Raw genomic sequence first — 288,358 nt, forward strand, 5'->3', positions numbered from 1 at the left:
CAATGAGATCTAACTGGCCCACAGAGTCATCTATAGAGACCAGAGCATTGTGCTGTTTGCTCCTGTTTCATTCTCCAAACTAAATGACTCTCCTAGAAGTGAATCCTACAGCTGAGCTTATAGAGCTCTTAGTCTTGTGCTTCATATTCTAATTCTACTCACACTAAGAGGGCATGCAGAGCAGTATCCTTTCTTGATATTTCCCTGTGAATAAATGAATTAAAATATTTCTTGAGAGAAGAATTTTATGGGAAGGATGTAGGACATAGAAAAAACTGGGCTAAGGTGGGGAAAAAGTGTAGAATATATAGATGTTAAGGTGCAAGCTAAAAGCTTAGAAGACAAATTATTACATCTCAATTTGTAAAATGCCTGTCCACTCCTGTTAAGTGGAATTTCTTGTGGCTAAGCACTGATAAAATGTTTTCTGCATGTCAGGCTGACTTGTAAACATTTCATGTTGAATAACGCACTTAATCTCTGTTCCTCTAGCTCTCTGGCTCACTATTTTGTACTGAAAAAGTAATTCAAGGGCTAAAAGTTTACCAGAATGACTAAGAGGGATAAGAATTTTTGTGAGACAGAAAGACTAAAAAGAATAGCCTAAGGGGTGTCTCCTTTTGCCACTACCATTAGTTTTGAAAATATTTCCTGCTCACACCCTACATAAACTACCTTCAGAGATCTGTTTCATCCTCACTCTTTTTCCTATGAGGCCAAAAAACTATGGAATGAAAAATGGTAGGTTTCTATTCGAAATAGAAAGCAAAATCACAAGTACCACTATTAATGAGGTGATTTAAAAATATATATATTCAATCAAGAGTAATTGGGGCTGAGCATGGTAAGTCATGGAAAATTATAAGTTCTGCCCACTCTAGGGCATGACTGACTATTAAAATCTTTTTCACACCATTGCCTACAGACAGCAGCTGGGCACCATGCCACCGGGGAGGTGGCAGCAGAATGGCCTCATTCCCTAAACAGGCTTGCAGAAAAAGAGGACAATTGTTGGATTGGATTGCTGAATAAAATTTAACCCTTTCATGCCATATCAAGGGAATTTTTTTGCTTCTCTTATTAAATATTCCTTAGTCTTAAAACTCCCAATCCTTTGATCATTCTACATATTCCCAACAGATTAACCCACACAAAATTCTCAGCACTCCTTGAAACAAAACCTAGAATACTAAAGAATCTAGGGGCTTAAAAGGTAAAGATATTGGATAAAATCATGGGGAAAAAGTGGGAGAATATATATATATATATATATATATATACAAACATGCACAGCTGACACACTTTTACTATGGTGACTGTTTCTCCTTAACACTATGTGTCAACACTATGTGTCTAGCAGCCCGCTAGCTCACTAGCAAAACTAGCCTCTACCTCCCATCATTGACTTTTCTTTTTCTTTTCTTTCTTAAATTTTTATTTTAGGCATCGTAACTTACCCAGCTATTAATGGTAGGGTTTCATGCAGGAAACATTCCAGCACCACACCCTCCACCAGTGTCAGCCTCCCTTCACCATTGCCCCAGTAACCCCTCCCATCCTATCCCCCACCCCATCTCCTGATGAAAGCTTTCTACCAAAGACAAGTTCGAAGGCTATGTTGCTTTGTATCCCATATATGAGAGAGATCATTCTGTGTCCGTTTCTCTTCTGAATAACTTCAAGGCATGATATTCTTCAGATCTATCAATGTATGGCAAAATTGCTTGATGTCATTTCTTTTTATAACCAAGAAATAACTCATTGAGTATGTGTACCATTGTTTCTATCCAGTCATCTCTTCTTGCACATGGGTTGTTTCCAGATTTTGGTTATAGTGAATAGTACTGCAAAATAGGAACGCAAACGGCCTTTTAAAATAGTCTTTAAGTCCTTGGGGTAGATGCCAACTTGTGGAAATTCTGGGTCATGTGTAAGCTCAATTGCTAGCTCTTTGGAGAATTATCCGTTTTATTTTCCCAAAAGGCTGTACCAGTCAACAATTCCTACCAGCAGTGAATGAGAGTCTCCATTTTTTCACATCCACACCAACACTCCTCCGCCTTTCTCTGAGAGCCCGGCAAGCTACCAAGAGTATCTCGCCCGCACAGCAGAGCCTGGCAAGCTACCCGTGATGTATACGATATGCCAAACACAGTAACAACAGGTCTCATGATGGAGATGTTACTGGACCCGCGAGCAAATCGATGAACAACGGGAGGACCGTGACCGTGACACCAACACTGACTGTTTTTATTCTTTGTGATGTGTGCCAGTCTCACTGATGTCAGGTGATATCTCATTGTTGTTTTGATTTGCATTTTCCTGATGGTAAATAATGTAGAGCACTTTTCAAATACTGTTTGAAACGGTTAGTTCAAGGCTGTGAAGAGCCCAAATTGCTTCTTATCCATGCAACACTGTCTTGTTCCTTAAAATCTGAATCATCGTTTAGCTGAGTAGAGGTTTTTGTGAGATGTTAATATCATTAATAAATTTGGGGAGGAGGTGATGGGGCCCCACCCGGCTGTAATCAGAGCTTACTTCTAGCTTTGTATTTAGTTCACTCCTGAAAGGTTCAAGGTACCATACGGGGTGTCAGGATTGAACCAGGATTGGCCATATGCAAAGTAAGCATCCTACCTACAGTACTATCTCTCTGAGCTCCCAATTAAGGTTTTCTTTCTTTACCTATATCCCAGCATTTTTTTTCTGGCCCATTGAATCTTACTTGATAAATATTCTGTGAATATTAAGAAAGCTCTTTTATATGTTATTTCCTTCATCAATCTTATTGTTTTCATTATTCTATCTGCTTGTCTGGTTTTTTATTATAATTTACGTTAGGGTATTTCATTTAGTTCTCTTTTGACTGGGACCTTTCAGGCTCTTGAATCTGGGTGCATGCACTCCTCAACCCTGAGAGTTACTCAGCTGTGATTTCTTTGACTAATGTTTATTCATCAAAATTCCGTTCCTTGTCAGTGACTCTAATGTCTCATATGTTCTTCCTTTTAAACTCATCCCATAGTTCTCGCATGTGCTGTTAATTAACTTTGAGACTATTTCCCATTTTCTGTTGTTTTCTAAAGGTTTTCTGTATCCTGTCTTGAAGCTTACTGTTTTTATCTTCAGCTTCTGTTCCTCTGTTGCCAAGGTCTTTCATTTAGATTTTTATTATTTAACCTACCAAACTCTTTAGTTCTATCACTTAGATTGTAGTTTTCTCATTTGAAACCTCATGCCTTCTTGTACTTATTTTTTTGAGCTCATCCTCAATGAGTTTTCTTTAAAGTCCTTATCTGAGAAATTATTGAGCTGGTTAGTACTGGTTGCATCTTCAGAGGTACTGCCTTCACTCACTAAGCTTGATTGGGTTCTTTGTTGCTCCCCCATTGTGTGTGCTACAGTCTGTGAGTGAGTGTTTCTAACTGACCAGTTATGCCCTTCCACCCCCATCCAGGAAACTCTCTGAGGTAGTGAGCTGAGTATTGCTTTCTCTTCCCTGCCTGATGGAGTTATTTATCCTAATTTTGTATTTTCTACCTAGTTGTTTGGAGTTTCCTGTGAGAGTTCCTGGGAAACTTATTCATTGATCCTGTCTTTCTTCCTGCTGTGATTTAGGGTTCTGCCACTTCTTACCGACTGCCATGACTAGCTTTGTGACTTTTTTGGGAAACAAGTGATAGGAACTAGGATAAAAAATAGCAATATGTGGTTGAATATAGTCAAGCTACTCCAGAATCTCCTGCCTCCTTGCCTGGCTGTCCTCACCCAGGCCCCTTGGAGGAGGGTGGGTTGAGTTTCCCTCCCCGGCCCGAGAAGAGCCCTGGCAGCTGAAGACCTCTGGAGCAAGCCACAGCCATGCTTAGGACCACTCTCCACACGTTCGGACAAACCTCACGCATGAAGAAACTGGCAGAGGAACCCAAGTGTGCAGGACCCAGGGCGTAGATCTCCAAGCCTGCTCAGATTGGGACTGGGGTCTCCTCCACCCAGATCCCCCATATTCCAATATGTAGGCATTACACCCACCAACTGCCCCTGGCACCATGTAATCCCATCAATGGCCAAGACCCAGAGACAATAAAACCCTGCTCTGGGAAGCATGCAGCGGTGCGACATCTTATCATCTAGTTCTTACTCTGGAGAACCTGGCAGGCTACCAAAAGTATCCTGCCCACACGGCAGAGTCTGGCAAACTCCCCGTTGCGTATTCAATATGCCAAAAACCAATAACAATGATGAGTCTCATTCTCCTGACCCTAAAAGAGCCTCAAATGTGGCACTTTTTAAAATCTCAGTGCTAGGACAAAGGAGACATTACTGGGGCCTGCTGGAGGCAATCGATGAACAACAGGATGACAGTGATACAGTGATACTACAGAATCTACAGATTTAACAAAGAAGGTCTCAAGAGTCTTCACTGTGAAATATGAAGTAGGAAAGTAATGTGTGGCCACTAATATAATGGCAAAGTTCTGGAAAAACAGAAGGGCTATCTTACTGTTTTGCTAGGTTGGAATCTCAGGAGAGACAGGGCAAGCTGAAGACAATGGGGAGGGCCATGTTGCTCATCTGTATTAGAAGCAGGAGAAAAAATGCTGTGATGTAAATATGCTAAGCTCCTCTGCAGACCTGAGGACAAATACCATTTTCTTTTCATAAATAAATATATATATATATGGTTCTTCACATCAGTGCCCATTGCACTTACTGCAGCACTTAGTACAATAGCTAAGATATGGAATCAACCTCAGTAGCCATTGATAGGTGAGTTGGTCATGAAGGTGTGGTAATATATATGCAATAGAATACCCTGCAGCTACATGGAATGATGAAATCATGCAATTTGCTGAAACTTGGATGTGAAGTAAAGTAAGTCAGAAGAAGAGGGAGAAACACAGGAGGATATCGCTTAATTGTGGTATATAGAATAACTGGACGAGGGAAAGCAAGGTACTAAATGGGAGCTAACTAAGATCACCTTTGACCCCGGTGTATAGGAAGTATAAGGAAAAGAAACCAAGGGAGGAATGAAATTGAGGGACGAATGAGATGCAGATGGGAAGTAATGAGGCTGGGTGCAATTGTCAAGGACATTGGGTACATTAGTGGTGTAGAGGAATGGTATTGCTATATGTCAAACCACAGTGTCAACAACACTGAAACCAGGAGATCCAAACTACAACCATATTTTATTTTATTTTTTTTTATTTTATTTTTTTTTTATTTTTTTAATTTATTTATTTATTGAATCACTGTGGGAAAAGTTACAGAGCTTTCGGGTTTAGGTCTCAGTCATGTAGATACCAAACACATTTCCCTTTACCAATACTCATTTTTAACCCCGAACCCCAATAGACCCCCACCTCCCACCCCTCCCAATTCTTGTGAGGCAGATGAGTTCTAGTTAATACTCTATCTACTTTGACTAGATAGATTATTTCGATAGAAGATGCAAAATTATTGTTTAGAGTTTACGACCCACCCCCCACAATCAGACATGCTGAAACAGCGTTGTGAAATGATTTGCTTTCTACAACTTGGTTTAAGAATAAAGTGATGTCGCGCGGCCGTGATAGCGGCCGCGCGGTTTCGAATTTCTGCTATTTTACTTATTGACCCTGGAAGAATTTCTATTAAAAGTTAGCTAGTTAAGAGATTGGTTTCTGTGCCCTGGAGTCGTGGCCGTGCCGGAGAGCCGCTCGTGGGGGGCAGCTGGCGACCTCGGTGGGGCGTGGGGGACGGCCCACAAAGCCCCCCTTCCCATGAGGTCCCTGCCGCTCCCACCAGCCCCGGCTCAAACCTGCTTTCCACAAGGCTCCCGTGCGGCCGCCATCTTTCTTTCCAGAGAGGAGCGGGCGGGCCGGTCAACGCCCTTTCCTCTCCGGGCTGGCTTGGTGGCGCGGTTTAACACAAGTCCATTTGCTTTTCTGCTCCAAGCGGCTGGTTCTCTGTGCTAAGTCCTTGTGCCTCCGGGGCCGTGGCCGTGCCAGAGAGCCGCTCGTGGGGGGCAGCTGGCGACCTCGGTGGGGCGTGGGGGACGGCCCACAAAGCCCCCCTTCCCATGAGGTCCCTGCCGCTCCCGCCAGCCCCGGCTCAAACCTGCTTTCCACAAGGCTCCCGTGCGGCCGCCATTACAACCATATTTTAAAAGGTGACTGTCTAGGACTACAAATGATGTCAACCCCAGAATCCTCCTTGAATTTTCACATTCATGTAACCAGTCTCCCATCAACGGCCAAGACTCAGAGACTATAAAACCCAGCTCTTGGAAGCATGCAACCGCATTTGCGGCCGCGCAACATCTTATTATCTCATTCCTACTTTGGACAAACTGGCAGGCTACCGAATGTAACCTGACCACATGGCAGAGTCTGGCAAACTCCCCATGGCGTACCCAATATTCCAAATACCAGTAACAATGATGGGTCTCATTCTCCTAACCCTGAAAGAGCCTTGAATATGGCACTTTTTAAAAAAATCTCAGGACTAGGATGAAGGAGACATTACTGCGGCCTGCTTGAGGCAATCGAAGAACAACAGGATGGTCATGATCATCGTGATGTACCAGTCTTATGTTTTTCCATCCTTTTCTTCTCCTGTAACTCCACTATAGTACAGAGTAAAACCCAAAGAGACACATAGGGCTGGTTGATCTTGAAAACAAATTTTATTTATTGTTAATAAAATGCAGCTGCTTCTCTCTCTGTACTGTATACTGTGGTTTTATTTAAAGCAGAAGAAAAACTTGCTAAAGCAAAGAAAATATTCTTTTAGTTAAGTTTTTGACCAATTAACCTCTATCATGTCATTTTTAGAGACCACATTGTATGGTATAAACCAATAATTAGTTAACAAGATCAAACCTGAAATTCACTGTCTAGTACAAAAGGGACCATAAACTATTTATCTGACCTCTGTGAGTAATTTCTTCAACTTCATGTGAAACTAATGACACTCACCTTCTTCACAGATTGTTGTGAAGATCTTGAAATAAAATGAATATGAAAGAATTTGTAACTTTTAATGGTGCTGTAAAATAATTTATGTTTCTTGTATATATGACTTGATCCAACTGAATCTCATTCTCTGAAACATAAATATATATACACACATATGTATCAGATATATATGTGCATATATATATATCATTACCAAGGGAGTAGAAGAAAAAGAACAAAGTCTTTGAAACTACAACTTAATACGTAAATGCTCTTTAACAAGTTAATTATACTTTCAGATTTTCAACTAAAAAATAAAAATAGCAATACTTTCTCATTGAGTTGTGAATTATTGTAGTACACTGGTAAATATTTAATGACTAGCTTACTTGACTGAAAACAAAGCCAAATTTATAGTGTTTGCTCATTTCCATGATGTAAACACCCTCACTGAGATTACTTCAAGTTAGCAATATGGAGTCACCAGATGCTGAGTTGGAAAGTTGTACACACTTGACTTTTTCAAGTAAACCAGAACCAGAACCAGCCTACCTTTCATATTAGATGAATTCATGTATGGCAGTACTCTAACAGTTTTCCCATTTGCCAGAATAGACATGGAATACATTTTGCTTGGGCTTCATCTTTAAATGATCAGAACATGATGCCATTATTGAAGCAAGTTTTGAGTGGAAGGGGTAGGGGGACCTACAAGCATATTCACATCCAGGATGGAAGAAATGATTACTGATAACTGGAAATAAGAACCATGTGATAAAGGACAAAGTAGAGAAAGATCAGCCGCAGGAAAAATAAATGAAAAATGTTTGTCTTAAACTCTGGATACAGTGAAGACTGCAATTCATACCAGTGTTGGTATCATCCTGACCCTACTCATTACACCATCCCCTTGGCAACTGGGCAGTGTAGCATAGGCTTGGAAACAAAACCCACCTGTCTATGCCTACAAAAACCATAATTATTTCCTTCTGGTGATATTTCCTCCTCACACACCTCAGCTGGTACAGCACATGGTTCCCTGATGAGGCACTCCCAGCCCATAGGTGAACTAGGCCCAGAAATTCATAAATTATAGGTAAGTCCATTACTTGACTTCTTTGAGGTCCCCCCCTTCACCTTAAAACCCCCAAGTGGAGATTTTCCTCATTGGTATAACAGGGATTTTTCATTTCATCTGAAAAGATGGAGCATTATAATGCCTGCTGGGTCCCTACGAGGTATACCAAGTTCAAGGGGAATGTGATTATTACAATACCCAGTGGAACAGACACTCCATAGGCCCAGGCCTTCACAGAGTCCCCCTGAAACTATGCTGAGGCATTGGCATTGGGAAGAGTTGAGAGATGCCAGTTCTCTTCCAGGACAAAACAGGTGACATGTTCTAATGGATTCTGAAGAGGGTTTGTGTTCCTGCCCTTAACCATTGTAGAACCATTTGTACAGGCAGCTCAGCATCCCTCCTAACAGCACACGCTCTGAGAGAAAATTGGCAGCCGGGGAAGTGAGCAGCTCTCAGGTTGGGCTTGATTAGGGACCAATTTGGGCCTGTTAGCTGAGCTTCCAGGATCATCTCAGGCAATTACTGATCCAGCCTGGCCTGCAGCTGGCTGTCCCCTGCCAACCTGGACATTTACTTCCAGCAGAACTCTCCCTGTGCCTGAGGCAAGAGACCCGGGTGACTGTGTCCCATTAAAAAGATGGAGGGAGAAATAACTCAGTAAGGTAATAATGTGGGTGGGGTTGAGCTGGAGCTTTAATTAAAAAAAAAAAACCCTTAATAAACAGTCCTGTGCCCTGAGTATAATAAGTATGGGAATTTATAAACTCTCCCTAGCTATGGGGCTCTGATGACTATTAAACTTTGTGTCTGGCAGAGGAATTTGGCCTTCTGGGCTAACTGTGTTACTCCACCTTTGCCAAGCCAAACAGGCTGGAAAGCTGGGGGGCGGGGGGAGAAGGGGCAGTGGAATTCTATTCATGTGTCGCCCCATGCTTCAGGAACTTCTGGTATAGGACTACCCATGTGCTTGCATCAACCCCCCACCCCCCACCACCACCACCATCCTCCTGGGCCCTTAGGAAAACGTCTGCCAAAAGACTCCTTCCTGCTGCTATCCTGGGCTCTGCAGGAACCTGACATGTATCCCTAACTCCTGGTCAAAGCACTACTCCCAAGAATGTAAGTGCAAAGGGTCAAATCTAAGAATAATGTGCAACTGACCTTCCCGTGGGTCTGGTGTTGTCCTGTGCATTTAATAGCCCTTACTTGTCAGTCTAGCATTCAAAGTCCCCCATAGTCTGGCCCCTTCTAATTTTATTTCTTGCTTATCTCTGCTCCCTGCTTCTTCTTCTATTCAGTCTTTTTGGTTTGGGTTTCTGCTTAAGCTGCTTTCCACTGCCTAGAAGCCTCCATTTTTTTTTATCTTACTTGGTTTAGCATAGCTGTTAAGTGCAGGAAACCCAGACCTGGTCTAGAGTTAGAATCCCTCCTCACCAGCTGTTTCACTTAGGAAAGATTTACTCCGTTAATTCCATTTTATTCAGATTCCTCACTATAAAATAGAATTATAATATAATTAATTATCACAGTGTTATTGTGAGGAGAAATGAGTAAAGTGTGTGTGCCTTGTGTTTGCTACATAAGCACAGTCCTCCCGTTGTTCATTGATTTGCTCAAGCGGGCCCAGTAACATCTCCATCATGAGACTTGTTACTGTGTCTGGCATATCGAATACATCACAGGTAGCTTGCCAGGCTCTGCCGTGCTGGCAAAATACTCTTGGTAGCTTGCCGGGCTCTCCGAAAGGGGTGGAGGAATCAAACTGGGGTCGGCCATGTTGGCTGCGAGCAAGGCAAACGCCCTACCACTGTGCTATCGCTCCAGCCCGTTTGCTACATATATAGGTATTATATAGGTGTTTGTTGTTATCATTATCCTTAAGCTCAAAGGCAGTCAGCTACAGCCTACTGGTCAAATCCATCTGCCTGTTTCTGTAAATACACAGTTGTTAGGAGGCAGAATCCACCCAGTTGCATATACGCTGTCTAGACATTGTTCTTTTCTGTTGTAGAGGTACAATTCAACATTGGTAATAAAGGCTGTATAGTTCCAAATGCCTAAGCTAGTTACTATCTACAGCTTTACAGAACAACTCCATGGACTCTCTAAAATTCATAAGAGGATGCTGATTCTGACAGTGTCAGTTCTCATACTGCATTTGGCAACATCCTGATGTCCCCATGTTCCCCCATGTCCCTCCTATATGCTTTTTCCATATAGAGATAAGCAGCATGGTCTGCTTAGCCCACATTAGAATAAGCATGCAGTGTTGCAATCCACATTGTTACCCACTGTACTAAAACCTGAGAGAAAAAAAAACTTTTTCCTTCATTTTTCAATACAATAATCCAGAGATGAATAAATAGATGATCTGGGAAGGGGTCATACTCTGAGTCACAACGACACTCACTTTCAAATCTAGGAAGGTGAACAATGAATGCTGCCCAATTTGGGATAGGGCAGACTGAGATCACTGTTTGTGACATTTACAGAGAGGGTTTCAGCCTTGCATTATCCTGGTCTGTACTTCCCAAGACTAAGCTAATCTGAATGAAATAACTTGAAAACCTAAACTTATCGAGGAAAGAACACCTTGATATTCACACAAATATTTTCATAGTTAACAGTATTCAATATTTTAAAATCCTGTCTCCCTCTTCAACTATTTTTTTTCCTAGTCCTAGTTAAAATCTCATAGTCAGTTCACCAGATTATCCACAAATAGTTTGAGGGAATGAGTGGTGATAAGACTGGACCCAAAAAAACAAAGCAGGAAATAATGTTTCCAAGTCATAGAGAGGCTGAAAAAATGGAAATATTGCAAAGTCTGAGGTTTCCTAGAATTTTCTTATGCCTATATACCTTTTGGCAAATGATAGGGGGATGAGTCACATTAAGTGATTCTCAGCTTACTCCTGGCTCTGGGTTTGGAAATCACTCCTGGAAGTGCTCCTGAGACCATATACAGTGTCAGTGTTTGAATCAGGTTCAGCCTTGTGCAAACCAACCACCTTAAGCCCATTAATACCTCTTCAGCTTCTCTTCTGCTAATTTTTAAACAAAAAAAGAAAGATGCTTACACTTGAAGACAAAAGAGGTAGGAGTAGGAATGCTGGGATATTATGAACACCTAATAATACATTCATTCATTCAAATAGGACTTATGAAAATCACAGTCCTGAAAGAAATTATTGACTTAATACCAGATAAGGAATGATCATGATGTGTCATAAAGGGAAGCTTCCTTTCCTACTAGGCAGGTGAATAAACAGGCCAAAAAAGGTGCCTTCACATTACCCATCATTTAATGAAAGTTTAAAACCAGGACGACTGCAACTGTCTTTATAAACTAAGGTGAGAATCTGATCAACAATGTGCACGAAGAACCCCCAGAGATGGAATCAATGCCCATTACTGTGAAATTTTAGTTTAACCCAAGATTCCCAGCCAGTGACGCACTGACTGTAAGCAATATTTGAAACAATAAAATCTCCTGTAACAGGAAAAGAATTCAAAGAAGCCCTTGGGGTCTTTGTAAAAAGGTTTGGCCTATAAAAACACTTTGCTGCATAATTGAGTACCCAAGAATACAAGGCAAAAGATTAGGTGAGATGTAACATTGACAAAGTTATTGAGAGAACCAAGAGCGGCGGAAATTCCAGAATTGGCTGAAAGACACCCTAGGTACAGATTTTTTCTGAAGTATATTCCTTGCATTTTTCTAGATAATTTACCTAGAAATTGTTATGCAGGTGTCTTTGCAGTCAAACCTTTAGAATGTTCTTATGTTGTATGATGCTTAGGATGGAACAGGCATTTCCTCAATATTTTGGAGACACTTGATCAAGACTATTTTCTATAGAACATCTTCCAGTTCTCATTCTGTGCACAATTAAGTTAAAGGGCTAGTTAAGGTATTCATAATTTTGTGAACTCTTTTCTTTTTTTTTTTGGCCGTTGTTTATGGGCCACACCTGGTGATGCTCAGGGGTTATACCTGGCTCTACACTCAAAAATCACTCCTGGAAGTGCTTGGGGGATGATACAGGGTGCTGGGGATAGGACCTGGGTCGGTTATGGGCAAAGCAAATACCCTACGCACTGTACTATTATTGTTCCAGTCCCCAATTTTGTGAATTCTTTGAGGAAAGTGACCATTCTTTTGGGTATCACAGGACAGAACCTGGTTCTAAGTGCTTAGAAAATGTTAATGGAATGAAAGTAAGCTCGCATGGCGTACTGCATTTAAAGTCAAAGGGACATTTTATCCTCAGGCTATTGTAGACTTTCTTGTATAGATGGACACAAACAGATTTTGCTTTTTCAGTCTCCAGTCTTCAGACTACAATTAAACACAAATTGGAGGGCAAGATTTTTCAAAACTTCAAGTATTTGTCCTGTCCTCTTCTTTTAATTTTTTTTATCCCCAGCCTAGTCTTATCCTCTTTAGAATGTTATTCTTCCTTAAAACACTTGGTCTGATTCTTCTGAAACAGTGAGGGTCTATAGACCCATTTTCAGAACCTGAAATAACCAAGAAGTGCATAATCACCTTTAAAGTCATCATAGAGAAATATCATGTCAATTCATCTAAATCAGCAGACTTTTTAACTAACATTTAAGATAATATTTCAGCATAAATACCAATGCAAAATATAAATTTCTCATAATCTTCATGAAAAAATCCTATTCTCTAAGGATCTTTTATATATACTATTAGAGTACCTAAAATTATAGGAATTATTTTATCAGATCATTAATTTTCTCTTCACATATCTCAATGTACCAACTCAAAATTAAACATCAGAACTCCGCAGTTGCATTTCAATATGCTAATAATCATAAGTAAGCAAACCCAGGGCTGAAATTGTCTGCAAGAATGGAGGGCAGCTTGTTGGAGGTTCACAAACACAATGTAGGATAATTATACGCTAATACACTTAACCTTGGGAATACATAGAAAATTTACAAAGATCAATTGCTCATAAAAAAATTAAAAAATTAATCAAATGAAAGAGTGATTTAGTAAATGGTTAGAAAACTTGATGGGAATTCCTTTGATAACACTATTTTGATTTGATTAGTTGTACTATTTTTACCTCTTTAGTAAACAGAGTTTGATTATACCACGGAGCTCCTTTTCTAAAGAAATATTACAAAGCAATTACTGATTAAATAGAGTGTACAGGAGGAGGATGCAAAAAACATTTAAAAAATGACAACAAGACCAGGGAGCTTGCATAGCAGGTCGGGTGCTTGTCTTGCACGTGGCAAACCCAGATTTCATCCATGGGATCCCTTTTTGTCTCCCAAGACCCATCAGGAGTAATCACTGACACAGAGTCTGGAGTAAATCCTGAACACAATTCGGTGTGGCCCAAAAACAAAACTAGGGGGGAAAAAAAGCATTTTTCTCTCTGTTTCTCTTGTGATATAAAATTGCTAGAGGTACCATAACACAGCGTTATGGGATGAGTGGATTAAACAACAGATTTATTTTTCTGGTAGTTCTTGAAGGCCAATGCAGTAACGAGTCTCACAGCATTACTGGGCCCGCTAGAGAAGAACAGTGACGGTGACAGTTTCAGTTATGGAAAGCTAGAGTCAGAAATCAAAGTATCAGCAAGGGTGGTTTCTTCTGAGTCTGTCTCCTCAGCAGCTAGACGCTGTTTTCACTGTTTCTTTACATGGATTTCCCACCACTTAAACCTGGCTAAAAATTTTCTCTTCATGTAAAATATCAATTGGATAGGTTGCTCCCTGACAAACTTACTTTAATTTAAGCACCTCTTCAAAAACCCAACTCACCCAACTCCAGTCACGGTCCTGCCGCTGTTCATCGATTTGCTCGAGCGGGCCCAGTAACGTCTCCATCATGAGACTTGTTGTTACTGTGTTTGGCATATCGAATACGTCACGGGGAGCTTGCCAGGCTTTGCCCTGCAGGCGAGATACTCTCGGTAGCTTGCCAGGCTCTCCGAGAGGGGCGGAGGAATCGAACTCGGGTCGGCCATGTTGGCCGCTTGTAAGGCAAACACCCTACCGCTGTGCTATCACTCCCGCGATAGCACAAGTTTCTAAAGTACTGGGAATTAGGACTTCAAAACATGAATTTAAGAGTTAAGGGGGTCAGTCCCATTTAAGCCCATAACCTGAGTAGGCACTATTACCTACATCTGTGTTTTTCAAAAAGACACCTTTCCATTACCCTAAAAAAATCTACTCTTGGGACCATAGAGATGGTACAGCAGATATTGCCTTGCACATGGCCAAACAGGGTTCAATCCCCTGCATCCCCTATAATCCCCAAGGCACTGTCAGGAGTAATTACTGAGTGCAGAACCAGGGTAACCCCTAAGCATCATCACTGGGTGTGGCCCAAAAAGCAAAAAAACAAAAAAGCAAAAAATGTACTCTGAAAAAATTATGTTTTCCAAATCTGCCGATGATATCAAATTTCAAATATTTCTGTTGATTTTACCTCCTGAAAGGTCTTGCTCATTTCTAGTCATCCAGTCCCTTGCATTCTTCACTTCAATTATTACAGCAGCTTTTCCCCAGACTTCTCCCAAAACCCAGAAGTCATGGTGATCTTTCTACATAAAACTCTTGTAGCTGCTTCTGTGCTTAAAACATTTCTTTGATATTTAAACATCTAAAATTCTAAAAATCCATAAATTGCAGTTCTGTGAGTTTATCTTAAAAAGAAAAATGCAAGTTCTTACTTGCACAGATTTTTATTACAGAATTGTTTACAATAGAGAAAATTGAAACTCATACAAATCCCCAATAATAGAAGACTGTTTAAAAAATTTCTAGGTGTGCATACATGCGATCAAAGTATCATGAGCTATAAGAAGGTTGAGATCAGGGAATACATTGCTTACTATGAAAATTGTCTGTCTTTTATTAATTTTTTAAAGAGCTAAATAAGTTATTGTGTTATATAATTGCAGTAATTATTTAAAATAACTGTGCTCCTCCATTGTACTTCCATTCCATTTTGTGCACTCATCATGGTAGCACAGGGATAGTTCCTTAATCAATAGGAAAATGAGTCAAGTGCCTAAGAGTCTGTGACTGGCACACAATGACCTCTGGACAAAGTGTTCCCTTTTCTTCTGCTGGTATTGAGTACAGCATTATTTGAATGAGGCTACTCATCTCAAGCAATGGCAGGGACCTAGGAGTTAGTGTTAGTGAGACTCTGTCAACTAGGCCAGGTGATTCATTGCTAGGGACCAAGAATGGGGAGCTATGCCCAGGGAACATGAGGGTCAATGTAGCAATGTTCTGGGGCCTCCAGAACCAAACCCAGCATTTCTTGGGAGGCCATCCAAAGCCAGTACTCAAAATCAGGTCCTCAGTATTGTGTCCCTGACTGCTGAGCTATCTTTACATCCCTTAAGGAAAAGACAGTCCTGGTATGTCTACAATGACATATAATTGAATTTCAAGTTGCATGTAAGACAAATAATCCCTGGGAAAATAGCCCCAGTGAATAGTTGAACTGGAGGGCAACGAGAGAACAAACGGCCTCAGATCTCTCACTTTTCCAGATCATGATATACCTACCCTTTGGGGACAGATGAGAAGACTAGAGATACCCAAATAAGCCGAAGAAACTCCTTCTTAAAAGAGCCCCCATGGGACCCAAGAGGAAAGCCATTCTGTGTCCAAACATGGAGAAAGTTCTCTGCAAATACTTGAGAACAATTTTCCTTGCCTCCACTGTCATGTGATTTTATTTTGTTTCTTTTCTTCTCTTCTTTTTTCTTTTCTTTTAATTTTATTTACTTATTTCTAAATTAATTAATTTTATCTATTTTTTCCAGACTAAGCCGTCTCATTTGAGTCAACTCATAGCACCTGCCTATTCTTTGTTTGAATAGCTCCCGAAAGTTAGTTTTGAAAGTTAATATTTCTTGAAAGTTAGTTATGTGGTTTGGCTGGGGAAACTCACAACCTACTTGTGATTAGGAACATCACAACCCTATTTATGAAAATGATTCATTCATTTTTCTGAAAATTCAGCTACAATGCAGAGCTGAACAGTGGAGAGTAAAGTGACTGACACTAACTGAACAATATTATTCAAGCTCTTTGACACATCACATAAAATAGCGATTAAAATTAGCACCTACTTTAGAGGGTAACCTGGAGGATTATGAGTTTCCTACACCTAAATCCTTTAGAGCAGCATCTGGAATGAGGAGAGTGATGCCAATATTATTTGTAACTATTCTTGTGAACAAAAGGACACTGGTTTTCAATTCTGTTTTTTTTTCTTTTGGGAGGAAAGAGGCATTTAGCTGATAAAACTCCCTATTGACTAATACAAAGATTAAAGCCAAACCTTCTCAGATCTTGGGCTTTCCTGTATTGGAACTGCATAGCTGATGTTTGAACCTAAAGGCAGCAAAATTAATTTACATTTTCCCCAAAGAAATTCCAGAGAAAGTGAATGACAAAGTAGGGGGAGTGGATGGGGGCATGAGGGAAGCAAGCAAGAAAAGAACAGTGACAGAGACACACACAGAGAGAGAGAGAGAGAGAGAGAGAGAGAGAGAGAGAGAGAGAGAGAACAGATTGAAACTGCTAGTCTGGCATGAGCAATGAGTATCTTAGAAAAGCTGCTCCTTTTGCTCTTTTCCCAGCTGGGTTTTGTTGTGGATATTTTTTTCTTCCAACTTTCCTTTTTTCATTTGTGTTCACACTTCCCCCTCTTGTGGCTCATCAGAAAATCACAGGTGGCTTCCTGCTTTCTGTGGATTTCTAAGCTGGGGCACATTGTTGGCTGTTGGCAGTTCTGGCCAAGGCAATGGAACCTGAACCAGAGTGGGTAGGGGTAGACCTGGCAGGACATCACCAGCTTCCCACCCAAGTGTCATGTGAACAGCAAGAACATGGTTCTTATATCATTCAGAGGAAGAAGAATGTTGGGATCTCCTCCACAATTTGGGAAGGGGCTAACATTAGGCAGCATGGACTCATTTTGGTATAAGTCAGTAGGACTTAAAAATGATTACCAACTATTCCAAGGAAGACATCATCCCTGAGTGCTCACAGGCTCTCAGTTCTAAATCATCTAGACACCTTGTTTGCACTGTAACCTACTTAAGAGTCCATCCCTGAGAACTGGGGTGAGTATTATTCTTTCTCTAATACTTTTTACCAACCTTACCCCCAAACCTTAATATACACTCCCTCTGAGGAGTTATATCTTCTCCCTTCCCAGAAAATCTTGCCTAAGACTCTGGTGCGGTGGTGTCAAGTCTTGCTATTGTCAATTGCAATGACATGTTTTGGTATTCTAACTCAAGACAATGATGAGGAAAGGGAAGAAACTGAGAACCACTATTCTTCAGTAACCAGACACCAGCATAAGGCCTATTAAATCACAAACACTTAGGAAACCTGTGCGGGAGAGTGACCTCACCCCTGTGCAGTTAATGCATCTGTCCCTGGGTGCACTGGCCAGGTGAGGCTGAGGGACCATAGCCCCAGAGTGCATCTGTCCCTCTCTATGAGGAATCTCATGAAAGTGGCCGTGACCTTTGTCTCCATTCCAAGTGTCCAAGAAATCTGCTTTGAAAGGGTATTTCAGTGACTCTTTAATTACTTATTGCCAAATGATTCAGAAGAAAGGCAAGGAAGTGTGTCGGGGAAGGGGAGAGAAAGAGGAGGGGAAAACGAAGAAGATGATGAAGATGAAGAAGAGCCCAAGGAGGAGGAAGAGAAGGAAAACATCTTTTTTTTAAAGGTGGGAGGGTGGGGTGGGGATTAAAGTTAGGGTTGGTGAATCGACGTACAGGATTTATGCCAGCCATTGTAAATGTTTTACTCTATATTTCTATAGTTTTGAAAATTTTCCAAAAAATTGTAAAAATATTTTAAATATTTTGTAAGTTCAAAATTAAGGAAGGGGACAGGGAGCTGGCTCAAAAGTGTGGAGTGAATGACTCGTATGTGCAAGGGTCCCAGTTTGAGTCCCAGCACCCAATGTCACATCTGCAGCATTTTGACTGTGGTCTTGCTGGCCCCCAGCACCACCAGGTCTGAACAGCACCACCTGACTGGTCTGAGCTCTGTCTATCCCACACTTCTGGACCAGTTATCACCACAACTGAACCCCCAAACCTCCATGGCACTACTGAGGGGTCCCAGAATACATAGTAACAAGTAAAAATGTGAAAGTGAGAAATGAAAGCAGCAATCAAATAAACTTGATTGTCTCTTAGTCAGAAGACCACAAATGGGTCTTATGAGTTCACAAACTTCAGAAATTGAAGTTGAAATTTTGTTATCACATTTTTCTATAAAGTTTCTATTTTTTATTTAATTCTCAAAGAATTTATAACACCCTATCCCCCTCAAATTAAAAAAGTAATTAAGATTGTAGCCTAAAGAAACTAAAAAATTGCAGTTAGCAGTCACCTGCAGGTTAGGAGATAATAGTCATCAAATTTAGAATAAATACCTCAGAAAACATGGAGTTCAGGCTCCTGGACTTCAGCCTTCTGGAGATAAAAATGTCTCAAGAAAGGGACTGAAATTTTACATTTCACTAAAAGTGAGTCTGACAAATTTTACATTTCACTAGGGCTGGAGCGATAGCACAGCGGGTAGGGCGTTCGCCTTACAAGCGGCCAACATGGCCGACCCGAGTTCGATTCCTCCGCCCCTCTCGGAGAGCCCGGCAAGCTACCGAGAGTATTCGATATGCCAGACACAGTAACAACAAAGTCTCCAATGGAGACGTTACTGGGCCCGCTCGAGCAAATCGACGATCAACGGGAGGGCCTACCTTTACCTAGTCCATAAGTAATAAGTAAACCCATTACATATATAGTATACCATATATAACATATATAATATATATACATAGCACTGTGGCACTGTCCTCCCATTGTTCATCAATTTGCTCAAGCAGGCCCAGTAACGTCTCCATTGTGAGACTTGTTACTGTGTTTGGAATATTGAATACTTTATGGGTAGTTGCCAGGCTTTGCCGTGCAGGCGAGATACTCTCAGTAGCTTGCCGGGCATATGTATCTATTTTTTTCCCGGTGCAATGGTGAATTTTTCTCCCAGGGATAAAGAAACATTCTGAAAAACACTACCAGACAATGGCCCTTTGTCAGCCCTTCTAGACAAGGACACCCATCTTATTCTGAGCCAGATAACTGCATTTTACAGAGCTGTTCATCAAGGAAGCTTTGTCAGGGGCAAGGGACGGGGGAGTGCATGTGTCTCAGTGGGACAGGGGGACACTCAGCTGTAGGTAGAAGGAGCCAGCCTCTAACTAAGATTGATGGATTGTGCGAGGCTGGCGGGCCAAACACAATGCGAGGATGGCCAAGTGGGGAAACAAAATTAGTTTGCAAGATTAGAACGTATTAACACAAGTCAGACAACTGTCATGTCACAGCTCTTCACCGTAATGCTGATTGGCAGGCAAGCATTTCTGATTCCGATGGCCACGGAGGCGAGGCGTCTACAATCTGTCTCGCATGACATCCGCTGGCTGGCAAATAACCCCCTGCTGAAGAAGGCAGCTTTTCTTAGTGAACTGTGTCCCCTGGGTCTTGTTTGGCAGGCCCTGGGGCCAAAGGTGCATGGATAGGTGGAGAAAGCAGGTGGGATGCTGCAGCTGTCAAGAATTTCTATCGAGAATTTTAGCTGAAGTGGAAAGGAAGCTTTCTGAGCCCTATGCAACAAGTACTTCCTGATCCCTCATAGGCCTGGAACCAGGATGGAGACTGCAGGGAGATGCAAGAGGCACCATCATTCTTGCCTTTGTGTGTGTTCAACATCACTGAAGAGTGCAGACATTGATGTGTTTCCAAGTTCAATAATGATGTGCAGGACTGAAGAGATGATATAGAGTTTTAGGCACTAGTTGGCCCTTGTTTGATGTTTGACACCACATGTGTTCCCTGAACATAGCCAGGAGTGATCCCTGAGTACAGAGGCAGGGATAATCCCTGAACACCAATAGGTATGGCTCCCAAACTAACTCCTCTATTAAATTATAATGTATAACAGGTCGCAGGCACCAAGGCCATTCCTAGAGAAGCCCCATTCAGCTGCCTGAATGCCCAGTTATTTGCGCCCTGTGCACTCTGCTCTGAACTAAAAATTCTGGACTTCAGCATATTGGTATTCATTACCATTAAAACCTAAACAATTTAGGGGCTGTAGCAATAGCACAGAGGGTAGGGCATTTGCCTTGCACGTGACCGACCCGGGTCGATTCCCAGCATCCCATATGGTCTCCTTGAGCACCGCCAGAAGTAATTCCTGAGTGCTAAGCCAGAGTAACCCCTGGTGTGATCCAAAACTGCAATAAACAAACTAAAGAATTTGGAAGTTCTTCCAGGTAACTAACTTAGACCCACGTATTTGTTTGCACTTTTTCTATTCATTGTTTGAAATTTTAAATGTGAAACTTATAAGTTGACTTTACTAAACATTGGAAATATTTCATAAAGTCATTAAAAACATAAAGGAATATTTGTAAAGTATGTCAGGCAAGCAAGGTTACACTTCAGTTACAAACAACCCTTTAATACCAGCATCTTAACACAAAACTAGATCTCTCATTTCTGCAAAATCTAACCCTAATCTAGACACTTCTCTAGGGTAATTCCACACAAGAATGAAATTCTGCAATTCAGGCTGCTTTGATCTATGGCTCCTGCATGTCAACATGAAGCCATAGAAGAGAAAGAGTCAGCTGGAGGTAATGCACAGACTTTTTTCATGTTTTGAAAAAAAATTAGTTTTGTGCGCGCGTGTATGCACGCGCACGCGCACGCGCGCGCGCACACACACACTCACACACCATTTCTGTCCACAGCTCATTGGCTTGAACCAGTTAGATGGCCTTGTCTAACTTCAAGCTAGAATTTGGGAGGGGCAGACACAGATTCTCTGCCATTGTCCAAGAGTTAAACTCAAATACCTTTTCACTCATAGGCAATTTAAGGAAAAGCCTTGATATGCATTCTATGTGCCCCTCTCTGAGTCTAGCTTCTTTACTCTCTCGTTAGAAGTCTCCTACCAAATTTATGTTAATTTTCTTATTATTCTAAATACTATTACATTCTTTTTTTTTCTTTTTGGGTCACACCCAGTGATGCAGAGGGGATACTCCTGGCTCTGCACTCAGGAATCACATCTGGCGGTGCTCAGGGGATCATACAGGATGCTGGGAATCGAACCCAGATTGGCCTTGGGCAAGGCAAACGCCCTACCTGCAGTACTATTGCTCCAGCCCCTAAATAGTATTACATTCTTAAGCCACATGGTACTTTTAATTGTCTGTAGATACATGTATTTTGTGACTTTACAACATTTATTAAATGTTGTAACATTTAATATACATATAATATTTATATATACATATAATATACATTTAATACATTTAATAATACATTTAATATACATATAATATAACATTTAATAAACATATATTATTTACAAAGACATTTACTTCTCTGAGCTATTGACATTGTTCATTTTCACTATTTTGTAGGCTTTCACTGAAAAAACACAACAAGTTATTTATTCATCATATTATTTAATTAACATTTAAGTTATGTCAAGTTTTGAATATTATAAGGATGATGTTTATACATTCTTAGGTATGTCCCCTGGCAAAGTTAGGCAAACATTTCTCTACAGAAAGTTATCTAAGATGGACTGTTTAAGATATAAATGAGAATAAGGATCACATAAATTGGTTTTATGTGAATTTAAACAAGTTTAAACTGCATAAAACAATATAATAATGTTTAATGAATTTAAAAGTAAAAATAAACATGGATAAAACATAATATTAATCATCTTATGAAAAGTGAAGTTATATTCTGAGTTTCTTGTAATGTTGGAAAGGTAGTAAATTTGTTTAATTTTTCATGTTTTTTTTTTCTTTTTTTAATTTATTGAATCACTGTGGGAAAAGCTGCAAAGCTTTCAGATTTAAGTCTCGGTCATGCAATGATCAAACACATTTCCCGTCACCAGTACTTATTTTTCACCACCAAGAAACCCAATATACTCCCTCCCACCTCTCCCAATGCCTGTGAGGCAGATGAATGCTAATTAACACTCTATCTACTTTGATTAGATTCATTGTTTTGACAAAAGATGCACCATTATTGTTTAGAGTTTACACCCCCAAATCAGACCTACTAAAAAGGCATTGTGAAATAATTTGTTTTCTACAGCTGGCTACAAGAACCAAATGATGTTGCACGGCCATGATAGCGGCCGCGATTTTGGATTTCTGATATTTTACTTATTAAGCCTGGAAGTATTTCTGCCAAGAGCCAGATAATTATGAGATTGGTTTCTGTGGCTCTGGAGCCATAGCCGTGCTGGAGAGCCACTCAGGGGGGGCAACCACTGACCTCGGTAGGACGTGAAGGACGAGCCGGGAACGCCCCCCTTCCCATGAGGTTTCAATTGCCCCGTCACCTCTGGCTCATACCTGGCTTTCCAAAAAGCTCTGATGCGGCTGCCATCTTGCTATCCTGGGGGGAAAAGGGGGAAGGGAGCAACACGGAGCAACACCCTTTCCCTCCCGGACAGGCAAGGTGCCAAGGATTAACGCATAGTCCATTCACTTAATTTTTAATGTTAATAAGTATTATACATTTGACTTGTATAATACATGCTCAGGGTTACCACTAATAATGATTAGCAGAATTAATATGAGAAAATATTATTGATATGAAAACATTAGTACACAAAGACAAAGTGAAGTGGTAGAAATGAGAAGTTAAAATAAATGTAGATGAATTGGGTTTGAGGCACTTCATGTTCCTAGAACAAGACGATGCCATTTGGCTACGCTAGCATGCAACAGGGTTGAATGGAGACGTTACTGGTGCCCGCTTGAGCAAATCAATGAGTAGTGGGATATCAAGTGATCAAGTGAATTGAGTTAATTTAAAAAAAAACCCAACCATCTCTTACCTGGAGTTGCCTCCAATAGGGAGACAACAATTTCCTCAATAAGGCTTGCAGAACTGAGGTGTAACCTCATGTGGAATATCTAGCTTCATAATTTGCCTTCAAAGCTTCCAGGACAGTTGACTCTGAACTGGAATAGCTTTGCACCATTATGGGTTGTGGTAGAATCAAGTTTCAATCTACGCCCTTGAGCTTGAGCACCAGGAAAAAGAATTGTCACCATTTGAGATGAAGAGCAATGGCAGGACCTCAGGACTAAACCCTCCTGAATATGGAAAAAAATCCAGGTCATCCGACACAGACTATCATCTCACTAGAAGCATTTGTACACTAATCTTTAGCGAAGAAGTGTGAAATAATGTCAAAGTTGTAACTATGGAAATCCAAATCTACAATTTCAGAAAATCTCCAAATCTTCTTGAAGAAGACCTCAAGGTTTGATTAATTCAGAAAGATATGCAAAAGTTCATTTATACAGGGAGCCAACAATTTGGTTGTTGAGAATTTGGACTTGAAAATTTTAATTCTATTTGGCAAGCTGTAGAGAAAGAGAAGAATGAAACTGTGCAAAAGTACCTGTAATGAAAGTCTTTTGTGATCTGGAGGTGAATATTAATGTAATATTAATATTAAAATATTAGCCTAATCAATAGCATAAAAATCAGATTTTTATATGCTTTAAGTCTTTCATATATTAGCTATGTGAGGAGAACTTTTGATTCCCATATAATTAAATACTAAAGACTTGAACAAAAGAAACAAGATTTCATGTGAGATACTGTTCAAATGAGCTATTATCTTTCATCCATCACAAATCATCTTCTTTTCATACTAAGGTCTTTCTTATTACTTCTATGGAGGAGTTTCCATGATGTTTTTGTGAAGACAAAGAAACGAAATCTGAAAGATACCAGGAATTCTAGACAGCTGTGGTTGGAGAAAAGCAATATATCACAGCTGAGGAATTTTTTTATAACGCCTCTTAAGACTGGAGAGGCAAAAATTCTGACTCTGTAAGTGTCTAAAGAAGGTCAGGAAAGTTCAACATTTGATTACAGATCAGAAACAGGGACATTGGTACTTCAAATGGAGACTCATAACATATAGAAAAAACCACAGAATCTTCTAACTGTGCCTAATTGAGTATTCAATAGGCTGCTTATATAATAGGCAAAGATTTAATCAAAGTACACATTCCAAAAGGATAACTGAGTATTCTTAAAGTTTGAACACCTGGAAGAAGAAAAGTATTACTGTATTGATATAATAATGACTGCTAATGAAATATCTATACCTTTGAAGACAAAATTGGTATACTGAGTAGACTATCATTGTTTCTCAAGCAGTGACTGCTAGTTAATTGGGATATTTTATCACAAGGAATTCAGATTCAAATGAATGCAAAAATATAAAAATTGCAGATTACCTCTATTTCTCTATGAATAACAAGATGCTACATTTTATGAATCAATTTGTAGGTAGCAATGTAGGTATTTGGGGCAATTCTTACTTTCAAACAGCATTTTTTTCAAGGAACTAGACCTATAAGAAAGACCATGGTAGCCTGTCCATACTATCATATAGAATTTCAGTTTCTTTTCTTTTTTATACACAGCCTATATTTATTGAGTAATCTTAGCACAGATTACCTAGAAAGAATATCTGTTCATCAAGTACAAAAAATACAGAAAGAAATAACTGCTTATTTTTTCTGGTGTCATCTCTTCTATCTTAAAATAGTTTTTTTTTTTATTTTTATGTGAGACACCATGAGGTACAGTTGTAGACTCACAAATTTTTGTGCTTAGATTTTAATTATACAATGATCAAATACCCATCTTTTGAAACCATAGTTTTATGATTAAAAAAGAGCTTTTTCATTAAAATATTTATTTTCAGCATCTATACAAAAAAGTAGAATAATGACCAGATAGTTTAAGTAGATTGCTTAAAAAATAAAATAGAATAAAATAAAATAAAATTTCAGAAGGATTAGGGTGAGGTGATAGGGCCGTACAAAAAAGTCTGTGACAGAGTTACTAAAATATTTTGTAAACAAAGCATGAATAATAAAGTTACAGTCTATCTTGACATAAGTAACAAATATCTTGGAGCTAAACCATCTAAATGCTTGATACTGCATTAATTCCTCTTTCTGCACCATTATTTTGTGAGAAAAGTATTCTTTAGGCATATTATGGCATATCAAGCCATTTGTCTCAAACATTATTTATAACTTAGAGACTAAAACTGGGATATTTTGATTTTATAATTCTTAAATCTATCTTTCCAGTATAAAAAGAACTGTTATTACTTTACTAATTATGAATTATTATGTATTATATATTTAAAGGAACAGTCTAAATCCACCGCTTGCCAACCTTATTTTTGTTAGCTATTTAAAAATTGCATTACAGCAAGGAAAGAGTTAATGAGCACATCAACCTATATATAAATATATATATATACATCTATTATATATACATGCATACATGCACACACATACAGTGGAATACTATGCAGCCATAAGAAAAATGAAATTCTGCAGTTTGCTGCAACATGGATGGAATGTTAAGTGAATAAAAATAAGGACACATATTGGATAATCTCAACAATGGTATATACAAGAACAAATCAATGACAACTTGAATTTAGATGAAAAATCTCCAATTTTCAAGAAGTGGGGTGAGTGAAGAGGTGGACTAGAGGTAACATGGAAACAGCAGAAGAGGATCTTTAGCAGATTGGTGGTGATGGTGTGCAGTAACTTTGTGTCAATAGCATAAGCTTTAACACTACTATAACCCTGTAACCTAAACATTTTTTAAGTTAGTGTCTATGACTCATGTGAATTAATAAGGTATAGGAGAAAGTAGAGCATATTAAGATATAGAAAATATTTTTTAAAATACCCAAGTTGGAAAGATAGTGTTAAAGCCTATAAAAATCTGAGTTGAATAATATATTGTATGAGATTTAAGGGAGAGTAGAGGTCAAAAAGATAGTATAAGGATTATGGTACATCCCTTCCATGCTACTAACCCAAATTCGATCCCCGGTACCACACAGTCACCTGAGCATCATTGGGGATAGTCCTGGAGGCCCCCTAAGCACTGTTGTGATGGCTCAAGTAATTTACCACACTAGAAAAAAGCCAACACCAGTCTTGTAAACTGTCAATAGAAAATTTTATAGTTTGCAGAAATGTTTTGCTAGACATAAATATCTGGAATAATGGAATACTGTGCAGCTGTTAGGAAAAATGAAGTCATGAAATTTGCTTATACATGGAAGGGCACAGAGAGTATCATGCTGAGTGAAATGAGTCAGAGGGAGAGGGACAGACCTATATAGAATGATTGCACTCATTTGAGGAATATAAAATGAACATAGTATGAGAATAATACCCAAAGACAAAAGTAACAAGGGCCAGGAGGACAGGTTAATAATGGGAAGCTTACCAAAGGTGGGGAGTGCAGTTAGGATAAGAAGGGAGCACTATGACAATGATAGTTGGAAATGATCACTCTGAACAAGAACTGAGAGCTGAAAGGAGGTATATGATACCCTCTCACTAACAGTGCTACAATCCACAGTGCCTAAATGGAGTAAAGGAGAGAGAAAGAGAGAGAGCGAGAAGAAAGGTAGAAAGGTGTCTACCATAAACGCTGATTAGAGGGAAGGGAGAACGGGGACATTGTTGGTGGGAATTGTATGATGGTGAAGGGATGATGTTGGAACATCATCTGACTGAAACTCAATCACAAACAATTTTTAACTGTGTATTTCATGGTGATCCAATAGAAAAGTAAAATAAAATGAATATGAAATGATTTAGCACTGAAATATTTGTCCTACTTGAAGTTTTAAAGGAAATTCTTCATGCAGATCAAAGTTATACTAGGTAGAAATCTGAGTTTACACAAAGTAATGGAACTCTTATTTTTTACTTAAGAGGAACTGATCTTTTAAAGACCATTTCTCTGAGTAGCTTCTCTTATCTTACTCTATAGCCAACCATGAAAGCCTTCTTTTAAAAACTAACAAAAAAGGAGTGCATATGCTGCCTGAGTTCATGTGCTGCTTGAGCCCATGTGGCCTAGCACATGTGGGCTGAGCACATGTGTCGCCCGCATCTCCCCTCTTGAGATGTGTACTTTCATGTTTTCATGTCTAATGCTAGGATGTGCGTAGGGGTCTCTCTGCCCTTGGAGAAGCCCATGTTCTCTCTTGAGTATGTTACTCTCTCTCTCTTACTCTCCATTCCCCCGCTTATCCACTTATCCCTTTCTCTTCCTCTCCAAAAACCTCCAAATAAAATCTATTTATTTCAAAAAAACTAACAAAAAATTGCATGAAGTATTTAACAAAGTGGATTTGATGTTATAATTGAGATTCCTGCAATATGCTGGGGAAAATACACCTGTATTGTAGGACTGACTATTTCCTTCACAATGAATAGTGCTCAAACTTCATTTATTATATGTACTGAAATGTCCTATTTGCTTACTGATATTATATATAAATGTATTATTATATTCATACCAGTAGATAATGAATGTTGAAATAACTGTAGCACTGTAGCTTTTTCCTCCCATTGCTCGTCAATTTGCTGAAGCGGGCCCAGTAACATCTTCATTGTGAGACTTGTTACTGTGTTTGGCATATCAAATACATCACAGGTAGCTTGCCAGGCTTTGCCATGCGGGTGAGATACTCTTGGTAGCTTGCAGGTCTCTCCAAGAGGGGTGGAGGAATTTAACCCGGCTCAGCCAGGCCGGCCGCGCAAAGCAAACGCCCTACCCCTGGGCTATCACTCCAGCCCTACATTGCATATTGGTTGAAATAACATCATTTGTAAATGGAAATTTATATAATCTACAATATATGTACAGTCTACAACAGTAACTAAGGTATATGGGGGAAATATTGACTTTTTTATGACCCTTAATTCCACCCATTTAAGAAATATATGACTTGCCTGTATTTACATGTAATAATCCCTATAAAATGTTATAAATTGTTGTTTATAGGTGATGGATATAATAAAAAATCCTCTAATTAAATATGAATAACAATTAGTGACCTAAAAACTGCCAACAGACCCCTAGGAAGGCAAGTGCAGTTTCTAAGGAATCTGGGAAATATTCTATTCTAATGAGATGTTCCTGAAATTTATACCTGGATTAATGCATATGGTAGCCCTTTGAAATCACATTGTGTGATTCATTGTTTGACTTTTCTCAAAAAGCCTACTGTTAGATATGAGGCCTGAAGTAGGAGAGTGATATAATCCAATTGAGGTGAAAAATAAAGCAGACTAGTGTGCAGTGCAAGAAGGAGTTTTGAAACCCAATTTGGACTCTAAAAAGTCAGAATTGGGCGGAAGAGAATTTAACTAGCAATTACCTATATTGAGGGATGTGGACCAATATAGGCATCTGCTTTGCATGTATGAGGCCACAACTTAAATCCCTGTCACTACTCCACACACTGAGTGTGATCCCAGTGGCACTGCCTCTGGAATGCTTGGCAGGACAAAGTGCCACCTTCAGTACACCACAATGAAGGATGCAACCTTGATTAGCACCACAATTTAAGATGCAAACTCTACAGCAAGCATGCCATACTCAGTTGATCATAACAACAGCTGCAACAAAGAGAAGCCAAAGCAAGAAAAAACTATCTAACTGGCGAACTATGTCATTGAAACCAAGAGTAAGTATGTGACATTTCTTACACTACTCTTCTCTCCTTCTCCAATGGCAGGGTACTAATTAGTGTTATGATAAAGATTACAACTGTAGCACTGTCGTTGTTCATCGATTTGCTCCAGCGGGCACCAGTAACCTCCACTGTGAGACTTGTTGTTATTGTGGTTTTTGGCATATAGAATGTGCCACGGGGAGCTTGCCAGGCTCTGCCATGAAGGTGGGATATTCTTGGTAGCTTGCCAGGCTCTCCAAGAGGGACGGAAGAATCGAACTCAGGTCAGCTGCATGCAAGGCAAATGCACTACCCGTTGTGCTATCGCTCAAGCCCATAGATTACAGCAACAATAATAAATGTGGCTATATGTTTCACTGCTCTAAATTCACTGAATTAACTCATTTATTACTAACAAAAATAGATGTAGGTATTGCTGTTGTTAGCATTTTATAAATGAAGAAAGATACTGAGGAGTCAAAGGCTTGTTCATCCAACATTAAGCAAGCAATGTAGGATTCTGTTGAGTTTGGATCCATATTTCAAACACAAGATTACTTTAAAGTACTGCTTCTACTATAAGAAAACACTTTTCTTCTTTCACCAGAATTTTCACCAAAATAGATGTGCAAGGGGCTGGAGCGGTAGCACAGTGGGTAGGGCATTTGCCTTGCATGCGCCTGATGTGGCTGACCCGAGTTTGATTCCTCCTCCTGTCTAGGAGAGCCCAGCAAGCTACCGAGAGTATCTCGTTCACATAGCGAAACATGGCAAGCTACCCGTGACATATTCGATATGCCAAACACAGTAACGACAAGTCTCAATGGAGACATTACTGGGCCCGCTTGAGCAAATTGATGAACAACAGGAGGTCAGTGCTACAGTGCTATAGATGTGCAGGAAGTCACTATCAATTACTACAGTTGACACATGACTTATAATACACATCTTTAGCCTAGAGAGTCCTAGTTTAAGAACTCACCCTATGACGTTCATTGATGGAGGGAATAGAAGTTCCATGATGAGTACATAAATTGTATGTAGCTTTCTCTTTAGAATCATGTTTAAAATAATAGCAAACTGTAAGGGCTACTCTTAGAGCATTTGGCCATTACATCAGTCCTAAGACTTCATTCTATCTCTTCCTTATCTTATCCTGTCACCTTTTTTATGGTTTATGTGTCTGGATCCAGTTGCAAGGGTATACTTTTCATATGTTGGAAAATTCCCTATCTTCTATTTTTCCATCCTTGTATATCTATTGAGCTGGAGCGATAGCACAGTGGGTAGGGCATTTGCCTTGCATGCAGCCAACATGACTGACCCGAGTTCGATTCCTCCACCCCTCTCGGAGAGCCCGGCAAGCTACCGAGAGTATCTCGCCCGCACGGCAAAGCCTGCCAAGCTACCCGTGACGTATTCGATATTCCAAACACAGTAACAACAAAATCTCATGATGTAACAACAAAGTCTCACGATGGAGATGTTACTGGGCCCGCTCGAGAAAATCAATGAACAACGGGAGGACAGTGACAGCGACAGTATATCTATTAAAAAGCTATCACATAAAACACCACTGTAACTTTTGAATAAACAATAAAAGTCATAACAATATTTTGCTCTTTTAATAGTCTAGTCACTGTTTGATACATATCATAAGTTATTTTTAATTCTTATAACCATCCTATGACCCTAGTGTTTCTGTCATTTTATAAATAGGATAAAAATGCTAAATGGTAAGTGACTAAGCAGATATTTATAAACAGATATAGATGGTCTTTGTAAATAAGTTCTGTTCTAAAACATCAAGAAGAAACTAACAAACATTTCATAGCATATAGTATAGCATATGTCAGGAGGGACATATTTTGCAAGTTTATTCCATTGTTTTAAGCACCTAGTGAATGACATTGTAAATGAATAGACCAAGATTCTATTTGGTAAAATGTATATTCCAAATTGCTATTCCAAATAACAATGATGTTCTGAGAGTCTCCCATCCTCTGCTAGCCTTGGGTCAGTTTGCTGAGCCTGTGCTCAACAGGATGAGGCTGTCTCTCTCATCCACCACTCTGAGCAGTTCTTTTAGCACCTGTGCCTCTTGTTGCCTCTTGCGTCAGTCTTTAGGGAATCTTTCCAGTTCATATAGCCATAAAGCTCCTGGTCCAGGTACCACTGTCTCTTCTCCAGGTTTAGCTCCGTCATCATGAGCCTGAGATCAGCCTCCTCATTCAGCAGGCTGTTCTTCAGAACAAGCTGAAACATCTTTTCTGTCCATAATTTCTTTTGCTTTGCTTGGAAACTGCCCATGATTGGGGAGAGTGGATTGGGATTAATGTCTCTGGCATCAAACAGAAAACTAACGTTCCACCTCCATCATCTTCACTTTTTATTCATTGATCAGGGTATACTTTTTACCTTCTCATTCTTTTCCTTGTTGGAGCACAGAGATGCAACTCCACAAACTTAAGTTAGATGTGTTTTCAATAGCCTATATACAAAGAGGCCTAAGTATAATATGTTTTAAAAAAATTAACCCAGTGAGTACAGTCAAATCAATTTTAGAGAAGAGAAAGTGTATTTGTTTTCAAGACAGGCAAAATTGTACTTCTCCTGGATTTACTGCTTAGTAGTCTTAAAATTTGGGGAGAAATATTTAAATTTCATTGAGACAAAAGTTCTCATCTAAAATTGGGCATGATAATATCTGTTAAAAATAAAACCTCAAGATACATCTAAAGTGTTTAGCACAGTAATAGATGTATACATCCCCCATCCTAACTCTAAACATAAATAATTTGAGAGTTAAATTTCATTCCATAATAGACAAATAGGAGTGAAATTTGTTTCAAAACCTATTTCAACTCAAGTTATACAATGCCTTTTATTAGGAGAATATCTTGTAGGAGGTCTGAAAACTGTATTCATGTCCTAAATAGTTCCCTTTAAGGAAGAAAAAGGGAATATCTTTACTATTATCAACAAGAGTAGTTTTCAAGATTTACATTACAATGAAATTATTTTCATTGTTTTTAAAGATATTCCCACTTCTAGAAAAATTTTCCATCAAATACATTGCACTCATTCAATAACAAAGTACCTTCTTGTTATTAACAAAAAATTAATAAATTGAGATTCTTAATGGTGTATCTAGCATGTTCCAAATTCCCCATGAAATGTGGTATCTTAGTTCTCTGACCTGCCTCCTCTGGGTTCAGGGGTCTCCATTTAAATATTTATTGACTCTCCCAGGAACCCATAGGTCAAGCAAGACATAATGGAATTTTATTTTGAAAAGATGTTCAGGCAGTCAACTTACATCTAGAGCTCACTGGGCTAGAATTTACCAAGATTTTATTTCTTTCAAATGGAGGACAGAGCAATTGCTGAGTTAGGTCCTGAAAACAAGGCCTTTGTTTTGTATAGTTACCACATGGCCCTTTTCTCTCTCTTTGGAATTTGACAAGCAAATTGGCATTTGTGTTGCTGCGACTCTCTTAGAATAGTGATTGTTAATTATACCCTAGTTGTCCTGCCTCATTCTGCCATGGATGTATTATGCTAAATGTGTGCAGTGAGCAAAAGATCTTAAATTTGATTTCAAGTTGCATATCTCAGCAGGCTACCAGACCCGCCCCAGGGCAAAGAGCTCCTTAAGCTGCCTGTTGGGACTTCTGCTCCAGAATTCCTGGTTCTTACACTAGGAAATTTTCAAAAGGTCCAGTAGATGTCAGTATGAATTCTTAAGTCTCTCCAGGTTGAGTATTAGCACATTAAATTATAACTCATTGCCCTGGAGAACTTTCTTAGAAAGGGAATTGCATGAGTTTTAGCTTTTGAGACATAATTTTTCATCAGGGACTACTCCTCTAATTGGTAAAATGATAAACCTCAAAATCAAATGAATGATACAGTAAATTATAAAGAACCTTTAAGAGAAAAACAAATGAATTAGGTGGTTACATTTAAAAATTAATCTAGTTTATACCAGCTCTCCTCTTCTCTGTGTATAGACCATCTAGATTAATCACCAGGATCTTCAGTCTCTTATTCAAAAAGGTTCTTCCCTTCAAAGACAGGTAAGAATTTATATTTTTTTTTACAGATTTTGAATCAGCAAGCAGGGACTACACAGCATGTTTGTCTTGGGTATGTTGATAAACTTCTATAGATAGCTTTTTGATTCATTTTCAGATACTTTACATATTAAAGAAAATAAGGAGAATAACATACAAACTCCCATAGATCTACCACCAGACCCAAAGCAACATTTTAGTGTATACTCTGAAGATCTCTCTTTTTCTTTTTATGTAGGAGTACTGCTACTTATTCAGCCACTGATTAGATGATTGAGTTGTGCGTGAACTCCACCTTACTTTTTTTTTCATTTTTTATAATTTTATTTATTGAATCACCATGAGAGCAGTTACAAAGCTTTCAGGTCTAAGTCTCGGTCATACAATGAAACACTCGTACCTTCACTAGTGCCCATTCTCTACCCCCAACAACCCCAGTATACCCCCATCCCACACCCTCCCCCTACCTGTGGGGCAGAAAATTTCCACATTACTCTTTCTCTACTTTGATCACATTCAATATTTTGACACCAGACCCACCATTATTATTTGAGATTTTACCCCAACACTCAGATCTGCTGAAAAGGCAACAGTAGACAATTTGTGTTCTATTGCTGGTTATGAATAACATATGATTCGCGTGGCTGTAGTAGGGCCATGTGATTTTGAAATTCTGAAATTTTAACACTTAAATCTGGAGGGATTTCTGCCAAAAGCCACTGGGTTTCAAGATTTGCTCCTGAGTCTCTGGGATCATGGCCGTTGAGCAGCTTGATCAGGAGCCAAAGAGGCCGTTCGTGGGTGATGATTTGGGGTCTCGTTGGGATGGGGAGACCAGGACCAGTTCTACCCCCATCCTGTGAGGCCCAACAAATTTCGTCACTGCAATCCCAGACCTGACTGTCCAATGGAGGACAGAGCTCAGAGGATGACGGCCACCAAGCCACCAAGGGGGAGCAGGAGGAGAGACAACGCCCTTTTCTCCCTGGGGTGGCCCGGCGAGTAAGATAGAAGTCTCATATATTCCTCTTCAATCTCAGGTCCTTCAAGTATTCCCCTAGAATGAGCTTTATCTCAAAACTCATGTGCATTCTTACTTCCTTTATTAGTTTGAATTGTCATAATAAAAGAACACAAACTAAGGAACATAAACAAGAAAAATTTACTGTCTCATAGTTTTGAATACGACTCCATATATAATATATGGAGCACAGGCAAGAGGCCCTGATGCCATCACTGTACAACCAACACCACAGCAACCCTAGGCATCAAATTAGGGATAGTACCTGAGCACCAGTAGATGGGTGTGGTCATAACATTTTTTTAAATTGCCATCCACTCAGTTATAACAATATACAGCTATGAGCATTCAGGTTTCAATCATTGCCAAGATTATATAGATCTTGAACTACTTACATGATTCTTCTTTTTAAAAACATATTTTATGCTTCAGCAAATTTCACTGTTAAGGAAGTTTTAGTCAATAAAGGGAAATTACATAACTTTTGGGTAGATTATTAACAACAAACAAGTGGGGGCCAGAGAAGTAGTACAATAGTCTGATCAGTTTCCTTATACACAGCTGACCTGAATTTGATTCCTGGCACCCTTTATGGTCCTCTGAGCAGCCAGAAGTGAACCCTGAGTGCAGAGCCAAGAATAAAATATGAGCATAGTCATGTGTAGCCCCCAAACAAAATAAGAATACATAAATAAACAACAAATTAGAGACAAGGATATTTTGATAGATGAACACATATTGACCTTGGGTTTGATTTGAAAGACTTGGGAAATGCTCAATCCTATGGTTGTGCTTTTAGGAGGCATAGGTGCATGTACCTAATCCCTGACTCTTGGACTGATTTTTGGGGAACAGACTCGAAACTTCTTTCCTGTAATCAAGTCATACTGAGCAGCCAACCCTGAAATAAAAGGATGCTAATTAATTACCTACCGAAAGATTTCCAGACATTCTTGCAAGTAAAAGACCTGGAACTTCTCCTGATTATTGCCTCCCTGATCTAGTGTTTCAGCTATGACTGTCCTGAGATTCCACAGTGAAGGCAGTTTCTCTCATAAAGGTGAATGACAAAGCACAGTTGAGGTAGGGCCATACCATCCATGAAGAGAAGAAAAAGCACTTAAAGCATATACAAATACTCCATAAGGTTGTCAAACTCAGGTGCCGAGAGACAGAAGTTCTAAGAGAAAGTGAAAACATCCATTCGTTATCTGACTCATTGCCAGAACAGATGAAGTGACATGAGCCTTTCTGAAGTGACACTTCAAAGACAAAGGTGCTGACATCCTATGACCAGAAACATTTTCATCCTGTCCAATGGGTGGCACATGGAATCTGTGAACACCTTCTGATATTGTATCTCTCCAACTTCATTACAGCGTGATTCACTCCTGAGGGAGAGTCTCATGTCGTTGCCATATACTGGGTCCTTGGGGAAAATGCTGCAAGATAAGATGAGATTTGCCTTCAAGAGGTGGTATATAAAGTTGGATGTGGTACTTAAAGGAAGACCTCTCCCTGTTTTCTGGTCCTCTGGTAATTGAACTGTCTTTTGGGAATTCTGAAATTTGGAAATTCTCTCCAAAGATTTCTATAAGGACAGTGTCAGTCTAGTATGAATAGTCAGTTACCTCAGATGAGTTGGCCATGTAATGTACTTCTCAAAACAAACCACCTCGGTAGAAAGCCCAAGGTGAACTTTCAACTTCACTTTAGTCCATTATTACATTTTAACATCTTTGAGATTTGAAGAATAAGATTTCCAACAATGATTTAATCTGAGAATGCCCTTCTTCCCCAGACTTGTACCTCAAGTCATGTTTTGGATGAACTCAGTGGAAAACCACAGCAGAGCTGGGATGGGTGGAGCAATTAAACCAACAAATTTGCCAAAATACACTCTGAAATTTTCTCTCTCCTCAATTTCCATGAGGGCAGAAGCCTGCAACCCACTCTAACTGTTCTATGGCCATCATAGCCTGTACTAGAGTGAAAAATTACTACATGAGAGGATGACAGGGTAATATATGCCTGTACTGGGGTTGATTCAGTCTCAAGGTGAAGAAGAGAGAGGTCATGAACTTGCAAAAAATACCATGTACACTGACGAAATTCTTAGTTCTCTGTTGCCAGAATTTGAGGCTATCAAAAGATCCTTTACGGATTTTCACATGTTTTTCCATTGGATTCCATGGTTTCTTTTGAGTTTGAAATTCTTTCTCATACCCACACATAGATGCATATGTATAAGTGTCCTCTAACTTTTGCTTTTCTCACTCAGATAAAGTCTTGCCTGCTATATAGAAACTATAGATATAAATCACAGTGAAAACTTGAGATTGTGCCCAGGAGCAAAATCTCCCTAAATTGTTTACAAAGACTTTCATGGCTTCAAACTGAAACTTATAATATACAGCAGCATTCCTTAACCTTTTTGGACCTACAAACTAAAACCTCTCCTGAATAATGACATTATTACCCAGCTGATAGTCAAATAGTTTTCAACCTTTTTGTAGCTGTGGACCAGCACCAGTTCATGTACCACTGGTTGGAAACCACTGATATACAGAGTTTGTCTTTAATGCTTTTTTCCTCTGAAACTAGAAAAAAAGAGTAGTATGTTAGAAATGTTTCTAATATTAGTGAAGAACATCCACAGGGTTTCTATTTCTGATTACTGAAGTTTTGTTTCATTGACTCATTTCTATTCTCTTTCTCCATGAAGTAATATTTATACCTGCTACTGTGACATCAACAAATGAATATGGCTAAAGTTGTGAACTAGTGATTTAAAATTATTTAATTAAAAATTCAAGCTCATCGCCTGTTCTCCCTGGCGGCTTGGGGTCCGCCATCTTCCAGAGGCCAATGACAGCTTGGGTAGGGTCTCACAGTGAGGAGACAAGAGGGGCTTCATGGGATGGGGGTGGGGCTAGCCCTTTCCTCCCCACCCCAAAAAGAACCTGAGTCTCCACCCACAAACAAGCCCTCTGGCTACTCAACAAGCAGTTTAAACCATGATCCCAGAGATTTAGAAACAAATCTCGCAACCCAGTGGCTTTTGGCAGAAATCCCTCCAGATTTAATTATTAAAATTTCAGAATTCCAAAATCATGTAGCTGCTACTGTGGCTTGCAACATTGTATACTATTCATTATCAGCAATAGAAAACAAATTGTCTAATGTTGCCTTTTCAGCAGATGTGAGTGTTGGGGTAAAATCCCAAATAATAATGGTGGATCTGGTGTCGAAACATTGAATGTAATCAAAGTAGAGAGAGAGTAATGTGAAAACCATCTGCCACACAGGTCGGGGAAGGTACAGGATGGGGGATTTGTTGGGGTTTTTGGTGGTGGGAAATGTGCAATAGTGAAGGGACGGGTGTTTCATCACCATATGACCGAGACTTAAACCGAAAGCTTTGTATCTGCTCTCACAGTGACTCAATAAATAAATTTATTTAAAAAAAATCAAGCTCAGTGCCAAAGAAATAATACAGGGGGTAAGGCACTTGCCTTGCATGCCACTAACCTGAAACTGATTCTCAGCACCACATATTATTCCCTGAGTAACTTCAAGAGTAATCCCTGAGTGGAGTTCATGCACAATTCAATCGGACTAATCGGTGGCTGTACTCCTACATAAAATATATATATATATATACATATATATATATATATATTAAGCCCTGAACACAGCTAGTTGAGTGTGGCCCAAACCCTTTCTACAAAAAGAAAATATATATAAGCTTTATTACTAAATAAAAATACAGTTCAGAATGTTCCAAAGAGCTATTCTTATATTTTAAGATAACATGGTGTGGGACTGGAGCAATACAACAGTGGGTATGACGTTTGCCTTGCACACGGCAGACCCGGGTTGATTCCCAGCATCCAATATGGTCCCCTGAGCACCGCCAGGGGTAATTCCTGAGTGCAGAGCCAGGAGTAACCTCCATGCATCGCCAGGTGTGACCCAAAAAGAAAAAATTTAAAAAGAAAAGAAAAAGATAACACGGTGTTGTGTATCACTATCACTATCACCCCATTGTTCTTCAATTCACTCGAGCAGGCCCAGTAATGTCTCCATTCATCCCTGTCATGTGCAAGTGTAGCCCGATGACATACTGGGGGCTCCTTCAGGGTCAGGGTAATGAGGACCTTTCATTGTTACTATTTTCGACATATTGAGTACGCCACGGGTAGCTTGTCAGGCTCTGCTGTGCGGGTGAGATACTCTCGGTAGCTTGCCGGGCTCTCCGAGATGGATGGAGGTTTTTGGGACAGCCTCTAATAACCTTTACAGGTGTTCCTAGTCAAGCATATAGGCGGGTCTGATACTCTCAGTAGCCTGCCGGGTTCTCTGAGAGTGAGAACTAGAGAATAAGCTTCTGGGAGCTTGGTTTTATAGTCTCTGGATGGCTGTTGATGGGGTTACACAGCAGTTGGTGGGTGTAACTGTCTAGCTATTGGAAGGTGAGGGAACTGATGGAGGAGGCCCAGTCCCAAACTGAGCAGGCTTGGAGATCTCAGCCCCGGGTCCTGCACACCTGGGTTCCTCTGCCGGTTCCTCATCGAAGCATGTGAAGAGTGGTCTCAGCATGGCTTTGGCTGGGTCCTGAGGTCTTCAGCTGTTGGGGCTCTGCTCTGGGCGGAGAGGGAAACTCAACTCGCCCTCCTCCAAGGGGCCCTGGTGAGGACAGCCAGGTGCGGGTACAGGAGACTCTGCCTTGTTCTCTTCTGTGAGCTTGGTTTTACAGTGTTGTGTGTATGCAAGTAAAATTAAAATGTAAGTGTTTCAAAGAGAAATGGTGCTGGCAATTGGTCTCAGTCTTATCAAATCCTGTCTTTCATCACCATTTACATGATGCTAGGTAAGAACAAGAATCTCACTGTACCATATTCCTTTTTTGTAAAATATTTTAAATACTATAAAAATCATTTTACAAATTTAGTTTAAGGAGTTACAGTTACAAAGAGCCAGTTACATAGAGCATATATATTTATACTCAAACAAAAAATGTGACAGATACAATTATTTCTTGGATTCAAATCCTATTTATTCCATTACTTTTATATGTGGTTTCTTGACTCCTATGTGCAGAATGCAGATATGGAACTGAAAGAATTTTTCTCCCCTTGCAGGATAAATTTCTTTGTTTCTAACTCCATAGATCTACCCTTGAGGCACTGCCAAGAAAGACCAAACAAACTGGTAAAATGCTGTATCCACATTCATTGATCATTTATTGTCAATAGGCATTAGTCTAAAGTTCACCTGTGTGTTAACACATGTAACTCTTATAATAACTATGATGAAGGTGATAGCATTATCCCATCTTACAAAGAAGGAAACTGAGGCACAGAAAAATTACATACCTCACCCAAGATCACGTAGTAAGTGATAGGACCCAGACTCAAGTCCAGATAAGCATGTTGCTTATTTATTTATTTATCTTATTTATTTTAACCACAATGTTTTATGTTTTTAGAAACTGCAGGCAGTGAGCCACATCTATTCAAATGTAAACGTCCGATTCCGGTTGATAGGCATTTGAATGAATCAATGTTTATGGCCATGTTCATGTTGACAAGGACACCTACGCCTCCGACGCCTCTTTTATCACATGTTCCGAGGAACAATTCTTCTCCAGTGTCGAAAACGGCGTGATGTGATTGATGCCTTCTTGTCTCGGTCAGACCAATGATGTCATACTTGATCTTTCATGCTTGTACCATCAGGTCCTCAATGGATGCATCCAATGCTAGCATACGTGCATTGAAAGTACAGACAATCATTTTTGTCTTCCTTCATTTTGGCAGCCTAGATCGGCCTTGAGATTTTATCAGCTTCTCCTTTCTCATCCTTCTCAACGCTGCCATATTGTGACAACTTCAGGGTCAGGGGAATGAGACCCATTGTAATTACTGGTTTTGGCATATCGAATACACAACGGATAGCTTGTGAGGCTCTGCTGTGTGGACGGAATACTCTCGGAATACTTATTCGCCAACATGGTTTGGCGCATGCCTCAGGCAACCGCAAGGGAACATCCGAGCTCTCAAAGCAGCGAAGAGATGCGATCAAGGAAGACCTCAAAGAGAGAAGAGCAGAAGTGCTGGTAGATGGGGCAGAAGAATTTGTAACGCCAGCCTGTCCTTTGTCAACTACAAGACCAAGATGACTGCCCTCTGACGTCCTGATGGATCTATCACATCTTCCAGAAGGGCAATGGAGAAGATTATCCATGACTTCTACTCAGATCTCTTTGATAGCCATGTCCACCTGCCCACATATCAAATTCCACAGGATGGATATGTCGTTCCCAATGTTCTCCCTTCCGAAATCCGACACACCATTTCGTTGGTAAAGAAACGAACAGCACCTGGCCCAGACAAGGTCAGACCTGAACACCTGAAGAACCTGCCATCAGTACTCATCAATATGCTGGGTCGGCTCTTCACATGCTACCTGTCTGAATGCAAGGTTCCATCCCAATGGAAAAACAGCAGGACTGTACTACTGTAAAAGAAGGGAGACATCCACAACATTGGCAACTATCGCCCAATCTGCCTATTGTCTGTCATCTACAAGCTGTTCACTCAAGTCATTCTGAATAGGATTGGCAGAACACCAGATGAAGGACAACCATGCGAGCAAGCCGGGTTCTGCAAAAGATTCAGCACCATCGACCATATCCACACAATAACCAAGCTCATTGAGGTTTCTCAGGAGTTCAAGATGCCGCACTGTCTAACATTCATTGATTTAAAGAAGGCCTTTGATTCTGTTGAGACGGAAGCAGTCATGGAAGGCCTAGCCAATCAGGGCGTACAAACTCAATATATCAGGATCCTTCGTGAGCTGTATTATGGATTCACTACCAGGATCTCACCATTCTACAAAGAAGTAATCATCCATGTCAAGAGAGGGGCTCAGCAGGGTGATACCATTTCAACGAAACTCTTTAGTGCCACCCTCGAGAGCATCATGCGACGACTGGAATGGGAAGGAATGGGAGTGAAGATAGATGGTGAGCAACTATACCACCTCTGCTTTGCTGATGACATCGTTCTTATAACACCAAACATCAGCCAAGTGGCAGAAATGTTGGTCGACTTCGACTGTGAGTGTGGAAAGGTCGGACTACAGCTGAATTTTACAAAGACTATGTTTATGAGAAACAGCTCATTCCTGACGCTCCATTCGCTCTCAATGGAATGACCGTCTCCGAATTCAACAGTTATATATACCTAGGTCGAGAAATCAACATGATGAATGACCTGGCACCTGAGTTGCGCAGGAGGAAGAAAGCGGCTTGGAACGCCTCCAAGAGCGTCGAAGAAATAGCTATGAAGATGAAGAACCTCTGACTCTGGGCACATCTCTATGATTCCACTGTTCTTCCTGCATTAACATACGCCTCAGAGACCTGGGCCCTACACAAACAGGATGAGAACACTATTCGTGTCCCCCAAAGAGGAGTCAAAAGAGCTATACTTGGAGTATCACGTTTCACTCAAATGAGAAAAAGAATCCGGAGTTCCGACCTCTGTCGATGATCAAGAATCAGGGACACTGTCTCATTTGCCAAGGTGTCAAAAATCAGATGGGCTGGACACGTAGTGAGATTTAGAGACGACCACTAGACTAGAGACATTACCGACTGGATTCCACGGGATGTCAAAAGACCACAGGGCCGCCCACCTACCAGATGGTCAGACTTATTCATCAAGATCATGAACGATCAGTTTGAGGCTCTCCATGTTCCTAGAATGAACAGACGCCATTGGGCTACACTAGCATGCGACAGGGACAAATGGAGACGTTACTGGCACCCGCTCGAGCAAATTGATGATTAACGGGAAGTCAAGTGATCAAGTTTATGTTTTTAGGAATTGACTTAGCAATAGCTACTACTGCCACCCTCCAGATTAAAATGACAGTAATCCCAGCCCGTACTCAACATTAACTTTCTTCCCTCAACCTGAGTAAACTCTTGAGATATGATTGCTGACGAGTCTACAAAAGTCCAGATACCTTCTTGGAAGTGTCCGAAGCTAATAAATTCCACTTATTCCAAACTACCCTGGAAGCCTGACATGTGTGGTTAATGTGCTCAATCCACATTATCTGTTTAGGTAGATAACATTTCCCTCCCCACCCCAAGCAGAACTCCGGCAGCCAAAAACCTCCAGAATTCAGCCACAGACATGCTCAAGGCCACTCTCCACACTCTCCGACGAGCCTCACACATGAAGGAACCAGCAGAGAAACCCAGGTATGTGGGACCCGGGACTGAGATCTCCTAGCCTTCTCAGATTGGGACTGGGCCTCCCCCCATTTTCCAGTAGCTTGGCATTCACGGCCACATGGCCTCTTATAGTCTAGCCCGCTGATGTACTTAAAGCAGCACACATGTGTTTGGTTTTAACATGCTTGCTTGTATTCTTTTATATACATTCTCTGTCCCTCTTGGAGAGCCTGGCAAGCTACCGAGAGTATCCTGCCTGCACAGCAGAGCCTGGCAAGCTCCCTATGGCATATTCTATATGCCAAAAACAGTAACAATAATGTGTCTCATTCCCCTGACCCTGAAAAAGCCTCCCATGCGGCACTGTTGGGAAGGACGAGTAAGGAGGGGTTGCTAAAATCTCAGGGCTGGGACGAATCAGATGCTACTAGTTCCCTTTCAAGTAAGTCAATAAACAAGATGACAATGATACAGTGATATACAGTGAACATTACTAAACCCCTCCAAGCCTTCCACCTAATATTTGACATTACTTAATATCTCCAAGTATTTTCCTCTAGCATGAAGAGTATAAACAGGAATATCAACAGTAACATCTAGCTCACAAATGTAAAGATTATGAGAGATGAAACTTGATAAAATGACTGCATATACAAGACACTTGATTAACAGAGAACCATTATTGGCTCTAGGGGGGAAACTTCAAAAGAAAACACTGAACCAAGAAAAGTCTTCATGTTTTCATTTTTCTGAGTCCCAGAGTGGAATTCTCTAGACACCAGTGTCTGTGATAGCCTGTGTAGGGCAGACCTGGAAACCCATGATGGGTCCACAGATATGGCTAGGCATACATTACTCTTCTCCAAATGGTGTAGAATTGGTGAGGTCTAAATATTTCATATCACCCTGCCAACCTCACCTTCTATAGAGAGGTGGTAATGATGTTTTTTCACTTTTAGAGGTTCTGACTGTAAACTCCATCCACAGCTTTATGCTGTACTTTATTCTTTTTTTCAGTATTTTCTTTCTCTCCAAATTCCTTTTTCAATACGATTATTGGAAAGAGGAAAAATATTTCAAAATTCCTACCCAATTTTTCCATTCTGTATGCAACTTTCCTCCCTCCTTTCCTTGGCTAATTAAATTTCCTTTTTGTGCAATGCTTTCTCTCCATTCTATAAATTTGTGGGTATTGCACACCAAAAAAAGACGTTGTTAAGGGAAAGTAATTATTCTGATTTAATATAAGCAAAGAAAGACATGAGAGCTATAGGCACCCTGAGGGCAGAATAATCTTGCTGAGAATCTTACAATGGGAGAGATTTGACTATGTTCAAACCTTTGACTAGTTTCTTTCATTCTAGGAACATCCCTTCAACTCTTGTAACTTATTTTTATTAGAACTCTATTTTTAGTGCAATTTAAGATGACAGAAAAATTGAGGAGGATTCTACAGAGTTTTAGATTATGCCCCTGTGCCACACATGCATACATCCTTCAAAATCACTATCCTCCACCGGAATGACACATTTGTTATAATTAATGAAACTATATTGATATATCACAATGACTCAAAGCCTGTGGCCTACATTATGTTTCACTCTTACTGTTGTTTGCACTACAGGTTTAAGCAAAAGTATATTATCATCACCTAGCAATCATCCTCTCCTGTTTCTCTTCTCTAAAGTAATACCTAAATGACCTTAATCAACGGCTTTGCTATATTTCAAGTAATACTAGGAACACTTTCCGTACTCCATCTTTATGCCAAAAATACAAGATGGTTTTCCATGTGGCATCCCTGAAGAATGAGAAAGAAAATATGCAGACTTCTCTTCCTGTGCTGATTATTCTCAAAGTTCGTATCTTAATCAAACTCATTTACATGCTTATTCTTGTCTACCTTGATCTCCCTCCAGGATGCTGGTCCCTGAAGATTCCATCTGTCTGTCCCTCTCAGAGCTGCAGTATTTAGTCAATGCAAAACACCAGCAGGATATGAAGACTGGAAGGAGAAAAAAGGTCCAGGTATTTCTGTCATGCTGCACACCCACCCATGTTCTATGTCTCTGACACAGCTGAATCATATGAGCTCCCACCAGGCAACCTCTCTGCCACAACAGTGGACTTTAGTAATATCATTCATTATTTCTCTCAATCTGTTTGCGGTAAGCATGGTAAAGACTTACGTTGTTACACTTATCTGAGTATATAAATAGTACCCATAAGTCTGTTGATCAGAGGCTGGGACATGTAAAACTATACCAATTTCACTTAGGTATACCCTTGATACACTGAGAAATATTAATTTTATGAAATATTTACACTTTTGTAAGATATTTTTATATTTGTAGTGATAAAAATAGAACTATACTTAAGGCACTTTTCTTATATTCAAAATTGAATGTATGTTAGTATCAAGAAAAACACCACTTGTGTGATTACTTGGGTCAAAAAGAGAACTAGTTGCTTTTCCCATAGGACACTATATCTCCTTGAGAAAATAAGTGATAGAAAATTATGGTGATTGTGTCTGAAATTTAGCAGACATTTTCTCTGAAATGAATAGAGTATCTCATATCAAGGAAAAGAGGTGACAGTGTTTGTTGCCAATGATAAAATTGAACTTTCAAGGTGATAGCTTTCCAATGCTGAAAGATGTTTTGTAGAGGATCAGTTGTGATACTAACAAAAGTTTCTTGTTAAAATTATATCATAAAATGTAATTTTCTATTTGTACAAATAATTTTATATTTCCCAATATTTTACAATCTGAAAAATTCACTGAGATATATAAAATTATTATTCTTAAAACTTGAATCTTTATATTAATACTCAGACGATATTGGCTTCAACCTAGGATCTAACAATTGCTCAATAGATCTACTGAGTCATTTAAAAAATAGTTTTCTCATATGGGCGTTTGCCTTGCACACAGCTAGCCTGGCTGAGCCGGGTTCGATTCCTCCGCCCCTCTCAGAGAGCCCAGCAAGCTACCGAGAGTATCTCTGGCGAGCTACCCATGACGTATTCGATATGCCAAACACAGTACCAACAAGTCTCAAAATAGAGACGTTACTGGGCCCGCTCAAGAAAATTGTTGAACAAAAGGAGGACAGTGACGGTGACAGTGACATATGTTACAACGGGCATAATAGCTGACAGATATGTAAGAACTGGATAAGTAATATATCAGTTGTACCTGCTACAAAGGCAGGGAGTAGGGTGAGGTGGGGGTGGCAGGTAGAATGCTGGGAACAATGGTGGTGGAAAATGTGCACTGGAGGAGGGATGAGTGTTCAAGCATTGTGTGACTGAAAAGTAATCATGCAACTGTATCTCAAGGTTATTCAATAAAAAATTCTTAAAAAATAATTTATCAGAATAAATGATAGTACATACTCATAGGTTAAAATAAAGGATGATGGCAAAACTTTGCAAATCTTTGCTATCATTATGATCACTGTTTTCTTCATCATAATGTTAGGTATGATCTCCTAAACACAATCTTTCTTTCCAGCGCAGAACTTCAGAGCATGGGCTCTGGTGAACCCCTGGGTTAAGCAATTAGAACCAATTACAAACTAGTCTCCTTAAACAACTGATTTAATAACCTGGTGGCAATTTACTGGGATTATTATAAGAAAATATGCCCAAGATGCTTATCCCAAAACTTGATTCATTAGACTAACTGTTAGACTACTAAATGGAACTCGATGACTTGCATAAAAATCATACCTCAATATGATGACATGAAACTTTGTAGAAATATATATATATATATATAATATAAAACATTCAGGCAATGATATTGGTAAACCAGCTTTCTGAAAAAAAAACATTTTGCTTGTATCATTTTATAACCTCTGATACCTTTCCAGTTACAATTTTATTCTACCTAGAAGAGGTTACTGAATGTATATTTGAGAAGAAATTCTCCTAGTTGTCCCTTGTCAGTTGGCATAAATCAACTGCTGTATACAACTACTTTCAATCTACTGTTGGAGAGATAGTCACTATAATCTCATCTGAAGAATTATTTCATCAGGTTATACATGAGCAGAAAATTCTAATAGAAACTGCTTCTGGAGACTTTAAATATATTCCTTAAATGCATTGTCAATTTTCACTTAATCATCAGAACTTGACCTCTTTATGCACCTATAAAAACAATGTATCTATCTATGTGATTTTAGTAGCTGAAAGGAGTTTTGTGGCAAGAAACCTTGGAAAGAAAGATGCTATTCTAAAAACAGAATTTAATCAGAAAAATCTAAAACATGTTTTTCATTATTGCATTTATTAAAGAATAAAATGTTCTTTCCAACTATGAAATTTATTTAAAAGTTTTTAGAAAGAGCAAACCCAACATTTTAAAAAATTGCTGAGCAATTAAAATGCCCTGGCTCCAAAGTAAAAAATAATAAAGCACATTGCATAGTAAGAGTAGATGAAGCAAGAGGAAGGGAAAGCACCCATGACAATCTGTCATATTAGTTATTATGTATTTCAACATCTGTAACTGAGAAGTTACAGAAGTCAAAAAGAAGAAGTAAAAAAAGACCCACAAGAGCAAGAATGCCTGATTATACAGCAAAAATATCTAATCTGCTCTCCATTTCATGTAAAAAATAAATTAAGTATAAATAAGAGGCAAGGGGAAGTGAATGCTCAGGTGTGTTCACAGGTTTGTACTCAGAGGGTACAGGAGAACTGAGCTGGAGGCCTTTCCTTTCCCACACTTGCTACACAAAACTCTCCTCCATGTTGCTGCAGAGTAAGAAAGAGTCCACAAGTCGAGGCTGGACCAGTTGCTGGAAATCGGAGTCCTGGAGGCCTTCAGGGCACACCCCAGCCAGCCTCCTTAGAGCAGCCTATAGAGAACACAAAGAGAACACAAGTTAGACTCGACCCTTCTCAAGAGTAGAAACAGCCCTTCTTGATGTTGTTTCCTTCAACTAGAATGAGGTATGTATTTCAGGAAGTGGCTCACTGAAAGGTCAGGGTGAACTGACCATCATCTTGATCACCTGACACCTCAGTGTTCTTGTTCTTTTGGTCACCAGATCACCATCAAGAACAGACACAGAATGACTACACTCATTTGTGAAATATAAAGTAGCATAACATGAGACTAACACCTAAGTAAGTAAAGATAAGTGCCAGGAGGGTCACAACATTGTTTGGAAGCCAGTCCCATGTGCTGGGGGAAAAGGCAGTTGGGATGGAGAAGGAACCACTAAGTAAATGATGATTGGGGGCATCACCCAGGATGGGAGACGTGTGCTGAAAGTAGACAAAGGACCAAACACATTGACCTCCTATTGCAAATCATAATGCCCAAAATTATAGAGAGAGTAAGAAGGAAAGTACCTGCCACAGAGGCAGAGTGGGGTGGGGTGGGGGTGTCGTGTGGGACACTGGAAACAATGCTGGTGGAAAATGTGCACTGGTGGAGGGATGGGTGTTCAAGCACTATTTGACTGAAACATAATCATGCAAGTTTGTAACTGTATCTCACAGTGATCCAATAAAACTTCTTTAAAAAATAAAGAAAGAAAGAACTTGCTACAGTGCCACCTGGTTTCAGTTGCATCTTTGTCACAATGCTGGCTGGTGTTGGAAAGCTCTTTATGTGCTTAATAATGATCTGGCCACCATGGTTAATCAGTTACATTAATTAATGACTAATCAACTTGGTGATTTCAAAGACCTGTCTTTTTAAGGATCTGGTTAACCTAATTAAATATTTAAATTCAAGATATTTTTTGTCCTGGATTCTGGAACTCTAAAAGTGTCAATAGAATTATATTTGCGCTTCCACATCTCTTTAATAAAAAACTTTAGAATAGCAAGGACTAATAATTTGCTCACAAATAATTAGAAAGATTAGAAAGTTAGAAAGATTATGAGCAAAGTGAAATGGGATGAAGGGGAAAAGGGGAAGCCATAGAGGTGAATGAGATGGAGATTCTTCTTAGAAGGGACAGCAGGAAAGACAGGTGGATTTAGAATGAAATCACGACTTGCCTCCCCCACACTAAACTTCTCACACTTAGCTAAGTAAATGATTCTGTTTTATTTTCATAAGTCCTTGCTCATGTTTTCCTATGCCATGAACTCACTCCCTATTCTTTTGTAGTCATCAGTTGTATTCAGCCTATAAAACCTGGTCTGCTATCACTTCCTCTGTGAAGCCATCCCTGATTATTTTGAAGCAGAGACATATTCTTCCCTCCACTGTGCTCCTATTGGCCTGGACTCACCTCAATCTTATAGTGCATAAATACAACTGGCTTTCAGGTATATTGTTTCCTAGCCTAGACACTTAGTTCCTCTGGAGCAGAGACACACATTTTTCTATAATAAAACTAGTCAGGACAGGAGTTGGTATGCAATGTTTGTGGGGGAGAAAAGTGAATGTTTTAAAATTGACTTCTGCTTCTAGAGAAACCTGAAAGTATAAATATGGGCTGTTATATACCTAGACCTCTTTTCTGGTTAGTTGAGGCATTACGCATAAAGTACTTAGAGAATCCTTCCTTGTTTCTTCTTTCTGAGCATGTGCACAGTGGGAACAAAAAGAGGGAGGGCTATCTAGATTGATAGAAGAAGCTATATTATCTACATTCTGCATTAAATATGTACTATACTATCTACACTATGCATTAAATGTATCTAGTATTCACTTCATTCTAATACTTGATGCTACCAGGTACCATGATTTCTGATTTATAAATAAGGAGATTAATGCTTAGAGAGGGGAAATAAGTTTTTCCAACATCACAGAGCTGTCCAACTCCAAGGTCCTCTGTACAGGTACAGGAAGTATCTTGTAGTTCCAAGGAGCTAGAATATATTGTGTGCAAGTCAGGCAGAGTCCAAGACATGGAAAACAATCTGATGAAAATTACAACCCAGCCCCCTATGCTCCACGAGGCTTCTCTCGCACCAGCCACCCAAACGTTGCATTGCACTCAAATGTTGTTCCCCCTTCTCCGAGTCAAAACACAAAATCCCACCAACATGGGAACAGGGTGGGGTCCCTCAGGCAAGAAGCAATCAATCAGACCCAAGGTTCTGTGAAAATACAAAACATGGGAAAGGGCTATACAGACATTTCAGGAGATAGTGCCAAAATAGCAAGACCAATGTTAGGGAACACATGGTTGGAACGAAATAATCTGGTCAAAAGTCAAGACTCAGCTTCAGGACAGTATCTTCCCAATTCAGGAAACTCCTGGGCTAGCATTTCAAGAGCCTCCCCCTATGATACCAGGAACATTGGATAGTACAGACTGCCTCCTGCTGGGAAAACAAAATCAAAGCAGACAACCAAGTACATACTACAAATGTTCTCTCCAAGAGCCCCCTATCACTTTTGGGAAGCTTCATCAAGAAGAGGTATTTGGACCTGCACCTGGAGGAAGGGCAGACAGAGAAGGTGTCTGCTTGGGACAAAAAATCAATACAGTATTATGGTGATTCAGGTCACTGTTGTCTTACAAGCAGAGTAAGGGCTAGAGCCAAGGAGGCTTCACACCCCAGGGTGAATCACAGCCTGATAAGAACTGAGCATGTGGGCAGCAGCCATAGATAGTGGGGAGCCACTGGAAAGGTTGAGCATGGAAGAGTCATGGTCACTAGCTGCCACAAGGAAAAATAGTTCAGCAGTCATCAATCAATCACAATCACAACCATCCTGTTATTTGTTGATTGCCTCGAGCAGGCCCTAGTAACGTCTCCTTTGTCCTAGCCCTGAGATTTTTTGGAAAAGTTCCATATTCAAGGCTCTTTCAGAGTTAGGAGAATGAGACCCAGCAGTCATATGATGGTGGATTTGAGGGAAGGAGCTCTCTTCTGCTTAACCAGGAGCATTGGAGTCCCTTTTCTACTGGAAAGCCCTTCAAATTATTGAAGAAAGTGGCTAAACCCTTCTGTATGCTCTCCTTCAAATAAACAAAAATGGAAAGTAAAAGCCAGGTAACAAGTTCTTGTACCTGAATGTACTTTCCCTACATTCCCTCAGGATCTGTTTAGCAACAGGCAGTCGTTGGCAGACACCTTCTCTGACTGCCCTTCCTCCAGGCACAGGTCCAAATACCGCTTCTTGATGAAGCTTCCCGAAAGTGATAGGGGGCTCTTGGAGAAGACATTTGTAGTATGTACTTGGTTGTCTGATTTTGGAAATAATGGTAGTTGGGCCATTATCTAAGTTGGCTTGATGATGTGTTGGCCTGATATAAACTCTCTCCTTCCTACTCCTTAGATCTGATAAAAATGAATAGGGTCTATAAATGTGAAAAAAAAAAGACACCCTTCTATTCACTAACATTGAACTCAGTGTTTCTCAAAGTGAGTGATAACCCTGGTGGTACTGAAGCAAGGGGGTTAGGTAATAACCTTGGGAGCAAAAGGGAGAACTTTCTCTTTAATCATTTAAAAAGGGTAGATTTCTAGGGGAATGGTGAATGAAGGAGGTTTTTCTCCCCTCAAAAATGGCAGATAATCCAAATAACTGTGGGAACTTCTCTATCTGAATAGCATTTCCTTCTTTGAGAATATGTCAACATAGCATGAAGTCTCAGAAATTCTTGTTAACTAATATAAACCAAGACATTCATATCCCATTATAGTTCCTGAAGAGACTTTCAAATGTTATTTATGCTCAACATTACATCAATTATTAGACCCACTGCTATATCTTACATAACAAGTAAAATATAAAGTACATAGATTTGTGTATTATATTTAAATAGCTCTCAATTTCATTCATCTCCTTTTTTATTTATTTATTTTCTGCTCTAAAACATTTTCTGAAATGTTCTTAAGCTTCACCAGATGCCTAAAAAAACAAAAAAAAAACCATGGTACGCATGCCACTTAAGAGGGGTCACATAAGTAGGTACATGGGACTCTGTACCTACTTATGACCACTCCTCATAAGAGTGGTCATAAAGGGATACAAAGCTGAGAGTCACAAAGGGATGGTCACGGGGGGACACAAAGGGACACAAAGGAGGGACACAAAGCAGAGAGGGTCACAAGGAGATGGTCACGGGGTGTCACAGGGTAGGAACAATTGTCTTTTGTGTCTTTCCATAGAGATTTCCATATCCTAGAAGAGTTCATGGCACATGTAATGACTCAGTAAATATTTACTGAATAAAATTTATGACTCTTAGAGAGTACCCAACGTCACACAGCTCATTAAAAACAAAACCAAGATAGGTTTATCTAACAATAATATCCTACTATTTCTATCACTATCCAATGTCCATTAGGCACTCTCAGAAAAGACAGGAAATCATTTAAAATGAGGGAATAGGAAGGGGCACTAGGATGAAGCAGCATGAAAGATCTCCAGAGTCATTATTTCTTCCTCAAGTGCTTTGAGAAGCAATTCAGGTTTTGACATGACCTTCTGGAACTTAAATAGCTTGCTTATTTATACAATGTCTTCCTGTTCTTCTATGCTTCCAATTGGGAGTTTCTCTGCTTTCGGTTTTTGAAGCCCAAACCTGGATAAGTGTAGAGACAAAAGCATGCATTTCCCTACTGGGGACTGTTGAATCTTTCATGATGGGATTTTTCTATCAAGGAATCCTCCAGGATGACCTCCAGGATCAATTTGCTTGGTTTAGGGTGAAGATCCTGGGGGCTTCAGTGAATGACACCCTGTCTTGTCCCATTGTTTCCAGTCCTAGTTCACAAAGATTGAGGGCTCTACAGAATGGGAAGAGCACTAGTCTGTGAAAAGGGTAGGTGTTCTTCCAGAAGGAAAGGAAGTTTTTCCCACCTGTGCACTTTGGAACAGTCAGGAGACATCCAAACCCTTGCCTCCATGTGCGGTAGCCATGTTATTACTGATTCCACTGACATCCTGGTATTCATCTTCTGTTAAGGTTCTCAGAACCTCAAAATTCATGGTGACTGAAAATGGATAGTGGAAGAGAGGACTCCACTCTTTCTTTAATTTTCATATCATTTTCTTCACAATTTTATAGAGTAAATTATTCATTGCCATTTTACTTATTTTCTCTTTTATTCTGGTGCCACATTGCTACGCAGACCATAAACTCCAACGGTTACTCCCAACGGTTACTTTAAAACTCATCAAAGGACTTACCCAAGCCCACCACAGCATAGTCCACCTTACTGGCCTGCCTCTTGCCTGTCTTCCCCTAGACCAAAGGGAAATCTGGGGGATACTGAGAACTCACCAGGCAGGCTACCAGTACTGCATCACTGCTGTTCCTCTCCGAGGGTGACCGACAGAGCTCAATGAGCCGGGACATACCTGTACAAGACGCAAGAAGCACCTCAGTGCTGAGACCCAAATTGGATGATCAAGGCCTGACCTAGGGGCACTTACCCCCAATTGACACACAGCCCTCTGCCAGGCATTAGTGAAAAAAAACAGGTGATACTCAAGGACTCTCTATGGTATACCAATCAATTTGGGAAGGGTTGGGCCAACCCTGGGGGCACTGTGATGGACATATTCACTACCTCAAATGTGAACAGACCCTGGTCAGGGTTAAGAAGAGATGGAGCATCAAAAGCAAAGCACTGGTCAGGACTGAATTTAGTTAAAACTCCAATGGATGATATGCAGAGCTCTTTGAAAATGTCCTCTGTAGAGACTTTGGATTTTATAAGGAAGAGCTATTTAATGTGTACATCTTTACAGTGGAACCTCCCAGTACTATTTTTCTCCAATCGCTATTTTAATATACATAATGGTTGAAATTACTGGAAATTATGGACTATATAGTCTCCTACTATTGCATGTCCTCCCATTGTTCATCGATTTGTTCAAGCGGGCACCAGTAATGTCTCCATTGTGAGACTTGCTGTTACTGTTTTTGGCATATTAAATACGTCATGGGATGGGTAGCTTTCCAGGCTTTTCCATGCAGACAGAATACTCTCAATAGCTTGCTGAGTTCTCCAAGAGGGGCGGAGGAATTGAACCTGGGTCAGCTGTGTGAAAGGCAAACACCCTACCCGCTATTCTAACACTCTGGCCCAGCCTCCTACTATTAAAAAAATAAATAAATAAAAATAAATAAATTTTTTAAAAAAGGCCAAGGAGATGGATGAGATAAAGCATTGAAGCAGAATGTGATGGGGGAGCAGAAACTAAAGGAACTGAAAAAAAAATCACTGGTGGAATTAAGAAACCTGGCCAGCAGTAAGCAGTTCCTTGTACCTGAGGCCATGGTGATCTTTAATTCTATCTAAGCATCTAGGTTCCCTCTCTAGCCTGTTGCCAACAGTAGAATGACGTGTTTTGGAACCTATCGTACATTTAAGAATAAAATTTTGTCTAAAATTTTTAAAAATGAAAATAAGCTTTAAAAAACAAGAATTCATAAGATTGCTCATCCTCTGTGTAGTTCTCATTTGCAGCCATTTTTACTGTAGCTGTGAGATCAGTAAACATAGCCCAGAATCCTGTCAAAATCTTTCCAGATGTTGGGTCTACCCCATAGTCTATTCCTCTGAATTAAATTAATACACTTGAAACAGGCAAACAAAAAAGAAAACAAATCAATAAGCAATTAAGTGATGAGTAAATAAATTAAAAAGGATAAATTAATGAACAACTAAGTGAAAAAACCAAGTGAATCAAGAAGGATCTGGATAAGTGGAAAAAATATGATTGAGATCCTTATAGAGAGAATGTCTACAGGGCAGTCACTGCTTTCATCAACTTAAACCTCTCCGAGCTCTTCCCTTATGTCTCTTTAAGCCAAGTCTCAAGCTAGACTAGGGCTGCACCATGGACCTCCATCCCCACATGTCCCGGTGTCAGCAGAGTAAGGCTCAGGCAACCAGCCTTTGCATAAAATCCTCTATTGCCACAAAATTTTCAGGGATTCCCCCATTCCCAAGCCCTGCATCCCAATCCCTTTCTGCCACCACCTGCAGCACTTACAGCTCAGCCGAACAGCCTCACGAGCCACTTCTGGGTCTCTGCTGAGTCGTGCCAAAGTCACTGCAGCCTTCTGCTGGACTCGCTCACAGGCTGCCACTTCTGCAGGGGTTCCAGACCTTGGCTTCTCGGACAGCATACCCAAAATAAGCTGCACCCCTGAGCAGGAAGAAATGAACAGTAGGCACTGCCCAGCAGGGTGCCTTCCACTCAGGCACAGCTGGACAGATGGCTTCAGGGCTCAGACTGGGGCTATCAGGGTCACAGAGCATCTCAACTCAAGTCAGGATGGAAGCTGACTTGCAGGGAAGAAGTTGAACCAGTCACCCCTTCCATCACTTTCTGATCTGGGAGCAGTCTCTGATTCCATGGACCAAGTCACTGTACTTTGAATAGTCATCTGAAGGATGGCCATACCTTTTTTTAATGACTTTTAATACTATTGTTAAGCTTTTACCGCATGCCTGTTACTGTGAGGGGGGGGGGGGGGGGAATGGCTCATAAAAGCACAATCCCCTAAAATTACCAAGAGCCTTGTGAACTAGTTACTTAGTTACTGTTATAATTCACCTTGAGGTACAAAAACAAAGGGTTAGATCAGGGTCACACCATTAATAGTTGAAGAGTTGATATCAGTCAGGTAATCTGGTTACACTTTGTTACCATTTCACCTCTGATGACACTGCATCTGAGACAAGTTAAGGGCTGAAGGGTCCCTCCTTGGTGAGGAGTGAGCCAACCTGAGGCTGATCATCACTGAATTAAATTTTTTACAAGTGATTCTTTCTCCCTTCTCCATGATCCTCAGGACAGGAGCTTTAGAACTTTGTCTAACTCCTGTCTGATGTGTGCTGGAATGAATACCGTATCTCAAAGCCCATCCTGACCAATAGGGCTTGCCACTGCAGATCAAGGCTTCCGACTGTCTTCCATGGGCTCTTGGCTATGTCTCCCTCAAGCCCTTTGCACCTTGGTAATTTCTGCATCAGAATATCTTCAGTTCAGACATGAGAGCTGGTACACTCAACACAGTGCTTATCCTGGACGGATGTTTTTCTAAGATGCTTTACATCAGTCTTCACATCATCCCTATGCTATGGATATTTCTAGTGGTCCCATGTTGTAGAAGGAAAAAATAGAGGTTCTGCAGCTAAACAAAATCCAACCCAAGAATCAAACCTAGGCAGTCTGATTCCAGTAGCCACAGCCTCAATGACCCTGCCATACTTCCTCAGCACCACAATTTTATAGTAGGTGTGACTTTTTTTTCTCATCTATCCCTTTTGTCCAGTTGGTCTCTCCTTCTAGTGTGTGAGGTCCTGTGACACAGACAAGCATTTATCTACCTCTGACCCCTAGACAGGCACATAGTAGGTCTCCATACCTACTGGCTGAGTGAGCTGTCAATTACACTTCAAAAACCATAAAGCTCTCTAGAGACACCAGATACTCCAATTTCAACTCCACAAAATTTTGCATACTCCCACTGATCCCCTGAATTTAAAATTTTGGGTAGACCTTTTTAAATTTTAAAAGGTCTCCAAGCCTCTGCTGATTTAGTAAAGCTTTTCAATATTAGCTCAATCACAGCAAATTTACACAAAACGATGCGTTATCAATCAGTAACAGTGTGAGGGCTGTAGATTTGTGCATGTTTGTCAAAATGATCCGACAACCCAGGAGAAAGGGGCTTAACAAGAGCAGCCACTGCAGGCCCTGGTTCCCAGATTTCTTGTCCTCACTAGCCTTTCTGTTTTCTAACCTGTTGCTAATTGCTCCCATCTTTCCCACTCACACCCTCACTTAATTCCAGGCAACCTGTCTTTGGGGGAGACAGCTAAGATAAGTTACTGGATCAGTCAAACCTGATCTACTTCCACTAGACCCAGCTGACCTCCTCAGCACAGGGTGGGAGGGAGCAGGCAGAGAAATGCTGCTGGGTGAGGGATTGAAGAACCCGAAGTTCCTTCATCTGGTCCCTCATCCCCGCCCTTTCTCAGGCACTTCATCTTTCTGCCAAGGCCAAATCCAATCGTGTGAAGTGATTTAAAAGTTAATGATAAAGTTAAATATCCAAACCACAGTCAACAACATTGAAATTGCAAGACCCAAACTTTAATAACCAGATTTAAAAGGTGCCTTGTCAAGATGGCAGACTGGCACTGGGGTAGGAGAACAGGAAAGGAAATCTGGGAACCTTGCTGGAGAGTTGACATTGGTGGTGGGATTTGTGATGAAACACTGTATGTCAAAAACCCAACTATGAATAGCTTTGTAATTCATGGTACTTTTGCAAAATAAAATTGGACGGGGGGAGTGTTTGAAAGGCACTCTCTTAGAGGAATAGATTTTCACTGGGGAATCATGAAGAAACCTGTATTCCCTTTATAACCCCAATTAAAATAGCAATTGCCACCAGACTCCATCCCCACCTTGGGTCTTCCTTACCTCTTTCCATCCTTTATTTTCTGCAGTGCCCTATTACCAGCTGATCACCTCTCTTCTCTGTTCCTTGTCTATCCCATAAAAATTGATGTCCCAGAAATGTAATCAAGAATTTACATAGGCATGTTCATGCAAATGACATTTGTGCTATGTGAACTGTGATAAGAAAGTGCATATGAGCTGCACCTTACAAGTCTGTGACCTCCCCAGTCTCACTTGTTGGTCAGTGGTGAAGGGTATGGCTGTAGCTCAGTGATGCTGACACCAGGTGGACAATAATATTTGGTTTCTACCTCATGAGCTGGGTATGCTTACCTGTCTTCATACCCTGGTTTATTCGGGGTGAATAAAGAATTGATAGCACAAAATTGAGTTAAGAAATGGACTGGCAAGGATCATATATACCCCAAACTAGAAAGGGTGCGCTCACAACATTAGAGTATTTTAATGCACTTGTTCACATTCATATACCTACATGCAGGCCTTCACACAATTCAATCTGAATAGCTACACAATACACATTGTACACGTAATGCTGAAAAGACATACCATTCTCCTGAATCATGTCAGAGGCACACTGTTCCAGGACAGACATGTTTGCCAATATGGTCACAATCTAGAAAAGAATGGGCAGGACTTGATCCAAAGGTGCTCTTTACAGACAGGGAAACAAATGGAAGAGGCTACAAAGCTTCTTTTAGCTCTAGACTCCTTACCATCCACCTGCCCCATCCCAAGACTCCGTATTGTCCTTCTGACCCATCCTTCTTTGAGATGCTAATATTTCCTTCTATTTTTATGGGTTCTAACCACCCAGATATCTTTTGCTAATGACTGATATTCAATTCATTATTATGTGGTCATAGGAAGGTCTGTGGAGGCAATTGCAGCACCCATTAAAAACAACTGTCAAAAGAGCGAAGAGGGATCTTTCTGTCATCTTTCTGCAAGTTTCTTATGATCCCAGGATCGAAGGTGCAAATAGAAAGTGGCAGATTCCTGGCTAGCCCCCACCCTGGATTTGGTTCCTTCATCCTCATCCTTGTTTCTTGACCTGAGTTTGAACTTAACCGATTTTCAACATAAAATTAACTGAGTCGGGTCAGGTTAAAGAACATGAGTAGGATAAAAGTGCAGTATTACAACCCAAGCACCCAGTGCTATGTGAACTGTGATAAGAAAGAGCATATGAGCTGTGCCTTACAAGTCTGTGACCTCCCAAGTCTCACTTGTTGGTCAGTGATGAAGGTTATGGCTGTAGCTCAGTGATGTTGACACCAGGTGGACAATGAGACTTGGTCACTACCTCATGAGCTGGGTAGCGTGCTGCTCATCTGTCTTCACACCCTGACTTAGTCATGATGAATAGAGAATTCATAGCACAAAATTGAATTAAGAAATAAACTGGCAAGGATCACATATACCCCAAACTAGAAAGAGTTTCCTCATATTATTGGAGCATCTTAGAAATGTGTCACCTGCTAACTCACATAACACCATGGCTCCTGACAAGAACAAAAATGAAAATCTACCTCCTTCTATAAAGTGGATTGCACTCTGAAGTGGCAATTCAAATGAAAATGAAATGAAATCAAATCAAATGAAATGAAAATGCTCTTTATGGTGCAGTGCCTATCACTCTTAAAAAGTTTCTTTCAAACTTATATAAGAGAAAACTGGAGGTCACTGCCCCTCTCTGGGAGAGCCCACTCTTCTGAAGTCAGTAAGCAGTCTAAATTCTGAAACTGGGCAATGCACATCAATGTGTTGTTTATCAATAACAAGTACTGTATATATTTTATTCAGTTCAATATTATCCCATTACTCAGAATAATATGTGCATATAACAGATCTCTTCTTTTAAACAGAAAGGGTAAGGTTGCCATCTCAATAGACCTATCTCTACCTTACCCACTAAACACACAGCAAACGGGATATGTGTTTGAGGTCACTGTCACCTCTTGTGTGCCAGCATTGACCATCTCCAACATGGTCATAGACTTGGGTGCTCAGCATAGTGGGTTATCTGGAATGGAAGAGTATAATATCCTTAAAGCTTTATCCAGGAGATTACTCTCCCTTATCAGATGTTTCTTAAGGAGAGTAACAAACTCCTATCTGCACTTTATAGATGACAGAATCAATGGAGTTTCAGTCATTGGAAACTCTTCTTCTCCCTCTTCTTAGGCCTGTGAGCGCTTATTAGCTAAGTGGAAGGAAGAAAGGGGCATTCAAAAGATGCAATGTTGTCCAAGCAGCATAATTTGTGTGGTTTTATAAGAAAGGACACAAGGCCAAAACTCTGTCAGAATACTCAGTTTGGAGTTTCTCTGTACAATAAGCCGTAGCTTCAGCTCTCACGATGTAGGGTCCATAACCCTCCAACTTCAGCCTGGCCTCTCAGAATAAAGACACAATATAAAGATCCAGAAGAAAAAAAACAGAAGGAAGGGCGGGAAGGAGGGAAGGAGGGAGGGAGGGAGGGAGGGAGGGAGGGAGGGAGGGAGGGAGGGAGGGGAGGGAGGGAGGGAGGGATGCAGGAAGGAAGGAAGGAAGGAAGGAAGGAAGGAAGGAAGGAAGGAAGGAAGGGAAGAAAGATCTTTGTCTGCACCACAGCTTCATTACATGACAATTATTGTTAAATTGTCACAGGTAGGTCTTTGTGTCAGACTAATTTAGATTCTGTTAATGAAAATTACTTCCTTTTTTACAGAGCCTGTACCCCATGTGGTTTTCTGAGGTGTAGATGAAGTATCAATTAAAGACAATTTGAATAAATGCCAATTATGCCCTGCTTTGAGGCCTCCTCCTTTGAAACATCCTTGTATTCACCATGATGCAGAGGGGAAGAGGGTCAATATTTCTTTATACAATCAAGCCCATGCTGGGATTTTAGGAACAACTGGTTTACCTCTTTGGATACAAATAGTAATGCTGTAAGGGTATAGACTTATTTCAGTCTGGCAGATTTTCCCCTGGCCCAAGCTAATTCAATCCTGTATGTTAATTTTCAGTTAAATCTTATTTATTCCTCCAGAGTGACAGGGCACTATTACCTCTACTATCAGCCTCAAGAGAGATCCTAGATAAGAGGAAATATAGCACAGAGCAAAGTGCATGGTACTCTCTAGTCCTAAGTCTTTGGCTCAATTATTTTTTTCCCATACAATATCAGCAATGCAACTTAAGCTTTTAGGTCTTGGTTTTTTTTATGGCTATTAGTTTTCTTTTAACATTATAATGAATTTCCACAAATATAGATATATTGCATTTCTGTAGGTCAGAATTGTAGATTCTTAAGGGCTCAGATCAAGTTTGTTTGTTTTTTTAACCAGAGTGGCATACTAAAAATGCATACTGGGAATTGTTAGGAAAAATTAATTTATTTGCCTTTTCAAGATTCTATAAATTGCTTTCAGTTCTTTACTCTTAGCATGACATCTCTCTGATGTCTGTTCTTCGATTGAATCTCATTCTTTGCCTTTGAATCTCTGTATCTGTTCTTATAAGAACCTTCCTGGTTACCTTGCACCCACAAGGATATTCCAGGATAATTTCAAGATTCTTAATCACATTTTTGAAACTTCTTTGGTCATGTAAGGTAACATATTTATAGATTTGGGGATTAAGATGGGGACACCTTTTGGGGAGCATTGTTTAAATTATCATAGAGGATTTAAAAATCCATAAATGCTGTGAGCATTAACTTAAGTTATATTTTGTTAATAATCTCAGAAAGATTGTTTAATAAATGAGTATAAATTAACCCTGAACAGAGCCTGAAAGTAACCAAACCTTGAAAAACTGTGTTAAGGTACTCACAAAAGCAACACCCAGTGTTGAAAATCATGCTGCTAATGGGAGATTTCCTCCAGTGCACTGGGAGGCGAGATCCCAAAGCATGAGGAGCCCTTCCAGGCAAAGAAACCAATTCATTATTTGTCTTCATTATTACCATGTGTGTCATTTTTGAAATTATTTTTTCTTTAGTCTCCCAAAGACTAAAGCCTTAGAAAAATGGGCAAAGAGCATATGGAACCAGATTAACAGGGTGCTGCCCATTTCATTGATTCAACAAAAAGAAAATGGCCTGCATGATGGGAGATGAAAGTTGGAAAATTCCTTTGCTATCCCGATAATAGCAAAGGTAAAAGTTTACTCTGCTAGTCCATTGTGGGTGGTGTGGGGTCACTTACTGGTGAACAAATCAATTCCAAGCTATGAACCAGCCTTGTCTCCCATTCATAGATATGTCTAAGCAATTTCCCCAATCAGCCACTAACTCTGTCATTTTCAAGTGCTATGCTGTAAACCAATGCTGAAATGTATACTACATAAAAGACAAATGAGGAATACCTGGTTTATATCAGAGCTTAGTGCTCTGAACTGAACCTACAACAGTGAAAATCTGACATATTTAATGCAAAGCTATGATTGCTTTTTGTTGTGCAGTAATTAGGGAAAAAAGGCCAACAGTTCATAAGATGATAATTAGTATCACCCTTAATTGCTTATGGAATACTTAGAAGCTATTATCACCGTATTAATTCTCTTAAGAGTTGAGGCAATGAACTACAGCTTTGAGACAAGCCACAAAATTTCCTTCCACCTCTAGGGTGGCCTAGAGTCTCTCTCTGTTCTGCCTTCTTTCTTCCACACCACTTATTCTATCAAATAGCAGAAAGAATCGAGACAGTTTCCTAGATTTGAAGAAAAAGAGGACCAAGAGAAGAAGGGTATATTCTCATTGATACACTTTCTTCTTCAAGGCCACTGAAGCAAGATGTTCTAGGAGAAGATCTAGCACCCTTTTTTGTTCCACTTCTATTGAGTCTCCCTCTGATAGACATGGCAAGGGGTCTAGGAATTGAGAGAGCTGAGCAGAATGGAGGTTAGGATGGTGGTTCCATAGGCCTTGGGACAAACAATGCCCCCACCCTCTGGTACTTTAGGATAGAGTTCCCAAATCTTTGATGAACTAGGCCAAAGGAATCTCCCAAATGGGACAATACACGCTCTCCCTCTATGGCAGTGCATCAAAGTTAAGATGTGGACCTCAAGGTATTAGAGAACACAAAAATACCAGAGCATGTTTTCTGTGTTTCCTTTGGCTTCAGAGGGAGAATTTCTAGAGCAGATCAAAACTGGGTATTGTAATTCTGAGTTCTTCCAAGTCTCTATAATTTGGTAAATGTGTACATGCACTCATACATAACTAAATGCATCTACTCCTATAAACAATATGGAGTCCTTACTATCACCGCTACCTCCAACATGCAATTTTCATCTATCCACACAAAGATAAAACAATGTACATCACATGTAAACTCAGTTCCAGTTGCCATCACCTTCACATTAACTACATTTCCTATTCCTGTGTGTCTTTCATAACTGTCTCTAACCCATCTCAATCACTGGTAATCTCTGAGACTCCTTTCATAGATCAGATCCAATAACAAGATTTTATCTAATACACATTCCATTTAATATTCATATTGATATGAAGAGGGAAGAAATGACATTATTATACTATCATCATTATACTGATAAGGAAAAAATGTAGCTCCAGAGCTAGGCAATGATCAAGTCCATATTTGAACTTAACTAAAGTCTATCTAAACCCAGCTGTCAAATTGTGCTGTGTTTTCTGTGTCTCATACATCTATGATCAGACTTTATGCTCGCCTAACTATTGAGGACTTTAACAACTCAAAGTTGCAATCTTTAGTAATGTACATTTCAGATAAATTGAACTTCCAGGGATGATTTGCAATGAGGGCTCAGAAACCTGGAAAAGGTAAACTATCCGAACCAGTGTTTTTATCCTAAGTGATATCAGCACCTTCCTCCTTTGTATAAACAAATTATTTCCTTTCTGGTGTGGGTTGACAGGAGAGCCAGGTTCCCATCACAGGCAGGGCAGCAGTATGCATGTCTTGGGGGTCTCCTTCCCTGCTCCCTCCAAATCACTCTTGTAGTTGCATTCTCAGGGCAATGTGACCTCTAGAAAATGCACCTCAGGGATGCAAGCACCAGACAAACAAAAGGCTTAGGAGGCAGATGCTCTTCTGGATGACTGACCATATCCAGCTCTCTTAGATTAGCAAAGGGAGACATAAGAGCCCAGGTTAAAGACCGACCTCTCTTCCATGCTGAATGGCACATCATAGACATGGACATCACGACTTCTGTTGGACAAATTAATTAAACTTAGCTTACTGAGTTGACAGAGAGGTTCTCACTGAGATGTCCAAACACAGGTGGACCAAGTACAGATCCATGACCAAGAGGCTCCAGAGAGCATTGGCGTCATTGGCAGATGCATTACCGGAAGCCTCATGGGTACTTAATCTCTTAAGTGTTCCAGGGGCTAGGTGCGCACTTCAGAGACCAATTCATCTTTTTTGTCTTCATTACTGAAAGCCCTCTGATCACCCTAATACTCCTTCTGCCACAGGAAAGAGCCATTTGTTTCTTTAATGGGTACACGCTCCCTGGCTAAGTGGTTGTCTGAGTCAGAGCAGAAGGTGAAATCTCCTGAGGATGGTGAGAAACATGCCTGGCTCAGACTTAGGGGTCAGAGGAGAGGAGTACAGGAAAAAGGCATTGAGAAGGACAAGACTTAGGGACCAAGGACATTGGGGGCAAAGTGACATAAAACCTCGTTCTAGTTTCAGAAAGATCTTCTATTTGTATTAAGCTTAATCACATTCTTTTTCTAGTCCAACCTCCTCTTCCTAGCAATCAGTGCTTTGCAGAGTGGTGTTGCTCTTCATGATGACTAAAAGGTTTATATATGTAGACTCATGGGATATCTGTGCTAGAAGAGACGAGGTCCATTTTGGAAAACTCTACAGGACCTTGGGCCACTCACATTCAACAACAACAGAAACATGACTTACATTTAATAGCTGTATGTCCAAAGAACTACAACAAGAGTTTATATGTGCTTGTTTAATTCTTATTTCAACTTTGTTAGGTATTACTCTACCCCATTTAGAAATGAGAAAAGTGAGACTTTGGGTAAATTTTCCAAAGGTATATTATTACTAATAGCAGAGAAGCATTTAATCCAGATCAATTGTCCCCCAATCCTGGCTCTTATTGCCTCTCTACTGAATCTTATATGAAACAACAAAATGTGTTTGTTTGGACTGGCACTCCAAAATGAAGGGTCCTAAAATCAATTTTGGTAGGTGAGAGAATGAACTTCTAGACATATCCATGTCAGAAAAAGAAGAATGGGAGCAAGGAAACTCATACTGGGTGGGTTCCTAGTCTTATTACCCATAGTCATGGAAAGTAAATGAAATAGACGCTAGACGGGCCCCTCTCACCAGCCAAGTCAAAAATCATCCTGGGTGCCATTGTTCTATTTCTGTTAGTGAAATTACACCTTGTCTGTGCAGGGGCCTTGCCCAACTTTAATCATGAAGGATTAGACTGGATGGAAAAGTGAAATCACAACATGTCTGACATAAAAGGTCAAATTGAGGACCCTGAACAATCCTTTTTGTGCTCTTCCTTAGAACATCAAGTATGAAAAACAATAATATTCAGCATTTATTAAAGATTTATTTGCAGAGCCTGGCAAGCTATCCGTGGTCTATGCCAAATAGACCAAATTGATATGCCAAATCCAGTAATAAATGGATCTCATTCCCCTAACCCTGAATATGGCAGAGTCGAGAAGGATATGGAAGGAAAGGCTGATAAAATACCAAGGCAGAAATAGGCTGCCAAAACGAAGAAAAACAAAAATGATTATCTGTACTTTTAATGCTCGTACACTGGCATCTGCTGCATCCATTGAAGGCCTTATGGTACAAGCGCGAAAGATCAAGTACGACATCACTGGTCTGACCGAAATGAGAAGACATCAATCACATAATGCCGTTTTCGACACTGGAGAAGAACTGTTCCTTGGAACATGTGATAAAAGTGGCGTCAGTGGTGTCGGTATCCTTGTCAACACAAACTTAGCCACGAGCATTGATTCATTCGAACGCCTAACAACCCGAATTGGACGATTACACTTGAATAGATGTGGCTCACTACAGGCAGTTTCTATCTTTGTTGTCTATGCACCAACATCCAGTTATGGTGAAAGAGAAACTGAGAAGTTCTACATGAGCTGAAGAAGTTCTATAAAGAAGATCACACCTTCTACAAGATCATTGTCGGTGATTTTAATGCCAAGATAGGACCAATAAGATCAGTCAATGAACTCCACATCGGGACCCATGGCCTAGAATGGAATGAACAGGGTGACAGACTGTCTGAGTTCATCATGTCAACCAAAACCTTCCATGGTAACTCACAGTTCCAAAAGGCTGAATCTAAACGTTGGACATGGGAGTCTCCCGATGGACGGTTCCACAATGAAATAGACCACATCATATTCAATCGGCGGTTTGGCCTAACCGATGTTGCTGTTGTCCCAAAATTCCAAACGGGATCAGACCACCGTCTTCTTCGTGCAAAATTCTACCTCACGGAACGAGGAGAAAAGAATGCAAGGTTTAAGAAGAGGACTCCCAGAACGACCACCAACTGGGAGCTCTTTGGCTCTGTTGCGGCAACATGGGAAGATGCCGTCATTGACAACATTGATGAGGAATACAATCGAATGATTCAGCACCTCCATGATTGTGCGAGGAATGCCAAGAGAGAGATAACCACAAAAAACCGCCTTTCTTCAAACACTCTTGAACTTATTCGCCAACGTGGCTTGGCACATGCCTCAGGCAACCACAAGCGAACATCTGAACTGGCAAAACAGTGCAGAGAAGCCATCAAGGATGACCTCAAAAACAGGAGAGCAGCAGTACTGGTAGATGCAGCAGAAGCTGGGAAAAGCATTCGTAATGCCCGCCTGTCCTTCACCAACTACAAAACCAAGATGACTGCCCTCTGACATCATGATGGATCTATCACATCTTCCAGAAGGGCAATGGAGAAGATTATTCATGTCTTCTACTCAGATCTCTTTAATAGCCACGTCCACTTGCCCACATACCACATACCACATGATGGATATGTCGTTCCCAATGTTCTCCCTTCTGAAATCCAACATGCCATCCCGTCGGTAAAGAAACAAAGAGCACCTGGCCCAGACAAGATCAGACCTGAACACTTGAAGAACTTACCATCAGTACTCATCAATACATTGGCTCGGCTCTTCATAAGCTACCTGTCTGAATGCAAGGTTCCATCCCAATGGAAAACCAGCAGGACTGTACTACTATACAAGAAGGGAGACATCCACGACATTGGCAACTATCGCCCAATCTGTCTATTGTCTGTCGTCTACAAACTGTTCACTCGAGTCATCCTGAATAGGATTAGCAGAACACTAGATGAAGGACAACCATGTGAACAAGCCGGATTCCGAAAAGGATTCAGTACCATCGACCATATCCACATGATTACTAAGCTCATTGAGGTTTCTGGGGAGTTCAAGATGCCACTCTGTCTAACATTCATTGATTTAAAGAAGGCCTTTGATTCTGTTGAGACGGAAGCGGTCATGGAAGCCCTAGCCAATCAGGGCGTACAAACTCAATACATCAGGATCCTTCGTGAGCTCTATTGCGGATTCACCACCAACATCTCACCATTCTACAAAGAAGTAATCATCCATATCAAGAGAGGGGTTCGGCAGGGTGATACCATTTCACCAAAACTCTTCAGTGCCACCCTCGAGAACATCATGCAACGACTGGAATGGGAAAGCATGGGAGTGAAGATAGATGGTCGGCAACTACACCACCTCCGCTTTGCTGATGACATCGTTCTAATAACACCAAACATCAGCCAAGAGGCACAAATGCTGAACGACTTTGACCGTGAATGTGGAAAGGTCGGACTACAGCTGAATCTTACGAAGACAATGTTTATGAGAAACAGCCTTGTTCCTGACGCTCCATTCGCTCTCAACGGAACCACCATCTCCGAATGCAAGAGTTATATATACCGAGGTCGAGAAATCAACATGATGAATAACCTGGCACCTGAGTTGCGCAGGAGGAAGAGAGCGGCTTGGAATGCCTTCAAGAACGTTGAAGAAATAACTAAAAGGACAAAGAACCTCCAGCTACGAGCACATCTCTTTGATTCCACTGTTCTTCCTGCATTAACATATGCCTCAGAGACCTGGATCCTATGAAAACAGGATGAAAACGCTATTCGGGTCTCTCAAAGAGGAATCGAAAGAGGTATGCTTGGAATATCACGATTCACTCAAATGAGAGATAGAATCCGGAGTTCTGATCTTCATCAACGCTCAAGAGTCAGGGATGCTGTCTCATTTGCCAAGACATCAAAAATCAGATGGGCTGGACACGTAATGAGGTTTACAGACAACCGCTGGACTAGAGCCATTACTGATTGGATTCCACGGGACATCAAAAGATCACGTGGACGCCCACTTACAAGATGGTCAGACTTCTTTGTCAAGACCCTGAATGACAGGTTTGGGCTCTGCATGTTCTTAGAATGAACAGATACCATTGGGCTACGCTAGCACGCAACCGGGATGAATGGAGACATTACTGGCACCCGCTCGAGTAAATCGATGAATAACGGGGATTAAGTGATTAAGTGATAAGTGATTAAAGATTTAGTAAGAGGTGAGTAAGTATTGAGTCAAGCCCTATATATACATAGATTATCTGATTCAGCCTCATAATAACCCTTCAAGGTTGATATTTGTTTATAGTTAATAAGAAAACCAATACCTACAATACCTAAGAGGCAAGGCCTTACCTAAAGTCATCCAATTAATGGATGGTCTGGGACTATAAATGTTCAATATCAATATCAAAGACTATCTTTCTGACCCCACAGTGACATGATCTCCACTTCATATTCACAGAAGCTACAGATGGACATCAAAGATTGTGATCTCAAAATTGTGAGATTGTGCTTCTCCCTGATGGGAGCATAAAATGAGGCCCCCATAGCCATGCCACAGGACTCTGTGCCAGGCTGTTTTCACTCAGGGTGCCCCAGAGAGGGGGACCCAGCCCCAGCAGCAGATCTCCAGAACCCAACCACCACCACGCTGCAGGCCACTCCCCACTCGCTCGGGCCAAGCCTCACATATGAGTGAACATATTCCTGACCACAGGGACACTTCTGAGGCTGTGCGACACATCATAAGACAATCCCTACCCATTCTCCATAATTGCCACACCATATTTGGTGGAGTTCATACAGTAGGCAACAAATCACGGTCCTCCCGTTGTTCATCGATTTGCTTGAGCGGGCCCAGTAACGTCTCCATTGGAGACTTTGAGGCAACAAATCATAGAGGTAAATATATATACATGCATATATACATATTTTCAGATATATATACCAAAGCTCACATCACCCAAACTTTAACAACCTATTAGTGATATCCTATAGAATGTCTTAATGGCTCCTGCCAAAATAGAACAATCTTCACACTGTTTCCTACATGAACACTCTTTTTTAAGCATGTTCAGAAGTTCTTCATAGTATACAATACAAAATATATTCTTTTGGTTGTGTTTTAGGACAGGGATTTGGGTTTGGGATGGAAACATTCTGAATTTGGTGGTGGGAAGGAGTAACAGTGGTGGGATTGGTGTTTGAATATTAAATGTAATCAAATATTGTGAACTAACTTATAAAAAAAGCAACCCCCCCCCAAAAAAAAAGACTGTGATCTAAGTCAGGTCAGGGTTTAAGTACTGACTGCTTGCCAACCACAGGACTCGAAAGACTACTTGAACCTCAAATACTTATCTATGAAATAAAGCATTATTCCTACCATCAAAGTGTTATTAGACCTTTCATATGCATTTGGGCATGTGCATGAGACAATTTTCTCAGACACCAAGCTCCTCTAGCCAGCTTCCCAGGACCCCAGACCTCCCGAGCATTTCACCTGGTCACGTGTATAAGGTGTATCCACTCTCTGCTTGTCACTGCAGGCTTCCAGAAGGACACGGATAGCATTCAACTGCAGGAGCATTTCACAGGCCATTGTGTCAAAGAAGGTGATATTGGCAAGGGCCACAGAGGCCAACAGGAAGACTTCTCCAGAGGACGCCTCTTGGCACAGTTCTGGACAATAAAGAGGAACAAAACAGCTTCATTACCAGGTGGTTTCATTTCAGTTAGCTCACTGGGCTTCCCCAATGACTCTGGGAGAAAATTTTGGCAGCTGTTATAGGTGAGGGAAGAAATTACTAGAGAGGGAAATTGTCTATGCTCATGGGGCAGGGGGCGGAAATCAGAGATGGGATATGAAACCTACAATGTGACAGCTATTAACTCCTCCTTTCAATAACTATTTCCTGAGCAAACTCTGTCAGGCACAGTTGGTGACTGGATGGTAGGGTAAACAAAAAAGATCAGGCCTTGGTCCCCTTAAGCTTACATGCAAGCAGCGGGAAAGAGAAAATGAACATTTGTGAAAGTTAATATAAATGCTAATTTTGATTAATGGGAGAGAGAAAATAAAGAAGCATTAAGAAAGAGGACAACTATGGAACTGGAGAGATATTACAACAGGTCTGGAGCTTTCCTTGCATGCAACTGGCCCAGGTTGATTCCTTACTCCTCATATGTCTATGGTTCCCCAAGCAGCTGCAGGAGTGATCTCTGAGTGCAAAGTCAGGAGTAAGCCCCGGGTATAGTTGGGTGTGGCTCCAAAGTAAACAAAATAAAAACACAGAGAACAACTAGAGGCCCATTTGACATGCATAAGAAAATTCTCCCTAGGAATGTGCCTTGAATGTTGAGACCTAAAGGGGAAAATGGGGTGTATCAGAAAAATATTTGGGAGGAGAGTATTTTCCACACCAGGGGAACAACATGTGTAAGATATGAGGTAGAACAAAAAAATTCTGATTCATTGTGTCTCCAATAACAAACAAGCTGGCTATTTGCCTTAAGAAAGAGGACATTGGTGGCAGGAAATGTGCACCGGTGAAAGGATGGATGATGGAACACTGCGTGACTGAAATCATAAACAACTTTGTAACTGTGTATTTCACAGTGATTCAATTTTAAAAAAGAAAAAGAAAGAGGATGATGTTAGATCATAAAGATATGACCTCTCCAGCTGTCTTCAGCGGAGCTTCTGTATTTAAATTTGATGCCAGGATAGGGTTCAAGTGCTACAGGAAAAAGCCTACCTTAAATTCCTGAATATCAGACTCCTTTTCTCTGATCCTAAGGGCCTCCACCCAGTCCTAATCAGACTCCTTAGCTTACCAGTTGTAGTTATACTGAAGGTCTTAGAGGAGAAGATAAACACCAGTCATGGCATCCTTCCACCACCCAATACCCCATGGCTTCCATCTAGACTTGTAGGGCCTTCTGCTTCAAGAGGGGTCATGAGAAAGTTGGTCACGGTTTGCTCACTGTTTCTAATGGGCCTGGCTCTGGACCCTCAGCAATAGCCCAGTCTCAAGGGTATTTCCTGGATTCGGGTCACCTCCTACAGATAACACCTGTATGGAAACATAGACTGCAAATAGTCCCAAGAGAGAAAGATGGAAGACACAGGAGGCCATTCAATCCATCATGTTTCATCCTGATCCTGGTTCTTTGACTTTCAGACAAAGAATTTTTACTTCCAGGTTCAGGTATTTTGGTTTAAACTTCTTGGCATCTGTTTACATCAAATGTAATTGCTGGTCCCCATTTATAAAGGGATACAAAATAGCGTCTATTAAACTTCAGCATGTCATTAAATTCTGGATATCCTTAAAGTAAAAAAAAAAAAGTTGCCTTGTCACTGGTAGATCTAGAAACTGAGAGGCAGAATTGCTGGCCACAGCAGCAGCTGCTACCACAGATGAAGGTCCACATGCAGCTCCCCCACACAGGACACGGCTCTTCACTCCTTCCTCACAACAGCATATTACTTTTTATCACAATGTTAGAGAGGACATAACTAAGGATTCAAAAGCTAAGTGGTTTCCCCCACATTGTGAAACTGAGGCTAACTGGTAATTGCCAGAGCTTCAAATCAAATCTAGATTGGCCAGACTCCAAAGTCCCCATTCTTCCTGTCTTGCAGGCTTCCTCTCTCTTGTCTCTCTTCAAGCCCAAATGGCTCACTGCCAGGGAGACTAAGTACTATAGAGCTAAGTTGCAATTCTTTAAGGAGAGAAATAACTGCCACTGGGCTTCTCTTCTCCCTCAAGCTTAAGTCTGATCACTGAACAAAGCAAAATCTTGTCCTCACTCCCCAGGTTGAGACAATGCTACCCACTCAATGTGATTCTCCTTTTCCAAAAGCTGACGTACCTACTCTTCTTGGACTCACCGAGGTCCTTCCAAGACCTCTTTCTCCACCTAAGGATTAGGGTGAGACCCAGAAATCAGGGGTCCAACTTGTTGTAAGATTTCTTCTAACTTCAAATATCTCCCCTCATTCTTATGCAGTAGCTGTTGCTGCCGACACAGCAATTATTAACACAGCCATCTAAGTGCCTTTTAATTTTGGTGCACATTTATTTGAACTGCAAACTGAGTCACCTGGGATGTGTTAGGAAGATTAAATTGAGGATTCCAGTGACTCATTTATAAATGTTTCCAGGGAATGGCAAGAAATTGGAGGCTATTTCCCACCAAAGAACAGAGCCCTGGCATCCTGCCCAGAAGATATATCCCATCTGCTGACTCTCAGAGCAGACTCTGCAATGTATCTTCATCAGAGTGAAATAAATTGGGAGTCTCCTCCTCTCCAGGGAGAAATCCAATCCAGGCAAAGAAGTAGGATTGGACATATGGCAATCGTGAAAGAGTGTTTGCTCTAAACCACTTCGGCGAGTTTATTTGTTTTATTATTTATCATTTATAAATTAGGAGGTTCTCTATCAAATTTATGATTTTATCTTTAAAAATTCACCTTTCTGACATAGAGACAAGTAAATTCCCAGTGACCTGCCCTCTTGAAATGGAAAAGCAGGTGCTCTTGAATTTGACACAAGTTAATAATCTCCTTCTTTTCTGCTTCCATCTGTCCTTTTCTGTTCACTGATGTTTCCTCTCTTTCAGGTAAATGATGCAACATGAGATCCCCTGAGAAAGCGAATTCAACATAGTCATGTGGTCTTGAGGTGGTTCTTCCACTTTTCCTTTTGAGTGAACTTTGAACTCTGCAGTTGCTTCAGTGTGCTCCAGCCAAGATTTGCAATAACCAGTTTCCCATTTTTCTTGGTGTTTAATAAATGCAGATGTTGGAAAAATGATCTATCCCAAACTGGACTATGGGTGCTGTACCTCAATGTCCTGAAACCAGCCAGAAAGATAACTTATTTGATGTCTCTGACATGCACTGTGCTGGCAGAACTTAAAATTCCAAACTTAGAGGACCCATGAGAGAAATAACCCCCCACTCCTTTTTTTAACCATGACGAAAATTGCAAAGAGGGCTTCCCAAGGGAGTGGCCAGTGATGGGAATATCTCACACAGAGTCTGCATGGGATGCTGGTCAGAAGTAAATTGTTGAACAAATTAAAAGATAAACCCCAGCCTCTGTGTCAGATTCCCAGCCCAGAGTTCCATACTGCCCCCACAGTTTCTGGTTTCTGCTCTAGCAGATATCCCCAGTCCTGTTAGCTAAGAGTAACCCCTGAAAATGTCTAACAAAATCATTTTTCACTCAGTTTCAGTGAGAAAGAGGGGAGGGGAGGTGCAGAGAGGCAGAGACAGAGACAGAGGGGTGGGGCAGGTGGGGCGGGAGAACAGGAACTAAGATGAGCAGAAACACAAATGATCACCAGAATGTGGCCTTTCTGGATAATGGGCTGGATAATTACCCAGTCAGGAATACACACATGTGCCTCAGGCGAGGGATCCCAGAGAGTCACCGGCACCAATGTGTGAGAGCCATAGTGAGGCTATAGGCAGCAAGTTGGGAGATCTTGGAGGAGCCATTGTCCGCTCCTTGCTGCCCCACATAAGGCCAATGACGAAGACATCCAGAACCAAGTCTATTAGAGTCTCTGGCCAAAGATCTGAATTTCCAAGTATCAATATCCACCTGGAGCACCAAGAGGTGTATCCATCCTGAAAGGTCAATTCACCCCAAACTGACCTAATCAGGAGCTCCTTCAGGAGTGAATTGACCCTTCAGGGGTCTACATAGACACTCTAGGGTCTACAGGCATTTTGATAGAAGACTGGACAGTAAAATTCTTTAAAGCCTGCCTGGACACTTCCTAAGCATGAGTCAGTGTGATCCTCTGTGCAGGAGACAAGTTGGTAGGATGCAGTGAGTGGGGGACAGGAAGCCCTTGCCCGCCTGAGGACTGTGAGAAGCCCCTCTCCAGCCCAGGACCCCACTCACTGATGAGAGCCGTCACGATCTCCTCCATGCTCTCCAGGAAGCTGCTGAGGTGCTGGGTGAAGGACAGGTGGGGGGATGTGACCTGAGCCACCACAGCCGCAGCCTCAGCCCGGGTGGCCTCTGAGTGGCTGTTGTCGGTCAAGATGTCTGCCAAACACAGAACCCCATCCACCTGCAGACAGACAGAGGGCAGCAGGTGTGATGGAGGGTGGGGGGACAGCGACTCCCAGAAGGTCCAGCACCCATCACCTGAGGGGCAACCCTGTCGTCCTGAGAAGTGCTGGATTTTCAACCTTTTCCGACCGCAGGCTGCTTGCGACCTCGTTTCTTTCCTGTCCTCCATATCCCTATCCCACCAGTTGCCCCCAGCCTTGTGCTGTGGGTCCCTGTTTACATGATTTTCACTAGTGACCCCCCGGAATATCCTGAGGGTTCACAGGCCCCCATGTGGCCCCCAGTTGTGAAATATTGTTGTAAACCCATCAGAGATCAGTGACCTCTTCTGGGCCTTCCTAGGAACTGACTTCAGGTTGGGAATCCTAGGGTGGTTCCTGGTCAGGCCCTATAGCTAATGGGAGTTTGAAAACACCAGCACTCTGGGATCAGAGGGAGAGTATAGGGGCCAAGGCACCTGCCTAGCATGAAGCCCGCCCAGGTTCAGTCTACAACACCACATGATCCCCCGAACATTTCCAGGAGTAAACCCTAAGAACTGAACCTGAATCAACACCTGAGCACTCTCAAGTGTGGACCAAACCCACCTGCCTCCCTGCAAAAAAGTAAATAAATAAACCTCATATTCCCATGCTCTAGTCTTTTTCCCAATTTAATTTTAATTCATTACATTTAATATTCAACACCAATACCACCACCATTGCACCTTCCCACCACCATATTTCAAAGATTTCCACCCCAAATCCCAAACCGTGTCCCCCAAAGCAGAACCAAAACAATTAATTCTGTATTGCTTGTTATGAGCAATCCACTAAAAATGGTCCAATAAAGTCTCCTTAGAGGAAAGTGTGTGAAGATTGTTGGATTTCATCCTGGAGCCATTAAGACCTTGTATCAGAGATTACTAACAGGTTTGTTAAACCCAATCAAATGTTGGATAGGGTGGGGGGATATGTTGAGGAGGTTGGGGGGATACTGGGATGGGTTCTGGTGGAGGGATGGGTACTTAAGCATTGCAAGACTGAAACACAAGCACGAAAGTTTGTAAGTCTGTAACTGTACCTCACTGTGATTCACTAATAAAAATTTTTTTAAAAATTAAAAAAAAAACCTAGATGACTGAAAGTCAAAAGATGGAGGGGGGAAATTAAGCTGTTTGAAGAGTATGCCTAAGAAATCTGGGGTGTATTTATTAATGCCAAACAATATACATTTCAGTAAAGTTTATTTTTAATGAAAAAAAAACAATCGAATGTTGTGTGCTACTCTTGGTACATGAGTGGTGTAGAGTACATTGTAGAATAACCAGGGATTCCAAAATTTAGAATACGATTATCCAACAGATTCACCCATCTGGACTGCCTCTTGTTTTGTATTTACTCAGTGTTAGTCACTGAGCTTCTCTGAACCCAACTCCTCAACCATCCACAGGGTTTGTAGAATGGAAGAGATGAAAAAGGTGCTGGACAGTAGAAATGATACCTATACCTATATGTTCATTGCAGCACTGTCCACAATAGCCAAAACCTGGAAACAACCCAAATGCCCAGGAACAGATGACTGGTTTACACTCTTGAATGGCAAAATGTCTTAAATTTTGAGATACTATTATTTATGATAAACTCAAGAGTCATTTTAAAAATGAATATGAAATTTCAGCATAAAAAAAGAAACTTTGGTACATCTACACAATGGAATACTATGCAGCTGTTAGGAGAGATGAAGTCATGAAATTTGTTTATAAGTGGACAGACACGGAGAGTATCGTGCTAAGTGAAATGAGTCAGAAAGAGAGGGACATATGTAGAAGGACTACACCCATTTATGGAGTATAAAATAACATAACACAAAACCGACACCCAAGGACAATAGATACAAGGGCCAGGAATATTGCTCCATAGTTGGAAGCCTGTCTCATGGGGGGGGGGGGTGCAGGGAGAGAAGGCAGCTGAAATAGAGAAGGGATCACTAAGAAAATGAGGGTTGGAGGGGGTATGGTGCCGCCAGCAGGTCAATCTGTACCTGTGAGGCGAGTGCATCAGCAGCCTCATGGCGCCTTCAGACTTTCAGATACCCCAAAATTGCTGCTGTGCCTTTGGCCAGACCCCAAAAACTTGGGGCAAAGTTTACCAAGAAAGTAAACAGCCAAAAGTTAGGTATGTGGGAAACACACCCACAAACCACCTCCGGCTCAGCTATATAATTGGAGGCAAGGCCTCTTTGGTTCCTGATTGAACTGCTTAATGGCCATGATCCCAGAGACTCAGAAACGAATCTCAGAACCCAGTGGCTTTAGGTAGAAATGCATCTGGTCTCTGCAGTAGGCTACCGGTGCTGGGCCAACCCAGGTGTGAATAGGTTTCGTGCCTTGGCCTGTTCCCCCTGGCAGCCCAGTGGCCGCCATCCGTCTGAGGCCACTGGATAGTCATATTTGGGCCCCCAGTGATGAGACACACAGGGCCTCACGGGATGGGGGTGGAGCCGGGCTTGTCCGCCCCACCCCAACGAGACCCCAAGTCATCGCCCACAAATGGCCTCTCTGGCTCCTGATCAAGCTGCTTAACAGCCATGATCCCAGAGACTCAGAAACAAATCTCAAAACCCAGTGGCTTTTGGCAGAAATGCATCCGAACTCCACAGTACGTTACTGTCACCGGGCCACCCCAGGGAGGAAAGGGTGTTGTCCCTCCGCCTGCTCCCTCTTGGTAACTTGGTGGCTGTCATCCTCCAGAGGCCATTGGACAGTCAGGCTTTGGCCCACAGTGACGAAACTTGTTGGGCCTCACAGGATGGGGGAGGGGGGAGCCAGGCCTGTCCTCCCCACCCCAACGAGACCCCAAGTCATCGCCCATGAACGGCCTCTCTGGCTCCTCATCAAGCTGCTCAACAGCCATGATCCCAGAGACTCAGGAGCAGATCTCTAAACCCAGTGGCTTTTGGCAGAAATCCCTCCAGATTTAAGTGTTAAAATTTTGAAATTTCAAAACCACATGGCCCTACTGCAGCCACACGACATCATATGTTATTCATAACCAGCAATAGAACACAAATTGTCTATTGTTACCTTTTCAGCAGATCTGAGTGTTGGGGTAAAATCTCAAATAATGGTGGGTCTGATGTCGAAATAGTGAATGTGATCAAAGTAGAGAGAGAGTAATGTGGAAATCATCTGCCCCACAGGCAGGGGGAGGGTGTGGGATGGGGGTATACTGGGGTTTTTTGTGGTGGAGAATGGGCACTGGTGAAGGTACGGGTGTTTCATTGTATGACTGAGACTTAGACCCAAAAGCTTTGTAACTGCTCTCATGGTGATTCAATAAATAAAATTATAAAAAATGGAAAAAAAAGAAAAAGACAATGAGGGTTGGAGGAATCGGTTGGGATGGGAAATGTGTGCTGAAAGTAGACAAGTAGATAAAGGAGCAAGCATGATAACCTCTCAGTATCTGCATTGCAAACCATAATGCCCAAAAGTAGAGGGAGGGTATGGGGAATACTGTCTGCCATGGAGGCAGGGGGAGGGTGGGAAAGGGGGAGTATACTGAGAATATTGGTGGTGGGGAATGTGTACTGGGGAAAGGATGGGTATTTGATCATTGTGTGATTGTAACCCTAACATGAAATCTTGTAACTATATCTCATTGTGATTCAATAAAATAGCACTGTCCTCCCACTGTTCATCGATTTACTGAGCAGGCCCAGTAACGTCTCCATTGTGAGACTTGTTATTACTGTGTTTGGCATATCAAATACATTATGGATAGCTTGCCAGGCTTTTCCGTATGGGCAATATACTCTCGGTAGCTTGCTGGCTCTCCGACAGGGGAGGAGGAATCGAACCTGGGTCGGCCGGGTCGGCCACATGTAAGGCAAATGCCCTACCACTGTGCTATTGCTCCAGCCTGATTTGATAAAATAAAAAGTAAAAAAATTTTTTTAAATAAATAAATAAAAAGGTGCTGTAGAATCCAAAGGCAAAGGACCACAAGCAGAGTCCTAAGCCCCCCTCTCCTCATAGCAGGCCAAGCTCAGTGTCTTCCCTCTGCCTCTCACCCTCCACCACCTCCCTTCAGCACAGGGTGGCCCCCCGGGGCATGGCTCTTTCTGTCTCACCGGAGAGGCAATCGCCTGGGTGTGGGAAAGAGTGCACATGAATGCCAGAGCCTGGCACTGCCCAGCCCCTCTCCATCCCAAGCAGCTCTTGCAGCAATAATGACATTTGCTCTTGGGAGCTTCCCACTGTTGTTGCCAGCTCATGTGTCAGGCACCTGCCACTGAGCCACTGGACCCGGGCAGACGTACACACACTGCAGCCAGTGGCATATGAGCCCCATTTTACAGATGAGAAGACTGAGGTAGAAAGTTGCCCTGACTTGCATCCTGCAATGTCCCGACAAAGTCGAGAAGGGGTGGAGTTGTAGGTATTTGGCTCCAGGTCTTCTAATTTCGAAGTCCCTGGTTTGGAGGCAGACACAAGATTCTCCCTCTGAGACTGGCCCCTGAGCCCAGCCCTCAGCCTCCACCCAGGGCCAGTGGAGAAGGCCAGTTGGAGAAAGGAGTAAGTGGGCACTGACGTCTGCAGGTCCGGCTCAGCAGTGATACTGCTGCAGCATTCCAGATGCCCCCCAGAACCAGCTGCCTCCAGACCCCACCAGAAAGAGCCTAGGAACCCCTTCCCTTGGACGGATGGGACCAGCGTGAACTGGGGAAGTCGGTGGCGCAGGGTGGGGGTGGGAGGGGTGGAATGTGCAGAGAGGCGAGGGTTCTGCTTGCACTCCCCACACCTGCCAACTGGGTCCTCAGTCCCCCCGCACTCCCCCCCCCCCCCAGGGACTGCATTTCCTTTGAGTAATTACCTCCCTAGAGCTCTGGGCCTCCTTTAAAGGGCCCTTGGGAGCCATAAGGTCCATTAGCTGTAAGAGCCTTTGGCAACCTCAGACTCAAAAAAAAAAAAAATGACAAGTGTGGAAACTGGAGCCTGGGGAACTGTCTGTGATAAAACTCACCTGGATGTACTTAGTAAGAGAGAACAAACAGCACCCAGCAGCCCCTGGCACAAAGCTTCATGCAGGGTGTTGACAGGACCCGGGAGAGAGCCTGGCTCCAGCCCAAGGCAGGCAGCAGGGGCTGTGCCTGCAGAGAAATGGGTGGCAGCTCCCCCGCTCCAGCTTCCCCCAGCCTAAACAAGTTGGGGCCTGCAGGGTTCCATGACTTTCCACTCCCAGCTTAGCCCAGGCAGTGGAGAAGGGTCTCTGCCACCTTCACCCCAGAGGGAAGTAGATGCCCCGTTGCCTCTTCCCCCATCTGGCTGGGAACTCGGGTCATGCCCGAATGTCATTCCAATGCACATGCAGGGATAAGCCAATTGAGACACATCCCAGAGCTCAAGAGGGTGACAGTCCCCATTGGGAGAAGCTGGTGCCCTCCAAGGCCTGGACACCAGGCTTACATCTTGGCCTTGAAGCTGTCCTTTGGGTCCTCTGAGCACAGACTCCCGGCAAAGGCTGTGGCCAGGCCCTTCAGAACACCCATATGTGGGCTGGGGGAGGTAGCCCCGAGCTCAGGCATAAATGTGTGTGCCTACCCGCTTCATGGTGCTGAGCATAGTATGTGGGGCAGCAGGTAGTTTGGGGTGGGGGGGGGAGGCAGGGAGGTTGCTTTCCCAAGGGGGTCTGAGATCCAGTTGTACCCATGAGAACTCCAAAACACATTCCTGGGCCAGTTCCCCTCAACTCTCATGGGAAGCCCATTACTGCCGTGGGTTGTGGTTGTTGTTGCGATGCGTGTGGTGGGTTGCTCGGGTTGTAGAGGCAGAGGGCAGCCAGCAAAGCTCACAGGCTATGTCGTGCCAGCAACTGAAACCACAACCTCGCACATCCACCTCAGTCACCACCCTGGCGGTGGAATCTGCCTCTGACCAAGACCCCCATTGACCTGATGTAGCTGAAATTTAGAAACTTCCCCTTCCCCACTTGTCCACCTCCCCTGCCAGCCTGGGGGTGACAGCAGCTCTTGCTGGCTGCTCCAACATGGGCACAAGACTTTCTGAAAATAAATGCAAGAGAGGAAAACTTGATCTAAGACTTGGTGACAAATCTTGGATGAAAGGCAGAGGAACTGCATTGCGGGCAAGAAGGAGCAAGAGCCAAAGGCATCCAAGGAGGAGGGAGAGCTGGAGAAAAGGCAGCTCAGGACAGACTCCAGGCTTCTGATCCCAAGAAAGCGACCTACCCCCAGCCTGATGGAGCCCCTGATTGCTTCTCTGTCCTTTGCTCTCCCAGAGATCAGCGTCCAGAGTCATTCTGTCTCTGTAGTTATCCACTGCTTTTTTTCCCTTTGCACTCTGCTCTTGGTTCTCTCTCGGTGACTTATTAATTATAAAATAAATCACTTCTTCAAAAGACGATGTAGTAGACATTGTGCATAATGTGTAGAGGACGTGTATACACTATAAAAAGTAAGAAATGAAGCGCATGTGTATATGCATATGCCTAGTGTCCTGAGATTCTAATGCCATGAATAAAAAGAAAGCTCCAAGAGCTGGTAATTTAGCTCGTGTCTCTGCTTTTCCCTTTCTTGAGGGGCCCTGAATCCTGAACTTGGTACCTTTTACTATTTGGGTTTTTTTTTCTTCTGAGATTAACTGCTCCTACACATTGCAAGCCTCTACAGAGCCCTGTGCCTTTCCCATCAGTGCCAGGCTTGGGAATCACCCTTCTGGGGCAACCCGGGGCCAAGGTCCATTGACTCTTGGAATTTGTTCAGATAAATACATTTGTAGTTCATTGACGTATTCTGCTGCCAGTGACCTTTAAGACACTTCCCAAATTTCTGCTGCAATGTCCAGTGCTACAATAAATGCCTTTGAGAATTTGTTCGGGTATACAAATGCCAGTTTCTCTCAGAGTCTCTTTCAATCTGGGAGAAGGAAATTATTAGCTCACAGAGTCTAGACATCTTCAATGTTAATGATACTGCCACAGTGTTTTTGCAAAACACACACACACACACACACACACACACAAGCATATACCCGTTGAGTCCCAATTTGAGTACCACCAGTAATAGATCATTAAATTTTATATCCTTATCAACATTTGGAATAGTAGGATTCAAGTTTTTTTCAATTTGATGACTATGTAAAAAGCCAAATTTAATAGGCCTGTTAATAAAATCAGTTTTAAAACTAAACTGACAATTTTTTTTTATGCTTTGATTTGGTATGGTTTGGATTTCGATCACTTAGGTTTCTCCTAGGAGCTGCCTGTTCATGGATTTGCTCCTTTTGTGTGTGCAGATTATCATGCAGGCCAATTGCCAAGCTCTTGGCTCTGATGCTATTGATCTTCATCTGAATCTCCTGCAAGCAACCCCACCCACCAGGTGTGCTGCCTCCAACCCAGCTCATCATGGCAGAAGGCCCTGAAGAACTCAGACACAACACAAAACACACACACACACATACCACAACACACATGCACACACACATGCATGCATACACATGTACACTCAAAAACATGCACTACTTATGCATACTACGATACACGAGACACACTTATATACACACAACGTCACACACATGCACACACATAAATATACACCCAACGCACAGCACACATTGGTTTCTCTGCCTCTCAGAACCCAAGTCAATTCCTGTTGCGATAGATATACAGGTTATGGGGGTCACACATAGGTGCCTCTGAGCATTCCCTTGTATTTTACTTTCTGGAAAAAAAATTGTGCCCAGTTTGAGTCTTTATATATTAAAGTAGGGATTACAAAACAGATAATGGGCTGGAGAGAGTTCACAGATTTAAACCTTGTACACAGTCCCCTCCAGTTTGATCCCTCACACAACATATAGCCCCCAAGAAACACGAGAGTACAGAGAACAACTGGATATGGTCTTCCAAAAGTCAGACATATATGTAACAATATATACAAAAGGCATTAAAATGTATCAATTTCGGAGCATGTTGGAATTCTTAAAACTCGAGATTAGTACCAGGAATTTTACTCCATGGCTTGGAGGCCAACCACACATGCTAGGGGAAAAGGGAGCTCAGGTAGAGAAGGGAGCACCAAATAAAGGGTGTTGGGAGGATCCTCCTGGGATGGGAGAAGCATGCTGAAAGTAGACTATAGACCAAACATGATTGCCACCCATTGCCTCTTTTGCAAACCACAACACCCAGTAGGACAGAGAGAAAAAAGGGAATGCCCTGCCACAGAGGCAGGGGGGGATGGGGGGATTGGGGGGTGGGAGGGATACTGGGATCCTTGGTGGTGGGAAATGGGCACTGGTGGAGGGATGGGTATTTGATCATTGTATAATCGAAACCCAAGCACAAAAATTTGTAAGCCTACAACTGTACCTCATGGTGTCTCACTAATAAAAATTATTTTTAAAAATATTGCAGGTTGCAATATTGAGTTATTGCCACATGGTGGCGCCATGCCCCTGCTGTCTTTCCTAACTTCCCTTCCTAAATTCCTAACTTCCCTTCCTTTACCTCAAGAGTAGAGGCCCCCAGGCCGCTCTCTCCAAGGCTCCTTTCTGCAGGCACCTTTTAAACGCAGATCCTGCAGAAAACCTCAAGCCTGTAGGTTGGGACCACAAGGGTATTCACTTGTCTGGACATCCTCTGCTCCTGCAGCCCACAAGAACGTGTTCAGAGGGGAGTTAAAATTCTCGGCCAGGATCAATGAGATGAATAATTACAATCCCTCAGAAGGGACAAGGGGGAGAGGGGTTAGGAAGGCCATCCTTGCATCTCTATAATTCAATAAACAACAAACAGTAGCCGAGAAGCTACCGACACTGTGATAGATGCTGAATTGAACACCGAGACAAACACAAGCCAGGAAGGATTCTAAGCTGGAGAAACACAAACAACAGACAGAATCATCAAAAAGCCCAAAATGAGGGTGAGAAAGTGGGAGAGAGGAGATGAGGGTTGGGGCAGGGAGCAGAGACAGTGAACATGACAGAGAGAGAGAGAGAGAGAGAGAGAGAGAGAGAGAGAGAGAGAGAATAATAAAAGATGTCAAGTGCTTCCAAAGAATAAGTATACCTGGGACAGGGCCCTGTCCCTAAGGCGCTCCCAAGTCCTCCCTCCATTGAGAACTATCCCCTAGGCCTCTCCCCACTGGGCGCCCAAGACACCCCACTAATAACTTCCATAATTTTCCCTCTTGGCTTCTTCTCCCACCTGTCCCGAGCACCTTGCCTGGGAGTTGCTCTCTGCCCACTTTGTACTGTCTCTCAACAGAACCCAAACACCAAACCATGACTCCTTTGGGGGACCCCCAAACTTTTCCCTCCAGCATCTGTCTTCTTTCCAAAATCCACATCAACACCCCCGGCCTGTTACGGGGCCTCTTTATGTTTCGTTCCAAAATCAGTTTGCCCAGTGGTTACCTCCAACCCAGTTCCCAGAAAGCAGAAGCAACACTTTCACCATCTTCCATCCTTACTTTCTTCCAGATTTGGAAGAAATGGTCCTTGCTCACTCAGTGTACACATCCCTACCTCACCTGCCCAGCCCCCCTCCAGAGGGGGGTTGCCCATTGTTGCCCCTCCACGGTATATGTGTCCACACAGCATCCCAGGCTGGTCTCTGAACTCACATGCAGTCCCCACAAGTCCACCCGAGTCCTCTCTGGGTCAGCCGCACCTGGCTGAAGCCTGATGCTGTTAACTTGGCAAGTAGGGCTGAAGGCACAGAGGCACAGGCTGGAGGGGAGATGGCTTCCGTGGATAGCGGGTTAGTGGCAGGGTAAGGACTTGGATCTGGTCTCCTCCTCCCTCTCCTGTGCCCACTCCACGCCCACCTGTGGGAGATCTAGAAAGAACCACAAGGGGAGCAGCTGAGGAGGGCCAGGTCGAAGGGGCAGCTCAGTTCAGCCCCTGAGATGGGTTCAGAGCAGCACAGCTCGAGGTCTGTTTCCTCAAACTCTGGGCCAGGTTCAGCAATATCTCTGTCCCCAACCTCACCTTTCCCATCCCCAATCAGAAAGTTAATGATGCCAAGAGAACAATCAAATCAAAGCACCTTCACAGCCCTACGGAAATACTGCAGAAGCAGTTCTCAGTAATTAGCATCTGTGTGGCAGGAGCAGCCAAGGCCGGTTCCTCACAGGCCAGGGCAGAGGAGGAAGGTCTGGCTGGGGTGAACCTGATGCAGCCAGAGTCTGGGAAGGAGGAGCTGGGGGCTGGGGGGAGTCGCGAGGCAGTGGAACCCAGACAGCTGAGAAACCAGAAGATACAGTTAATCCACATCGGGCTTATGAGCAATGCTTTCCTCCTGGTGATCTGAAAGGGGCTTTTATCACACGGACAGGGGCTGGTACACAAAAGGCTAGCAGACACTGTTGGTGAGAGTCTCTAGATCTGTTTTGCATAGCTGATTTTTAGAGAAAGACAGAGGTTGGGGGTGGGTTGGGTAGTAACAGTCACAAAGAGGGCTCAGAAATGCAGGTGGCTGGAGAAATGTCGCCCAATTGTGGGTGGGATAAACTTGAAGATGACACTTTCCCCAAATACTCTCCTTCACTATTCTGGGGCACCTGAATGCTGCTCTTACACCAAACCAGAACACATGAAGGGGCCGGAGTGATAGTACAGCAGGTAGGGCATTTTCCTAGCATGCAGCCGACCCAGGTTCAAGCCCCGGCATCCCTTATGATTCCCGGGCACTGCCAGGAGTGATTCCTGAGTAGAGTAACTTAGTATTAACTCCAGAGCATCACTAGGTGTGACCCGAAATGCCAAAATAAAACATAAAAATAAAAAAAAAGGGGGACCGGCCAAGCTGTCCTGCCAAGAATCCTACTCATGAGTTTCAGCAGGCTGGTCTGAGGGGAGTGAAGCTATTCTCAGAGAGGAAAGCAAGGGCACAGATGAGACTCGGAACAGGACAACACAGTGGGAAGGCAGAATGAGCACGGGGCCAGCAGTGGGAACTGATCACTGAATATGAGCCAGATGGAGGCTGGGTGCAGGAGGGGCTGTGGACAGGGCCAGGGGCTAATGTGCCACTCCCAGCCTCACAAAACTACAGACAGTAGGACACATCTGCAGAGAGAACATTCACTCTCTCCCCACGGACAAAGTCCACTCAACCTCTCTAGTTGTGCCAAACAAACATCTTTGATCAAGCATTCAGGACCCAAATAAATGTGTCCAATGCTCAGCAGGTCACAGGGTTGGGCATTGAAGACAGGGATTTTACAGCCAGATCGGCAGGTTTTTTTGGGGGGGTGGGGGTGGGGGCAGGGGGCAGGAGGCAGGAGGCAGGTCTTTGCAGCAAAGAGAAATCAAGGTTTTAATGATTTAGGGACATAGGCCCTCCCGTTGATCGTCGATTTGCTCGAGCGGGCCCAGTAACGTCTCCATTGGAGACTTTGTTGTTACTGTGTCTGGCATATCGAATACTCTCGGTAGCTTGCCGGGCTCTCCGAGAGGGGCGGAGGAATCGAACTCGGGTCGGCCATGTTGGCCGCGTGTAAGGCAAACGCCCTACCCGCTGTGCTATCGCTTCAGCCCATAGGAAGTAATTTCTCTGCCACACAAATGATCTACCTTTAAGCAGATGATCAGATAGAGGATTTCAAAGTGTCCGGAGTGGAGCAGAGTCAAGCTGGGGAAACTGAGGCAGCACCACCAGAACACAAAGGTGAAGATCACCTTGCTGAGAACTAGGTGGATGGATGGGAAAATACCAAGATTCTGGCTGAGCAAGATGAAGCGCAGCTGAAACCAGAATTGTAGCCAAAGTGCTTCTGAGAAGAGCAGCTCTCAGCCTGGCTCCCAAATGGCAGGAACCAGCAGGGGACGTTTAGAAATTCTTCATATCCAGATGTTATCACCCGAAATGCAGATTTCACAGAGCCAGGATGGAATCACAACAACAATATTAAAACTTTTTAAAAAATCATCTTTCAACTTGTTTTTCAAAAAGTTTAACCCACCACTGCCTGTTGACCCCCACCACTTGCTATCTTTCTCCTTCATCCTTGAGTAATTCTGAAAAAACTATTTTAAAGGGGCTTTGGGGAGGCTCGGAGCAAAAAAAAAAAATGAGAATAGTGTAAAGGCAGTCAAGTGTCAGTACCATTGTAAGCAAATGATCCAGATGATCATAATTGGATATTTAAACAATATTTAAACAATGGCTCCCAGGGTTAGAGGCCTTGGGCACTCTTGGAGAGGCCCAGACCTGCTTCTGTCTAAACTACCAGAGACAGCACTTCAGTGGGACCCAGACAACAGTGATTAAACTTAAAAACGTACCTCTCAAGGAGTCTGGCTGGCGGACAGGAGGGAACTGGGGTGATTAGTGGAGGGACAAAAACAGGAGGTGTGGGACTAGAGGTGGAAGCATTGTATGGCTGAAACCATCACGACGATCACGACCATCCTGTTATTCGTCGATTGCCTCGAGCAGGCCCCAGTAACGTCTCCTTCATCTTAGCCCTGAGATTTTTAAGAAAGTGCCATATTCAAGGCTCTTTCGGAGAATGAGACCCATCATTGTTACTGGTATTTGGCATATTGGGTACGCCGTGGGGACTTTGCCAGACTCTGCCTTGTGGGCAGGTTACATTCGGTAATGTACTTGACTGCCTTTACACTATTCTCATTTTTTTTATGGCTGAAACCATATTGCTGACAATTATGTAAATTATGGGCTAGAGCGATAGCACAGTGGTAGGGCATTTGCCTTGCACACAGCCAGCCCAGCCTAGCCAGGTTGGATTCTTCCACCCCTCTTAGAGAGCCTGGCAAGCTACCCAGAGTATATTGCCCGCACAGCAGGTACTCATATGCCAAACACAGTAAACAAGTCTTACAATGGAGACGGTACTGGGCCTGCTCGAGCAAATCGATGAACAAAGGAGGATATTATTATTATTATGTAAATCATGTCAAAATTTAAAAAAAAACAGTTTAGATGCATGCTGATATTAGACTATAGACAGAACATAAGGGCCACTTAATACCTGCATTACAGACCATGACACCCTAAAGGAGAGAGTAAAAGGGAATGCGCCCACCACAGGAGGGGAATGGGGGTGGGTGGGAGGGATACTGGGTACATTGGTGGTAGAGAATGGGCACTGATGGAGGAATGGGCACTTGACCATTGTATGACTGAAACGTGAGCACGAATGTTTGTAAGTCTGTAACTACCTCACGGCTATTCATTGAAAATTTTTAAAAAAATTTTTTAAAAGTTGAAAGACAAAAAAAAAATAGTTTGCTAAGTGGGTGAGGGAATGTAGAGGGGGCTGAGAGGGACCCTGAGACATGGGCAAAAGGATGCTGACCCGGTGGTGAGTACGGAGTTGGACCGCTATACCTCTCTAGCTCTGTCGCTAATGGAATTGTGAATCACCGTGCCTAATTTAAGAAAAAGAAAAGACTCTCCTTCCAAAACCATCTGAGAAAACAAGAAGTTGAGAGGGAAAAAAAAAGTAGAAAACCGCTGAGTCCATTAGATCTACCCACATCCTGAAGGTTGCTGGCTCAGCAGGAAGAAAGCCCGGTCAATTTGCAAATTTGAATTTGCAAATCCTGGGCCTCCCCTGGCCAGCTCGCTCCAGCACTCACTGGGGCCCCGGACCGCAGGTTGGGGGCAAGCGGAGGGCAGAGCCCACCCGCGGGTCTCCCAAATCAGCTCTGCAAAGCAGCCCCAGGGAGGGTGTGCGGCGGCCGCTGCCGCTCACGCCCACAAGAGGGCGCTGCAACACAGCGCAGCGGGACGGCTGGTGCCCCGGCGCTACGGAACTGGCACCCGCGGCCACGGGCCACGAGCAAGTTCTCCACCCTCAGCTTACACCTGAGTCTGGGGTGCAAGCCGCTGAACTCCAGCCAGCCAGGGCTTCCTACAGTCTGACCCGTGATTCCTATGGGACCTCTTCTCCCGCCACCACCAGGGGGCGCCTTGGTCGAGCGTATATTGAGTTTTTCCTGCTCTTAATTCCCAGCCTCCTACCTAACTCCTGCATCCTGCGTTAAAGGCAGGTGCTCACCTAGGCACCGGGACACCGAGGCGTGGCGTCCCCCTCAGGGAACGGAGTGCACCGAATTGCCTCTCCCGAGTCCCCTGGCAGGACTGGGGAGGTGACAGGGGCGTTCCCGGTCTGTCAGAGCATAGCCGGTCAGCTGGGCTCTGCACCTCCCAACACTATTTCTGGGCAGCCTGGGATGTGAAGGTGGAGGAAGCACAGATGTTTTTCTAGCACGCACGTCTATATACATGAGAGCTGCTTCCATGAAGTAAGTTCAAGCAGCTGCCCTCCCCTGGGGGTCTGCACCCCACATCCCTTTCTGCTAAAGCGTGGAGCTGAGGAGGAGGCAGGAGAGTTAAGGCAAAATAACTTTTGAGGAGTAAAAGGATGGTTTCCCAGCTCATGCTCATGCCCACCCACTGTCTCTGGTTCCCCATCTCAACTTTCCCTTCTGTAAAATGGGCATCACCACTTCCCGCCTCCTTGCAAAAGGACTGAATTATAGGAACAAAGAGGCAGAAGAAAGAAAAAATAAAGATTCACTTTTAAAATTCAACAGTGATCTCGATCTGGTCATTTGCAAGACAAAAAGGTTCAAGCAGTAGAGACAAAGTCCCACAAGACAGCACCACCTCCCACCGGCTCTCTCCTGCCCCCCGGCTGAATTTCAGTAGCTGGCCTGAACCTCCCAATCTCCAGATCAGACCTTCAGTGCCCAGGCAGCTGTGCCCTGTGTAAGGGGACCAGAGCCCACGCGGACAGGATTTCCAGCCCCCACCACTGAGGGTTGCCTTCTTGGACTTGAAATTGAGCCTCCCTCCTCCCCTCTTCTCCCATTTCCTCACTGAATCTCATTAAACTCTCCTTCTGTCTCCAGTCTGGGTAATCTCCTGATTTGAAAACAGAAAAACAAACACCTCAAACGTGCATTTGTATCCCTACACCAGTGTTCCCAAGTTGAAACTCTATTATTGACAGCTTTGTAAATCACGATTCCTAAATTTAAAAACTTTAAAAAAAAAAACCCTTCTGAGTTTGTCTCTGGTCTCACGGCTGGAAGAAGTTCTGCTTGTAACTGTCTAAGGCCGTCTCAGATCTGGGCTTTGAACCTCCTTATGCCTTAGGGCATTAGGTTTGTAGGTTGGAGCCCAAATGCCCCAGCCCCTGCTCAGAGCCACAGCCCCGGGCTCAACTCCACTTCCTTATCCTGACCCTTGGCCAGGTCCAAGTTCAGCTCCAGCACGCTGACGGGTCCGTCACTCAGAACACTTGGAACTCTGTCAAGGCCATTGCAAGATCCTCTGCACTCAGGTTCTGTAGGGGCGCGCGGATTCCTCCCAGGCTAACCTGAAAAGGTGTGTGGGGGGGGGGTGGGGGGAGGGGGGAAGCCGGTCCAGCCCGGCACCAGGATGCCAGCTCCGCCCACTGCTGCAGCTCCCACACATGCCCAGCAGAGGGCGCCATCCCCATTTTCAAGCTCAGAAAACACTGGGGGGAAAAAAAATCTTGCTCCCTCGACCCCTTCCCGCGCACCCTGCCCGAGACCCTGAGATTCTCCCCAAGGTCAGGCCGGCGGCTAGTCCTCAGAGATAACAGCCCGAACCTTGCAAGAAACTGAGTCACACGAAGAGCAACCAGAGCAGGACTGCATGGTTCTGGGGTCCTTACTCCTCCTCGGTCCACATTTTCTCTCTCTTTTCCAAGGTGGGGAGACTCTCACCCAGTCCAGCACTTTCATGGCTCACTATCAGGGAATGAATGAACCCGGGTGGGGGCGGGCAGGGAGCTACACCGGAGGTGGGGTGGGGGCTGGCCCCCTGATATTATCTAATCAGGCCACAAACTGTATCCGGTGAACTGCTTCCGGCACGTAAGGGACTTCTCCGCATTGCACCAGTCAGCGTCTATGAATGTGCTCGCCAGCCTCTTCTGCAGATCTGCCAGTGCTCCCTCCTTCACCGAATAACGATCTTCCGGATTTTCCAACCCCCGTAATTTTAACACCCTATCTGCCACAGACACACCGATGGCCACTTATTTGGTACCAGGTACCCACCCTTTTGAGGGGCAGGATGGATTAGGGAGCGTCCCAGCCACCTTGCAAGCAGTACGGTGTACTTATAGCTTCTGGCCACCAGAGGGTGCCTCTCTGCACTGCAATTCAATTACGGCCGGTCCATTTATTAGCCGTACATTCTAGAAATCCAAGCTGTTTTGCTTCCCCGAGCTTCCTTTCCTCCCATCAACAGTGGGAATAATAACAGCCCTAATGGAGCATATCCGTGACAATGACTTGGTGGAAGAAGGGACTTAAAAGTGCTTGCGCTGAGCAAGTGCTGGATATCTGTATGTTTCTGTCTTTCTCATTATTGCCGCGACATCCTTATTTTCCTGGGACAGAAAGAGTCGATAAACACTTTCTGTACGAAAAATATTTTTTGACTTTACAGGCGGAATGGTCTCTTGTAGCTAGTTACTCCATCTGCCGTTGCTGCTTAAATGCAGATATAGATCACAATTACATGGAGACGGTTGTCTGCGTGCCAATAAAATTTCATGCATCAAAAGATTAAATCTCCTATAATGTTCAAATACTACCGTATGATATTTTTTCAATCTTTTAATTTTTTTTCAAATTAAAACCATTGTTAGTTCATGCGTTTTATGTACCAAACAGCCAGAAGGCTGGGGTCTGACAGGCTATATACACTTCCTCGCTTGTGCCCTGAAATACAAATTGCATGAGGAATGGGAGGGTTTTGTTCACTGATGTACTCCCAGCACCTCCCATCCCTGACTCTGCCTCAGCAGACCGGAAATCTTTGCTGAATGACTGTAATACTAAGCTGTGTGATTCTGTGCAAGAAGTCCTCTGACCTCGCTGGACTTCAGCTTTTTCATCTGTGCAATGGGGGAGCTTGTGCACATTAGAAGCGACCAGCGATGGACCTAGATTCCCAAGAGCCGCTTTGTCAAGGCTGACAGCAGAGCAAGATCGTTTCTGCATCTGGCCACCAGAGGGCACTCCTCGGGAAATTCTCATTTCCACTTGGAGCCCGCAGTGCGACATTAGTTTCTGTGTATGGAAAGCAGTCGAGCCTGAAGAAGGGGGGTGCTCAGGTGGGGGACTATCATTTACTGCACCTGTGGAGGCTGGGGTTGGGTGGAGGGTGTTAGGACGGCGGCCAGGCGCAGAATGGTGGAGCTGAGTTTAGCTTCAGGCACTTTGCTCAGCATTCTGAGATTCACGAAACTAGTGAGGAAAACGGGAGTGTGAGATTCCAGTCAAAATTCTGGCTGCAAATCTGAGATTTCAGGAACGTCACTTAAACTAGTGGAGCCTCTGTTTGCCTTGAAGGTGCAGATATGAGGGTGCTCGTGCCTGCCGGGCGGGGTCTGGGGAATTGACCAGAGCTGTGTGCGCGTGCACGTGCATGTGTGTGCATATGTGTCCATGCATGTGTGCATGTGTCTGCATGTGGCATGAGCTCATCACCAGCTCCGCATGGCAGGGGCTGACTTCCAGGAGGGGTCCGGAAGAGACATGCTGGTGCTCTCTGTATTTGCTGTGTCCTGGAAGGAAAAACCGCCTGAGCCTTCCCAGCTGCAGAGATTTTTCCCTCTTAACAAAAGCCCCCAGTGTTCTTCCCTGGGCTGCCAACGTCCCATTTCTCTGCAGACTCAAGGCAGCCAGGCAGCCACAGGTTTTGGAGAGAGCGTTCCCTTCTTCTCCCCTTCTTCCTGCCCACCTACAAATGGAAGACCATGAACAGACCCCTTTGGTCAGTTTTCCACTTGTCCAGAGCCCAATATGTTAAAAAAGAGAAGAGAGAGAATCATTCCGTATCTGAACCCAAAGAAGTTCAGTACATCTGTTTCGTCGAATCTGTCTGTCTGTCTGTCTGTCTATCTGTCTGCGTCATCCCCCTTCTCCACTGCACCCTCTGTGTGAGCACACGCACAGCAAGGGTCCAGATCCACAAGAAAAGGGCACAGGCACTGCCCAGTGGACTGCTGTCAGCATGGCTGCCCCCTTGCTGTGTGATTTGAGACTAATTACTGTGTGATTTCAGTCCTCTCTGCGCCACAGCCTTCTCCGTGGGAGGAGCGGGCGCTCCTCTAGCCTCTGACCTCAGTGCAGAGCTTGGAGCCTGTGAGCCCTGAACATGCCCATGAGCCATGTCCAATGTGGAAAGATGCAGAGCAGAAGGAAAAGTCAGACAATGTCTGCCTTGGAGTCCAGAGCGAAGACGAGGAGTCTGGGGGTGGGGGAAGAGGGTTAAGATGTGGGTGTTCTTGGCAGCTGGGGCCAGGGAGAGGGAAGCAGGTTGATTGCCCCTACCCCTGACCCTGTGAGCTTTCTGCCCACACCCGGACTTTCGACTTCCTGTCCTCAGGACTTTTCAGCATCTTTCCTTGAACCTTGGCTGAAAAATTCCCCCAGCTCGCTCCCCTGCCCTCTCTGGTTTGAATCATCCATCTCAGCCTCAGACTGACTCAGATCCCTCTGTCCTCCAACTGGGGATGACGGGGGGAGGGTGGCTGCAATCAGCCTCCCACACAGCTCCGCTGATGGGCTGGGAGCAGCTACCTCATATTCCCTCTCCAGCCTCACCTCCTGCCCCAGGGACCCCACACACTTGCCCGGAGACCTCAGTTCCCTCACTGGAGTCTGCTGTGGAGACCAGCAGTTTTCCCAGACACAGTGACCACTGTCCTCTTCCTTCTGTGGAGGTCATACCAGGAGGGAAAGACCAAGCACCCGAATCCAGAGCCCACTCCCCTGCAGCTTCTCCGGCCTCCCCCTGTGTTCCCCACCCCCCACTGGACTTTGATGGTCACCCCCCAGGGTGCTGAGATGGCCCTGGGCCTTGGCTTTCCTGGCCCAAGTCCTCTGTCCCCTTCCCATCCTTATCAGCTCCCTTGATCAGGCCCCCATGGTAATGATTGTGGTAATAATAATAATAGTAAAGATAATGGTGATAACAATAATGATCTTCTGGATTTTTCCAAGCCAAAAATTATAATGGTATTATAATTATGACTATGATTATCATAATGGCTGGGACGATCCCTGATCCATCCTATCTCAACAGGGTTCCTGGTAGCCAAGGTTCCTGGTGTTTGTGGTAGATAGGATGCTGATTTGGGGGGTTTGGAAAGTCCGGAAGATCATTGTTATTATTCTTATTATTATCATGATTTTTATATTACATTACTCTATGCTATCATTATTATGCTGCTGCTATTATCAACCCCACACTCTGAAGGGTGCCCAGGGCGAGGAAGTGTTTAGGCCTGTGCCCTGAAAAGGCACCAATGGCCCCAAGGAGCTCTGTGACCCCTGCCCACACACACACACCACAGTCCTACCTTCTCCAACTGGTGGACACCCTCTTCCACACAGCAGATGGAGGCCAGCGTGCGGAGTACCTGGGGATACAAGCACCGGAAACTGTCCTGCCGGCACACCTTGAAAAGGGCCACGACCCCACCCTCCTGCCAAGGAAAAGAAAGTGTCAGGGTGGCTTGACACAGGCTGACCAGCAGCCCCCATCCAGCAGACATACTTTGGAAACTGTCACATAGCATATTCTGCCATCCCAAATATGCCATATTGGCATAAGGATTATTTAAAGATGAGGGCAATTGAGACAAAGCAGATAAAAAAGCTCTCTCATTCACTCTCTCTCGGTCTCTCTCCTTATTCTCCCCCTACTTACCTGCAAGCAGCACATACATTTACAAATGTGTCCCCTCTCTACTTAGAAACACAGAAGTTGATCAGGGTGCTGAGGTCAGTTAATCCCTATCAGCCATGTGAGAAATCTACTTAACAAACCTTCCTGACATGACAAGTCTTTATCATTTGTCAGTTTTTTGCATGGTTGCGTTCTCATGATTTGCTGCCCCTATTTTTCCATGGCCGTGGTGTTAGTTCTCTAAAAGTGTGTGTGGAGTGTGTGTGTGTGTGTGGGGGGGGGGGGGGGTAGGGGTTTTTTTTGGTTGGTTTGTTTTTTTTTTTTTGCTAAGAAGCTAGCAAAGAACCTTCAGTCCCAACCAGCACTGTGTGTTACTGGCTTCTGAGCAACTGTGCATATTAAGCATGATACTAATACACTTCTCTGTTTTCCCCTTGCTGATCTGTTTTCTGTCAGCCTGATTTATAGGGTACCTAAGATAGTCTTAGAAAGTCATTTTTCCCAACCCTACCATTCATACACACAAATATTCCCACATACATTCATATATGCACACAGAAACTCAAGCATACACACACCCAAGAGTCCTGATGGCTCATGTACACCCATATTACATGCATGCTGCAGTCAAAAAGCTAACTCCAGAAACAGGACCTTCCCAGAAAGGCCAAACTACTAAATTCTTAAACTATTGGTGGGAATAACCAAAAGCTTCTAGGGAGTAAGGGCTGGTGCGGGGATGGCAGGCATATTTTCTAGGACAGCGTTCAGCACCATTCACCAGCACCTTACCACTCCTGACTCTCACTGAACCCATCAACCTCTGTTCCCCAAATCAAAGGAACACAAGTTATAGTAGAGTGTGTGCAATATTGAATGCCTGTAGAAAATCATCATGAACAACTAAACCACAGTGTACAAATAAAAAGTGTGTGTGTCAGGGGGAAAGGGATACCATTACAATAGTGTAAATAATGGTGGATAAAATAAAATTTAAAATACATACAGGGAAGATGAAGAAGAAGAAGAAGAAGAAGAAGAAGAAGAAGAAGAAGAAGAAGAAGAAGAAGAAGAAGAAGAAGAGAGAAAGAAGAGGAGGAGGATATGATGAATGCAACAAAATCCTTTCTGTTTGTAAGAATTTTCGTCAAAAAATATATTGAGCACCTCCTGCTGGGTACCAAGCTACCAGGTACCTTATCCATGCTAAGGACTCAGCATGACTGTGTGAAGGGATGGTGAAGAACTTGGGAGAGGACACTAAGAATGGCCACTTGGCATAGGCTCACCAAATAAATTAACCCCAGATATGCCCTTCCCTGCACCCCATAAGATGAGGCTTAGGGGTCCTTTTCATTCCAAAAGTTCTGCTCCTTATCTTATCTTTACAGGGAACAAGATAAGCATCCAAGTGGGGCATTTGTAAAACTATAATCTTGTGAGAATAACCCTGCAATTTATGTTCCTATTTACATAGGGGGTTGCTCTTGTGATGGGAAAAGATCTAGTTTGGGATGGTAAATTCATTTATGCATTTCAAAAAAATTTGTCACTGGGCCAGAGAGATAGTACAAGGGTTCAGGTGCATGCCTTGCATCCAACTGACCAGGGTTTGAGTTCCTGACCTGGCTTATGGTCGCCAAAGAGCACAGTGGTCAGTTCTCCTGAGCACAGAGGCAGGATTAGCTCCAGAGCACCACTGGGTGTGGCCCAAAATTCAGAAGAAAAAGAAAAAGATGAGTTATTTATCATAAGCCAGCTGCTATCCTGGCCCAGGGCTTTCTGCATGCCATTTCCTCCTGAGCTCATGATCTGGTAGATACTTTCAAAAGCAGGTACATGATATGGGGTGTTGGTGGGAACTCAGGATCGAAGGACAAAAGCAGAGCATCTGATATAATCTGAGCAGAGCTGTAGCAGGGTCAAAGAGAAGTGCTCTGATTCTGAGGGCACAGCATTGCTCCATGCAATCAGCCCCCTCTGACTCCTCCCTCCACCATCCTTTGTCTCTGCCTCCCCACTTTCCCACAGTTACTGAGACAGCTGGTGTGGGTTCCATGCAGAGACCTCACCCTGAGAGGCACAAGAGTAAAACCAAGTTATTCCTCATGAAAGCAGGAAACCGGACACAGGAGCCCTGAGCTCTCCGCAGCTGCCCTGTGGTCACTACTGACCCCCCTCCAGATGTAAACATATGTTTATATGTGTGTGGACGTTTACATGGTGTGTGTTTATACTTCATTGTATTTATCATCTAAATATTATTTCTCTCCATGAAGATAGATATTTGCATCCAGAGCAGAGAAGGAAGAAATGGTGCCAGAGAAGACAAGACAGGGGCCAGGAAGAATGTGGTGGCTCTTTGTTGGCTCAGGAGATGCTGAGCCAAGTATATTTAAGCCTCTGCTCACATTTGCATTGATTCTCATCACGCCCATCCCCAGCACTAGAGGGGTGGCCTTCTCAGCATATTTGGGCTGCTGGGAGAGAAGGGAGGAAAATCCTGAGTCCAGATTGAGGGGATTCTGGTTCAATTCCTGGCTCTGTTGCCAGTTAACTTTATCAGAAACAGGGTCAGGACAGCCACCTGGGAGCCACGGAGTGAAGGAACATGGAACATGGTCTGAGTGGACAGTTCTGGCCAATGGGTGCGGGCCAAGCTCATGTGGCGGGCTTCCAGTCTCCCGCCCTCATGCCAGGGACCCAGGAGCCTAGCTCTGGGGGATAAAAGACCACAGAGGAAGGAGATGGATTTGCTCTCTGGACCACCCTGAAGTCCCCGTGGAGGACCCAAGAGCTTTGCTCATCTCAGAAGAGCCGGGAATTGCCTGAGCTAGCAGAATCACACTGTTGGCAGGAGCTTGTTTAATTTTATAGAAAGCTCTGGGCTCAGTGCCCAGCTATATAATAGTATGAATTATTTAGACCAAACTGCAGATAATCTGTCAGAAAGCCAGAGGCAGCCATGGCAGAGGACATAAGCTAGTGATGGGGAAAAGAATGGATGAGTGGGGGACAATGAACACAGTGGGTGCCTGTGTTGCTGCCTCTCTCCGGGAAGCCCTGAGTTTCTCCTCAGTCCTTGGAGGATGTCGGGAGAATGGGGGGACGGATGGCAGACTGCTGTGCAGAACTGACTCCTGGAGGGAGGTCAGGAAGATGAAGGACCCAAGAAGAGACACACAAGGACCCACAGAGGTGGGGAAAAGGTCCAGAGGAGTTGCCTTCCCACTTCTGGTGGACACATATCCTGAGTATTTGGGGTGAGAAAGCTGAGAAGATGACAACAGGGACCCCCTCGCCCCTGCCTTGCTTTCAGGACAGGAAACCCAAACACAAATTCCACTGGGCAGATGTGCCTTGCATTTTGTAGGCTGGAGTGAGTCCTGCCATCACCCAGTTGTCTCTCTGTTTTCTTCTCAGGATCAGAGGCTTAAGGACACAGAGATGGAGATTCCAGAGTGGGGTTAGATCTGGTTCCATCTCCCATGCTGACTGTGCTGAATCATTGCTGGGGACCACCAAGCTGGAGGGTCACCTGATAGTGAGCAACTGCAGCCTTCAGAAGGACAGATGTTTACCCCCCCCCCCCCCAAGTTATATCACTGGTCCTATCAGCAAAGGTTATGTCATTTCTCAAGTGAAAAAGAAAAACAGGAATAGACTCTTGTGAAACCCTAGCACTGCAAGTGTCTCTACTTGTCCTAAGGGTCTGGACCTCCAGTGCAGGACCTCCAGGGACCTCCAATGTCTTCCTCTCCTGTGCTGGTGGAGAGCTGGAGGCACTCAGGGATTCAGCCAAAAATCCAAGCAGGGCGATATGTTTGGTTAAGGTTGAGTGGAATATATGAAGACGGGCAGGATTGGTATTAAACACAGACACGCTCTGAAGAACAAGGACAGGGACTCAGGGGAAATATGACACTAGCTTTTTGTTTCAGTTGGGGGATTAAATCATAGAGGGCTTGTCACAATGAAAGGTGAAAAGGAACCCAGCGATAGTACCTCAGGAAAGGCATGAAAGACCTTGCATGTGACTAGCTGGGAATTGATTCCTGGTACTTCCCCTGGTCCCCTAAGTCCCACCAGCACAAATCCAGGAATAAACCCTGGGGACAACCGGTGAAGCAGACTCACCTCTCCAAAAAGGAAATTTGAAGGCCCAGAGAGGGACAATCACTCTTCCAAGTTCACACAGCAGTACATATACCAGAGCTAAGATGGACCTTTAGAGGAAGCTCTTCCCACCAGAACAACATTTTCCCACTCTCAACAGGTCTATCCTCTAGGACCCAAAGCTAGCAACTCACCTTGGCAATGATGCGGCACAGAGGAGCTCCCTCCTGGGTCAGGCTAAACAGGTTCCCTGTGGTGGATTCCATGGTGTAGATGTTGTCTGAGGCATCGATCTTCCTCACCAGTGCCTAAAAGAAGAGAAAAAAAGTCTCTTGGTTCTCAGCCCTCCTCTTCCATAACAAAATTCTAATGGTTCATGATCTTTTGAACTTCTGAGCCCTATAATCCAACCCCATCCCCTGTGATGAGGTCCTAGTTTGTAGGAGATATAGGCCAGTATAAGAACTCAACCGTATAGAAATATGGGACCATTTCTGTCCCCTGAAGCAAGGATCACAAATGTGCTCTATTCTACTCTTTCTGAAAATCTGTCTCCAGGTTTGAATGGGCTCAACATGCACTTTTTTTGTTGTTTCGTTAACTCCTACTGAGAACAGGAACCTTAGATAAGTAAACAACTCTTCAAGCTCAAAACCGGTGAGTTGATCCAGCCATGATCAGTGAATTTGCATATTTGAGGATGACGATTCTCAGATTTGGATTCCAGGTGGGTGCAGGTTTGGGGGGTGAGTCAAGAGAAGCAGTTTAGAGCAAAATAAGCCAGAGGACAACTGCAGGATAATATCACACATTGGTGGTATATCGAGAAATAAATCAAGGATATGGGCAACATCAATTGATAATGAATCTCAGATACTAGAATACAGACCTGAGAGTGCCAGGTGTGTGGAGACGGAGATGAGGGCAGTGACAGGAAGTAACCCAGGAACAAAAGTGGAGGGTCTCACACACCTGGGTAGTGCTATGGAGGTAACAGTATGCACCAAAACTGCAACTAATAATCAAGAGATGGTGGAACACTGGCGGGGTGGAGAGGAACATTGGACTGGAGGAGACGGAGGGGTGAGGCAGGCATGGACACCTCTGTGGTGGCGGTGTGCAATGACTTTGAACATCAATACCAGAAGCTTGAACACTATTGTAACCCTATTACTCAACCTCTAATAATATAAAAATAAGAAAACATTTAATGTAATGTCAGGCCAAATTAGCATCCCTGGGCATGTACATTTATTAAACTAAGAGGCCTGAGGTTAGTAGTGGGAGGACTGGAAATTACTGAGCATTAGGCCCAGTGAGGCCCAGGGAAAAAGCAAATGGAAAATTTATTTAGAAGAATGACAAGAAGATTATTCCTATTATAGTTAAGCTTATTTCTTGGAAAAAGCTTTTCACCTAACTTGAAATCACTTAATAATCAGCCATTTGCTTTGAAGCATGTTATTCTTGATTATAGATGATTCCTACCTATTAATTAGTGCTGGTTAACTTGAGTTTCTCGTGAGAAGTATGGAGAGAGAGTGGGGAGTGTTCCTGCTGGGGGCGTACTGCAGAAAAGTCAGGCCCCCAAAGGGGTGCTCTGAGTAATCTCTCACTAGCTTCAGTTGTCATGTATATTTTAGAGGAATAAAAGAAATTTGTTTTTAAAGAACCCTGGCACTATAGAAAAGACACTTAAAGAGAAAACAAGATTGACATTCTAGTGCCAGCCTGACATTTCACATTTTACTTTACTGTCTTTACTGAGAGCAGGAGTCAACAAGAGCAAAGATCTGCATGGCTTTGCAACTCAAGGGCTCTGGCCCAGCCCTGCAGGGCTGCATTAGCCTGCAGTGCTGGGGACCGAGCTCTTTCAAAGCACGCACTCACATCTTTTGCAGTGTCTCTGCTGGTCCCAGTCTGCTTCTTTAAGAATACCATTATGATGAGGAATTGTCAAAGTGGTGAAAAACACGGACTTTGGAGCCAAACTGCCTGGATTCATAGCCCAGCTCTGCCACCTCTGTCTATGGGACACATAAGAAATCACTTATCCCTTTTATGTCTGCATCTTCTCATCTGTGAGATAATGGAAATCACTCTGTCTCTCATGGTGATTGTACCCGTGACTGAAGGGTGCGAATATATCTATAAAAGACTTCTGAAAGTACCTGTCACTTGACAGCAAAATAAAATGATTCATAGATAAGTCAAAATTCAGTGACTGATCAAGTTTGATAAATTCAGTTTTTCCATTTGTAAAATGAGTAAAATTAAAGGCGTTCAAGGCTTAAAGTAAATGGTTCTTCCTTTTACATCTTTATTTATAGACGTTTTCACATACACAATATGCTAATCTTCTACATATAGCAGACTAATACTAGGAATGTATTTAATCAAGCTATATTTAATAGGAGTTTTCTCCTAAGATTCAATAGACACCTCTTGCAAGCAATTTAACCAAAGGTAAAATTAATTAACAGAAGTTATCACTTCAAATCTCTGTAAAGAGCTTATTTCTTTGAATCCTTCCCCATCATTACTGTAATCCATTATTATACAAGTGACACATAAAGATGAAGATTTCATATATTGGGGTCCTGTACCTAAGTGGTAATTACTAATGTTCTTGATTAGTATTTGCACTTGAAGCAAATTAGCACCATACAAGACAATTCAAACCTAGTTCTTTTTTTTAAATCATTTGCTAATATTAGACCATTTATGTCAGAGAACAATTTCTTGTTAATATCCATGCACTTCTATACCATAATTACATCTCCTGTGTCTCCCTCAATTGGCACATTGACGATGAAAACTGATAAACAACCTTTTCCCAAGGATAATTTTGGAAAGAGATAAACTCAAAAACCCCACTTTCGTCAAACCTCTACATATCCCAAAGTATCAGTGCTAAAAGGGTCCCTGATTTACCACACTCATCTTAGAGCCAATATACAGAAAGCTGACCCAGGGCACACATAAAGTATGAGTTGGAGTTGGACCTGACCCTCAGTCCATCCAACTTTGTTTTCAAAAGCCAGTGAATCCATCCCCTTCAATGCCAGGAGGGTCTTCTTGTCTGAATAAGCAGACACCAAGTTTCAAGGCCAGGAAGCTAGGCAGACTCCCTAAATATCCTCATCAAATGGAGAACAGTTCTCCATCAGGCTTTTATCAGTATCTGTGGGTTCTGCCCTAGGGACGGACAGAAGAGGTGCAGATGGTCAGGGTCCACTTCTGTCTTCTGGCTAAGGCTACTCCCAAGCAGTGATTGAGCAGATCAAGAATAGGAATGAGACTTGTGATTGAGTGCCTTATTCTGACCCCAGGACAAGGCACTCATTGAAGGGTCATTTTTGGCTAAATCTCTTGCCTCTCAATTCTCCCTCGCCCGCCTTTTCTTTCTCAGTTGTCAGAGTTGCTCTGTGGCTTTCCACACCAGCTCCTGCTTTCTCCCTCTTATCTTTCATAGGCATTTATTATTGAATCCTGTCTTGCTGTCAGCTTCAAAACAAATACCATCTCTAAAAGTCAAGTTATTTTTTTTGCAGGAAATTAAAGAGGAACTCGAGAAAGTTTCAAAATGATGCGTCACCTTATATCCTGAGAAGTGTGAAGCAAGGATGGAAACAAATAAGATGAACTGATTAGGCTGAATGACGAAGGTATATTTTCTTAAAAGAAAAATCACTGAGATAAGAAACAAAACAATGAGATGCTGAAGACCGGAAGAAAGGGGGGAGGGGAAGTTAAACAGATGTATGAAATTAAAGTGCCCTACATAAGAAATGAGAAAAAGAAGTGTATGGTTTTTAATTATTTCTAGATCAGAAGTAGGGGCTTCAACCCAAGAAACGAATTAGGGGAGGTAAACTTTCAAACAGCAGCTTGGAATGAGTTGAAGTATTTAAAATCACGACCATCCTGTTATTCGTCGATTGCCTCGAGCAGGCCCCAGTAACGTCTCCTTCATCCTTGCCCTGAGATTTTTAAGAAAGTGTCATATTCAAGGCTCTTTAGAATGAGACCCATCATTGTTACTGGTATTTGGCATATTGGGTACGCCCCGGGGAGTTTGCCAGACTCTGCCATGTGGGCAGGTTATATTCGGTAGCCTGCCAGGTTGTCCAAAGTAGGAATGAGGTAATAAGATGTCACTTCCGGGAGCTGGGTTTTATAGTCTCTGAGTTTTGGCCGTTGATGGGATTACACAGCGCCAGGGGGCCAGTTGGTGGGTGTGACTCCTGCCTACTGGAATTTGGAGGATCTGGGTGGAGGATGCTCAGCCCCGATTCGAGTAGGCTTGGAGATCTCATCCCCGGGACCCGCATGCCTTTGTTCCTCTGCTGGTACCTTCATGTGTGCGGAGAGTGGTCTCAGCATGGTGGTGGCTGGTTCTGGAGGTCTTCGGCTGCTGGAGCCCTGGTCAGAACGGGGAGGAAAACTCAACCCGCTCCCCTCCAAGGGGTCCCAGCGGCGAGGACAGCCAGGCATGGGGGCAGGAGACTCATATTTAAAATATTACTAGAGAAATTTCTGCTTTTGATATAAGGATCGAGTAGACCTGTGACCTGTGATCTGCGAGAATATCCTGAGGAAATGTGTGAATTAGGTCTCTAAGGAAAGGTACAGAAAGATTAGGCCAACCGAAGATGAGAAAGATGAAATAATAACTGATGCCAGGGCTGAGCTCCCTGTCGGACTGATGGGAACACATCTTTTGGGTGAGATGTCCAATATAGGGAGGTAAATGTGAAGACTTGTAAGGATGAGAAACTTTAGATAGACTCAGAACGCAACTGATTTTGTTGATCTCAATGAAGGAAATTCAAAAGCACATAAGGGATTTTACTTTTTGCCTTTCAGAAAAAGAAAAAGAAAGAAAGTGAAAGAAAGGAAATGGTGCTCATTTTATAACTCAGAGAAGGAAAGAGCCACGTGAGAAATGGGGTGAGCTGCTTAGTAGATCTTGAAAAGAGATGAAAGCAACAAAGAGAGTTCTTTACCCCAAAAACACACAGAGCAGAAAGAAATGTTACTTGAGGATGAAATATTCCAAAGGGATAGAAAGGCCATGCTCTGAGAGGGTGTGGTACTCTCTAAGTCCATGGGGTGGGGTTGGGGGGTCAGATTTCAGCAGCATCCCAAAGAGACCTTCCTGTAAAACAGGGCTCTTCAAAGCCAGGTGATTCCTTCTCCAGAAGCAGGGCAATAGCCGACGTGCTCCAGAACCCTTTACATCTTCCAGGTCAAGAGCTTCCTTTTCTTTTCTTTCCCTCTTGTTTTAAAAAATATAGGACCCCTTGCACATTTTAAACTGGACAGGTCAAATTTTTCATCATAACTATTAAAAATCAAATTGGGAAGGATGTAATTTCTAGCTGATTGTAAATATTGACATAAAATAAGGTCATGACATCATCCTTTTAGAGTTATTAAATAGAAATTAAATACCAAACAACTTCATACCATCATCATCCATTTATAAATAATGATTAATCTTTCTTTTATTTTGTATCTTTCATCATCCTTAAACCTATAATTGCATTCCAATTCTCTTTTATAATTTTTACTTAATGTAATATAAGTGTTTTATTAATTATCTTTATACTGAGCATTGTAATTTGAAATTTTACATTATTTTCCTATGACTCTAAGGATCTAAAATTTTAAAAGTTACCTCCTCCTAAATGTATTGTAGTAAAGGTGCGAGGGGATGCTTAGGTTACCCTTGACTCCAGTAGCTTAGAGAGAAGAAGGACAAGGAAAGAAAGAAATCAAGGGTGAAAGAAGAGAACAGAAAGTAATGGGTGAGCAGGCATTAGGGTTTTAGTTACACTGGAGATCTGGGTGACTGGTACAGCCACATATCCCAAATTCAACAACACTGAAAACATGAGATTTAAGCTACAACCACTGGAACTTTGTAATGTGCCTGTCAAGTTGTCAGGTAGGAATGGGGCAGGAGTTGGGGGTGGGAAGGAAATATGGGAACTCTGGTAGAAAGAAGTTGGCATTGGATTGGTGTTGAAATATTATATACCTAAAACTCAACTATGAATAACTTTGCAAATCACAGTTCTTTCATTAAAAAAACTCTAAAAAAATAAAGTTACCTCCTCCTCACAGAGCTACAGTTATTATTATTATTAGCATAAAAGTAAAACATAACTAGGTTATTGTTTTGGTACATAACCATGATTCATGAGAGCTTAAATTTTATTTTGAATATCTTTCAATGAAATGAATGAAGCTCTTTACCATTTTAAAGATTTCTGATTCATTAATGTATCCATGATTGAATATTAAAATACTTAATGTTTCTTTTCTGCCCATAAAAGAGAAGAATGAGAATTACAGAGCCAATCTGGGTAATTTCATTGCTCGACTCTTTAAATTATGTAATTGTGTGGAACTAGAATAAATCACTACTATCAAACAATATATTTTTTTTCTCTACTGATAAGTCTTCTAAACTTTTTAAGAAAATCAAGTAAATACTTGAGTTGTAAAATCATTTGTTATTAAATCAGTAGAATCATTCATTTACTCTCTCAATTTTGGGGAAGAATTCCAAAGTAACTCTACCAAGACTTATCAAATAACTATTAAGTATACCCACTACTCTTCTACAAAGAGTACCCTAAGCTATTCAAATTATTTTTTAAAAAATGAGAAAATAAAAATATTGCTAATTTTATTACCAATAGAATTTATTAACTTATTGATAAATTAATTAATTAACCAATATGTTACATATTTTAAATGTTTTATCAAAACCCTGAATTTACAGTTTTTGCTTATTAAATTTATTATTAACACCCACCCTGTAACCTAATTGGCAAAGACATTTCTTTCAATCAACTCAGTCAACCAAGCCAACTTTCTCTAAATAAAGACCTGACTTCATTTTAAATTAAATCTGTTTTGATACATGTTACAAGAAATACTAACAAAACACTGATGAATAATTTTTAAAATAATCTGTCGTGCCAGAAATTATCTATATTAAAATAATTAGACCTAAAATAAAAGTTGATATATTTGTACTTCTATAAGGCAAAATTAAAACTTTACTAAATTTTATGATAAAAATAAACATATAACAGTATAAATTAAGAATCTAAGTATAAGACTGATAAAAAATGTTTCTTCAGGAATAGATGTTTATTAGTATCTAATGTGGGTGTTCATTTTGGGAAACAAATAAGGTCAGATAACTTTTAAAAATAAGAACACATTTGATTATTTTTACATATTTTTACACCACCATGCTGAGACCACTCTCTGCACACATGAAGGTACTGGCAGAGGGACAAAGTCACACGGGTTCCGGGGCCGAGATCTCCAAGCCTACTCGGATTTGGGCTGAGCATCCTCCACCCAGATCCTCCAAATTCCAGTAGGTGGGGGTCACACCCACCAACTAGCCCCTTGGTGCCATGTAATCCCATCAACAGCCAAGACTCAGAGACTATAAAAACCAGCTCCCGGAAGAAGAACAGTGCAGTCTCCTGCCCCCGCGCCTGACTGTCCTCGCCGCTGGGGCCCCTTGGAGTGGAGCGGGTTGAGCTTTCCTCCCCGCCCTGACCAGGACTCCAGCAGCCAAAGACCTCCAGGACCAGCCACCACCAAGCTGAGACCACTCTCCGCACACATGAAGGTACTGGCAGAGGGACAAAGTCACGTGGGTTCCGGGGCCGAGATCTCCAAGCCTACTCGGATTTGGGCCGAGCATCCTCCACCCAGATTCTCCAAATTCCAGTAGGTGGGGGTCACACCCACCAACTGGCCCCCTGGCGCTGTGTAATCCCATCAACGGCCAAGACTCAGAGACTATAAAAACCAGCTCCCAGAACTGTGCGGCCGCGAATGCTATTATGACATCCTATTATGACATCTTATTATCTCATTCCTACTTTGGACAAACTGGCAGGCTACCGAATGTAGCCTGCCCACATGGCAGAGTCTGGCAAACTCCCTGTGTCGTACCCAATATGCCAAATACCAGTAACAATGATGGGTCGTCTCATTCTCCTAAAGAGCCTTGAATATAATCTCAGGGCTAGGATGAAGGAGATGTTACTGGGGCCTGCTCGAGGCAATCGATGATTAACAGGATGATTTGTGATTTGTGATTCTCATGATCAAATTTCCCCTCTATAATTAAGAAAGAAACGAGGTATTTACACCTTAAATCTAAATAGTCCAGCTTTTAGCAGTCATTTTTATCTCTTGTGAATAGAAAGCAAACATTATTATCAATTAGTGTTTCTCATTATTTTCACACCTATGGACTGCCACCAGTCCATGGGCCAGTAGTTAAATATTATTAGCATAAATAATTCATAAAAATGTTTCAACAGAGTTGATTTTAACTAGTTTATTAAATAATGTATACCAAAAATGATGCAGAAATTACATAAAAACTTTATGGATTTTTTCCAATACATCATAAAAATTTTGGTAATTCTCAAAAATGTTCCAGTTGCATTTAAATAATCAATACCATTAACCTTTATAGTTTTGGTTCTACCAAGATATTTTTCTTTCCAACTAATGACATATTCTGGGGATGAGTACAAAATATAGCTGAAAGTAATTGCTTACATTTAAATATATGTCTCCCCCAAAAAGCCACTTGGATATGCCCTACCCACACTCTTCTTTCCTTTGCTGTAAGGAGAATATTTCTCAAGAGTCAAGCACAATTTCAGAATAAATGGACCTGGAAGGGATAAGATAAATTGTAAGAGGCACTGGTTGAACTCCACAAAAAAGAAAACATCCAACCCCATCAGAAAATGGGGAAATGAAATGAACAGAAACTTTCTCAAAAAAGAGATCCAAATGGCCATAAGACACATGAAATATGCTCATCACTAATCAGCAGGAAGATGCAGATCAAAACAACAATGAGATATCATCTCATGCTATAGAGACTGGCTCATACTCAAAAGAACAAAAGCAACCGGTGTTGGCATGGATGTGGGGAGAATGGGACTCTCCTTCACTGCCGGTGGGAATGCTGACTGGTTCAGCCCTTTTGAAAAACAATATGGACGATTCTCAAAAAATTAGAAATTGAGCTCCTATTTGACCCAGCAATACCACTTCTGGGAATATATCCCGGAGTTGCAAAAAAGTATAGTAGAAATGATATCTGCACTTATATGTTCACTGCAGCACTGTTTACAATAGCCAGAATCTGGAAAAAACCTGAGTACCCGGGAATAGATGACTGATTAAAGAAACTTTGGTACATCTACACAACGGAATACTATGCAGCTGTTAGAAAAGATGAAGTCTTGAAATTTGCATATAGATGGATCAACATGGAAAGTATCATATTAAGTGAAATGAGTCAGAAAGAGAGGGACAGACATAGAAAGATTTCACTCATTTGTGGAATATAAAGTTACAGAATGGGAGACTAACACCCAAGACCAGTAGAGGTAAGTACCAGGAGGATTACTGCACAGTTTAGAAGTCGGCCTCACATGCTGGGGGAAAAGGCAGCTCAGATGGAGAAGGGACTACCAAGTAAAGGGTGTTAGAAGGGCCCGCTCGGGATGGGAGATGCGGGCTGAAAGTAGACTATAGAACGAACATGAAGGTCACTTAATACCTCTACTGCAAACCACAACACCCAAAAGGAGAATGGTTTGCAGAGAGCAAAAGGGAATACCCTGCCACAGAGGCGAGGTGGGGTGGAGGGAACAGGGCGGAAGTGATGGGAGGGATGCTGGAATCATTGGTGGTAGAAAATGGGCACTGGTAGAGGGATGGGTACTCGACCATTGTATGACTGAAACGCAAGCATGAAAGTTTGTAAGTCTGTACCTCACAGTGACTCACTAATAAAAGAATTAAAAAAAAAGATTAATTGTAAGGGATAAGACAAATTGTAACCACCTCTTCCATGAGCATGAATCCATGAACACACATATGTACACACACACAAATGCACCATAGTCACAACACTGGACAAAATACATAGTTTTTAATGTCTTCCAACACATATATACATATACATGTATATACATATGCGAAAGGTTTATTCTATATGAATAAAGACTCCTTGGTTTTATCATCCCTCTTCCTCTATAATTTTTGCACAGCAGGTCAGTGCATACTAAGATTTGAGATGAGTGAGGAGTATGTATGATGGACGCCTCTCTTCTGGAAAGTAATTGCATAACTTTTAGAAACTCTGTACATTATCAGGAGGGTCATTTTAAAGAAATAAAACCAATAAAAATTGAAGATCTGGCAAGTGATTTTCATAAAATTAGACATGCTTGCATCTTTCCTGGGAAATCTTTGGGAACCTGTAGCATACAAAGCCTGTGAAGTAGTTGGAAGACAGTCAGTCCCTTCAAGGCACCAAGATCGTCCTCTCTGGAGGTAGCAGAAACACAGCATTTCCAAGGAAGCCAGAAAATTTTAAATGCTGAAAATACTGTATGGGAAAGAATGCAAATAGAGTTCCTGTGAAGGAATTAAAAATGCCTGACTGCAGGAAAAAGAAATGTATCAATTGCTCTTCTCTGCAAAAGGAGCATTTTTCTGCCTTATATGGTAAACAAGGCTCTACAATTAACCTATGGTAAATGTTTTCTCCCATGAAACATACTCACAAATCTTTTTGGACTAAGGGCAACTGAAATTAGCAGCCATCCTATCACCCTCCTTCTGTCAAGCACAGATGAATATCTGTTAAAAGCTTTGACAATAAAGATGAACTCCTGGGACAAAGTGTTTCCTGGAGTTCCTTCCTGAGGAATTAAAGATTTGGCCTGTTCTAACTTTCCAAAAGTGAATGTAAGGGATAATAATAAATGTGTCCTAATATTGTATATCCGATATACTCCCTCGTAGGCCCTTTTAGAGATGGTCAGGAAAGACCAGTCGAAGTTTAAAAGTCCCAAGGAAAACACTGCTATCTCAATATCCTGGACTTTAAAATGGCCCCAAAATTTCTTGCCTTTTCCCACTCACAGAGATGAGACCTTCCTGTGCAGTGGACAGAGTATGAAAATTAAAGAAAATTATATAAATTTAAGTGGAAGTTTAAATTATTCCCAAGGATTAAGAGATCCTGTTGCCGGGGCTGGAGCAATAGCACAGCGGGTAGGGCGTTTGCCTTGCACAAGGCCGACCCGGGTTCGATTTCCAGCATTCCATATGGCCCCCTGGGCACCGCCAGGAGTAATTCCTGAGTGTAGAGCTGGGAGTAACCCCTGACCATCACTGGGTGTGGCCCAAAATGACAAATAAAAAAATTAAAAAGATAAGGAAGATCATGTTGACAATTTGTTTAATTTAACTCTCTCCTTGAAGGAATTTTAAAATGGGATAATGGGCCAATGGGCCTTAACCAAATGTTATACATATTTTAATTTCTCATCTGAAAAGTATGCTGAGTTTTCTTCATTCCTTTAATCCTTTGGCAGCTTCTGATGATTCAAATGAGACAACACAGTAGAGCAAAATCTGGGTGAGAACTAGAACAAGAAACAGATTTGGAGTCTTTGTTACACAGCTAACTTAGATGTTAGGCAAGTGAGAAACTGCCCAGTATGCAGGAAAGTGAGAGGGGAACCTCTGGGTTTGGACAAAGCAGCTGAGTTTGGAAAGAAGTTGAGATGGGAGGGGACTTACTATTTGTGGAAAGCTTTTATTTGATGATGGGGAAAGAATGGCAAATATGTAACTCAATATTTCTGTAGCTATAAATAACATGTGAATACCTTTCATAATGAAAACCTCATGGAATCTGCTTTTCTGGGAAACTTTTAAAATAGGAAAAGGCAAGAGAGGAGAATTACATGCATTTAACCCACACTATGTGCTAAGCCCCTCCATATGCTTTTTGCTCAGTCCTCTTGCTTCTCTTCTGGCATAATTTTCACTTCAGAGATGAGCAAAGTGTGGTGGAGAGGTTGAGGACCGTGACTGAGAGCCCTAATGGGACCAGAGTTTGAAATCAGATCTCTGTGTGCCCAGAGTTCTTACTGCTTCAGGAACCAAGCAGGAGACTTTCTTGCAGCAGAGATGGGATTCCACATCTCTGTTAAAATCTTCTCTATAACTGGGATTTCCGTGCTGGAGCAATAGCACAGCGGGTAAGGCGTTTGCCTTGCATGCAGCCAACATGGCTGACCCGAGTTCGATTCCTCCGCCCCTCTCGGAGAGCCCGGCAAGCTACCGAGAGTATCTTGCCCGCACAGGAAAGTCTGGCAAGCTCCCCGTATTCAACATGCCAAACACAGTAACAAGTCTCACAATGTTACTGGGCCCGCTCGAGCAAATCGATGAACAACGGGAGGACAGGGACAGTGACAGTGAACTGGGATTTCCAGTGATGACTCCCTCTCTACATGCACAAAGTCTTGCAGGGTATTAAGATCACTGAGAGCTAATAAACAATGACTCAACTGAGGAGGCTTAGGAGAGGGGAAACAATTGGAGATGTAGGAGGTGACTGGCTCTCCCCGTGCCATGCTGTCCCTTCCCTCTCTGGGCTCCAGTTTTCACATCTGGAAGCCCAGAGTTGGGCTAAACCTCCTCTCAGTTCTGAGTTTTTTTTTAAAATTTTTATTTGTTTCAGTTCTGAGTTTTAACAGTTCCCCCCACCCTCTTTTGCTTTTTGGGTCACACCCAGCAGTGCACAGGGGTTACTTCTGGCTCATGTACTCAGGAATTACTTTTGGCGGGGGACCATATGGGTTGCTGGGAATTGAACCTGGGTCGGAAGCATACAAACCCGCTATGCTATTGTTATTGCTCCAGTCCATCTCTCTCTCTCTCTCTCTCTCTCTCTCTCTCTCTCTCTCTCTCTCTCGTGCCTTTGGGTCACACTCGGCAGTGCACAGCAGTTACTCCTGGCTCATGCACTCAGGAATTTCTCCTGGCGGTGCTCAGGAGTGTGTTATTGCTCCAGCTTCTCTCTCTCTCTCTCTCTCTCTCTCTCTCTCTCTCTCTCTCTCTCTCTCTCACACACACACACACACACACATACACACACACACACAGTCTGAGGATGTCTCCCAAGAAAGGCATTTCCCCCTGCTGGCCCAACACTGTATGTTCCCAGGAACCTACCAAAGCCCACTCTCCCACTCTCCGCTGTCCCGACAGTACTGACCTGCACCTCCCGGGTCAGTGCCAGCTCTAGCAGTTGACCAAAGTGCTGGCCCAGGGTGCTCAGGGTCTCACTCACACAGGCCTTCATTGACTTCAGCACGTGTTCATTCTCCACCTGTAGACACCTGAAGAGAAGGACACCAGGGCCAGCTCATTGGAAATGGCAAGTGTTCGACTCAAAGCTACTACAAAAGCCTTAACTGGACCTGCAGCACCTGAGAGAGGTGAAAGGGGCCTATGGAGATGACAGCTCTGGGGAGCAAGAGATAGAACAGTCCATCACCAGCACATCCCATGCCTTCCGCGAATTCAGAGCCATTCTAGCCTGAAGTGGGACCTCGCTACCATCTCTGTCACTAGGAATAAAGTAGCTAGAGGCATTCCCAGAGCGTGGGGATGGGACTAACAGAGGATGCTGCTGCTGCTAGGCTCACTCTGAGTGGGTAACAGAAACTGGGGAAAGAGTGCAGAGGGCTGGAGCACAGGCCTGGCATGTGTGAGGCTCCTGAGCACTGCATTCACTGCCCTAGCACCACTGGGTGTGGAACTGGTGGTCCCCAGCATTGCTCCCAGATAGCACCCCATCACCAGCATAAGTTTTCATATGATCAGATGTGACAGCTGAATACTACCCGGAGTGCCTCCTCCCGCTAGACTTCAGTTCATTCCCAGAAGGTGATCATACAAAAAGAGCACAGAATATCAGCAAGCCTTTAATGGAAAACTGTCCATGTTATGCAGAAAGGAGTTTTGAGGATTTTCTTCCCAGCCAGGATGAACAGGATGGGGTCAGGCTGCAATTCACACGTCCTGGCCTAAGAAGGATCTGTGACCAAACAATCACAAACCACAGGCGAGCCCAGGGCAGTGCTAAATGCCAGGGTTTCCTTCTAGGGCCTGGCAGCTGAGCACCTGAGTGTGCGTTGATGAGCCGTGAGTGCCGTGTGTGTCTGAGTGCAAACATGGATGGGCTGATGTGTGTGGGACACAGCAAGCAGGTGGAGTGTGTTTCTGTTTCTAAGTCTGTGTGGGAGTGACTGTTGGTGGACATCATAACTCTGCTCACTGTGCAAAGGTGGTTTTGCGTTCAGTCATCCTTCGTGTTAGGAAGCCTGGGAAAGCCTCCCCCTTTCTATGTCTGGGCCTCTCCTCTGCCTTTTACAGTCCCCTTAACACCTGAAAGTGGACCCTGGAATCTGTTAAGGCTGTTGGGAGAAGTTCTGCAGAAGTTAGATCTCCATCACCAAAAGTCTGCCCATGGCCCCTCTCCTGCTGGAGGGCATCCTGTCCGCCTGCGCTCAGGCTGACAGAGCCCGTCCATCCATGCTTACCTCTCGGTGACCGCTGAGAGTTCCGAACATTTCTCCATTAACAGCTTTTCAATCTGTTGGGGGGAAATAATAATCTCACTGAATTCGGTAAGCATTGATTGAGGCCCAACTGCAGCCCCGGGCCTCTGGGGCTTAACAATGAAGAATCAAGCCATTTGATGTGGGAGACAGGCAATAAGCTAAAGGACCGTTGTGAGGTTGGTAAAAAACATCCTCACCAGCAGCTCCGGGAACACAGGAAACAAATAAACAAACCAAACAATGAGTAATACCAAGACATCCAGAAAATTTCAGAGAGAAAGGGGCAAAATTCGATCTGGGCTGAGAAACATGAATGGAAGTTACTGTCTGCCTGTGAAGGGGAGAAAAAGTAAAGGGCTAAAAAAGTAAAGGTGGAAAAGGAATGCCAGGAGAAGAAAAATTTAGAAGACGAGATTGTTGGTGGTTCCTTTAGATCTTTAAGGAGAAAATGCTAAGTCATGGTGTTTTGAAAGACAGACTTAGTTTGGATCCACTTATAATATTCACTCTGCATAACTTTGGACAAGTTACATAAGGCTGCTTTACATCTGGAATCATATTACCTTAACTATAATAAAAAATAAATAACAAAATATAAGGGATAAAATAAAGAAATAAAACAAAATAATGTTTAAATTCTACCAATGAGATATGAAATAAAGTTATAAAATAAGAGAGGGCAATAATACTTCTTCCTGTCTCTAATGAACTGTTTTCATTGTGTGACACATACTAACTACTCTTCACAAAACATCTAGGAAAGTCAGACTGATCTCATTTGGATGTTGAACTTGGGGCACAGAGAAGGTAAGTAACTTGTTTGGGGCACACAGCAGAGCCCACATGTGAACACAGACAGTCTTGCACCAAAGTGTTTATAGGGAGGCATTACAGAGCTTCTTGATGGTTCTGTGTGCCTCAGGTTAAATGGGTGTATATTCAGCTAGTGCCATACCCACTGACCCATAGGAGGTGGTTTGATAAAGCGTCTTGCTGTCTTGACTGCTTTATTGCTGTGCCTGAGACAAAAAACGTTCGAATTCCACACCAGCCTCACCCCCTTCAGCCCGGTGCATACCTGGCCCATCTCCTGTGAGGCGCTCCTGCTGCCGGAGCTGTACTCGCTGACCATGGAGCGCGCGTGGCAAGTGAGTCGCACGCTCATGCTGTGCACACGCGCCCAGCGCTCCTGTGCCAGCTTCTGCCCGATCCTGCGCAGCTCGGTGCTGATGACCCAACCCCGCTTGAGCAGCAGTTGCAGGGGGTCCCCAGGACCGGGACCACCCGCCAAGATGAGGTCACCGTGTGAATCTTCCTCCAGACTGATGGGCTTCGCCTGCAGGACACACATGCACTCGCACTCGGTCATGAGCTTCAGATCCTCCATCCAGCGCTGCACAGAATCCACCTGCATCAGGTGCAGCCTGCGGCCAGGAAACAGAAGCAGGACGCTGTCAAGACCCCACAGCCAGGGCCTGGAAGACAGTGCGCTGGGTCAAGTGCCTGCTTTTTACATGCCTGCTCCCTGGCACAGCCTATGGTTCCCCTGAGCTCAGCCAGAAATGCTCCTGAGCACAGAGCTAGCAGTAAGCCCTGAGCACGGCCAGATGTGGCCCAAATAACACAATCCACAGACTTCCATTTAAGATTCTGAAAGATGCGCTAAACACCTCTGCTCACCACTTTCTGGGTTTATATCTTCGTTTTTTTTTTTTTAACTCTGTCCATTATATAGATAAAAAAGACTGAGGCACAGAAGTGTTGGGGGGCAGATGACCAGAAAAACAAGCAATAAAGTCAGACAACAGAGCAAATAAATGATTTTTCCAAGTAGAGGAAAATGCAGTTAAGTTGAATGAGTCATGTTCCTGCCATATGGTTCTTTAGTGTGTATTTATTTTAAATTATGCTTTACAAAGATTTACTGTAAAGAAATATGTGTGGGCAGATAGAGTGGGGAAAGAAATATGCAAAAATATAAACACTCTATTATTTTATAATTACATTAAAATCTCTGTCTAGAAAAAGTTTTGAAGGAATTGCATTAAAATGCTAATCGTGCATTATGAGTGGAGAAACAAAATCTTTTCTTCAATTTTTCTCTGATTTTCACATTTTCTCTCATTAGTATGGATATAACTTTGTAATGAAACAAAACTAAGTCTATTTAACACAACAGCATGAGAGCATAGACTGGATCCTAAGATTTTAATGAAATAACATACACTCTAAGATTCACTTAGTCAAATACAATTTAGTAGTAGTAAATAAATAATAAAACATTGAACCTGAGTCTTACCTGCATCTTACAACCATCTACCTGCTACTAATAATTCACTTGAGTAATTTTAAGTCCTGGCCCATAAAACTTAAAATGTTTAACTGTGGGAATTTACTGGAATTATCTCTTAAATCATTAAAAACCAAAAAATAAATAAACCTTGCTAGAAGGCTTTCTTCCTCCCTCTTCCTTCTTTGTTTTGTAAAGAATTTAAATAAATGTACAGAGGAAGAGTTTGTGTCACCTCAAATCTCAGTGCCCTGTTCTCCATCTTTACTTAACCTTCCATGAGTGGGATACCATAATATGTATCTTTTGTATGTCATTTGTGTTATATTTCTTCTCCTCCTTGCTTCCCTATCCCAAGCAACAAATGATAATTTATTATCATTCCATATTTTCTTCCATAGGACTACATTCTCATATAAACTTGTAGCTAAATACATATTCCATCTGCAGGGTTATCTGGCTTACAATTGTTTTTAAAAATGTGATTATAATGTATACATTTTGCTGCATTTTAATTTTATTTCTCAACAGAGAAACTCAGTTATCCAATGGAGTCCTTTAAACATTCTTTCCAATGTCTGGAAATTATTTCATAGTGTGTATCTGACACAATTTATTCATCCATTTTTCCTATTGTAGGAAAATAACTTTTTTTCAGTTCTCAGACATTATAAACAATATTATACCCATGCCCTAACATAGCAGTTAACTCTGTTCTATGATATAGATCCCCAGGAAAAGAATTACAATTCAATACATATTGCCATACTGACTCCTCTAAAAGGCAATGTTTTTTAATTTCCCCAAAGTGTAGGAGAGCTTTCTATATAGAAATTGTTATTCCTCTACATGAGTTCTCGGGGCTCCCTAGAGAACTGTGCCTTGCATAAATCATAATTCCTGAGGCATGGAGAGGGAGGCCCCCACGATCAGACCCATGCCTTTCTTCCCACTGACTTCCCCCTCTTAATGTCTCTCTCTCCCAATGCTAGCATCTTAGCCATAAAGGCATTCCAGGCACACTCATTTTTTTTAAACTGCTCTCTTTCATGGCCTCTTGCAGGCTTGCACGGATTCTCTATTGCACAGTTCTCTATTATTCAAGAGTCAGCCTTTTACTTCTCTATATGGCAAGCTCTTCCTAGTCCTGACATTGCTTTCTTTATAAAATTCAGCCAGAGTTTATCAGCTTCTCTCCAGAGCCTCCACACTCTCAATGCATCCTCGGTTGGAATCTAATAGCATCCTCTTGGATTACTGTGTTCATCTAAATTCTCCAAATCCTGAGTGTTGACACCGACCAGTTACTCCATAAATACATATCAATGAAAGACTGTCTGATTGACAGGCAATTTACTGACGTACCTCTGCAGAAGATTTTATGTACCTCCACTACTCAGGCTACCAGAAAATATGCAAAATTAACCAAGTTGGAAAGAGAATGTGGAGGGTGGACAAACTGAATAGGCATGTTTGATAATACAAAACTAGCTTAGGGGAATTGAAGAGATGACAGGTAAACATTGCTCACTTACTGACTCATTTACTCCATTAACACTTTACAATGAGTATCTGTTGTTTATTTCTTCCCTATTCTTCTGTCAATAGCAAAGGTGCCTTACATTGGTGACAGTGTGGAACCTAGGCTTCCTCTTTCAGCCATAAATGCCTCTTTTTCCCCAAACATAGGGGTGAAGACCCCAGAGACCATATCTATGCCATATAAATATTTCCTGGTCACAGATGATGGTTGATCCAGGTTAGCTGGCTTCAGAACCAAGGAGCCCATCCAATTATTCACCCTCAATTTGTGAAACAGAACTAATGGTTTAAAACTAAAGTTGTGGGACCTGGTAACATTCATGATGACCACGACCATCCTGTTATTTGTCGATTGCCTTGAGCAGGCCCCAGTAACGTCTCCTTCATCCTAGCCCTGAGATTTTTAAGAAAGTGCCATATTCAAGGCTCTTTAGGAGAATGAGCCTTGAATAGGTAACATTCATGTTGACTATTTTGATGTTTCATAAAATACTCCAAAATCATTTGGGAAAAATTGGAAATAAACCCGAGTCAATTTTCATATCTTTTTGTTTTGCTTTATTTTTTGGGGGGGTCATACTTGGCAATTATCAGAGGTTACTCCTGGCTCTGTACTCAGGAATTACTTATGGCAGCAAGTGGGGATGCCATATGGGATGCCAGGGATTGAACCCAGGAAGGTCACATGCAAGGCAATCATCCTATCTGCAGTACTTTGGCCCCATTTTCATATCTTGTAAATAAAACAAACTTGTAAAATGCAAATTCACAACTATGTAGAGATATGTGAGTGTGTACCCTTAGACAAAGTGAATCTAGGGAATCCAGAGAAGGAAGCTGTCTCTCACACAAGGATATCAGAAGAAGGTGCTTGAAGAAGGTGGTTTTAGTGTTGGGGGTGGGTAATGGGTATGTGAAGACAGAGGGAATGTATTCAGAGACTGGGGTGAGACGATGTGTAAATCAGCTGGTTTATAGTTATGCATGCTGGAAAAGAGGGGACAGTGAAAGGGAAAGCAGCACAACAGACAAGGACCCTGATATTGAGCAGCTCTAAATGAGTAGTTGGTTTCGCATTTGTATTGGGAACTCTGAGAAACTAATGAAATTAAGGGGTTGTAAAATTGCTAAATAAGACCCCTCTGCACAAAGAAAAGCTATGAAGCTGGAGTGACTCAGCATGTCTCTCTGTGTAAGACCCCAAAGATCCTCAGGATGGAGCCACTTACACTCCCTGACTATTTTGAATGAAAAAAGGCACAGAAAAATCAGAAAAGGAGACAAAAGGAGTGAGGGTCGCCAAAATCCTGTTGAGCCTCCAGGCACACATTTTTATCACCCTCTCTACCCTTTTTACACCCAAATTGCATGGAGACAAAATCAGTTCTTGCTCTTGATATCCTTAAGAATTGCAAAGAAAGTGTGTGTTTTTTTTCAAAGCCACGTTAATTAAAATCCTAGTTGATTTATCACTCTGCTGGTAAGGGAAATGCAATGACAAAACTATTGATTTTCTCCTGGCTCTGTGTATTAGTGTCGCCGAGCATCTATGTCTGTGGTTATGAACTCATCTAAGTGTCTCTGTATTAGCTGCACGCTCCTGTCTGGGTGTCTGGCTGAGCGCTTACGCATCTCCACCTACGTAAATGCTGAGATCAATGTGTGCTTTCGCAGGTCTTGAGTCAGATAAACTGGATGATTAAAAACAACGGGGTGGAAGGTAAGTGTGGGCGCTAGTCACGATTCAATTTCAAGAAAATAATATAGAAAAAAGTGGGAAAGTTAACTTTACAGTGGAAAAACTTGAAAAACAACACTTTAACCAAGAGATGCATTGAAAGCCACCACTGACAAGATTGATAGATATCAGATGTCTCTGATCTTATGTGACAAGTAGGACACTTCTCTGTCCCACTCTTCCCTCCCCACCCTCCAGTGCATAGTCTCATATGCAGTTTTATCCCGAGAAAAGAATCCAGAAATACAGAACATTCCACAAAGCACCTGACCAGCATCCAGGTCCCCAGAAGGATGAGAAGACTGAAATACTGTCATGTATCAGAGGGAAAAAAGGGAAAGGGATGATTAAAAGTAGTAGGAGAGGGGGTCCAAGAGCTAGCACAATGGGCAAGTACCCTGCCTTTTAGGTAGCTGATGCAGGTTTGATCCCAGCACCCTGTACTGTTCCTAGAACTCTGCCAGGAATGAACCCTGAGAACAGAGGCAGAAGTAAGCCCTGCCCTGCCCCAGGGGACAGGCTTGAGGGGTGCTTGGGAAAATGGAGACAATGGCCCAGGGAAGGTGATAAATGGTAGTGTGATTGGTGTTGAAATATGGATGCTTCTAACAAATTCTGTGAATAACTTTGTAAGTCACAGTGTTAAGTAAAGTGTGTGTGTGGGGGGGGGGGGGGGGGGGCGCGGTGGAGCAAGCCCTGAGCCCTGTTGAGTATGAACCAAAACTAAAAAAAAATTAATAATAATAAAATAATAGGAGAAGGGCCCAAGGGGGATAGCTCAAAGGGCTGGAGTGTGCCCAGCTTGTACTCCATGTTCCGTTCCTAGCACTGCCATCCCACATTCTATCCTGAGCCCATGCACCACTAACTGTGGCCCCCAGCACAGCTAGGCCAGAGCATATCACATGTTTGTGTCTAATAGTGAACCACCAGACCTGGTTGGTCAAGTACCACCCAGTACTCTGAGCACAGTTTGGGAGTCCCCAACCCCCAAATTGTAAAATCCAAATAAAACCTGGAGTTTAGTTGATGATCACTGTCACTGTCCTCCCGTTGCTCATCGATTTACTTGAGTGGGCACCAGTAACATCTCCATTGTGAAACTTGTAACTGTTTTTGGCATATCAAATACGCTACTGGGAACTTGCCAGGCTCTGCCGTGTGGGCGGGATACTCTCAATAGCTTACCAAGCTCTTCGAGAGGGGTGGAGGAATCGAACTTGGGTCAGCCACATGCAAGGCAAACACCCTACCATTGTGCTATTGCTCCAGCCCTATAGGCAGTGGTGGGGGGAAAAAAGGCAAAGAAGCCTAAAACTAAAACTAAATTTTCTGCATAACATGATCATGGAATCATATTGGTTCCTTGATTGTGATAAATATGCCACACTCATAGAAGAAAGGTGCCATCAGGAAAATTGTCAGTCAATGGAAACTTTGTACCATCTGTGGAACTTTCTGGAAATCTCAAGTATTTTTTTTAGCTCATAAAATAACTGAATAATGGGAAAGGATATGGAATCAAAATATCAGACTAAGAGTCCTGTACCCCAGTCCTCCACTGGTAGAATTTCAGGCCATGAAGTCTTGCAACTAGGTGGAGGTGGTTATGGGGGCGAGGGGTCTAAAGTTCTGGCTTTGTCCCTAACCATCTCTGTGATTTGCAGCAGGTGGCTGTGACTGCTTCTTATTTGCTTGTTTTCCCTTTTCTGAAATGCTAATTAAAACAGCATATGCACATACAAATGAACAAATTATAACATCAACCTGAGGCTCTGTGAATTTCCATGTCAATTACACCTGGGTATTCAGGAACCAGATAAAGAAACAATATCATCAGCATCTAGAATGGCTCATCTCCAACCAGGATAACCAGTCTCTTGACCTTAGAAACAGACATCTACTGGTCTTTGGAAGCAATCTCTTGATCTCTTCAAACTTCCATTTATTTTATGAAACAGAAAGACTCCTAGAAGCCACATGGTGGAAAAATCAAAATAATCGGTGGCTGCAAAAAGTTAACATCCACAAAAGAGAGGCTCAGAGCAATGCCAGTTCCCTGTGCTGCTCCCTAACCCCACAGGCAGCGCCTTATACCTCTAATCATCACAATAATCGTAATGGCATTGATGGAGTGAGGTCTTAATATTATCTCCATTTTACAGATGAGGAAATTGAGATGCAGAGAAACAAAGTCACCCAGAGATGGTAACCCTATTCTCTCTGGTACCTGGGTATTCTCTGGACCTCTGTGCTTTACTGCTTCTCACTCCACCTACCCCTAAATAGAAAGTAGAGGGACAAAAAACAAAAGGGTCCCAGCATCCCTCCCAACCCCCTAGCCCCCATTCCACCCTGCCTCTGTGGCAGGGCGTGTACCTCATGGTGTTTCACTAACAGAAAGAAAGAAAGAAAGAAAGAAAGAAAGAAAGAAAGAAAGAAAGAAAGAAAGAAAGAAAGAAAGGAAGGAAGGAAGGAAGGAAGGGAAGGAAGGAAAGAAAGAAAGATCAGAAAAAAGAGCAAAAGGGGTCAGGCTTCCCATGGGGCATCGGAAGGACCCTTATCACAGGCAGACAGAAGCTGTTCACGAGCAATGAGATGATGGGAGATGAAGGGAAGTTATAAGCCGTGGAGTCTAGCTCTCAGGAAGAGGTAGATGAGGATCTCTGGGGTTGCTAAAATGCAACTGCTGCCTACCTGCCAAAGGTAGAATGCACCACTCCTGACTGAGCTGTCAGCCAGGGTGACGGTTGGTCTCTGAAATGAGTATGGTCAGGGGGTCCCGGAAAGCAGAATCTGGTTCTAAGAAAGGGCTTAGTCTAACATTATTTTCTAGATACCTTCTGCTTCTTCTGAAAAACCAAACACACTGAGAAGAATGAACAAAGAAGAGATCCCTGCTTCCTCTTTACCTCATTCAGGGGCAAGTTGCTGAGGCCCATTAACAAGGTGTGGTTTGGGAGTTATGTGCATGAAAGATCACCATTAACAATATTGTAAACCACAGAATCTCAATAAAAACATAAATTAAAAAATTTTTAAAAATAACACAAGGAGAAAGATTCCCAGTTAGGACTAAGACTCTAACCAGGGTGGAGGTAAGGGTATTATTCCCACCTGTAAAATGGGATAATAACAAGTTTAGACCACCCACAGATATAGTAAAATATCTGGCTTGCTCAAATGTCTTGTTTTTATCACCTTGAATGCTGCCTATCCATATAAACCACTGGAAAAATAATATTGTGTTTAGTTTAAAAGCTTGGACAAAACTTGACCCAAAAAAAAGTGCTAGGTCACAGGAAAGAGAACATACACAAAAGGCACCAGTAATGATAACATTTGTTGGACCCTCCAATCTTATAGCATATGTCAGTAACCAGGAAGAACTTTTGTATAATTCTTCAAACACTCTGAATTCCATGAAGCAATTCTCTGTTTTGGTATAGTGTGTACTTTTAGCAAGCGTTGTCCCCATTCAAAGAATCTGGCCTGAACTTGTCAGTAAATGACTTTTTAGTGAAGTGTGGGAACCTATGCTCACTTAGAGTTTGGAGAAGTAGCTGGAGAGAGATCTGAGTTCCCAGAGGAAGTACTTCCCAGAGGAAGTAGTAATTTCCATTTCTGTTATTGTACCAGTAATAGACATAAAGCCTCCTAACTTGTTTAGTAATGTTGAAAACGCTAAACAGCAGTTTCCAGGTAATCCTAGTCAAAACAGTGTAAAGCATGTTCAAAGCAGGTAATTTTCATAGAAGCAGAGTTAGAATAAGAAGCGATCATTTATATGGGAGACAGGAAGGTGACTGCTATTTTAAGGAACTGTGTGTGTGTGTGTGTGTGTGTGTGTGTGTGTGTGTGTGTGTGTGCGCACGCGCGCGCGCATGTATGTATGTATTTATCATTGAGAATGTGAGAACTGAACCAACACTTACTTTAAGGGGGGGGTGACAGCAGCAATCTTACTGAAAGGGGTGCTACACACTCCAGGCAAAGAAGAGGAAAGAGAGAACAACAAGACATTTTATGGGAAAGAGCCCGAGGGGTTCACCACAGTCAGGAGTAAGTGTGGCAGGTGTGGAGGGAGCAAGGAAGAGATGAGTAGGAGATGAGTTAGAGAAAAAAAATGTTCAAAGGATCATGTATGACCTTGAAAGCCACTGTAAACACTGGATTCTGCTCTGAGTAAACACTCATTATTCTGCAGTGCTCTGGGAGTCTGTTCCCAGGGGTCAGTGGGCTTCACCTAACCTCTGAGCCTGGCAACAACCCAACCTAGAAGCCTCTTGCATGAAGAATTTTGTAAATCCAACACACAGATTAATTGTGAATGACTTGATCTTTGCTATACAGAACTATAAACTGTTTACCAAACAGTTCATGGAAGCATAATTGTTAATGCAAAATCTCTAAATAATTTACAGTATGGTTGGGATATTCACTCCAGCCCCACGTCACTAAGGCGCAAAGTGAAACCCCAGATCATTATGACCACAGGAAGTTTTGCTTCTCTGATCTTGCTCAAATCTTTTATTTTTCCATCGACCAACTTTTGATGTGTTTCTGAATGCCTCCTTGAGCTACACTGGCACAGGTCTTTCTATGTGTCAGATCTCTGGGCACAGGAATAGAATAGTCACTGTTTATCCCTCATTCATGTGTTAGTGAAGAGCTTTCCCTGAACAAATGGTGGTGTTGGGCAGCCCACAACTGTCCTGACTCTTCCTTACAATTGACCTATTTATGCTTGTCAGAACAGGAAGACTTTCTCTTGCTCTGACCCTCTGCTCCAAGAGGTAGCAGTGGAAACATTTCAGTAGCACTAAACACTATAGCACTAGAAACTTCATACTGTTACCCAGCCATCTCTAATCTCATTTTTCATCCTGCTCACATTGACACGTGAACTCCTTAACGTTTTCTGTTAATTAAACTCTCCAGTGTAATAAGGTAAGAGATTGATCCTACACTCTGGATAGCCTCAGGAGTGTTAGCCCACTAATCCCCCTTGAGGCTAATAACGGGGAGTAATCTGTGAAGTGGGCATAGCTAATGGCATGGCAGCCACTTTCTCCCACCCACTTCAGGCTATGGCTTGCATCAATCTACAAATGGTTTTGAAGGGAAGAAAGTGTTTTGGCCACTCTTACATGCCATTTTTTTAAACTCTAGCTCTCTACTATGATATGGGCACAGCTTATGCACTTCCTCTATGTGCCATGCCCATATCAAGTACTTATAATACAATATATGTTTTGCATTTGTAAAAAGGGAATTCCAATGATTTATTATCCCTGTTTTACAGAGAAAAAAAGCTGAGGTTCAAATACGTTTCTCTAAGTCAACCAAGATCCCAAGCTACTTCTGCCAGCTTTCAAAGTCTGCCCTGTCCAGGCAGTACCCTAATGGAACTCAATTGCTGTTTCTGTTACCGGAAGCCAAGGAATATGAATTTGGCTCGAAGTAAGTGTTTCCAACCCAATGCATATATATTTGACAGCTGCCTCCTCACTGATGACTCAGAGCCCATCTTATTCACTCTGACATTTTAGAAGCCCTCACAGAGAGAGAGAATGCTATTAATATTCCCTAGCCTTTCATTAACGCACAAAAGACTCATTTCTGTTTACATCAAGAGGATATGTGCGTATATTCACATTGTCATGTACGTGAGAGCTGGCATGAGGACCCTAAGAGCGAGAACACTTGATGAGGTACTATCCCATGTTCCCATTTGTCAGTAGTTGTGTGCCTGATGCGTGATGCCCACTTGGCCTCTCTGAGCCCCTATTCCCTGATCTGCTCTCTCCCGCTCCCCACCCTTGTTCCACCCACACCTACTTCTTTGCATTGTTCAAATAGGTCATCCTCTTATCCCCTCTTCACTTCCCTGCATCTCCACATCCTTCAAATCTCAGCTTTAATATATTTCCTAGAAGAGTTTTCTAGGGCTCCGAAGTGAACTGAGGTCCCACAGATCGCCTCTGTCCACAGCTTCTTTATTTCCTTTCATGATACAGGTCTCAATTGTTTACTTGCTTAGTCTGTCCTCAGGAAGTGACCCCCTCATTCCAGCAGGAGGTCTATTACAGTGGAAAATCCCACTGTTTATGTGTGGAATGGAGTTAACTTAAAGATCTTAAGTAAGAGAGGAGAGGCTGGAAATGTGGTTCACGTGTAAAACACAGGCTTGATTCGCATGTCCAAGACCCTGGTTCTATCCCCAGTACTGTCCCCTTGTGTGGCTCTGGGGGGTCCTTGAGCACACTTGATGCACAACAACAGCATCAACCCATTTTATCAAAATTAGTTTTAATAAATGGGAATGCTATACTCTTAGTGGGGTGCAGGGAGGGTGCAAGGAGATGAACTCATCAGTCATTGCAGATACTTCCTGGGGCTAGGGCCAGTGAGGAGGGTCCATTTGTCAACTGATTTTCACAGGGGAAGAAACTGAAGCTTGAAGAGCCCATCCAGCTTTTAACAGGTGCTATTTGCCTCAGCAATCAGCCCATCAGACTCCAGAGCCCAGATGGGAAATACAGGTCTGCTTGGCTTTCAGAAAGTCTGTGCTCTGCTCAGACAGCATCTTCACAGATCTCATGTGTCAATGCCCTTGGGCCCCCTTTGCAATGCAGATGAGAGCCTAGAACTTGCCAGCAGAGGGGTTCCAGGAGCCCGTACACGCATACTCTCTGGTGCTATTAGATCCACTGGGCTCCACTCCAGTCTCCAAAACTTGAATCCCTTTCCTCCACCACATACCTTCATTCCATCTGAAACCTCAGGCTATGATTAGGATTGGGTCCTCACATTTGGGCATATTCCAAGGACAAAAGATCCTTCATTTCTGACTGCAAAGGCAGGGTGGCCTTCTAAAAGTGCCTCCAGATCCTCCCAGGAGGGGAGATGCATGTCGAAAGTAGACTATGGACTGAACATGTTTGCCACTCAATGCCTCTTTTGCAGACCACAACACCCAAAAGGAGAGAGAGAACACAGGGGATTGCCCTGCCACAGAGACGGGGGATGGGGGGATGGGGGTGGGAGGGATATTATCCATGGTGGTGGAAAATGGGCACTGGTGGAGGGATGGGTATCTGATCATTGTATAATTGAAACCAAAGCACAAAAAATTGTAAATCTACAACTTTAAAAAAAATAAAATAAAATAAAGGGGAAAAAAAATGATTAAAAATATAAAAAAAAAAAATAAAAAAAAAAAAATAAAAGTGCCTCCAGATGCAAAGACCCAGAAAGGTCTCTCCTGGTCTCATACTCAGTGTTGTTGGGACTAAGGCTGGAGTTGTGACTTTATGAGTCATTTCTGGGTACCTGCTCACAGGAGGCTGACAATAGGAGTTGAGGCTACACATGCTGACTAGGAGAAAAACCTAATTGCTCACAGGGCTCTGTCAAGACTAAACAGGCAAGAAATAAAGGTACCAACAGCCCAACGTGGTCATAATTATGAGATTAGCTAATGTGCCGAGTTCAGTCCTGGGGTCCTCTACTGCCCAAAGAGAGAAAGCTGCCTCACCCCCTTTACAGATGAGGAAGGACACCTCCATCAGGAAAGGCCGCATAGCATAGCCACTTTTCAGGCCCAGTCTCCAGAGTCCAGAGTCTCTGTGTCCATCACATAAGCATTTTTCTGCCATCAGATGCTGTGGACACCATCGGCTGGGTTCACAGAGGGTAGAGGGCTGAAGTTTGTCTAGGAATAGGTACACAAAATAAGTGACATTGGCCCTGGTTCTTAGAGAAGAGGATTTGATCAGGATGCCCAGGGCAAAGGAATTCTCCATGAATATAAAAAAGGCCTAGAGATGTATAAATAATAATTTACAAGTTTTGTTGGATTCAAAATATCAATAGCCTATAGCGGTAGTGGAGGGAAGTGACTAGGAAGGGGGCTACAGAAAATGGGATAGGGACCAGTCGACCAAAACCCTGATTGTCATTATTGGGAGCTTTACTTTTATTCTCAAGTCATTTGGAGGAACACTTAGATAGTGCTAGTATAGAGCAGGGCAATGACACGCTCCACAGAGTAAGTAGAAAATGAACCAGTAGGGAGTTATAAACAGTGAGTTTAGAGGGTACCATGCTGGGAATTACAGTTATAGAAAAGAAGAATAAAAGTCTGAAAAAAGTGGTGGCATGGGACAACAGGAAGTGGATGATCAGGGAAGGGGGCAGAGTCTGAGGGTGAAATGTGGAAACTCACTGACTCCTGGGCTTCTGCCCTGGGTGACCAGTGGGTCCTGGCTGACAGAGGACACTTATCTGGGGCAAAGTTAGTTTTTCACTCTGCTTGGTTTCAGAGCAAGGCACTATGACTTGTTGGGTTTACAGGTACACAGAATTAGTCCCTGAAATGAAGGACAGATTCTATAGCAAAGTCCATCCAAGAGGCCCCAAGCTTCCCCCTACCAAAAAAAAAAGACCAGAAGTTTTGAACTCCATGTGGCCCTGCCACAAGCTGATCCACTCCCAGCTGTGGTCTTTGTGCCGCCACATAATGAGCTGCTCCCTCTCAATTTTGGAGTCTAGGGACTGCAACTCATTAAGGTTTGGACCGTGTCAGCGCTGAGCATCCCATAATTGTACAGCTCGTCTGACTCTCTGTCATTAACTTCACTTCGCTGGGCCCCACCTCTCTTCTTGCATTTGCTGACTGACCCCAACATGCACAGTCTAGTGAAACAAAGAAAGCACTGGCTGTGCAGGGTGGGAGCAAAACTGGGGGGAAGTGGGCTGTTGTCAGTTAATCCCCAACCTCACAGGCCCCAGGAGTTCAACTAGCCTCAGTCACACACTTTGAGTTGCCATCTCAATGAAAACTTTCTTTTGCAAGTCCTGACATTGATTTAATTACTCATACAAAGAAGGGGAATTGAAAATTCAGGTCAAAGCAGATGGATTGGTGATGAGTCACAGTCACTTTGTGGTGGAAAACCACCACAGTAAGGAGTCTGGAGTTAGGAGTCACCACCAAAGTGCCAGAGGGTCGAGAGACCAGGACCAGGGCTGGATTTTTTTACCCCACTGAAAACTGGATTCTGAGCACAAGGGGTACTGTAAAGATTGCCCTTGAGTCAAAGAATTGGAGGATACATCCTACATAGTGAACAGCTTGAAAGACTTGCCCAACTCTCAGCTAACAGAAGCAAATGTGAACTCTCCAAAATACCCTGTCCCCTTGCTCTTGGATGGCAGCTCTCCTGAACATCTGGAAGGAGATGACCAAGCCCCAAATTTGGGCTTTCTGGAGCCTGGAGAATTCCAAACACAAAGCCTGATGTAAACCGCAGTCATCTCCACATACCAGACTTCTTGGTCTGATATTTTTGGTGCATGGGTACAGTAGGGGTCACTTTGTGTTTTTTTTCCCCAGCTGGTATTTGCTGGTATTATTCAGGATGGAGTTGAAGTAGGGAGTAGGAGGAGCATAGTTTCATATCAAAGAGTTGTATGAAACAATATGCACCCCAAGTATTTCTGAAGTCAGAGCAAACAGGAAGAATATCCAATGACAGAGCTTGTTCTGTGTACCTAGCACTTGCTGCTTCTGCTCCAATAGTAGTGATGGCTGGATACTAGCATCCTTATGTGACAAAAGAAGAAACTAAAGCATTACTTAATCTGCCCAACACCTAGAGCACAGATATAAGGGCTTCATTTAACCACATTGTTCTTTAACCCTCAAAAAAATCTCATGAAGTTTTTATTGCTGCAATATAGTAGATTAAATGATTTGGCCAAGGATTCACAGTGGATAAATAAAACACAGGAAGTAAAATGATCTAGAACCAGAGTCTTGCTCTTACCTACTAAGATCTGTTTCAAGGTATATAGCATTTTAGTTTGGATTCAAACTCTCAGTTTCACAACTGTAACTCTACTGTAAGGGCCACACGGTGCCTATATTTGATATATGCCTTCCTTTAAAAAGTGTTTTAATTTGAAGCACCATGATTCACAATACTGTTTATGACATGGTTTCATACATACAATGGTCCAACATCACACCCTCTATCAGAGGGTCTCCCTCACTTCACCTTTATTTTAGGGTTCCCTCCCATCCACCCCACTTTCTCATCCCTACACCTGGTCAACTCAATTCTGAAAAACCAGTTCTCTGGTTTGTTGTCTCTGGACATTTGTTATTCCCATATTTTGTTTCCTTATATCCCACATATGAGAGGGAAGTATTTGTATTTGTTCCCCTTCTGTCTGACTTCACTCAGCATGATAACCCTCCAATTCCCATCCACCATGTGCTCATTTTAAAAATGGTCTGATAATGGGGCTGGAGTGATAGCACATGGGTAGGATATTTGCCTTGCATGTGGCCAATCCAGGTTCGATTCCCTGCATCCCATACTGTCCCCCCAATCACCACCAGGAGTAATTCCTGAGTCAGAGCCAGGAGTAAACCCTGTGCATTGCTGGGTGTGACCCGAAAAGAAAAATAAAATGGTCTGATAATTTTTCAAACCATTTCTCTCTGAAGAGAATGGGGTGTGTGTTGGTTATACACAGAGTAACTCCGCTGGTCCACTGGCACCCTTGGCATAATAGTAAACAAATTCGTACAAGAATTTCTGCTAGAACAGGGCAGAAGGGAGGCTAACCAGAGTGGGGAAATACATGCTCAGAATTATGGCTGCAAAGAGATATCCCCACCCTATAGGCCTCGTCTATGTGCATACCAAATATAGGCAAACACTAGTCCTCTTTGTGCATTGATTGAGAAGAAATCAGAAAACTCTGCTTTAGTCAATGGCATTGCCTTCTTAACCCTAGGCACTAAAATGAAATATTTTCCCCAGAAACAAGATTGAACTATCTCAAACCTCATAATATATTTCTTGAATATTAAAAATGAAAAGGACCCTGGGAAACTTTTGCTCACCTACATATCATCAGGGAAAGTTACTAAAGTTTAGGGAGAGAGAGGAGGGGGGGAGAGAGAGAGAGAGAAAGAGAGAGAGAGAGAGAGAATTGTCCAGGGATGCACATCAGAGTAAGACAGACCTAGGGCTTAGATAGGCATAAAGAGAAGGACAGGGACAAAAAAAAGGGGTTGGAAGGAAGGAAGACGGAGGAAGAAGGGGCAGTCTCTGGCACCCGGGACATGCTCCCCATGACACCCCTTTCTTGCTAGAGATTTGATGATGAAATGGCAAAGACTTATGTTTTCCTAGTGAACTTTAAAATAAAAACAAAACATTTCTTTTTTATTGAATTTTATTGAATTACGATGAGATAGTTACAGGTTTTCATGTTTGGGTTACACAATGATCAAACACCCATCCCTCCACCAGTGCACATTCCCCACCACCAATATCCCCAGTATACCCCCCTTAAACATATTTATAAATTATGATTCCTTAGAAGAAAAAAATGTCTATCAAATTCTCTTAGTCCATCAACCAATTAAACCCTTGATTTCCACTCTGTAAGCATATTTAAATTAATCAAGGTAAAAATTGAGCTTGCTTTCCCTCCAGTATTATTTTACAAAAAAAGAATGAGAATAGCTTTCTGGAGACAGCAGAGTTTCTTGGAGAAAGGAATATAACCGAAGCTATTTAATTTAATTTCTCAATCACCCGAGACTCCTTAGCCATTTGCCACTCATTCATGCAACATTTATAAAATGTTTACTTAATAGCAACTATTTCCTGAGATCCTACTGGGCACATTCTAATCATAATCAGGAGCATATATATAAGTCAGATACAAACTCATTCCTTGAGATATTGATCACTGATTATCATTGAGAGAATCAGTCACTGAGGAAAGAGCGCATTTGCATAATTATCATACTACCCAGGGCCTGACCCAAACAAAATTCATAGTCTAAAATAAATATATAAAGCAAATTTTGTTCAAGTGAAATTGATATCTACTATGAATCAAAGTTACACAAGAATTTCTCTGAGGCTAAGACACAAAACTTCGAGGAGATACTGGAAGCAGGGTGGGAGAAAGAGCTTAAGCAGGTAATTCAGAGAGGAGAGAATTGCACAATGGTCAGGAAGTGAGATGCTGCAGAGTACTGCAACAAGTCCATTACTCACCAAGTGCCTTAAGTCCCCCCCCATCTTATCATAAAGGGATGGTATAGATGAGCTCTGAGGAAACTTTCAACATTTGGTGCCTCTGTGATTCCAGTTCTCAGCACAGTTTGGCATTAAATCCAATCTCTTGTCTTAAAAATAACTGTTGAATCACTGTCCCACTGTCTTAACACCATTACACCCTGTGTTTCTGTAGATTTCTCTTGGGAGGGAATTATATTCTAACTTTGAAGAACTTCCTTTGGATTTAAGTAGCAGAAAAATGTCTAATTATCCCTCTGACAATTACAGTCTGAACATTTCACTGCAGGCACAGAAAATAGACCACCACCAGCAGCAAATTCACACATACACACACACCTACGGACTAAAGGTGCATACATACAAGCCATTATGTACTTGGAGTCAGGCTGGCTTATGATACCCCTGCAGACTCAGAGAAACTGGACGCCTCCTCAACAGCAGGCAGGGAGTACCCAAGAGGCTGCCTGACATTTGTTGTACAGCACTAGCCCGGGTTCATCCCGGGCTGAACAGACACTATGTGAAGAGAATGACTCACTCACAGTGAGAGGTCCCACATGAGACATCTAAGTTATATTCTTGCTGTACATCAAAGCCTAATTAATTGAAAAGATATGTTCGAGAGTTCCATGAAGGAAAGGACTATGCCTGATCCTTGTCTTCAACACAAGCACCCTATGGGGCACATGCTCTACACTTGTACCTATTTGTAAAGTAAATTTGTGGAAGGCAAATGAATAAATGAGTAAGTCATTAATTTGTGTAATTCTCTCAACCTCATTTCATGAAAGATAATCCTGAGAAAGAACTGGCCAGCAGTAAAATTCAAACTTTGTCTGGCACCATACACCTGAGCTTCATTTATATGGACTCAAAAGAAAGTAATTTAACTTTCTCAAGTCTGTTTTCTCCATATTATGGACGACCCGAGTTCGATTCCTCTGCCCCTCTTGGAGAGCCTGGCAAGCTACCAAGAGTATCTTGCCCGCACTGCAAAGCCTGGCAAGCTCCCCGTGACGTATTCGATATGCCAAATACATTAACAAGTGTCACAATGGAGACATTACTGGGTCCACTCGAGCAAATCGATGAACAATGGGAGGACCATGACCGTGACCGTGGGATGTGCAACTTAGAGTCCCCTTGAAAGAAGGATTTGTTGCCTCCAGATATCAGTCCTCTAGAGGCTGGGTAGTGTCACTGCACATAAGGACAAGCTGTGCCTAGACTTGCCCGCTCCAGACACAGATTAAGGTGATTTATAAGAGTACTAGCCATAGTCATTTCAGCCAATGAACAGCAACTGAATCTTTCTTCTCCCTTCCAGAAATGTTGATCCCAAAGACCCATCCTAATAACCATCTTGACTCTAAATTCCATCTCAAATGCTACCTCCCAGAGAAGTCAACTTATAATCACTCATTTGCAAGGTAGAGATACATATATGCAAAGACCATCAAGAAGATCAAATGATTTGCTGTGTATAATAGCACCAAGTTTTCAGAAAATGCTGTTTTGGAGAACCACAAGCACATGTATATACAACATGCTGTTGGGTATAACCAAAAAAAATGTATGCAAGCACATTGATGTATGCCAAAAACGTTTATTTTTTTAAAATGGGGGTTAGAAAAAGTCAACTTATGAACTCGCACCCTTCTTCACTGGAAGATCACAGAGAGAAAAGGTCAGGGTGTTCCAGATTGGTCTGTGGTAGAATGAGTAGTGGAAGGAAGTTGGTCTGAACATAGCTGTGTGTATCTCTCAAACTAGCCTCCAAAATACTGCACAGGAACCTATCATAGAGACAGTTAAATCAAAGGAATCTACCATAGAGACAGTTTAATTAAAGACTTGGGCCATCAGAGTCCTTGTAGAAAATAAGGGTTCTAAGTTTGATTGTGGAGGTCACAACCTTAGGAGTGTACAAATAGGATTCAAGATAGAGACCACCACGCTAGGCCCCAACAGCACCACCACCAAGCCCACAGCCAAGAAAGTCAGTGCAATGTCTTGGATACAAAAAATGGAAATAAATAGTAAAGGACTGACGAGGAAAGTGAAGGTTTCCTTCTATCCATAGAGCTAATCCTGCCCCTTCTACCACTATCAAATCCTTGAATCCCAAGAATAACATTTGCTCCTGAGATCACAAATATTTCCACTACTAGAATAAGGAAGGATTTGATGCAGTCTGGGGTATAGCCATGGATGATATAGATTGTGCATTGTGTAGTTCCCTGGGCCCTAGAGAGAACTTACATGTATATGTAATATATATAATATATATACATGTATACATGTAGCACTGTATCACTGTCCTCCCTTCCTTCATCAATTTGCTCGAGCGGGCCCAATAACATCTCCATTGTGAGTTTTGTTGTTACTGTTTTTGGCATACCAAATACGCCGCGGGTAGCTTGCCAGGCTTTGCCAAGCGGGCAAGATACTCTCGGTAGCTTGCCGGGCTCTCCGAGACGGGCGGAGGAATCAAACTCAGGTCAGCTGGGTCTGCTGCATGCAAGGCAAATGCTCTACCCTCTGTGCTATTGGTCCAGCCCCATGTATGCATGTATATGTAATATACTATATATATAGAGAGAGAGAGAGTGAGAGAGAGAGAGAGTCACTGTGAGATCACAGTTAACAGAGCAGTTTATTCTCAGGTTTCAGTCATACTATATTCCAACACCCATCCCTCCACCAGTATACATTTCCCACCACCAAAGGCCCCAGTTTCCCTCCCTAGTTTTCCGCCCCCCACCCCTAGTCTACCTTTATGTCAAGCCCTTCTCTCTCTCTCTCTCTCTCACTCTATCTCCCTCTCTCTCTCTCCCTAGAGAGAACTTTCTTTCAGAACCCTAGTATTTACATGGTCTGTTAAGGCAATTATCACTACTACCCTGACACAGAAAAGAAAACTAATGCTCTCACAGATTAAGTGAAGTGCAAGTCCACTCACCTGGTAAAAGTGGAACTGGGATTATAGTCCATATCTGATTCCAAAGCCACTATGTGTTCAATTATTTAGGTCACACAAAAGTTTCCAAGAGTATTTCTTTGTTAATTGTATTATTGATTCTTTTCTAATATGAGAACAATGTGTCCCAGGAGACTCAGATTCAATTAGCGTTGAGGACCCTCTTACCTACTCCTATTGCGCTCCTACATTCCACATGGGATCCCAGTCATGTTGACCCCTGCCCTGTATTCTCTTCCAGGAGCGCATACCTAGAAAAGACCCTTAGGATGTGCTATTTATTCATAATAGTTTCAAATACCAAAGATCTAACCCATATTCACCCAGGCTGATGGGCGCGACTATGCAAATGGACAGTGTTTTGTGCAATTAAAGGAACAATGACACTACAGGATGAAATTCAGTTTCAGTGGAACACAACATAAAGAAGTCAATTATCTAGCATTAATTATTTATTTGTGGACAATAACCATTGTGTGATCTACCCAAGACGGCGCTGCAGCATAGGACAAGAGGGAAGAAGTGGTTGTTATTGTCTGCTCATAATGCAGCATCAGATTGGACAAATTAACCCCTGTGACATTCTGTAAATACACATGGGCCTTTTCTATGAGTGTGGCCTGTGTACATACCCCCCAGAATACATCCAATTAATATGTTGTGAGTCTGTTAATCATGTTCCCTCAATGATCTGGACAGACCTGGCAATGCCAGAATGTGAATATATGAAAGAAAGGACCATTTTTTTGTCCTCTGGAGCCATGATGCCCATAACAGAACTGCAATACAGAGAGCATTCGACACAAACATTTTCTCAGGCTGCCATGTTAATGACAAACTGACACTCTTGAAATCATGTTAGTCTGGGGATTTCTTCCCAAGAAATTTGCTTTATGATGTCTATTAAAATCCATACACTGCCTAAAAAAGAAGATTCATCAGATATATAAGTCATTTTCATGATAATTTTTAAAATTACTATTCTTAAAACTTCCATAGAGACTGGAGTGGAAGAAAGAGAGATTGGTGGTTCTCAGAGGCTGAGATTGGATCTACCTTGAGAAGAATTTAATGTCAGTTGAGCAGTTTCTGTGTGCAGGAAGGTGCTTTATACATATTACTTTAAAACCTCAAAAAGAGATGTAAATATAAATAGCACCCTTTTTTTTTTTTTTTTTTTTTTGCTTTTTGGATCACACCTGGCGATGCACAGGGGTTACTCCTGGCTCTGCACTCAGGAGTTACTCCTGGCGGTGCTCAGGGGACCATATGGGATGCTGGGAATTGAACCCGGGTCAGCTTCGTGCAAGGCAAACGCCCTATCCATTGTGCTATCTCTCCAGCCCCTAAATAGCACCTTTTTAATAGGTAAAAAACACTAAAGGTTACAGCTAATAAACTGCAGGCTAAGATTCAAATTGAGACTCAGGACTTCTCACCACTGCCCTAAATCACCCTGTGAGGACAACTTGACCTCCCCAACACAGGCTCTGGTCTGACTATCCCAGGACCTATATTCCAAAGTCTTAATGCCAGAGCTGCAGCTGTCCATCTGCCTCCAGAGTTCTGGACCATGGCTCTGGATAGGATAGAAGCAAGGAAGACTGAAAATCCATTTTATCTAGTTCCACATTTTCCTGGTTTAAAATATTACACTATTTTGGATATCTTTGGGCTGGAACGATAGCACAGCGGGTAGGGCATTTGCCTTGCACGCAGCCAACGTAGCTGACCCGAGTTCGATTCCTCCGCCCTTCTCGGAGAGCCCAGCAAGTTACCGAGAGTATCTTGCCCACACGGCAAAGCCTGGAAAGCTACCCATGAGGTATTCGATATGCCAAACACAGTAACAAGTCTCACAATGTTACTGGGCCTGCTCGAGCAAATCGATGAACAATGGGAGGACAGTTACAGTGATGGATATCTTTGTAAATCACAGTGCTTCAATAAAAAATTAAAATATAGAATTTTAATATGTAAATATATTTTATGAATAAATAAAATATGTGAATATATATATAAGACATATGTATATAATTATATATATATATAATGATACTGCAACTGGCTTTCTGTTTCTTTATTTCTTCAGTGAGGTCAAGTGCTGGTCAGGGGAGAAAACTACGGACAAACTCCCTAAGACCACCAACACAGAGAGCCACAGTCCACACTTCTTAAATGAATGCTCCTCTTTTATAGCTCTCACAGCATGGCAGACATGTCTATGTTAAATCATCTGATGCACACATCAGCCCTGTTAAGTACTGTTAGTATCTCTGTTAAATGCCTGGAGGAACCAAGGAGCTGATAGTGTTCAGGAAATTGCATGAGGAACATACAGATCATAACAGGTAGTGCCTATCATTGAATCCCAACAGTCCTGTGTTCAAAGATGACCTGTCATTCATTTCACGAAAGACAACCATTCCAGGCCCCGAGAATGTCTCCTGAAAGAAGACATCTGGATAGAACTTATATGGAAGGGTATTTAAGATTCATATGATCCCTAACACTCAGCCTTGGGTTGGACAGAAAATTTTTAGTTAACTTTCTAATGGTGTTCTTGGGTCTCAATAGTAGGCGTGAACTGTATTTTTCACAATAACTTTGGGAGAACAGTTTATAACAACACCCTCATTCAGCTAACCCTGTCTTAGCAATCATTGAGCAAATATTTAACTTTTTCCTGATTTTTAAAAGCAACGCATCTCAAGAAAAAAAAATAAACGGGCCTCAAAAATAGAAGAAGAACACTTGCATTTGGTGGCAATACAGCAACATTGTATGTCTAAAGCATAAATATTTACAAAGAAAAAATACAGAAATTAATATAGGAAGTTGAGTTCTTTGTTTTCAATTGTGTGAGTGTGTGAATGTGTGTGCTTGTGTTGTAGGGAGGGTCACTGATAATCAAATCAAATAAAAAATCTTCTATTACAGAATAGAAAGGGTTTAGTTTAGCAGACTAAGGGTTTAGTTTAGCAGGTTTTAGCAGACACAGATTTGAAGGTAAGTAAAACAAGTGGAGGATGTCTGGGGTGAGATGATGGAAAAAAACTGACTTTTGATGGAGACCACTCACACTGTCACTGTTCTCCCATTGTTCATCGATTTTCTCAAGCGGGCCCAGTAACGTCTCCATCGTGAGACTTTGTTGTTACTGTGTTTGGCATATCGAATACGTCACGGGTAGCTTGCCAGGCTTTGTCATGCGGGCAAGATACTCTCGGTAGCTTTCCGGGTTCTCTGAGAGGGGCGGAGGAATCGAACTCGGGTCGGCCATGTTGGCTGCGTGCAAGGCAAACACCCTACCCACTGTGCTATTACTCTAGCCCTTGATGGAGACCATTATGCAATATTTACAGATGTCAAAGTAGAAAGCCATATACCTTAAACTTGTATCATCACATAAATCAATTTTATTTAAAAAAATTTAATGAGAAGCTAAACAAAGCTTTCCTCACTCAGAGTCTCTGCATAACACAGCCCAGTCCCACCCACCTTTTGCTGTGAATGTGGTATCCCCAATATCTTGTTGTAAATTTCTTTGTAGAAAAACAAAGTCATCTGCAGCTTCAGGAGCCTGGGGCTGGGCCAAAACCAAAGTCCAGATGGGGCAGACATGGTCCTGAGAAACTCACTGTGGGACTTACCGCTGACCCGGCAAGGGGATGGAGTCCAGGTGGCGTCCCCCAGGTAGTGCCATCATATTGATCCCAATCTGCAGCAAAGCCTGCCCACAGCGGTCTGGGCTCTGGAAAGAGAAGGCAGAGGCTCTGAGAGAGAAGGTGCAATTTCTTTCTCTCCTAGATCCTGTTCACAAGAAGTCATGGTAGCTATGGAGGAAAATCTCCCTGGTCTTCCTCTCCTTTGTGAGACGTTTTACACTTACTTGTCTTCACATTTGTAATGCAAGACTTGGTTCTAAGTCACCAGCCCACATTGAAAACCCTACAATCTTTATTTAGATCCCTATGGCAAACATTCACTAGACCCATTTTGTTTTGCACCAAATAATGGAAAACAGACCAGCAAATATTGCATACCCTTGAAAAGTATTCATGGTAGATCTGAAATTCACATTAATTTGGTTCTCTTATATTTCCTAGCTATAAACTATCATAAATTAGATGTGTTGACTTTGATTATGTTGAGAGACAGAACTCTGTTACAGGCACAGTGTTTGCTCCCCCAAATCCATTCAACTTCATCTTCAGCACATATATTTTCACACAAACTTCAGGTTATTTGTTCAAGAATAGGTATATGATTTAATTCAGACCAATGTAACATAATATTATTGCTTGAAGGAATTTGTTTCTTTTCCCTATCTCTGAGTTACAAGGATGAGACTATCCCTTCCTCCAGAAACTGAACCAGGAAGCACATCACTTCAAGACTGCAAGAGATTATCTCATGATCAAGAGAGCAGCTCCCTGAATAAAAAAGTAGGCATACATCATGTCTGCCCGGAGGGGAAAGGGTGTTGCCCCATTCGCCCTCTCTTCTCTGGAAAGAAGGATGGCAGCTGCATGGGAGCCTTGTGGACAGCAGGTATGAGCCGGGGGTGTGGGGGCGACTAAAACCTCATGGGAAGGGGAGCGTTCCAGTCCATCCTTCACGCCCTACCAAGGTCACCAGTTGCCCCCCACGAGCGGCTACCCAGCACAGCCACAGCCCCAGAAGCACAAGGACTTAATGCAGACCCCAGCAGCTTGGAGCAGAAAAGTGAAAGGACTATGCGTTAATCCAGGCCATCATGTCTGCCCAGAGGGGAAAGGGTGTTGCTCCCTTCCGCCCTCCTCCCTCTGGAAAGAAAGATGGCGGTCACATGGGAGCCTTGTGGACAGCAGGTATGAGCCGGGGGTGTGGGGGCGACTAAAACCTCATGGGTCAGGGGGCGTTCTGGTCCATCCTCCACGCCCTACCAAGGTCACCAGTTGCCCCCCACGAGCGGCTCTCCAGCACAGCCACGGCCCCAGAAGCACAAGGACTTAATGCAGAACCCGGCAGCTTGGAGCAGAAAAGTGAACGGACTATGCGTTAATCCAGGCCATCAAGTCTGCCGGAGGGGAAAGGGTGTTGCCCCATTCGCCCTCTCCTCTCGGGAAAGAAAGATGGCGGCCGCATGGGAGCCTTGTGGACAGCAGGTATGAGCCGGGGGTGTGGGGGCGACTAAAACCTCATGGGAAGGGGGGCATTCTGGTCCGCCCTTCACGCCCTACAGAGGTCACCAGTTGCCTCCCCACGAGCGACTCTCCAGCACGGCCACGACTCCAGAACACAGAAACCAATTTTTTAACTATATGACTTTCAGTAGAAATACTTCCAGGGTCAATAGGTAAAATAGCAGAAATCCAAAACCAACATTTAATTCTTGAACCCAGCTGTAGAAAGCAAATCACTTCACAATGCTTTTTCAGCATGTCTGATTTGGGGGGGGGGGGTAAACTCTAAATAATAGTGGTGAATCTTTTCTTGAAACAGTGAATCTAATCAAAGCAGATAGAGTGTTAACTAGAATTCATCTGCCTCACAGGGACTGGGAGGGGTGGGGGTGGGGTTTTATTGGGGTTCTTCGTGGTAAAAAATAAGTATTGGTAAAGGAAATATGTTTGATATTTGCATGACTGAGACCTAAACCTGAAAACTTTGTAACCTTTCCCACAGTGATTCAATAAAAAAAAAAGTAGGCATAAACTAGTATCTGTGTCCCTGATCACAGAGCCATCATATCAGCCAACCCTAACATCTGGCCCATCTCTTCAGGCTTCTTGTTATGTAAGACAGTAGTGCTTTTACTATTTCACTCATGTTTAAGAGAGTTTTGTTTTGTTCAACCCGAAGCAGCGCAGCTGGAAAAAGTGAACCAGATTGGAGGTTTCCAGTCTTTGTACTAAGTCCCATTTAGCTCACCTGGTCCTCAAAGTTTGGACCAAGAAAATGGCCTCCTACTCCTTCATCCACAAAATTACTCACTCCTTGGTTTCCTCTTGTGTTCCCAGTCCCTGCCTCATCCCTCCCTCTCCGCCAACTTCTCTCTGAGACTCTGAGGAAGCACCCCCACCAATGAGCATGAGAAAAGCAGATTTCAAGACATTCAAAGAAAATACAAATATGAACTTGTGGAAAAATACAACTGTGGAAAGATACCATCAAAAATCAGGAGAATAAAACTTGTATTCCATGACTATAAGTGACTCTTCAAAGAGCGGAGGAGGACTTCCGGTAAGAGAGATGTAGCAGAACACAAAAGCCCTTCTGATGCTTGGGATAAAAAAATGAAAGAGCCCATCTGAAAAGTAAGCGGGGGGCAAGGTGGGGGGAGGCACTTACTGGAAAGTTTAGGGAGCCTGGACTAAACTAGGACATACACTAATTGCAAAAACTCATGTCGTGCCTACTTCCTGGTTTGAGGGACTTGCTAGACTAATAGTCCTATAAATGCAGGGACACTCGCCTCCATATTCTTGGCACTGAATCAAAGGCTAGGCAGCTAGCAAGTCATTTATGTGCCTGTTTAAAGAATTAGTGGGATAATTTTTTAAATACATTTTTATCAAGTCCAATTTCTTTATTTGAAACTGAAAATAGTTTCTATTTTGTGAAATTATTATGATAATAACATAAGACGGGAAATCTAGACATAACAGACCAGGATGTGAGCTAAGTAAATAACACCTATGATTATTACTATTATTTTTATTATTATGCACTGACAGTCTATTGTGTGCTCAGCTCTAAATTAGTTATGTTAAGGGAGATGCAGAAATTGAAAATAAGCAAATAAAAGACATAACACAATGATCACACACAATGAATGCTTATTATCACCAGGAACATTGCCACTGTTATGTCCATCATTATTATTATCATTAAGGAGATGTATTTTTGGAACTTGGTCTATCAGTAACTGAAAAAGAAAAAGCTAGAAACAACAGAAAAAAGAGAACTTTTCCTTTTGTATATGTTTGACTAGAGAACTAGATAGGAAATAACAACTTCTCAAAGTTAATGCTTTGGATGTGATCAGGAGTTGTGATTTTTCTTCTATCACAGAAAAGTGGGACGAGTGATACTATTCAAGAGAGAATTAAAACATGAGACAGATGAGGAGGCAGAAACAAGAAGGAAACTCCAAGTTCCTTTAAAGAGGGACATAGTGTTCTGTGATGCTCAGGTTGTGGGCACCTTCAGGTTGTGGCTGAAGAAAATTGTCATGAGCATAAGTTGAATGCAAATAGATAATTATGAATTTCTTAAGAAGTAGACTATAGAGCTGTAGAAAGAGTATAGCTCTAAGGCATTTGCCCTGCATATGGCCCACCTGGGTTCAGTTCCTGAGCACAGAGTCAAGAGTTAAGGCCTGAGCACCCTACTTCCCCAATCCACCCAAAGAATAGTCTATAGCAGCACAGTGTGGAGTCTATACAATTTTAGCACTTATTCATAATCAATGATCTGTGAGTCCTTGAGACAGAAAAATGAACACAAATAGTCACTGGCACACAGAAGAAATGAGCCACATGCAAAAGATCTACTATCCTTTTGCCCCAGAGCTTATTGGGTTCTGAGATGAGGGGAATACAATAAGCTGGATATATCCTGGGTTGGTGAAAGCTCCCTTGGTGAAATATCCTTCATAGCTCTTTCACCCAGAGCTTCCCAGAAGGTAGTCCAGGCAATCTACCAACTAACAAAACCTTGGTCCAGGCTCTCTGAAAAATGCCATGTTTCTTGGGAACTCCTGGGCTACATCTGTGTCACTGTCCCATTCTCAGACTTCATTATTTATACCTGCCCCTTTCTTCAAGAGGACAGATATCAAACTCCTTGATATCTGAAACTGTATCTTAACGGGTGCAAGACAGGGCACCCGACCTCACAGTGACCTGCATGGCTGAAAGCTGGGATTGAGAATCAGATTAGATCTCAAAGGAGTCACAGCTCCTATTCACTGAGGCTGAGCTCTAAGAGGCTATCTGGAAAGTGAGACAGGTAATATCAAGTGTTTAACCCCAGGGATGTTTGTAAAGAGCCTCTAACAACAACAATGATGCTGATGCTGATGATGATGATAGCAGTTAACATTTATTGAGTGTGCACCCTGAGTCCTGCAGGCACTGTTCTAAATGCTTCCTGTAACATTAACTCATTTAATGACATCACCACCCCTTGTTACAGAACCAAGACCTCGGAAATTCAGAGGAAGTACATCCATTGCCCAAGGCTACACATCGATTCATAGCCATTCGGTTTAATGACCGGAAGTGGGGTGCTGGAACAGGTGAAGATCATGAGGAGCAACAAACAAGCTCCAAGTGTCCAGGGGTGGTTAACAGGCAGTCTGGCTCTATTCTAGGACACCAATACCTCTCCCCACTTCTTCCACCGTCCCACCACTGCTCCTGTCTTCCATACTGGGAGTCTTCCAGATCCATTTAGTGTTGACCCTCAATCATAGTAAATCCAGGACAGTCTAATTGGAAGAGGAAGAGGAAGAGGGCATAGACATGTGTTCTGCTGCTTGGGTGCCCTACCTTTGGGGAGAGTTGCATGGATGGAGCACAGATCAGGAAGGAAACTCCACAGTCCCAGCACATCAAAACCTCGGAGAGTCAAAAGCTGTATAGAGAGAATTATCCAGGATGCTGCCCTGAGCCTGGCTTGTTCCACAAAGCCAAGATGCAGAATAGAACACCCCCATTGCTACATGGCAGGTCATGGATAGATAAGAAGTTGTCCCCCAAAGTCCCCATCCCTTCACCCCACTGCCTGTGTCTATACTGGCATGCATCAAATGCTGGAGTCTGAATTCAAGTCCTGACTGTGTGCCTCATGCATACACAACTGTATGCGGATGAGGTTTTCTTGACAGCTGCATGATGAGGAAGGAAAAGATCACTCGCCAAAATCTCTGAGAGCTCAGAGAACAGAATGAGACTAAGTGCTGGGCACAGCAGAGTTCTCAGAGAGAAAGTGTCCTTCTTTAGGAAAAGAGGAGTTGGGAAACACTCATCAGGTCAGAGGTGCTCTTTTGCCCTTGAAAGAGATGAAACAAGCACATTTAATAGTGGGCACTCTGGGGAAGAGGGTGGTGCTGGATTGCGTTATGCATGAAACCCTATCATTAACAATGTTGTAAACCACAGTGCTTAAAATACAAAGTTAAAATTTTTAAAAACAAGTGAGCCAGAAAGTTATACCCTATCCACCCCCTGCACCCCCAATGCTTTCTAATTTACTGGAAATTCTGCCCAGTTTCTGCTGCCTATTTTCTCTAGCACTCACGTCTGTCCCTCCCCACCCGGTGTGTCTAGTTTACAAGAAAGATTTGAAACCTTAAATGTCTCCAATTTAATTCAATGCCCGCTGTGACAACCGCCCATTTGGACCGCTCATTTGGGCTCCTACTTCCCATTAAAGCAGCCCTTGCTCTCACCTCTATTTGACTAACAAGCCAGCTCGAGCTCTGGAGGAAATGGAAACTATTTACAGTAAATTATTCCATTAGCACCAGGAGCAAGGGAGGCTTCTGCCCTGTCTAATGGGACCATCCAAGTACAGCTCACGGCAGAGTTGGGATTGTTTAATCTGCAGAATCCATTAGGGCTGTCAATAGGGGCAGGACAGTAAATATTGTGAAAAGCAGTTAAGCTCCAGCCCCAGCAGCACCAAATACAGGGAGGAGGCAGCTGGGGGTGGGAGAGGAACAGAACTCTGACAAGTACCACATTTTATGATCCCCTACTACCTCATTATTCCTCCTCTGTAGATGCGATCTCCATGGTAATTAAACAATTAACTGTGAAATTAATGGTTTAATGCCTGTCTCCCCTGAGAATGCCAGGCAGGGATTAAAGATCTCTGCCGTGCCTTGCTGTGTCCACCTATACCCTGTTCTACCACAGTACCCAGTATTGAGGGGTCAGTGAACACAAGTGGATGTTGAGGGAGATCTAGGGAGTTCTATGAAGAAAGAAGCAGTCATGCAAAGTTTCCTAAGGAAGAAGCCCAGATCTGCCCCTGGAAAGAAGTACGTGGAAATAGCAAGGGAGAGAGAAGGGTTTGGAGGAAGTATGCAAGCAGGAAGAGCTTGTGGCAGACACAGAATCATGAGTACATATTAGATCAGAGAGCTGCAGTTCTTTCTAAAAGGTTGCAGTACCCTGATCTGGTAACAGAGTATAAAACTAATGATCCCACTGGCAAGAGAAAGCAGGAGAGATGACTCAAAGGGCTGAGTCCTTGCTTTGCACAAAAAGATTTCATCTCACTGCCACCTGGTATCAGAGCATCACCCTGACTACTGAGCTTGCTGTAGACCATGAGTACTACCAGGTGCCTCCCCCAACACCCAAAAGAAAGCAGAAAGAGAGTAGCAGGGGCTTCTTTTTAAATGAGGGCACATCTGCACTGGACCTTCCATGCAGGATTCAAATGTAGTAAGTGAAGATGGCACAGTTAGAGAGCAGTGCAAGTCCTGATAAGGAAACCAGAAAATGCAGCAAGTTTTCAGGGATCCAGGTCTCTTCCAGGTCACTGCAAGATGCACGAAGGAGCTTGTTTGTGTGGAGAGCCATGGACAACCGTGTTTGAGTAGGGCAGTGTGTGTGTGGTAGGGGCCGAGGGGGTGAGTGATTGAAGTAGAATTTCAACTTCAGTAGTGACCAGGAGAGTGGGTAGGCTCCAGGGAGAGAGACAGAGGTCTGTTTCAGAGGCTGGCCAAAGATCCCAGGAGGCATATGAACACTCAGGCTGGCTAAGTGGCAACCTGGGCTCTGGCATTGCATGGAAGATTACAATGGGTTCTAGAAGGAAGTGACACTGTTTTGCTCCCCCGACCCAGGGTCTCTGTCTGACCTGTGTGTGTGTGTTGGGGGAAAAGGAGGAGAAACGGTCATCAGAAATACTTCATTCTTGCTGCTAAAAGTAGTCAGCATCATTCTGTAGCAATCAGATACTTTACAATCCCTCACTCCTTGGGGAGGCATAAGAAGCCAAACCAGCAGCCACCCAGCCTTGATAAACAGACCAAGTCTCATGAAATATAAAGCACTCTGTCTCCCTGGAGCAAGTTCTGATGGTCCTCACAGTTGTCAGGTGACAGCCATCAGGGCTCACTGAAAGGGTCTTGTTCCCTTGGCCAGAAAATTGTGCTGGCAGGCCTAGGACTGTCTCAGGAGGAGAAACTGCCAAGGCCCCAGCCCCACTCCTCAATTCTAGGACCAAAATCATTTCGGCAAAGCAGAAATGAAAGCCCCAGACTACCAGATTCACAGGGTGCATCTACTATCTAGATCTAAAAGAAAACAGAAATCCCATTCTGCATTAAATAGATCTGTGAACCTGACAGGAATTAGACTACAAAAGAATATTAACTCCAAGCCTCCTTCTCAGAGGAGCTCACTAGGACTATAATCTTTGTAGTATTAGACTTAGAAAGAGGCCTTAGTAAAAACTCCCTTATAATCATTATGGCAACAAAAATAATAGTAAAAACAATGATGCACAGCAAAAGACAGAAATCACTAATTGAGTGTTAATCACGCGTGAAGCATTATTTTAAATGCTGTACGTGGAATTTTCAAAATAACCAATTATTATCATTATCCTCATTTTTTTCCAAAAGCAGAAACTGAAGCACCAAGAGGTAAACAGTGGACCAATGGAGAGACATGTTCAGACACAGGAAGATACTGGTTCAAGGTCACACAGCAATCTGAGCTATAATTAGGACCTGAACCCAGGTCTTTTCATCCTCCCCAACTCCCATGGACAGCAATGCAACTCCATCTGTAAGCCATGGGCAGTTATCTCTACTTTTTCTGCCTTACTGTGGTGATCAACCACAGAAGAATAGAGTGTGGGAGGAAATTCCAGGGATTACTGGTATGACCTGACTCAGTCTTCTAGTGGGACAGATGAGCATGTTGTCACTGAGGTACTTGTAAGTTCTCCAAGGCCAAAGAGAAAGGATTCTAAAGTGTTCATACTGAGGCCCATGAGCAGAGAGCCTGAGACAACCACTCATCCTTGAAATACTTTCCACTTGTCAGCACAAGGGAAACGCAGTACCAGCATCTGGAAGTGGACCCTGAGCTGGTGTAGAAGGTAACTGGAGGCCAAAAATTAAAATAACAACAACAACAACAGAAAACTGTTCTGGGACAGGGGTGGGGAACAGGTGGGGAGGGTGGCAGGAGGGAAACTGGGGACATTGGTAATGGGAAATGTACAGTGGTGAAGGGATGGGTATTGGAATAGTGTATGGCTGAAACCCAATCATGAACAAACTTGCAACTATCTGGTGATTCAATTTCTAAAACAATTAAAAATAAATTTCAAAATATTGAAGGCAGAGATAAAGTACAGGTTTTGCATATCCTCACTCCCATTCTTCTCAAATCCTAGGCCCCACATGTGGCCCTCTAACACTGCCAGGAGTTACTCCTGATAACAGAGCAGGAATAGCCCCTGAGCACCAGTGGGTGTGGCCCTCTAGACCAATCCAGCAAGAAATACAGCAAAAAGGAACTGTTACTCAGACCTCAAAAACTTTAGATGAAAGCTGCCTCCAAGGGTACCTAGGATTAGGCCAACTCCCCTACTTCACACACCCACTTCCAGAGCTCTTTTGACTGAAAGTGCAAATTCGGAGTCAGGCTGCCTGGATTCAAATGAAATTTTCACAACTCTATGAGTTGGACATCAGTCATCCTTATCTGTAAAGCAGGATACAGTCTAAGGAGAAATGTGAGATCACATATGAAAAGGCACACAGAGGTGCTTGAGCGAAAGATTGGTTCTGTACATGACTATGCTTGCAGTTGGGAGGCAGCCAGACAAAGGTAGCCAAGCATTTTGCCACCTCCTGAACCAGCTGTCTAACTAGTCAACTGGTTTTCACTCCAACTTTTAATCATCCTTTTTTACTTTCTAACTTTTCTGAGTGTGAATGTTAGCCAACTGCCTGAAGGTTCCTTAGCCTCGGTTTGCAAAAGTGAAGAGAACTTTCTCATTGGGCTCAGGTCCCAGGATGCTAAAATTAACAATCAGGATACTTTAGGCTAATGACTTACTGGCCATGGCTGCCATCAATAGACATAACTCTCAGATAAAGGCCATTAGAGGAAATTGAATAGCTCCAATATGGCGAAAATTTGGATACGCCTTGTTTCATAAATCACTCTCAAGGTTCATACTGGCCAAGCTATTTCTCTCTCTGAGTCATAATGAGGACCCAAGTTGAGGGGTCTATGTACCCTTGGAAAAGAGGACATACAGCAGACTTCTACAGTCTTTTTAGCTACACATCTATATTTTTTTCCTTATTTCTAAAGTCATGGTAGATGATAGTGCTATGTCATAACCATAATTTAGTGCTATGTCATAACCATAATTTAATCCACTCTGACTTTATTTCCTCCCCAAACTTTTCTAAGATTCTTCATAATACTAGATAATATTTGGAAAGTAGAATGATGAGGTTTTTGAACATCCAAAAGTCAAGGATTGGGATTGCAATTCTATTTCTATCTCCTATTAGATATCTCTGATCTCCAAGATCTTCATAAGCAAATGGAAATAAAAATTCAAGGGTTCTTGTGAAAAACACATAAGATTATATAGCCTGCAACATCCATAACAGTAGGTGAAACAATATCATATGCCCAGAAGTTTTATACCATAAAGCTATACATGATATTCCCTTTGTATCTAATGGCAAAATCAATTCCTACCCAGTTCTCAAGATTCCCTATCCACTGAAGGGTATTAAAATCCAGAACAGATTAAATAAAGTGAAAGAATAAAAACCTCCCAGAGAAAAGAAATTAATAAAGAGTTGGGGCAGATATATCATTATTTATATAAGCACAAATAACAGCACTAAGACATTTTCTGTGATTAATTACATTGGCTCTAAAGAAATAACATCCCAGTTTATACCTTGCATAACCAAAATAATATGGAACTTTCTAAAGAGACTGCAGACTGAATCAGAATCTTGCCGTAGTCACCATGGCGAAGGATCTCATGAGCTCTTTAATAAAAATGAACCTAAGACAGAGAACCAGAGACTACTCTTTGGTCACTCTATGTAAACAGAATAACTCAGAATTTGAGCATTTTCACTCTCAGAAAACCACCATAGCATCTTTAGATCACGAATCTTTATATTGAGGTATGGTACTATCAGGTGCAGGGACCAGATGGTCTGCATATGACCAATGAGTTAATTAATGGAGGCACAGAAGGACTCAAACAAGAAAAAAGATCACATTCAAAAAATGCTGTGTTATCAAAGCTCATTTTTGTCTAATACACCACATGTCTCAAAAAGCATCCAAATAATGTGTTGCATCATGACTAACAGAGTAGGAGTTAATTAATACAACTAATTTTAGTCCATAGTGTTCCATGGCTCTTCAGGCTCTTCAAAAACATCTTGATCTTCCATAATTCTATGCATTTTACATGGTGGTATCACAGCACACCCAGCATTAAATCCCTCCAATTCTGTTCTTCTAACCCCAGGTAATGCCCATATTTCAGGACTCAGCTCTAATATTATCTCACCTCACCTGAGACACTATTCTAATCTATTATAATTTCAACCATTCTAATCTATTATAATTTATCACTCTAAAAAGTTATCTAGGAATAAAGATGACTAAAGTTCTTGAACCAATTTTATATTATATTGCAAAGTTAAATGTAGCTTTAACACGTATGTTATATTTTTTATAGTATACTTTATTAATGTTTCCTCTCTCTTCTTTGTGTCTATACTGGAAAGCCACATATTTCAGGTAAAAAGATGAAAGATCAATCCTGGATCATAGTTTGAAATAGAGTCACTCAACTCACACCAGCCCGTGGGGCATGCAAGAAATAAACATAATTTATCATATGTTAAGTCACCAATATTTTGAAAATTGTTGACTGGAGTAACTAGTCTTAATCAATTTAGTTATTTATCACATAAATTCGGTCACGGTCCTCCCGTTGTTCATCGATTTGCTCGAGCGGGCCCAGTAACGTCTCTATCGTGAGACTTGTTGTTACTGTGTTTGGCATATCAAATACGTCACGGGTAGCTTGCCAGGCTTTGCAGTGTGGGTGAGATGCTCTGGGTAGCTTGCTGGGATCTCTGAGAGGGGTAGAGGAATCAAACTCGGATCGGTCATGTTGGCTGCATGCAAGCCAAATGCCCTACCCGCTGTGCTATCACTCCAGCCCATCACATAAATATTTTATTAAATTAAGTTCATTTTTCTATCTTCCTCAGTCTTGGAAGAGATGGTAGAATTTTTTCTGTTTATTCACAATGCTCTACACATTAAAAAATTCATGTACAATGCAGAGTCCAGAAACTGATAAGGTGAAAGTGAGATGTAATAAATGCTTACAAACATTTAATTTCCTATCAATTTTGAAGGAGTCTGTTACTTAACCACTGTCTTATCTCTCATGTGCATTCATTCATAATAGTAGCTAAAATTTACTACAGATAAGTTCAAGATGCATGGTTTTTATATTTTAACATCAAAAACTTGAATGTATGTTTCACTCAATAGCCTCATGGCACATGACAGTTTAATTGAAATAATATTTTCCTTTTTATGAAGTAACAATAAAATGTATGACATTTAAAATTCAATGAAATATCGTATTATGTGTTTAGCTATGCGTCAAACATTTTTATAAAAGCTTCATTACTTAAATACACATTTATCAAAATCACAAAATAATCAGTATTATATTATTTTCATTTTAAATATGTGTAAATTAAGACCCAAAGAAATTAAATAACTTGCTAAGGTACACATCCAGTAAACTGAATGGTGATAAAGATAACACCATCTCTCAAGGTACTTCATACCATGCATCTATTCTTCAGCACATGATTTTCAATAGACAATCGAATTCTTTACTTTGCATATATGTGTTACATTAACTTATTTAAATACTATGATTTACATCATTGTGTACAGTATGTTTTCAGACTCACAGTGTTCCCACTTCCTCATATTCCCTTCCCTCTCTGACAGACATCAGATTCCCTCATAGCCTCTGTCCTGACTCCTTGATAGATACGTTTTAAGTTCAATTGTAATTTGGATCCCATACTTACTGGAATGTTGAGTCTAGTATATATTATTGAGTATATGTATATACATATATAGGCATATATATACATATATATAGGCATATATATATACATATATAGGCATATATATACATATATAGGCATATATATACATATATATATACATATATATACATACATATATATATACATATACATATATATACATATATATATATCACTAGCTATATACCGGTTTATACATATACTTTGTTTTTCCACTACAGAGGACCCAAGGTCACTGACCTTGCCAATACTTTATATCTAGTCCTCCATTTCTTGTTTTCCCCTCTCCATTTCTCTCTTTCCTTGGCATTTTTGATCTTAAAGTCTAGAAACTGTCTTTTTCCTACTCCTGCTACTTACCATTTCCTATACATGTTATTCTATGTAGCACACATTAGTGATAACATATGTTATTTGTCCTTGCCCTTCTGATTTACTTCACTTAGCACAAAAAAGTTGTAGTTAATTGCATGATTTCATTATTTCTTATGGCTGCATAGTATTCCATTTATTTACTACAACTTGTAGTAAATAAGTATAACTATTATGTATACTTACTACATGCATATTTACTATAACATATACGTGTTTATTTACTACAACTTTATTATTCAGTCTTCTGTTCTTTAACACCTGTCTTTTCCATAACCTGGCTATTGTATTATGTGCTGCCCAATGCCAAACCTCAGATATATGGACAGCTAATGTATCTATAGCTCTATGCAGGGGGAAAAAGGAAGAAACAAGGTTTGTATCACTCATCTTACATAAAAGTCAATTCAAAGTTCATCAAAGGTCTTAAGATTAAGCCAGATTACATAAAATACATTGAGGAAAATATAAGCAGAACAGTCTAGGATTTGAACCTCAAAGCTATTTTCAACCATATGATTCTGTTGGCAAAGACAACAGAAGTTTCTGCATAGCAAAAATAAATACAGAATAAGTTAAAAGACAACATACTGATTGGGAGGAAAATATTTACACACAATACTTCAGATGAAGTGTTAATATCCAAGATATACAAAGCACTCACAAAGATCAGTATTAATAAATCCAACAACCACATTTTTAAAATGAGTTGAAATGAATAGACATTTCTCTTAAAATGTCAATTTCTAGTTTTTTGAGGAATTCCCATATTTTTTTCCACCAATAATGGATGAGAGTCCCTTTCTCCCCACATCCGCGCCAGCACTGGTTGTTATTCTTTTTGATGTGTGAAAATCTGTGATGTGAGATGATATCTCATTGTTATTTTGAGTTGCATCTCCGTAATGATTAATGATGTAGAGCATTTTTCATGTGCCTTTTAGTTATTTGTATTTCTTCTTTGACCAAATTTCTGTTCATTTCATCTCCTCATTTTTTGATGGGGTTGTATGTCTTTTTCTTGTATAGTTCTACCAGTGCCTTATATATCATTGATATTAACCCCTTATCAAATGAGTATTGGGTAAATAATTTTTCCCATTACATGAACTGTCTTTGTATGTTGGTCACTGTTTCTTTCAAGGTACAGAAGTTTCTTAGTTGTATGAAGTCCCATTTGTTTATCTTTGCTACCATTTGTTTGGTCAGTAGTGCTTAAAGATGCCTTTAACGTCAATGTCACAAAGGTTCTGCCTACATTGTCCTCCATGTACCTTATGGTTCTAGGTCTGATATTGAGACTTTAACCCATTTTTATCTAAGCTTTGTGCCTAGCATTATAAAAAGGCCTGAGTTCATTTTTTTGTACATGTAGCTGCTCAATTTTCCTAGTATCACTTAAGAGCCTTTCCTTGCTCCATTTCAAATTTTTCTTCTTTATCAAAGATTAAGTATCATATATTTGATCACTCATATATTAAGTGATTATATATTGTATCATGATATTCAACTCTATTTCATTGGTCTGCTGGTCTGTCTCTATTCTAATACCATACTGTTTCAATTACAACTACTTTGTAATACAGTTTGAAGTTGGGGTAGTTGATATCTTCCATCTTCATTTTCAGTAGTGTTTGATCTATTTCTTTGAAAAATGTGATGAGTATCCTTACAAAGACTTCATTGAATTGTATAATGCTTTGGGGAGTATTGTCATCTTGACAAGATAAATCCTCCCAGTTCATGAGCAGGGGATGTGTCTCCATTTCCTCCCATATGACCCAGCAACACCACTTCTGGGAATATACTACAGGGTCTTAAAAACACAACATAAACACCATCTGCAATTCTATGTTCATTGCAGCACTATGTACATTAGCCAGAATCTGGAAGCAACCTGAGTGACCAAGAACAGGTAACTGGATAAAGAAACTATGATACACAGCCACCAGGTAAAATGAAGTCAGAAAATTTGCTTATAAATGGATGGACATGTAGAGTCTCATATTAAATTAAACGAGTCAAAAGGATACCAACAGACATTAACTGGCAACAAACATCTGTGGGATATTTTTAAAAGTTTGAGACTAATACCCATGGACAATAGATACAAGGTCCAGGTGGACTGGTCCATGAATAAAATCTTGCCACAAGTGGAAGAGCAGGGGGAAGGCAATTAAGATAGACAAGTGACCTCTATGACAATGATAGTTGTAAATATTCACTCTTGACAAGATCTGAGTGCTGAAAGTAGGTAAAGGGATGTACATGATAATCTGTCAGTACCTGTATTGCAAACCATAATTCCCAGAAGAAAAGAGAGAGAGAAAGAAGAAAAATTTCTGCCTTTGAGGCAGGCTGGGGGGAGGCGGGAAGAAAACTGGGTTGGTATTGGAACATTGTATAACTGAAACCCAATCATGAACAACTTTGTAACTGTGTATCTCATGGTGATCCAATTTGAAAAAAAATAAAGACAGATAAATGGCCAATAAGCATATAAATAGGTGTTTCATCATCACTTATTATTAGGAAAATTCGAATTAAAATGACAATATCACCTCCACCAGTGATATGACACATATCAGAAAGAATAGGGGCAAATTTTGCTGGTGGGGATATGGTTAAGAAAGATCTCGAATGCCTGACTTGTGGAAATGTCTAGGTCAGTCCTTATGAAAAACTTTAGGGAGATTCCTCACAAAAGCTAGAATAGAGCTACCATATGATCTAGCAATCCCACTGCTTGATATCTACACATAAGACAAAGAAACATTTATTCTGAAATATGTATGCATGGCTATGCACATTTCAGCACTTAGTACAATAGCCAAGTTATGGACCCTTTTCTTATAGAGAAAGCTCTCAAACAAATTTTATGTTCAGCAGCATGATAGACAAGATATTCTTAAAAACTTCTCCAAGAGAATAATTTTGAAGGATTGATTAAGAAATCCTTAATATTTTTAAATGCATCATTGAGTTGTCAAACTGAAACTTGGTGAGACCAAAATCATGAATGAGGAATAAACAAAAATTAAACGTAAATTTTGCCTTGAGAATATCATTTTATTCCCTATGGTCTCTTTCACTTTGTGTGTATATGGAGCAGGGCAGACAAGAGTCAAAGTTTAGGAACTATCCAAGGGAAATAATCAATGATGATTGTCAAAACCCCAGAAACTCAGAAAACTAAATAAGAAATAAAATCTTCTGTGTACTAGGTGTTTGCAAGAAAAATGATCTCTTCCAGCCTCAGTACTTGATAAATGGAAGCAAAAGTTCTTCTGATAAGTTCATAATATGAACTCCTAATTTAGGCTTAGGTGACAAAACTTCACATTATTTTTATTAAAGAACCTAGAAATAAGTGTCAAGAAATAAAACAAAGACTGTATTACCAAGCACATGTGGTGGTGGTGTGGTGTGTGTGGGGGGAGGGGGAACAAATAGAACTTTTATAAGGAGATAAAATTAAAATTATAAAATTACAAAAATCTTAAAAGTATAAATTTATTGTAAATGATGGAGAATGTGCACTGGTGGAGGGATTGGTACTGGATCATTGTATAACTGAAACCCAAGCACAAAAATTTGTAAGTCTACAACTGTACCTCATGGTGTTCCACTAATAAAAAATTTTTTTTAAAAAAGTGTAAATTTATTAGTTAGATTTAATCACAGCTAAAGAATGGGCGTTTGGGGCTGGAGCAATAGCACAGTGGGTAGGGAGTTTGCCTTGCACACGGCTGACCGGAGTTCAATCCCCGGCATCTTGTATGGTCCCCCAGGCATGGCCAGGAGTAATTCCTGAGTGTACAGCCAGGAGTAACAGGAGTAACTCCTGTGAATCACCAGGTGTGTCCCAAAAAGAAAAAAAAAGAATGGGCGCTATATTAAAAGACAAAGCAAAGTATTGAAAATTTATTAATATAAAAAAGAAAAAAATAACAGAATAAAAGCTTAATAAATAAAAATCAGTTTAATAAATATTAAATCAATTTACAAAAGGAAATAAAGAATGGGATAGAAGGTTTGGAACTGAATGATAGTCAAGAAATCCTGACTGATAAAAAAATTGAGAATTTTGCAAAAAACAACTTCTATTTTTTTGTTTGTTTATTTTCCACTTCACTTTTAAAAATATTGAAGCAGTGTGAGTTACAGAGTTATCTATCTTTTTTCTTAATTTTTTTATTTAAAAAATTTTTAATAGTGAGACATCATGAGGTACAATTGCAGACTTACACATTTTTGTGCTTGGGTTTCAATTATACAGTGATCAAATATCCATCCCTCCTCCAGTGCCCATTTCCCACCACCACGGATCCCAGTATCCCTCCCACCCCCCACCCCCCATCCCACCCTGCCTCTGTGGCAGGGCATTCCCTTTTGTTCTCTCTCTCTTATTGGGTGTTGTGGTTTGCAAGAGAGGCAATGGGTGACAATCATGTTTCGTCTACAGTCTACTTTCCGCATGCTTCTCCCATCCTGGGAGGATCCTCCCAACACCTTTATTTGGTGTTCCCTTCTTTATCTGAGCTCCCTTTTCCCCCTAGTATGTGTGGTTGGCCTCCAAGCCATGGAGTAAAATTCCTGGTACTAATCTCGGCCATTCTTGGGTGTTAGTCTCCTATTTTGTTACTTTATGTTCCCCAGATGAATGCAACTTCCTATGTCTATCCCTTTCTTTCTGAGTCACTTTGCTTAACATGATACTTTCCATGTAGTACCACTTGTATGTAAATTTTGTGACTTCGTCTTTTCTAGCAGCTACATAGTATTCCATTGTGTAAATGTACCAAAGTTTCTTTAACCAGTCATCTGTTCTCGGGCACTCAGGTTTTTTCCAGATTCTGGCTATTGTAAAGAGTGCTGCAATAAACAGACAATTGCAGATGTCACTTCGACTATACTTTTTGCCTCTCTGGGATATATTCCCAGGAGTGGTATTGCTGGATCAAATGGGAGCTCAATTTCTAATTTTTTGAGAATCGTCCATACTGAAAAAACAACTTCTAAATCAAGGAATTCTAATGAGACCGAAAACAGGAAAAATGCAACTCATAAGGTTAAAGAACAAAAAGAAATAGTTTTGAAACTAACCAAAGAGAAAGAAAAAAGAAACTACATTGGCATGAGAGTACTTACTAGCCACAATGAAAGTCACAGAAAATGGAGAAATATGTGATTTCAGAAAATGATTGTCCTTAAGTTATCTATCCATGGAAATTCTTTCAAGAATAAAGGTGAAAATAAAGATATTTTAAAGCAAAGACAAATGCTGTCCTAAAGGAAATTCAAAATGATTGATTTGTGAGAAAGGAAAAAAGTCTAAGTTTAAAATACTGAATGTAGAGTCATAAAGTGATGACTAAAACAAGTTTAAGATTTCTAAACTTTGCTTTGTTTAAAGAGGAGGAAAATAGAGGAGTAATTAACTTTAACCTTATTAGGTTGCTATTAATGCTATCATAGGTAGAGTAGCCAGCTAACAGTATATGTAGATGGGTAAAGAAATAAGTATTGGCCTTTAAATGTGTATAGGAGAGGAAATGAATAATAAAGTACATTTGAGAAAGAGCCAAATAGAAAAAAGAAGTATGGAGTGTGGTGCATCAATGTATAATATGCACAGTAAGGGGACATGAATTAAACTAGAACATTGTAAGTAAGTATATAAGATGCACAGATGATAGACATCACTTTCTGCTATCTACAAAAATTTTACAAAATTAAAAAATCCAGAATAGTTTAAAGGTTATGAAAGAAGTACCATAGAAATATTTGCCTAATAAATTATTAAGCTAGTGAACTGATATAATATAAAACAAACTCTTTAATATTAAACACTATAAGGAAATTTACTACATTAAGATAGAATTTCCAGTTTATCAAGAAGATAGAATAATGAGGATGTGTCTAGTAACAACAAGGTCTTAAGATATGAAAACTGAAAACTGATTAAGGTCCAGGGAAAGATATGCGAATCCAGAATCACAGAATGATATTCTACTATAACTCTGTTATTAAATGATAGACCAAGCAGTACATTGGTATCATACAGATTGCAAGATCTATCCCAATATAAATATCCCTGCACATTTGGATATTTTAAACATGCAAAAAATCAAACGTCAGAGATAAATTTATAACAGAAATTAGAGAGACATAAATGATTATGAAAATACGCAAGTAAAATAGTTTAATGAACACGTATAAATAGATAAGTAGTGTTAGTAAAAATTATTATCTTAATTTGAAAATCTGAAAATAAGGCTTCCAACTTCAAAGGACATAAGACTTTTTAAATTTAATTTTTAAAAATTGAATAATGATGAGATACACAGTTACAAAGTTGTTCATGATTGGGTTTCCAGTCATACAGTATTCCATCACCAGTCCCTTAACCAGTGTACTTTTAAGACACTTTTCAAGGGGGCAACAATTTCAAATAAAGAGCAGAAGAAAAAGTTAAAATAGACAGAAATACTAAGCTAAGCATGACGACAACTACAACAAAAATAGGATGTAAGCACAAGTAAAATGTTAGTTGTATAAGAGTTAATTTGTTGGGATCTTTTTTTTTATAATTTAGTAAGTCATTTTATTTACATTATTTTTTCAAACTTTAGGCAGTATGACTTAATAATAGGTTTCTGTGAACTTTTGAAGACACAGATAGAAAAACCTGGTAAAATCAGAAAAAAAAATCAGGAAAAATGGAAAGGAACCACAAATAATGTAAGTAGTGAAAGAGAGTTTATTTCCAGACACAGCAGAGATAAAGAGAATATTATAGTTAATATTGAACGGATAAGAATATTATAAAGTTGGTATAACCCATTTATAAGAAAAATTGGATTTACCAAAGTCTGTTCAAGAAGAAATATAATCACAACCACTGAATTAATTAATCTATAGTTAAGTCATCTCATATGAGAAATAACAGCCACCAAGTTCACAGATGAGTTTCTAAAGATTACCCAATCACTTTCAGAGAACGAGAGGAAATAAACTGCAATTCATTTTATGAAGTTGACATAATTTGATATCAAAGCCAAACAAAATCTCTAGTAAGAAAATACATATTCCAATCTCATATATGACCTTGTATGAAAATATAATAAAATATTCATAAATATGATCCAGCTATATTTGAAAATTATAATATATTGTGGAAGTATTGGGTTTAACACATAACAATAAATGATCATTTTAACTTTGCAAAGCAGATTAATGAAGAGTCCTATATTAAAACTTTATTTTCCTCCTGATTGTTGAAGAAAAATGGCTTTATAAAATTCAACAGTCATTTATAATAAAGCCTTTTAGCAAATTAGGATTTCAACAGAACTTCCTGAAACTGATTAAAGGGCAGCTACCAGGCAAAAAATACACCAGGAACAACTTTTTTAATGATGACTTTTTTAGAACATTTCCTGTGAGATCATCAGACACAAAATTAAAATGCCCAGCTCCCACCAACTTCTACATGCATTATTATAGGTCTTCACTAGTGTCAAAAGAAGGAAAATTTACAAGAATGTAAAGAAAAAATCTGTTATATTTGCAGTTTATTTCTTCCAGAGGGGCTGGAGCAATAGCACAGCGGTAGGATGTTTGCCTTACGTGCAGCCGGCCCCTCTGAGCCGGTTTCGATTACTGCGCCCCTCTAGGAGAGTCCTGCAACCTACGGAGAGTATCTCGGCCGCATGGCGAAGCCTGACAACTACCCGTGACATATTCTATATGCCAAACGCAGTAACAAGTCTCACAATGGAGCCCGCTCGAGTAAATCGATGAACAACGAGAGGGCAGTGCTACAGTGCTTCTTCCAGAGACTGCTACATTTACCTGTTCTCTCTGTGCTTCGACAGCTCACATCCTGGTGAGGAGTGATGGGAGAAACAGACCTCTGCTACACCTCACCTTGCCACATGCCCTCTCCTTGTGCCCACCTGAACAAAGCCCACTTGGCATAAACTATCTCAGTGGGACTTGGATTATGGCCTCGGGATCACAAATGGCAAAATCCCCAGTGCTACACTCAGAATGTAGGGCAATGCCAGTTATCAAACGCACATCCTCACATCTCTAAGATAAGCAGCTGAGCTAACCCCAGACTCCACTTTCCCTAACTCTTACTCTTTTTAAATGTAGCATGACTAGTGGCAGTTTCTCCCTCTCGGAGAGCCGGGCAAGCTACCGAGAGTATCCCACCCACACAGCAGAACCTGGCAAGCTCCCCATGACGTATTCGGTATGCCAAAAACAGTAACAATAATGGGTTTCATTCCCCTGACCCTGAAAGAGCCTCCAATACACCACTGGGCTATGCTAGCATGCGACAGGGACAAATGGAGATGTTACTGGCACCCGCTCAAGCAAATAAATAGATGAAGAATGGGACAATGATACAAGTGAAGTAAAGTGAAGCATAAACTAGCAAGTTACCCTCATTTTTAGGGTTGAAAACACAAAAGTTTCTATGAATAAAATTTTTTTAATACAGGAAAGGAAAACAAGTGGGGAATAAGAAGAAGCAGACAGGATTTAAGAAGGGCAGGGAACAGGGGTCTCAAGCCCAAGCACACTGACAGCGTAGAGGTGTGGTATATGGAGATATCTAAACCACACAATGCTGAAAGCAGGAGATCCAAACTACATCACCCAAAACTTTAAAATGTGCCTGTCAAGGAAGCAGGAGGTGCTGAGAGGGAAACTGGCTATATTGGTGGTGGGAAGTTGACATTGGTGATGGGATTGAGATTGGAACACTGTACACCTGAAACTCAGCTATGAAGACCTTTGTAAGGCTCAACCTGTAACAACCTGTAGTAATCTTTTACTAAGGGCTTAGCAGCTCCAGAATGAGATACAACAATCTTCATACACTTTCCTCTATGGAAACTTTTATGGATCAATTTTAGTGGATTTATTCATAACAATCAATACAAAATAAATTATTTAGACCCACTCTTAGGGAAGGTTTGGGTGATGGTGGTAAACTTTGAACTAATGGTGATGGGAAGATGTAATGGTGGGTGGGACTGGTGTTGGAATATTGACTGTAATATATTACTGTGAAAAACTTTAAAAATATAAAATAGTTTTTTAAAAAGAACTTTGTAAATCACAGTGCCTTGATAAAAACATTTTATTACATACATAAAAAGGGTTAGAATATTGATTTAGAAAGAAATATAATGCTTCAGAAAAAAATGTGGGTTTAGTTCCAGACTACTTGTAATAAAATGAGACGATTTTTTTGGTTTCTCATTGATTATAAAAAATTATGTTTACATAACTTTTTGTGCTCTATTACGCATGAAATATAATTATGCCTTAAAATAACATACCTATTTTTTAATATTCAAGCACTTTATTTGTTTTTTAAAATACTAACAATTAGAGCTGGAGCGATGGTACAGTGGATAGGGTATTTGTCTTGCACATGGCTGATCTGGGTTCCATCCCCAGCATCCCATATGGTCCCCTGAACACCGCCAGGAGTAATTCCTGAATGTAGAGCTGCGAGTAACCCCTGAGCATCATTGTGTGGCCCAAAAAGCAAAAAAAAATGCTAACAAATATCTGACCTTCAGTGAATTATAACCTCCTTGGTGGTGGAGGATCTTGACCCCTTGTTGATGGTTGCAGACTGATCAGAATGGCGGTTGCTAAAGGATAGGGTGGCTGTTGCATCCATTGACTTTTCACTAAAGATTTCCCTGCAGTATGCACAGTAGAGTCCATTCTTTCAAGCCTTTAGGAACTTATTTTAAGCAATATTACAAACACTTTGTTGCCATAACAATGTTCATAGTATTTTCACCAGGGTTGGTTTTCATCTTTTTAAAAAACTCTATGTTAGGTGGCGTAGTTACAATAGTGATAGTGTTAGCTTTCATGGTTTTGATGTGCAAAATTAGTGTATTTCATTATTACAAATAGGACCCAGAACATCCACCACAACTTGTATCACTTCTACTCTACCTCTTCTTTCCCCTCTCCCCCACTGCTTAAGTTCTCTCATATTCTGTTCAAAACTTGCTTGTCCTGTGTGTTGTCTTCCCCAGATTTATTCACTTGAAGGCTGCTGAACTTGGAGGTACTTATTTTCTTGTGTCTACAAGTTTAGTGTGGTAAAGAGTGAAATTCACTCTCCTCCACGTGGAAATCACTCCACCAACTCCATAGCTTAAGACAAATAGAATGTATTGACTAAGAGCTTAAGAACCTACTAACCGTTGGCACCAACACAGATCCTGGGGCCAGTGCTGGCAAGAGAAGTGGCCCAAATTCCTCTGACTTTTCAGAAACTTATCTCCTGCTCCACTAGGAGTCTGAGCATAGGGTGAGTAAAGATGTGGGAAAGGACAATTTTAACTAAAATCAAAAGTTATGGACAAGAACAAGACCTGCTCTTATAGAAGTGGCCTTCAGCCACTCATGATAGCAGGAGATCAAATAAGTGGGGTTAGTGAGTCCCTCGAGGCCTGCCTTAGGTGAGACAACACACTCAACTAAAGCCGAAAGTGTGCATTCAAGGCGTCTTTCTGGAGTCAGTGAAACTTCTGTTGGCTGTTCCAGGGTCAGAGACTGCCTGATAATGGCCTCAGTCAAAGGTATGGTCTCCCCCCAATCTCTATCTTCTCCCTCTCAGCAGGCTCTTTAATGACAACCCCTTTTGCTCACTCACATTCATGGTCCTTAGAAAGACTTTGCCAAGAGCTCTGTATGTGCTTGAGATGGAGATGGTCACACACTCACACACACAAACACACACACACACACACACACTACAGGCAGCTCTTTCCAATGCCACATTTGAACTTACATCCCCCTATGACTAGTCTCATGTCAGCCTTGATCTGAGTCAACCAGGCATCTGTTCTGCATCAGAGCCCAGCTGGATAGGGAAATGAATGAATAAAACAATTTTCTTCTTCTTAGAATTTTCTTTTCAATTGAAAGAGACATGCAAATGCTTAATTAAATAAAACATGGAAATTCTTCCAACATGAATTTTAATAAGATGCTTGACCGTTCTCTGCCACACATACGCTCTGTGGCCTTGGACTATTTACATGTGCCCCATTTCTGGACTTTCAAGTAACCCCTCTATTAAAGAAGTCTGAGCTGGAGAGATGATACACTAAATAAGGTGCTTGCTTTGTATGCAGCTGACCCGGTCGGATCCCTAGCATCCCCTTTGGTCCCAGCTCCCCAAACCTGCCAGGAGTGATCCCTGACGCAGTCAGGAGTAAACCCTGAACACCGTCAGATGTCACACATAAAAATAAATAAATAAATAAATAAATAAATAGGAGAGTGTTGGATAAAATGAGTATCCATTTCAAATCCCATGTTCTAACAATTTAATTACTCTTTCCTTAGGAGGTTCAGAAAGAGTCCTTTAGAGTCAGAACAGACCTGACTCCTCTAGATTGCTCTGCCCAGATCCCAGGATGCTCTATGTTCCTTGTTCAAAAGTGGTTTTGAGTTACAGGAGACATGTCCCAGATGCTTGTTCCAGTGACAATCACTCCCATCATCACCTTCAGTACCATCATTAGAGCTCCCCCAATATCACTGAAGTACTATACTTCTGAAAATCACCCTACTTCAGTGTCCCTGCTGTTTCTAAATCAAAAAGGCTTCCAACCAATTGTCTTGCTCCTTGTCTCCCAGCCTCTTAAAATGTAGCTCTCATTACAAAATATCTTTAAAATCCTGTTATGTCTACACAGACCTATCAACTCAGCTCCAAATTCCTTAGCCTGGTGCTCCTCATGCTTCACACCCACTTTCCAGGCTACCACACCTTATTTTTTGCTTTACCTTCCTGACCTGTCAACATATCCCCTTTTTTGTTCACACTTCAAAACAAGGTCCCTGCTATTCCTCAGAACTGATTTGCTGTCCTGGTTATCAATATTCAGGTTCAGTTGACCTTTTCAAGGAAGTTTTTATCTAACCCTCTCTCTTCCTTCCACCCTCTCCCCAGTAGTCACAGGGAGCCCAGAATCCTAATGAGCTGGCACCTGTACTCAGCAGGGCCTGCTTAATGTGTAATTGACTGGTGGGATCACTGATGGGTGTATGGCTCTCCTGCTGTGCCAATGTTCCAAAGGAATAAGTCCATGACCACAGCTTTGATGTATATTGCTCTACATGGAATTTGTTTTTAAAAATTCACCGTATCTCAGACTGGAATCCATAAGGTACATTGAAGACAAAGTTGGTAAACCCTCCATGACATTGAAGCTAATGGTATCTTCAAAGATGTCACGCCACTGGCCAAGTGAGTGAAAACAGAGATAGACAAATGGGACTATCTTAAACTAAGAAGCTTCTACACCTCAAAAGAAACAGTGACCAAAACACAAAGACAGTCTACAGAATGGGAAAGGATATTCACCCAATACACAGCCAACAAGGGCTTGATATCAAGGCTATACAAAACACTGGTTGAACTCCACAAGAAGAAAACATCCAACCCCATCAAAAAATGGAGTGACAAAATGAACAAAACTTTCTCAAAGAGGAAATCTGAATGGCTAAAAGACACATGAGAAAATGCTCTACATCATTAATCATCAGGGAGATGCAGATTAAAACCACAATGAGATATCATCTCACACCACAGAGACTGGCCCATATCCAAAAGAACAAAAGCAACCGGTGCTGGCGTGGATGTGGCGAGAAAGGGACCCTCCTTCACTGCTGGTGGGAATACCGACTGTTTCACTACTGGTGAGAATACAGACTGAATGCCCTTTTGGAAAACAGTATGGACGATTCTCAAAAAATTAGGAATTGAGCTCCCATTTGACCCAGCAATACCACTCCTGAGAATATATCACAGAGAGGCAAAAAAGTATAGTCGAACATGCTGAAAGTAGACTATAGACTGAACATGATTGCCACTCAATGACTCTTTTGCAAACCACAGCACTCATAAGGAGAGAGAGAACAAAAGGGAATGCCCTGCCACAGAGGCAGGGTGGGATGGGAGGGATGGGGGGTGGGAGGGATACTGGGATTAGTGGTGGTGGAGAATGGGCACTGGTGGAGGGATGGGTACTCGATCATTGTATAATTGAAACCCAAGCACAAAAATTTGTAAGTCTACAACTGTACCTCATGCTGTTCACTAATAAATTTTTTTTTAAAAATTCACTGTATCACTGTATCATTGTTATCCCGTTGTTCATCGATTTACTCGAGTGGGTGCCAGTAACGTCTCCATTCGTCCCACCCCTGAGATTTTAGCAGCCTCTCCTTACTCGTCTTTCCCAAAGCTGCCATATTGGAGGCTCCTTCAGGGTCAGGGGAATGAGGCCCATTATTGTTACTGTTTTTGACATATCGAATACACCACAGGGAGCTTGGCAGGCTCTTCAAGCTAGTAAACATATTTGTATACACCCATGAAGAATAGGGAAAATGGAGGAACTGTGAAGAGCCTCACGCATACGCAGTGTCATATAGACACGGGTCAATAAAAAAAGTGAATTGGATGGATAAATGTCTGAATAAATATACCTTGGTCCCAGTCACCATACTTCAACTAGATTACTACATTAGTCTCCTGACTGGTCTTTCTCTCCACCCTCAACAACTTAGTTTTCAAAGCAGCCAGCATATGTCATTTCTCTGCTCAAAATCCTCCAATGTTCTCCCATACAAGGACTTTCATTGAAGATGCCAAATATTCTACTGATCTAACTCTTTCACTTTTTATTTAACCCTGGTCATCTTGATCTTCAAGTTTTTCTTCAGGCATACCTCAGGGCTTTGCCTCTTCTATTACCCTGCTCTTCCTCAAAGCAGACACGCAGTGTACCTTTTCATTTCCTCCTGGCCTCTGTTTAAACATACTTCCACCAAAGAGAACTGTTGACCCTGTAGAAATGCACAGATATTCTCTCCTAACCTTAGAAATCTCTAACCTTTCTACTGCAGCCCCGTTTTTCATACAGCTTGTTTTCCCACTCCAGAAAGTGCATTCTATATAGACATGTATTTTGCTTTTCAAGTCTTCAGTGCCTAAAACAAGCATGGTACACAATGGGTGCTAAGTATCTATTTGCTGAATGAGTAACTGAGAGAGAGAATTTAGTGAATGATTTTGTAACCTGGATCCTTGGCACCTTCTGGCAATATTCCAAGATGCTCTTATCTGATGTGACTGCCATTGTCCTCCACCCAGACCAATGTCAGAGCAGATGGATAGCATACATTCTGGGATCTTTTTGCAAATGACAAACCTCAGAGAATTGAAAGAGAAGCTTTTAGAGAGACAGGACCAAGATGAACCTACTTCCTGGTTTCTTAATGTTGCATTTAAAAAATGTTGTCCCACCTCATCACATACATACAACCCCTCCCCTAGCCTCTCTTCAAATTGCACAGGGTTAAAGGGCATCTTGACAAGAAATAAAGAAAAAAATAAAAGCACACTATTTTCTCAAAGGTGATTTTATTTCCTTTCCCCCTTTAGTCTTGAACTCTGCAATTCTGCAGAGCCAAGCTATTACCCACCCCCTCTAGCTTCTCCCACCTCTTCCCTCTCTCCTCTACTCTGTCTCCTCTCCTCTGTCTCTGTTTCTGTCTCTCTCTGTCTCTCTCTCTCCCTCTCTCTCTCTTATCACAAAGCCTAATTTCTAAGCCTAATCATCACCACTGAAAGAGAGGATGATGACAGTGAAGCTGAGATAAAGGAACAATCAATGTGTCACCTTTTAGTCTCCCCTTCTCTTTGCTTTTGCAAATGACCGAACTTTCAACCAGTACAGTGACATTTCCTTACCCACACTTGTGGCTACAAGATTCACATGAAATTGAAATGATGGGGAAGGGATTAAGGTGACTCATTAGCCTTGAGCCCTGGTATAAGACCAACATAAACCCTTGTTTGTGGATAGAGAACTCGGTGCTATTTGGATGGATGAATAGGTAAGTGATTCAATGAAGAGAAAATAAGTACTGAATGAGTGAAGAATGTAAACCATGTGACCAAGTGCTCTCCCTCTGTCCTGGTATTATTGACTTCATTGCAAGGATGGTTCCATGGGCTATGCAAAGTTCTTTACCTGAATTCTCTTTTGGGTTAATAGCCAGTGCAATTTCAAGAGAGGCAAGGAGGTTGGCTGATCCTGATGTGAAACATACAAGAATTCTTAAATTCCAAAATACTTCATAATGGTTTGTTAAATTCTTTCATACATGCCTCTCAGGTCTCCTCTTTCTTCTATAAATAAGATAGTGGGTAGATAGAGAAGCCACAACTCAAATATGTCATGTGACCTAGCCAACTCCTCCAAGAAGTTTCTTAGAAAACTCTGGTAATTATATGTTACCTATTAACAGTTCCCCAAAGTTCCTTAGTTCACTTAAATAGTTTGTCCAGAAGATGATAAATTTTTGGAAAGATATGTGATTGGAAAACCCCTTGAATCCAACATGCCCTCAAATAAATTATGTTTATTCCCATCACTTATGATATTTGAATGACCATTTTTTGGAAATTTTATTCTAATTAAAGGGAACCATCATCTATCTGTTTACTCAGCTGATAGAATTTCATTCATTCATTCACTAAAACAAATATTTCTGGCATGTATCAGTAACATGATAACTTCTGAGATAAAGTAATAAGCAAAACCAGATATGGTCTCAGTCTTCATGAAGTTCATTACTTAAAGAAAAGTCACATAACAGTTGCTAATTGTCACATAATAATTGCTAATAAATACAGATTGAGGGAGCTAGAGAGCTACTACAGCAGATAGGACATTTGCCTTGCATGTGGCCAACCTGTTTTGATCCCTAGCAACACATAAGATGCCCCAAGCAACTCCAGGAATAATTTCTGAGTGCATAGCAAAGAGTAATCCCTGAGCATTACCAGGTGTGGCCCCCACTCCAAACAAAAGATAAATAAATACAAAGTGATATTACGCATATGTGGGATATAAAGAAACATAGAAGAATAACTAAAGCTCCAAGCTAATAGAAATGGAGAAAAAAAGAACAGATCTTAGTAGGAAAGCTTCCACTGAGGTGGGGTGGGGGGGGGGGGAGATTGGGGAGAAAGACAGGATAGGTCTGCCAGAGGACCACTATAAAATGATAGAAAAGAAGTGGTCACTCTGGACCAGGACTAAGTGTTGAAAGGAGGTGAAGTGTTATTCATAATACCCTATCTGTAACAATATTATAAATCACGTGCTTGAAAGAGGGAGAGAAAACAAGAAAAACAGAAAAAGAAAACAATTGCCTATCACAGAGGCAGGTCAGGGGTGGATGAAAACTAGGGACATCACACTGGTAAAGGGATTGGTGTTGGAATATTGCATGCCCAAAACTCAATCATGAGGGCTGAAGTGATAGCACAGCGGGCAGGGCATTTGCCTTGCACATGGCTGACCCAGGTTTGATTTCCAGCATTCCATATGGTCGCCAGGAGTAATTTCTGAGTACAGAGTCAGGAGTAACCCCTGTGCATCGCCGGTTCTGACTCAAAAAGAAAAAAAAAATCAATCATGAATAACTTTGTAACTATAATTCACCATGATTCAATAAAAGTAAAGGCCCTCCCGTTGATCGTCGATTTGCTCGAGCGGGCCCAGTAACGTCTCCATTGGAGATTTTGTTGTTACTGTGTCTGGCATATCGAATACTCTCGGTAGCTTGCCGGGCTCTCCGAGAGGGGCGGAGGAATCGAACTCGGGTCGGCCATGTTGGCCGCTTGTAAGGCGAACGCCCTACCCGCTGTGCTATCGCTCGGGCTGGAGCGATGATTCAATATTTTTTAAATATTGATTCAATATTTTTTAAAATTAAAATTTTAAATTAAATTTTAAATAAAATTTTAATAAATTTTAAATAAAATTTTAATAAATTTTAAATAAAATTTTAAATAAAATTTTAAATTAAAATATTTTTTAAAATTAAAATTTTTAAAATATTCAATATTTTTTAAAATTTCTGATAAATATAAAATTACAAATAATGTCTTGAAGGAGAGATGTGGTGTTTCAAAATATTATGAAACAGGCTTTGACTTATCTATTATTGTAAAAATAACAGCAGTAACTATTGATTTGAGAACTGAGAGATAATTAGAAATTCTATAGGTTCAAAAGGAAGGAAAAATATTCTAAGCAGAGTAACACTTGACTTGATCACTTGACTTCCCGTTAATCGTCGATTTGCTCTAGCAGGCTCCAATAATGTCTCCATTTGTCCCTGTCGCGTGCTAGTGTAGCCCAATGGCATCTGTTCGCTCTAGGAACATGAAGAGCCTCAAACCGATCGTTCATGACCTTGATGAAGAAGTCTGACCATCTGGTAGGTGGGCGGTCTTTTGACATCCTGTGGAATCCAGTCGGTAACAGCTCTAGTCCAGTGGTCGTCTTCAAATCTCATTACATGACCAGCCCATCTGATTTTTGACACCTTGGCAAACGAGACAGCGTCCCTGATTCTTGATCATCGATGAAGGTCGGAACTCCAGATTCTTTCTCTCATTTGAGTGAAACGTGATATTCCAAGCATAGCTCTTTCAATTCCTCTTTGGGAGACCCGAAGCAGAGTAACAGAAAACTCAAATTCAGGAGGAAGCCTGACAACACTAGGAGGTCAGAAGATAGGGTATGGTGTGGAGGGTAAGGGGACACAGGAGATGGCTTCAGACATGAGACAGATCCCAAGGATCTGATTTAAGTTAGATCTTAAGATAAATAGGGAACAACTGAAGTATCTTTAAGCAGAGAAGTAGTATGAATGGCTTTGTATTTGGAATTGATTCTGCTTCTGTGTGAAAGCAAATTGGTGGGAGCCAGTGTAAACATGGGTAGAGCACTTAGGGGATCTGTAGCATTAGCATGGTACTAGTAGAGATGGAGAGAGTGATGTATTTGATTTTTGTGTTTTTGTTGTTGTTGCTGTTTTATTTTGTTTTCGGGGGTCACACCTGGCTAAACTCAGCTCTTACTCTTGACCCTGCAGTCAGGGATCAGAGAGTGATTGATTTGAGAGACCTTTAAAAGAGAATATAATTCAGACTTGGTGATGAATTGACATGGGCTCTCAAGAAGAGAACTGATGAGGATGATTGCCAGCTCTCTCTGACTTATGGAGATTCACAGATGAAGAAATCATACAATAATATATGAACTTCCCGATAATGATCACAAATGAGTTCTAGAATGTAAATAAAGTTTTATTTAAGGTATGCTGACTTTGAGAGGCATTGGGATTATCAATCTGGAAGTCCCTTTGACTCCTTCCCTTAACTCATTTGCTATCTGTATCTGATAACTCACAAGATTCTATCTCCTCTCCTTATTATCTGTATTCAGATCTTTGAAATTATTTCTTAGACGTATAAAACGCTCTCCAGGCTCTCTCTCTTTCCAATTCATCTGTACCACACAGTTAGTCAATTCTAAATATTGCCACCTCAAAGAGGTCTTTCCTAACCATGCAGTCTAAAGCTCTGCCAACTTATTATACTCTCTGTTATTTGAGATGTTTCTTTTATAAAATCAAATAATAATATATTGTATCTTAGATATAAATATCATCATCACATACATGTAATTCCCAGTTCTCTTTGCTAAGAGGACATGGATGCTTCGATACACCAATAAGGAATACATGTAGCTCAGGATGTGTTTTTTCTAAATATGATTTTGCACAGCGGGTACTGCGTTTGCCTTGCACGTGGCCGGCCGCACCAACCCGAGTTCAATTCCTCCACCTTCGATGTCTCCGTCCCTCTCAGGGAGCCCGGCAAGCTACTGAGAGTATCTCGCCCACACAGCAAAGCCTGGCAAGCTACCCGTGACGTATTCGATATGCCAAACACAGTAACAACAAGTCTCACAATGTTACTGGGCCCGCTAGAGCAAATCAATGAACAACGCGTGGACAGTGACAGTGACAGTAAAAATGGCTAATTACAGACTAGGCCAAATACAAAAAATAAAAGAAACCTGGAACATCTAATTGTAGCAAAGAGTAAACAAGTGTGCAAAATATAAGTCAAAAGAAATAGAAGCTGGTTCAGAGTCTTTCACTGATGGAATCTGAGAAAATTTGAACATTAAAATAAAGCACATATATTGATTATAACCTACTGAAGAAATTAAGAACCCATGAATGCATCATGAAGAAATAAGGAAAACGAGGAAGAAGGAAGAGAGAGATTCTTTTTAGAGTAGAATGCCAATCATCGAATACAGAAGAAATGTATTAAACAGCATAAATGATGATAAAATTCACAAGTGAAGTCTTGATGACAAAATATTTCCATAGTCTCAAATTAAATCTACATAAATTACTGTGAATTGTAAAGCGGAAGCAGTAATTTTATAGTAGACACAAAGGTGAACATCACCTTAAGCATCTAATGAAAATGCTCCCACCACTAGCACTAACATTATCCCTGTGTCCTGCTTGCTGATAGGATAAAATCGTTTTAGTGGTACTCATGCCCCATTTGCATAACTTAAATCTTAATCTTAATGTTAAGAACTTAATCTTAATCTTAAAGAATCCTCAAATAACCTAAATTTAGGGATATTTTGCATAACTGGCTATCTGAGTTGAGACTTAAAGTTCAAATAAGATAAAGCAACAGCTTTGTTCTGGATGAAAGAAGACTAAAGAGACAAGATGATTAAATTCAATATGCAGATTTGTCCTGAATGGAAAGAGAAATAAGAGAGCCATTGGGACATTACTGGGACAGAATTATACCATGGCTAGAGAATATGCTTTTAAAGTATTTGGGGTTAAAGAGTCATCATGTCTCCAGCTTAGTCCTAACTCATTCAGAACTATGAATATTTGAGATATTGAGATATATTTGAGATGCACTTGAATATTTGAATATCTATAATGTTAAAATATTTGGATATTTATAATAATATATTTGAATATTTGAGGTATATCTGAGATAGACTCCCATATACATACATTAATATTATTATGAATAATTAAAATAATTTATATTCTTAGAGAGGGAAAAATAATATATAAATGGGGTTTCATATAAATAAGGAATATGTAAAGAGATGTCTTTCAAAGTCTTATAATTTTGTATAAATATGAAATAATATCAATATTAAAAACCTTGATCATGCTCCACAAACAGACCTGCACCTTTTTCTTTTTTTTTTGCCACCTTGATGCCTGAGGCCCAGGATAGTCCTACTCATCTTCCATGTTTCTGGCACTTCATTGGATTTCAACTAAAATTTATAACATAAATAGGGCAGGAGCAATAGCACAGTGGTAGGGCATTTGCCTTGCACGCAGCCAACATGGCCGACCTGAGTTTGATTCCTCCGCCCCTCTCGGAGAGCCCGGCAAGCTACCGAGAGTATCTCGCCCGCACGGCAGAGCCTGGCAAGCTACTCGTGATGTATTCGATATGCCAAACACAGTAACAACAAAGTCTCCAGTGGAGATGTTACTAGACCCGCTCGAGCAAATTGATGAACAACATGAGGACAGTGACAGTGACAGACAAATAATAGTGTCTGAACTTTCTCCATATTTCAAGAGAATTTCTGATTTTAGTCTTTTCATTATCCTCAAAAATCCAAAAGGGTGAGGAAAATGTGTTCTTTCTTTATTTTATACATAGAAATTGCAAAATAACACAATGTGCCACAGGTTGAGCTAACACTGGTATCAGATCTCTCACCCAGGTTTCTCACCCATTGGTGCTGCATTCTTTCCCAGAGGCCATGGCACTAGAAGGCAGGACATTCCTTTAGGGTCACCTATTCTATATGAGGTACTAGCCTCATGAAAGACCCCACTTTATAGGCAAGGAAACAGACTTCAATTCCTCTCTAACTCTACACTTTGCTCTGCACATTGTTGGTATCTGTAACGCTCCTCTACCCCTCAACCAAGCCCATTGTTCTGTCCTTCAACCATATCTTTGAAACCAGCACCACAAACAAACCCACAATGCAGACCACAGACTGACTTTCACCTGGTTTCCAAGCCCAAGATATTTGGTTTGTAAAATAAAACCTCCATTTCTCCAGAAGAAAGTGAACACCATACACAAATACCCAGCCAAATTGCTGATGCCAGCAGACGCTGCATCAGGACGAACAGAGTCTGGTTTGCCCAGAGACATCCTCTGAGGGTCCTGTACTTCCCTTAAGCTTAGCAATGAGGAGATTCTGAATCTGGAGAGGAAATCCCAGGCTGGGTAAATCATAGAGTCTGGGTGTAGGACCAGTTCCCAGGACAGAGATGGCTCCAGTGAAGAACTGAAGCCACAGACGCCCACTTTGTGGGACATGAGAACATGGTCAAGAAGATCCCTGCCCAACCTGGAAGGCCTCCCCAGCCCCACCCCTGCTTCCTAGGGGCCTACAGGGATGGGTTCTCCAGCTTTCAAGGCCTTGGAAGGACGAGAGTTCAGTGACCATTCAGATTTCAGGGTAGAAAATCCTGAGATGAAATTGTTGATTTTCTTGTTGGCTCTGACCTTGGGTGATAATTTGACCTCACTGTGCTCCTGGGCTCCTGTCCTTAAACTTGTCTCACAAGGCTGCTTCACAGGTTTGTGAAATAAAGGCCTTGAAGAGACATTAGGTCAATGAGAGTCCCTGTAAGGAAACCTTCCCCCACAGAGAGTCTGACCACTCTTCTGAGGCTCTGGTGCTGGATTGGAAACATGTTTTCACTTGGTTGAGCTTCAAGTACAGGCAGCTATTTAAATCCTCATCAGGAAGCAATCAAGTCTGAGATTTTCTCTTTTGAGGTGGCATTTATCTAAGAAGATTCTTACCCATACCAGTGCTCCAGCAAGTGCTTGAGTACCAAGAGATCCCCCAGATCCTCAAACTAGTGATTTCTCCTTCCCACCTTGTCACCGAGTACAGCAACAACCTGGTCCACAAGGGGTATAACATTGCATACTAAGAAGCAGGATCTCAACACAGTGCCAGAAAGTCTAACATTAGAGTCTTTTCTAGTCATTCTTCAAAGATAAACATCATTCCCTTGCACACACTACTCCCCTTTCAGACATTAATAAACTTAGTCAAAGTAAAAGGATCAATTTTGGAGTGAATGAGAACTTTCCTAATCCTGACAATATAACTCGAGCTCTGCCCTTCAATTTGAATGGTTCTGGAGACCTCAGTGTGTTATAGGTTAGATGTGACGTACAAATTCCTATCACGTGGCAAACTTATGATGTTCTCCGTCATGGAAAGAAAAAATGAGTGGTTCATGGTCTCACAAAGTCAGTAAAGACAGAAAAGCTCCCTTGTGTGTATCTCCCTACTCCAAAGCCCCCAAACTTCTTATCTGATCTTCAAGTTTAGAAGAGGTCCATGATCAGAGACCGTGGAGTCTGTGTCTGCTGTAGCAAAGGTCAGGTCCAGGAGACACAGACAGAGTCTTGAGCATGGGCAGGGGTCACTTGAGGGAGGGATGGCCAAGACGCTAGAGCCAGACTTAGGGCAGAGGTCAATATCTTTAGGGCACCCAGACATTTGTGCTTTTGAGACAGAGAGGAGCTGGCAACTGAAGCACTCAGAGCAGTGAACTTACATTCAATGACCCAATTCATTCCCAAACAATCCCCATTGTCTGAACTAGCACAGAGATGAGCATTGTCCGCCAGAGTCCCAAGGAATAAAGCTTCAAGATATGGTCATGAATCAGAATTCAAGTATAGAGATACCAAAATTGAGACTTATGGTTTGAAAACCAGATGAAATATTTGATATTGGAGATAGCTCAAAAGACTATCTGCAGAGCATGGTTCCCATCCTCACAAACCAATAGACTAACTGCTCATTAATTTTTTCCGATGCCTTTCTACAAAGAATGAAAGCATTTACAGTAAATATCTGCATACTATAAAGTTGTAAAAGTCAAAGCTAAGTTTCCAACTACCAGCATTACTAGAAAGCTGTGTGATGGACTAACAGCTTCCTAGCAGCCAGTGTAAGAAAAGAAAACAATACAGGTAAGAGCTCAGGTGTCACAAAGACCTATAGAAATTCTTCTAAATATGCTAAGCCTCAATTTCTTTAACATAAAAAAAGGGAAGGACAAATAGCCTAATATGATTCTCTTGAAAAGTCAATGAAACACAGTATCTATTAAAGATTTCTTAAACGGTGTTTGTTAGAATTATTCTGTAGTCAGATTTCTTTTCTGAAACTGTGTTAACTTAGTGGTTTTTCACTGATGCTGTATAAGTTTCCATTGTTTCTCAGATATCTGGAATGACAGGAATTTGTATTTGATTCGTTTAAAAATGGATAAAGAGCCTGGGACTGAGTCAACATAAGGAATCACTCCCCTCTTCAGTTTCCAGCCTTTTCATGAATCCTGAGAGCCCACAAAGGAGAAAACTCAGGAAGGTGTGCAGATTTCCAACCCTCTGTACCTTCAGTCTGTATGGAGGCTGCTGGGGTGACTATCGCCTGCCCTTATTTAACCATTCCCAAGGATCGTGTAAAGGACCAGGCTCAGGAGAAAGGAGATACCAGTATCAACCCACCTGCTAAGGAAATGGCAAAGATCATCCCTCTTACCCATTAGTAAGGTTGATGAAACTTCTTGAACCAAGTTATCAGTACCAATAAAAAAGGATATCACCTTTCTAACTTCTCAACTGAAGTTGCACATTAATTACCATAGAAGCCATCCCAGGAAAGATTGGCCAGGATAAGAGGTCTAGAACTAATAACAACCAAAACCATTACCAGCATCAAATATTTTCTAACTACCAAGTTTATTGTGTTCCCAGAGGCCCCCAGAAGAAAGATGTTGGGAAGAGAGAGACTCTCTTAAGATGAAAGATACACTGGAAGAAGGGAAGGGAGCAAGGCCAAGCAAAATGAGCCCTTCCAGCCTAGTCTGCCAATAGTAGACTCAAAATAAGGGCAATTCAAACCACAGCCAAGAAAAATCAGCCCAGTTCAACTCACTGCCCCTCACTGCCCAATCTCCAAAGCTGACTGTGTGACCACTGCACAGAGAACCCAGAATATAAAGCAGATCCTGGAGCTGAGCTTAACCTCAGGACCCAGACTTGCCTTTCACCCAACATGAACCTTTCACCTCTAAGATGGCAAACGATGCTCCCAAGACCTACGCTGAGACCCGAGACTCTATGGGCAGCCTCAGTTCCAGAACAAATAGGACCCCTCTGCACCCTCCCCCTATTGGTACTATTTCACCATCTTCCCAGTCCTTTCTTGAGATATTCCCTGCTGAGGCCAGTTCCTTGGACTCATTATTCATGATACCAAGTGCCAGCTCAAAGGAAGTCCATAGAATGGGTTGAGTCAGGAGTTGCATGCTGATGCATGCACAGAGATCATACAGATGGTTTGTACTGCATACATGCCTCTCCCTAAGGATGTACATGTAGGATGTATATGTAGAAAGCATGATGTTGGTATGGGTGCCAGGAGGGAAGGCATGTGTAAAACAGGTGTGGAAGCTGGAGAGACACATACAGCAGCTAAGGCAAATGGGTATGGGTCCCCTCTGAGTGTTCATAGTGAACATGGGTGAGGAAGGCTCATTCCCATATTCCCCACCTCCTCTCTTGGAGTGATAAAGGGGTTCTCCTCAAGCCCTCTCCTTACTCTGGCCAGCCAGCTCGGGTTCACTCAGCGGTACTGGCACGTTCGGCAAAGGTTCTGAACTCCTTCCCTCCTTCCATTTCTAAAAAACCAAAGCTGCCTGACCCACAGGAAGGACACCCAGCTGTCCAGTCACCCTAGAAGGGCTAAGTTCAGGTGACACTCTCTGCCAGTGTGTACCTCCATCAGAACACACATGTGTCCATCCATGCAAGCATGCTCTCCGCCCACAGGGGCACAGCCCACAAAGGCACATCTCTCAGACAGCCTGTTGCAGGTGGGTCCAACGACCAGCTGTGCCCACCCGCCAACACATAGCCTCTCCCTACCACACTCATGCCCGGAGACACCTGCTTGAAAGTTCTACAAACTGTCCAAGAGGCCCAGAAACACTCTTTCCCTTGGCATTGACTCCTACTCACCAGCGCAGGAACTTGGGGAGACTTTCTATGCAAACCGCCACAAACATGCTGGCAGATCCAGGACCTGTGGGGACTCTCCAGAATCCCGTGCCCTGATTCCTCCGACCCACTTGCCAGCCTGCCTACTCACCCCGTGAACGAGCCTGGTGCGTGCAGCCGACAGTGATGGCACAGCTGGGGCTCCAGAGGCCGGAGCAAGTGACCCCGCACGGCCGGCCCAGCCCGAGGGGCGGCCCTCTGGCCCGGGCCCCGGCCCGCCCGCCTCTGCCCCCGCCCACCCGCTCTGAAGCGGCCGCGGGACCTACAACAGCCAGTTCCCTGCCAGACCCAGGTCCCGCGTCAGCCACCGCTGCCGGCCAGTCTCAGCTGGCCGCGAGGCTATTTTGGTGCCTAGAGCCGGGGCAGTGGAAAGAGCGCGTTCTCCGCTGTGGGAGCGCAGGAATGAGGCCGCGGTCAGGCCCTGATTAGAGACCGGCCTCATCCCTGGGGCCGGCGGCAGTCACGGCGGCTCAGTCCCCAGAGCCTGGAGCCGTCCAGGCGGGGGATGCCCACATGTGCCTGCGTGCCAACATCTGGAGAGGGGCAAGGGAATGCACCGCAACCGTTTCCCTTGGAGCTGAAACAAGACAAGGAGGGGTTTGGGCGCGGTTCCGAGACTCCCGCCGAACTCCCGAGCAGCCCCTGAAGGTCTAGAAAGCGATTTGGTTTCCTCACCACCGGTGTTTCCCCCCTTGGAACCGAAATCAGTCACATGAAGTCACCTCCTAGATCAGCGACCTGCCAAAAATGACAGGGGCTGGGGGCTGGGGCTAGAGGCTGGAGGGGTGGGGGCTGGAGTGCTGCAGACTCAGGACTTCCTTAGCCCCGAGTCTGAGTCCAGAGAAGTCTGATTCCTACCCAAAAAACTCAGGAATGTGATTCCTACCCAAAAGCTCCCTGGAAGGAAACTCCAAGGCCATTCCATCCCATTCCCCCCACCCTGCCACTAATGCGAGGCTACTGCATGTTGTTATTCAGGAATGGGAGTGTCTTTCACACATGCCCTGAAAAAGTATGGGACTCTGAGGGGGAAAGGACCCCTCCCCTCCCTGGGGCTCTGTCCCCCAGCTTAAAGCCCTCTTCTTCTTGGCAAGGGAGTTCTCCTTCTCACCTAAGTTTCTCATGCAAGGTGGATCAATATTCTTGTACTTTGTATTCAGGGAAATGGAGACCAGCTCTATCTCCATCTAAGTGGTGCTGCCCTTCCCTTTCTCAGTCCGGTCTGTAGCTAAAATGACTACTCCTGGGGGCTGGAGCAATAGCATAGCAGGTAGGGCATTTGCCTTACACACGGCAGATCCAGGTTCAATTCCCAGCATCCCAGATGGGCCCCTGAGCACCGCCAGGAGTAATTCCTGAATGCAGAGCCAGGAGTAACCCCTGTGCATCGCCAGGTGTGGCCCAAAAAGCAAATAAAATAAAATAAAATGACTACTTCCTGGCCCTGGCCCCACTGAAGCTCCTAATAGCAACTCAACTTCTCAAATCTCTGGGCATCCCTGACAAGTAAATTTGACTCCAGTCTCTATCTGACTGTAGTCCTACTCCCACAGCTACTCAGTCCCTTAGAGGACCTTCTATTTCTTTTCCTTTCATTGTTTAGTTTTATTTCAGCAGTTCTCAGGAATTATTCCTATCTTAGAGTTCAGGACTTACTCATATTGGAGCTCAGGGCACCACATGGGGTGCCAGGGATGGAATCTGGGTTGGCAGCATGTGAGGCAACCTCTATATCCATTGTACTCTTAAAAGGGCCTAGGCCCCTTCAATTTTTATTTCAAGGGATATTTCAGAAACTGGGGACAGAATTTTTACCACCAGCCACTCACCTGAAACACAGCATTCCTAGAAGATATACAAAATATTTTCTAGCAAAAGAAATGTTTATAGAGTATGTTTTCTAAGTGTATTTCTGTTATGTCATCTAATACAGTTAAAACAGCCCAGGATCTGAGAGACAAATAGCACAGATGATAAGACACTTGTCTTGGCCACTGTGAATGCAGGTTCAATCCCTGGCACCACATATGACCCCTGGGCACTTACAGGAGTGATCCCTGAGCACAGAGTCAGAAGTAAGCTCTGAACACGATCAGGTATAACCCAAACACTCAACCTCTGCAATTAAAAGAAAAAGATTTTAAAAGTTCTGGACTTTGTCCTGAAAAGTTCCGGACTTTGTCCTCAAAGAGATCTTATATTGTATATTCTCCACTACTTTCTAGCTGTGTGCCCTTGAAGAAGTCACTTAAATTCTTTGAGTCTCAGTTTTTCCACATTTATGGTGGGGATCATAATTACCTTGACGTAGTTCAAACGTTGTTAGAAGTATAAGATGAGACCCGATAAAAGTACTTGGAGTGCTGAGATACATTTTAGTATGCTAGAAATGGAATGAAACTTAGATTATAAACAGGATAAGTGTTAAGAAAAAATTCTGGGCATCTTTTGTTTCCAGGTTCGAAGTCCTAGCCTGTGTTTCAGGGTTAATTTAAGAAAAAGGCTGAGTTTGCTAAACGTTCCCCTGAGACATGTAGTATAAATGCCCCCCAAACCCCGATTCCACAATACAAACCACACACACACACACACACACACACATACATACACACACACACACACACACTTGCCCAGATACATACGGCACGGCCCAGCTTCTTGGGATCCTGTCGTCCCCATTGGTTCCAGCTGCCTGTATCTTCACAGGCTGCCTCTCCATTCCCCGGGGGCCTCCTCATGACTCCAGTCTTGGCCACAGCAACTCCAAGTATCCTTACAGAGGCCCCCGAAGGGAACTCCTTTCTCCTTGCCCATCCTTCTGGGCCATGGTGCCAGCAAGGCCTGTGACTCAAGGCAAAGGTGTCAGAGCAGTTCAGAACTGAAGCAGTCCAGAGGAAGCTCATCCCCCGCCCCCTGCCTGGCTTCCCAGGGCTGTCCTGTTTAATTCTTAATGGAAATTCCATCCCTTAGCTGGCTCAGGGAGTCCAGACTTGGGCCAACAGCAAGCTCCACCCCGAAGCAGGAGGCCTTCCTGACCATTAAAACACAGATACAAGGTAGAAACAACCCAGGGCTACAAACAGGGAAGGAGCTTCAAGCCTGTCCCCATGTTGTCTCCTCCCAAACAGCCTGGGCTACCTGCACCAGCTTCACATGGCACTTCAGGAAGGACGCACGGTGACCTAAGTGGAGGGAAGATTTCAGGTTTTTCATTTTGCTATCCAGTCAATAGTTGACCCAGTCTCAACTCCAAACTCCTTCTGCTCTGCGTACCCTACAAAGTCACTGGACAGAGACTCAGGCTGACTCTTCTCTCATGTCTGACCAGACACTGGCCTCTCTCAGGAACTACCCTGAGGCTCTCAACACTGCCCATGACTGGCCCAGGAGGGCTTTTCAGCCCTCGGGTCCCAATAAGGCTGAATAAGGCCCACCAACCAAAGGCATGGCATGAGAATCCAAGCCTCGGGGAAACAGAGCACATTAGATGTTCCCAGCAGAGAGTGGACAAAATGTTAGTGAAAGAGGGAGTCAGGATAAAAGGCACAGAGTCATAATGGGACCAGGAGAAAAGTCCAGAGTCCTGAAAGATGAGAAAACAGGCCCGCAGACAAGACCAGATGAGTTTAACAGTCCAGTCTTGGAATTCCCCTGCCGCTTGAAGCTTCCACACTAGGCTGGACATCTCCAAGAAGGGGCAGGAGTGTGCCAGCCCTGAGTCTCCCCACAAGCATCCCCAGAAGGGGGTCCCAGTGTGGCCTGTGCATCCAGGGCACTGTCCATGGGTTCTGTGTCTTCCAACCTTCACCCCAGCCTAGAATGAACCAGTGGTTTCCAATATCACTTTGTGATGAAAGGACAGTTCAGCCTGGTGGCTTTGGGAAACATCTACATTGGAAACAAGTTTTTGAAGAGAAGTAATTTTACCACTCTGGGAAAAAAAAATAAAAACTGAATCCTGAATCCCATGGTTTAGATCAATGTTTCTCAACCTTTTTCAGACCGTGGTCCCCTTCAGATCATATTTAATTCTGGTGACCTCCTGTCCTTCAGTCTCATGCTGTGCCTTTCTCCACCAATTTATGTGATTTTTATCACCTGTTGTCCTCTTGGAATATCCTGAGCACCCACAAAAGGATCATATATTTCTCAGCTGAGAGACACTGGTTTAGGCAATGACTCAAAGAGGAGGAGACACTCTGAGTCCCCACAATATGCCATTCTAAAATATTCTCAGGTGATGGGATGCCACTGTGAAGAACCACTGTTTCGTAGAATAAGCAAGGCAGACATCACTATAGCTCAAAGCTAAGGATGAGGTACAGAGCAATAGTACAGTGGGCAGGGCATTTACCTTGCAAGCGGCTGACCCAGATTCAATCCTCAGCACTTCATATGGTCCCTCAAGTGCCCCTGGGGGGCTCCATATGGGGTGCAGGGATCAAACCTGGAGTGACATTGAAGAGCCAGGAGAGAGCCCTGAGCACTGCCAGATGTGGCTCCAAAACGAAATTTTTTTTATGAAATCTAGCTTCAAAGTGCACCCGGCTTCCCCTGAAAGGGTCTGAAAGAACTTAAGTGCTCATCAGTACTTTATACTTTCCTTGCCTGCCCTTCTGTTTTTCAGCTTCCATTCTTGACAGCCCGACTGTGTCTCAGTGCACCTCACCTGGCCTCCATCCTGGCACTTTCTGCTCCAGCATTGACATTGTCCTCCACTCTGCCCTCCACCTGCTCAGAGAGGTTATTCAGATTGAGGCCCACACAAAAATACATGCTGACCAGATTTCGGCACCAGGGATGAAGAAATCATCCTGAGGATCAGGATGAGCATGACTTGAAATGCCAGATACCCAGAGAGAGCAGAGATAGACGTGGATGCCAGTACCCCTGGCCACAATCATCCATCCTGTAGTTCCCTCCTGCATCCCTCAGATAGGCATATTGAGACTGTCTTACTTCCAGGAGTGATGGTGGTGGACTGAGGACTCAAGAAGAACACAGAGCAGTAAACCAGGCCAGAGCTGAAGTCAACTCATCATTGACTCAGGTCGGCAACAGACCACTCATTTCTCCAGACTTTGTTTCCCAGTACTGTCAAAGGGAAATTTGTCTCTGACTCCTAGAGTCATTATGGGAACCTATAATAGATTGGAAGAATATAAATAGTCTGGGGGCAGAGCCCTGGGTGCCAAGTTCTGAAAGAATTGGCTGAGGGTGAAATGTAGCTTCCTAGGCCTCCCTCCGAAGTTCCAAATCAGTGCCTGTTGGAGGACGAGGGATCTGCACTCTGGGTGACCCTCTTCCCAATTTCATGTTGAGTGACTCCAATTGTTAGCTTGATACTGGCCATGATGAGAGTATTTTTGCACATCACTAAAGCTGGGAAACACTATAAATCAGAACATTTTGTTTTATTTTGTTTTACTTTGCCTTGGAAAGCCTGTTGTGGACCATTTGCCAGCTCTAGGGCCCTGAGGATCTCTATTTTCAAACATCTCATGCCATTACAATGCAGGCATGCATGAGAAACACTGATTGAGTGATGAACTTGCATCCCAAGGTCTTCATTCTATAATAGGAAAATTGAGGTTCGGTGAAGGGTAGACTCTTGGCCAGGTCACTCAATAGACCTTTTCAGGGTCACTTCTGCTAAGTTCAGGGTAGTGGAAGTTGGAGGAGACAGACCCTGATTGCTCCCCCCATATTTACACCAACTGTGGCTTACTGGCAATTGAGGGAGGGTTCTGTAACCTGTAGACCAATCAGATTACCTCTCATCAGCATTTAGAAGTTTCATAGACTGGAGTAGAGATTATCAGCAACCGAGTTGCCTGACTGGAGTGTCTGGGAACTCTAGCACATGAAATCCAGCTGCTAAGGTCCCCAGGACTTCCCCACTGGTCCCAAGTCTTCACTGTTCAATTCTTCACTTCCTTAGAGAGATCCCTGACCACCCTTCCAATAAATCTCCACTCTTACTTAAAATAATGAGCTCTTTGCCATTACGCACAGCCCAAACTACCTTCAAACACACCACCAAAGAGCAAGTTAGTGAAAGTAAAGCTCAAAGATCAGAGAAATAGTACAGAGAAGGGTGGTTGCCTGGCAAGCAGATGACAGAGGTTTGATCCCTAGCATCTTATATGGTCCCCCCAAATACTGCCAGGAGGGATCCCTGAGCACAGAACCAGCAGTAAACTTTGAGCACCATCAGGCATGGCCACCAGACACATCAAACAAAAACAAAAAGAAAACTCAAGACTCCTGTCACTTTAACCTGTCCCTACATCCATTTCTGAGACAAGAGGCAAAGAGTGAAAGTGCCTCAGAGCAGCTCCCCTTGACGGTGTCCTAGGAGCAGCCCTAGATCTGCAGCATCCTGACACCTCTGCAATTGCAGAGAAAACAAAACTTCCAGGAGCTTTTCTCTAGAGTCTTTCTCCAGAGCTACTGAATCAGAAACTCTAGGTTTAAGGTGAAGGGGGCTAATTTAACAAGATTTCTAGGCGATTCTGGTGCCCAATGAATTTAAAGGTCCACCTCCCTAGAAAGATGGGACATTTTGACAAAAGCTGTTTTACTCAGGGATGAAGCTGCTTACCTGATCAAGGTTCCAGACCAGCACCAGCTAACATACTCCTTTTTGGTCAGCCTCTGAAGCCCCACCTCTCTGGAATCTCAGAGTGCCAAGCCGAAGTAAGACAGAGGCCCTCTTTCCAAAGTCTAAGGGGGCAGGCAGCACCTTTGACAAAATCAGCAGACATAAGGCAGGGAAATGTTACCTCTGACTCTGTCTTGATGCCAAATTGAGGGACTAACTCACTGGCTATCCTTGTATCCTTTGGATTTTCAGATTCTTGCTCTGGCTCACCTGGGGACAGCATGGTAACCTTCTGAAATGAGTTCTTTCAAGGGTCTGACTCTAGAAACGGCTTTGGTTTGCAAACATGGAGTCTACCACTTCTTGTGTTACTGAGTTCAGGGAGAAAGATGAACTTTGCGGGCAATTGAAGAAGTCATCTTGGGGAGAGGATCATATGGTACAAATAACTGCTGTTGCATTGATGATGCTTCTTCCCATGCCCCAATGCTGTCCGCACTGAGCATTTTTTATGGGACACCAGATTTATGTCTCACCACAAGATAATGATGTAGTTATTACTATTCCCACTTTAGAGACAAGGGAACAGGGGCTGAGAGACATTGAGGAGCTGACCCAACACCATACAGCCAGTGAAGAGAAAATGAAAGAGTCAGAGTCGGATCTGTCTGACTCTAGACCTTACAAGGGCCTTTTCACAAGGTGCAGAACAAGAACATAGATGCAGACTTGCACAAAGCATAGAAGAAAGGGTAACTGCAGCTGAGAGAACATGCCAGGAGGGGGCTTAGAATGGAGGAGTAGAGGTAAGGTAAGATGCCAAGTGACTTAGGGTGACTTATTGTCAGTAAAGAAGAAGAAGTGAGGGCTTTAGAGACTCAAGGAAGGACCATCTCAACTTCCCTGATTAGGAATGAACGTATGATTAGGAGTTGACTAGGAATGATTAGTGTTGTCAGCATTGAAAGACATCTATATCTGAAATGCAGCCAGTGATAACAATAAACACAAACTAAATTAATGCTCCAGTTCTGAGTTTGAGGACATGGTTGATTCCAAGTTGATAGATCTTCCAACACAGGGATTGCAGGGAGCGTAAAGCTCTGTCAGAAGGGGAAAGACTAAGGATAGTAGATACAAGGGACAGATAGATTGCTCCGTAGCTAGAAGCATGCCTCATGAGCAAAGAGGAGAAGGCAGCTGGAATAGAGAAGGGATCGCTAAGAAAAAGATGGCTGGAGGAATCGGTCGGGATGAGAAATGTGTGCAGAAAGTGGATAAAGGACCAAACATGATAACCTCTCAGTGTCTGTATTGCAAACCATAATGCCCCAAAGTAGAGATTATGGGGAATCATGTCTGCCATGGAGGCAGGGGGAGGGTGGGAAAGGGAGTTTATACCAGGGATATTGGTGGTGGGGAATGTGCACTGGTGGAGGGATGGGTGTTTGATCATTGTGCAACTTCCCAAACATGAAAGCTTCTAACTATCTCATGGTGATTCAATAAAATTTAAAAAAAGAAGAGGAAAGAGCTAGAATGTTGTTTCATGGTCAGGGCACCCACCCAGGGTGGCGCTAAAAGCTGTTGTCCCTAGACGAGGTTAAATGTGAACCAGAATCCCAGCAGAATGAAGCCCAATGATAAAATCAAGATGGGCATGGGGAGCCATTGAAGAAGCTGTGGAGAGTGAAAGGAAATAACTTTCCCCTCCTGCAGAGGTTCTAGAAATATTTGAGTTAAACTCAAAGCAATTCATTACATGCCACAACTTACTCAGCCAATGGAAACAAAGACCAGGAGCATCTTTTTATTCATATTTACTGCATTACACATCTCACCCCCACCATCTAATCAATCAATCATTCCTGTCTGCTCTGTCTCCACGTTGAATCCCAATCGATCTGAACTTTATTAACCATGCAGCAGTCAGAGCCATGCTGGGAAAATGTCAGTGCGAGCATATCCTTTGACCTAAAGTTCTTCAACAACTTCTTGTTACTGCACTAGAGTATAAATTCTAAATGTTTTACTTTAAATCACAAACCCCATGGGATTTTTTATCCCCCTTATGTCTTTGAGTCACGTCATCTTGAAAAAGGTCCTCCCTCACCAACCAAACTAAAAGAACCCTCCCCTGCCACTCCCCTGTTGGTGTCACTTATCACCCCTGACATGTCCTTGTTTTCTATTTATTTAAATATTTTCTGTCTTGCTCACCATTCTTCTTAAAAGACTAGTCTCCCTGTTTCCTAGTGCAGTGAACTGTGTACATAAAGTATATGATCCACTTCTGTGGTTTCAAGAAGATGGAGGAAATAGATTAAAAAATTTAAATTTTTTTTAATTTTTAAAAAAAGAAAAATAAATAAATAGATGACCAAAGTGACAGAGCAGGGAGGAAAGCATCAGAAATCATCCAGGAACCATGAACTAAAAAGATACAGAGATCCAGATCACAAACACTTCTTTATGAAATAAAGAACATGGTTTCCAAATATTTTGCCTGAGAAGAGCATTTGCACCTCTTGTTGAGGAGACCCAGTAGCTTCTCTGTGCCTGTGGTTTCATGAGGTACCTCTAGATCCTAACAATTTTTAATTCCCTTTAAGATTATTTTCCATTTTTCTTTCAATTCCAAATGTATAACCTCTCCTCAGGTCTCCACAGAGAAGCGACAAGATAATGCTCAACAGTTGGTGGAAGGGTACTCACAGGTATGAGAATTCATGACAGCCTTCTTTAAAAAAAAAAAAAAGCTTAGGGGGTATGGTGCCACCAGCAGGTCAATCTGTACCTGTGAGGCGAGTGCATCAGCAGCCTTATGGCACCGTCAGACTTTCAGATACCCCAAAATTGCTGCTGTGCCTTTGGCCAGACCCCAGAAACTTGGGGCAAAGTTGACCAAGAAAGTAAACGGCCAAAAGTTAGTTATGTGGGAGACACACCCACAAACCACCTCTGGCTCAGCTATATAATTGGAGGCATGGCCCCTCTGGTTCCTGATCGAACTGCTTAACGGCCATGATCCCAGACTCAGAAACAAATCTCAGAACCCAAAGGTTTTTGGCAGAAGTGCATCCTGTTCCTGCAGTAGGTTACTGGCGCTGGGCCACTCCAGGTGGAAATAGGTTTCGTGTCTTGGCCTACTCCCCTTGGCGGCCCGGTGACCACCATCCTCCAGAGGCCACTGGATAGTCAGGTTTGGGCCTGCAGTGACGAGACACACGGGGCCTCACCAGATGGCTCCAGAGGCAAAAGGACTTAATCCAGAGCCCAGCAGCTTGCTGCAGAAAAGTGAATGGACCATGCATTAAACTATGGCACTATGCCTCCCCGGGAGGGAAAGGGTGTTGCTCCCTTCTGCCTTTTTCCCCCTGGTAGCAAGGTGACCACCACCTCAGAGCTTATTGGAAAGCCAGGTATGAGCTGCCGGTTACAGGGCAACTGCAGACTCATGGGAAGGGGGACGGTACCGGCTTGTCCTTCATGCCCTACCGAGGTCACAAGTTGCCCCCCACGAGCAGCTCTCTGGCACAGCCATAACACCAGACACACAGAAACCAATCTCGTAATTATCTGGCTCCTTGCAGAAATCCAAAATCACGAGGCGACTATTGCGGCCATACGAGATTATATGATTCTCATAACCAACTATAGAAACAAAGTATTTCACAATGCCTTTTCAGCAGTTCTGATTGTTGGGGGGGGGGGGGGGAATTCTAAACAATAATGGTGCATCTCTTGTCGAAATAATGAATGTAATAAATGTAGAGAAGAGTTAAGTGGAAATCATCTGCCTCACAGGCATTGGGAGGGGTGGGAGGGGGGTATATTGGGGTTTTTGATGGTGAAAAATGAGTACTGGTGAAGGAAGAGGTGTTTAATGATTGTATGACCGAGACTTAAACCTGAAAGCTTAGTAACTTTTCCCACAGTGATTCAATAAATAAATATAAGAAGAAAAATAAATAAATAAATAAGATTATGAAAAAAATGCTTTTTTTAATTGGATCACTGTGAGATAGACCCTCAGAAAGCTGTTCATGATTAGGTTTTAGTCATACAGTATTCCAACATTCAACACCACTGTCTTCTCCATTGTACATTTCCCAGCACCAGTGTCCCCAGTTTCCCTCCCATCACCCCACTCTCTCTTTCCTCATCTCTCTCTCTATATATACAATATTATATATATAATATATATATGGGCTGGAGTGATAGCACAGTGAGTAGGGCATTTGCCTTGCATGCAGCCGACACGACCAACCCGAGTTTGATTCCTCCACCCCTCTCGGAGAGCCCGGCAAGCTACCGAGAGTATCTCGTCCGTACGGCAAAGCCTGGCAAGCTACCCATGACGTATTCGATATGCCAAACACAGTAAAAAGTCTCACAATGTTACTGGGCCCACTTGAGCAAATAGATGAACAACGGGAGGACAGTGACAGTGACAGTGAGATATATATATACATATATATGTGTGTGTATACATACATACATACATATATATATATATATATACACCCTTTGGGGCATTATGGTCCTAAGACAGCTTTCTTACTTCAGCAAGCCTAAGTGAGTGTCATTCCTCAAAGCATTTGTAGAATCTGAAATCTAAGAATCCTCCTCACCAGTGTATCTGACAGTGACTCTGAGCTCATAAAGTAAGAAAATAAACCCTTCTTCAGGTAGAATGAATATTTAGATACTTTTCTTTTCAGGTTAGATTCCCCACAGGAAAAAGAAAGCCACTTAGGTGACACTTAGAAAACAGTTTAACAAAGAGCTGTTTAGGATTGGCATTAAGAGAATAGCAAATGGTGTGATGTCACCTTGGACTGACAGTTATAGGAAGCTGATACCTCTTCGAAGTCTACAAGAGTGAGAGGGAGATGGCTTTGCTAGTGTTCTGGTAAGTTACAGAATAGGTTGCCTGGCAGAAGTTGTAATGTCAAAGCCATGGCACCACACAGTCTTCAGTTTTCTTTACTTTCCAGGTAGTGGTCCCACTTACAAAAACCCAGCTAAGGAACCCAGGTGATACGAACTGAGAACCAGGTCCTCAGGACCTAGAACAGAGAAGGACGGAGGAGCTATGGCAGAGGGCACATAGTATAAAATGATAATAATCAGGTCCAGAGAAAAAGCCAAGACCTACAAACTCTCTAAGTTCCCATAGGTTTCCCCTTTTAAATCTCTCTAGAGAAGCACCGAACTCTCAAGAAAGCCTCTAAATTGCCATCATGATTTTGACAGAAAGAGATTTATAACACTGGCTAAGTGCCTGCCAAAGGCAGCATAGCATAGCTTTAGTTATACTATCAAGCATACACAACAGCTACCACAGGAGCTTCCAGAAAAGTTTCAATAGGAGATGAAAACTCTGACAATTTGAGTAATTGAAAAGTCGTAATGCCAACCCCCAGATATATTATTGATGATGGATGGAAAATTGCCCAGAAAAAAAGACACTTCTAATAGAAATTGTGCCCAGCCTAAGGTTTCGTAGGAGATAAATTTGCTTTAAATTCCCTGCAAGTTATACCAAACTTAAGTTTAAAAGATGTGGTCTCAGATAGACTGATTTTTTTCTGGAGACAAATTCTCCAGAACATGTTCAAGTTGCATTAATAAAATTGTAAAGAGGAAGACAGGTTTCAGTCCAGAACACAATCAGAAAACCTTCTAGGAGTAAGAGCATTCCCAAAAGAAAAAAAATATGTGACTTCAGAACATCTTGAACTCACTATTGCTGGAGGCAATTTAGTGCAGTAAATAATAAATTAAAGCCAGACTAGTTCCTGGCATCATTCACAAAACTTGGGATATATCTATTCTCTCACTTGAGAGAAATAAACATAATAATTCATTTTCAAGCTAAGAGATAGTTATTAAAGAGAGTGTGTTAAAATGTTCCATTATACATATAGATTTCTGCTTTATATATTCTGAGTCTGTGTTATTAGTTGCATATATATTTATAATTCTTATTTAGGGGAGGTAGTGGAGCTTGGGGCCACATTCAGAAGTGCTCAATATTTACTTTTGCTTCTGTGCTCAGGGATTACTCCAGTGGTGCTTGAGGGACCATATGTGGTGCTGGGGTTTAAACCTAGGTTGTCTGTGTGCAAGACAAGAACCTTAACCACTGTATTATTTCTCTGGTTTAATATTTAGAATAATTTTTACATTCTATTAGCAAATGAATTTCTCTTATTAAATGGTGACCTTTATGATGTTGTTTACCTTCAAGTCAGTTTTATTCAAATTAATATAATCACATAGTCATTTATTTTGATTTATGCTATCAAAATTAATTGCATGATAATTTGTTCATTCTTATGCTTTTCTCCTTTCTGTGGCCTTGTTTGAAGCCTTTACTTATGTCTAGATCTTATCTTTTGGATAAAGAATCTATAAACTATTTTTTTTCTGTCCAATTAATGTAAATGGAGATAAAATAGTTAAGTTATACAAATAGTTATCTGTGAGAAACCCTTACAAAGAAAAGGGAAAAAATGAAAGCAAATACTAAAAGAAGCATGTACTTGGTGTCTGAGAAACAATAAAGAAACTAATGAGATGGAACAGAGTGAATATGAAAGACCAGAAGTGGGAGAAAATTATGGTAGAGAATAGCTGAAAGGATATGACAAATTTAATATGAATTCCAGCGAACAAATGGAAGAGATAGTACTAGCTAGGAGCATGGAAAGGGCATCTAGGGTGAAGTACCTGGGAACAGAGAATAGTAGTAGATAATTGTTTTAGTGGAATTTCTATAGGCCCCTTTCTGAACATTGTCTTTCTGAAATTTCTGTGAAGTAGGAAGCAAGGTCGGAAGCTTCGCATAAGAATGGTAGAAGAGGATTTGTATCTTAAGAATATATGCTCTAGAAGTAAATGGGAGAGTGAAAGCACTAAAGGTATATGATTTGCAGGGCAAGAGAGATAGTACAGTGAGTAGGGCTCTTGCTTGCATGCAGCTAATTAAGGTTCAATCCCAGTATTCCATGTGAAGCTTGCCAGGAGTGATCTTGAACACACAGAACGAGGAGTAAGCTCTGAGTACAGCCAGCATGCCCCTTCTCAACCCTTCCCCCACGCCCCCCCCCAAAAATAAATGAAGGTATATGAGCTCCTTGTAATAATAAAGACCTAATTGAGATCCATGGGCACAGAATAATGGATTTTAAATGATATATCAATCAATATAACTATATGTTTTTCTCCAAGCACCAAATATCCTAGCTCCAGTGCTAAATTGCTAACACCTTCTACAAAAGCTTCTGATGAAGGGTCACTGAGTTCTCCCAAAGCATATCCAGTCTATTGCTTTCTAAGAAGCCCATGCTGTCATTGGACAGCACGCTTCACTGGCAGGGCTTTCTCCTAATGTCTCACATTTCCTTCCTGTTTGTTTCATCCTATATTTGAGTCTCTGGGTCTGTTTCTGTTGCCTGTTGTTTATATTGCTCTGGGATCCCCTATGTCAGGGCATCCAGACATTCGATAGCATATCTAGTTGGTGAGACAGAAGTAAACAGGATATGGCTAATTTTAATATAAAATGGTATTTTGACTATATCAAGCAAAAACTAAAAATACATTTACTCTTTGCATAGTTCCACTCTTAGAAACAATAAAATATGGCACCACATTAAGCATAAATTAGATTAAGGATTGGTTGTGTAGTTCAAGTGGTAGAGCACATACCTTGCACGCATGAGGTCCTGGGGTCTGTCCTTTGGCACTACATGCCTCCCTCCTCAGCCCCAAGCATCCCTAGGTTTAACCCCATGCCCTAGTGTGTCACCTGGTTAGCTCCTCATGAACAACAATTAGATTAAAATAAAATTAAATTTAAACAATTGCTGATTATGCTCATTTACACTCCCCCCAAAATACTAATCTTTCTCAAATCTGAAATCCAACAGTTATTATTACAGCATACATACAATAATGAAATTCTGTAAATAATTTAAAAGTACATAATAAATAAATAAACTATGGTATACTTATTGAATGAATATGAACAATAGTGCATTATAACATGGAGTGGTATGAAAATATGTACAATGAAAGGAGTAGATTTTAAAGTAAATTTTGTGATATTATCTCTATCAGTCTATACATGTGATACAAAAGATGAACCATGCATGAAATTATTCATGACAGATTTCTGTGTTATGAAATGACCACTGTTATGAAACATACTCCTCCCATCTTTTCCTTAATGTGGGGTTGGGGGCTTTCTTACATCTTCTAAATTTTATATATTGAACGATTTTATTTTATAATTAGAAAAAGTAACTACTTTTTATATGAAAAAAACATATCTACTAATTCTTTCTTTTGATATTAAATTCAAGACTAATATTTGCATAAAATCTCCCTAATTTTGACTTCGCCCACCCCTCAACTCCAGCTACCCCCAACTCTGAGCTTCCAAGCATCTCAGTCAGCATTTTGACATAAAGAATCTGATGTGAAGAAATTAGGCTCAGGTTATTGTGAACAACTTTATAAAAATAATTTTTTTTAAAAAAAGAGGATGAGGAAGAAGATCAATGAGGGATTGTCCTTGACCTTAATGCCCCCCTTTTCTATTCCTCCATTTCAACCCCCCAACTTTTGCCCTTTAATGAAAATGAAAAGTCAATAAAATGGGTCTCACCGTGGCTGCCCTTTTCTCTGTCTCTCAGGAGTCTTCTGGCCTTCCTAAGGACTACCACTTGCCCCTAGATTCCCGAGTATCTTCAGTAGGTCGATGCCTCCTCACCTCTGTTAGAGGGGGAGTCATTATCCCAAAAGTAAGGGCCAGAAAACCAAAGCAGAGAGAGAGGGAAGGATGAGTGGTGAATCTGGAAGACCTGTCTGGGACCCTACTGGGAGACTGGGATTCTGTCAAAGAATGTTTAAGTGCCTGCTTGGTGCGCCCTCTGGTGGAAGAGAGATTTCTCTGCACCTAATGGAAAGAGACTGGGGGGAAGAGATTTTTCTTTGTATGTAGTTAAGGTAACAAATTTACAGTATTCTTAATGTTTATGGTCTTGATCTATCAATACTGTACCTCACCATCTCCAAAAATGCCTAGTTTCCTTCACCAATATCTTTATGTTACTTCTACTACTCCTCTTCATTCCTCTCACTTCCTTCCTTTATGGTAATTGAAATTTTGGTCCAGAACCAAGAGTTTGTCAAGATTCATTACATTTATTCCCTTCTTATGTTTATTTTCATATCACATATGAGTGAGATTATCTGTCATCAGTTCTTTCCTTCTGGCTTATTTTGCTTCCAGTTACAGAGAATTGCAAGATTTTATTTTTTCTTATAGTTGCATGCTATTCCGTTCTGTACATACACATACCACAACTTCTTTACCCATTTAACTGAAATTGAACATCTGAGGGATTTTTTATATCCTGAATATTTTATTAAGTCTTGAAATGAGTGTAGGATTGCCTGTATCTTTTCAATTAACATTTTTTGTGTGTTTGGAAGTTATATGCCAAGAAATGGAATGCTGGGTCATATAGAAGATATATTCTAAATTTTTTGAGAAATATCTAAACTGTTTTCTATACATGATATTTTAAGATGCTTCCGGTACTCTTTAACTTTTTATATTCTCACCCCACACCACATTAAAATGCACCACTATCTCACATTAAGTATAATTTATGCACAAATCCATAAAAGTCAAATTATAATAGATCAATGGATGTATAGATTTTTTTCAAATATTCAAATGTTGTATTATCCCTTGCTGCTGCAGAGCGAGTGGGAGCACCAGGACTGCGCAAGCTCAAGTGAAACTTCACGGGTTACTTCAAGAAAATGGCAGACAAATAGGACAGGAGGGGAATTGCCAGCTTCGATAAAGTCAAACTGAAGGAAACAGCAATGCAGAACACACTGCCAACCAAAGAGATCACTGACCAGGACAAGCCGAATGAAATTTCCTAAGAACCTGATGATCCATGCCCCCAGCATTCTCAAGACCCCAGCTGTGATTGGAGGAAGAGTTACCTGAAAAATGTACACAAGCAACCTGCTTAACTATGAACCCTGGCGCTCCTCCTACCTGGGGGTTTCTGAAGACCCCGCCCCTGTCCACCTTCACCTCTTTCCCATGGGACTGACAAATTTTCCAGTATGCCTTGGATGTTTATTTGTATAGTTCATGAGAATATTTGTGTGGTTAAATATATGGTTCATTATTTGTGTGGTTCATGAGAGTACAACATACCTCATGGAAATTTATGTAAACACACACATATATACATATACGTATATATATATGTACAAGATAGGCTACATCAGTGAATTACCCCTTTTCTCATCCCAAGAGAAGCTTAAGAGTACCCCTAACACCCCCAGTTAATCTTTAACCTTTCTTTTGTGTTTGACCTCTCATTGTCACAATTCCCCAAGTTGGTTACTTATAAGTCAAACATTCTAGTAACTCTGGACTTTGTATTTGTAATGAATTGCTTGTTTTTCTATTTCCCCTATAACCTTTTCATATTTTACTATAGAGCAATGTTCTTTGCTTAAATACAGAAAGACCTTTAATGCTATGCTCCTAATATTTAGGTGTTGATTGACTCTGAAATATATCTACTCTTGGACATCCGTCATGATTACTTGAATCAGGCTTCCGTTACTGTAGTTCCTAACACCCCAAAAAGGCGACTCCTCACCGTGGGACTTGAATGGACCCAGGGTGAGTGGCAAAGCTACCCAGTATCAAAATGGGATGACCTAGAAAGCATAGAAGTATGGTCCTGATGCAAACCATTGTAACTTAAGAGACAGGACCTCCATGAAGAAAGACAAGCTGAACTGGCCTGATGACTTAATCTGGGATTTATGGTAGAAGCTCAGCAGTCCTGTCCTAATAGCCTAGAGAACTAAGTTTTGGAACCTATATCTCTTACTATGTTTATACAAATAACTGCAAGTAACTGCAGTATTAATAAGAAGTAAACTTAATTGTTTAACATGTACAATTAAAGGGAAGGAGAAAAGCAATATAGGTGTCCCTGGGAGACAGAGTATCTCCTTGAGTTAATCCTCTCAAGAGAATTGTCTCTGTTGAAATGCTTTAACTCTGTAAATGATCAATCACACCTATGAGCAGTCCTATGCCTCAAACCCCCTCAGATGGTCTATAAGCTCTGCATTAAACAGGCCATTTTTACCATCTATCTATTAGTCCCTCTGTCTCTTTGTTCCTCTCCTGGTAAGGCCTGGGGAGGCGGCTCTCAGCCACTAACTGCATCACACACCCACATTTTGAACTCACATATATATGTATATATACATATACATATATACACTCACATATATATGTATATATACATATACATATATACAAACATATATTATTGTTATTGAGGGAACATGATTACAAATAGTGTTAAGTTTATTCTTACAGTGTACAAAGTTACTACACCCACCAACATACCAAAGTCCACTTCTATCCTATGTCACTTTCAAGCTGCCACTTCTAAATTGCTTGTCCTTCTCTCCCAGAAGGGAGCATATTATGATGCTCGCCATAACCAGGCCAATGGACCCCGCGCCAGGCTGTTTCACTCAGGGTACCCTAGAGGGGGTGGGTGAGGCCCCGGGTGACACCCCCCCCCCCAAGGGACCCAGACCTGGCAGCTGGAAACCTCTAGAACTCAACCACCACCAAGGTCATGGCTGCTCTCCACACGCTGGTCCTGAGCCTCACCCACGAGTGAACCTATTCCTGGACCGCATGACACTTCAAAGGACTCACCCTATTCATATTCCAAGAGTTCCGCACCACATTTGATGGGATTCCAAATAGGAGGCAACCAATCTTAGAGGGAAATACATTCTTATATATATTATATGCATAATATTATATATATTATATAATTTACATAAAAGCACACAAGGCTTAACCTTCAACAACATGCTAGTGATCTCAGATAGAAGGGCTTAATGGCCCCTGGGTGAAATACAATAATTTTCCACTCTTTTCTCTAAGGACACTTTTTTGCAGCATTTTCAGCAGTTTTTCATAACAGACAATACAAACTATATTGTTTTGGTTCTGCTTTGGGGCAGAGATTGGGATCGGAATGGAAACATCGGAAATATGGTGATGGGAGGGTGTAATGGTGGTGGGATTGGTGTTTGAACATTAAATTTAATCAAATCTTATTAACTACTTTATAAAATAAAAAAATTTAAAAATCTGCCACTTCCCAGATGTAGATGTAGATGTTTAAATAATTATTTTTATCTGTTTTACTATTTTCAAATGCTGTATATTTTGGAAATTCAAACAATCTAAAAACTTAGTTCTGGAGATAATAGGAGTGATAGGAAATCCAAACCCATATCCAGTGAGGATACTACTCAGGTTTGGGGTTCTCAAGAGCACTGGAAGCAATAATCAGCTGCATTGCCACACCCCGTCTTGGGGAAGTTACACACAGATGAGAGAACACTCCAGGAAAAACTCCATGGGTACATGAGAATGCATGGTGCACAGCCATGCTTCCCTCTAACCCTCACATCTAATTCTCGAACTTCAATGCCAGTTTTTGTTTTACAGTCAAGAATGAGTGGATAGAACTCCTTTAACCACTAACTCATGTAGAACATGGGTCCAAGCATCCAATGGACACAACTGAAACTGTCTAAAAATTTCACAGAGTTTACTAACCTCTGATGGAGGACAACAAGTAAATTGAAACTTTGGATTTGCTTTCAAAGGTTGGTGCTACCACAACCTTTGTTGTTCATTATCAAGATTTAAAAATAACTTATGTTCATTCTAAAGAGATTACTATAAATTTGCCCCTTTTACCTGGGTTTCTGACTTCTCAGGATCCTATAGGCCAGTGTCGTATTAATACTCTTCATCAATGAGCCTCCTCCTAGTCATCCTACAGATTCTTCCCATATATAATAAGAATTAGAAGCAATATGAGCAATATGTGAGTACCAAAAATGGGACAAAATCATCATTGGAAAATTTTGCCTCATCTGGAGAAGTAAAGTAAAGGTAAAGTAAAGGCCCTCCCGTTGATCTTCGATTTGCTCGAGCGGGCCCAGTAACGTCTCCATTGGAGACTTTGTTGTTACTGTGTTTGGCATATCGAATACATCATGGGTAGCTTGCCAGGCTCTGCCGTGCGGGCAAGATACTCTTGGTAGCTTGCCGGGCTCTCCGAGAGGGGCGGAGGAATCAAACTCTGGTCGGCCATGTTGGCTGCGTGCAAGGCAAAGTAATTGACTTTTATGGTAACTGGGGTCATTGATGGTGGGAAATGGACACTGGTGGAGAGATGGGTGTTGGATCATGAATGAAACCTGATTATGAATAGCTTTGTAACTTTGTATCTCATAGTGACTCAATTAAAAAATAAATAAAATAAAGTAAGCATGTATATTTTAATGAAAATGGATATAAATTTGAATGAAATTTTAAAAAAGTAATTGATTTTTACATTCTTTCAGGGGAACTGAGGACTCGTCAACAAATGTCAAAATGGTGTTATTATTTACACAATACTATTCTTCTCCAGAAAAAGCACCAAAAATCCAGCACATTATCCGTATTTGCTTTACTGTCTACTCACATCTCAATGACTACCATGTTTAATTATCAGCATACATTTCTTAGAGCAGCATCCTACTTGGAAATCTTCAGTTCTATGAATCTAGTGAATATTGTCTCTTGGTGTGTGTGCGTGTGTGTGTGCGTGTGTGTGTGTGTGTGTGTGTGTGTTGGGGGGATCATTAAGATGCTGCTAGTCTATCTCTAAATTTTAACTTTTTATCACCCACACCACATTAAATTTTTCATCACTCACACCACATTAAAATATACCTCCATCTCACATTAAATATAATTTTGCACAACACCAAAAGAGTTGAGTTAGAGTAGACCAATGGGAATGTAAATTTTTAAAAATATTTTATTTTCGGGGCTGGAGCAATGGCATAGTGGGTAGGGCATTTGCCTTGCTCGAGGCTGACCCGGGTTGGATTCCCAGCATCCCATATGGTCCCAGAGTACCACCAGGAGTAATTCCTGAGTGCATGAGCCAGGAGTAACCCCTGAACATCACTGGGCATGACCCAAAATGCAAAAAAAAAATAAACAAACAAAAAAATAATTGTCACGGAGGGAACATGATTACACTACAGCCTGGTTTCTTTCCTATTAGCACCATGATCTCTCACTTATTGCCTTTATGGGAGATGGTGCTTGTTTCTGCTAACTGGATCTAAATCTCTCCCTAACCCTACACAGTAGGAATGCCAAGCAGATAAAGTGAGCTCAGCAACCTCTCAAGATTCCTGGTCAATTACCTAGCTAAGTAATGACCCAGGGGCATATTCATCACATTGGCAACAACTTAAATCTCAGCTTCTGCTTTATGAATTTTCTGAAGTTGTTCTGGTTAGCCCTCAGGATACTCCAATTTTTTTTGTTTCTAAAAGTTATCTATTGAGGTAGGAAACCTCCAAAATGGCTCCAAATTTTCCCTGTTCTTAGTATTCAGATCTTTATGCAATTTCTTCTTGCACTGTTCCAAAAATCACATATATAAATCTTTGTGACTTTGAATTAGGCAATGATTACCTATGACAACTATAGTATAAGTAGCAGAAACACAAAAATAGATAAACTATAATTTACCAATGTTCAAATTTTGTGTGTATCTTAATGATTAAGAAAAAAATTATTAAGAAAGAAAAATACAGACCAGAAATCTGGAGAAATAATTGCAAATAACTAATTGATAATAATTAAATGTTAGCAGAATTCAAAAATTTTTGTACATGGAAAATTAACAAAGATAGAAAGCTTTAGGAGCTTTATAACCTATGATTTCTCTATCTTTGTTAATTTAACATTATTTAACATTATATAATTAACATTATTTAACATTAACATTTAACATTACTTAAAATTGAAATCATACATGAAATAAAACTAGAAATCAATAATTCTCAAATATTTGAAAATTAAAAATACATTTTTAAAGAATCATTGTGTCTAGAAAGTGAATCTCAAGTAAATTAATTAGAAAACATTTTGACCCTAATAAATATTTAAAAAGCCTTTTAGCAAAAATTTGTGAGCTACAATTATTGTAATGCTTAGAGAAAATTTTCTATTAAATGTCTTTATTAGCAAAACATCTTAAAATCAGTAACCTAAGTTTACTCACTAAGGGCTGGAGCAATAACACAGCGGGTAGGGCGTTTGCCTTGCACGCAGCCAACATGGCCGACCCGAGTTTGATTCCTCCGCCCCTCTCGGAGAGCCCAGCAAGCTACCGAGAGTATTCAATATGCCAGACACAGTAACAACAAAGTCTCCAATGGAGACGTTACTGGGCCCGCTCGAGCAAATCGATGATCAACGGGAGGGCCTTTACTCACTAAGAAACTAAAAAATAAACAACATATACTACCCAAAGCAAAAAAGAAGAAAGTAAATGAAAAGATAAAATGAAATTAAAAGTAGAAAAACAAACTTAAAATAGTGATGGGCTGGAGAGGGTTAAGACTTGCTTTGCATTCAATCACACTACCTAGGTAGATGCTCAGCACAACATATGGTCCCCTGAGTTTACTGCCAGGAATGATCTTTGAGTACAAACCCAAGAGTAACCCGATGAATACTACCATCAAGTGATCTCCCAACCCCCACCAAAAAAAAAAAAAGAAGAATACTTATTTCCAAAGCTAGATCTTTTTGAAGATCATTATAATTAGATTACTATCTTCTGGCCAGAGTGATCAAGAAAAGAAGATCAAGTGAGAAGACAAGTTACTAATATCAGAAGCGCTACATCTCTAGTAGACAACAAAAACATGAAAATACTAAATTCAACAATTCAGGTAAAAATGAGTCTATTTCTTGAGAGGAGGTCAAGGCAAAATTTGTTCAATAAGGATAACCTAAGTAGTGTTCCTAAGATGTCGATTCTATTTATGTTTGAAAAATTAATATTTTATTTTAAAAATTTCCTACAAAGAAACTATAGGTTCAGGTGGTTTCACTGCCAAATTATTCCAAACATTTAAGAAATAAACCACACCAATTCTAACCAATCACTTTCATAAAATGTAATTGGAAAAACATCCCAACTGGTTTGGTTTGGTTTAATTTGGTTTGGTTTTGAGGCAACAACCAGCAGTGCTCAGGGCTTAGTCTAAGTTCTGTGCTCAGTGGACAATGTAGTGCCAGGGATTAAATCCAGGACTCGTACATCCCTGTGAGCATATGGTCAGTCCACTCAGTAACTTTGTACTCAGGGATCACTCGTGGAAGAGCTTGGGTGACCATATGCAAGAGAAGACCCTTTCCTGCTGTATTAGCTCTCCAACCCCTTCCCAATTAATTTTTATAAGGACATAAGTATTCTCATACCCAAAACAAAAATATTTTTAAAGAACAAACCAATATACTTCTTGAAAGAAATCCAGAATTTCTTTCAAATTATTATTAAAGAGTCTGTGAGACCTAGAAAGAATAACACAACCAACTGAAGTTTATACTGGAATTGCAAGGGCTCGATTCCCAGCATCCTATATGGTTCCCCGAGCAGCCCCAGGAGTAATTAATTCCTGAGTGCAGAGCCAGGAGTAACCCCTGTGGATCACCGGGTATGACCCCCAAAATTTTTAAAAGTGAATAAAATCATTTATTATAGGAGCTAGAGAGGTAGACAGGAGATAAGGTTGTTTGCATGTGATTGACCATAGTTTGGATTCCTGACACTGCACCTCCAGAGGAGATCCCTGAGCACAGAGCTAGGAGTAAGCCCTGAACAGTATCAGGTATGACCATAAAAAAAATCAAAAATAATAAAAATAATTTATTATATTTATAAACTAAAGAAATAAGAGACACATGATCATATCAGTAAATGCAGGAAATACATGTAATAAAATTCAAGCACCTTTCATGATTTTTTAAAAACTTAGCAAATTAGAGATGGAAAAAATTCTTTACCTGACAAAAGACATCTACAAAAAGACTTACAGCTAATTTATTTAATGTTGAAAGCTCAAAATATTTATAGCTACCTAATAAATCATCCTAAAATTTATGGGTTTTAAACAATGAACTTTTAATCTCACAGTTTCTGTGGATCAGGAGTTGTAAATGGATTATTTATATGGTTATTTTTTCTTTTAGGGTCTAGCCTGCTTCTGTCACCTGAAGACTTAACTAAGTGCAGTAATCTTATTGCAAGCTTACTGACACAGGGCTGTTGTCAGGATGTCTTCATTTCTTACTCTGTAAGGCTCTTATAAGACTACTGAAGGTTTTCGTGACAGGTAGTTTGGCTTTCTAAGTAGAAATAAAGCTGCTATGATGTGAATGCCTTCACATCCTGACTGTCTCAGACCATCTCCTCACTATATTCATATTCTATTAGTAGAAGTAATATATATAAGGGAAGGAGATTTAAACTTCATTTTTTAAAAAGATGATTATCAAATAATTCATGGGGTTTGTTTTAATCCACATCAAAAACTGAATAGAATAATCATGCCCTTCTCACTCCAATTGAGCAACATACTGGAAATTCAATCCTGTGAAATAAGTCAGTCAGTACTTAAACTCACTCTCTGGTCAATGATTAACATTTTAATTGTATTTTTATAACTAACAGTAAACAACTGAAAATCAAAACAATTTTTGCAGTACCACTTACATAAATTGCCCTAACCCATCCAATAAAAATGTGGAAAATTGAGACTAAAGAGACAGTAAGTGGGGCAAGGCACTAGTCTTTCACTGGACCCTGCATATGGTTCTCTGAGAATATAGGTAAGGTAAGGTAAAGGTAAGGTAAAGGCCCTCCCGTTGATCGTTGATTTGCTCGAGCAGGCCCAGTAATGTCTCCATTGGAGACTTTGTTGTTACTGACTCAAGTTCCTACTTCCCACAGCGGGGTCTGAGAATATAGCAAAAAAAAAAAAATTGAATAAGGGCGGAGCGATAGTATAGTGGGTAGGGTGTTTGCCTTGCACACAACTGACAATCCCTGGCATCCCATATGGTCCCCCAAGCACAGCCAGGAGTAATTCTTGAGCGCAGAGCCAGGAGTAACCCCTGTGCATCGCCGAGTGTGACCCAAAAAGCAAATATATATATATATATTATATATATATAATAAGGTAAAGGTAAAGGCCCTCCCGTTGTTCATCGATTTGCTCGAGCGGGCCCAGTAACGTCTCCATTGGAGATTTTTGTTGTTACTGTGTTTGGCATATCGAATACATCATGGGTGGCTTGCCAGGCTCTGCCATGTGGGTGAGATACTCTCGGTAGCTTGCCGGGCTCTCCGAGAGGGGCAGAGGAATCGAACTCGGGTCGGCCATGTTGGCTGTGTGTAAGACAAATGCCCTACCCACTGTGCTATCGCTCCAGCTCCATACTATAAGACTATGCTGCCTTATTCAACTTTTGCATCAAATAGTTCATTTTTAATGCAGATGAAAAGAGAAGGCCCAAAAAGGCTTTAGCAGAAAAAAAATAGTCACTATGACCCTGAGAACTTGCTTTAAAGTTCTTAGATATGACACCAAAACACAATGATAAATTTGACATAAGCAAAAATTGAAACTTTTGCTCTTTACAAAATTTTACACTGCTTAGAAAATGAAAAGGCAGTTCTTACATTAGAACAAAACATTGCTAGATACTGAATATTTGATAATAATGAAACATTATCAAATATGTAAACATATACATTTATGTAACTATGTAAATATATCAATATGTAAAGAACTCCAAAAACAACAGCAGTAAAGCAAATAATACACTGGAAAAATGAACAAAAAATTTGAACAGATACTTAAGCTAAAGGGTTAAATAGACGACAACTAAGCACAGGAATAAATATTATTAATCATTGTGAAAATTAAACTAAGTTTATAATGATATACTATTATCTAGGTGTTATAGAGATTCCTAGAATTGTCATAGCTGTCTTCTGAGATTGCAAAGTAGTGCAGCAATAAAGTAGCTTTATAAAAGAGTGAAAATTTTCTTTTAAAGTTACATAAGATAATGGACTAATTAATGTGGTAGATATGAATTCAAATATATTAATAATCACTTTGAACATTAGTGATTTAAATATACCAATAAAGACCAAAGATTGAGACCCAGAGTCATTGATTGCCATGATTGAGTTAAGCCCAGGAATCCTGAATATTTTTTAGAGCATGGGAAGAATTATATTTCCTGGTTAATAACCTTTAATTAAATAAATGATTCCCCATTTATGTTTGCCTTTAATTATTTTATTATTTTTATAATGACAATGTTATTTTTATACTTGTAGTGCTGCTATGTAGAGCCAAGATCTCTCTACTATTCTTCCAAGGTCCTCCTTCCATCCTTAGCTTCATCAGACCAGGCCAATATTAATAAAAAATAAAGCAAAAGTAGCTATATGAATGTTAGACAAAGCACACTTCAAAATAATGAAAGTTATGAGGTATAAAGAAGGACCTTACATAAGAACAAGATATCAGTTCTTCTATCACTTAGTTTTATCACATTGACCATCAGAGCAACAAATTACATGAGGCAAAAACAGTCATGCCAGGAGAAATCATTATCATCATTACTACTACCCCTCTATCAAATTTAAGAAGAATCAGCAAGCAGAAAAATCAGTAAATACAGAGTTAAACTCAACACCATCAATCAATCGGATAGAATGAACATCTACAGATTCCTTCATCTAACAATAGTGCACACTTTCATCTCCAGTTCACATGGCTTGTGAGTCATAACGACATACTTTAATATATTTTAAAAGATAAAAATAAGATGCCAATTCTCAAATCACAGTGAAATCAATGACAGAAAGATAATTAGGAAATCCCACACTATACTGAAAGTAACAGCACATTACAATAGGAACCCAAAAGGAGATTCAAGGTAAAAAATTTATTATTTAAAATTAATGAAAATTTAAAACACATCGATCCAGCTTTGTGAAATGCAGTGAAAGTAATACCTGGAGGAAATTTCATATGATTGGATGCAAATGTTATTAAAGAGGAAATTAAAGTAGAAATGATCAAATTCCTACCTTCAGAAGCAAGAAAAAAATAAATCCAAAGTAAATAGAAGGAAAAAACTAATGAAAATTAAACCAAACACTAATGTACTGAAAACAGGTAATAAATACACCAAAAAAAAATGATAGTTCTTTGAAAAGATCAATGACATTTAAAAACTGAGTAAATTAACAATCAGTTACTTCTATCAAAAATGAAATAAGAATAATAAAGGAACATTAAGAACTTCTTTAGACCCCAAAATTTAAAGCCTAGAAGAAATGAGTCCATTTTGCAAAAGAAACAATTTGCAAAAAAAATCACACAGGAAGAAATAGGGAATTTTAACATACTTTTAATTCTTAAAGAAATAAAATAAATATGTCTTCCAGAACAGAAATCTAGATCAAGATGAGTTGCTGACTCTGTCAAACACTGAAAGAATTATACCAGTTTTCTATCATTTCTTTCAGAAGACTGGAGAAGAGTGAATACTTCAAGCTCCTTCTAAGAGAGAAGAATTACCCTAATAACAAAGATACAGATAACAAACCTATCAGTTAACATTCCTCAAAAACATATATTAAAAGATAATTAAAATAGTTGTACCATAGCCTCCAGCAACTCCAAAGAACACAAAATACTAATTTGAAAAGACAATTTGAAAAGATGTATGAGCATCTATGTTCATTTCAATGTTATTTATGATATCCAGGATATGGAAACAGCCCAAGAGTCAAATTATAGATGTGAATAAAGAAAGTGTGACAAACATACACAACAGAATACCATACAGCTACAAGAAAAGATAAGATCTTGCCTTTTGCATAAGTGAAACTAGAAGGGATCATGTTAAAGAAAATAATTCAGAAGATCAATATTATCAGATATAGATGAGAAATTTTTAAAAATCAAAGCAAGAGAATAGACAAAGTCAAACTAAAATGAACCCTTGGAAAGAGTTACTGAATAAAGAGGATGCTCTAATAGATTTAGGTGGAAAGATACTGGTACTTTGGTGGTTAGTGGGGTGATAACAAATTTTGAAGAGGCATGAATCTGTATGCCAAAAGCATAGTCTTATAAACCAATGTTATCTTAATTTAAAGATTTAAAAACAAAAGAATCAACTAAATACTAGCAAAAAAACCACTTTTTAAAAAATTCATGAGTGGTTCTCTGGCACGGCCGTGGCTCCAGAGGCACAAGGACTTAATGCAGAGCCCGGCAGTTGGCGGCAGAAAAGTGAATGGACTATGCATTAATCCATGTCACCATGCCTGCCCGGAAGAGAAAGGGTGTTGCTCACTTCCGCCTTTTCCCCTCTGGAAAGCAAGATGGCGGCCACCTCGGAGCCTTTTAGAAAGCCAGGTATGAGCCAGTCATGACGGGGCGCCTGAAACCTCATGGGAAGGGGGGCATTCCCAGCTTGTCCTTCATGCCCTACCAAGGTCACGAGTTGCCCCCCACGAGTGGCTCTCCGCACGGCCATGGCTCTAGAGCCACAGAAACCTATTTTATAATTATGTGACTCTCAGCAGAAATACTTCCAGGCTTAATAAGTAAAATATCAGAAATCCAAAATCGCGCGGCCACAATAGCGGCCGTGCGACATCATTTGGTTTTTGTAACCAGCTGTGGAAAACAAATTATTTCACGGTGCCTTTTCAGCAGGTCTGATTTTGGGGTGCAAACTCTAAATAATAATGGTGCATCTTTTGTTGAAACAATGAATCTAATCAAAGTTGGTAGAGTGTTAACTAGAATTCATCTGCCTCACAGGCATTGGGAGGGTTGGGGGGGTATGTTGGGGTGCTTGATTATGAAAAATAAGTACTGGTGAAGGGAAATATGTTTGATGATTGCATGACAGAGACTTAAACCTGAAAGCTTTGTAACTTTTCCCACAGTGATTCAATAAATAAGCGATAGCAAGGGCTGGAGCAATAGCACAGCGGTAGGGTGTTTGCCTTGCACGCAGCCAACATGGCTGACCCGAGTTCGATTCCTCCACCCCTCTCGGAGAGCCCGGCAAGCTACCGAGAGTATCTTGCCTGCATGGCAGAGCCTGGCAAGCTCCCCATGACGTATTCGATATGCCAAACACAGTAACAACAAAGTCTCCAATGGAGACGTTACTGTGCCCGCTCAAGCAAATAAATTAATTAATTAAAAAAATAATAAAAAATTCATATATCTTGACCAAGTAAAATGTATGTAATATTGTTTCAATATCTGAAAATCAATTAATAAAATCTATCATATCAATAGTGAAGAAAAAACCATTATCACTTCAGTAAGTGCATAAATCACATTTAACAAAATCCACACCCATTCATAAAAAAAACACTTGAGGACTAGAAATGAGGACTAGAAGGTAAATTTATCAACTTGAACAAAAATATTTACAAAATTCCTATAGGTAACATTTCTTTTTTAACCTGGGTTGGCCATGTACAAGGCAAATGCTTTACTTGCTGTACTATAAGGGAGGAAGGGGTGCTCTCTTCCTTGGAATTTTACTAATATCTTACTTGTAATTTTCTCACGAAGAAACTCAATATATTCCCACTAAAACCAAGTACAAGATAAGAAGCACACCACTTACCATTCATTTTCAACATCATGCTGAAGTCTTTATTAGTATGATAAATTAGGATTTTAAAGAGTTATGCATATTGGAAAGGAAATATTTTTGTACATATGACATTGTCTATATAGAAAATCTGAACAAATTACTTCAATTATACTAATAAGTCATTATATATTAAGTTGCAGGATATAGGTTAGTATACAAATGTCAGTTATTTTCCTATATACAAATAATAAGCAAGGGAAATTAAAAGCAATATCATTTAGATTAACTTCCCCCCAAATTAAGTACTTAGCTATAAATATAATACAAGGTGTACAATATTTACATGAGGAAAATATAACTTTGATAAATGAAATCAAAAGTTAAATAGAAATATATTTCATCTTTATAGGTAAGAAGATTTAATAATGTTAATATGTTGGCTCTTATTAACTTTATCTGTACATTCAGTGCTATTTCAATGAAAATCCTAAAATATTATTTTATGGATACCAACAAGTGAAAAAACTTTAGAGTTTATATGAGTCTGAAGATCCAGAGCAGAAACAAATTTGAAGCTTCACACATACAGTTAACAGGCAACAAATCATACAAATCAGGTATATATATACACATGTATATATATATGTACATATATATATACACATGTGTATATATATATACCTCTTGGAGAGCCCAGCAAGCTACCGAGAGTATCCTGCCTGCACGGCAGAGCCTGGCAAGGTCCCCGTGGCATATTCGGTATGCCAAAAACAGTAAAAATAACAGATCTTCTACCCCTGATCCTGAAAGAGCCTCCAATACGGCAGAGTTGGGAAAGATGAGTAAGGAGAGGATGCTCTCAGAGCTGGGACGAATGGAATGCTGGCACCCACTCGAGTAAATCCATGAACAACAGGATGACAGTGATACAGAGATTAAGGGCATCTAGTTTGCTTCTAAACTTTGGAAATTATGCAAAAAGTTGTTATAAATATCTGAGTGCATGTTTCTGTGTGGACTTAAGTATCCAGTGTGTTTGAATAAATTCTCAGTATGATTAATTTATGGTATTGTAAGAGTATTTTGGTTTTGTAAGAATCACTAGTCTTCCAATGTGGCTTGTCATTTTGCATTCCTATGAGCAATGAGCAACTATTCTGCTTGCTTCAAATTTTTGCCAGCATTGGTTTATCAGATTATCAGATTTTGATCTTTTGAAAAGGTGTGTAGTAATTATAACATGGTTATTTTATTTTGCATTTTCCTGATGATGTGGCATATATATATACTTAAATTTTTTTAATGAATCACCGTGAGGTGATTGTTATAAATATCTGAGTCATTTATAAAGTCATTTATAAATTGTTATAAATATCTGAGTTACAGACTTACTGTGGCATATTTTTTTAACCTAAAAAGTTTTGCATATCATTTTGGAGTTACGTTGTTAAAGTCTTTGACCCATTGAAAAATATTTTGAAGTCCTTTGCATGTTTAATAGGAAAAAATTATGATAGAGGTCTTTTGCAAAAATATTATTGTCATCTGTACCTTGACTTTTAATTCTCACAATGCAGAGATCACTATATCTCTGCCATCCTGTTGTTCATCAATTGCCAAGAGCATGCCCCAGTAATATCTCCTTCGTCCTAGCCCTGAGATCTTAAAAAGTGCCACATTTGAGGTTCTATCAGGATCAGGAGAATGAGACCCATCATTGTTACTGGTTTTTGGCGTATTGAATACGCCACAGGGAGTTTGCCAGACTCTGCTGTGTGGACAGGATACTTTTGGTAGCCTGCCAGGTTCTCCAGAGTAGAGAACTAGATAATAAGATATCCGGGAGCAGAGACTATAAAAATAGTCTCTGGGTCTTGGCCATTGATGGGATTACATGGCACCGGGGGCAGTTGGTGGGTGTAACGCCTACATACTGGAAGATGGAGGATCTGGGTGGAGGAGGCCCCAGTCCTAATTCGAACAGGCTTGGAGATCTATGCGCCGGATCCCGTACACCTGGGTTCCTCTGCTGGTTCCTTCATGCGTGAGGCTCATTCGAATGTTTGAAAAGTGATCTTAAGCATGGCTGTGGCTGGAACCGGAGGCCTTCATCTGCCAGGGCTCTGCTCAGGGTGGGGAGGGAAACTCAACCCACCCTCCTCCAAGGGGCCCCGGTGAAGACAGCCAGGTGCAGAGGCAGGAGACTCTGCCAATGCAGAGAAAGGTTAAATTTTAATCAATCTTTAATGTAAATTAAAGATTTTTTATTTTATGGATCATATCGTTGATGTTATATCTAAAAAATTACCATACCACATGGTCTATCCTGGTTCAATTCCCAACACCTCATAATGGTCCCTCAAATCACTGCCAAAAGTGGTCTCTGAGGAGAGAGCCAAGACCAAAGCCTGAGCATGCCTGGTTGTGTCTCCAGTGCCACCTTCACACAAAAAAACAGTTACCACCATACTCATACCCATACCCAAGATATCTATCTAGATTTTCTCCTATGTTAGTTTACAGGAGTTTAATAAGTTGGTTGGGGTTTTTTGGTTTGTTTTTTTTTTTTTTTTGGCTTTTTGGGTCACACCCAGTGTGCTCAGAGGTTAATCCTGGTTCTACACTCAGGAATATGGCGGGCTCGGGGGAGCATGTGGGATCCAGGGAACCCAGGTCGGCTGTGTGCGGGGCAAACACCTTTCCCATTGTACTATCGCTCTGGCCCAGGAGTTTAATAAGTTTTAATTATGCATTTTTGTCTATGGTCCATTTTGAATTTTTAAAAAATATAAGTACCTATTTTTTTGCATATTAAAGTTCAAAGTTTAGCACTAAAAATTTAAGAGATAATTTTTGCTCTATTTTAATAACTTTGCTTCTTCTTTTTTGGGGGGGACACACTGGACATTGCTCAGGGGTTACTCCTGGCTATCTTGGGGATCATATGGAATGCTCTCAAGTCTTTATAAAAATGCAGCATGACATAAATACTACAGAACTATGTAAGATATGCTTTTTTTGTTTGTTTGGGGCCACACCTATTGGTTCTCTGGAATCACTCAGGGATCACTTCTGTTTTAACTTGGGGTGGTACATTCTACATATGTGCCAGGCTGCAGAAATACAATACAATAAATAAAATAACTATATTGTATATAGACAATTTATATGTATATTTATACTGTTTTTAGATAGTGTTCAGATCATAATGTGTATAGATCGGGTCCAGGTCTTTGCTGCTGGTTGATATAAGGCTCTTCTATAGCCGGAGTTTCTTCCTCGATGTTTTTCTTCGTCTTGCAATTTATTTGGGGTATTAGGTTATTTGTCCAATAGAGTTAGTGAATTTTGATGCCTGCATTTTTGGGATATGACTATACATATTCTTTATCTTCTGTATGTTTTCTGAATTGTATCTGAGTAGGTGAGGGGATAACAGATCATACAAGACTTTGAGGATGAAAAGAAAACTTTGGTTCTCATCTCACAAATTCTAATCAGTAAAACAAAAATCACAGGAGTAATTTTAATAGAAAATACAAGAAGTTGGACAAAGCATTTTAACACTCTTGATTTACTGGGGAGTGGGAGTCAGAGGTTGGTATTCTCAGTCCCATGACCCCTGGAATGGGAGACCATATGTGATGCCAGGAATTGAATGAAGGCTAAGCAGAATGAGAAAGGCTAGAGTGGTGTTGTTCAGAGACAGAACCATTGACGGAGTAGATGGCTTATAAATAAAAAGGCAAGGCCAGGTGGGTAAAGGGAAGAGATGAGATAATTAGGCCTAGAAACTTGGAGAAAAAGACCTCTGAGTAGCGAGGCCAGTAGATTCTGGCATTTTGGGGGGGGTTCTAGTAACATGGAAAATCAAAATCAAAATTGCAAACTGCAGCAAACTTTCTCTGCTGACAGACACAAATCAGAATAGAAAGGAGAAGATTTCTTCCTCTTATTTGGGGGGGGCGGGAAGTGTGGGACATCTCAAATGTTGCTCAAAAAGCTTAGGAGCAGCCCAGACCTGTCCACAGGCCAGTGTAGAGGATCAAGATCAGAAATCAGAGATTCCTGCTTGCAAGACAAGAACCGCAGGCCTTTGTGCCAGCTCCAAGCCCTGCAAGCTACTTCTTCTTTATGTCTTTGTGTCTCCTTAAAGACTCTTAAATGTCAGAGTCTAGTGGAGATCCATCTGACAAAGGAAAATGGGACTTGCAGATTTCCAACCCCAATAAGTTTGACAAATATATTGAGTTAAGTAAGAACTAGCACAATAAAGGTATGACACAGTCCATCATTCTCTAAAATTCCTCTCTGGCTCTTCAACCTCTGCTAACAACTGTTATGTTTCTTTCCTATAGATTTCCCCAAAATATCATCTAAATGGAACTAGTATGTAGCTCTAAGTCCAAATTCTTTTAACACAATACAGCTGAGATTTATCCATTGTGTTGCTTGGGTGAATAGTTCCTTTTTTTATTGCTGGACTCTATTACATTGTAAGGATATATGATGGTTGCAAATCCATTTACCCAGTGAAGGACTCTTGGTTTTTTTCCAGCTTTGGATATTTATGACTAGAGCCCATATAAACTTCAGTGCACAGATTTATGTGTGAAGATAAGTGGACTAGGATGAATGGGTCTCTTCAAAAGATATGTCCACCTCCAGAAGGTCCCTGAAAACCATGAAAGTTATTTTTATTTGGAAAGAAGTTCTTTACCAATGTAATTAAGTTAAGGACTTTGTAAGTGGGTCTTAAATTCAAAGATGTATTCCAATAAGAGACACACAGGAGAAAAGAGAAAATACAGGAGAAGGTAACATGAAAACAGAGGCATAATGTCACAAGTCAGATCAGCGAAGTTAGTTAGCGACTATCCGAAATTGGAAGAGGCACAAATTGGATTCTCTTCTAAGGTTTCTGGACAGAAGACAACCTCATGACCTTTATGTTTTTGACATCTAGCCTCCAGAAGAATGAGAGAAAAGAAATTGCTGTTTTTAGAAGTTAAGTCTGTGTTAATTTGTCATGGCATCCTTAATAAACAAATAACAATAAATTTTCATCTCTTGGGTAAATAAATAACTCAGAGCAAGATTGGTGAGCTCCTTGGCAAATATATGTATATGCTTTTTTCTTAAAGTAGTCTTTTATTATTACTTCCCAAGATTTGTCCATATACTCTTACATTCCTGATAACTATTACCAAATAATGTAAATCTAGTGTTATGTATCTGCTTCATATTGCATATAATATAATATAGTTTTATTGATAATAAAAGCTATTCACAGAAACTTTAAAGACACAAGCCCTGAAAAAAATATTTTATTAAGTCTACTTCTACCATGATGATTTGTTTCGAGTGCCTTCTTTTAATAGGCAAGAGAGGTAATACAGGAATTAAGGCACTTGCTTTGCCCTGGCTGATCCCAGGACCCTGGATCCCACTGCTCCACAAAAAAGTTATTGCTAAATAATATCATCTGGCCTATAATAAGCACTATGACCTGTATAATCTCCAGGAGGCTAGGGGAGCTCTGCCCCTCGCCACCAGGGTTGGGTGGCCTCGTGCCGCTCCCCCACGCAGGATGGCCCAGGCCATGGGGCGAGAAAGAGGAAGTGAGGGCCAAGCCAGTTGGTTGGTGATCAGTTGCTGTTTATTCCGTTCTCCCCACACGCCTGCCCCAGTCTCTCTGAGTCCCCTGTTCCAGTCTCACACTGCCCCTTATTCCAGTCTTTCCTGTCTTTCCCACTCATCTCTCCACGCTCCATCTCGCAGCCTGGGCTCTCATCTCTCCACGTGCGTGCTGCTGCATTCATCCCCGACACTCTTCTCCCTCTGTTCCCCTTACTAGTCTCTCCGTGCTCCATTTTGCTGCCCTCTCCTCTCTCTCTCTCTCTCTCTCTCTCTCTCTCTCTCTCTCTCTCTCTCTCTCTCTCCTCTCTCCAACTCTCTCCTCTCTCTAACTCCCCAGGACTGAGGGTAGATGCTACACTGCTACAAGTCTGGCAGCAAAATCAACATAAGAAAACCCTTCCTTTGCTCAAGGGCAAAATACCACTGAAAGTGTTTTTCTCCTTTTCTTAGTCCAATGACTTAATTAACATTTTAATTAACATCTTAATTCTACTTCTTAAAATACTAGTTATTTTGTATGGACTCAGTAAAAGATACATTGAGACTTGTAGGGCAACTCCCTGGGGACATCTCGCCACAGACTCAGACTACAGTGCTCAGGCCGAATTAATCATTCCTAGGGCGTTTGCCTTACAAGCGGCCAACATGGCTGACCCGAGTTCGATCCCTCCGCCCCTCTCGGAGAGCCCGGCAAGCTACTGAGAGTATCTCTCCCACAGGGCATAGCCTGGCAAGCTACCCGTGACGTATTCAATATGCCAAATACAGTAACAACAAGTCTCACGATGGAGACGTTACTGGGCCCGCTCAAGCAAATCAATGAACAACGGGAGGACCATGACCATGACCATGAACCCTAGCAGGGTCCTACTCCAGTTACTACTTTTTGGACCATCACAGAATTTGTCCATGATCATGCTTTTAACTTATAGTTAAGCATTATGGCACTTTGGCCAGACCCATTTCGATGCCAGGGTAGCACATAGCTCACAGCTTTCCCTGGGTCCATCCAGTCCCTCGTTGTGACTCTGCTTTTTGGGTGCTAGGAAGTAAGGGCAACTGAGGCTTAAGTTGAGAGCACAGATGTGCAGGAGGAAAATATCATTCAGAGTCAATTAGCTCCCAAGTTACAAAAGCATAGCATTAACTGTCTTCTTATGTCCGTACAAAAAGGACATGAGTTCTGAACTAACTATGAAAAGGACTTAAGGAGAAGAGAAAAACAATATTTACAGAGCAGAGCAGAAAGAAAGAGATTACAAATAAACACAGAGGAATGGGAGCACTGTGATAGGAGTAACTCAGTAATTACCATAGCCATAACATAAAGATTATTCATGATTGACATATTGCAGAGGATATATACAAAGGGGACCAGAGAGATAGTACAGGGGTAAGGCATCCCACATTGTCCCCTGAGCTCTCCTGGAATGATTCCTGAGTGCAGAGTCAGTAGTAACCCCTGAACTCTGGTGTGTGGCTCCAAAATCAACACACATATAGAATCGTTTTATACACATATTTGTGTGTATATGAATATATGTGTGTATATGTATGTAGGTCACGGTCCTCCCATTGTTCATCGATTTGCTCAAGCGGGCCCAGTAACGTCTCTATCATGAGACTTGTTGTTATTGTGTTTGGCATATTGAAAACATCACGGGTAGCTTGCCAGGCTCTCCCGTGCAGACGAGATACTCTCGGTAGCTTGCCGGGCTCTCCGAGAGGGGCGGAGGAATCGAACTCAGGTCGGCCTTGTTGGCTGCTTGTAAGGCAAATGCCCTACCACTGTGCTATCGCTCCAGCCCCATATGTATATATGTAACAAATATTCTTGTATATCTTATATATGTAACAAATATTTTATATACATACATGAGAATATTTGTAACATATATATTTATGAAGACTATGTATACAGAAATATTTACTATAAAAATTTATAGTATGATAAATTTATAGTAAAATTGTATTTTCATCATATAATTATATTTGACTGGAGTGATAGCACAGCGAGTATGGCATTTGCCTTGCTCGCGGCCAACCCGGGTTTAATTCCTCTGTCCCTCAGAGAGTCTGGCAATCTACTGAAGTATCCCGCCCCCACGGCAGAGCTTGGCAAGCTCCCTGTGGTTTATTTGATACGCCAAAAACAGTAACAAGTCTCACAATGGAGATGTTACTGGTGCCCACTTGAGCAAATCGATGAACAACGGAAGGACAGTGCTACAGTGCTACAGTGTATATGCACATAGATACATATGTATTTAACTAAGTATGTGTATATATATTCATATGCATATATATGTGCACATACATATGTATGTATAATTGAGGAATTAAACCATGATTGGATATGAGATAGTTAAAAAAATTAAGAAATTATGGCTAATTGATTTTAGTTGTGAAATGACATTTTAATTATATTTAAAGAGTTCTGCCCATTAACATATGGAGAAATATTTACGGTGTATAAAAGTATGGAGAGAGGGAAGTAAATGACATGAATTTAACAATATTGACCATAAATTCATCACTGGTGAAGCAAATGACTTAATTTATCTGGATTACTACATTGAAATACCACAAACCAAGAGGCTTCTAAACCACAAATACTTCTTTCAGTTTGGGGACTGAAAAGTCCAAGACCCTCGCACTAGCAGCTTTGTGTCTAGTGTGGACAACTGCCTCACTGGCAGCAGTTCCTGTACCCTCTCAAACAGATGTAGTGCTGGGTGTTTCATCAGACCTCATTCATAAGGACTCTAATCCTGTTCATAATGGGACCCTCCCTCCTGATCTAAACACCGTCCCAAAGCCCCATTGCTTGATGCCATTGCTTTGGAGATTAGGTTTCGATGAATACATATATATTTTGGTGAGACACAAATATTTAGCCTATGGTATCAAATAATAAATGAATGATACTCATATAAATCCAAGTTGTTTGGGCACTTAATATTTTTCACTAATTTGCAGATTTTGAGGATCTGCCCAAGGAGGAAGTAAAATCAAGAAATAGCTCACAGGTCTCCAGAAAACATCAGAAGTCATTGTTGAGAAGTGTTTATCAATATGGTTTTATCTATAAACTCTGAAAATCAAAATCTGAGGGTGTCACTTTCCACTTGTGTGAATTTGAGTTTTACTTCTCTGTATCTCTAGTTCCTCAGAGATGAAGTAGAAGTATTTTCCCCATGAAATTGTTGTGAAGATTAAATAAATTAATAGATAGAAAGCACTGTCTTAGATATAGTGGTTTTCAACCATTGGTCTGTGAACCAGCAGTACCAGTCTGCAGAAATGTCCTTGCTGGTCTGCAAAAAAAAGTTATTAGCACCTAATATGAATGGGCCCATAGTAAGCACTCAAAAAATGTCAGTAGTAATAATAATTATCATTATCATCATATAAAGATTATACATAATATAAACTATATAAATTTAATATACCAACAATATATACTATAACTTATAGTATGAGTAACTTGTCATAAAATTTTATTAGTTTATTATTTAATAATTTTACCACTAATAACATAATAATTAAGTCATATATTATATATCTTACATAACACATTTGTGATACTTAATAATTTCCATTATTGTATAGGAAAGCAAGTTGAAATGAACAATCAGGATTTTGAAAACAAGTGTATCCAAAATATGTTTTTAATCTTGATGAAGTTCACAAATGGACAATATTTTGACATTGCCTTAAACAATAATACAATCATTTTTTTAGTTAACAAGACATAGCATCATCGATTCCATGTGTCCTCAGACCCGCAAGAGGCAGTGACTTCATGTACCTTCAAGGTATGGCAGAGTGGTCACAATCAACATTAAGCTCTCAAAAAAAAAAAAACAATTTGCTACCAGAAAAGCCTGTGAGAGATGCCATCACTTTTACTGCACATAGAATCAAATATGAAAAAGGATGCACACAAGTATGGAGTTAACTTATTTTGCATTCCGTTTCATTCCTTTCAAGTGACAAAGGTATTTGGGTTCAATATCTATTAGGATGCAAACATGTACATCTTCCATGGGGCTTTCTCACCAAATTGTTTTCAACAGAAATTAAAGAAAGTGGTGAGTTCAGCTTCATGGTAACCTGCAAAAAAAGAAAAAAATTAATGAAGAGAAAGGAGAGAAAAAAAAGAAACAGAAAAAAAAGATGAGAAGGGAATAATCATAGTTATTACAGAAGAGAATATTTGGTGCTTCTCTAACTATTAGTATTTAAAATTATGAATATAATAGGCCAGAAAGATAATGCTGGGATAAAAGTGCATCTTTGCCATGTGACGGACCCTAGTTTGATTCCCCAAAGCCGATGTAACACTGTCCCTTGGGGTCTAGCATTAAACTGCCTATGAATATGAGATGCATGAAGACTTTCAAGGCAAAATAAATATATATATATATATATATACAATTTTTTCCAACTCTCACCAGTAGAATTTATTATAATACTCTGATTATAGTTGTGTAGTCTAAATCTGTGAAAATTGAACCTGGACAGAAGGTTTTCTGAATCTTCATAAGACCATTGGTGAAGGTTTGCAATTCCCCACTCCTTTCACAAAGGAAACAAATTTTGTTTTACTGTTTTTTCCTTTTCTCTTCTACAAACTATGCCACTGCATAACTTTAACCTGTCAGTCAGTCACCTTCTTCCTGGAGTCATTAAGCTGCTGAGGCCTGAATGTCCCGGCGGCGACGGCCAAAGGCTTCCGAGCCCACATCAGTGGGTACAAAGTTGCTCTTCACCACACCCCCAGATCTGCTCAGCAAGCCTGCCAGCCGATGGGTCACACATGTGGCAGTGTTGCAGGATCTCTTCTGGGTAGTGACGCTGATTGCAGGATGGAGAGAAAGAGAAGGCCTGTCAGAGAGAGACTGAGGGAGCAGCCTACCCCAAGGGACTATCACGAGAAGAGAGCAACCCTTCCACAAACCATTAAGAATAAGTGTTTCTTCTAAATGCAATTATCAAAGCTATTAGAGGAAATGGCCTGGCAGCCTTTACTAACTTGGGGAGGAGGATTTGGGGTGGGGGTGGGTGGGGAGAGAACCCAGTTCATGGCTGAAACCTACACTTATCATTCCTTACACGTTCCCTTTGGGACTAGGAATTAGTGGCCAGCAAAGGCCCACCCAACGCAGAAGCATACAAGGAGCATACCAAGGCCGTACTGCAACTATAGGCACTTATAAAATCACTTTCTCTGGGAAAAGAAAGTTTTCTGAAATCTTACCTGGAAGAGGTAGAGCATAGTGTTTGAAGCTTCTTCCCCACCCCAAAAGGGCTTACTTGTTCCTCTTGGCACTTCCATTTTTTTGGTGCTGAAGCTGGTTCTAGGTGCCTCTCACAAACCCTCTATCTAGTTACCTTAAGGTAGATCCTATGCTCTCCTGCACTCCTACCTTAGACAGACCAGAGTAATGACTACCATGTGCATATTCTTTTAGAAAATAGATTTATTCATCAATGGTGAGGCATGAGGGATGAAGCAGGAATTGGTAAACTCTGCCATGAAATCCTCAGGTGTCTCAAAAAGTTTCCTTCACTCTCATCTGGAACCTGTGAATTATGCTCATCTATGAATTCTAATCTCGTTCCTTTCATTCCAAAGTCCCCAACATTCTCTGTCATAAACAAAGCTACCAATACCAACTTAAGAAGGAATCTGAGGGAAAGCTACATGCATTACATTCATAAATGGGAGCAAGAAAAGAACTCAGGATGGAGTGGAAAGAGTTCAGTTTGCATCTTGGGGTGCCCAGAAGGGAGGGTGATGGACCCTCTCCAAGTTGCTGGCTAAGTCCCTTTTCTTGCCCGGTGTGTCAGGCCCGAAGCCAATGCCAGAGAAGGTATGAAAGTTGCTCAGGTCCTTCGAGTACGTGCCCAGCACACAGGTACTCAGATTACTGCACCGCTTAGCTCTGGAGACATCAAGACTGCAGGGAAAAAACATGCCAAACAATACCATGCAGCAGATCTTCACCTATGGAATGTCATGCAGATGGTTAGATTGGGAAGGGGACACATGATGCCAAGGAACAGCAGGGGCAGGCAGGAAGGTGGGCTGCTCCCACAGACTCCCTTAGGAAACGGAGAGGCGGCAGGCTGAGTTGGGACAGACATGGGGAAGGGTGTAGTGGGGTAGGAGGGTTTCACTGCCATTTCTCATGCTGCGCAGTCTGCATTCTGCAAGAGTTTCTCAGAGACAATGCAGCTGCAAGTGGCACCTCTGACTGGCCGGTGCTGGGGTCATCCCAGGGGTTGGTATGTATTCCAAGCTCAGAATGCACGGGGATGCGGCCCCAGGACTACATGCACATCCACAGATTCTACATCTAAAGACCCCAGACCCACCTCAAATATTGATTGCTCTACCTGATCTCACCCTCTGTAAACCCTTTGGTTTAAACTTTCAACTGTGAAATGAGGGTTCCTTGCAGATGCAAAAGAATAATAAATACATGCACCGGTTAAATTTCTAGAACATTCTGAGGTATACCAACTAGGTCGATTCCCTGAGTTCACACTTTCCAATCCTAACTGAACCAGTGCTGGATGGCAAGACCACTCGGGGTAAGTGATACCACCATATTTCATTTCCTAACATCTCTCAGGAATGGATTATTTTATAATGTGTCTAACCATTGCCCCTCTAGCTGCTCCTGGACTTCCAGTGAGCAGGAGGGCTAGAACACCAATTTCTGTTAAAGGATCCTGCTGAACTCCTGGCCAGATGCAGTCTTTCCTACCTTTCTGGGTCTCGTGCTCTTGGGTATACTAGGGTAAGGTGGGAAGCTTTACCTGGAGCCCTCGGTGTCCTGCTCCTCCTCCAGTTCATTGGTTTTCCCTTGCACATAAGCCTTCAGCAGCGCAGCCAGCAGGAGGCGCCCTTCCTTCTCGCTAAGGGTAACAGGGTCTGAAAGGTTCTCCAGGGAGGACCTGAGGAAGGGAAGCAAACCCAACACAGGTTCTGAGTCCCTGCTTCTCTTATCCCAAGATAAGAAACCAGGCTTCTCGGTCCCTGTCACCTCCCCTAAGGATGTCCCTCTATGTCCTCCACTCGCAGCCTATATGGACTTCAGACCAGGTCCTGGGGTTGCTGATTCACCAAGAGCTTCATACTGGCTCTGACTTCAAAGGCATACAATTGTCTGACCCCAGAAGCAGTGGCAGGGAAATGCCCTGACTTCAGGCTGTCTCACCTGAAGGGTGCTGCCTGGAGGCTGCTTGCCTGGCACAGGACCAAGATGCTAAAAGCCAGGAGTGGCGAGGACTTCCCGAAGCCCATGACTCCTCACTGAAAATGAAAATAAAAGGATGTTACTGCTCCACCCAGGCCAAGCAAGACCTGGAGCTCACAGACCAAGGTCCCACTCTTGCCCCAGGAAGAGTTGGGACCTGGTGACCTCAGTCAGATGATACCCCCCTCCCCCAACTTTTCAAACCTGAGTTTTGCTCACTTTCCAACAGTCTGCTGGGAATCCCAAAAGACCCACTGCAGAGAATAGCTTGGTAGGACAGAATCAGGTATCAAGGGTTGTAGGTGGGAAATTCCAGATTTCCCCTGTAGAAATCAAGGAATATGCACGCCAGGGTGCTAATGCCAAGGGACCCATGTGGAAAATCACTCTCTGGTAAATTTGCTCCCCTACTATGCCAGACTTCTCGGGGGTCCAAGAAACCTGGGACCACCCTCTCCTGTGTGCTACCTCTCACAATCATGGGGATAGAAAGGTAGGTGTGGAAAACTGAAAAGAAAAGCTCATGGTTAACCCATAGGGATGGAGTTAGGAAAAGTAATAATGTGCCGCTTATTTGTGTCTCTTGCCGGAAACTGGCCCACCTGGGCTGCAAAGCTATGCAGCAGCAGCTACTGGGTGCTAGCGCCCCAGGTGAGCCCACCTTTTTGCTTGTTCTGTCTCCACCAACAAGGTTCTTAACAACGCCCTAGAGACACTGCCCTGGTGGGCTGGAAATGTCCAGGAGGAAAGTTCAAGGTAACGCACGTGATCCCTGAGGACACTAATAGCTCAGGATACCCAGAAACTGAAGAAGGGCAGGATCTGGAATTGAGGCACGCCCCTAGAACCCCACCTCGGGCGCCATACAGCGCCGCAGGCTGGCGCGGGTTTGGGGAGCTTTCTGAGCTCAGGAGAAGCCCCGAGGTGCGTGGGTTTCAGGCGCTGGTCAGAAGAAAGCGCTGAGGGGTCCCAGCCACCCAGAGCTAGGAGCCCCTGGTAGTCGGTGGGCTGAGAAGGGCCTGAAGAGGCAAGAGAGAGGCAGGCAGGCAGGTGAAACAATTAGCAAACTGATCCAAAGCAGTGAAAAGTTTCTCACCTGCGAGTCCGAGTTCCAGGAGAGCGCGAGGAGCGGCCACCGGGTGGACACGACGCCTGCTGTGGGCGTCTTCCCCGCCCGCCTCTCGCCTCTTATCCCTGGGAGAGCGGGAGGGGGGTCGCCACGGGCCCGCACGGCCAATCCGAAGTGGCCAGGACCGACCCACCTCCGACTGCGTCATTGTTCTTGCTCCTGCACCGCTTCCAGGGAGCGGAACCACCCTCCCCGCCTGTCACTGGCAATGAGGTCATTGCTTTGGGGAGCGGGAGGGCTGCGGGGAGGGTGCAGAGCGTCGGACTCCGGAAAGTGGGGGCAAAGGCGGGAGAGTTGGGCGCCCGCCACGCCAAGGGACTAGAGCCTCTTCTCACACTTTTCCTGATGCTGAACTCCGGCCTCGCATCCCTTTGCTGCCACGCCTGGACTTCCCGAGTAGCTGAGCTGCAACCTTGGCTCCTACAGGGATGTCCAACGCGAAATACCGCAGGGGCAGGGGACGCCGAGGTTGGAGGAAAAGGGTCTGGAAAGACTGATCCTTGTGGACACTCAACTCCCCCCAGTTTCCTTTCGCCCAATTTCCTTGCATCCCGCACCTGTTTGCCGGGCCCAGAAAAGTTCCTCTGCTGAGTCTGGCAGCGAAGTTTCGCCCGTCCCGGGAGGGAGCTCAGGTGGTCCCGCTGCACAGAAAGCGAGAGCCCCCCCACCTTCTATCCTCTAATCCTCGGTTACGGGTTCTGCACCCCTCCCCTTCCCTCGGGACCCCACTCGACCGCACTGGGCTTGGTTGACACAGCTGCCCGTGTTCTGTTTGCCAAACCGTGGAAGGGGCTCATGTGTGCCCCACACCCCCGTCCTACTTCGCTGAAGCACTTGACTGCTAGCCGGCCCAGTGGGGGCGAGGGAGGGGGCGGCACAGATTCTCAAAAAAGCACCACAAGCCCAAAGGACAGCTCTGGAACTTTCGCAGGAGCCCCTCGCACCTTCCAGACGGGTGGGGTGAGCACGCACGCTTTACTCTGGGAGAGCGTCCAGCACCCACGACCTGGACGTGCGCCATACACTGGGCTTGCACCTCCACTCCCCGACCTTCCCGCAAACAACGCCCCCGCACCAGACACGCCCTAGCCACGTCTGAAAGCCTGTCCGCCAGGGCCCCATCCCAGCCCTCCAGACCTCTTTGCCAGCCGTGAACGCAACCTCCCGCATCCTGCTCTTGTGAGCGGGCACTTATGTAAGTGCATGGGGGGTGCACACTGGTTTCCAGCACGCACGTGCTTATGTCTACACCTAGGGACTCACCCTTTCCTTTCAACCCAAAAGAAAGACGTGGAGATGTTGGCACCACCTGACAAGTGAGCGCAGTGGTTTAGGGTTGGGATTGGGAGAAGTAGGATAGAAATGGGGGGGGGGGGGAGCCACTTGCTGCAGGCCCCTAACAAGCTCTTTCTCAATGACTGATTCTGTCTTTGCCTCCCCTTCCCACTCCCCTTTCCAGATCAACCCCTCCACCCAGACCTGTGCCCCCTATTCCTCCTTAACTTCAGGAAGGCACTCTCTGGGGTACAAGGCAAACAGAACCAAAAAACTCAGGGGATTCTGGTGACTCTGGTGACTGGTACTTACTGCTTCTGTGGGTTAGATAGAAGCTCGAGCATGCCTGTCTAAACCCTTCAAGACTGCATTTCTGCTGCAGGAACTCACTTGGAGGCCCAGCACCTGGACAGCAGAAACTCCAAGTAACATTCTCCCCCAAACCCTGACTAGGACCTGGGTGACCCTTGAAGGTCAGCTGTGCTGGTAGGAAACTTGCACAGAGGCTGCGAATGTCCCCAACTCGGCCCCCCATGACCCCTGGGGATGCTCTCAGGCACCTAAAAACATGGCTCCAACCTGTTTGCAGACTGAAGGCAGAGAGATAGGACTCCAATGCCAATACCAGAAAGCTCTGCTCCCCAAAGAGAAGGTATCTTAACATCCAAAGAGAGGTGCTGGTGTTTGGGTGCAACTGAGAAGGCCTTTGCCAAAGAGCCCTTTCTCCCAAAGCCCCATAAAGCCCGGGAGAGATTCCCGCCAAGCCAGGGGGCAGCCAGTGGAAAAGTGCGGCAGAAGGTTCTATACCCAATGCCTCTGCCTTTTGCACAGCCTCTTTCCAGAGCACCGCCTCTGTAGCTGAGCGCTGGGAGAGCAGCTGCGGTCGCCACAGCTTTTCTCTGAGCTCTGGGGAGGCAGAGAAAAGGTCCAGCATGTGTGTCTGGTGCAGGGCAGGACCAAACGGAGAGAAGGGAACTTCTGCAGCGCCCCAGGAAGGATATACCAGGCTCCTTCCTTAGAGGTTATCAGCAGTAGCTCCTTTGTGCCAGGGCCCCTTGAAGGAGTGCAAGAGGGGCGGGACTGAGATTCTGCCTTCCTAAGGGGTGCTGTAGGGGCGTGGGGGGAGGGGTTGAAGTCTTTGAACTGAAGACCAGAAGGCTGGTGCAGGTACAGACGACGGGGTCTGGGTCACTAGGGTTTTTACGTTATGTGAGACTGACAAAGAACAAGCACTAACTTAGCAGGGTCGCTTACAGCTCCTATAAACTGGTGTGGAGGGTTGGGGGAGGAGGCGTCAGGGTGGAGGGAAGGCTGGCGGCAGCGAGGTAGGTGAAGGTTTTCTGGGTCCTGGGAGTTGGAGGACCCCTTAAACTTTCAAGAAGAAAGATCGCTGGGCCTGGAGATGGATCTTAACAGTGTCTTATACCAGGTTCCAGGAGTACCTCCTGGGGTGCTCCTGCCAGGTCTTTTAGCTCTGAACGCTCCAAATTCTTCAACAATTACCTTCTGCAAGTCTTTGCGTAGGGTCTGAGGCATAGTAGGTGCCTGCAAGTGTTCCGCGGAAGGGATGAATGGATGGAGATTGCAAGGCTTCTGTCAGAGTCAGCAGTGAATTCACGCCAAGTTAAACTGAGCCGTAGACACAATTTAGATCCATTAGTTGGGAAAGCAGACTTTTGATCCAAAAACACAATCTTTTTTATTTAATAAAAGGAACCGGAATTCTGGCGATAATTTTCTGAAATCTATGTAAGAGGAAGTACTGAGAGCATCTCTCTAAAAGTTCATTGGTTGAAAAATAAAACAAGGCAGTTCTCATACCATTCTTTATACTATATTAGTGAATGAATGAAAGAAAAAGTCAATAAAATAATCTGTTTTCTAACCTGAGAAAATTACATTTTGTTTTCCCTGGAACTGTTCTGGGCTTCAAGGCATTCCCAATCAAACTGAGTAGCAAGAGAATTCACAGTGAATCGTTTCCCAGAAATATCTTCATTTTTAAATCAGCTCAAAACAGCTTTTTCATACTGTATTTTGTGTAATCACTTTAATATTTTTAAATAATACTTAGAGAAACAGATTTCACAGCACAAAAGCTTTAAAACATATTTTTATTTACTTGTTCTTAGCTATCATTATATGGTAGATATTCTTGAAACAGAACTCTCAAGTTACAAATTATTTTTCACTCAGATTTTTGAAAGTAGTGTTAAATGATATTTCCAGTGTGATGTAGAATAACTCCTTTTCATTTTCCTCTCCTTGGCAGGGAGGAATGTAAGATTACCCCCACCTCTCTCTCTCTCTCTTTCTCTCTCTCTCTCTCTCTTCCTCTCTCCATTCCTTTCTTTATACTTTCACCTCTTTCCTTCTCTCTTTCCCTCTCTCTTTTTCTTTCCCTCCCTCTGTCTCTCTCTGTCTTTGTCTCTCTCTCCCCCATAACTGTTCAAGTTTTGCTTGCTCTTCAAGCCTGTGTTTTTTTGAACACATATCTCACTTGTCTCTATATCTCTTTGCTCGCTTGCTTACTTGGTCTTTCAAACTCAGTGTTTTATTTGAACACATGTTCCTTTTCTTCTCTCCCCCACAAATCTTTCTAAGTAAGTGTTTTTTTTTAAAGAACTATCTAGCTTCACTAAAAAGTAATAAATAAATAAATAAAGTTGAAAGAAGATATGCCTCTGTGCCTTATTGTGGATTTTTATTTATTTATTTTATGAGTATTGTGGGAATAATAACAATTCTATGTCATTCACTTCAGGAAACTTTCTTGCTTTATTTCTTAATAATTTTCTTCTCTCATTTTTTTCAGTTGAACTTTATGGATTTCAATTCTATTTATCACATCTTTAATTTTATAGAGCTCTTTTTAAAACTGCCTTACTGTTTACTGCTTTTTTTTTTTTATTGATTGCAGCATCTACGAGCTTGCTTCAGCTATTAAGTATAGGCTATTTGCTTTTTTTCTCTTCATATTTGAGGTCATTCTTACACGTCTAATTCACCATGATGCTGGTTTATATTTAAGAGGGAGGAAACAAGTCCTAATGAGAAGATGGAGGTTGCTGCATTGTCTCTTGGCGAGACTAAATATAGGACAATTTTCTGAGAAACAACATCACAGTTTTATTGCAGGGACCCCCCCTCTTCAATGAGCAGATCTTTTCATTTGCCTTAAAATGAGTTCTCATGGGGGCTGGGCTAAAGTATATGCTGATAAATGAGGAAGGCATCTGAGAGTTTTACCATCCATCGTGGTAATCCTCCAACCCCACAGGGACCTGGAAGGGCAGTCTTCTAACTGTATAGGATTTTAAAGAAAATCTTGGGTCTAACTATCCTTTTCCAATGCTTGTTATCATGTCAATTTCCAATTCCTCCTCTAGTTTCATTAAAAGAGATAGCTAATTACTCAAAGCCCATCTAGGATCCTAGACTCTTGATGGTTTTTCCTGCCCTACTTAGAGACAATACTAGAAATAACTGAGGATTTTTTTAATTTTATTTTTTATTATGGTTTAGGTGAAATGGTTACAGTAGTGTTAAGGTATGTGAAATTTGTTGGTATTCAAATTTCTGCAGTCCACCAGCATCAAACTGCTCACAACCCTCCTCGACTGTCTTTATATCTGTCTTTGCATTGCTTTTCTTCCTGTTTAACTAGTCAAAGGGATTGACACAAGAATACCATAATGGTTTGGCAGAGCACATAAATCACATTGAATCTACTACTTGACCTAAACCTATTCCCACTCCCCATCAAAGGTCACCTGCCTGGAGGATTCTCTCTTCAAACCCAAGAGTAATAAAGATGCCAACTTCTAATTTGCAGAAGTCCCTTCTAGAGAATATTTTTAGAGTTGTCTGTGCCTGCCAGCAAATGAGCAAAGCCTGATGGCCTAGACCCAAGCTGGTCACTCTGAGAGGTGGATAGACTTAGTGAATGACGTCAAGGAATTACTCAGGTTGGGTTCCTCTGAAATGATTAAAATTCTCTCTTGGCTCAGATTCACAGGACCCAAATTGGCTCTCTCTTCCCTGTCTGAGAGCATTGTTCTACACTGAAAAATATTAGGAATACAGGTCCTTAAAACTTTCTTGTAAAGCTAATTAGAATAAAATTTCCTGCATTTAATGTTCTCAGAGAAATGAAAGTTTTTACCCAGATAACTGGAACACACTCTAAAGGAAAAAGACACCTGCTAAAGCACCATTTTGGATAGAAACTTTTTTTTAAAAAAGCATTATATTTGCCTCTTAACCTTCTCTTGATGACTCACAGTCATCATCAGAGTATACCAGGCAGAGTCTGCTTCCTGAGTTAGGGCTAAGTTAGCAGAGCTATTGACCTCCACACCTGCTGACCCCAGATGCTATACTTCTGAGCTCTTGGTCCATCATTTTCAATTATTCTATATTCAGACAAAATTATTAATAATGTTTTATAGATTTTGAAATCTTTATAGTGAGGATCTTAGGGCCACGTTTTCAGATTTTGACAGTTTCTTCTGGTTCCTATTAATAAAAATCTCTAATTCCAGATATAGTCTACTAGAATTTTCATCTTCTAACTCAATGTCATCAGTAAAATAATAGTAGCATTCTTAGTTGAATTGTCTGGACTAAACCAAACATAAAAAGTATCAAGAGAAGATCTGAGCATCTCTTACATGTAGTATAGAGAGTTCTAATGGATTGGCTTGGGACATTTATTTAAGCCTCTCAGAGGTTATTTCTTTCTTTTCTAGACTTTTATTTACTATGCCCTCTAGAGAAGATACTTCAGGATAAATAAGTTTCTGTGATTTCTTTCAATGTTGATCTGTGTTAAGGATGCTTGAGAAGACCATGAGTTTTAAAGAGAAGTCTATTTGTAATGGCATAACAGGACTTGTATCAACATAGAATATTTCTGCAATTGTAGAAATAGTCTATGTATGTGGTTAACACAATAGCTACCAGCGACATGTGGCTCTTGAGCACCTGAAATATAGAAAGTACAACTAAAGAGCTGAAATTTTTATTTAATTTTAACCAACTTAAAAGCAAAGAGTTGTATGTAACTGGTGACTACTATATTGGACATTACAGACTATTGGTTAAAAGTATAAACTGAAGGTTAAATACATAGATTCAAGACATATAAATAATATGTTGCAAAAACTCATTAGTGCTGGATTAAAACTGTAGTTAATTGTAAAGGGAATCCCAAACTCCTATTTATTATTTTTTGTAAATCAATTTAATGTTTATAGGGTCCACACTTAGTAGTTCTTGAAGTTCCCAGGGCCACACTTAAGAATGTTTAGGCTACACCCAAGCAACAAGGGAGTACTAAAAGACAAACTTAGGGTATCACATGTCCTTGGTATGTGTTATACTGATTGAGCTAGCTTTACAACCACTAGTTCTTATTTCTTACTGAATGGACTCTATTTCTTAAAAATAGTCTCCTAGATGTTTCCTTGACCAACTTCTTTAGTCAGGAAGTTACTAAGGATTTTCTTCTGTTTCTTTGTAGGAAATTATTATTATTTGGGGTCGGGGGAGGGTATTTTTCAGCTCACCACCTAAATGTGTTTTAATTACATTTTCTATAAGGTTATGAAAGATGGTAGAATGACTCTTGGGAACAATGTTATTCAAATTCTGGCTGTCGCACCTATTAGCTGTCTAACAATAGACAAATCACTTGAACTTGAATTTTCTATGCTTCTGAATATTTTTTGTAAGATAGGGAGAATTAATGATGCTCATGAGGCTGGTGTAAAAAGTAAACATGTAACAAAGTGCTTAAAACAGTATGTGTAATACAAATGATAATTGTCTTAATGGGGCTCTTTAGAAGCAGGTCCTAAGATAAGAATATGGGTATATACTATTTATTTGGGAATTGCAATAGTAAGGGAGCAAAGAAGTGAACAGTGAAGGGAAGAAACCCGTTGCAGTGCAATACTAAACAGATAACTGGAGACACTGGAGGCAACACTCTGGGACACTAGAGGAAAAGTCTTGGCATTATGCCACCCAGGACATAAGTTATTTATCTACCAACCTCAGTCCATGACCAATTGAGAAGTGCTCCCAGGATTACTAACTTTTCAGCACATCTAGCTACTCCTGCATGGACAAATTTCTAAGGCCAGAGATAACTGTCAGGTAGAGTATCTTAAAAGTAAATGGGTATGATACGTTAATTAACTACTGTGGGGCATTGAGGCCGGTGGCTCTAGCCCTAGCGGTTATTACAGTCTCTCATTACTTCATGATCCTCCATAGAAAGAGACAAAAAATAAGTTTCCCAACCTTACTACATTTCAAAGAGTGTTAGCAATAGGCAAGAAAGGCTGCCCTCACCTCATTACCTCATAGGTTACTCTCATCCATGGGATTTCTATGGTTTTTTTCTCAGAGTATCCACAAAACCCTTTGGTAACCCCTGAGTCTTAGAGTGAGTTAGTTTCAATGCCCCTTTCAACAGTTGGAAAACACCAAAATAAATAAATAAATAAATAAAGGTACTCTTTTAACTTATAGCACAAAATCAAACCCAAATAGAAGCTTTCTCTTCCAAGGAAAGTAGAAAGGAAGTGTTGTCAAAAACCCATTTACTCTGGAAAGAAATCAAAGAAGAATGTCTCAAGCCCAATTTATTAGTTTTTGTGAGTCAACTGTTATTTCTTATTGAACAGAACTTATTTTCTCAAACCTAGCATCTTAGAAGTTTCCTTGGCCAGATAATTACAAGTGATTTTTTTTGTTTGTTTCTTGTTGAAAATAATTAAACCTGGCTTATTTTTGTCCAGGGCTGGAGTGATAACACAGCAGTAGGGCGTTTGCCTTGCACGCAGCCAACATGGCCGACTCGAGTTTGATTCCTCCGCCCCTCTCGGAGAGCCCGGCATGCTACCGAGAGTATCTCGCCCGCACGGCAGAGCCTGGCAAGCTACTCGTGATGTATTCGATATGCCAAACACAGTAACAACAAAGTCTCCAATGGAGATATTACTGGGCCCGCTTGAAAGAATCGATGAACAACAGGAGGACAGTAATTGATTGATTGCTTTGAGAGATAAAATAGGGTTTAAGTCACTTGTCTTGCATGCAACTGTCTTTGGTTCAGGCCCAGGCACTACTTTTGTCCATAGGTCTTTTCATAAACCTACCAAGTGGTTTAAAATTAAAAATTTTGGGGCTGGAAAGATAGCACAGCGGGTAGGGCGTTTGCCTTGCACGTGGCTGACCTGTGTTCTATTCCCAGCATCCCATATGGTCCCCTGAGCACTGCCATGAGTAACTCCTGAGTGCAGAGCCAGGAGTAACCCCTGTGCATTGCCAGTTGTGACCCAAAAAGCAAAAATATATATATATATAATAAATTAAAAATTTTATGCCAGTAAAAGTACCTGAAAGTTGAGTACTATGGAAAATGGCATAACAACTCTTGTCAATAATCGTGATTGTTACTATTTAACCTCCTATTAAGGTACTAAATTGAACAGAATAGAATCCTCAACGGGAATTTAAACATGACAGTATTTGTTACAAGGTAATGAATACTCTACTGATATTTTTAAAAGTCAAGGAATCAACATAAACTCCCTGATACATGTCTAGAAGTAATCTATTCAAGAGAAACCAGCCATAGCCACAGACTGGAAGTAAAAGTAAATTTCCTGGCCATACTACGTTCATAGCTTACTTATAGAAGTTTTTGGTCCAAAGGTCTCCAAGTGTGCCCCAGAATACCCAGTCTCCTCTTACAGGGCCAACATTTTTAAATGCTTTCTTTTTCCTTCCAAATGCTAATGAATGCCTCTGGCTGCCAGAACCTAAATTGTGTGAGGAAATCTATCTCCAAAAGGATAAGAGAATAATGCTTTTTAATTTGTAATTTCCTTTAAGAAGATGCAAGAACGAGTTTGGGAAAGTAGCTATTGGACATGTTACATACAATTTCACTCTTTTTATTTTATTTATAGCACATCTTTACTCCTTTTAACTCCTCCTACCCCAGAAGTAATTTGGGGATTATTTTCTTTCCAAATTTGTTATTCCCCAACTTTGGCCATCACAGAAAATACCATCATCAAAACCAGTGGATTCAGTTCAAACTTTGGCTATAATCCTTAATTCCTTTTTTTACCTTCTTCTATATTCAAACCATTAATAACTTCTATTAACTTTGGTGTCCCACCTCAAGCACCCTTCTTATTCATTCACTTATTGTTTTAGTCTGTTAAGTCTGTTATCACAAAACAAAGCAGACTAGTTACCTTAGAAGCAACAGAAATTTATTTTGAGTTCTGGAGACTGAAAGCCTAAGATCAGTGTGCCAACATGATGAATGAGAATCCTGCAAGTCAAAGACTTCTCTTGCATCCTTACATGGCAGAGGGCGAATCTCTGGAATCTCTTTCATAAGGGCATTGATGTCATTCTTGAAGGCACTTTCCTTATAACTAATCACCTCCCAAAGGCCCCAATCTCCTAATATCACCATGTGTCACTAGATTTTCAATCTATGAATTTATTCAGAGGTGAGGCAAGGGACCATAAACATTTAAATCACAGCAACTAGGGGCCCCAGTTCTGGCCACCATTGTTTGTCTATCACATATACAATTACAGTAGTTTTCCAACTAGTCCCTTGGGTTTGAGGGTTGCCATTCTATATATAAGTATAATATTTCAAAAGCATAATATATCGGAGCGATAGCGCAGTGGTAGGGCGTTTGCCTTGCACGCAGCCAACATGGCCGACCCGAGTTCGATTCCTCTGCCCCTCTCTGAGAGCCCAGCAAGCTACCGAGAGTATCTCGCCCACACGGCAGAGCCTGGCAAGCTACCTGTGATGTATTCGATATGCCAAACACAGTAACAACAAAGTCTCCAGTGCAGTCGTTCCTGGGCCCACTTGAGCAAATCGATGAACAACGGGAGGACAGTGACAGTGACAGTGACTTCTCTTTTCACAACTCTATAGCATAGTGAAGATAGGAATTTAAATATTTGGTGTTGGAGAGTGTGTAGGGATATTGCCTTGCATCAACCTGGGTTGCATCTCTGAAACTATATGAACCCTCCAGCCCTGCCTGGAGTGATCTCTCAATGCAGAATTAAGAGTTAGCTCTGAACCACCAGGTATGGTCTAAATTCTTTCCCCCTGAAAATATTTATCCATAATTTTTCAAACAGACATTCTTCTGCATGGCCTTCTACAAGACCTATCTGTACATTTGTCACGACAATTATCATCACTCTATTGTCCTCTATTGCTGGTGTCCCTCACCCATATACTGCCTTTGAAAAGTTCTAGCACTAATTATACATTTCCAGCCCCAGAATATTTATATTAACAGGGTTTTCTTTCTAGAGGGGTTTTTCTTATCTGTCGATCCTCTCCTCTGTGACCAAACCCATGTAATACACATACCATCACCCTCTTTTGATGGCTGGTTCCTTATTACTCTTCAGTTTTCAACTTAAGTTAAACATTGGGCCAGAGAGAAAGACAGAGAGAGAGAGAGTTCAATGAGCTGAAGAGGATGCTTTCCATGAAGGAAGCCCAGGTTTTTAAAAAATCAAATATTATCAACCTTTGAAGATCTTTCCAGACCACTTGATCCAAAGTCTCTTTAATATTTTTATTACAATAATTGATATTACTACTTTACAGAACTTAACTATCTCTGAAATTATCTCTGAAGTCTACCTTGTCTTCTTGTCATCTTTCGTTAAAATGTAAATACCTTCATGAATACTTTTTTACTATTTTATGTCCAGTACATGAAAAAGTGCTCAGCACAAAGATTGGACTTAAGAATTTGAAGATTCGTGGGCTCATGTGAATACTTACTACAAATTCTTACCTGAATACTTACCTGAATCTTATTTAGATCACTGTCACTGTCACTGTCCTCCCGTTGTTCATTGATTTGCTCGATGTGGGCCCAGTAACGTCTCCATTGGAGACTTTGTTATTACTGTGTTTGGCATATTGAATACATCACGGGTAGCTTGCCAGGCTCTGCCATGAGATCACTTTTCATAATTCTTATATATTAGTCTAGATAAGCCAGAAAAACAGAATCCATCAGATAAATAAAGATAGGCTATCTACCTATTAAATATATGTATATATAAATATATATGGAGGGAGAAGTAGATTTTAAGTAATTATTCACATGATTATGGATTGTGAGAAGTTTAAGATCTATCCTAAGCAAAGTAAGTGCCAGAGGAGCAAATGATTTAGTTTCAGTTCAAATATAGGCCTAAAAGACCCTCCCGTTGTTCGTCAATTTGCTCGAGCGGGCCCAGTAATGTCTCCATTACTGCATGGGTGGTTCAGTAATAGGTCTAAAAAAGAAAAATAATATTCCAAGTCAAAGATAGTTCTGTATAGAGAAATAATTTTCTCTTATTCGGTCTCTTACTGTATTTAGGTTTCAACAGTTCGGATGATATCTACCCACAGATGGGAAAGATTGGGCAGGGCAATCTACATTACTCTGTCTACAGTCTCAAATGTTAATCTCAACTAAAAACATCCTTAGAAATAATCACACACTCATAAATAATATATAGACATGTCTATTATACTTTAATATTACATACCAGCTGATTTTTAAGTTGCCACATAATATTTGCCATCAGAACATACAACAGTGTTTTTCAGCCTTTTCCAGATGATGGCCTCATTCCAGCCTTTTTCCTTTCTGTGGCTTCGCTTGTCCTACCTTTTTACTCAGAGTCTTGTACTGTATTCACCCTTTTATATGATTGTTTTTCTTTAACCCCCTTGAATTATTCTGGGGGTCTGAAGAAGGTTATGGTTCCCAATTGAGAAGCTACTGCCTTACAGAAACCAAATGAAGAAGATATTGTTATTCTTGCTTTCCAAATGAGAAAACTGAAGACAGGGAATTTAAATACTAGTCCAATGGCACATATAGTGAGTTTAAGAACATTAAGAACTAGCAGTCTGACTTTATAATCCTTACTTTAAAAATTTATGTTCATTTGCCCCTCATAGTAATTTCAGATATGTAAGAAGCAGGAAGTTCTTAATAAAAGATCATCTGAGTTCAACCATGTCAAATAAAGCACACAGAATAGTACAAACTCCAGGGGATATCCAGTTGTAGTCAATAGTTGTTGTACAGGTAAACTATAGTATCTTTATATTACTTTAATTGTTCTCTATTAATGGCTCTAATGTACATAAAGTAAATTTACAGTAGCCCTTCAGAAGTGTTCAGAGAGAAAAATCTCCTAGTCAACAAACCCTAGCTTAGTCTCTCCCCAGACAGATACTTCTCTTTACAGTGGGTCAGGGATGATATATTTCTTTTACAACTGAATAAATGAATAAGCTCTCAGATGCAAGAGTCAGAATTGACCAAAGTCTTGATCTAACAGCAATAAATATGATTGTCCCATTGGAATCAGGTATACTCTGAGAAGGTAAAGATTTTATGAGAACATTTGTTTCCAGACTAACAATGCTTGGTACATAATAACCTTTCAGAAAATGTGTGTTAAATATATAATAGTAGCTTAATAACTTTTGCTTATGTTTTTACTTGTTTTGGAGTCACACTCAAAAGTAATCCAAGGCTACTCCCAGTACACTGCTTGAGAGTTGCTCTTTACTGTGTTCAAGGGACTATCTATGCAATGCTGGGGATTAAAGTTAGGCTGCCTGAAAAGTGTGTCCTCCAACCTACTGAGTTATTTCTTAGGCTCCCTTAATAGGTTTGGAGGGATTGCTTTTTCAAAAATATGTTTTATTTATTTAGCATCATTACATTCTTATAGGATCTTTGATGGGTTTGGATAGCAAAGTTTGCACTCTGGCAAGAGAAAAAAATGTTATTGTCCTGAAGAATAGAGGAATCAAAATTTGACATTATCTTAGGCCAGAGTGAAAAATAGTTGAAAAGAGAGAGGTAATAACTAAAGTCTAGAATCCTAGAACTCACAGAAATGAAGTGAAAGCAAGAAACTTTACTCATCTTGGCAGTGAGCAAGAGACACTTACCTTGGCAGAAAGGAGATAGAGTTAGGTATCAGAAATGGAGGAAGAACAGAAATCCTAATATAAAATTTTAGCTCATTTACTAAATTTACTGGAAATCTATGAGAGGATTTCTTTCTTATGCCTCATATCTTGAAAAAAATTGACTTTTGTTTTTGTTTTTGTTGGAACAGCTATTTTTGAGAAAATCAAGAAAGGATTTAAATTTAATTTTGAGATCCACATAAGATAGAATCAACATTAAGACAGCCATTCAATGAAGAATGTTCTTGAAGTAATTGCCTTCCATTCAAATAGGAGAAAAGTAAACAAGAAGGACATAAGTATAGTGGTGGAGGGTCTTAGGCACTTCATGGCGGTGAAGGTGAAGTAATTTTGTGCAATAAAATCATAAAAATATTGCTGTTGTAATCATGTCACCTAAAATACAGTTTTTTTAAATGGTAGTAATCTTCTGCCTTTCTTCCATTTGAGAACCCACTGGGAGTTATTCACTAAAAAATCTTCTTGCCATTGTATCAGCCCCCTTGAACTAATCTTGAACTAACTAACCTTGAACTAACTAGCCTACTCTTAGAACATCTGTGACTCATGAGTTAAGCGCCTATCAAAAAAATCCAGTGGAGGCAAAGTCCTCATCTTAACTGCCTTCTTAAAGATTTCAATGATCTCCTGTGTCATTTGGTAATTGATATTGTCAATTAGTCACTTAATTTCTTGTCCTCGTTTTTCAGGTAAACTCAATCTTCAACCCTTACAATGAAGTAACAGTTTTCTATGTGAGTCACTCTTGGTGACTCTTTGTTCAGAGAGCACTAGAGGTGAGCAGCCAGAGTCCAGGCAAGTGCCTTAGCCCTCCAAGAACTGGCACACAGCCTAAGAAACACTTCACCTGATGACAGACTAGTAGGATGAGTTTAAAAAAATAGTTTCCAGTGGCCAGAGAAGGAATTTTGGCTCATGTACAGAAATGCTCTTCTCAATTAAAAGTGTTGTCATCATTCAACTCTGCAATGTAAAATCCTTTTTCACTGTGCTCACATATCTACTCTAAATATTAAATATATGAAATGTGTCACCTTCCATGAAAGGTAATGTCGCTAAGTTATTGTCGCATCCACAGAGATCTGTAAAATAGACAGAAAAAGAGTTGCTGGACTCAATGGGTAAATGCAGAAAAGGAGATTTCCATGAGCTATTACTCTTTGCCGAGCACTCAGAGGGAAATTATAAGTGGTTGGAGCCTTTATTTTCCAAAAGACTTTCAGTTATTCCTGAGAAATCCCTCTGCTTATTCCCGGAGAGAGGTCATCTCTTAGATGCTGTCAGTCAGAAAAGAATCAGCAGCCAAAGAGAGGTGATCAGAGAGATTTCCAACTAATGCAGCCAGAGGAAAGTTGCCAAAGAAGCAAAGTTCCTTAGGATAAGTAAATTGAAGGATACTTGGTGGATAAAAATAAATCCTTTTTGAAAAATGAAAGATGGGGGGATGTTGTAGATACAATATACAAATTGCCCTGGACATCAAATTCTGAACAGTGATGTTGTCAGGGCTGGCCCTGCAGACCAATGACGCAAACAAAGATCTCAGACATGCTTGCTTCAAAATCATCTGTCCTGCTTCCCTCTCATTCTCAAAAACTTTGCCATCATGTGTTCATAAAAATTAAATTTGATCATAATCTTGCTGTGCTTAGCTGGGACCTTCTCTATGGGGTAAAGGACTTCTCTTGAGGATTGGTTGAGTAGTGACTGAGAAGACATCTCCCAAATTTTTTATTGTCAAAACCCAATTCACACTGAATGTCAGATCTCACTGGTAAGACACAGTGATAGGGAATCTATAAAGGGAGGTGATACTCAGGATCCTAAAATATTCCATGTTCATAGTATGGATGTTAATGTATCTCTGTAACACCCATCCAGAAAACAGTGGTAACTAGCATCCACAATCCCTCTTTAACTGTGAAAATGTTCAAAATTAGAGAGAGGGTCAGCACTAACAGTTGGATTTTTGGAGAAGTTGGGAAAGGATAGTTTTGGTACCAAATGAGGATCCCAAATCACTGGTTCCTAGTTACAACTATTAGCAAAAATATTAATTTTCTAAAGGGAGAAGATCTAACTGAGCTCATTGGAAATTATGCTGCTAGCAAGCAGTTTAAAAAGCAGGACAAAACACAAAAACATTAATTCAAAAATATATATGCATGTCCAGTTCACTGCAGAATTTATTAAAATAATCAATATATGGAAGCAACCTTCATTCTAAAACACAAATAAATGGGTCAAAGAAACTGTAGCATATTCTCATTCAAAATACTGTGAAACTATAAGAAAGAATGAAATCTTCACATTTGTTGCAACTTGAATGGAACTGGAGTATCATGTTAAGAAAATAAGTTGGGGCCAGAGCAATAGCACAGCGGGTAGGGAGTTTGCCTTGCATGGAGCCAACCCGGGTTCAATTCCCAGCATCTCATATGGTCCCCCAAGTATCACCAAGAGTAATTCCTGAGTGCAGAGCCAGGAGCAACCCCTGAGCATCACTGGCTGTGCCCCAAAAAGCAAAAATATATAAATAAATATATAAAAAAGTCAGCAGGAAAAGAACAACTGCAGGATGATTTCACTCATCTGTAGTCTACAGAGAAACAAACAAGGATGTGTTAATATTAAATTATGACAAATTCTCATCCATGGATTTTACAACTGAGATTACCAAGCAGGAGTAAAGGGGGTCATGCAGCATGAAGAGATGAACTTGAAATAATATGACTACCCTGGGGGTGGGGGATCTTGGATATTTTGGTGGTTGTGAGGTGCAGTGACTACATCAAAACCATGAACATTAATACTATTGTAAGCTTGTTATCTAAATAAAAACAAGAAGAAGATGAAAAGAAAAAGAAGAAAAAAGAAAAGAAGAAGATGAAGGAGAGGGGGAGGGCAGGATAAGGGAAGGAGGAGGAGGATAGAAGAAAAAGAAGAGAAGAGGAAGAAAAGGAGGAGGAGGAGGAGGAGAAGGAGGAGGAGGAGGAGGAGGAGGAGGAGGAGGAAAACCTACATCATCTGACTTGTGCTTTTTTCTTAGGCTATTATTAGGGCATACAATTTCTTTGGGTCCGTCTCCTATAACATATTTCTCAAAATGATAGCTTTGAAAATATTTATTATAAAATAATAAATTTTATATCTGTCACTGTCCTCCTATTGTTCATTGATTTGCTTGAGCGGGCCCAATAACGTCTCCATTGGAGACTTTGTTGTTACTGTGTTTGGCATATCGAATACATCACGGGTAGCTTGCAAGGCTCTGCCGTGCGGGCGAGATATTCTCGGTAGCTTGCAGGGCTCTCCGAGAGGGGCAGAGGAATCGAACTCGGGTTGGCCATGTTGGCTGCGTGCAAGGCAAACGCCCTAATAAATTTTATATATTATTTATAATAATAATTTATAATAAATTTATTATAAAATGTAATTTACCTAAAATAGGTGATATCATCTGTTTTCCTATTAACCTCCACAGCATTGTTATTTATTTTATTAAACTTCACTGATACCTTATGATATGTCCCATAACCAGCTTCATTGTGCTATTAAAGAAAACAAACAAGGTTAAGAATGATTAAAAAATTTTTTCTAAGGTCAGATGACTAATTATCTGGATCTGGCATACAGAGAAGACCGGCTCATTTAACACTCTTTCCAAGTTCTTCCATGTGGAACTCTGGTAGAACACCCAGTACCATGCAGTCTAGAAAATTGGAAATATGTTACCTAGACTGTTCCAAAACTGAACGCCTCGTGCAGTCTACATTCTTATACCAACACCTAGAGGCAGAGGTGACAAGAGAAATCTCACTGTCTGGAGACTATACATGGTAGAGTCATTTGTTTACTCTAGGGCAGTTGTGGGGGAAGTTCAGTTATTGACACCAAGTATTATAGGTGCAGCATTTGGTTTCCTTGGGATAGTTCTATGTGTTCTTGAGTGTTTCTCCAAGCTAAGATGTTCTTAATGCAGTTTCTTGTCCTTTAGAAAATTTATTCAAGCTACAACTTTGGTAACAAGTTCTTCTGCCTAAGCTAATTAGAGTGATTTTATTGTCTACAAATAAAAACTCTATTATCACTGCAGAGCTAGAATTCAAATCCTGGTTCATCTGATGTGGCAGCATGCACTTACTGCACTTAAACAAGATTTTATTGATAGAGAGGCAAACTTAAGAGGATTTTTCCAGACAATATCTCAACTTCATTTAATCACTTAAGTGATTAAGATCTACAAGATATTTGTAAAATACTCTAACATCTTGCTAAACACATAAACATTCCTCTGTAACATAGCTCATTTTTTGGTCCAGAAATCAACCATGATCCTCGTCCCCTTCCTGCTAGTTAACCCCAAGGCTCCGTATAGTTTCCTTGTTCTAGATTCACTACTTTATTTGTCTGTCACATATGCTAAACTGTAGGGTCTGCAAGGGCAGGCCTCAGGCACTGCTACCTGTATTCCTAGGACTTAATACTTTCTAGCTCAGAGTGGGCGCTCCATGTGTTGAATAGACCCATTGAGAAAACAACTCCCATAGTGGTGGCACATGCAAAGGGTACATGTCAGTCATTTCAAAGTATATCAGAAGCTCCTAGTTCTGTACTCCACACATTTGTTGCTGGTAAACTCCATATTTGGGATGATTGGTTGTAGCAGAGGCAGACTGAGTCTTCAGCAATAAGAGGGATGTCAGTACCAGAAAATATGCCATTTAGGGGGGTCAGTCTAAGTCATATAATAGGGAAGGGATTTTTTTGCCTGGTTAGTAAAGGAAGATGACCTAGACAAGGATTAAAAAGGATCTGAAGTTGAAAATACTCTACTCAAAGTTTCCATAATTTCCCTAATGACAAAATATGGCACATAACCCTAATGCAATTGTAGAAATACTTAAATGGTATTTGAAACATAAACTAATACTGTAAATGTATATGATACACATTTATAATATAAGATGCATATAGTATATATTATAAAGCATGTATAGGTAATCATTTTCATCTTAATCCTTGCCAAATAAAAAACTATGTTAAAAAAACATTCAAATTTCAAACCATTCAAGTGTTGTCAAAGAATAGTAACTGAATGAGGTAGAACTATTTGGGGTGATAGTTCCTGCTGTAGCAGGAGTAACCTTTAACCTTCTAATTAAGCAGGTGAGGCAGTCATCCCCTTAATATCTATACATATCCTTATCTCTAAAATAATAGTGAAGATCTTTATTTAATATGTGCCAAAAGTACAAGCCATAAAACACCACTTTTAGTGGAACTATTTTTTTTAAATTTCAACTTCTCTTACTATTGCTTATATGTACAAATGCAGCTGATTTCTATATATATTGATTTTATATTCTATGATCCTGATAAATACTCCTCTGCTATTAGTCTGGTTCAGTGTTATGTTTTGTGAAAACACATTTCATTTTTCCATTCTTTGTGCCTTGATTTTCTTCCTTGCTTCACTGCACCAATAGAAGACCAGAACTCTGCTCTAGCTTGATCGAGGGAAAATGATGAAGTCTCTTATTAGATCTGAGCACTTCCACTTGGACACCTCTATCCTCCCCAATTCACTACACTCTGTGACCTATCTGGTCCATTCTCAATTCTGAATGGATTCTGACAGGTACAATTCATTAGGAAAAGAAATGTGGGGTTTAAGTGGTGAAATGCAGCCAACATCACCAATGACAAACTAAGGTTCAGAGTAATTTCAAGATCTTTTCTGTTACTCAGGTAGATTGCAGTGGTTCTATGAACACAAATCAATTTCATGGTTCAAAACTTGAAAATCAGATATTTTCTCAGAACAGAATTTAGAAATATAGCAGATGACTTTAAAAATACAACTTCATATGTTCTGGAATATCTTGAGAAGGAGGGTTCTAAAGGCCAGGCAGGCAATTATTCTCTCCCCAGAGAAAAGGGAAGAGAAACTATTATCAATCATAATTTATATTTGCTGTAATTTTAAGAAATTGTTTTTATGTTTCTTGTCTGTTTCCCCCATTAAGCTTAATCTCCACAAAGACAAGTATTTTGTTATTACCCACTCCCTATTTTTTCCTTCCCCATCCTTTGTTCCCATGCAACCTTATTTCTGTTGGCAATGTTGATTGGTTTATCTTATTATTTTATTTTGTCTATGCATCAGTTTTATATCTTTCTACTGTGTGCATGAATGAAATCATCCAATGCTGTCTTTTTAATTCTGCCTTATTTTGCTGCAAAGGGCAAATTTACCTTTTTGTTATAGAATTGTTTTCCACTATACAAATATATCATATTTTCTATATCCTGTTTTGATGATTGGGCACTCAGTTGCTTCCTACCTCAGCAATGATAAATAATGCTCTAGTATACTTTGGGCAGATATAAGTTTTGGGGCATTTTTTATATTCTTCTTATACTTATTTTTTATATTCTCCTTATAGATACTTGAAAGCAGAATTGCTGTATCATATAGTAGCTGTCATTTTAACTTTTTGTAAAACATCCACAACATTTTTCAAAAATGTTTGCTCCAAACTACATTCCATCAACTATGCCATTTCTCTACTCCCTCTTTAAGACTTTTTGCTTTTAATGTGATCTATTCTCACAGGTCTGAAGTGGCAGCACATTAGGGTTTGTCCTTACATTTTCCTCATGATCAGTGATGACCAGGTTTTTTTTTTTCATGTTTACTGCCTATCTCTGTGCCATCTAGAGATGTTTGGTCTTTATTAAAATTTTTTTAAAAATCAAGAGGCCCCATATACAGGGAAGATTAAGAAGGAGAGACCAAAAAAAATCTGCTTCCCCAAAGAGGAGAACACTGACTCCTGGGATGGGTTTAACTAGTGGGAGGAGAAAGGAAGGAACCACTCATCCTCCTTCCTCCCCACTCTCCTGCCAGGACCCAAACCATGTACTGTTTCATAGGCTTTTTTGGCCTCTCTAAAGATATCTAGTGAATACCAGCAATCCACTGAATTTACTATCTACACTGGCAACAGCTCAGGCATGTGTTCCTGAGTATTTGCCCTCCCTTTCCTGTCTCAATTCCTAGTTTCATCATTTCTAAATTCCTGGATTAAACTCTCCTCTAAAATGATAGGATGTGAATTTTCACCTGCATTTTTAAAGGAAACTAGTGCTAGGTCTGTAACTAGCAGTGGCTGGCCCTGAGAAAGCAAACATCTCGATAGATTTTGGAGTTGGATTATTCACTAACCTGAAAATAGAGATCTCATGGAGTGGGCAAGCAGAGTGGCGATGACCCTGGCAAGCTGGCTATCACAATTAACAAGACTTTCTTTCACTGGAATGTACAACAAAGGAAATCAGATTTTTGTGTGATTGCTTTACCCGATTGGTATAATCTTATCTGGTGTTTCAGTATCCCAAGACTACTTTAGATACACTGGGGAGGGAACTGGTATTTTTCCTCACTAAATTGATACAAAGTAAAGATATGAGTTTGTGTTCTCCACTCAAGCACCACTTCTTATGAGAAAGTCCAATAAAGTCTCTTTTATTTACTGTTTCCCCCACAAAGTTGCTGAAGACAAAGATATCCACTTACACAATTTGTGCTTTCTGTCTCTATAATCTTAAAACTCCACAGTGGATATCATGATATTCTAGCAGATAAAAAGAAGTATATGTTTGAATCATCAGAAAGACAAATGGTTAAATTGTTTTAAATATAAATGATAGTGATTGATAGTATGCTAGAGCAAATTTGTAGAACATGTTATAAGGCTATATGATTTGAATATAATTATTAATCAATGAAATATTAATAAACCCCCCAGTTCTCAAAGGTATGCTCTATCACTTAGATAACAGTTGGTCTTAATACCAGAATAAACTCATATTTGGTATGTAGGGGAGAGAATAGTAAGAGCCTAAGATCTGCGACTTTAGTAATCATATGTAAAGATACTTTTGGCGCTCCAATTTTTGTCTATCGTTTTAGTCTGTTTTTTTTTTTCTATTTTTCTTGTCGTTGGGGCGGGTTGTGCTTTTTTTCAAATTTTAATTAACTAATTTATTTATTTGGATTTTGGCCATACCTAGCAATGCTCAGGGCTTTCTCTTGGCTCTGCATTCAGGGATCACTCCTGGCAGAGCTCAGGGGGCCATATGGAATACTGGGGATTGAACCCAGGTTGGTCACATGAAAGGCAAATGTCCTACCCAGTGTACAATCGTACAGGTGGTGTGTGTGTGTGTGTGTGTGTGTGTGTGTGTGTGTGTGTTTTAAAAACTTCACTATCCAATAAGACAAGAATTTTTGGTAGAGTTATTTTATGTAAAAAACACACAGAAAGAACATTATTCATATCTCTACTTAGAGAATATTTAAGGATGTTTCATCTATAAATTCTTAGGATATTTGGAAGGTTTTTTCAGGCAAGAGTATTAAGGGGGGAAATCATAAATCTAGTAACAAAGGAGAAGTAATGAAGTTGCTTAAAATAAAAGGAGTGTTTGAAAAGTGTTACTAGTAAACATTCACTATTGAAATATTCATAAAGACAGCTGTTCAGAGGACAAAGTCTGTTTAAAGAATTATACTAATACAAGCAGTTCAACGGAACTTGTACTCTCAATTATAGAAACTATACCTCCAGCAGGATTCTGCTAACAGAATAGGAAAGAGATGTACCAAAAATTTTTTTGAATGAATTAAGAATGTCTATACTAAATTATTAGTGGTCAGAAAACTATTTAGGACATTTAATATGCAATATAAATGAATAGAAATATGTTCTATTAAACTCATCTCAATGTGATGAGCTAAAAACTTCCCTCAGAAATTAATTCTTAACTTTAGGTACTAACTGTAGTCAGAGAGACAAGCCCTGAAAAGTTTGGTATTATAATTGCCTATATGTAACATTTTAATAAAAGAAGGAATAAATGACTGTTTCAAACTTTCTTAAGGCTTCTAAACGCCTCTGCTGATTCATGGAGTAAAGTGCAATGCAGCAGTCATGCAACTCTTACGGAAATTGGGAGTTATATACGAAGAATTAGAGATGCAGAAAACACAACTTTATTTTATATCCTGCAGCCCTCTGGCACAGTTGTTCTCTGTGCTGCCAAATATTCTATTCATGGAACAGAGCTGTTCTGTGGGCTTGGTAGGGAAGATGATACAATGGCTGGCAGGTGGCAACTGTATTCATTCAGAGGACTCTCCGGTTTTCAAATGGATAGGTGTCTATCAGCAGACCTGTCAAGTGATATGATGTAAGAGACATAGGTACATGTATATTTATTGACAGGAAATTCAAGCAAGTGTGTTGTGAAGTTTCTGCATTCAGGCCCTAATACTGAAATTTAATTTTTAAACTCAAATTTTCTTCACAGGCCCCAGTACTGACAAAGTTTGGGGAACTTTCCTACCAGAGATTAAACTCAACAACATGTAAATGGCAGCAAAAATCATTCTTTTCAACTTTCCAAGGACTAGAAATTTATGTCATTTTCTAGAGATCACTTTTGGTAATAAGATTTCAGAGGAGCTAACTTAGTTATCAGGATTTTTTTAGCAAAAAGAAAAAAACTAAAATGGAAGAAGTTTGATGTACAATGGAAATATCTCATCACTGGCAAAGCCTGGTAAGATTCTATCCCAATGAAAATGAGTTTTTTAAACCAGAACCTTCTCCTTGTGCCTTCAGATAATACTAAACCCATGAAGACAAAGTCTTACCTTTCACTTTTCCCTTTTTATTTTGTGTGATAATTCTGCAAAACAGAACTTCATATAGATTGCAAAACTTATATTTACACAAAAATTTATTGAAAACTTGCATTACATTGCCCAAACCTAGTGATAGTCAGTCAAAATCACAGTATTTGGTGGCATAAGTAGTTGAGTGGCAAATTTAATTGTAAAATAATTATCTGAATGCATAGAATTTAAAATTATTTATGTAGGCTGGAAAAGGGGAAATAATTGTGCAACAGTCTGTGTATTTCAGTGGGGCAGGAAGTCGGATTTAAGAGGTTATATGTCTTTTGAGTTTATGGCCTTTGTTTCCTACAACTTTGACACTCAGAAATGCTGTTGAGACTGAATGTTTGTGTCTCCCTCTAGTCCGTATACTTGAAGACTTAACTCTGCACTTACAAGAGGCACCTTCAGAGGTGAGGCATTCAGAGTTAGTTAGATTTAGATAAATTCATGAGGGTGGAATTAATCCCCTACGTTGGATTAATGTCCTATTAAGAAGAAAGATGTGGTCTAGAGGAATAGCACAGTTCCTAAGAGTACTGTCCCACAGGTGCTAGCAGGATCCTGGTAGCCCTACTGCAGTGATCCCAGTACCACCACTATATATATATATATATATGAGCAATGAGTACTGATTCATTTTCTCTAAATGCTAAGAAGAGGTCCTGTGAGCGCATAGCGAGATGGCGCCTGAGAGCAAGCCAAGAAAAGAGGTGTCAGAATAAAACCTACATTGCCAGTATCTTGACCTTGGATTTCTCAGGCTCTAGAGCTGTTAGAAATAAATTTTTGCTCTTTAAGCCACCCAGTCTACTTTGTTATAGCAGCCCAAAATGAATAAGACAAATGTCATCTGCAATAAGATTGTGCATATTATTATTTCCACCTTCCCAGAGTGGTTTCTGCAATTTTTTTTCTGGCTCATCTGGAACAAGAGATCAATTCTTAGCCACTATTCCTTAGCTGGGTAGGATGGAGGATGGAAATGCTTAAATTTACCAATAAGTAACTGTAAGTCTTTTTAATGGCATCTTGGAAATCTTCCAAGAAGTACAAATGCCCTAAGTTCATTTATAGGTCATACTTTGTAATTTGTCTCCAGGGTTTTTAAAAAGAAGTATGTATTTATATTCAGATTGATGGCCCAACATCTTTAACCCCGACTAAATAGGTTTAGGACAACATACAGGCTGTTAAAACTCTTGTGCTGGGTATATTTCCTGAGAGCCTCTTTGACATCAGTACTCTCAAGGTGCTCACATAGTAAATCACTGGTCCCATGAGAATTCATCAAAATTACCAGGCTATAGATAGATCCATAGGAACCTGAGCTGTAAGCTGAAAGGTGAGATTATTGTTTCTATGATCCTCTGACATAATTTTTTTCCATGCGTTTTCCCTGAAACAAGACACTTGTAGTATTCTTAACCAACTTTAGTGTTCAAAGCAAGCCTCTGCGGTACATATTATGTCAACTTTGAGACTCAAGAAAACCCAGCAGAGAGTATTAGAAAGAATGGTTTGTTTCTTCTTCAAAACTTAAATCTGTAATTAATTATAGAAACTTCAGTAGGTTCATACATTTTTCTCAAAAGACCACTGCTTTCATTAAAAAAAAAATTCCTCAAATTTCGGCTGTCAACATGGCTTAACTTAAAGTGTACACATGCTGCTGACTTTCACTTGGAGACCAAATAAGGTTGCTGGTTTTAAGAAAGATTTTCAATGATTCAGTTTCAAAAAAAAATCCCTTCAATTCATTCTTTTGTCAGCAATAGTCATGCATAAGGCTTGTTCATTACATGCTCTTTTTCAAATGTGTTCAAACATCTTTACCTAGGTATAATTCATTGGTGAAACCAGTAAGGATGAGCTAGTAACACCAACACTACTCTTATATTAAACTTTTGATTTGTTTTGTTTTGGGGTCATACCTGGTGATGCTCAGGGCTTACTCTTGGCTCTGTTCCTATGAATCACCCTGGTGGAGTTCAGGAAAACATGGGGTGCCCCGGATTGAACCCAGATCAGCTACATGCAAGGCAAGTGCTCTGTCTGCTGCAGTGTCTTCCCAGCCCCTTAATATTAAACTTGATATTGTCGTGTAGCATTGATTCACAAAAATTTACAAATCTGACATAAAAATTACATCTCACATACTATCTTTTTCCCCCTTTACTCTAGTTCTCCTTGCATTTCTTTCTGTTTTCTCCCTGCCATTTACAATCTCTTTTCTGCCATAAGAAATAAGTTTCCAGATTTCCAAACTGTCATTTATAAAATATAGCTTCTGCACAATTTATTTTCTTTTAAAGGGAAACATTAAAAGCACAGCATTTATAGGCCAGAGCGATAGTACAGTGGAGAGGGCACTTCCTTGCATGCAGCAGACAAGGGTTTAATCTCTGACATTTCATATGATCCCCCCAAAACCACCAGGAGCAATCACAGAATGTAGAGCCAGGAGTAAGCACCGATTACCATTGGTGTGGCCTAACAATAATAATTAATAAAAACCAAAAATAATAATAAAAACTTAGCATTTAACTTTTTATTGTAGTTTAGATAATAGGATTACAATATTGCTCGTTTCTAGTATGGATGTACAAAGTTACTTCACATCCCCAACATTATTGCACCCATCTCTAAAAGAACTTTTAGTACAAGGTTCTTTCCCCCCCCACTCTCCTCATTGTTTGTTAATTGACAGTAATGGATTTGCTGCATGCTCTTGGCACCGCCATTGTGTTTGAGACTCTCCACTTATGTTCCTATGTTACTTTTGATCTATTCATTCCTCTTACCCTGTCACCTCAAACCAGGGATTCGCAGTTCTGTATTCTAGTATCTAAAGTTTACTGTTCAGCACCAGTCAGTTCCCTTGTAAGTCCTATTATGTGATTTCTGATTCTGAAGTTCCACTTTGCATTGCTTTATATGTATTTTAGCCATATAACTAATGCTTCATAGAGTCTTTATCTGATAATGAACAACCTTTCTTGCCTCTAACAGTGTCTACCCAAAGATTAGCATTATTAAAATTCTGGAGTGGGAACAGAGAGATTGTACAGCAGGTAAGGTGCTTCTTGTCTTTCATATGCCTGATCATATTTTCATCTCTGGCACCCTGTATGGTCCCAACCACATCCAGGAGTGATCTCTGAACACAGAGTTAGGAGTAACCCCTGAACATCATTGAGTGTTGTCCACCCCAGCCCCACCCCATATTCCCCAAAAAAAATCTGAGGTAGGAATTTTCACGAATGTTCATGAATAAAACCTATTAATCTCTACAGGACATCTACCACCACTTTCCTAAGCATGCCTATCTGACAAAGTCTGCTGTTGCAGCCAGTCCCTATAGATGAGACCCATCCTATATAAATCAGCAACTACTATCTGACCTGTAACTATTTGGAGATCTATCACTGCTCCATTTTTAATTCACATGCATTTTAGAGAACTGACCTTGCATCTCTGTTATGGAGAGAGTATTATAACACATTTTTTAGTATAACATTCTAAAACAGTGATTGCTTCAGAGATAGGCATAAGAATTAAGCCAGTATAATAAAAGATACATCTGGGAGTCTGCCTGGAATCCACTGGGAAAGTTTTTTTCTCTGGGGATCATTAACTTAAAGAGAAATTTATGCCAAAGACTATTGGCATGCAGTTTTGTTACTACTCTAGGAAAAAATCTGCTGAGAAAGAAGTTAAAGAGGAAAGTAGTGTCAAATAGATCAATTAATCAAGCTAAAGACAGTGTTTCCACCCCAGATCTAGCCATATAAGAAGTCTGGAAGCCTTCAACATCCAGTAAATCAGTATTTTTTTCTTCCTTAAACAACTCTGTCACTTAGAGCAAAAATATTCCTGACTAATGCATTTGAATAGTTGTACTCATGCCTGGTTTATAAAACCTGAATTACAGTATAAAACAAAAATATTTTTGTTACTGATAGTTTTATTATAAATAAAATTTATTATTTTTGAAGTTCAAAACAATTTTTAATAGGTCTCTTTCACCAAAAGTTTCCCTCTGAGAATCTGCCTCCGAGAATGACTCTTCATTTCTGAGACTAACAGGGTAGAAGATTTCACCTGCCCATTTATTCTACATTTAAAATATATCCAGTAATCCTTTGTATCACTTTCTTGGTACCCACTGTCTGGAGAAAACAAACGTCAATTATTGCAGTCTGAACCCCAAGCTGAATTTATTGTTGGATGGAGTATCTGAACCCCACAGCTAAGCTTCTGTAGGAAATTTCTGAGTCATTTCTTCAGCTCAGTGAAAGAAGTGTGCTGACCTTTTATTACATTCTCTGAGAATGAAAACAGAAGATAAATTCTAGCCATAAACTCCCTAAATTCAATCCCATTGAAACCTTGTTTGGTTGAAGTCCTCATTAGGGGAATTCAATTTGATCTTACACAAAGGGACTCACTTCTCCTAAATATATTAAGGCAACCATTTCCAATCTTTCTCAGAACTACCTAGGGCATGTTATTATTGTTTTTAATACTTTCTAAAACAAAGTTTTCAAATTTATAATTATTTGGGGAAAAGAGTTTTCTGTATATTTTCTTTTTATTTTCAAATATTTTACACTTCTAAGACATAAAAATAATAAAAGGAACAATAACACAGTGGATAGGGCATTTGCCTTACATGCGGCCAACCCAGGTTCTATTCCTCCGACTCTCTCAGAGAGCCTGACAAGCTACCGAGAGTATCCTGCCGCCACAGAAGAGCCTGGCAAGCTCCCTGTGGTGTATTCAATATGCCAAAAACAGTAACAAGTCTCACAATGGAGACGTTACTGGTTCCCGCTCAAGCAAATTGATGAACAGGAGGACAGTGCTACAGTGCTACAAGACATAAACACAACAGAGTTCCCCTATACACTTTACCTAACTAAAAACCCCATACAATACTGTAAACTACAGATCGTATTTAATTTAAATTTATCAAAATAAAACTGTACTTATTTGACCCACAACACTTTGCAAAAGTAAAAATGCTTCTCTTCCCTCCTACCCACTCCTGTCAACTTTTAATTATTTTTCTGGACTGGGGCCTAAATGTAAATATTTTATAAAAAAATTTCCCCAGGTCTTTCTGAAGTTAACTTTGGGAGACACTAGACAAATATACATTTTATAAGCTGAACTTGTAAAAATTCTTAAAAAGAGGGAATTAAGAAAGGCAACTTATTTTTCTCCAAGTGATCAGAAAGATATTTTTCAAAGTATGTTTTCATGCCCATGTCTTTAGGCCCTCAATAATCTATGAGTAATGACAATAAATTAATTAACTACTTCCGTATGAGATGGAAAAGGCAACACAATGTGAGAACGTGATAAATTCAAACTCCCAAAGTGAAGAAGACATATCAGTAGTGTTAAGGCTGACAGAACCAGGAGCTGACAGTAAACTAGATTCTCTTCTGAGAATCTAAAATGGTGAAATAATTGACTGGATTTAAAAAATAATAAAAAGTAAAGTGCAGTATGGTGCAGTCATTGTAGCCATTAGCCTTAGCCCCCTGAGCAGGCTCAAGGAGAGAAATTATATGGGTTTCTGTTTACTTGCTACCTCTGGATTCAGGCTTTCCTGGGACCTAGCTTTCCTGGAACTCTTGCACTAGGTTCCATAGGCCACCTTTAATTCTTTTAAGAAAATCATTTTCTAAGATCAAATGTATACCTAATATTTCAAACAGCACTAACAGACAACTGCTGAATTGATCATTCCTCAAACACAATATTCACCTACTTTTTTTCTGTTTCTTTGCCCAAGCATTTTCCTCTAATTTGGAATTTAGCTGTTCAAGGAGAAAAGACCATATTCACTCACCTCTGAATTCCTAGAGCCCAGGTTAATGTCAAAAAGAAAGCAAGCCCTCAACTTCAAATGGAAGATCTAACCTGCATTTCCTGGGTGAGTTCAAGGTAATCATCATGGTCTTCATGATAAGTGGGGCAACATGTTGATAAAGAGTTAGAAAAATAGAGATGTGACCACAGAACCAGGTGCTGGAGAAATGTGTTTTGAGAACAGAGAAAGAGGCCATAAGTCAAAGAATGTAGTTGGCCTTTAGTTAGCAAAAACAAAGAAACAGATTTCTTCCCCGGAAGCCTCTAGAATAAATGTAGCCTTTTCAATACACTGATGTTAAACTTCTAATCATAAGAACTGTAACAGAATAAATTTGTGTTGTTTTAAGTTATTAAGTTTGTGGTCATTTTTTACAGTAGCAATAGGAAACTAATGTGCTTATTATCCACTGACTGATTGAATGTTTGGATGAATAAATACATACACAATGCTTTCTGTAGAGAATTTCCTGCTTTTAACTCTGAAATTAACTGAGCCTTCTAAACAGAGACCTAGAGAGTAGCCAGTCCTCCTGAGCCTTAGTGGCTGGTATTTCTCAAAATTCAACCACCTTAACTACTAAAAGTCAGTGGAGCCCTCTCTGGGGTAAGAAAGTGACTGTCCACACCCGCAACTAAGAAGGGGCTCCTCATCTGTATCCCAACCAGCATCAGGTGGCCTGTGCGACGTTAAAAATTAAGTAAATATCAATTCTTTCTAATAGAAATCAGAGAACTAGATGAGGTACAGTTGCGTCTCTCTCTCCTGGGTAGGATTATATATTATTTTTCACTTTCATATATATGTTTCTCTGTTGTTATAGCACCTTACACTAGATATTTTAAATTTTTATTCTGGAAGGGAAAATATCCCTTATCTTGATTTCCAAAACACAAATCCACACTCACTGATTGCTTTGCTTCTGGTAAAACAATTTAACAATTTGTAAGAACCATCCTATCTTCAAGGAAAACGTAAGGGAGCAGAGAGAGTGTGTAAGGTACTTACTTGCCTTACATGTGGCTGAACTGGGTTTGATGCCGAGCACTGTAAACAGTCCCCCAAGCTTGTCAGGCTCAATCCTTAAGCCTAGGGCCAGGAGTAAGCCCCTAAGCACAGCCAGATTTGACTAAAAAAAAGTGTTATATAAGATTGGAGTAAATCTTTCCCTCTGTCTTCTTTGCTTGTAGTTAGCATCCATAGTCAAAATGTTGACTTTTCGCATTGTGAGTAAAAGAGCAAAGAACCACCAGGTAATGTCGGTTTCTGGCTTTACCAAAGGCACCTGATATTATTTGCTTTTAGTTTATTTCAGGGTTTGACAGAGTAGTTTTTTGTAGATGCCAAGGCAAAAAGTATTTTAAGCTTTGCAGGCTCTATAATTTCTGTTGCAACACAGTATTCACTTTGTGTCCAGGTTCTATATCCATGGAGTCATCCAACCATGGATTGAAAGTACCTACTGTGTAGTTAGGCCTAACACAGTTGTATCTGTACTCTCTCATCATTTTTCTATAAAAATATATAGCATAATTACTATATTGTTCACTTTTTTCTCTTCTTGGGTCACACCCAGTGATGCTCGGAGGTTATTCCTGGTTCTGCATTCAGGAATCACTCCTGGTGTTGCTCGGGGAACCGTATAGGATGCCAGTTATCAAACCCCTGGTCGACTGAGTGCAAGTCAAATGCCCTACCAGCTGTACTATTGCTTCAATCTCAGTATAATAACTATATTGTATCAGGTATAACAAGTAACCAGGTGATGATTCAAACAATATTGGAGCACAAACCGACATTATATTCAAATTCTTGCAGCGTTTTATAGAAAAAAAACTTGAACATCAAGAGCCCAGATTTAGGGCTCTGTCAGGGTTTTGGGATCAATACCCCAAGGATAATGAGTGCAAACCCCTGGTCGACTGAGTGCAAGTCAAATGCCCTACCAGCTGTACTATTGCTTCAATCTCAATATAATAACTATATTGTATCAGGTATAACAAGTAACCAGGTGATGATTCAAACAATATTGGAGCACAAACCGACATTATATTCAAATTCTTGCAGCGTTTTATAGAAAAAAAACTTGAACATCAAGAGCCCAGATTTAGGGCTCTGTCAGGGTTTTGGGATCAATACCCCAAGGATAATGAGTGACAACTAAACCTAATTCTGTCTTTGTTTTGTAGAAACCATCTACAATACGTAGAGAAAAAAGTCTATATTAAAGTTTTATTATAATAAAACTTTTTTTACAGGTACTGCAACTAGCATTATGCTTATTTTCATGTGTCACAAAATAGGATTCACCTATTGATTTTTTTCCAATCATTAAAAAAATATAAAAAGAATTTTTAACTCACAGACCTTAGAGAAACAGGTGCAGATTTATTTGTTCTAGAGACTGTAGTTTAACAATCTCCAGTTTGCTTGGAGCCACACTTGGTGATACTCAGGTTTCCTCACGCTGAGCTCAGGGATCACTCCAGGTGGGGCTCACGGGACTATATGGAGTGCTGTGAACAGAACCCAAGTCAGCCACATGCAAGGTAAACACCCTACCCACTGTATTTTCTCTTCTGCCCCTAACAATCTCTATTTTAATCCATTTTACAAAGAGATCAAAGAATTGTTTTCACTCTCAATTGACTATATAATGAGTTTTTCTTATAAAATATATGTATATATTTTAGAAAAATACATTCAAGTTATTGCTTTAAATTTGCACATATACTGTAGCTACACCTAAATATCTAGAATCTTGCCCTGAGTTACCACTTGCCACTTTTTGTTCTGATCTAGTATATAAAGAGTCCGTAAGTTACTAGTCCATTCTGACAAGCAAGAATCTGAAGAGACTTTACAAAGCATCTTTTCTATATTCCACAAGGCAAGAAAGGACACAGGCTGAAAGTCTGCTCTATCAAATTAAAGAGAGAAACACACAAATACATGAAGTCAGAGCTTACCAGAACAGAATTTCAGAAAGGAAAGTGTCCTTGAGATCCAGTGTTGGACAAGAAAAGCGTAAGTTTAATGGATGAGTTGCCAAAGACTCCATTTAGACAACTCTGAGAGTTAAAAATGCAGGAGTACTCAGTTATAATGGGGGAGTGGGGCATAATTGTGTGTGATTCATCTCCAGTAGTTTGATAGGATTCTCAAAGTAAACATGGGAGAAAAATCCATTCATGACTATAGGAAATGAAGGAAAAATATGAACATATGAAGTACACCAGAAAATTTGGTGCTTAGCCAGGCTTGCCCTCCAGAACAGCTAGTTAGGCAGATCCTAATCCTCAGAAGTTTTACTGTGGCTTACCTGACGTTGGGAAGAGAAACATAAAACCCTGAATAGTTCTATCTTTCCATTTCTAATCATGGTCTCCTATTTAAAAGGGGTTTGGGAAGTATACTGAGAAACACTTGTAAAGTTCACATATAGAGGGATAGTCTATCTAAAATACTGAGACCTAGTTATAGATTATGAAACTAATTCTTCCTCCCACACCCCACACCCCACATTACAAAAGTTCTTACCTTTGCCCTTTTTTACCTAGTACAACTTCCCCAGCTATAGGAAAAAATTGCAAGGTATATTTTAAAAAATTATATGACTAGACAAAGCAAGTAACAAGATCTCACAGAGGCAGGATATTAAAATGATTGCATCAGTAATTTAAAATAAGTATGATTGACATAGATAAAGGGTTCTAGTCAATAAAATAGGGAGAATGCAAAAATAGATGAGCAATGCAAGCAGACAGATAAAAATCTTTTTAAAATACTCAAGATAAAAAACACTGTCAATGAATGAAGAATATCTTTTATGGTATTCTTAGTAGACTGGACATGAAGGAAGAATCTAGAAGCTTGAAGGTATGTCAATAGAATCATCCAAAACTAAAAAAACAAAGAGAATAAAGATAAAAATAAAGTATTCAAGGACTTGTTATAGCTACAGTACATATAAAAACTGAGTATTGAAAATGCAAAAAGAAATATTTGAGACAATAATGATCAAGAATTTTCCCCAAAACTGTCAGAGACCAAATGACAGATTCCAAGAGCTTGGAGAACCCCAATCAGGAAAAATGTCAAAAACAAAATAAAACTTATACTAACAGATATATTATTTTTCAAGTCTCAGGAAATTTTAGCTAATGGGAAAACTCTGAAATAAACCAAAGGGAAAAAGACAACTTGCCTTAGGAAGAATGAAGAGTTGTATCTGTCTTCCCCTCAGAAGCAATTCAAGCAAGAAGAGAGTGGAATGAAATATTTAAAGAGTTGAAGAAAAGACAGCCAGCAAAATAAAATTCTGTATTTTGTGAAATTACCTCCCCAAAGCAAAAGTGAGGCAAAGAATTTTTAGACAAACAAAATTTAGGAATTTGTTACCAGTACACACACAAGAAATTTCAGATGTTCTTTAGAAAGTCGGAAATCACATAGATCAGCATGAATAAAGACAAAAAGGACATCAAGAATAAATAAGCAAAAATAAAAGTTAGCAATTTCAAAAAATATTTTCTTAATTCTTAGAATGATTTATCTAATAAGGTTCCTAGTACAGATATTATAAATATGTTAGAAATAATGTATGCTATGTAAGATGGAGGATGTGTGTGATATGACCAAAGTAAACCCAAATGTTTGATATCCCATTTAAAGAAGTAACTACTATTCATGCATAATGGAAATGATCTGGTAAGACAAGAATGTCCCCAGGTGGCAGCAACCATGGGATAAAGAAACCCAACCAGATCTGGACTCTGCCATTGATAGTAGGCAGAACTGGATTCCTGCACTGTCTTATAAGGGCAAAATGCTGATCACCAAGATGCAGAAGACAGAGTGCTCAAATTAGAGAGGACAGGAAACAACAATCTCTGGCAAGTGGAAAGATAGGTCACTTCCAGGGCAATTAGAAATTATATTTCATAAAATACATTGGAGTAACCATACTTCTTAGTAGTAAAATTGGCAAATACCAGATTCCAAGTGAACCTTGAGTAGGTCATAAGCAAACTGAGAATGGATAGCTAATAAAAAGGAAAAAGAACTCAGGGACATATTGTCTGTAGCCAATGCATTCTGAGATGCATTTTAAGTTTAAATGCAATTCAGTGCATTTCAAGTATAGAATGTTTGGATTTTGGAGCCATACTGCACAACTGAGCCTAATTCCACTACTTGACACCTATGTAACTTAACCTTCTATCCTTGTCCATGCCATTATATAGTAATAGTATCTGACTCTTAGGAGGCCAGAGGGGGAAAGACGGTGCTATCTAAAAGTCTTAGCATAGTGCATGGCATGAAACGAAGACCATGTAAGTATTAGCTACCAGTATTTATATCTTTTTAAAGTTTTACTTAATGTACAAATTACATAACAGACACGGTTAAGAATTTGAAAGGGCTAAACTAATTTTGTTATCTCAGCAATCCAATGAATTATGAAACTATGTCCCATTTCACTTATAACAAAACTGATCCATAGAGAGATTTAATAACTGGCCAGCAGCACAGCACTCATGAGTCTTAGAGTTGGATTTGAATCCAGATAATCAAATTACAGCTCCAAGGCTCTTTGCCGCTGCCTTCTATAGCTTAAGATAATTATGATCTGAGACAGCCCACCACCATGTTGACTCACCCACCAACTCTGCACTACCGATTCCCAACTAAATCTCCCAGGAGATGCAGTAAGAAATTAAAATTCATGGTAACAACATTGCCCACAGCTGAAAAAACTCCACGGTGTTCTGGGGAGATAGGCAGGTGAATACTCAATCAGCCAAGCTCCAGCAATTGTACCCACACCCCACTACTGCAACCACACCAAGGTCTCAGCTCCAGAACTTCATGAATATTCTCTATAAAAACACAAACTCCGAATAGTTTCAGGTACCCTGTACCCAGAATGAGAACTCTAGTGCTTTTCAGAGTTGGAATGAATAGCAACCCCCAACCTCTGTACTTCTGGAAGCCATGCCCACCTCCCACAGCCACTGCCCTATCAACTCATTGGCCAAGACCACAGATCCTGAAGTCTCTGGACAGCGAGATTGTGTGACATCTCCTAATTCTTCGATACTGAAATTCCAGTAGGAACACTCCAAATTAGATGGAAAAGTAACAGAAGCAGACTAAACTCAACAAACAAAAACAATAACACTGACGGTTCAACTAGCAACAAATAGCTTAATAAATTCTTAGACAAGGACTTAACAACCTGAGATTTGATATAACAATTTTCACATAAATTTGTTTTTTGCACTTATTGGTTTTAAGATGATAGCTTTGTTATCTAATAAATTTTAATTCTAGAATTGTATCAACAGAATTTGTTCTACATTAAAATAAAATTTAACATTTTGAAGAAGATTACCATGACCTGAAAATAAAAATCAAACTATATTCTTCCTTTTGGGGTAACCTGGAGTACTGAGACCACTTTCTCCTGGTTCTGTGCTCAGAGGTCTCTGCTTACTAAGTTGTCAGAGTTGTTGTTCCCAGAATCTAATCTGGGTGGTCAGAGTGAGTAAGTGCCTAAACCCTGGACTCTCTCTCTCTCTCTCTCTCTCTCTCTCTCTCTCTCTCTCTCTCTCTCTCTCTCTCTCTCTCCCCCATCTTTTCTGTATTAGCTACAAACTGTTGCCCTCAGCATCTGGATAGATATCTAAGAGAAACTGCAAGTGCAAAGTAAGCTCCCAAAGCCTCCCCAAAAACTTTACCTCTCATAAGATTATGGGTAGTTCATGAGGGCTACAGTTGCTCAGCCTAAAAACCTCAGAGTTATTCTTGAATCCTCTTTCTTTCACACTCTGAATGCAAGCTATCACTTGATTCTGGTCAGCTCTGCTTTAAATACATACCATGTCTGCCATGTCACACCACTTCACTGCTACCTCTCTACTTTCGCCTCCTCCTCCTTTGATCACTTGAAAGGGCATTAAGCTCTAATTTGTCTCCCTGCGTTGACTATCATACTCATCCAAGGAACTTCTAATAATTTTTCTCAGTACAACACTGAAATATTCTCTTTCCTTCACTTATTTTCCTTCACCAAGATATTTTTTCTTTTCTGTTCACTGTGAAAATGTAAGAATATCAAAGAAATGATCTGCTCAAAACCTTCCAAAGATCTATGTCATTCAAAATGTCAGCCCTGGGTCTAGCAATAGTACAGCAGGTAGAGCGCTTGCCTGGTATAAGACTGACCGGGTTCAATCCCTGACATCCCATATGGTCCCCCGACACCAGCCAGAGTGAGCTCTAAATACCACCAGGTGTGGCCCAAAACACTTCCACCACCACCATCAAAAAAAAAAGTTTAAAAATTAAAATAAAAAAATTTTATAGTGGTAGGGCGTTCGCCTTACAAGCGGCCAACATGGCCAACCCGAGTTCGATTTCTCCACCACTCTCGGAGAGCCTGGCAAGCTACCGAAAGTATCTCGCCCGCACGACAGAGCCTGGCAAGCTACTCGTGACGTATTCGATATGCCAAACACAGTAACAACAAGTCTCATGATGGAGACGTTACTGGCCCCGCTCGAGCAAATCGATGAATAATGGGAGGACCGTGACTACCGTGACCTTTCCAGTCACACATGCCGTCTCCAAACATTCCCACCTGACCTCTGCATATCATGGTCATTTTACCCAGGACCCTTCCAATGGCAAGTCTCAGGACTCTCTCCTTCCTTTCCTTCAGGATTTTGCCATTCCAGCAATACCTTTCCAATCCCAAATCCAAACCCATCCCATGCATAAGATTTCTTAGACTTTGTCTCTACTCCCTCAAAAACAAAGAAATGACTTTCAATATTATTTATCACCACCTGTTGTTTATATTTTTAATTTCTTTTACTTCTATGTTTTGTGTATTTAAATTATTAATGGTCCCACTCCCTACTGGATTGTAAATCTAAGGGAGGTACAGGTTTCAATCTACTGCATGTGCTCTCTAGTAGCAATTTAAAGAGAGTTCCAAATACAAAACAGACACTCAAAAATATTGACTAATACAAGACTAGACGAATATGCAAATGAATAAGTGAGTGAATAAATTAGTGTTGAATCAATGGATGAAGAAATTAATATCTGAACCTCATTTTGTAATAGTCATTGTTATAGACAAACGCCATAGATGAATCAAAGTATCTTTGCTTTTTAAAAAGAAGGTTGATGAGCTTTATTAACCAGAGACCAACATGGCCATTCTTTTCAGTTAGAAATAGACGGACAGGATTCAACTGTTCAGGCACAGAGGAGATAAAACACAGAAAGCAGAAACCTGGTCTACCCTCTTCAGACAGAGCTTAGTTCCACACATTAATTCATTAAAAGGAGAGAGAGAGAGAGAGAGAGAGAGAGAGAGAGAGAGAGAGAGAGAGAGAGAGAGAAATGCCTTCTTGGTATTATGTTTATTTTTACTTTTTTGTTTGGGTAGAGAAGAGGATGAAGATAGTTAGGGTCCTGAAAGTGCTCAGAGCCTATTTCTGGCTCTGTGCTCAGGACGTACTACAGGCAGGGTTCAGAGTGGTGCTGACACTGAAACTGCAGTTGACTGCCTGTAAGACCAGTGCCTTAATCCCTCTGTTCTATCTCTCTGTCACAGGTAAACCTTTTTATTTAAGTGATTCTGTCCCTAATAACATAGTCTAACTGCTGGTGCATTCTCCTAAGTCACATTCATGATATACTTCATTCCTACTGTGGGGAGAAATGGATTTAAAGGAGAAGAGATTCCACCTATCTGAATATATGCATAGGCAATATAAAATTAAAACAAATTTAAAAAATAATAATATATAAATAAGTAACTCTGAATTGCTGGATAAATTGTATCCATGTAATTGAACTCATTCTGATTTCCCTTCCCATAATGTGGGTTCAGATATTCTCAGATAGCCTTTTTTTCCTCATTACCCCATAATCCTGAGTTAAAAAATGTTCTGAGACATTATTATAGATTTCTGTTTTTTAAAATATATACATAGATTTCTAGACTGGCAGAATCCAAATAATAATTTACAGCCAAGACTCCGGTTCCTAAAATGGGTAATAATAATAATAAGAGTAAGAAAATCATGCACATGAATTAAAGTTATTATATGCTAGGCACCATTGTAAGAACTTCATAAACGGAATCATTTAAACTTTATTTGGACTTATAAAGCTAAGGAATTTATTCAAAGATGAATTAGTAAATAATGGAATGTGAACTTCAGTCAGTGCTGTCTGACGCCAGTCATTAGACCTTAAAACCTGCAGCAACGGTGGCAGGCCCTCCAATGTTTATAGTTTTATCTCCTATCTTGGAAGCACATATGTCCTACAAGTGGCATGTGGGGCATTCGTTGTTTCCTGATTATCAAGACTAAATAACTTGGTGCAATCAATGTATCAAACCAATGAGATATTCTGCATAACATCTAGAAGATCAACATGCCATCAGACTACTATATTGTAGCAGAAGATAAACACAAACCACAGAGCTAGTTTGTAAATGTGAACTGTTGCTCATTCCTAGAAAGTAAAAATTACTTTTGATGTTCTTTACCTATGAATATTGGAAAGAATAATCTTGCTAAATCAATAGTCACATAAAAAGCGTCAGAGCTATATCTCTTTAATCCTTGAGAATCTATGTAATATTTATTTTAAAGCAGAAAAGCCACATCTTTGAAAATATTCTACAAATGACTATAATTGAGCATGTTAGCCAAGAATTGGAAACAATTTAAGTACCCACCAGGCAACAAACAGATGAATATATACATGTATGCAACATATACAAATGGAATGCCAGCTATTTATATACTTTTAAAATATTAAACTCTATTACTGGTCACAACATAGATGAACCAAAGGTTCATTCTTAGTGAAGTAGCTGAACAGAAATACCAAACACCATAAAATTTCTTTTATATATATATATATATTTTTATTAGTGAAACACCATGAGGTACAGTTGTAGACTTACAAATTTTTGCGCTTGTGTTTAGATTATACAATGATCAAATACCCATCCCTCCACCAGTGCCCATTTTCTACCACCATGGATCCCAGTATCCCTCCCACCCACATCCCCCCCGTCCCACCCTGCCTCTGTGACAGGGCATTCCCTTGTTTTCTCTCTCCTTTTGAGTGTTGTGGTCTGCAAAAGAGGCATTGAGTGGCAATCATGTTCAGTCCATAGTCTACTTTCAACATGCATCTCCCATCCTGGGGGGATCCTCCAAACACCCTTTATTTGGTGCTCCCTTCTCTATCTGAGCTGCCCTTTCCCCTAGAATGCCGGCTGGCCTCTAAGCCATGGAGTAATCCTCCTGATACTGATCTCGGCTATCCTTGGGTATTAGTCTCCTATTTTGTTACTTTATGTTCCCCAGGGGCTAGAGCACAGCGGTAGGGCGTTTGCCTTGCATGCAGCCAACATGGCCGACCCGATTTCGATTTCTCCACCCCTCTCGGAGAGCCCAGCAAGCTACCAAGAGTATCTTGCCCACACGGCAAAGCCTGGCAAGCTCCCTGTGACATATTCGATATGCCAAAACACAGTAACAAGTGTTACAATGGAGACGTTACTGGGCCCGCTCAAGCAAATTGATGAACGGGAGGACCGTGATGTTCCCCAGATGAATGCCATCTTTTTATGTCTATCCCTCTCTTTCTGACTCATTTTGCTTAGCATGATACTTTCCATGGAGTACCACTTGTATGTAAATTTCATGACTTCATCTTTTCTAACAGCTACATAGTACTCCATTGTGTAGATGTACCAAAGCTTCTTTAACCAGTCATCTGTTCTTGGGCACTCAGGTTTTTTCCAGATTCTGGCTATTGTAAAGAGTGCTGCAATGAACAAACAAGTGCAGGTGTCACTTCAACTATACATTTTTGCCTTTCTGGGATATATTCCCAGGAGTGGTATTGCTGGGTCAAATGGGAGCTCAATTTCTAATTTTTTGAGAATCATCCATACTGTTTTCCAAAAGGGCTGAACCAGTCGGCATTCCCACCAACAGTGAAGGAGTGTCCCTTCCTCGCCACACCCGCGCCAGCACCGGTTGCTTTTGTTCTTTTGGATGTGGGCCAGTCTCTGAGGAAACACCATAAAATTTCACTCAGATATGGCGTAGAGGATGGAGGGTAGGGAAGAATGAGCTAAAAGAGATTAAAAGACATAAACTTGTGAACTATAAGACCACCTGAAGGGTAGTGGAAAAATCAGTACTAAGAGGACAAATGATTGGTGAAGGATTGGGTGTTAAGTAATGAATTTAATGCAGTATATGTATCTGTTGGGCTGGAGCGATAGCACAGGGGCTGGAGCGATAGCACAGCGGTAGGGCGTTTGCCTTGCGCACAGCCGGCCCTGCCGAGCTGGGTTCGGTTCCTCCACCCCTCTTGGAGAGCCTGGCAAGCTACTGAGAGTATCTTGCCTGCACGGCAAAGCCTGGCAAGCTACCCATGATATATTCAATATGCCAAACACAGTAACAACAAGTCTCACGATGGAGACGTTACTGGGCCCACTCAAGCAAATCAATGTCTGTTGGTTTTTCAACGGTACATAACAAAACATAATAATATAATGCAGTGGTACTTCAATTTTCAAAGCAGTAAAATAGATCAAATCCCCCTTTCAAAACTAAAAAAGAGCTTTTATGTGTTTTTCTTGTTTACATATTCTCTCATGAACTAAGACATATGGAAGTATTTCACAACTATTGTGTGCTTATCAACTTCTATGATTTCCTCAGAGATTATAATAGAAGAGAGATGATATGGAACTTACATTTATGAATTTTTAAATAGTTCTCTAAATAATCCTAATGATCATTTTATAACACAGCATGAGTGAAATTGATTCCATCATTCAATAAATATTTATTGGAAGTTCACTATCTCCCAGTGTTCTAGACATGTTATCAGTGACATCTATTAACAACTTACATAGACACAGTATAACTTTCAGAAATAGGAAATTAACAATGGAACAATATTACTTTTGTCTAGAAGAGTAATTTTTTCCTTCTTATCTTAGTTTTCTAGTAGCTTTTTCATTTCACTCTATTGTAAAATCTCCTGCTTTAATCATTTTCCTTAATTTCCTTGAAAGCACAAAATGTTGAAATTTATTGTGTCCAAGAGTAAATGTTCAGAAATGTTACTTTCATCAATCTTTTACATAAGATGTCTTTTAATCCTCTTTGCTATAATATTTTACATGCATACTGACATTTTCCTTCACATTTATCTTGTTGGTCTAATAGTTGTTACAGACTACTATGGATGTAATCTCCTTATCTCTCATTTCTACTTACTTGATCATTATTCCTTTCTTTTGTTAGGACCAGACCAAAAGAGATAAACTTTTACAGTAAATATTTTTTCTTCCACTTTTCGGCTCCCTATGTTGAATGGGTGAGTGAATGGAGTAGAAAGTTATATCTACATAATAACTATTGTCTAGAAATTTGACTCTAGACTGGAGATAAAGTACAGACATGGGGTACTTGTCTTACATGCAGCTGACCTGAGTTCAATCCCATGCAGTCCATATGGTTCCCCAAACACCACCAGGCATGATCCTTGAGAACAGAGCCAGAAGTAAGCTCTTAGCACAGCCCAGTGCCAGCCACCCTCAAAAAAAATAGAAACTTGAATTTACATTTTGTTTTTGCATTTATTAAAAATCATTTATAATCATTCATTTAGTTCTGTTATCTATTCCATGGGGTCACCCCTTCACTCTGCACTTATTTTACTATTTTCACTTTTTATACTTTTAATACAAAAATCTATTTCCAATATTGAGACTCCTCATTAAAGTTTAGCACACTTGATTTTATAAGTTAATATTATTATGCCCACAATAGAAAGATAAAAGGTAGATCAAAAATAAAGATCTAAAGGGTTCTCCTGTGGACTCTTGTCTACTATTTAGAAAGTCTCTCTCTGCATATTTTCCACTACAAGATAGATGTTTTGCAATCTTGGTCAACTAGATCTTAGCCCCAGTTGAATTCTTTTCCACAATTTTTTAAGTCCACTCATACCACTAAGATCTGTTCTCAGCTAGAAACAACTAGAGGAAATACTGGACACCTTCTGTACCAACATCTGCACACTTCCCATGTATAAGTAGAAGAATCAATATCAGACCTTGGGGTTTTTTATTCAGAGATTAAAAAATGAAGATTTAAAAACGGCTCTAGTTTCAGCATTAATGAAGTTTTCTTTTTCTTAGTTGATTCTTTGCTTCCTTTCATTAAATATTAGTCATGGATAAATGTGCACTTATATCACCATTGTTCCCATTAATTCTACTACTTTGATAATCACAAACAAAAAGCCTTTTTTATTTTTGAAAATAAAACCCATTAAAAAAGATATTTGATAGCACTTCCAAGAAATGGGTTTTCTTACTGATGTTTTTCTTCTGAATGTATAATCAGTGGGCAATTATAACTTTTAATAATGATTCTTAAATCTAGAGCTAACAAAATACATAAAACTATTTTACTGGCATAAATATTTTCAACTTTTAACTTTGTCATGCTATATGCCAAGTATTTAATTAAAAAATACCCTAAAATTTCTGATACACTTTATGTCCCATCATATTATTAACTATTTTAAATTAAAATGTACTTCATATGTATCATTAGAGCCAACATATTTTGTCATAGCTACAAGTTAGTTTATAGTGCCCCTGTTATGACCATTACAACTTAATCCATATTTGAAACTAAGTTAATACCTGAAGAAGAGCTTCAGAACATTTCTACTCCTTATTCCTAATTCTCCACATAAAAATACTTTGAATGAACAGGGAAATACTTAGGAATACCAAGGGAAAAGATGTCATGAAAGATAAAGGTGTGAAAAATATGAATAGACATATGGAAGGAAGAAATGCATTTCTATTATATAAACAGCTATGAGTTTGTATAGAGAGAAGTTTGGTAATTGGATTGTCATAAACGGGGCAGAAATTAAAACCATTTATCTGAACATATATTTTTTATTTTAGTTTCAGTTTTTAGTTTTAGTTTTACTTTAGTTTGTTTTAGCTGTCTTTGGAAAGCAACTTCCTAGAGACTACTCTCCAACTTTTCTAATAATATGATTCATCTCTATGTCAAAGAACTGCTTTACAAGTGCGTGGGAGAGAATTCAACTGGGGTTATGATCCAGTTGCTTACACAGATTCTCATGATATGGCATCCTTGTCCAAGGTTTTGGTATCCTTTCCTGATTCTCATTTTCTCCAAGAACCTGACTTTGTGTAAGTCACATTGTCAATAAATGATACACAAGACAGAATATCACATTTACTAATTTAGTGTAGAGGCCGTGGTGATCAAATGAATCAGAATTTTTTATTGTTTTGTTTTGCTTGTATTCCATTGGTGGTGGAAGCTACCAGAGCTATACTCAGCAGTGATCAAGATACCATGCAGTGCAGGGGATCAATCTGAGGGCTAAGTGCATGCCAGGCATATGTTCCACCCTACTTACAGGGGTCTGGGAGATATAAGCTGTGTCCCGGGCCCCGATCAGAACTTTTAACACCATGAAAACAAGTGAGTTTACCACGACTAGAAGTATCTGGAAAAGCCGTTGGTATTGTATTGTGACCACTATTTACCAGTATCATAGCACTATTGGCTACATTTATTACCTTTTCTATCTTTTTTTAAAGGCAAAATTTGGCTAAGGGATCAGTAGTGTTGTCCTCACATATTAGCAGTAGTGCTGCACTGTCCTCCCGTTGTTCATCGATTTGATCGAGGGGGCCCAGTAATGTCTTCATTGTGAGACTTGTTGTTACTATGTTTGGCATATTGAATAGGTCAGGGTAGCTTGCCAGGCATTGTCGTCTGGGCGAGATGCTCTAAGTAGCTTGCCGGACTCTCCAAGGGAGGCAGAGGAATCGAACCCAGTTCGACCTGTCGACCGCTCGCAAGGCAAACGCCCTACCACTGTGCTATCACTCCAGTGTGTAAGTAAATAATAAAACGTGATCTTTTCTAATCACTAATTCTGGATGTTATTTACTAACATAATATTTATCATATAATAATTCTGAAATTATTAGTACCACACATTTTTGAGGACAGATTAAAATCTTCCTCTTTGAGTACTTCTTTGTATTACTACCATGAAAACAGGCATGCCATTACGTTTTAGCAAGTCTGTTTACATTATTTATTTATTTGGTGTTTTGGACTACTTCTGGATCGCCACTCAAGAATCACTCCTGGTAGGTTCAGGGACCCTTTGGGGTGACGGGGTTTGAACCCAGGCCAGTCACATGCAAGACAAGTGCCCTACCCTCTGGCCCACAAGTCTGTTCACTTTAAATTAATTGCTATTTTTTAAAAAGTTCTTTTCTGTGTGACAGAGCAAAATAACATGGCTTTCTGCCAAACTAAATTTCACTCACAACTACAAGTGAGGATGAATTTCTTTAAAAGTTTACACGTTTCTGAATCACTTAGCATCTAGAGTATTGTTTATAGCAAAATTTGTATATCATATTGCAGATAAAGGCCCTATTTTCCCACCCCCACAAAATTTAAAAAGCTAGCCTAATTGTTAATTTGCCATCTGCTCTTCTGCTGCAAATACACAAGAGAACTTAGTACTGCAAGTAGAAAAAGCAATGATTCCCAATTCTTTCTAAATATTTCTTGTTCTTTTTTTCTGTCAACTCTTAAAATGAATGATTCCTAAAGCCTAGTGGGTTATCAATAGATATTAAACAGATGAACACATTAATGAATAAGAATTTCAGTGACTACTTATAGGATAGTAAAGACACTTTCTTACTCATTTTAAAATAATTGTTGAGGGTCCAGAGAAATAGCTCAATGGGCTGAACTTTTCATGAGAGTCCTGATTTTGCTTCCTGCCACCACATGGTCCTTGAGTACTGCTGGGAACTAGGTGCAGAGACAGAAGTTGCCCCCACATATTGCCTGGTGTGGCCCTTAAAACCAGAAAAAGAGAAAAGAGAAAGAAAAGAATTGTTTAAGCACATAAGGATTTCTGAATCCCCTGAAGCAGTTGCTTGAATATGATAGACTGAGGAACTCTGACAACATTCAGTTTCAACTCTGGTTCTGATAGAAAGCCAACTGAAGTGAGTTTAAGCTGAAAAAAAATTTTATTAAATCTATAAGGATTTTTGGAATTTAAAATAGGGAATTTTGAAAAAGATTTTATAAAGGACAATAATAGAAATTAAAACTATTTTAATCAGGGTGGGAGCAGGTGGGGCATTTACCTTGCATGTGGTTGATACCCAGTTTGATGCCGGGCATCCCATATGTTCTCGCAAGTAATGCCAGGAGTAATGGCCTAAGTGCAGAGCCAGGAGTAACCCCTGAGCATAATTGGGTGTGTCTAAGGATCAAACAGTAACAAGACTAGCTACTTTCAAGATTTCAAGAAGTCTTATGTTCAGAAATGTAGAATATATTTTACACTTCAAAAACAGAAACTAAGTATCTTAAGTCTGTCCATAGCTCCAGGTATTAAATCCCAGAAACAGATTTTGGCTGAGCAGTCTTTATCATTCAGGTGAAGCTAGAATCAGTTGGCTTTCAGTAATTTATTTCAGACCTAACCAATGTAAATCCTGTATACTCTTGTTATTCTCAGAAACAAGGAGGTAGACATTTACTCTAGAGAAGCCTACTACACAGTCACATTGCCAATATATCTTAATACCAAGGATAATTGAAATTACCAAATATTTTTTGCAAATGCATTTACAGAACCATGTCACTCCTATTCATTCTGTATTATCTGTACAGGTAGATTTTTGAGACTAATCTGAAAATTGTTATATTTATTTCTCTTACATTTGACTTATTACAGATTATTTACCTCTCTAGTCATTTTCCTCAAGGCCTGATAAAGAAATGCCAGTTCTCCAGATGACTGGTTAAAGAAACTTTGGTACATCTACACAATGGAGTACTATGTAGCTGTTAGAAAAGATGAAGTCATGAAATTTATATACAAGAGGTACAACATGGAAAGTATCATGCTAAGCGAAGTGAGTCAGAGAGTGATAGACATAGAAAGATTGCATTCATCTGGGGAATATAAAGTAACAAAATATGAGATTAATACCCAAGAATAGCTGAGATCAGCACCAGGAGGATTACTCCATAGCTTAGAGGCCAGCCGGGCATTCTAGGGGAAAGGGCAGCTCAGATAGAGAAGGGAGCACCAAATAAAGGGTGTTTGGAGGATCCTCCCAGGAGGGGAGATGCATGTTGAAAGTAGACTATGGACTGAACATGTTTGCCACTCAAAGCCTCTTTTGCAGACCACAACACCCAAAAGGAGAGAGAGAACACAGGGGATTGCCCTGCCACAGAGGCAGGGTGAGATGGGAGGGATGCGGGTGGGAGGGATATTATCCATGGTGGTGGAAAATGGGCACTGGTGGAGGGATGGGTATTTGATCATTGTATAATAGAAACACAAGCACAAAAAATTGTAAATCTACAACTGTACCTCATGGTGTTTCACTAAAAATTAAAAAAATAAAAAATAAAAATAAAAAAATGAAAAAAATAAATAAATAAAAAACAAAATAAAATTTTAAAAAAAGAAAGAAATGCCAGTTCCATAAGTGCTACTCAAAAGACAACAATTTAAATTAAATTAGGAGAAAAGGGACAGTGGCAATAGTCCATACCTGGCAGGTAAGAAACCTAGAATACAATTCTCAGTACTGCATGATCCCTCCCCAACACCCACCCCCACCCCCAGAGTATGCTAGGTATATCCTGAGAGCCCAAAGCATAACACAACCTAATTCAAGCACCAAACCATTAGGTTCATCAGACTCAACATCACCAGGAATGCCCCAGGCCATCCTTTCCCATTTGTTCATCACATCTAGGTATATACCTTATAAATAAAAATAATAATCAAATAGATAAAATGTGAGAATTGTTAGGCAAATAAGCATATATAAATTTATTTCATAAAATAGTAAGCTTATAATTATGCTCAAACACTTTGAAATAATTTGCACCTTGTTTTTAGTTGTAAAATTAAATAAATTGAATGAAGAGTAGCACTTCAACTTAATCATGAAAGCTAGGTTTTCTTCAGTAAGATCCATAAAGTCAAAAATGTGGGAAATAAAAAGAGGCTTCACTTTTAATATTTTTCTGTTAGTAGCAAAGGCATATTTGAGGTGGATGTTGATGAAACTGAGGAGAATGGTGGCTGGGATTAAAACACAGGAACGTTAAAACACAATATTGTTAAACATAGGTTTAAAACTGATAATATTATCTGAGGTCTAATATATATTTGTTGTTTATTCTACTGGCATGACCTTAACCAGCAGAAGTTAAATAAAATATTTGTGAATACACATTGGGTTTCTTACATTATTACTTGAGTTTTCACAGGGGAAATGTCATGGATTGAATATGACAGAACATACTTTCCAAGTGGCTTCAATGCATCACCTGAATTCCCAGAAATAATATAAGTCTGGAACCTTAGTAAATTGTCCTCTTCCTTGCTGTCACTGAATAAGATGGAATTCACCCGGAAAGGAGTAGGATGAAAAATAATGGAAACTAAAAATACAGTACTGCTCAACCAAAAAAAAATTTTATTAATTATATTATAGTTTAGGTGATAGGATTACAATAATGTTTAATTGTATGGTAACAACATACGAAGTTGCTATATGACCAAAGTGCCCATGACCCTCTATCTCTGTGCAGTGTCATCTTTGGTTTGACTTTATTTGCCTCCAAACTTCCTCATATAATATTGTTGATTGACAGTTATGGTTTTGGGTCATACTGGCATTTCCCTAAACAACCACTCACAAGACCCAGATCTTCCACCTATGTTTCTGTGTTACTTCCAGTCAACTTTATCATCCCCCGTCCCAATCTAGTACCCTTAAATCTATAATCCAGTGTACAAGGTTTATTATTGATTGGTATTGTCCATACCTTTGGTTTGTTTCTTTCTATATCAAAAAATAAATGAGATCATGCTGTACTTGTCCTGCCTTTGACTTATTCCACTGAACATGATACCTTTCAATTCAATTCAAGATGTGGTGAACTATGATTTTTATTCTTTCTTGTGGCTACAGAGTATTCCATTGTGCATAAGTATCACAAGTTCCTCATCCATTTACCTATAGTTAGAAATTTGGATTGCTTTCATAGCTGTCTTAAGCCAAAATTCAATTAAAATTGTTCAATATTATTTAGTGGGATTCGGATTATTATAATAATAATTAAAATACGATGTCTATTTATGTTAAAACTGTATTTGTAACACTTGTTTATTTAAAACAAAGTTAAAACATTTGCAATTGGGCCTGCAGCAATAACACAGCAGATAGGGCATTTGCCTTGCTCGTGGCCAACTCGGGAACATATGGCATCTCATATACATGAGAACTACCAGGAGTAATTCCTGAGTGCAGAGCCAGGAGCAACCCCTATGCATCGCTGAGTGTGACCCACCCCCCAAAAAAGCAAAAAAAAAAAAAAAGAAAGAAAGAAAGAAATTATGATTTTCTGAAACAGTAGAGGTTTTTTAAAGGTCAAAAATTAGACAAAGCAAATCACTTATTCTTGTTAAAACACACAATGCCATTTTGATTTAAAAAATTGAGATTATCAAGTGGGGAGAAGGGCAGGGAGGAAGTAGTGGACTAGAAGTGACTCATGACAGTAGTAGAGGGCTCTAGTCACGTTAGTGGAGATGAAGATCCAGTGACTTAAAAACTACAGCATTAATCATGTTAAGCGAAATGACTCAGAAAGAAAGGGATAGACATAGAAAGATTGCATTCATCTGGGGAACATAAAGTAACAAAATAGGAAACTAACACCCAATTATGGCAGAGATTAGTACCAGGAATTTTACTCAATGACCCGGAGGAAAACCACACATGTTAGGGGAAAAGGGAGCTCAGAAAGAGAAGGGAACACCAAATAAAGGGTGTTGGGAGGATCCGCCCACGATGGGAGAGCATGCTGAGGGTAGACTGTTGACCGAGCATGATTGCCACTCAATGCCTCTTTTGCAGACCACGGCACTCAAAAGGAGAGAGAGGGAAATGCCCTGCCACAGAGGCAGGGTGGGATGGGGACTGGGGGGGAGGGGATGCTGGGATCCGTGGTGGTGGGAAATGCGCACTGGTGGAGGGATGGGTGTTTGATCATTGTATAACTGAAACCCAAGCACAAAAATGTGTAGGTCTACAACTGTACCTCATGGTCTCTCACTATTAAAAAATAAATTAAAAAAAAAAACTACAACATTAACTCAATAGTAACCTTGTTACCTAAATTACAACAAAAATGTTTTTAAATGGAGGGCCAAAAAAATGTAGTTCAGTGGTAAATCTGGTTCATGTCTTGTATGCAGAAGACCTGGGTTCCATACCCAGTACCACAAAAAAAGAAAAAGGAAATACCTGAAAATTCAAAACAATTTGCTAAATTTAAATAAAGCATAATGCCATGTGTTTTAGTGGTTTGGAAATTTTAGTTAACATCAGACTTAAGGCATGTCATCTGGTTGACTTGTTGACTCAGAGTTAGTGACATAGACACTGTCTTCTTAAAGTTTATGTTGGGATATTTTGTAGTTGCTTGATTGAATGTGGTGGACAATAAAAATCTTCACAGCTCGTTTTAAAATAAATTTATGACTATCAATAGATGTTTAATTTACATACATAGCAGAGTCTGGCAAACTCCCCAAGGTGTACCCAATATGCCAAATACCAGTAGCAATGATGGGTCTCATTCTCCTAACCCTGGAAGAGCCTTGAATATGGCACTTTTTAAAAAATCTCAGGGCTAGGATGAAGGAGACGTTACTGGGGCCTGCTCGAGGCAATCAACGAACAACAGGATGGTCGTGATCATGATCGTGATATATCCATAGTCACAAAAAAATTCTTCGGCAAAAAAGGGTAACAAGTGAAAAAGTTAAAGATTCCTTGATATAAACTAAAATATAAAATGATCAAGAATGAAAATGTTGTATAGAGATGCCATCCAATATCCATCAGCCTTATGTTGGCTATTTGATGATTCAAATTTAGCTGAGGGAATTGAGATGTAAATACTTTGATAAAGATTTGATCAAAAGCATCTTAGGGTGTGGCTCAGTCTCTAAACCCTAAATAAATTATAAATTCCACCCTTGGCTGTGAGGTCAGGCATTGAGGTTTAAAAAAGACTTGTGTTGGGGACAAAGTGGCAATCCATGTCTGCTTACTGGTTCCTCAGCCCTTTTTCAGTACTGCTGACCATTTTATGAAAAAGACACTGCTACATTATGCCTCTAACCTTTTGTCTATATATTCAAAAAAAGAGATTAGGGATGAGAGGAAAATGGAACCACCCTGCCTCAGGGAAGGTCATGTCTCCTTTCTAGGCGAGAAGACCTATAGGGTGGAGACTGAATTCTAGACCAGCTCCTCCCAAGTAAGGGAGTTCCCTGGGGCAGAGGAAGTCTCTGAAAACCCTCTGCTCCTTAGGGGCTAATAGACAAGCAAGCAAAAGATGAAGACAATTAAAAAAAAAACTTGTTGGGAAAAGACAATGGAGAGAGGGAACTGAGTTCAATGAATGTTCCTCCACCTACTTGCTTTGTGATGGAGGAAACTTTATTTTACTATTTTGCAAAAGAATTAGGCTTTTCGGAGGTAGGGAGGGAGGCCCAGATAAAGTACTTTGGGGAAATAATAGAACTTAATAAAGGTTCCCAACCCTGGAGTAATCCAAGGGCATGAAGACCATATCTCTTTAAAATACAAATCCTGAGCTCTTTGAAAAGAAGAATCTGAGTACTACCCATATTCAGAAATCCCAGGTCCCACCCAGAGAAGGATGGATCCCTTAGAAAAGTAGAAGCTACAAAAGAAACTATGAAATTATGAAAAGACCATCAACAGTGCAAGGAATAAGAGTATGAGAAGACCATTAACAAAGCGATGATTTCCTGTGACAATGCCCAAATTAACTTCTATGTATACAAAACTCCGGAAAAAAACATTGGAAGAATTGTATTAAAGCTGCTCCCAAAAGCTATTAAGATTTACTCTTCAAACCTGTGTTTTCCCTTGAACATGTATCTTGCTTGCTTGTCTTTATGTATCTTTACTAGTTTTTTCCACTCCAGAGATAACGTGTCTCTCGAACACAAATTCTCCTCATTTTAAAAAAGAGAAGTAAAATTTTTAATTTAATTTTGATCTATAAGAAATTAAAAATTAAATAATTTTTAATGAACAATGCAGTTGACACCAGCAAGGAGGGTATTTTTGTTTTAAATTTCCACTAGAGGTCACTATCTGCTTCAGCAGAAGTGGAAACAATGTGTACTTCACCCTTTTGGGGGGTGTCTAGTCATGGAGAACAGAATGAATAGACACCATACTTCTGATTGTCTACAGAAATTCTACTCTGTTTGTAGATTGGTATTCCAGTCATAGTAATAATACAGCTGGCCTACACCTTAATTTATGACTCTCCAACCTCATTTCATGTGAATGCAATAAACAATGTTTAATTTCCAATTTTACTGACAAATCATTGACAATTATGTATCTATAACTTTATATATACGAGTGTACAATTTAATAATTTATTTATGTACAATGTGATATGATCACTAAAATCAAATTAATTAATATATCTGTCTCCACATAATTACTTTTTTATGGTAAGAATAATTAAAATGTATTCAGTAAATTTCAAGTATATAGTGTACTATAACCAAAGTCACCATCCTATGTATTAAATCCCAAGAACTTATTTATGTTATAATATAAATTGTACCATTTTGTTAACATCAGTCCATGTCCTTACCCCCCATCTTAGTACTAAACCACCATTCTTCTCTGTTTCTCTGAGTTCTTTTCCTTATTGTGTTTTTTTTTGTTTTGTTTTTTGTTTTGTTTTTTTGCTTTTTGGGTCACACCAGGCGATGCTCAGGGGTTACTCCTGGCTCATGCACTCAGGAATTACTCCTGGCTGTGCTGGAGGGACCATATGGGATGCTGGGAATCGAACCTGGGTCAGCCATGTTGGCTGCGTGCAAGGCAAACACCCTACCCACTGTGCTATCGCTCCAGCCCCTTGATTTTTCCTTAAAGATACTACATATAAATGTTACCAGGCAGTATTTGTATTTAGCCAGTTAAATAACAATCTATAGCATCATCCATTAGCTCACATATTGCAGGATATGTGAACATATATTTATTATATGTGCTTGTGTATGTGTGTATAACATTTCCTTGATCAATTTATCAGTTAGTAGTAACTCAGGTTTATGTTTTATGTCTTGATTATTGTGAATAAGGTAATGAGCATGTAACTATCTTTTTGAAATATCAATTTAATTTTCATTGTATGTATAACAAGAAATGGAATTGTAGAATTAAATGATTGTTTTGTTGTTATTGTTCTTTTTAAGTAAGCTCCGTAATTTTCCATAATGACTATCCCAACTCAATTCCCAACAACAGTATGCAAAGGTTCCCTTTTCACCGTATCTTTTCTGACATTTTGTCTTTTTGGTAAAAACACCCTAGACAGTGTGAGGCAAACTCATTATCTTTTGTTAGTCAGCTATTTCTATCTCCTGTGTTATGGCCTTTTCTGAACGATAAATAATGTTGAGAATCTTTTATATTCATATGAACCATTTGTATATCTTCTGAAACATAGAATGTCTACAAAGCACTGTGTCCGTTTTTTTTTTTTTTTTTTTTTTTTTTTTTTTTTTTTTTTTTGCTTTTTGGGTCACACCAGGCGATGCTCAAGGGTTACTCCTGGCTCATGCACTCAGGAATTGATCCTGGCGGTGCTCAGGGGACCATATGGGGTGCTGGGAATCAAACCTGTGTCGGTCATGTTGGCTGCGTGAAAGGCAAACGCCCTACCCACTGTGCTATCGCTCCAGCCCCCCATTTTTTAATTAGTATATTTAATTCTTTTTACTGCATTGTAAAATTTTTTATGTTTTAGATATCAACCTCTTTTCAACTACCTGGTTTGCAAATATTTTATCCTGTTCCATAATTGAACTTTTCATATTGTTGACTCTTTTCGTAGTGTAGAAACTTGCTATATTTGTTTTTTGCATTTATCATCATAAGAGATATTGGTTTGTAATGTTTTTAATAGTGCATTTGATTGGTATTATTATCAGAATAAAGCTTATTTCGTAAAATTATTTACAAGTGTCCCCTCCTTTAAATTTTGGGATGAATTTCACAAAGATTAGTATTAATCCTTTAACTCTTTGGTAGAATTCACTAGGGATGCCATCTGAATTTTTCTTTTTAGAATAATTTTTTACTATTCTATTCAATCACTGGTTTGTTCATAATTTTTATTTCTTCATGATTTGGTCTTGTTAAATTATGTATTTCTAGGAATTTATCTATTACATCTAGGTGATCCATTTGTATTCATATAATTGTTCATAAGTCTCTTTCATATGTGATTATATTAATTTTGTTCATAATTCTTTTAGTCAAAGTAAATGTTTGTGCATGTCTTTTATTTTTTTAAAACTTAGTCCTATTGAACTTTCTATTATCATTTTAGTCTCTATTTATTTTTCCTTGGATTTGTGTTATTTCTTTCCTTCTATTAATTTTAACCTAAGTTTTCTTCCTCTAGTCTAGAGTAACTGATTATTATTCTATTGAAGTATAATGTCAAATTGCTTATTTTTTAATTTTATCTTAATTAATTTTTTGCTTTTTTGGGTAATACCCAGCGATGCACAGGGGTTACTCCTGGCTCTGCACTCAGGAATTACTCCTGGCAGTGGCCAGGGGACCATATGGGATGCTAGGAACTGAACCCGGGTCGGCCACATCCAAGACAAATTCCCTACCTGCTGTGTTATCATGCCAGACCCTAAATTGCTTATTGAGACCCAATTTTTTCTTAATGTAGGCACTTATTACTATGAATTTCTCTCTTAAAACTGCTTTGCTCCATCCCTTAAGTTTGGTATAATGTGTTTATATTTTCATTTATTTTTGTATTTTTATTGCCCCTTTGCCTTCTTGACTCATTGGTTGTTCAGTAGGATGTTGTTTAATCTCCATGTGTTTATAAATTTTCCAATTACCCTTTTATTGATTGACTTCTAGTGTCAAACTATTGCAATTGCATAAAATGCAAAAAACAATTTCAAACTTCTGAAATTTGATGCTTGTGTACTTCAGAAGGTGTACTCTGACTTTATTTAATGAAATACCCTACACATTTCTATTAGGCCATTTAAGTTAATTTTACAATTAGTACAGTTTCAATACTTATTTATTGATTTTTCCATCTAGATGATATATCCATGTTGAAAGTAGGATATTGGAGTTCCCTATAATTATTGTTACTGTATATTTCTCCTGCAAAATCTGTAATATTTACTTTAATATTTTAGTTTTCTAATCTTTGGTTCATAAATATTTACCACTATTATATCCAAAGCTATCTTGATTAACACTTTATCATTGTATAGTGAATTTGTCTTTTAATTTAAAGTTTATCTTATCTAATATAAATATGTGATGATTATAACATTTGTTTCTCATTTTCATAAGAAAATTTTTTTCATTCCAGAGTATATTTTAATATAGGGCTACTCCCAGAAGTGCTCAAGGGCCACTGGAGTCAACCTAGTGGTGTTTGGAGGTCATCAGTGCTATCATACCTGATAATGCCCAGAAGGTTATGTGGAATTGGGTATTAAACTCAAGACCTTGTAACATAGTAGGCATTTTTATGTGTATCCTTAAAGTGGTAGTGAGCGTCTTTCAAATAGATTATAGTTAGGGCTTACTTTTTATCTACTCAGTCACTCCATGTTTTTTGATTGGAGAATTTAACCCATTCACAGGCTGGAGCGATAGCACAGCAGGTAGGGCATTTGGCTTGCATGTAGCCAACCCAGGTTTGATTCCTCCATTCCTCTCAGAGAGCCTGGGAAGCTACCAAGAGTATCCTGCCTGCTTGGCAGAGCCTGGCAAGCTCCCTGTGGCATATTGGATATGCCAAAAACAGTAACAAGTCTCACAATGGAGACGTTACTGGTGCCTGCTTAAGCAAACTGATGAACAACGGAAGGACAGTGACAGTGACACTTAAAGTGATTATTCGTTGTCAATGGTTTATTGTTGTTATTTTGTCATTTTGTAAATGTTTATTGTTTTTATATTGCTGTCTTCTTTTGTTTTTTGATGTCTGTCAACTTTTATTGTTTTTAAAAATATCTTGTGCATGTGTTTTAAATTTTTGCATTGCAGTCAGCAAATAATTGAAGTTGAAAAATCTTTTAAGTCTAAGGCTATTTTAAACTGGTAACAACCCAGGTTTCTTTTGGGAGGGGTGGATTAGGGTGTAATGGATACTTAAGGTCTTACACATGTGTGACCTACTCTTTACTAATAGGTTACATTTTTGGTCCCTGACAATCTGATTTGATTTTATACAACATTTCCAAAGTTTTACACCCTTTCAAACTTTGGGGAAGTCAATACTTACATAGTTTTTCTACTGCATATCAATTAACAAAGTACTACAGCTACATTTGCTTTAACACTTTTGCCTTTTAACCTATATTCTAGAATTAAAAGTGACTTATGCATCACCATAATAGTATTAAAGTATTTTTAATTTACCTATATATTTAATTCCACCAGTTAGTTTTGTACTCATATGTTTTCATATTAGCATCTATTAATTTCAACTGAAAGAACTTCTTTTAGTATTTTTCATAGGCCTTCCAAGTGGTTCTGAAAACTGGGAGTATCTCCAACTCTCTTTCAATTCTGAAGGACTTTTTTGCTGGGTATTCTTAGTTGGCAGGGTTATTTTGGGTTATTTGGTTGGCTGGTTTTTTTTAAGTCCTTTAAATATATCCCTCCTACTAATTTATGATCCACAATGTTTCTACTGAAAAATATACTGAAAGTCATAAATTATAGTATTGTGGTATAAAAATCCACAGATAGTCGTGGGGTAATATTTTCCTTATTATAACACATTTCTCTTATTCCTTCCTAAATCTTTTTGTCTTCTCACTGTTGACAATTTAATCATAATGTATCTTAGTGTATGTGGGGCAATTTGTTACATGCTTTTTCAACTTCAGGGAGGATCTCAGTTGTCCCCCAAAGGCAGGTTGACCCTCACGCACCAATTCGGAAAACACACAGTTAAATCCCTTCTCAGTGACATGAGAAAATGCTCTACATCCCTAATCATCAGGGAGATGCAGATCAAAACAACAATGAAATATCATCTTACACCACAGAGACTGGCCCACATCCAAAAGAACAAAAGCAACCGGTGTTGGCACGGATGTGGTAAGAAAGGGACCCTCCTTCACTGCTGGTGGGAATGCCAACTGGTTCAGCCCTTTTGGAAAACAGTATGGACGATTCTCAAAAAAGTAGAAATTGAGCTCCCATTTGACCCAGCAATACCACTCCTGGGAATATATCCCAGAGAGGCAAAAAAGTACAGTTGAAGTGACATCTGCACTTGTTTGTTCATTGCAGCACTCTTTACAATAGCCAGAATCTGGAAAAAACCTGAGTGCCCAAGAACAGATGACTGGTTAAAGAAGCTTTGGTACATCTACACAATGGAGTACTATGTAGCTGTTAGAAAAGATGAAGTCATGAAATTTACATACAAGTGGTACTACATGGAAAGTATCATGCTAAGCGTAATGCGTCAGAAAGAGAGAGATAGACATAGAAAGATTGCATTCATCTGGGGGACATAAAGTAACAAAATAGGAGACTAACACCCAAGAATAGCCGAGATCAGTCAGCCAACATGCCTGACCTGAGTTTGATTCCTCCGCCCCTCTCGGAGAGCCCGGCAAGCTACTGAGAGTATCTCGCCCGCATGGCAGAGCCTGGCAAGCTACCCGTGATGTATTTGTTATGCCAAACACAGTAACAACAAAGTCTCCAATGGAGACGTTACTGGGCCCGCTCGAGCAAATCGATGAACAACGGGAGGACAGTGACAGTGACAGTGACAGCCGAGATCAGTACCAGGAGGATTAATCCATGGCTTAGAGACCAGCCAGGAATTCTAGGGGAAAGGGCAGCTCAGATAGAGAAGGGAGCACCAAATAAAGGGTGTTTGGAGGATCCCCCCAGGATGGGAAATGCATGTTGAAAGTAGACTATGGACTGAACATGATTGCCACTCAATGCCTCTTTTGCAGACCACAACACCCAAAAGGAGAGAGATAACAAAAGGGAATGCCCTGCCACAGAGGCAGGGTTGGATGGGGGTTATGTGGGTGGGAGGGATACTGGGATCCATGGTGGTGGGAAATGGGCACTAGTGGAAGGATGGGTATTTGATCATTGTATAATTGAAACCCAAGCACAAAAATTTGTAAGTCTACAACTGTACCTCATGGTGTTTCACTGATAAAAATTAATTTTAAAAAATCCCTTCTCAGAAGAAATTTGGAGCTTGAATTTTTTTTTGTTTTTTTTTGTTTTTTTTTTCTTTTCCCTTTATTTTATTTTATTTTTTTTTAAAGTTGTAGATTTACAATTTTTTTGTGCTTTGGTTTCAATTATACAATGATCAGATACCCATCCCTCCACCAGTGCCCATTTTCCACCACCATGGATAATATCCCTCCCACCCCCATCCCCCCAACCCCCCTTTCTCTGTGGCAGGGCAATCCCCTGTGTTCTCTCTCTCCTTTTGGGTGTTGTGGTCTGCAAAAGAGGCATTGAGTGGCAAACATGTTCAGTCCATAGTCTACTTTCGACATGCATCTCCCCTCCTGGGAGGATCCTCCAAACATCCTTTATTTGGTGCTCCCTTCTCTATCTGAACTGCCCTTTCCTCTAGGATACCCGGCTGGCCTCTAAGTTATGGAGTAATCGTCCTGGTGCTGATCTCAGCTATTCTTGGGTATTAATCTCATACTTTGTTACTTTATATCCCCCAGATGAATGCAATCTTTCTATGTCTATCCCTCTCTTTCTGACTCATTTCGCTTAGCATGATACTTTCCATATTGTACCACTTGTATGTAAATTTCATGACTTCATCTTTTCTAAGAGCTACATAGTACTCCATTGTGTAGATGTACCAAAGTTTCTTTAACCAGTCATCTGTTCTTGGGCATTCAGGTTTCTTCCAGTTTCTGGCTATTGTAAAGAGTGCTGCAATGAACAAACAAGTGCAGATGTCACTTCGACTATACATTTTTGCCTCTCTGGGATATATTCCCAGGAGTGGTATTGCTGGGTCAAATGGGAGCTCAATTTCTAATTTTTTGAGAATCGTCCATACTGTTTTCCAGAAGGACTGAACCAGTGGACATTCCCACCAACAGTGAAGGAGTGTCCCTTTCTCGCCACATCCACGCCAGCATCGGTTGCTTTTGTTCTTTTGAATGTGGGCCAGTCTCTGAGGTGTGAGATGGTATCTCATTGTGATTTTGATCTGCATCTCCCTGATGATTAATGATGTAGAGCATTTTCTCATGTGCTTTTTTGCCATTCGGATTTCTTCTTTGAGAAAGTTTCTGTTCATTTCATTGCCCCATTTTTGGATGGGGTTGGATGTTTTCTTCTTGTGGAGTTTAACCAGTATTTTGTATATCCTGGATATCAACCCCTTGTCAGATGTGTATTCGGTGAATATCCTTTCCCATTCTGTAGACTGTCTTTGTATTTTGGTCACTGTTTCTTTGGAGGTGCAGAAGCTTCTTAGTTTAAATGGGACTTCTAAGATAGTCCTATTTATCTATCTCTGTTTTCACTTGCTCGGCCAGTGGCGTGGCATCTTTGAAGATACCATTAGCTTCAATGTCATGGAGGGTTTTGCCAACTTTATCTTCAATGTACCTTATGGTTTCTGGTCTGATGTTGAGGTCTTTAATCCATTTTGATCTTACTTTTGTACATGGTGTTAGGCAGAGTTCTGAGCCCATTTTTTTGCATGTAGCCGTTCAGTGATGCCAACACAATTTATTAAAGAGGCTTTCCTTACTCCACTTCACATTACTTGCACCTTTATCAAAGATTAGATGAGCATATGATTGAGGAGAGATGTCAGTGTATTCAACCCTGTTCCATTGGTCTGCAGTTCTGCCTTTGTTCCAGTACCATGCTGTTTTAATTATTACTGCTTTGTAGTAGAGTTTGAAGTTAGGGAGGTTGATTCCTCCCATTTTCTTTTTCCCAAGAATTGCTTTAGCTATTCGTGGGGGCTTATTGTTCCATATAAATTTCAAGAGTGTTTGCTCCATTTCTTTGAAGAATGTCGTGGGTATCCTTATAGGGATTGCATTGAATTTATACAATGCTTTCGGTAGTATTGCCATTTTGACAATGTTAAGTCTCCCGACCCATGAGCAGGGGGTATCTTTCCATTTCCTCATGTCCTCTTTTATTTCCTGAAGTAGCGTTTTGTACTTTTCTTTGTACAGGTCCTTTACTTCCTTAGTTAGAGCTTGAATTTTTGTTCTTAATCCTTCTGTGATGCATTAAGGTGGGGATCGAAAGGGCAGTACTTGCACACCCATTTTAAAGACATCACTTTATTGAATGTGATCGTGGAGGACAAGTGAATACAAAGTCTTATTGGTTCTCAGAGCTAAAATTTAGGGGAACTGCATGGGTCAAACTACTCATGTCTTGCAGGATTTTTCTATCTTGTTAATTCTATCTAGCTTCTTCACTTTAAAATGAGAATGACCAAAGATAACATTTGCAAGAGCTTATCTCATGCTAGGATACTTGTAATCACTATTTAGCAGAAATATCATATACAGTTAGTAAAATTACATTTTCTTTTCCAGATTGGAAATTGTAAAATAGTGCCATAATTCTGCACAGTCACTTTTTCCTTTTTTGTACTTTGGGTGATATCTAAGATGTTTCTCATGTAGCACCATAGCACTGTCCTCCCATTGTTCATTGATTTGCTCGAGCGGGCACCAGTAACGTCTCCAATGTGAGACTTGTTGTTACTGTTTTGCACATATTGAATATTCCATGGGTAGCTTGCCAGGCTCTGCCATGCAAAGATGTTTCTCATAAACATAATAATTATAAATATGTACTTTCCAGTATATTATAAATATTGACATTTAAGCTATTAGATTGCGCTTTTAAATATACCATTAGAATATAAATACCATAATGATGAATAATGACATACATTTAAAAATAAAAGAACAAGCTCATCTTTAACTGTCAAAAATTTTACATTGTTTTCCCTTGAATTTTGCTATAATGTATTACATTCTATCCTTAAGAGTTTTTTTTATTCCATTATAATCTTTTCTGAAAAAGAGATGACTGTGTTTTCTATTTTCTGTATCTATAATACTCAAATCTTAGAATATTCTAACAGGATTGATCATACATTATAAATTTCTTACATATTTCATTAAATAATTGTTAAATATTAAAGTAAATTTTTACTGGAAATATAGCTCTCTTAATAAGATGGAGAAGATTTTTTAAATTAGTTCCAGTATCCACAAATAATTTTTACTGATTAATAAAATTTTTAAAAAGGAACTCAATAGTGACTCTCTGCCAGTTTTTGTAGTTGTTGCTTTATTAGATATATGAGCTGAGACAAGCCATTCATATAAAAAATGAGGCTGGGAATAAAAGAAGTTTTGCCATAGCAATTTCATAATTCTTTGAACTAACTCTTAATTGAATCCCAGAAAGCAACTAATATATTGCTTCAAAAATAATTGCAATGATCTATAGTATGACATCTTGATTAGATCTTTAATCAATTTCGCTAAAAACAAATAATGGGAAACAATTTGACTTGCCAAAGAGTTTTAACCCAATCTTTATATTTTCTTTTTTATTTTTTTAAGTTTTATTGCTTCACCATAAGATATTGTTACAAGCTTTCATGTTTGAGTTACAATCACACAATGATCAAATACCCATCCCTCCACCGCTGCACTTTCCCCACCACCAGTATCCCCAGTAAACCCCCACCTAACCCAATCTTTAGAGACTGACTTTCTAAATATCAGCACCAAAAGCTCCAACAACTTTTTTTAAAAATTTTTATTAGTGAGACATCATGAGGTACAGTTATAGACTTACAAATTTTTGTGCTTGGGTTTCAATTATACAATGATCAAATACACATCCCTCCACCAGAGCCCATTTCCCACCACCACGGATCCCAGTATCCCTCCCACCCCCACCCCCCCACCCCCTCTCTGCCTCTGTGGCAGGGCATTCCCTTTTGTTCTCTCTCTCTTTTATTGGGTGCTGTGGTTTGCAAAAGAGGCAATGGGTAACAATCATGTTTGGTCTACAGTCTACTTTCAGCACGCTTCTCCATTCCTGGGAGGATCCTCCCAACACCCTTTATTTGGTGTTCCCTTCTCTATCTGAGCTCCCTTTTCCCCTAGCATGTGTGGCTGGCCTCCAAGCCATGGAGTAAAATTCCTGGTATTAATCTTGGCCATTCTTGGGAGTTAGTCTCCTATTTTGTTACTTTATGTTCCTCAGATGAATGCAATCTTTCTACGTCTATCCCTTTCTTTCTGACTCATTTCACTTAACATGATACTTTCCATGTAGTACCACTTGTATGTAAATTTCATGACTTCATCTTTTCTAATAGCTACATAGTACTCCATTATGTAGATGTACAAAAGCTTCTTTAACCAGTCAAGATTTTTCCAGATTCTGGCTATTGTAAAGAGTGCTGCAATGAACAAACAAGTGCAGATGTCACTTCAACTGTACTTTTTTGCCTCTCTGGGATATATTCCCAGGAGTGGTATTGCTGGGTCAAATGGGAGCTCAATTTCTACTTTTTTGAGAATCGTCCATACTGTTTTCCAAAAGGGCTGAACCAGTCGGCATTCCCACCAGCAGTGAAGGAGGGTCCCTTTCTTACCACATCCGAACCAGCACAGGTTGCTTTTGTCCAACAACTTTTTTGACAAAGGTTTTAACATTGTAATAGAAAGATTATAGCAATGAAAGATGTTATTTGTTCCCAAAGTGATTTTATTTGATTTGTTGAATATTCTGAACCCTTTAATACAGTCAATTTAGATAGATGGGATTTTGAAATAATTTTTTCACATTGGAATCAATAATTTTTAATCTTTATTTTCTAATTTTTAGGATTATTATAAATAAATCACTAAAAATATTTTTATGTCTTTTCCTCAAGCATGTAAATTCCCAAGTTGCTTAATCTGACCACAGTTCTTTAGGTAAAGGTAAAGGTAAAGGTAAAGGTAAAGGTAAAGGTAAAGGCCCTCCCGTTGATCGTCGATTTGCTCGAGCGGGCCCAGTAACGTCTCCATTGGAGACTTTGTTGTTACTGTGTCTGGCATATCGAATACTCTCGGTAGCTTGCCGGGCTCTCCGAGAGGGGCGGAGGAATCGAACTCCGGTCGGCCATGTTGGCCGCGTGTAAGGCGAACGCCCTACCCGCTGTGCTTTGCCTAATTACAACAAGCACAAAATAAATATGAATTACACAGCTGTATATATGGAGGGTATGCCTGTGTGCTGAATCTAAAAAAGATGTAGATGGCAATAGTCAGAATTTAAATTTATATGGCTTGAAGGCTAGAGTAATATAATCATCTAATTTTAGATAGGAGCACAAAAAGAGCTTTAGATTTTGCTTTAAGTATCAATTTTTGTCCTTTTGATTAGCTTTTTTTGTGATGTTCTGAGAATACAACCAGTGGTATTGAAGTGGTTAGTCAGCATTTAGTAAGAGCTTTATAAATACATACCAGCCTACCCATGAAAATCAATATTTTCTAATGACATTTAATCATACTCCAAACAATATAAATTATCTACATGAAGTCTTTACTTTTTTAAAAAGATTATTTTAAATTTTCCCAGTAATTGCTCTTAATTCACCAGGTAGGTTAAGAGCTAGTTATAAGGTGATACCACTTAATGCAAAAAAAAAAAAAATTAAAAAACAAAAGCAAAATACAAACAAACAAAAATCAACTTTGATGACATAAATAGAGCTTCATAGGATTGGGGGTGTGGAAGGAGTGCTAATTACTTAAAAAATGTAAAGAGTTTTCTTTTTCAAACTGTAAAAATGTACACATTCTCTGAAACAACAAAATTAATACACAGGTCAAAATTTGTAGAATATATGCAGAGCATTTAAAATAGAACCTGACCATTAAAAAACTATAAGGATACAGGATTTTAGTTAGAAACCTTCAGACAGGTGAGCAAAAATAAAAAATAAGTTTAAAAATGCAGTAATACTGTCTTATCCCTGTAGCACTCAGTGACAGAAGACAATTGATAAATGTCTATAAATTATATGGGGAAATGGATGTGTCTCACAAACATAAAGCCCATTTAAGTTGTCATCCAATAAAAAGGCTAAGAGATACATTCAAAAAATAAAACTTCTCTGGACACATATGTGATAATAATCCCAACAAGAAAGAAAGAAAGAAAGAAAGAAAGAAAGAAAGAAAGAAAGAAAGGAAGGAAGGAAGGAAGGAAGGAAGGAAGGAAGGAAGGAAGGAAGGAAGGAAGAAGGAAAGAGAAAAAAACACTTCCAATTGATAAAATCAGGTCTTAAGAGAAAAAAAGTCATAGCATAAGCTTAATAATTAAAAAGGGGAAATATTCCATAAGACTACAAAATACTATCACCTGTGCTTACAATCACGAGAGTAAATAAATAGAACTTACCAACTATAAATGATAAATGATCTCCCACACATAGATGCAAAGAAATAAAACAAGAGACAAAAGAGAACAATGTATGACCACACCGCTTGATCACTTGATCACTTAATATCCCGTTACTCATCGATTTGCTCGAGCAGGTGCCAGAAACTTCTCCATTCATCCCTGTTGCGTGCTAGCATAGCCCAATGGCATCTGCTCGTTCTAGGAACATGAAGAGCCTCAAACCGAGGGTTCAGGGTCTTGAGGAAGAAGTCTGACCATCTGGTAGGTAGGCGGCCACGTGATCTTTTGACATCCCGTGGTATCCAGTTGGTAACGGCTCTAGTCCAGCATTTGTCTCTAAATCCCATTACGTGTTCAGCCCATCTGATTTTTGATGCCTTGGCAAATGAGACAGCGTCCCTAGTTCTTGAGCGTTGACAGAGGTCGGACCCCCAGATTCTTTCTCTCATTTGAGTGAAACATGATACTCCAAGCATAGCTCTTTCGATTCCTCTTTGAGAGACCTGAACAGCATTCTCATTCTGTTTTCGTAGGGCCCAGGTCTCTGAGGCATATATTGATGCAGGAAGAACAGTGGAATCGAAGAGATGTGCCCGGAGTCGGAGGTTCTTCATCCTCTTACCTATTTCTTCGATGTTCTTGAAGACGTTCTAAGCCGCTCTCTTTCTCCCGTGCAACTCAGGTGCCAGGTCATTCGTCATGTTTACTTCTTGACCTAGGTACACATAACTGTTGCATTCGGAGATGTTCGTCCCATTGAGAGTGAATGGAATGTTAGGAACAAGACCATTTCTCATAAACATTGTCTTTTTTAGATTTAGCTGTAGTCCAACCCTCCCACACTCACCGTCAAAGTCGACTAGCATTTGTGCTGCTTGGCTGATGTTTGGTGTTATAAGAATGATGTCATCAGCTAAGCGCAGGTGGTGTAGTTGGCGACCATCTCTCTTCATTCCCATTCCTTCCCATTCCAGTTGTTGCATGACGTTCTTAAGGGTGGCACTGAAGAGTTTCAATAAAATAGTATCACCCTGCTGAACCCCTCTCTTGACATCAATGATCACCTCCCTGTAGAATGGTGAGATCCTGGTAGTGAATCCACAATACAGCTCATGAAGGATCCTGATGTATTGAGTTTGAATGCCCTCTTTGGCTAGGGCCTCGATAACTATTTCAGTCTCAACAGAATCAACGGCCTTCTTTAAATCAATGAACGTTAGACAGAGCAGCATCTTGAACTCCTGAGAAACCTCAATGAGCTTGGTTATCATGCAGATATGGTCGATGGTGCTGAATCCTTTGCAGAACCCGGCTTGCTCGCATGGTCCTTCATCTGGTGTTCTGCCAATCCTATTCAGAATGACTTGAGTGAACAGCTTGTAGATGACAGACAATAGGCAGATTGGGCGATAGTTGCCAATGTTGTGGATGTCTCCCTTCTTGTACAGTTCTGCTGGTTTTCCATTGGGATGGAACCTTGCATTCAGACAGGTAGTGTGTGAAGAGCTGAGCCAGTGTATTGATGAGTACTGACGACAGGTTCTTCAGGTGTTCTGACCTTGTCTGGGCCAGGTGCTGTTCAATTCTTTACCGATGAAATGGCATGTCGGATTTCAGAAGGGAGAACTTTGGGTATGACATATCCATCCTGCGGAATTTGGTATGTGGGCAGGTGGACGTGGCTATCAAAGAGATCCGAGTAGAATTCATGGATAATCTTCTCCATTGCCCTTCTGGAAGATGTGATAGATCCATCAGGATGTCAGAGGGCAGTCATCTTTGTCTTGTAGTTGGCAAAGGACAGGCGGGCGTTGCAAATGCTTTTCCCAGCTTCTGCCGCATCTGCCAGCACTGCTGCTCTTCTCTCTTTGAGGTTTTCCTTTATTGCTTCTCTGCACTGCTTTGCGAGCTCGGACATTCGCTTGCGGTTGCCTGAGGCCTGCGCCAAGCCACATTGGTGAATGAGCTCGAGAGTTTTTGAAGACAGTTGTCTTTTTGTGGCTATCTCTCTCTCGGCATTCCTCACACAAACATGGAGTTTGTGCGAACCAGTCGATCGTATTCCTTGTCAATGTTGTCAACAATGGCATCTTCCCATGTTTCTGCTCCCAGCCTGCTCCCAGCAGCCCAGCAGATCTCCATTACCTCCACTACCTCCACTACCCAGCCGCGGACAACCTTGAAGATGCTTTCCAGACCGCGCGGCCACAAGGACTCATCATAAAATACTAAATACAAGATTACCGCATCATATTTTAATGCGTTGAAATATGGTTTGAAGCATGGGAATACCTGTAAGGGCGATTAAAGGCTGCCCCCAAAGCCTCTATCCCTCTCGGAGAGCCTGCCAAGCTACTGAGAGTGTTTTGCCCACACAGCAGAGCCTGGCAAGCTACCCGTGGTGTATTCAATATGCCAAAACCAGTGTAATACAATGGGTCCCATTCCCCTGACCCTGAAAGAGCCACCAATATGGCAGCATTAAGATAGATGAGGAAGGAGAGGCTCATAAAATCTCAGGGCTGGCCTAGGCTGCCAAAACGAAGGACAAAAATTACTGTCTGTACTTTCAATACATGTACACTGGCATAGGATAAATCCTTTGAGGACTTTATGCTGCAAGCATGAAAGATCAAGTATGACATCATTGGCTGACTGAGATGAGAAGGCGTTAATCACATCATGCCGTTTTTTGACACTGGGGAAGAACTGTTCCTCAGAACATGTGACAAAAGTGGCATTGGTAGTGTCGGTGTCCTTGTCAACATGAACTTGGCCTTAAACATTGATTCATTCGAATGCCTAACAACCCGAATCGGACAATTACACTTGAATAGATGTGGCTCACTGACGGCAGTTTCTATCTTCATTGTCTACGCACCAACATCCAGTTATGATGAAGGAGAAATCGAGAAGTTCTACATGGAGCTGGAGAAGTTCTATAAAGAAGACCACACCTTCTACAAGATCATTGTCGGTGATTTTAATGCCAAAATAGGACCGAGAAAATCAGCCGAGGAACTCCAAATCAGGACCCTGGCCTAGAATGGAACGAACAGGGTGAGTGACTGTCTGAGTTCATCATGTCGACCAAGACCATCCATGGTAACTCACAATTCCAGAAGGCCAAATCTAAACGTTGGACATGGGAGTCTCCTGGTGGACGGTTCCACAACAAAATTGACCACATCATATTCAATCAACGGTTTTGCCTGACCGATGTCACTGTTGTCCCAAAATTCCAAACGGGATCAGACCATCGTCTCCTTCATGCAAAATTCTACTTCACAGAGCGGGGAGAAAGGGCTGCAAAGTTTAAGAAGAAAGCTCCCAGAATGACCACCAACTGGGAGCTCTTTGGCACTATTGAAAAGGCAACACTAGAAAATTTGTTTTCTATTGTTGCTTGTGAATAACATATGATGTTGCATGGCTGCAGTAGTGGCAGCACAATTCTGAAATTCTGAAGTTTTAGCAATTAAATCTGGAGGGATTTCTGCCAAAACCTGTTGGGTTCTGAGATTTGTTCTTGAGTCTCTGGGAACATGGCCGTTAAGCAGTTTGATCAGGAACCAGAAAGGCTGTTCATGGGCGGCGACTCAGGGTCTCATTGGGACAGGGAAGAAAGGGCCGGCTCCACTCCCATCGCTTGAGGCCCCGCGTATCTCATCACTGAGGGCCCAAACCTGATTGCCCAATGGCCTCTGGAGGATGGCAGCCACTGAGCCGCCTAGGGGGAGCAGGCAGAGGGACAACACCCTTTCCCCCCTGGGGTGGCCCAGCGATGGTAACCTACTGCATGGTCCAGTCGCATTTCTGCCAAAAGCCACTGGGTTTCCAGATTTGTTTCTGAGTCTCTGGGATCATGACTGTTAAGCAGTTCGATCAGGAACCAGAGAGGTCATGCCTCCAATTATATAGCTGAGCCAGAGGTGTTTTGTGGGTGTATCTCCCACATACCTAACTTTTGGCCATTTACTTTCTTGTAAACTTTGCCCCAAGTTTTTGGAGTCTGGCCAAAGACACAGCAGCAATTTTGGGGTATCTGCATCATCTGTTGATGCACTCGCTTCACAAGTACAGATTGACCTGCTGGCAGCACCATACACCTGTTAGCAGTTGTTTTAAATATTTATCTGTTCCCTCATTAGGTGCGTATACATTTAAGAGTATGATTTCTTCCTGTTGTACGCATTTCTTGATAAATAGAAAATGTCCTTTGCTGTCCCTTCTAATCTTTTTCAACCTGAAATTTATGTTGTTGGATACTTGTATGGCCTCCCCAGCTTTTTTGAGGGAGCTGTTTGCTTGCAGGATTGCTTTCCACTTTGAGTCTGTGTTTGCTCTGACTGTTCAGATGAGTTTCTTGTAGGCAGCAGAATGTTGGGTTCTGTCTTTGAATCCATTTTGCCACTCCATGTCTCTTAACTGGTGAATTTAGACCATTGACGTTGAGAGAGATTATTGTTATGGGGTTTTGTGTCATCTTTCTGTAAGGGTCTGTTGTACTTGTAGGGTTTGTCTTGTCTTATAGTAGCCCCTTTAGCCCTTGTTTTAGGTTTGGTTTTGAGTCTATGAAGTTCCTGATACGCTCTTTATCCAGAAAATAGTCTACCATTCCTTCGAGTTTGAGTGAGAGTTTAGCCGGATAGAGAATTCTTGGTGAAGCGTTCATTTTAGTGAGTTTTTTCACTATATCTCGCCATTGCTTTTGGACTTGGAGGGTTTCCTCTGACAGGTCTGCTGTGAATCTAAGGGGTGCTCCTTTGTATATGATTTCCTTCTTTGACCTTGTTGCTTGCAGTATTGTGTCTCTATTAGTGGCATCCATCATTCTAACTATGATATGTCTTGGAGTATTTCTGTTAATGGTCTCTTTTAGCTGGCACCCTTCAGGCTTCTTGAATCTGAATGGCTACATTGTCCAGCTTTGGGAACTTTTCAGCAATGATTTGTTTAACCGTGGCTTTTTCATTGGGATTGTTTTCCTGACCTTCTGGTACTCCAATGATTCTAATGTTGTTCCTCTTGGAATCATTTCCTAGGACCCTGATTCGCTCTAGAGCTATTTTGAGTTTCTCTTGCCATTGTTTGTTATTGCCTATGGGCTTTGTGCAGCTGATCTTCCAGCTCACTGATCCTGTTTTCAGCTGCGGCTATTCTACTGTTGAGGGCACAGACTGAGTTTTTTATTTCATCTACGGAATCTTTTATTCTTGACATTTCTGTGTGTAGCTTTCCAATTTCTGCTCTCATTTCTTCCCATATTTTCTCGATTGCTTCTTTCATGTCCTCCTTTAATTTACTGGACATCTGTCTCACTATTTCATTAAATTTATTGAACATTTATTTGAGGCCCTCCATGTTCCCGGATCGAAGAGATGCCATTGGGCTACACTAGCACGCGACAGGGACAAATGGAGACGTTACTGGCACCCGCTCGAGCAAATCGACGACTAACGGGAAGTTAAGTGATTAAGTGAAGTGATTGAACATCTTCATGACTTCATATCTGAATTCTTTCTCAGAGAGGTCCCTCAGGTGAGTAGCACCTACTGACGCTTCTGGACTCTTTTCATCATCCTCCACTCGTGGTGGGGATTTGCATTGTGTCTTCATGTTCATGTGGAGGTATGGAGATTGAGATGTTACACGACATTGCTGGATATGAGTAAATTACCTCCAGCCCATGAGTGGCCAACGGGCCAAAATTAGGCCACGCCCACTTCTACAGAGGCCACGCCCCCTGCAGGTATGGGGGTGGGGTACAACCTGGATGAGGAAGAAGAGTGAACACAGTGTTGGGAACAAACAGGAAGATGTTCCTGGATGGTGAGAGTCCCAGGGTCATAGAGGATGTCTGGGGCACACACATGGAGAAAGCCAAATCCCAGGTTCAAAAAATGACTAACCTGTGGGAAGAAGACCAGGCACAGCATTGGGGACTAACAGCTATGGTTGTGTTTTAACCTATCTTTTAATATATACACTTCTTGAATATTGTTTCTATTTTTTATATTTTCTTTTATATTGAATATTTCTTTTATTTGTTTTATTTTGTTCATTTGTTTGTTTGTTTGTTTGTTTTAGGGTCACCCTGTCAATACCCAGGGCTTACTTCTGACTCTACATTCAAGGATCATACCTGGTGGTGCTCAGATAATTTCCGGTCAGACACATGAGAGGTAAGTATTATCATCTCTTTCAGAAGTTGGAACTTGAGGTGATTAATTACTATGTTGTTTCAGTTAAATGAATCTTTAAATATATGTGTATATATACATATATACACACATATATATGTATCTATACACACATATATATGTGTGTATATATATACAGACATATATTATATTTATATTTATATTTATATATAAATATTCACGATCACGATCATCCTGTTGTTCGTTGACTGCCTCGAGCAGGCCCCAGTAATGTCTCCTTCATCCTAGCCCTAAGATTTTAAAAAGTGCCATAGTCAAGGCCCTTTCAGGGTTAGGAGAATGCGCCCCCTCATTGTTACTGGTATTTGGCATATTGGGTACGCCATGGGGAGTTTGCCAGACTCTGCCGTGTGGGCAGGTTACATTCGTTAGCCTGCCAGGTTGTCCAAAGTTAGAATGAGATAATAAGATGTTGTGTGGCCATGAATGCGAATGCAGCCGCGTGCTTCGGGGAGTTGGGTTTTATAGTCTCTGGGTCTTGGCCATTGATGGGATTACACGGCGCCAGGGGCCCAGTTGGTGGGTGTGATCCCTGCCTATTGGAAGATTGAGTATCTGGGTGGAGGATGCTCAGCCCCAATCTGATCAGGCTTGGAGATCTCAGCCCCGGGACCCATATGCCTGTGTTCTTCTGCCGGTACCTTCATGTGTGTTGAGAGTGGTCTCAGCATGGTTGTGGCTGGTTCTGGAGGTCTTCGGCTGCCGGAGGTCTGCTTGGAGCAGGGAGGCAAACTCAACCCGCCCCCCTCCAAGGGGCCCCAGCGAGGACAGCCAGGCGCGGGGGCAGGAAATTATGAAGTAATTTATATATTATATAATAATATATATAATATATAAATTAATATTTATATATTATATATTATTTATATATTATTCAGTACTATTACTCTGACCCCCTTGGATTGAATATTTCTAATTACTCAATTTATCTCTACTATTTGTGTTTTACTCGTTTTACTAAGACTTAAAAATCTACATCTTTAAATTATCGTGGCTTATCTCCAAACACTATGCCTCTTCCTTTACACAGCAGTGCATCATTTAATAACATTTAATAACAATGAATTGCATATTTGCTGGTGGTGTATGCAATCTAATAAACCATACCACATAGCCTGGATATATAGTAGGCTACACAATCTAGGCATATGTATTCTACTCCACATTACACAATGCACTTCTGAGCATATATCCCTGCCATTAATTCATGATGCAATACCATTACAAAGAATGTATATGAATTATTACTAAGAAAGAAGAGAAAGTTTTGAAGAATTATCTATCAAATACACCCATAATGACATAATGACAAAATCATCCTATTTGTGTGTATTTATGCTTTATGTGACTGCTGTATGAGCAAA

General features: G+C 40.8%; 2 protein-coding genes across 3 annotated transcripts; both read right to left on the reverse strand.

Moving 5' to 3' along the window:
* Positions 1 to 45,946: 45,946 nt before the first annotated feature.
* On the reverse strand, positions 45,947 to 189,114 carry INSC (INSC spindle orientation adaptor protein). The gene is made up of 13 exons (XM_056116094.1): positions 188,907 to 189,114; positions 135,622 to 135,722; positions 112,381 to 112,726; positions 111,282 to 111,334; positions 109,952 to 110,075; positions 96,993 to 97,106; positions 92,354 to 92,479; positions 72,791 to 72,962; positions 68,368 to 68,546; positions 57,000 to 57,066; positions 54,009 to 54,164; positions 52,288 to 52,364; positions 45,947 to 46,938 (listed from the first exon to the last, which is right to left on the reverse strand). The coding sequence occupies exons 2-13, from the start codon at positions 135,675 to 135,677 to the stop codon at positions 46,810 to 46,812; spliced, it is 1,599 nt and encodes a 532-aa protein (XP_055972069.1). The 5' UTR covers positions 135,678 to 135,722; positions 188,907 to 189,114; the 3' UTR covers positions 45,947 to 46,809.
* Positions 189,115 to 212,169: 23,055 nt separating this feature from the next.
* CALCB (calcitonin related polypeptide beta) lies at positions 212,170 to 217,004 on the reverse strand. 2 transcript variants are annotated; one of them, XM_056116171.1, is made up of 5 exons: positions 216,918 to 217,004; positions 215,783 to 215,877; positions 215,382 to 215,519; positions 213,226 to 213,410; positions 212,170 to 212,666 (listed from the first exon to the last, which is right to left on the reverse strand). In XM_056116171.1, exons 2-4 carry the CDS (start codon positions 215,866 to 215,868, stop codon positions 213,242 to 213,244), a joined length of 393 nt encoding a protein of 130 aa, XP_055972146.1. In that variant the 5' UTR covers positions 215,869 to 215,877; positions 216,918 to 217,004; the 3' UTR covers positions 212,170 to 212,666; positions 213,226 to 213,241. The 2 variants fall into 2 exon arrangements, with proteins under 2 accessions (XP_055972146.1, XP_055972145.1); XM_056116170.1 differs by lacking the exons at positions 212,170 to 212,666; positions 213,226 to 213,410 and adding an exon at positions 214,229 to 214,516.
* Positions 217,005 to 288,358: the final 71,354 nt, after the last annotated feature.

The sequence above is a fragment of the Sorex fumeus genome, unplaced genomic scaffold (assembly GCF_029834395.1).
Source record: "Sorex fumeus unplaced genomic scaffold, SorFum_2.1 ptg000030l, whole genome shotgun sequence".
Classification (NCBI taxonomy): domain Eukaryota; kingdom Metazoa; phylum Chordata; class Mammalia; order Eulipotyphla; family Soricidae; genus Sorex; species Sorex fumeus.

Bases quoted from the DNA above. Each gene is read 5' to 3' on its own strand.
- INSC (XM_056116094.1), bottom strand. From the start codon at position 135,677: ATGATGGCACTACCTGGGGGACGCCACCTGGACTCCATCCCCTTGCCG. The intron at 57,067-68,367 runs GTGAAATGCTCG...ATTCTTTTCTAG, and splicing joins CACCTTATACACGTGACCAG to ATTGTGACCATATTGGCAAA. The intron at 46,939-52,287 runs GTGAGTTCTCAG...TGTTCTCTATAG, and splicing joins CAGTACTGGTAGCCTGCCTG to GCTGCTCTAAGGAGGCTGGC.
- CALCB (XM_056116170.1), bottom strand. From the start codon at position 215,868: ATGGGCTTCGGGAAGTCCTCGCCACTCCTGGCTTTTAGCATCTTGGTC. The intron at 215,520-215,782 runs GTGAGACAGCCT...TCCCTTCCTCAG, and splicing joins CTCCAGGCAGCACCCTTCAG to GTCCTCCCTGGAGAACCTTT. The intron at 214,517-215,381 runs GTAAAGCTTCCC...TTTTCCCTGCAG, and splicing joins CAGGACACCGAGGGCTCCAG to TCTTGATGTCTCCAGAGCTA.